Source organism: Miscanthus floridulus, chromosome 17, assembly GCF_019320115.1.
Source record: "Miscanthus floridulus cultivar M001 chromosome 17, ASM1932011v1, whole genome shotgun sequence".
Taxonomy (NCBI): Eukaryota; Viridiplantae; Streptophyta; class Magnoliopsida; order Poales; family Poaceae; genus Miscanthus; species Miscanthus floridulus.
In genome coordinates, this window is record NC_089596.1 from 103,705,326 (window position 1) to 103,993,683 (window position 288,358).

Below are 288,358 nucleotides of genomic sequence, written 5' to 3' on the forward strand. Positions count from 1 at the left end.
GATCATTTAAGTTCACTTGCTTGTCGGCAAGGTAGTCCTCGTTGTGGCGATTCACTCACTTGGAGGTTCACGCGCTAATTGATATCACACGCCAAACCCTCAATAGGGTGCCGCACAACCAACACAAGATGAGGATCACACAAGCCACGAGCAATTTACTAGAGTACATTTTGGTTCTCCACTGGGGAAAGGTCAAGTACCCCTCACAATCACCACGATCGGAGCCAGAGATAATCACCAACCTTCGCTCGACGATCCTCGCTGCTCCAAGCCATCTAGGTGGCGGCAACCACCAAGAGTAACAAGCGAATCCCGAAGTGAAACACGAACACCAAGTGCCTCTAGATCCAAACACTCAAGCAATGCACTTGGATTCTCTTCCAATCTCACAAAGATGATGAATCAATGATGGAGATGAGTGGAAGGGCTTTGGCTAAGCTCACAAGGTTGCTATATCAATGCAAATGGCTAAGAGAGTGAGCTAGAGCCAGCCAAACGGTATTTATAGACACCCCAAACAATAGAGTCGTTGGCTTAATTATTGGGCTGACTATGGGACGACCGGACGCATAGATCGTGTGCACCGGACGCGTCCGGTGTGGTGACCGGACGTGGCCTGACCGCCATGTGTCCATTTCAAATTGTTTAGCCATGCACAGTAATACTACATGATCGGACGCACTGTTAGAAAATGACCGGACACGGGAGACGCAGCGTTCGGTCAAGTCCAGAGAGCTCCTAGAGTCGCTCTAGGTCGGCCGGACACGTCCAGTCACACCGGACCGGACGCTCCCAATGTCCGATCAATTATAGCGCTGAAACCCGAGACTTGCTGGTTCACACCGGACTCGTCTGGTGTGGCGACCAGACGCATCCGGTTGCAGCGCTCGATCACGGTCAGCAATCCTGCTTCAGGCTATATCACTTTGACCTGACGCTGAACAATAACTCGTCAGACTCTGGCTCAGTCGAGTGTCCGGTCACTCCACTAAGCCAGAGTCTGGTCACCTTCACTTAGCCACTCACCTTGGGTCCAAATATCGGACATGTTCGGTAGTCGCACCGGACGCGTTCGATCACTCCTATCTGACTACCCAAAGTCTGGATAAAATACCGGACGCACCCGGTAGACACACCGGACGCATCCGGTCACTCTGTGACCGGTGCGACTAACTCCTTTTCAACTCTATCTTCTTTACCCTTGCTCAAATATGCCAACCATCAAGTGTATCACCTTGTGCACATATGTTAGCATATTTTCACAACTGTTTTCAAGGGTGTTAGCACTCCACTAGATCCTAAATGCATATGCAATAAGTTAGAGCATCTAGTGGCACTTTGATAACCACATTTCAATACGAGTTTCACCCCTCTTAATAGTATGACTATCGATCCTAAAAGTGATCACACTCACTAAGTGTCTCGATCACCAAAACAAAATTGCTCCTACCATTTATACCTTTGCCTTGAGCCTTTTGTTTTTCTCTTTCTTCTTTTTAAGTCCAAGCACTTGATCATCACCATAGCACTGAGGGTTTCATCAATTCACCAAAAAACCAAACTAGAGCTTTGAAGCAGCTAAACCATCATCTTCTACACATACTCACAACTCAGGTAGATGCACTAATGAAACTTCTAGCGCACGTCTTCATAGGTTGATGCCTCCACTACGTGGCCACCTGATCTTCAATAAATGCACATAAAACTGCACCATAGCCTTTTCTCCTTCCTTACAATGACTCTCGTGCCTCGGACCATACAAATAACCGATGATATCAATTAGGGGTGTTTAAATTTAAGGGCTAAAGTTTAGGGGTGTCACATCGAGTGTCACATGGGGGTTTCACATCAAGTGTTCAGATAGTAATACAAAAATAATTACAGAAGTCCTCAGTAATCCGCGAGATGAATTTATTAAGCCTAATTAATCCATCATTAGCACATGTTTACTGCAGCACCACATTGCAAATCATGGACTAATTAGGCTTAAAAATTCATCTCACAAATTAGTCTCAATCCGTGCATTTAGTTTCATAATTAGTCTACATTTAATACTCCATTCATGTGTCCAAACATTCAATATGATAGGGCTAAACTTTTGTCCGAGTGAAACAAACTGGGCCAATATCAGTTTCAAAGTAAACTCATGCGGATAACAAACACAGCCGCGTCAAGGCAAATAGCCACGTCAGATTTACTGCTGCGATATGCCTCCTCGGATCCATCTTCCTGTTCATTTGAGCTTATTCAACACTACTTTTCAGCCATAAAACAATGTTTTTCTCTCACAATATTTTAGCAGCATAAGCCAAATGTCACTTCGATTCCTCTCCCTCCGGCCTCAGTATAATCTCCTAGCTGCGACCCAATCATTGGGGTCGGGTGCCTTCCAAGAGCATTAGTGCAGGTAAGCACCTTTCCAATCACACATTATTCATTTGAATTCCTATTTGAAAATGCATTGCTTCCGCACAAATGAAGAACATTCTAGACGTGTAAAATGTTGCCTCTGCTCGAGTGGCAACTTGGTGAGTCCTAAAGTTGTACCATGTCCATCGGCGACATCCATTGCTAGCCACTCGAGAAGCTCCTAGCGGCCTCGACCACCTCCAGTAGGTTCAAGAGGTATGGTTGTCATGAGGTCGTCTGGTATATAGACAACCTGAGCCACGAGGAGTCCTGGTCTGCGTGTCGCATGACTGCCCCATAGATGGCTATGCTGTAGATCTGTGACTCTGCCACTAGCCAACCTCGTCATGGACATGTTAGGAAGCCTTCACCACCATGAGCATCCTTTGGAGCAAGACGGTGACCATGCACGATGCTGATAGATGTTCTTAAGCTCTAGGTGTAGATCTAGCGGGTATGAATAGCTCGTTGGTGTACCTTGGTAGCTAGTGCGCTCGTAGCCACCGTCATAGTGGCCGCATTGTGTTTGAGTAGTGGTAGCCATGATGCCTACGCTAGGCCATCGTAGGTGCAGGCACGGTGCAATAACGGTGGTCAAAGGCGTCCCGATGGTGGCACTACAGAGGCAACGGTGGAGTCGTTGGCTGCTTCCCATTGCTGGCATCACGTTCTCTTTAGATTGGATTAGGATTTCTCTGTAGGTAGGTCACAGCAACTCAGGTCAACCTCATAGATAGAGCCCCTGCCCCCACCTTCCTATATAGTGCTGTGCGACGGGGGCCCACCAACCATGGAGAGGTTGGGCGCCCCCATCAGGGCGCTGATCCAAGGGTCAATTGGTGGAGATCAAACTAACATTCTCCCTCTTGATCTCACCTTATGACTTAAACTTGACTTACTTTATCTTGTTCTCATTCCATCATAGATCAGTGCATAGAGCATGCCTCATCGTCACGGTCTGTTGCTATTAGATTAAACAACTACAATGCACCTCTCTATTTTGAAACAGATACTTAACTAGGCCCTTAGTATCTAGAAATCATAGGCTTTCCCATAAATCCATATCGACTGTGTGTTCTCTGAACGCACTAGGTGGTTAGACTTTGGTAAGCGGATCCGCAAGTACTTACTCGGTACTTATGTGCTCAATGCTTTCAAAATGATTCTGGATTTTCTCCTTTACAACAAATACCTTAGTGTCAATGTGTTTGGCAGCATACTTGACTTGTTGTCTTAGGAGTTAACTTACTTTAAATGGTTATTGCCGTTGTCTACCATTGTTAAATCCAGGTACAAATTCCCTTAACCTCCTTTTGCCTGTTCCTTAAGCCTCATGTCAAGCTATTCTATGGTATACATCACTGATGACACCACAACTGTTTTTTAGAACTTTTCCACAATAATACTCCAACTATAAATGTTAGCAACTGCTGTGAATTTCACTACACATCTCGCCAAAACTTAACTTTTGTACCCTCAACTATTTGAGAGTTCTTATTCTTTCTTACTCAGCATGAGGCCTATAATACTTTACAAAAATGCAAGACATTCTTAACTCAATTCCAGTTATCTATATTTGAACTAGACTTCTACCAAAATATCTCGGATACATAAACTACGTCAGGGTAAGTTCTTACTTGTACTTGTACACACATCAAGCTTCCAACAACTAAAGCATATGGAACCATATTCTTTTGATCGATCTCATATCAGTTTCTGGAACACTTAAAGTTCCCAAAACTATTACCCTTGACTATAGGAGTAGGCGTAGGTATACTAGCATGCATACTTTACTTCTTTAGAATCTTTTCTAAGTATGCATTTGCGATAGTCCTAATACCATATTTTCTTCTATCTCGGTGAATTTTGATTCCTCGAACCAATGATGCTTCACCAAGATCATTCACATTGAAACTTGAGGACAAAACTTCTTCTCCAATGACAGATTAACATCACTACTAATGAGTAGAATGTCATCTATTCATAGGATGTGGAAAGTGATTTTCCATTCTTGAGCTTTGCATAAATTCTATTGTCGTTCTAATTTTCTTCAAAAAAACCAAACTTTCTTATCGTTTCATCAACTTCAAATACTACTGTCTAGAGACTTACTTTTAACCCATAAATGGATTTCTATAGGTGACATCCCATATGTTCTTTTCTTCCATGACAAAACCTTTTGGGTTGTGCCATGTAATCGTTTTCATATATCCCCGTCGAGGAATGCCATCTTTACATGCATCTAATGTAACTCTAAATCGTAATGTGCCATTAACATCATTATGATTCTAAAAGAATCCTTACATAAGACTGGAGAGAAAACTCTCATTGTAATCTATTCTTCTCTTTGCTTAAAGCATATTGCCATAAGTCATGCTTTATATCTTTATATATTTCCTTTGGAGTCACATTTTGTCTTATAGACCCATTAACAGCCTACTATTTTGGCTCCATTAGCAATTAATTCTAAGTCCCAAACATCGTTGGTACTCATCGAATTCATTTCAACTTTCATAGCTTCTTGCCATTTAAACGAGTAAACACTTCTCATGGCTTCTTCAAGTGAGGTGGGATCACCCTTCATTTGAATTTCTTTACTAACATAGACTTCATAATCATCAGAAAACTAGTTTACTAATTCTTTGAGACCTTCTGGGGCCTCAGCTACTGACACTTTCATATGGGGCTATTGTTGCTCTTCATTGCCAAGAGACAATTGATTCTACAGGCTCCTGTATCACAAGATCCTTGTTTATATTATTCATCTTCTTCGAAGAGCCAACAACAGGTGTTGTATTAGTCATACAACATCAACAGGTATTGAGAAACTTGTTGCTCCTGAGTCACTGAAGATGGCACACATTCCCTCTTCTCTTCAAGTCTTAGGTCTCTACATACCTCTACATACCATGCTCCCTCAGATCTTCCCATCTTTTCTAAAGATAGTGTATCTTCAAATATCTTATTTTGGATTTAATCCGTTAAAATCTCATAGGGCACTTTAAGCACCACCTTAACATCTTTGAGACTGAGTACGCTATCTTCCTGTTAGAATTTTAAAAGGTCTAGGAATTTAGCTATTTCTCTGCTTAGGGGTATTATTGTTGTAACTGTTGTACTCCTCCAACGGTCACATTCATCTTAATTAATCTTTATCTCACTCTTAATGAAGAGTATCTTTCTTAATTGATCTATATATTTTCTCCTCCTCGAAATATGGCATGAACTTTACTGCCATAATTTTGATAATTATTTAGAAAGCCTATAAACGAGGAGACACTTATAACTTACTTCATTCATATGATTGTGTCATGTAAACAAAGTTATTTCTTGATCCATTTAGGAGTACACTTTCCTTAATTCACTTTAAGAACTCAACGATGTCTTTCATTTGCGATACTTTTTGCAAGTCACACTTGCATCTTTTCTTATCTTTTGGTTATTATTGACCATGACTATGCATTTCTATTGTACCACGGTCAATGCTCGGACATCATAAGAGCTACCCAAACTTCTCTCGCTATGCGGGATACAATAACATGTGAATCATCACAAAACTTCTCCTGTCATATAGGATGGACTAGCATAATTACTATGCCAAAACTTCTCCCCATGCGGGATACATCTATATTAAAACTTAGTCATGACAACTAGAATATTCACTTATACTTCATTTTCCAATTACATCTTCCTGTTGGTTCCAATTTAATCAGAAAATTAGTAAACTAGCAAAATTGTCCTAAACTGGCTTGACTCAAGCCTTTTCTTTCACATACCCCAGCATTACCATTGAGCAGAAAATAAGGTGCTTCTACATCAATTCTACATCACCATTGAGCAGAAAATAGAATTAATGCATAAAATTCAGAAATTGACTTGAAATCCATATAACTACTCTTCAAAATTAAATTCTCCTGTTGGTTTGAATTTAATTAGAAGATAATCAACTTCATTGTAGAGAAAACTAAATGGAATATATTCTTTTAGTTCAGGAGCATTTCTTGGTCCTTATCTACTCTCTGAAAAATTCATCACGTTGGTGTAAAATTTACCAGAGATTTAAACTTCAAACTTAAATTTGTTATAATATTGTCATCATCAACGTTGATCAGAAAATGACAATACCATAATCTTACATAAACAAAAACGGACTACTCCTCTAATTAAATTTTCCCTTTGGTTCCGATTTAATTAGATGATCAACATAATCATAATTTTCTAAATATAACTGCTCTTCAAATTAAATTCTCCCATTAGTTTGAATTTAATTGAAAGATAATAAACATTAAACTTTGCAGCGGAAACATGAGAAATTCTTTATCTACTTTTTAGAAGTATTTTACTTTACCCATCTACTCTCTGAAAAAATTATCCCATTGGTTCAAATTTTGACAGAGATTTAAAACTTGACAAAATTCATCAAAAATTGCTTTTGAAAATGGTCAAAACTGTTTCTGAAAATAAATAAAAACTTAAAACATTAGATACAGTTTATTTGGCCTGACCTATGGAAAAACAGCATGCGGCCTAGCTTCATAGCGCAGTAGTTGTGCACGCACTGTGCCTCCCAGGCCACAACCTAGGCCTAGGCCGGCAAAGCCGCCCGCCAGCTCATGCCCGCCTGGGCCGGCCTACGGCCCATCGCTTCTGTGCTGTCCGATCTCCATCGATGGTCATGCGGCATTCTCGGTGGATCAAAAGACGTGATGCGGCAGTCGACACCCAAAACCCTAGGTCATTCCGTCTCCCTCCCCTCTCTTCGCTTTCCCCCTGCACCCGAGTGAGATGTGGTGGTGACCGCCCATGACGGCCTAAGGGAGATGGCGACACCATCATTCGCGATGGTGAGACCTTGCTCCCCCCGCGCGGCTAGCCCCCTTTAACCCTAGCCTCACTCTCCTCCCTCTCCTTCTCTCACTTCAGCGCGCACCGATCAAGAGCGAGAGCGCAGTGGAGTATGGCGTTGTCGTCGGCCCCCTCACCGGTGCGCGCGCGCCGCCGTCGAGGGGCCTAGCCATGGCGCCCTTGGCTAGAGCCCATGCAAGACTGACGAGTAGCTGCCCCTCTCGGCCTTCTTCTCGCACGCTGGCGAGGCGACAACGCGGTACACGATGAGGTAGGCCTCTTCCCCTTTTCCCCTTCTTCTTCGCCTAGATCTTGCTTCGTTCTTCTTGGATTTGTCTGATTTGAGGATTAGGGTTTGATTAGGGTTAGGGTTTTGCTCGGGATTTTGGTTCTAGGGTTTGGATGCCACTCGACGGTGGGGCCCTAATCCTACGCGCCCGGCGAAGGCTCGACGTCTCCTTCCCACGCGATGGTGGTGTTGACGGCGGCGGAGGAGCTCAGTGAGTCCCTCTTGCTCTCCGTCCATGTCATTAGGGTTATGGATTCTACCCCTATTTTTGATCTACACTAGAAACATGTCTCTGGTACCATTGATAGATGTTCTTAACCTCTAGGTGTAGATCTAGCGGGTATGAATAGCTCGTTGGTGTACCTTGGTAGCTAGTGCGCCCGCGCCCACCGTCACAGTGGCCATGTCGTGTTGGAGTAGTGGTAGCCGTGATGCTCGCGCTAGGCCATCATAGGTACAGGCATGGTGCAGTGACGATGGCCGAAGGCATCCCGGTGGTGGCACTACAGAGTCGATGGCTGCTTTCTATCGCTGGCAGCACGTTCTCTTTAGATTGGATTAGGATTTCTCTGTAGGTAGGTCACGGCGGCTTAGGTCAACCTCGTAGATAGAGCCCCTACCCCCACTATCGATGTTTAACCACCGATAGCCTGCCACGGGAGTACCCGAGGTAGTATGTTCGGGCTTTAGCGTATGTAGAACTTGACGGTAAACGCAAGTGACAGTCGATTTATCCTGGTTCGGACCCTCGATCTTTGATCGAGTAATAGCCCTACGTCCAGTCGGCGTTAGCCTTTGCGCTGGATTAATTGTAAAGTGTTGTGTCGTAAAAGTCGCCTCCGTCCCTAGGATCCCTGCCCTCCTTTATATAGGCAGGAGGTCAAATCCTAGTCAGTTTACAATAAGAGTTCCTAGTAGGATTACAGAATAATACTACTACTAAGATTACAGAGGAAGAATCCTAGTTAGACTAGATCTTTTTCCTTCCTTGTGGGGTATCCCATGGGTCCTGCACCGACAAGCCCCCGAGCACTTCATGGTTGAGTTCTGGAAGCCTCGTCTTGTTCCTTCAAGTGTTGTTGAGCAGGAACAAGTGTCGTCCAAGTGCTTTCTTGAGCGAAACCGTGTAGCGCTTCGTGAGATCTTCGCGTGGTGTGTATCTTTTTGAAGAAAAAAGTACTCCCATTTGGATGTAGCCTCCGAGCCTCTTGCTATTTGGCATAAGGAGCTTGAGGGTCTTTTCTTGAAATCACCCTAATTCTTCGTCGAAGGGCTCCCGAGCATATACCCGGGTTCTTTATCGAAAAGAGCTCGGATATAGCTATGTCCGGGTTCTTTTGTTGTGTTGCCTTGAAGTCATCTGTCCTGAAGAAGTCTTCTAAGTGATGTGCGCTTTTTTGAAGAAAAAAGTGCACTCATTGAGTGTAGCCCCCGAGCCTCTTGCTATTTAGAACAAAAAAATTGGAGGGTCTTGAATCTTATGTCGTTTAAAAGACTGTTGTCTTGAAGTAGTCCTCTTGGTGACGTGTGCTTTTTTGAAGGAAAAAGTACACTCACTGAGTGTAGCCCCCGAGCCTCTTGCTATTTGAAACAAAAAGTTGGAGGGTCTTGAATCTGAGTTGTTCAAAAGAACTGAAAACCTCTCCTGTTGCAGCCCCTGAGCATATATCCGGGTTCTTTTGTTCAGTAAGAACTCGGATGCAGGGTCTTGGTATATTCTCTGGTAGTCTGCTATTGTCAGATGTAGTTGTATGGTGGTGGTTGAGTGTAAATACTGTTTGTTCACGAGTTGTATAGTGTTGGTATATCCTTTCGAATATGCTTGTCCTTGAGTACTGTTCCTTCACGCCTAAGTCCTCTTTCATTGAATTCTATCTTTTCACTGTGTCCTTTGTTAGGTTTGTTCTGTTGGTGCTCCTGGTCCATGTGCACCGCTTCTTTGGCCTATAAATATCCTCCTCCTGTGCTGTTTTGATTCATCGAGCATTTTTGTTGCGTGGTCTGAAGTCTCCGTAGTTATGAATTTGTTAGTTTGTGAAGTAGAGCAGCCCCCAGACGTATTTTACAGTTCTTGTGTATCTTGCCGTAGCTGGAGAGAGTCTTGTGATAGGGATTAGAGGTAGACTAATCCCGCAGCAATATTGTACTTGGAAGTACGTGGCGGTAATTAGAGGGAGTCTTGTGATGTGGGATGCGATCCTTCATCTGGCAGTTCTAGGTTGATCCTCGTCGCCTGCCCTGAGACTATTCGGTGCAGATCAACACCATATCTAGCATCACATCAGTCTTGGGTAGACAGATGCCTGCCGGCCTTCTCTGCTCCATGTTGTCCCACCATGCCGCTGATTTCCGCCTTGGATGCACTGCGTCTGTCCATTGAAGAAAACAGTGTAGCCGAGGGCGGTTTGTCCTACCGAGTAGCAATTTGGAACACGTAGTCGTTCCAGAGCCTAGCTGTGTCTGGGTTCCTCTTTGCTACTTTGCTTGTCGTGGTACCGAGTTCATTGGGTCTTGTAAGATGTGTAATCTTCTATTTTTTGAAACCATTTATAATGGAGAGAATCTTGCCTTCTGAGTTGTCATTCTTTATTCTCTTGATGTCTCGGTTGTTGATGAGATTTCTGAGTTCTTTCTGTAAGGACCGGGTTGTTGCGCTCCTTGTGAGGTAACCCTTCTTTGCTTTATTGTTGATGAGTTCTTTTTGTGGTAATATGATAACTTCGCCGTGGTGCTGGATGGATAAGTCTAAAATCTGCCCGTTAAACTATACCGTTGTGTGGATTTGAGCCGTCCATCATTTTAGCTGCGTCGATAAATGGACCGTTGCATCCTCATGCCATGTTAAAATGGGCCTAGTGGGCCACATTTTTACCGATGTAAAATCTATTTAAAGGCCTTTGTCTTCCATTTCTTTGGTACCCTGCCTTTGCCTTGAAACCCTAGCCTTTGAAATTCCACTGCCACCATTGCTGCCATCGTCTGAGCGCTTCCATCTTAGCCTTCTCCATTCTTAGTGCCCCATTGCCTTTGTTAGTATATGGGTAGGAAGAAGTTGGCAAGTAAGTCCCAGGCGACCTTCATCGACGAGGAAGCATCGCTCTCCGTCATCGAAAATCAAGAATTCATGGCAATGAGGGCCGCTCAGAAGATCTGGCCGGCTCCAACAACAACTGAAGACCAGCTTCATGAGCTCGTTAGCGATGGCCTGATTCATAGCTAGGGTATTGCTGATTGGAGAGCTCTAGGCGAGCATCGGGTCCCTGCTTTAAGTCCTGGTGAGATCATTCTTTTTGTCTCCTTTATCAGTGTCGGTCTCTGCCTTCTTGCTTCTGCCTTTCTTCACCGATTTCTTAACTATTTTGGGATTAGCCTAAACCACCTTGCTCCCAATGCTGTTCTTCACCTTTCTGTTTCTGTTCATCTTTGTGAAACCTTCCTTGGAATTCCTCCTTCTCTTTCCCTCTCTCGCTACTTTTTTTGCCTGAAGCCCCAACCCCGCCGCGATGACACCAATGTTCTTGGTGGCTGTGGGATTCAGTTTTGCTAGGGTCTTAAGAGCAAGTTCTTTGACTATGACCTGATTGATTCTGTAAAGGATTGGCATGCTGACTGGTTTTATGCTGCCAACTTGATTCCTCCCCTTTCCGTTCACTTCGGATCTAGTCCCTTGGTTAATGACCGATGGGAAAAGAACCATGTGACGACTGCCGAGCTCTAGATGATCAAGCCTTTTCTCGAGAGGATTTGCATTCTAAAGTAGCAGGGCTTGACCGACTTCGGTATTATTTCAAGTTTTCTTCACCGCCGAGTTCAACCTTTGAAGGAGCGCAAACATTATGGTTTCGAGTACTCTAGGGTGGAGTACCCTTCTCGTATGGTCCCTGCCCTTGAGTTGACCGATGAGGAGGTGCTCGAGCGTCTTCAGAAGATGCTGAAAGGAGTAAGCATTGTCCCGCTTGCTATCCTTGAGTACAGTGCCAACAACCCGCCCCCGATTGTGAGTTATTCTTTTCTTATGCGGGTACTTTTGTGTGTCTTTTGTTGTATCCATTTTTTTGTTTAATCTTCCTTGTCATGTTGTGTTACTCTTTTATAGGAGTTGGGGCGTAATTTCACTGATCCAATTCCCCTTGATGATCTCCATGCAAATGTAGAGGCTGGGGGTAGTCTTGCTGGGGCGTCCTTGACCAGTAAGTCTCAAACTACCATGATGCTTCCTGGTGTTTCTTCCATATTTTTTGACATATATGAAGAGTATGTTCCTCGTCTAGTTCCTCGAGCTCCTCGTACTTTCAGAAAGAGGGGGCGAGCGGATAGCTCTTCTTCTGCTCCATCTGCTGCCAAGAAGTCCCGTCAGATGAGTACTCGTCTAGGTACTCTAGTTGTAGCTAGCATGCTCTTAGGTGAGCATATTAATACGCTCTATCCTTTTGTTGTTGTTTTTTATCTTTGACTGAGTACTTTTGTCCTTTTTCAGCTGGTGCTATGGTGGCCTTGGTTGAGAATGAAGAAGAGGAGGATGATGATGCCGCCCTCGTTACTCATCGGTGAGTTGTTTTCTTGTTTTCCTATTGTTGAACTCCTCTCTTTGTTTTGACTTTGGCCTTGTTCTCTTGTAGCAAGCGGACATCGGGTCCGAGTTCTTCTGAGGCTCTAGTACCGGCCGCACCGCTCCTATCGTAGGGTGGTGGCGATGTTTTTACTGCCGTGGTTCCCCCTGCGAGGTCTTCTTTTGGTTTTATGAAGAAGAAGATAGCTGAGTGAGTGAATTCTGGTTTTATTTCTCTGCTTCTGTTCTCCTTTTTTCTTATTCTTATTGACGAGTTTCCTTGTCAACTTTTAGGCCTTTGTCTTCCCTGAGCCTCTAGTCGACTTCTTGTCAAACCTCTGGTGCGCCCTTGTGTACTGAGTCTCAGGACTCAGAACACATGGTCACCGAGGTGGCTGTGAGGGGAACAGAGTCCGCAGCTACTGATTTGCCGGCTCCTGAGGTGGCCATGGCCATTACAACGGGTTCTTCTGAGGGATTAGCCGTGGCTTCCTAGGAGATTGCCCTGGTCATGGCTTCTTCGCCTCGGCCGGCTTCTCCCTCTCCTCTTCTTGCTTTCGGTGGTCCACCTTTGGCTGATGACGTGGTGCAGCAGTTTGATGCCACTCATCGATTGTTGGAGCTAACCGCCGCCTGGGGAAGCTTGTCGACCCTTGCAACTTCTTTTGGGGAAAGGCTCCAGGTAAGTTTTTCTGCAGTTCTTTCTTTGGATGTTCATTTTTCTCCTATCCTTATGTCTTGTTTTTCTCTCTCTTTTTGCTTAGTCTTTTTCTCATGATCATACCGACTCCTTTTTCTCGTCTAAGAATGAGAAAAAGTTGTCTTCTGAGGTGAGTACTCTGAAGGCTGACCTTGACCTCTATCGGGCCAAGTTGGAGACTAAGTGTCAGATGCATCAGAAGGAGGAGAAGGCTCTCCATGCCCAGGTAGTTGAGGTAGAAAAGCAGAGGGATGCAGCTGCCCAGGAGGCCTTAAAAACGTGGAGGCCATGAAGAAAGAGTGCCATGGTATCGCGAGTTATTTTTCGTTTCCTTTTGTATTCAGATTTGCCTTTCTGCTAACTTGTCTTTTGTTGCTTGGTCTAGCTCTCCGAGTTGAAAAGCAGAAGCTCTTGGAGGGTATCGAGGAGATGAAGACACTCATTTGTACTAGCCACAATAAGGCTGAGGAGGTAATTACTCAAGCTGAAGAAGAACTTGTGCTTACTAAGTTGATTAGGTGTGGAGCTGACAGAGATCTTGTGCAGGCCCAAAAAACCATTGAGGACTTACTGGCAAGTTGGCGACGGTTACTGAGAACTGGAAGGCTTTCTAGAAGTCTTCTTGGTTAGTAGCCGACCTTCTCCGGACTCCAGCAGATGATGGTCATTCTTGGGCTCAGTTCATTCCCCAAGTGCCGACCTGTTTCCAGGAGTTCGTGAAGCGGTGTGCCCATCTTTGTACCAGGAATGTTCTCGCCTAGGTCTGGGTTCTTTCTCCGAACTTTCCTTTGTCCAAGGTTGCTGATGAAGCCGAGAGCAAAGAGTATCTAGATGATGTTGAGAAGTTGTAGCCCAAGGTCAATGATTTAGCCAGGAAGACTGTAGATAATCTTAACATTGATGTTTCTTCTCCTGATGACAATGCCTGATGTAATCGACCTTTGTATTCCAGCTTCTGTAACAAAACACTATACTTGAAGACTGAATGGAAGTTCTTTATTTTTTGTTGATGTCTTCTTTGTCTGTATTTCTTTGCCTCATAAACAACCCGGCTTAGGTAAATCATTGTCTTGACAAGTTTTCTTGATCTGTCGAGTGCTTTTCTGGCTTTTGTTTGTGCCTTGTAAACAACTCGGTATATGTAGATTGATGTCTTGACAGACTTCCTTGATTTGTCGAGTGCTTGTCTGGCTTTCATCTATGACTTGTAAACAACTCAGTATAGATCATTGTCTCGACAAACTTTGTGTTCTTGTTAGTACTGAAAAGACTTAGGACATCTCCAGCATCTTCTTTTCGGCTTTACTCGGAGTGTGGTCAGCATCTGGTCCTATCTCTGGTTGCAAAAACATCCTAGGACCAACAAGCCCTTGAGCACTTCGTGGTTGAGTTCTAGAAGCCTTGTCTTGTTCCTTCAAGTCTTGTTGAGCAGGAACAAGCGTCGTCCGAGTGCTTTCTTGAGCGAAATCGTGTAGTGCTTCTTGGGATCTTCTAAGTGTCGCCCTCGAGCCTCTTGTTATTTGGAACAAGGAGCTAGAGGGTCTTTGTCTTGGAATTGCTCTGATTTATGCTCAGGCTTAGTTTCAGTCGTTTTGCTTTTTGGTTTGGGTGTTAGCTTATTAGCTACCCTCATCGGCGGGCTCAAGCATCTTTTCGGCTCTTTTGCTCTCGGCCGATATGCTCAGGCGTCTTTTCAGCCATTTTGCTTATTTGTTCGGGTGTTAGCTTATTAGCTACCCTCATCGGCTGGCTCAAGCATGTTTTTAGCTCTTTTGCTCTCGGTCGGTATGCTTAGGCGTCTTTTTAGCCATTTTGCTTTTTGGTTCGGGTGTTGGCTTGTTAGCTACCCTCATCGGCGGGCTCAAGCATCTTTTCAACTCTTTTGCTCTCGGTCGGTATGCTCAGGCATCTTTTCAACCATTTTGCTTTTTGGTTCGGGTGTTAGCTTGTTAGCTACCCTCATCGGCGGGCTCAAGCATGTATTCAGCTCTTTTGCTCTCGGCCGGTATGCTCAGGCGTCTTTTCAGCCATTTTGCTTTTTGGTGCTCATTGGAAACAACTCGGGGAAAGCCATAATAAGACATATGTTTGTCGAGAAAGAACCATCTTTATTGATCATGAATATTGATAGGTCATAATAGTACATATGTTGTTGATGAGCTCTATCTTTATTGATCATGAACATTGATCTCTTGTGGCTTGTATATATATTTTCCCTTGAGTTGTTTTTATGTGTAGAATCTTCGTAGCTAGCTGATGTGCCATGTATTGTTGATTTCTTTTCCGTCTTCAGTTATCAACTTGTATATGCCCAGTCCGGTGACTTTTGTGATGATAAAAGGACCTTCCCATGGACTGAGTAGTTTATGGCGTCCGTCGGTTTTTTGTATTCTTCTTAGTACTAGGTCTCTGACTTGTAATGATCGAGACTAGGTATTCTTGTTGTAGTGGCGTCTTAATCCTTGGAGGTATCTTGCTGATTGAAGGGTAGCGTTTACTCTGACTTCTTCTGTACTGTCGAGCTCTAATCTTCAGGTTTGTTCTGCTTCTCCTTTATCATATTGCTCTATCCTTGGTGACGTCCAAATTAAGTCGGCAGGTAGTACGGCTTCTGATCCGTAAACCAGGAAGAAAGGTGAGTATCCGGTGGCTCTGCTTATTCGAGTTCGTAGCCCCCATATGACCTTGGGTAATTCTTCAATCCATTTTGATCCATAGTCCACTAGTTCTTCATACAATCTTGGTTTTAATCCGGCTAGTATGAGTCCATTAGCCCTTTCTACCTGTCTGTTGGCCTATGGATGTGTGATTGATGCATAATCTATTCTAAAGCCGCAGTCCTGTGCCCAACTTTGGAATTCAGCGGCTATGAAGGGAGAACCCAAATCTATGATGATTCGATTGGGCATACCAAAGCGGTGCATAATGTCTTGGATAAACTCGACTGCTTTGGCTGCGCTGTATTTTGCGAGTGGTTTATATTCAATCCACTTGGTGAACTTGTCAATTGCTACGTAGATGTACTCAAAACTACCTTTTGCTTTCTTGAGAGGTCCTACTTGATCCAACCCCTAGCAGGAGAAAGGCCAAGCGGGTGGGATGCAGATGAGGTTGTGAGCTGGCACATGAGCTTGTCTTGCGAACATTTGACAACCTTTGCATCTTCTGACGAGTTCTTCTGCATCTTTCAAAGCTGTTGGCCAGTAGTAACCTATGCGGAATGCTTTACCGACTAGTGTTCTTGAGGCGGCGTGATTTCCACAGCAACCTGAATGTATTTCATCTAGGATCTCTTTGCCCTCTTCAAATGAGACGCATTTTAGGAGTACTCCTGATGATGCGGCTCTTCTGTAGAGCTTGTCTCCTACTAGGACGTAATTCTTGCTTCTACAAACAACTCAGGTAGCTTCCTCTTTTTCCGCTGGTAACTTATTCTTTTTGATGTAATTAATAAAAACCTAGGTCCATGAAGTGGTGATTACCAAAATCTAGGTGCCTTTGGCTGAGATTTCAGGGGTTATCTCACCGGGTTGTTTGATAGAGGGAGCTGATAACTCCTCTATGAATACACCGGGTGGGACCTTCGCCCTGTCTAATCCAAGCTTGGCGAGGATGTCTACCGCAATATTAGAATCGTGCAGAACATGTAGAATTTCTAATCCTTGAAAATGTTTTTTGAGCTTTCGTATTTCAGCACAGTAAGCGCCCATGTTTTCTTTAGTGCAGTCCCAATCTTTGTTGACGTGATTGATTACTACTGCTGAATCACCGTAAACGAGTAAACGCTTGATTCCGAGGGTAATTGCCACTCATAGCCCGTGGATGAGGGCTTTGTATTCTGCTTCATTGTTTGTAGCTTACCATAATATCTGAAGGATGTACTTGAGTTGTTTTCCGTTTGGAGAAATTAGGAGGATGCCTGCACTGGCTCCGCCTAGCTCGAGTGATCCATCAAAGTACATCTTCCAATGATCAAGGATGGTACTTGACATAGGTTGTTGAATTTCTGTCCATTCGGCAACAAAATCAGCCAGTGCTTGAGATTTAATTGCCTTCCATGGGGTGAAATCGATATTAAGAGTACCAAGTTCAACTGTCCACTAAGATATGCGCCCTGTCGCATCTCTGTTGTGTAGGATGTCTCCGAGTGGGAAATCTGTCACCACGGTAATCTTGTGGCTTTCAAAATAGTGGCGAAGCTTGTGTGAAGTGATCAGGAGGGCGTAGAGTAGTTTTTGCACATGCGGATACCAGACTTTTTATTCTGACAGTACTTCGCTGATGTAGTATACGGGACGTTGTACTTTATATACATGCCCTTCTTCTTCTCTTTCTACGACAATCGCTGTGCTGATCATAGTAGAAGTTGCCACGATGTACAACATCATGTCTTCATATTTCTTCAGAGGTGTGAGAATGGGTGAGGAGGTGAGGTATGTCTTAAGCTTCTTGAAAGCTTCGTTGGCTTCTTCTGTCCACTCGAATTTGTCTGTCTTCTTTAGCAGTTTAAAGAAAGGAAAGCCTTTTTCGCCCAATCTTGATATGAAACGATTGAGGGCCGCCATGCAGCCTGTTAGTTTTTGCACATCTTTGACACTTCGAGGAGGGCCCATCTCTGTTATGGCTCGAATTTGCTTGGCACTTGCTTCGATTCCACGATAACTGACCAAGAATCCGAGTAGTTGTAGTTGTCCTGAAGGAACTCCGAATACACACTTGTTTGGGTTCAATTTCCTCCTCCATCTTTTCAAGTTTTCGAAGGTTTGCTTTAAATCTTCAATGAGTGTATCTGGTTTCTTTGTCTTTACTACTACGTCATCCATGTATGCCTCTACGTTTTTGCTGATCTGATCACCAAGGCACGTTTGGATAGCTCTTTGGTAAGTGGCACCGGCATTCTTGAGTCCAAATGACATGGTTTTGTAGCAGTAGGCACCGAATGGAGTGATGAAAGACGTCTTGCTCTGGTCTTGTTCCTTTAATGCGATCTAGTGATATCCTAAATAGTAATCAAGAAAGGATAATAGGGCAGATCCTACTATTGAATCAACTATCTAATCAATGTGTGGTAGCCCGAATGGATCTTTCGGGTAGTGTTTGTTGAGATCTGTGTAGTCAACACACATGTGCCACTTGTCTGTATTCTTTTTCTATACTAGAACTGGGTTTGCTAGCCAATCTAGATGGAGGATTTCTCTGATGAATCCGGCTGTCATTAGCTTTGTGATTTCTTTTTTAATTGCTGCCTTCTTGTCGGGTGAGAATCGTCGTAGTCATTGCTTCACAGGCTTGGAGCCTTCATTGATATCAATTCTATGCTTAGCCAACTCTCTTGGGACCCCTGGCATGTCGGCCAGCTTCCAAGCGAAGATATCTTTGTTGTCCTAAAGAAAGTTGGTGAGCGCGAGTTCCTATTTTGCTGAGAGGAAGGCACTGATGGTTGCCGTTTTGGAGGGATCACTGGTGCCCAGGTCGATTTGCTTGATGTTGGCTTCTTTTGGTGGTGCTAGGATGCTAGGTTTTTTAGCCAGTATCACTAGCTCTTCTAGGCTCATTTCTGCTACAACAGTGGCTATTTCTTTTCTTCCATCGTCGGCCTGTGCTTTTGCTGCAATTTGGATTGCCTGAACATCGTAGTCGAAAGCACACTTCAAATCAGTCCGAAGAGAAAGGACACCGTTAGGCCCTGGCATCTTAAGCAACAGGTACGAATAATGCAATATTGCCATGAATTTTGCTAGTGCTGGGCGCCCGAGGATTGCGTGATATGATAAATCAAAGTCCGCAACTTCAAACTTGATAAACTCTGTACGGTAGTTCGAGGGAGTCCCAAAAGTAACCGGTAGAGTGATTTGTCCAAGTGGCATTGCTGCTTTGCCAGGTACTATGCCATAAAAAGGCGTGCTTGTTGGTGTAATCATCCCGGCGAGTTGTAGTCCCATCTTCCTTAGAGTTTCTGAAAAAATGATGTTGAGTCTGGCTCCCCCGTCGATTAGTACTTTCATAACAGTCATACTGACAATAGTTGGATCTAGAACCAGTGGGTAATGGCCTGCGTTTCCTACGCTAGTCCATTGGTCTTCTCTTGAAAATTGGATTGGATACTGTGACCAATTGAGATATCTTGGTGTAGCAGGTTCTGCTGCCATGATGGTTCGTAACGCTAGCTTTTCTTGATGTTTGCTTCTAGAATCTAGGACCTCGGTAAAGATTACTGCTACTGTCCCCCTGGATTTTTGGAATCCTTTGTCTTCGTGGTTGTCTTCTTCTTTTTTCTAATTGCCTTCTCTGGTATTCTCCTTACTATCTTTTCTTATGTATTGATCTTTGAAGGTGTAGCAATCTCCGATGGTGTGATTTCCTTTGGGGTGCAAGACGCAATGCATGTTTTCAATGTCATCATACCTCCTGGGCTTGAAAACTTCCTTGATTTGTCAGTGACTGCTACGGTGTTCTCTGGTCCACGTTTTTTTTCCTGATATCTGTTATTTCGAAGATTTTGCTTGTCCGGGTTGTCTCGGTTGTTTCTATCCGAGAATCTTTCTCGTGTCTTTTCCTCTGCGGTAATCATATTTTCCACTATTCATCTAATTCTTCATTGTTTCTTGGGTTTTCTTTGCAGAAGTCTTGAAATTGCCACCTAGCCATGATTCGGTGAGAGAAAGCTTCGATTACTTCTCGTTGGGTGATGTCATGTACTTGAGCTTGTAGTTCACCAAATTGTCGATAGTAATTTATGAGACTTTCACCTCCTTTCTACTTGAGTCCTTTTAACTATGCGTGGGTGATTGGGTGTGTAATGATACCCATGAAATTTTCACAGAAAGCTCTTTGCAAGTCCTCCCAATTTCTGATTGATCCTAGATTTAATTTGTCAAACCACTGAAGAGGCATGGTTTCTAGGGCCATGGGAAAGAACAAGGTCTTGATGTCATCGTCTCCTCCGGCCAATTTAATCGATTGTGAGTAAATCCTGAGCCATTGCTTTGGTTCGGTCTTGCCATCATACTTAGAGTGGTTGGATAGCTTGAACTTGTGAGACAGTCGTATTGAAGCAAGTCTGTTTGCAAAACAGGGGAATCTATCGTGTGTTCTGGTTTCTGTGTATTCTGATTCAGTGCCCCCTTCTTGTCAACTGTTGTCTTGGCGAGAGTAGTTTTGCGTGGCTGTCCGAGTAGGTGCTTTGCTTCTGGCCTTTCTTGGTTGTACGACCCGGTTGTTTTGACTATGATTTCTTCTACTTTCTCTGTTGTGACTTTCACTTGGTCCAAGTCTCTCGAAAACAGACTTCCTTTGATTTTGATCTTCCTGCTCATGAGATGTTGATCTATCAGGTAGTCTTGAACGGGCCCTTCCATCGTGCGTCCTTAGGACTGTTGATCGGAGAAAGTCCTGGAGCTGTTCTTGTTTTTCATTGGGATGTGAAGTCGCCTTGAGTTCTTCTAGTGCTTCTCGGATCTTATTGTAGGGTGTATTCGCTGTTCGTCCTTCTTCGACCTCTTGCTCTGATTTTCTTCTATTGTACTCGGCTAGGTCTGACTCATATTTGATCTAAGCTTCTTTGCGCTGCTTAGCTCGGCGTTGACGTCCTTGTTTCAATTTGTTCTTTCTTTCTCTAGCTTGCCTCTGACTCTCGGTCTCACCATCATGCCCCTAGGTAAATGGTGATATGTTGGACTCAGATTCATCTGAAGACCTGACGTCGGACGCTTCTGGAGGGACCAATGGTGATCGAGGATGGCGAATCATGAATACTTCTCGAGCGTGAGTTGTTCTGTCATCGGCCTTTGTTTACGTACTGTTAGAGTTATTGACAACTTCAATAGAGGCTTCTAGGTCGCAGATCGAGTCTCCTTCTTGGTAGGGTAGAATTTTTGTTGTTGCATTGTCGACTAGTTGGGTGCCGCTATCCTCAGGAACGGAACCTGGCCAGTGGACGATGTAGTCTTGAGATGTTATAGTTAAGACGAGACCTTCCTGGGCTCCTTTTAGTGGCATTCTAAGCATTGGATTGGTGGATCCTTCGGGCCGTGTCTGATAAGATGTTGCCATGTTGTGGAGTCCGAACGGAAGATGACCCGACTTCTTTAAGGTACTTTGAGTGTACTCCGAGTTGTATTCTTGATAGGTTGATGTCGTGTTCCAGAGCCTTGTCGAAAAAGAACTCGGTTTTCCAAAAGAACTTGGATAAGACTCCGTCTCGGAAGCGAAAACTGAGTTTGAATCGGATACATGAAGACGCAAAATCTGAGTTGGATCGGACATCGCGAGCTGCGCGAATCTTCTAGCAAGTTGATCTGTCGCTGTCGCCGAAATGGAAAAGTCCTGATGATGATCTGAATCTTCGAGGAGACGGCTTTGGAGTTTGCCATTGTCACCTGCCTCGTAGATCCATGAACCGAAGATGAAGGTTGATCTATCGAGAAGATCATGTTGTCGAGGTCCATCGAGCTCTCGGATGCAAAGTCGCCGAAAGCCCCTACCTAGCGCGCCAGCTGTCGATGTTTGACCACCGATAGCCTGCCACGGGGGTACCCAGGGCAGTATGTTCAGGCTTCAGCGTATGTAGAACTTGACGGTAAACGCAAGAGACAGTCGATTTATCCTGGTTCGAACCCTCGATCTTTGATCGAGTAATAGCCCTACGTCCAGTCGGCGTTAGCCTTTGCGCTGGATTGATTGTAAAGTGTTGTGTCGTAAAAGTCACCTCCGTTCCTAGGATCCCTGCCCTCCTTTATATAGGCAGGAGGTCGAATCCTAGTCGGTTTACAATGAGAGTTTCTAGTAGGATTACAGAATAATACTACTACTAAGATTACAGGGGAAGAATCCTAGTTAGACTAGATCTTCTCCCTTCCTTGCGGGGTATCCCGTGGGTCCCGCACCGACACCCACCTTCCTTTATAGTGTTGTGCGACGGGAGCCCACCAACCATGGAGTGGTTGGGCGCTCCTAATCAGAGCGCTGATCCAATGGTCTAATTAATCGTTGGACCAATTGGTGGAGATCAAACTAACAGACGCGTCATCGCCGTTTTGTGTGCTACTGCTGCTGCTTGATAGGCACATTTTGCAACTGGATGTCATCTGCACGTTATTGGTTAGATTTAATCGTAAACGAGATAGCTGAGAGTGAAGTGCATTTGATCATGATGCATGTTAATATTTTACCTGTCCATATTCAAATAATTTCTCACTAGGGCCGAGAGTATCTTATGTTTGATCAATCTGTAGACGTTTGTATTTCAAGTGTCAATGTCCTGACATGGATTAGATCAAAGCGGCTGGGTTGTCTAATTTCATCAGCGTATTTATGATTACATTTGTTACTACTATTACCCTACAAAATTTTCCCATCCCACCCCTGAAATTTTTGTTAATTCTCTATTATCCTAATCAAATACCATACTACTTTACTCTTTGTTTCACTCATCATATACACACCTAAAATTTAGTGTACCAAAATTCTCGCAGCAACGCGTGGAGAATTATTTAGTATAAAAGCATAACAACCCAACCAAAAAGAGATGTAAACCAAATACAATAATACTGAACGGTTCTTAAAAATAAACAATCTGTATTCACACCACGTTTACAAAACGGAGCAAGTTCGTGCCAAATAGGCAAACATCGTTCCTCGTCTAGAGCTTCTCGTTCAATCTTTTCCCTTATCGTTCCTTTACCCCCTCCGGTTTACAACTACAACAAGGATCCCTAAATCGAGATACTTTTTAGGAATTTGGAGTCTGAGAACTGCTCTAATACTCCTATTTCTAAAAACGGTGTGGCTAGCGTAAGGACGGTAGCCTCTGTCCGAACGCCCGTGCCTACCCCATCTGCTGCGCCTGCCCTGCCTGATGCACTTGTCCCCGCGCGCCTGCTACTACTGCGAACCCGCCTGCTGCTGCTATGCATGCTCACAGTTGCTGCTACGCATGTTGCTACACCCGGTGCCTGTTTAGTTACACTTCATTTTACAAAAAAAATCAAGATTCTCCGTCACATCGAATCTTTGAACGCATGCATGATGCATTAAATATAAATAAAAAATAAAACTAATTACACAGTTTAGACGAAATTCACGAGACGAATCTTTTAAGCCTAATTAGACTATGATTGGCACTAATTATCAAATAACAACGAAAGTGCTACAATACAATTTCCCAAAAAATTTCACCAACTAAACAAGGCCCTAGCGTGCCTGCTCATCTACTACTGCTACGCATGTTGTTGCACGCCGGTGCCGGCTGCGCTCGCTTCCCATGCATGCTAATGAAAACACTTGCAACACGAGACACTTGATGTAACATACGTCTGAAATAGCTGAAACATTTAGAACATACGCTTGCAACATATGTTTGTAGCCACTACAACATGCAACATACGTCTGAAACAACTGAAACATTTGAAACATACACTTACAACATACGTGTATAGTCATTGCATCATATACAACATCCCGATCTACTTTTGCAACATCCAGACGAAAAACTTGCAATATATTTCTAAAACACTTAAAACATACGCTTGGAACAACATGTGACGTATCCCGTTGTGGCCTCCTCCGTCGTCTGCAGCGGGGCATCGCAGCCATAACAGGAGGCCAAGCTGGAGGGCCTCCACGCCAAGGCCCGGCCTTTTCCTTGCGCCGGCGGCCACCGTGACAGCGAGAGGCTGCCACGTGAGCGATGACGGTGGTGGGAGTGGAAGCGTCGTGCGCGTGCCCATGGGTTCAGGAGCTACGTGGCGGTTGAAGCGGCTAGCGCGGAAGCCATCGCCGACGACGAGTGGAGCTTTGGAGCGTATAGGCGTGGGTGGAGGCGGAGCGAAGCTCACTCAGCCACACCGGTCGCGAAAGGCAGCCATAGCTCACTGCATGCAAAGTCGAGAAACCGCTCAACAGCAGCAAACGGCGGCTTTCACGCCTTGGCCGTCAGCAACACCGTGCGGCGAGAGTGGGCGGTGGAAAAGTGAGAGGAGAGGATAAGATAAGAGAGAAATAATAAGATCGGATGGGTCCAAGGATGGAGGCATCCGAGGCTGCTTGTGAGTCCACTGTAGCGTCTGGACGGTCATACACCCTCAGCACAACATTTCCGTTCTAAAAATAGTACGTATCTCAAAGCAACCAAACTAAATAAATATTTTTCTTGATTTCTTTTCTGCTGGGTCCCATATAGGCCCATCCCATCCAAGCCCAGCCCGTGTCTAGCAGAACACATCTCCCGCGCAGGCTGCAGCGGTCGGCAGCAGCGATCCATCCGTCGCACGTACCTCGCACGTGTTCGGTGAGCGAGACCCCGCCCCCGCGGCCTGTGTGATCCTTTCCAAGCATCTCGCCGACATTGTACTGGAAAGGGAACTCATGACGGTGAGGGGCTCCATAAAGAATGAGCCTATTGAATATTTTCTGCCTATGTCCTCAAAGTTTAGAGAACGAGTTGCTCATATAGGTCGAACTTGTTACTGAGTCTAGGGACAGATTTAATATAAATATAATATTGAACAACTTCGGCAACAAAATGTATAATAATCTGTTCAGAACGTTGGTTGAATCATTTAGCATTGTTGAAATGAAGAACGGCTTGCAGTTTCTGTTTTTTTTTTCACAAAAAAAAACTTGCACTCTCTCTCTCTCTGTCTCTTTTAAGAAAAAACTTGCATTTCCCTAAAAAAAAAATTACTTATACTGGGCCGTATGTGGGCCTCGTCTGGTCCTTCCGAGATCTGAGCTGACTGACATTCAATCTACGCTGGTCCATCGAGAAGCACCTGGAATCTTCGATGGTGCGAAAAGGCAGGAAGCCGTATACGCAGGCAGGAGGGATGTGTCCTTGTGAGCCTGTGCCCTGTGGCTCAGCTGGAAGGGGCCTCTGATCCATGACTGACTTCACGCTTTTTCCTCGGTAGTCGGTACTCCTGTTGATCGCATAAGCTTGCATTTGCTTGACTTGTGTGTTCGCAGTTGACGAGTTGGGGCTTTGTGGTCTAATCTAGTGCTGTTTCAGACTTCAACCTCCGGCTTTGCAGTTTTCAGGTTTGATGGCGTGGCGTCGAACTGTTCGTACCAAACGCCAAGGTGGTACCTCCTTAATTATTCTTCCTTCGTTCTGCTGATGTCGTACTTGCTTGCTCAGTTGATCCTGCATTGCCTTGTCATTAATTGGCCTAATTTTTCAGAATTTGCTGTGTTTCATGGAGAAGATCTGGGCGAACTTTGTCAAAGGATTATTTGGCACACGATGTCACCATGTTAGTGCAGTTTTACCTCCTCCTCTGGTGTGTTCACTCGTGTTTCTTATGGCCAATTTAACAGAGAAGTGATCTGATTCACAATGCTTTGCCATTTTCTGTTTTGTACTGTTTTGCATTGAGGGGAGAAATACAAACACAGAGTGGTTCATTTGTTGTTTTACTACTTTATTAAAAGGTTGTGAGACAAACAAGAAGGATCATAAGAGTTGGAGTTAAGCAGGTTGCCATGACCACGAGTTCTCTTATGATTCAACTAATTACTTACCTAATTACACGAAGAGAAACATCAAAATTGCGCCACGAGATCGAAATTAACACCGTACGTGTTTTAGAGAAAAGAAGAGGAAATTGCTTGACAACGACAGGGATCGGACAATACACTCGCTAGAGGAACTACGAAGAAGAAGAAGACAGCGACCTAGCTAGCGGCAACGACACGGACGGCGGTGCAGTGCATGCCGGCTGGTCTAGGCGCCGGGCGCGGCATCCTTGGAGCGGTTGTGCAGGTACCCACCGTACTCGCGCGCGTAGTCCTTGACGTGGCTGGCCGTGTCGACGATTCGGCTGCGCGCGTAGTCCACCCGGTCGGCGCCCACGGGGTGTCGCCCCGTGAAGTAGCGGTACATCCAGGTGCCCACGGCGAGCGCGGCGACGAGGAAGCCGCAGGCGGAGAGCGCGGCGGCGGTGAGGACGAAGAGCGCGACGGCGATGGGCACCCAGATGGGGCTGGTGAGCAGCGCGATGGGGCCCAGGAAGACGAGCGCCACGACGGCGCCCGTCAGCGTGAGCCCCGTGAGGAGCAGCAGCACGGCGCCGGAGACGAGCAGCGTCAGGAAGCCCACCACCTGCGTCGAGTTGGGCACCCGCCGCAGCAGCGTCGCCGACGACGGCGGGTCCGCCGCCGGGTGCTCGCCGCCGCCGTGTCCGTGCCCGTTCGCGTGCTGCTGCTGCCGATCTCCCATGCTCTCCCGCTCGCTCGCTGTTGCTCGCGCCCGCGCCCGCGTGGCCGGCTTTGAGGGAGTCCGGTCGGCGGTGTCGATCGGGTGTCTGTCTTGTGGCAGGTGGGAAACGGCGGGGAGGAGTTAAAGGCGCGGAGAGGGACGTGCCCGCGCCGGCACGTGTCCGGGCGCCGCGCGTGCATGCGCGACGTGTGTGGCGGGCGAGCCGACCAACGGACGTTCTGCCTCGCTCGCGCTGCAGCTCCTGACGGCCGTGCATTTCTTCTCCCCGTGCTCTTCGGATCACGTACTGCTTGTTCCGGGCCTTCGAGCCATCTACTAGTAGTATCTAGTATGCACTATGCTCACTGGCACGTGTGCAAGGGCATCGAGTCACGACATGGCGACGGCGCAGGTGGCCGGCACGCGTCACGGTCGCCATGTGGGCGGGGTAGGTTTTGTCGTGTGCGCTCGCACGGAGATGTCTATCTGGTTTTGAGAGACGCGCACTGGTGAGCTGGAGCACCCGGCGGTGTTCACCGCGGGGCCGGCGTGGCACTCCAGCGGTGATTGCACGGCGGCAAGTTTCGTGGCCGGCCCTGAAGACGGCGCGCTGCGAGAACCTTTCGAGTTTCGGTGGGCTGGATCCTGGTTAGACTTCGTGGGCTTGATGATAAATTCTTTCTCGAGATGGGCCCAAACAATAAGCACACAGTTTAACACGTGGTGGCCTAGATAGAACCAAGTAATCAAGGATTCACGGCGACCTCGTCTCCCGTTTGGAATCCCGGCAAGCGGGCACGGCGGAACCGGAACCCATGCGACGGCGACACTGCCACCGCTCTCGGAGGCGCTGAAGCCAGCCGAGAGGCGGTCCCCGGCGACTAGTAGGTAGCCAGCTTACCGCAGCCAGCCACTGGCAATGTTCGGTTCCACTTCCACGTTCAGGTGGAGCTCGCCGCCGCAACCTCGACCTTCTCGGTTCAGGTGGATTTTTGTCTTATATATGATTTTTCAAGTCAGATCTGCTGTTCTAGCACTGTATGTGTGTGGTTGGTAACTAGTAGCGGGTCAATTTCTTCAAAATATCGAATGAATATCGAATGCAGTGAGGCAGCGATTTTTTCTTTTTTTGGGAACAAAGACAGCAGCAGCGTGCAGCTGTGGGCCCACGATAGCTGGAGGTCACGGCGGTGCCGTGCGAGGAACGCGCATCGGCGGTGCCCCCGTTCAGAAATTCTCGATCCCTGCTTTCAAGGTCTGGTGGAGTACCATCAAATCCTCCGATCTCCTATGTCGCCGTGAAGGTCGCTGATGTATTCGCGTGAAGTCTCTTGGACATGCTGGACACATCGAGGGAGGTCGCCGAGCACGTCTTGGACATCTGGGCCAGCTCCAGACCGGTGAAGCAGCGCCTGCACCGATTCGATGAGGAAAAGCGCAGGGCCATCGGCGAGGAGGTGCAGAAGCTTTTGGCGGCCGGATTCATCAAGGAAATGTCCCATCCAGAGTGGTTAGCTAACCCTGTATTAGTTAAGAAGAAAAATAGGAAGTGGAGGATGTGTGTAGACTACATCGGTTTGAATAAAGCCTGTCCGAAAGTCCCTTTCACATTACCTCGAATCGACCAAATCATTGACTCCACTGTAGGATGCGAAACCCTATCTTTCCTTGATGCGTATTCCGGTTACCATCAAATCAAGATGAAAAAGTCTGACCAGCTCGCGACTTCTTTTATCACCCCGTTCGGCATGTACTGCTATGTGACTATGCCTTTCGGCCTCAGAAACGCAGGGGCCACATACCAGCGGTGCATGACCCAGGTCTTTGGAGAGCACATCGGGCGAACCGTCGAGGCCTACGTGGACAACATCGTGGTTAAGTCCAGAAAGGCCAGGAATCTCGTCGACGACCTAGAGGTAGCCTTCAAATGCCTCAGAGAGAAGGGCATCAAGCTCAACCCCGAGAAGTGTGTCTTCGGGGTCCCCCGAGGTATGCTCTTGGGATTCATAGTCTCGGAACGCGGCATCGAGGCCAACCCAGAGAAGGTCTCGGCCGTAACCAACATGGGACCAATCCGAGACCTCAAAGGAGTGCAGAGGGTTATGGAATGCCTTGCAGCCCTGAGCCGCTTCATCTCACGCCTTGGCGAAAAAGACTTGCCTCTGTGCCACATCTTGAGGAAATCCGAACTCTTTTCTTGGACCCCCGAGGCCGAAGAAGCCCTCACCAAGCTCAAGGCACTGCTCACCAATCCTCCTGTCCTGGTGCCACCAACCAAGGGCGAGGCCCTCTTACTCTACGTCGCCGCAACGACCCAAGTGGTCAGTGCGGCCGTAGTAGTCGAGAGGCAGGAAGAAGGGCACGCTCTACCCATCCAACGACCTGTTTACTTCATCAGTGAAGTGCTCTCTGAGACCAAAACACGCTACCCCCACATCCAGAAGCTGATTTACGCCGTAATCTTGGCTCGACGCAAGCTACGTCACTACTTCGAGTCCCACCCGGTGACCGTGGTGTCGTCTTTCCCCCTGGGAGAGATAATCCATAACCGGGAGGCCTCGGGTAGGATAGCCAAGTGGACCGTTGAACTCATGGGGGAAGCCCTGTCTTTTGCGCCTCGGAAAGCAATCAAGTCGCAGGTCTTGGCCGATTTTGTGGCTGAGTGGACCGACACCCAATTGCCACCTGCTCAAGTCTAGGCGGAGTGCTGGACCATGTACTTCGACGGGTCCGTGATGAAGACCAGGGCAGGCGCGGGTCTGCTCCTCATCTCACCCCTCGGAGTACACATGCGCTACATAATTCGGCTCCACTTCGCTGCCTCCAACAATGCAGTCGAGTACGAGGCCCTCGTCAACGGCTTGTAGATCGCCATCGAACTTGGAGTACGGCGTCTCAACGTCCGGGGCGACTCGTAGCTCGTCGTCGATCAAGTGATGAAGTAGTCGAACTATCACGACCCCAAAATGGAGGCGTACTGCAAGTTGGTACGTCGCCTAGAAGACAAGTTCGACGGTCTCGAGCTCAACCACATCACGTGGAAATTCAACGAGGCCACGGACGAACTGGCAAAGATGGCGTCGGCACAGGCCCCGGTCCCCCCGAACATCTTCGCTAGAGACCTCCACAATCCTTCCATCAACTACGCCTCGACGATGGAAGAAGGCCCACCTGTCGAGCCCACCGTAGGGCCTAAGACCCCCTCTGTCACCGAGACCCCTTCGGCCGAGCCCGAGGTCATGAAAGTCAACGCGGAGCCTCCCAAGGCCAACCAGGACATGGACTGGCGAGTCCCATTCCTTGATTGCCTCGTTCGAGGAGAGCTTCCCGTAGACAGGACCAAAGCCCGACGGCTTGCGCGACGAGCCAAAGCTTACGTCCTCAGCAACGGCGAGTTGTACAAGCGAAGCCCATCTGGCGTCCTCCAACGATGCATCACCACCGAGGCAGGCCAAGCCCTACTTTGGGACTTGCACGTGGGAGCCTGCGGGCACCATGTAGCGCCTCGGACGCTCATCGGAAATGCCTTACGCCAAGGATTCTACTGGCCAACGGTGATTGCTGACGCCACCAAGCTCGTACGCTCCTGCGAGGGATGCCAGTACTATGCGCGGTAGACGCATCTCCCAGCCCTAGCCCTCCAAACCATCCCCATCACATGGCCGTTCACCGTGTGGGGGCTCGACATGGTTGAGCCTCTGCAGAAGGCCCCCGGAGGCTACACCCATCTACTGGTAGCGATCGATAAATTCTCCAAGTGGATCGAGGCTCGTCTGATCAATCGAATCAAATCTAAGCAAGCGGTGCTATTTTTCACTAATATCATCCATAGGTTCGGGGTTCCGAACACCATCATCACCAACAATGGGACACAATTCACCGGCCAAAAATTCCTAATGTTCTGTGACGACCACCACATCCGTGTGGCCTGGTCGGCCGTAGGACACCCTAGGACAAACGGCCAAGTAGAACGTGCCAACGGCATGATCCTACAAGGCCTCAAGCCAAGAATTTACGACTGGTTGAAGAAGTTTGGCAAGAAATGGCTTGCCGAACTCCCGTCGGTCATCTGGAGCCTAAGGAACACTCCGAGCCGAGCCACGGGGTTCACACCGTTCTTCCTGGTCTATGGAGCCGAGGCTGTCCTCCCCACTGACTTGGAATACGGTTCTCCGAGGCTACAGGCCTACAACGAGCAAAGCAACCGAACCACCCGCGAAGACGCCCTCGACCAACTAGAGGAAGCCCGAGATGTTGCGCTTCTACATTCGGCCAAGTACCAGCAAGCCCTACGACACTATCAAGCCCGGCGCATTCGAAGCCGAGACCTAAAGGTGGGCGACCTAGTGCTGAGACTGAGGCAGAGCAACAAGGGCCGCCACAAGCTGACCCCGCTATGGGAAGGACCATACATCATCGCCCAAGTGCTAAAGCCTGGGACCTACAAGCTAGCCAACGAGAAGGGTGAAATCCTCACCAACGCTTGGAACATAGAACAGCTACGTCGCTTTTACCCTTAAATTTCCAAGCATTGTATACATTGTTTCTCGAAATACAATTAAGAAGCGTTCTTTAGTTGTTCTAATTTTTCGAGAAACCCCCCGAGCCCATCGTAGGGCTCAGCATTACGATAACACTATAAGGGAGACTCGGCTCTGCCTCTGCAGAGGTGCCCACCGCGGGGCTCGAACAAGACTCGGCTCTGCCTCTGCAGAACCGAGCCTCCCTCAGGGGCTAGAAGGGGGACTCCCCCCCTAAGTCCCACGCACCATTTTTAGTCATTTTTCGAAAAAAAATTCTACACCAAACTCTAGCGTGGTCTGACAAATCGATTGTAAAAAACCTAAGGATCGAAAGACTGTCTTAAGGCCAAAAGGCCGGCTGAGTCGTGAGACGGCCTATGCCTCCGGGCTACGGCACTCCCTCACCACCTTTTGCCTGAGGGGCAGCTTAGGCTCCGAGGAAGTTTTTTGCAAGAGATTTGTTCAGAGACGAGACAGAGGACAGAGGACAGAGGCTCAGAAATACAATAAAAAACGATTAAGAAGCGTAGACGCACAAGTACTTTAAAAAGGCCTCGACGGCCACCAGCGTTACGATATGGTAACGTAATCCTAATATGTTTACATGGCCTCTTGGGCCCAGGTCAAGGCTCAAGGTCTCTAGCGTCGGTGGACGGCGTGGGAGGGACCACCTCCTCTTCGAACAGCTTGGCCAGCACCGTGCCGGGGCCCTCAGCCGCCTCCATCAGCTTCGTGACCTCCTCATCGGTCTCCTTGTCATCCTCAGCCAGGACGTAGCCATCGCTGACGGCCTCGAGGTCGACGCCGACGTAGTGCACGGCGACGATGGCCAGGGCGCGCTTGACGCCCATGTGCAGCACCCCTCGGAGTCGCTCGCGCACTTGGCCGCTCAACGCGATCAAGCGGCTCCTAAGGGAGCTACCTGACTGGACCCCCTCGACCTCCAGGGCCTCGCAGGCGGTACGGGCGGCGGTCTGCAGCATGTTGTGCTCCCCGATCTTGGCCTCGAGCACCGCCTGCACCGCGACGGAAGCCTCAGCGACCCGAGAAGCCTCCTTCTCCAACCCTATGTTAAGACAAGCAGGATGGGATTAAGCGCAAAATGAAATAAGCCGAACAGGGGCTAAGGCCTACGGGACTCACCCTCGGCTTTCTCTTTCCAGTGCTGGACCTCGACCCGAGAGGCCTCGGCTTTCTCTTTCTAGCGCCGGACCTCGACCCGAGAGGCCTCGGCCACCCTAGAAGCCTCCTTCTCCAGCTCTGCATCGCATCGGGGAGTTAGGGGTCGAACGCAAGAAAAACAAATAAAACAAGGGGGACGGGACTCACCCTTGGCCTTTTCCTTCAAAGCTAGGGCCTCGGCCAGGGCACCTTTCGTTAGTAGGTGTGTGCCCTGCTCCGCCCCCAGCTGCTCGGCGATGGCCTTGGCGGAGGCCTCTGCTTGTTTGGCCCGGGACCTGAAGGTGTCCCGCTCGCCGGCCGCCCGGGTCAGCTCCTCCTCCAGCTCCTTGATCCGCTCCGCCAAAGGGGCGGCCTGCTCCCGAACCGTGGCCACCTCGGCCTTCGCATCAGCACAGCGAAGGCGAAGGTCCTCCACCTCTGCGCTCCGCGCCGACAGAAGCTCGTTGGCACCAGCAAGCAGGTCCTTCTGCTGCCGGAGCTGGTCCCAAACGCCCCTCTCCCGCCGGAGGAACATCAACTTCCCGAGGGACCGGTCCTCGAGCTCCTGGATAGGCAGAATAGACGTCAAGCACTGTGAGAGAACTCGGGAAAAAGACGACACCACACGAGAAAAGAAGGCGCGTACCTGGGCGACGCCGGGCAGATCGTCAGCCATAACGGACAGTGTTGTCCGCAGCGACCGCTCCGCCAGATGGTGGTATTGCTCGAAAGTGCTCCAGCGCCCCCCCTCGGCCGCATCCTCAAGAGCAAACAAAGGCTCCCCTTAGGGTCGTCCCGGCTCCGCCACAAGACACGCGGATGATCCCACCCGTGGGGCTCGGGTTGTACCCGCATGAGGGCCGAGCTTCCCTCGCTAGAGGTCGGAGCTGGCTGCTCCGCGATGCTGGCCGCCTCGGCATCCGCTGCCTCCTTCCCCCGGGTAGTATCGTTGAAGGAGATCGAATGGACCTCCACTTCCCGGGTGCTCTCCTGAGACGGTGACAGGCCTTGGACCGGAGGCAGCACTGAGGCTTGCCCCGCCTCCATCTCCGCTTCCTGGGCCACTGGCTTCGCCGCACTCACGCCGGCCTCCGCCACCCCGGCCTCAGTGGTCCCGGGGGCTCCAGCCTCCGCCACCCCGGCCTCGGTGGTCCCGGGGGCTCCGGCCTCCGCGACCTCGGCCTCGGTGATCCTGGGGGCTCTGGCCTCCGCCACCTCGGCCTCAGTGGTCCTAGACGCCCCCGCCTCCGTCACCTCGGCCTCAGAGGTCCTAGGGGCCTTAGAGGCCCCATCTGACTCGCCTCAGCCTCGTGGGGCATAGGCTCCTCCTCCTTCACTTGCTCCATGGCCGCCTCGGTAGCCTCTCCTAGGGCTACTGGCTCCTTCAGGTCAGCCCTCGCCGATGCCGCGCCACATTGTATGGCGGCTTGCGCCTCCACCACCCATTAGGTGGTGGAGCTGGGCTCACCTTGAGCGCCTTACGTGGTGCCAAGGCGGGCGCCTCCGCATGACGCTTCCGGCTGAAGATGAGATACTTACATGGTCAGCATACGACCAAAGAGCGAGCGGGAGACGATACGAACTCCGCTGAAAAAACACTCACCTCGAATGGGGACACAACCACTTTGGCACTACGTCCCTCCTCAGCAACGGCGGTGGCAGCGGTGGTGGCATGGCCTCCGTGTCCACCGGTGCCGGCCGGCCCTCGCCGGACTCCGGCGCCCCCTCGACTCTCTGCAGGGGCAGTTGCGTCGCCCTCACCGCTGCCTGCTCCACCTCCGCCGTCGAGACCACCGGGCTGACGGCTCGCTTTCCTAACGCCCACGCCTCGGGCATGTCGGCCTCAGCCCCGGGGCGGGCGATCGCTGGCCCCGAGGCGTCCTCTCCTCCTCCTCCTGGAGACACCGGGCTACTCACCGATGCCCCAAGCGCCATCCCCCTAACGCCAGGGAGACGGTCTAGGGTACCTCACCTTGCCTCGCTCTCGTCATCATCGCTCGAGGACTCCGACAATGATGGTGACGAAGATGCCTCCACCGGGAGACCATCGTGCCTCTGCTGCCAGCGATGCTTCTCTAGCTCTTCGCGCTCAAGGTTCTTCCTCTTGCGCTTTGCCTCATCGGCGTCCTTCTTCTTCTTCTATGCCTCGGCATGCGCCCAGTTCACCGCCCGCCGCTTTGCGTCCTCGAGAACGAGCGGCGGGGAGGCTCACACATCCCTCATCCCCTATAGGAATGGCAAACACAAATAAGGGAACAGGAAACTATGAGGAACGAGGAGGCCTCGGGGCTGCAGCGGCGCGCGACTTACCAGGGAGAGGTACCCCCGCGATGGGCGCATCGTGATAGGCGTCAGACCACCACTCTTCAGCCGCCCCTCCACCATCTCCCTCACCCGACGTAGAATCTCCTCATCAGAGAGGGCGACGGCAGACATCCGGATGCCCTCGATCGGCTCATCTGGTGTCATGTCAAACATTCGCCGCCGCCGAGCCATCAGCGGCAGCACCCTCCGATGGTGGAAGGCCGCCACGACCACAGCCGCCATAAGGCTACGGCTTCGCAGCCTCTCCAGCCCCTCCAGGAGCGGCTACAGCTTGGGCTGATCCTCCATCGGGACGCCATACCTCCACTTCTTTGGCTGGCTCTCCACGACCCGCCCGGTGTAGGGGGGAAGTCCGCCGTCATCGTTGCGGAGGTATAACTAGCTGTTATACCAGCAGCGGTTGGACGACACGAGCTGGGTCGGGATGTAGAGGTGCTACTGGTCTTGGCGCACTTGGAGAGTGCAGCCGCTGGCCCTCACCGCCTTCCTTATGCCCATCGTGCCCGTCGGCTTGGTAGTATGCCCTGCCTAGAAGAGGTGGAGCCATAGCTCCCAATGGGGGGCAATCCCCAGGTACTCCTCACAGACGGCGACGAAGATGGCCGCCTACGCGATGGAGTTGGGGTTGAAGTTGTGGAGCTCCACGTCATAGTAGTGCGGGAGCGCCCGCATGAACCGGTCCGCCGATAGGCTGAGACCGCGCTCGTGGAAGGACACGAAGCTCACAATGTAGCCATCGCGTGGCCTCGGCTTCGGCTCGCTCCCCGGAGCAATCCACTCTGGTCTGCAGGGGTCGGTAACCGGACGAAGGAGGCCGTCGTCGACGAGCGACTACAGCGTCTCCATGGATACGTCGGACCAACCCCAAGGATCCGTGGGAATGACAACAACGCCACCGGCCATGAGCGCGGTGGGAATGTGGCTACGACGGTAAGGCTCGCCCTCTCCCTCTCTTCCTCCCCCTTCTCCCTTCTTTTCCCCGACGCTCTCTGTTCTTAGCGATGGCTCGAGGGCAGAAGGGGCGAATGCAGGCAAGGTAAGGAGGAGAGGGGCGAGGCTCGTCACATATTTATGTAGGAAAGGGGCGAAACAGACGGGCGACGAAATCGGGGAAGTTTCCCTCAAATCTGGCACAGTTAATCTAGATCCGATTTAACCGCCCACGCGCCCACCTTTTCCTTATTAATCGCACGCACAGTTATGTCCCATCCGCTGACACCGCGTCGCATCCGACCACAGCAACGACAGGCGCCATTTCGTCTCCCCGAGAAACCGCCTCAAAAGGTGCTCCCGCCGTTGTCAGCCGATGGGAGGGGAATATCCCCCACCCGATTCCTTTCAGACGAAGGAACTGGGCACTGAGCTCGTTACGGTCTAGGGGTTCGAAGGCTAGGCCCCCGAGGGTTTCGACAGCTGCCCTAGGACAACAGAGTCAGAGACAACTATGGGCGAGCCCATACAAGGCTGAGGCCCGAGCAAGCGATCGCTCGGGATGCCCTAAGTCGTGTCCGAGACCAGCAAGGAGGTCTCCGAATGGGATCCCACCATAGGGAGGCGCCGAGCCCTCGGGGCCCATTGAACGGCCCTAGGACCCACTAGAGAAGCCCTCTAGTACTTTTGGAGTGCGTCTCCAGACCACTAGCCGACCCTTATCGAACGGGGCACGGGCCTCCACTTGGACTTACCCGATAACAGCTCACCGGAAGTGTCACCGCTCGCGCCCACCGAGGGTAGCCTGGCATATTCCATCCCTCCTTCCGAACGAAAAGGATGTGTGAGGATAGCACAAAAATCCAAGGGAACTCCTGATCGCCCTCTCGCTCTGTGCAGAGGCTCGAGGGCTCTTCCTGCAACCTTGCCGAGACCCAGTGACCTAGGCTCGCACCCGAGGGCTCGGCATACAACCCCTCCTTCCGAACGAAAAGGATGCGCGAGGGTCGCACAAAAAGCTAGGGGAACTCTTGATCGCCCTCTCGCTCCGTGCAGAAGCTCAGGGGCTCTTCCTGCAACCTTGCCGAGACCCAGCAACCCAGGCTCGCACCCGAGGGTTCGGCATACAACCCCTCCTTCCGAACGAAAAGGATGCGCGAGGGTCACACAAAAAGCCAGGGGAACTCCTGATCACCCTCTCGCTCCGTGCAGAGGCTCAGGGGCTCTTCTTGCACCCAGGACGAAGACAAGCAACCCAAGCTCACACTCGAAGCATCAGAAAAATGTGATAAGGGGCACCGAGCCCGTTACGGTCCAGGGGTTCGAAGGCTGGACCCCCAAAGGTTTCGACAGCCGCCCCAGGACAAACAGAGTCAGGAATGACTATGGGTGAGCCCGTACATGGCCAAGGCCCAAGCAAGCAAATGCTTGGGATGCCCTAAGTCATGTCTGAGACCGACAGGGAAGTCTCTGAATGGGATCCCACCGTAGGGAGGCGCCGAGCCCCCAGGGCCCATCGAACGGCCCTGGGACCCACTAGAGAAGCCCTCTGGTACTTTTGGAGTGCGTCTCTGGACCACTAGCCAACCCTTATCGAACGGGGCACGGGCCTCCACTCAGACTTACCCGATAACAGCTCACCGGAGGTGTCACCGCTCACGCCCACCGAGGGTAGCCTGGCATCCTCTACCCCTCCTTCCAAACGAAAAGGATGTGCGAGGGTCGCACAAAAAGCTAGGGGAACTCCTGATCACCCTCTCGCTCCATGCAGAGGCTCGAGGGCTCTTCCTACAACCTTGCCGAGACCCAGCGACCTAGGCTCGCACCCGAGGGCTCGGCAAACAACCCCTCCTTCTGAACGAAAAGGATGCGTGAGGGTCGCACAAAAAGTCAGGGGAACTCTTGACCGCCCTCTCGCTCCGTGCAGAGGCTCGAGGGCCCTTTCTGCAAATAAGCCGAGGCCCAGCGACCCAAACTCGCACTCGTGGGCTCGACGAATACGATAAAACCCCTCGCTCAATGTGAGAAAAAGCCTCTAGAGGAATAAGTCCACTCCCCCAGGGCCTCGGGGGCTACACCAGGCAGGTGCGCTCGCGCGCACCCACCGAGGCTTCGAATACGCAACACCATCCCACCAGGAGCTCCTGTGAGCCAAACCTCGTCAAAACCACAGGGAGAGCGCTCACACTCTCTTCGAGGCTCAGGGGCTACTGTCGGGTACCATAAAAAGGGGTCCCCTAAGCAAGAACCAAAAAAATCGCTTAGACCCTATCAAAATCAAAGCCAAGAGACAACTACAGGCTAGCCCCCGCCTTACCCGAGGCCCAGCTGGATCGCCTGGCCCACCTCGAATAGCTCTCTGCCTCGCTCGAGGCCTCGCACCTAAGGCCTTGGACGGGGAACCGATTCTCTGTCTCGCTTGAGGCCTCGCACGAAAGGCCTCGGACGGGGAACCGATTCTCCGTCTCGGTCGAGGCCTCACACAAAAGGCCTCGGATGGGGAACCGATTCTCTGTCTCGCTCGAGGCTGGCTCGGCAACAACCCCGTCGCCTCCGCCTCGACCGATCTCCCTGACAGAACATCACGTCCAACTAATACGACCAACCACTCCTGTGACGTCAGCCGGACGATGGCTCAGCACAGCAGAGCGACCGACGAAGTGGGAGTAGCATCAACACCATGCCGTCTAGGACAGGATGGGGCAGGGGTTACCGAGCGCTGTACCCACGACTGACGCCCGTGCTGCACTGTGCTGCCTAACCCCAACTGCTCCGAGGACAGCGCGGCGTGGGGAGTCAAGTTTGGGTCCCTATAGCCTCAGAATTAGTGTATAGGACCAACTGCTCCCTCCGAGCCTCGGCAATCCACTTCAAGGTCCCGGCAGCCTCGGGATTCACACCCGCCGAGCCCGCCACAATGGCTCGGCCTTAGCACCAACCGAGCCTCGGCTATTTACGCTATCAACACACAGCAACCGGCATGTCGTCCGCCATGCTCTGTGTCAAGCCATCACTAGAGCTCCCACGTCGCACAGGGTCAGGCGTGACCGGCGTGTCGCTCCAGTGCGTCAAGGACAAAGACCGCTCCGTCGACCATGCCGTCACAGTGACAAGCTACAGGGCTCGGAAACGCCACCTCCGCTCATAGGACGCCGCGTAGCGAACACATGTATCACCCATGTCCCCCCTTCAACTATAAAAGGGAGAGACCGGGGCCGTTTCCACAGACAACGAGCTCACGCTCTCACGACCAGACAGAACATAGACAGTATGACGCTCTGACCCACGCACAAGCAATGCGCAATGCTCTGTAATCCGCACGCTCCCCCGCTGTCTGAGATCAACATCTTAAGCAATCCACACCGTTCCACGCAGAGACCTAGGGCTAGCTCCCTCTCTCGCCCAGCTTATAACCCCCTACTACGAGCACCTCAGTGTAAGGAATACAAGATCGATCTCTCAGACTGGACGTAGGACACCTATTGCCTGAATCAGTATAAACCTTGTATCTCTTTGCATCACCATCCGGGATTAGAAACACGCAGTACAAATTCACTAGTTGGTTGAGGGCCCGCCGGTCCAAAACACCGACACCGCTATTAAATTAAATTGTTCATAACTCTGATAATATGATTACATTCCGCTGTTATACAATAACTATTATACTCTGATGTTGTACTAAAAATGATGTATGAAATGGTTAAGAAAGATGTAAGCTTTATTCTCTCATTTGTGATCCTGATGGCAAAAATGTGGATTTTTGGGTTCTCACCTGGGGTGTGCCCAACGGAACCGAGTAATTTAGTGTTCTCCTTTAGGTTCTTAGTGTTTAATGGAAGACAAGCACTCCTGGGAGGCATTAGATTAGGTGGTTCTGCCACATTGACGAAGTAGAGGCGACTCCCCTTTCCCCAGCGGGCGAGCTTTCTAGCCAAGGAGAGGCTCGAGCTTATGCACGGGGACTTGTGTGGCCCGGTGACACCGGCCACACCGGGAGGATGACGCTACTTCCTGCTGCTCGTCGACGACCTCTCCCGCTACATGTGGGTGATGGTCCTCGGCAGCAAGGGAGATGCTACGGACGCCATTAGGCGCTCGCAGGCTACTACGGAGGCAGAGTGCGGCCGCAAGCTGCGCGTGCTGTGCACCGACAACATTGGCGAATTCACGGCGGCTGAATTCATGTCATACTGCGCTGATGAGGGCATTCAGCACCACTACTCCACGCCGTACAACCCGCAGCAGAACGGCGTCGTCGAGCGGCGCAACCAGACGGTTGTGGGGATGGCTCGGGTCCTTCTCAAGCAGAGGGGGATGTCGTCTGTCTTCTGGGGAGAGGCGGTGGTGGTGGCCGTCTACATCCTCAACCACTCGCCTACTAAGGCGCTCGACGGTAGGACGCCGTACGAGGCTTGGCATGGGCGCAAGCCGACGGTTTCCCACTTGCGGGTCTTCGGCTGCCTCACGTTTGCCAAGGAGCTTGGCCACATCAGCAAGCTCGACGACAGGAGCACTCTGGGAGTATTCATCGGCTACGTGGAGGGCTCGAAGGCCTACCGCATCCTCGACCCGAAGACACAGCGTGTGCGCACGGCGCGCGACGTTGTGTTCAACAAAGGGCGAGGATGGGCGTAGGACAAGGCGGTGGACGACGGCTCGGCTCCGACGTACGACGACTTCATTGTTGAGTACGTCCACTTCGAGGGAGCTGGGGGAGTAGGCAGCTCTTCTTCGGCGAGCGCGTCTACCCCACTCCCCGAGCCTCCACCAACCCCGGCGCCTGCTACTCCGACAGCACCACGCTCTCTAGCCAGGACCTCGGCTACGATGAGTCCTTCGCCGGCTCCACCACAGCCGGCACCACCACGCACTCCAGCACCGACAGGCACTTCTTCGGGTACATCTACTCCAACACCAGCTCGTGTCAAGCACAGCCCGGTTGAGCTCGCTACTCCACTCTCTCACGACGAGGAGCGCATCGACGCGTACCACGATGGCGAGCCGTGGTGGTACCATATGATGGAGAACCTTCTCAGTGACCAGCCAGTGCCGGGACCGGTGCCTCATGACCTAGAGGCGCAATTACACCTTGCGTGTGATGACGGCGAGCCTCGGTCGTTTGCAGAGGCCGAGAGACACGCGGCATGGCACGCCGCGATGCAGTTGGAGATGGATGCGGTCGAGAAGAACCGCACCTGGGAGCTTGTTGACCTTCCTCGTGGTCACCGCGCAATCACCCTTAAGTGGGTGTACAAGCTGAAGAGGGATGAAGCCGGCGCCATCGTCAAGCACAAGGCTCGCTTGGTGGCATGAGGTTTCGTGCAGCAGGAGGGGGTCGACTTCGACGACGCCTTTGCTCCCGTGGCACGGATGGAGTCCGTGTGACTCCTTGCGCTAGCTGCCCAGGAGGGCTGGCGTGTTCATCACATGGACGTCAAGTCGGCGTTCCTTATCGGCGACTTGAAGGAGGAGGTCTACGTGCACCAGCCGCTGGGATTTGTGATCCCCGGCAAGAAGGGCAAGGTGCTCCGCCTGCGCAAGGCCCTCTATGGCTTGCGGCAGGCACCGAGGGCGTGGAATGCTAAGTTGGATTCCACACTAAAGGGGATGGGCTTCGAGCAAAGCCCGCACGAGGCGAACATCTACCGACGGGGCAGTGGAGGAAATGCTCTGCTGGTGGGTGTCTACGTCGATGACTTGGTGATCACCGGCACCAAGGATGCAGAGGTGGCGGCATTCAAGGAAGAGATGAAGGCCACCTTCTAGATGAGTGACCTGGGGCCTCTCTCCTTCTACCTGGGAATCGAGGTGCACCAGGATGACTCTAGGATCATGCTTCGACAGACCGCCTATGCTAAGCATGTTGTTGAGCTAGCTGGGCTCACCGACTGCAACCTAGCTCTCACTCCGATGGAGGAGAGTCTGAAGCTGAGCCGCGACAACATGACGGAGGAGGTGGACGCTACGTAGTACCGACGTCTTGTGGGGAGCCTTCGCTACCTCGCCCACACACGGCCGGACTTGGCATTCTCCGTCGGCTACGTTAGTCGGTTCATGCAGTGACCGACGATGGAGCACTAGCAGGCTATGAAGAGGATCATCTGCTACGTTGCGGGGACTCTCGATCACGGCCTCTACTACCCTAGGTGCCCTGGGGTGGCACACTTCGTCGGGTACAACGACAGCGACCACGCCGGCGACATCGACACCAGCAAGAGCACGAGCGGGATCCTCTTCTTCCTCGGCAAGTGCCTCGTTAGCTGACAGTCGGTCAAGCAACAGGTGGTGGCCCTGTCCAGCTACGAGGCCGAGTACATAGCGGCCTCCACCGCTTCGACTCAGGCGCTCTGGCTCGCTCAACTGCTCGGTGATCTCCTCGGCAGAGACACTAGAGCGGTGGAGCTCAGGGTGGATAGCAAGTCCACTCTGGCCCTGGCAAAGAACCATGTATTCCATGAACGCAGCAAGCACATCCGGGTGAGGTACCACTTCATCCGAGGCTGTTTGGAGGAAGAGAGCATCAAGGTGAGCTACATCAACACCAATGACCAGCTTGCGGACCTGCTCACCAAGCTCCTTGGGAGGATCAAGTTCCTTGAGCTCTGCTCCAGGACCGGGATGCTTCAACTTTCCCACAGGACGACGCACAAGACTTAGGGGGAGAATGATGGGATAAGTCTCATGTGTGGGCTGTTCTTTGTGGGGCTGTGCTGATCACATGGTCCTTGTGGCTGCATGGTCTGTTTTTAGGACAGCATCTTAGACTAGAAGACAGTATCTTAGACTAGTATCTTGGCATATGCTTGGTTGGCTAGCAGCCTATAAATATGTACCCCCAACCCCTCAGGTTGGCATGTCATTTGAAAATAAACCAGAAAATTGCCCCAACTTCTAGTGTTATCCTCTCTCAATGAAAATAAGAATTCTGCTACTACCGAAAGTAAAAATTCAGCGACTAGCCTAGCAGGCTAAACTCTGTTCATATCTTTAGCCCAGAGATGGAGATGGATTGTGATGAACATACACGACCAAAACATGTGGCTGGCTTTATTCATCCTATTTTGGCGCTGCAATTGCCTATATGTGTTTATCCGCTTGCCAAAACGAGCTCATGCAAGTCACTTTCATGTCTGTGTCCAGTACTGTCGTACTATCTTGTAGCTGACAAAATTTCCATATGCTGATGGTACAGGGAGGAAAGATTGCCTCTTCGTGGCTACTGCTTTGGCCCGGCCGTGATGTACAGCGAAAGATTTGTGGCTTGGAAGCTAGTGCTAGTAGGCCCATTTGCTGTGCACGGGATGACGGGAATGGGTGGTGGCTGGTGTGCTTGGGTATCACAAGAAAAAGGATGACGAGGGGAGTTATCAGGCTCACAGGATGGAGCATGTCGTTACCCTAACTCGGATTAGTCTAGACTAGAAAAAACGACGCGGCAAAGCCGCGCCACTGCATACATGAATCGGATAAGGTCATCTGGAACTGGAGTCCTCGATCTGTAGAATTGTCATCCCCATTCTTATGGCAGGTGTTTATAAATCAAATTCTTATTGTTTATTGCTTTGGGAGATTTTGTCAAGCATAATCTCCACAAAAAAATGAACAGATTGAGGGAGATCGTAGCACAGAAATTTATCGTGAAGTGTAATTTTACCAAGGAAAATTAAATGTCTATAACCCAACTCCAAAGAGACACTTCAGGCAGGTTACAGGGGGACTATGTTTAAATTAGGAAGAACTGTCGCCATGGAATCTGTTTATCTACCGCCTGTAACCTTCTCTCCACATAGACAGCTTTTATGAATTCCCTAAGACTGCCTGCCAATGTTGTTGCAACAATAGGTTATAGTCAGAGCATGTGTTTGGTAAGTAAAAATACACACATAAAAGTGGCTGAATTACTCATTACCTGCTATCAGGTAGCCTCATTTTATGGGTATCAAAGTCCTACAAGAATGATTCCTTGGCACGCTGCCCTTCTGGAGAGCCTCGACCTCTTGCGTGCTGAAAGTGGCCACGGACACGGATTTCGCACGGTGGGTGAACTCGCGGCTCTTGGAAGGAAGAAGACGACATAAATAATATGTGGGATAAGATGGCAACCAACATTCGGAAGGTAGCCTCAGAGGTGTGTGGAGTAACCAAAGGAAGGGGACGTGAGGCTAAAGATACTTGGTGGCGGAACGAGGAAGTCCAAAGGGCTATTAAGGAGAAGAAAGAATGCTATAGACGCTTGTACCATGACAGGAGTGTGGACAACATAGAGAAGTATAAGGTGGCAAAGAAGACTGCAAAGCGAGCTGTAAGTGTGGCAAAGGGTAGAGCGTACGAGGATCTTTACCAACATTTGAGTACGAAGGAAGGAGAGAAGGACATTTATAGGATGGCTAGGGTTCGTGAGAGAAAGACACGGGACTTCAACCAAGTTAAGTGCATTAAGTATGAAAGGGAGCATCTCTTGGTAAAGGAGGATGAGATCCGACATCGATGGCAAGAGTATTTTGACAAATTGTTCAATGGTGATAATAAGGACACAACCTTTCAGTTGGATGACTCTTTTGATGATACCAATAGGCGCTTTGTGCGGAGAATCCAAGAATCTGAGGTCAGAGAGGCGTTGAAAAGGATGAAAGGAGGTAAGGCGATGGGACCGGATGGTATCCCAATCGAGGTGTGGAGATGCCTCGGGGACATAGCTGTAGTATGGTTAACCAAGCTGTTCAACCATATTTTTCGATCGAACAAGATGCCTGATGAGTGGAGGAGAAGTATATTGGTACCGATCTACAAGAATAAAGGAGATATTCAAAGTTGTACAAATTACCGAGGAATTAAGTTGATGAGCCATACTATGAAGCTATGGGAGAGAGTTATCGAGCATCGCTTGAGAGCAATAACGCGGGTCTCTATGAACCAATTTGGTTTCATGCCCGGAAGGTCAACTATGGAAGCCATTTTCTTAATAAGACAAGTTATGGAGCGGTATAGGAAGAAGAAGAAGGACCTACACATGGTTTTTATTGACTTGGAGAAGGCTTATGATAAAATACCAAGGAATGTTATGTGGTGGGCGTTGGACAAACATAAAGTCCCAACGAAGTACGTCGGGCTCATTAAGGACATGTACAGCAATGTTGTGACTAGAGTTCGAACAAGTGATGGAGACACGGATGACTTCCCGATTAGGATAGGACTACATCAAGGGTCAGCTTTGAGCCCTTATTTGTTTGCTTTAGTGATGGATGAGGTCACAAGGGACATACAAGGGGACATCCCTTGGTGTATGCTTTTCGCGGACGATGTAGTGCTAGTTGATGAAAGCCGGACAGGAGTGAATCAGAAACTGGAGTTATGGCGGGAGACTTTGGAGTCCAAAGGTTTTAGACTTAGTAGAACTAAAACTGAGTATATGAGATGTGACTTCGGCACTACTACTCGGGAGGAGGAAGATGTTAGTTTGGAAGGTCAAGTAGTGCCTAGGAAGGATACCTTTCGATATTTAGGATCAATGCTACAGAGGGACGGGGATATTGATGAAGATGTTAGCCATAGAATCAAAGCAGGGTGGATGAAGTGGCGGCAAGCGTCTGGTGTCCTATGTGACAAAAGGGTACCACAGAAGCTAAAAGGCAAGTTTTATAGGACGGCGATTAGACCTGCTATGTTGTATGGTGCAGAATGTTGGCCTACGAAAAGACGACATATTCAACAGCTAAGTGTCGCGGAAATGCGTATGTTGCGTTGGATTTGCGGTCATACAAGAAGGGATCGAGTTCGGAACGATGATATACGTGAGAGATTAGGGGTAGCGCCAATTGAAGAAAAGCTTGTCCAACACCGGTTGAGATGGTTTGGACATGTGCAACGAAGACCTCCAGATGCACCGGTGCGTAGTGGAATCCTAAATCAGGATAGTAACGTGAAGAGAGGCAGAGGAAGACCGAAGTTGACTTGGGTAGATGCAATAAAAGGAGACTTGAAAGGATGGAATATACCCAAAGACTTAGCCTTAGATAGGAGTGCTTGGAAGACAGTTATTCACGTGCCTGAACCTTGATTGCTTCTGTTGGGTTTCAACTCTAGCCTACCCCAACTTGTTTGGGACTTAAAGGCTTTGTTGTTGTTGTTGTGGTGGGTGAACTCGCGGCTACAAGTGCATGAATCAGTATGTTAGGATTCAGGAAAAGGCTCCTGCTAAACTTGCCAAGTCAAGCTCTTCACCAGAAGAGAGCTTGTAGTAGAAGAGTAGCCGTATGTTACAACAAAAGTGAACTTATGTCCAATCCAAGTAGATATTTCAGGTGGAATCTCGTATGTTTGTACTGCTTCTGAAGATTTTCAGCAGTTTTTCCAATCAACTTTGTTCCTCTGTTTTCGAAGAACATAAACTCAACTCTGTAGGTTTCATCAGTACTAAGGAATGGTATCTTGTACCTGTTAATTACAGCAAATGGTTGATCAGTGTCATTAATATCTTGTAACTAATATCAGTGTATGTGAACTTATCTCCAACCAAACTGAGTGAGGTGAACAGTCTTCTTTGTTGCATTTCTTAGTATAGGGTTTCATTCTAAACCTGCATCCTACAAGCTCGATAACACCAAGTTTCATGTTATGTATGTAATGCCAGAAATGGTCATCGTAAAAGTAACAATTACAGGAGCTAATCAGATTAAATTGAGAAATAGAAATTGTTATTTTTTTTAGCTAACCCTTTCAGTGAAATGATCTATTGTTTGCAGCTGCAGAAGCCGTTCTCTTCTTAAAAATTTTCTGTTCATCAAATTCTCCTTGTAATCATAGCATTAACTCACCGGAGATGCCGCTAGAGCATCCACAGCAGAAGCGCCAGGAATTGTAAGGAACAAGCTTGGATAAATAAATTATAGTAAATGTGTTTGTTATATATAATGATTTTATAGTTCGCATAGCAAATTGACACAGTTTATGATTAGAGATGTGACATTTTTTCAAGCAGGGTCACAATTGGCAATGAATAATTACAACCGAGCAAACACCTTAATGTCAGACAGTAACAGAGAAATGTGAACTATCCTTGGTTAAAACTTTTGCTCACATCACTAACTCACATGTTTTAGTCGAAGATTTCTATTCAATGTTAAGAAATTCTCTGGTTTATGCTGCATTAGAAAACATTTGCACACAAAATGAAAGTATAACGGCATAGCTTCAATCAATTTTCAGATACGTGTTCTAGATAAATGAATCTAATCAAATTGTGAAACTCCCATTTAGGTAAAACCACACAAATTACCTTCAAGATATTATAGTTCCAAGCAGCCCACAAAACATAATTTGTATGTCAGGTAATACTAAAAAGTATCAGACAGTTTTCACACAAAAAAAGTATCAGACAGTAACATTGGATTCAAACAAGCATAAAAAAGTAAATCTGAAATTTTCTTCTATCTATATCAATGGATTCAGGGTCAACTCATCAAGATGAAGAATACATTTATCAGAATTGAGTTTTGTAACAGCTGTACATTGGGCACCATCCACCATCACTTGGTGCTCAGGTAGGGGCAGATCTCTGAAACTTATTAGCCCAAATAGATCTCAGATTCAGATTTGGGAACTACTAGAGTGCAGCTTGGCCCTTGGCCACTTAGATTGGAAGGAAATGCAATGGCTTAGTTTTTACAATGACACTTTCTTGCCCTTTATAGGCAGGGGACTCCCACTTGCTACAGCATATTCTAACCACTAAAGTTGATACAGAGCATATTCCTAACACTAAACTTGAAAGCCAAGGAAAGTAAAAGTGCATAAAAAAATAAGATACGGGTGCTTTAGCACGAGGCTTATCTATCAAAACTAACGTGGCCACACATCTGCAGAAAGGCAACAGCCTCCTCCACGGCAGAGACTTGGGAGGTGGTGGCGCATCTGAACGAAGACAGCAACCTCTTCAAGGGCAGTAATAGGCTCACGTGACAGGGGAGGGTCCTGACGGCAGCGCGCGAGCAAGGTCACAGAGATGGACCTCGGCACGACGCGCGTAGGAGGAGCAGCCTGTTGGAGCCAGACGATGCCCTGGACAGGATCACGAACGCCGGCGGCGGTGAGGTGACCGCGGCGAGAACGAACAGATGAAAAACACACACGCGAAAGAATGGATTTTGGTGCTGCCAACTGACGCAGCTTTTCTCGGTCTTTATTGATGCTTATATTTACATCATGCCTACGATCTTGGAGTGATAACCGAGCCCCGCGCCATGCCGCACATTGTGCGCGACACCGTTGCTCAGCGGCGGCGCACCGGGTGCGCAATGTTCGCCATGGCGCCAACAGACCGAACCACATGGGCGATGTCGTGACCAAGCACGCCACCAGTCACGCACCTTCCCTAGCTTGACTAATGCATGACTCAACACAAGAAACGAAAATTACATGATGTTGTGCAATAATTTAGCTAACAAATCACCCCCTAAACTTGTTGCACCTAGACGACGCCTAGAGCACCCCTCAGCTCCAAGAACTTGACACGCCCCAACGACTTGGTGAATATGTTGGTGAGCTGCCCTCCAGTCCCAACGTGATCAACCTCCACCTTGCCTTCTTCAATGCACTCACGAATGAAATGATATTTAGTATCAATATGTTTACTGCGATTATGGTGCGCTGGATTCCTGCTGAGTGCGATAGCGAACATGTTGTCCATGAGCAGCTCCACCGGAGCCTCCTTCGTTCCCATTAGATCAGCTATCAGCCGGCTCAACCAAACACCTTGACATGCTGCTGCTGCTATTGCCACATACTCGGCTTCACATGAAGACAAAGCCACAATCTTCTGCTTCTATGATGCCCATGTAATCAGGCTACTGCCGAGGAAATAAACAACACCAGTAGTGCTCTTCCTATCCTCCACATCTCCTATAAAATCACTGTCACTGTACCCAAGCAAAATAGGTTTCAGTTTAGTGCCCTTCTCATACTTGTAGCCATACCCAGTTGTGCCTTTCAAATATCTTGGGATATGCTTGACAACAACCCAATGTTCTCTTCCTGGAGCCTCCATATACCTACTGACAACACCAACCGAATAAGCAAGGTCTGGTCTAGTGTTGACAATATATCTGAGACTTCCAATAATTCTTCTATATGCTGTTGGATCCACAACTTCATCCACTTTCTTCTTGCTGAGTTTGAGCCGAGCCTCCATTGGTGTTTCACAAGAGTTGCAGTTTGACATTCCTGCAGACTCAAGTATCTTCACTGCATATGAACTCTGACGCAGTGTGATTCCTCCATCTCCCTGCTTCACTTCAACCCCCATGTAATAGCTAAAGAGACCAAGATCACTCATGCTGAATTGTCTCTTCATCTCAGCCTTGAATTGTTTGATGTCACTAACATTAGGCCCTAAAATGATCAAGTCATCAACATATACTCCCACAATCAGAAAAGAATTCTAGTTGCTCCTCCTGTATATAGCATGTTCTAATTTGCTCTTCACAAAACCAAGAGCAACCATCTCCTTATCAAGCTTAGCATTCCATGCTCTGGGTGCTTGCCTAAGCCCGTAGAGTGCCTTCCTTAATTTAAGCACTTTGTCTCCTTTGCCCACAATGAACCCAGGTGGTTGCTGCACAAACACAGTTTCAGTTAACTCACCATTCAGGAATGCAGACTTTACATCCATATGGTGTACCTCCCATCCACCTTGAGCTGCCAAAGCTAACAACACCCTCACTGTTTCTATTCTGGCAACAGGAGCAAATACTTCATCAAAATCCACTCCTTGGTGCTGAGCATAACCCTTAGCCACTAATCTTGCCTTGTGCTTGACTGTATTTCCCTCTGGATCTTTTGTTAACTTTGAAAACCCATTTGAGGCCAATGGCCTTCTACTTACTTGGCAGATCACTTACTTCCCAAGTTTTATTTTCCTCTATAGCCTGCATCTCTGTCAGCATTGCATTCCTCCAGCAAAGTTCAGACAATGCCTCCTCCACAGTGCTCGGTTCTTCTGTTGCTACCAAGCAAAGCCCACTATACTCCAACTAGACCTCCTCTGTCGTATCCAGTAAATTAGGGATAGTCCTGTATCGTAGTGGTGCCCCTTCGGAGTCAACATAACCGTCAGTGGGCGGCGTAGCCCACTAAATCTAAGCCTGTGTTGATCCATTGGCTGAATGAGTTGGAGTGTGTGGTGAACCACCAGAATCACCCCCGACGATGGAATTGATGGAACAGGCGAAAGCGGCGCACTCTCATCTTCTGAATCATGCGCTAGAATGGCGTTAGGTCCTATTTTCGGACCATCTATAGGTCAGGATAGTGCACATTAAAATTGAAAGTTGGCTCTTTGGCTCTGCTTTCCCTGCTTCCTTTCTCCTCCCAATTCCATCCCTTCTTCTCATCAAATATAACATCTCTTGTCACCATTAGCTTGTTATTCATAGGATCAAACACACGATAGGCCTTCGATCCCGGCTCAAAGCTGAGAAATACCCCTAGGACTGATCTGTCTAACAACTTTGTCACTCCTGGGCTGACGCACTTAGCATAGGCCATACAACCAAATGTGCGCAGGTGTCGGACCCCCGGCTTCTTCCCGAACCAGGCTTCATATGGAGTTCGTCCGTTCAAGCTCTTGGTTGGCGATCTGTTCAGCAAGTACACCGCCACTTTTACTGCTGAAAGGTCCTAATGGTTAGAGGGGGGTGAATAGCCTATTAAAAATTTCTACAATAACACTTAACAAACCGGTTAGATAATTATGAGGCGAAGCAAGTGTTGCGCTAGCCTACTAAAAATGCAAGCCACCCACCATAATTCTAGTTTATATAGTTTCTATCCACATAATAGCTATGACACTACACTAAGTTAGTGTGCTCTCAAAAGCTAACTAAAGAGCCACACTAACTAAACTAACAAGCTCTCACAACTAGCTACACTAAAGAGTTTGATAACTAGTTTGCGGTAATGTAATAAGAGTGAGCAATTTGTTTATACCGCCGTGTTGAAGAAGGAGCCAATCAATCACAAGAATGAATACCAACGAAGACCAATCACCTCGGAATCAAATGATGAACACAATGATTTTTTACCGAGGTTCACTTGCTTACCGGCAAGCTACTCCTCGTTGTGGTGATTCACTCACTTAGAGGTTCATGAGCTAATTGGCATCACACGCCAAACCCTCAATAGGGTGCCGCACAACCAACACAAGATGAGGATAACAAAAGCCACGAGCAATCCACTAGAGTACCTTTTGGCTCTCCGCCGGGGAAAAGTCAAGAACCCCTCACAATCACCACGATCAGAGCCGGAGACAATCACCACCCTTCGCTCGACGATCCTCGCCGCTCCAAACCATCTAGGTGGCGGCAACCACCAAGAGTAACAAGTGAATCCCACAGCAAAACACGAACACCAAGTGCCTCTAGATGCAAGCACTCAAGCAATGCACTTAGATTCTCTCCCAATCTCACAAAGATGATGAGTAAATGATGGAGATAAGTGGGAGTGCTTTGGCTAAGCTCACAAGGTTGCTATGTCAATGTAAATGGCCAAGAGAGTGAGCTTGAGCCGGCTATGGGGCTTAAATAGAAGCCCCCACGAAATAGAGCCGTTGTACCCCTTCACTGGGCACAACACGGGGTGACTGGACGCTCTGGTCATATCGACCGGGCGCTGGACCTCAGCGTCCGGTCACGCGATGCATGCCACATGTCCCCTCTCTTCAAATACTGAGCGCTCGATCTCAACGGTTGTGTGATGACCGGGCGCAGTAGCTCAAAGTGACCGGACGCTGAACCCCAGCGTCCGATCGTTTCCAGTAAGCATCTAGAGACGACTTTTCACGACTGGACACGTCCGGTCATGCTTGACTGGACTCTCCCAGCGTCTGGTCACTTGGCGTCTCATCTGTGCACTGCCACGTCAGCAGGACCAGACATAGCCATCCTACGTCCGGTCACTAAGTGACCCAGCATCCAGTCAGAGACTGACGCTAGTGTCTTCGCTGCTTCTACTGACCGGACGCGCCGGTCCTTCTAAGACCAGCATCCGGTCACTCATAGTGACCTCCGTCTTTTCTATATAGGGCACCGGTGGACACTCCGCCGGTGGAGTTCCTAACCCTTGCTCAAATATGCCAACCACCAAGTGTATCACCTTGTGCACATGTGTTAGTATACTTTCACAAACATTTTCAAGGGCGTTAGCACTCCACTAGATCCTAAATGCATATGCAATGAGTTAGAGCATCTAGTGGTACTTTGATAACAGCATTTCGATACGAGTTTCACCCCTCTTAATAGTATGACTATTGATCCTAAATGTGATCACACTCGCTAAGTGTCTCGATCACCAAAACAAAATAGCTCCTACCATTTATATCTTTGCTTTGAGCCTTTTGTTTTTCTCTTTCTTCTTTTTAAGTCCAAGCACTTGATCATTACCATGGCATCACCATCATCATGTCATGATCTTCATTTGCTTCACCACTTGGAATGTGCTACCTATCTCATGATCACTTTGATAAGCTAGGTTAGCACTTAGGGTTTCATCAATTCATCAAAACTAAACTAGAGCTTTCAACTGCTTCCCCCCAAAACTTGCTAGGCACATGCATACTCTTAAGCAAACAGCGAGCCATTTCTACGACAATTTGATTCCGCCGCTCTACTACTCCATTTGTGGTTGTGGGTAATATGGTGCAATAGTGTTGCGCTTGATGCCATGATCATTACAGTAAAATGTAAACACACTTGAATTGAACTCGCCACAGCGATCAGACCTGAACGCCTTCAGACGCCGACCAGACTCCACCTCGGCCACTGCCTTGATCTTCTTGAAGTGCTGGAACGCCTCATCCTTGGATGCTAGCAACTCCAGCCACATGTAGTGGCTGTAATCATCAATAATCAGCAAGAAAAATGATTTCCCACCTGGTGTGGGCGACGTGATGTGCCCACACAAGTCTCCATGGACTAACTCAAGGCCTGCATTGGCATGGTACGACGATGCCCATGGGAAAGGCACGCGGTGCTGCTTGCCAAGTGCACAGCCATCACACACCTGCTCCGCACGCTGTATCAGAGGTTTCCCCTCTGCCATCTCCTTCGCTCCCAGCTCACGCAGGGAACTGAAATTCAAATGGCCATACCGCGCATGCCAGAGCCATGCCTCCTCACCCATCTTGGTCATCAAACAGACAGGCGAGGTCAGGTTCACCTTCATGATGTACAGGAGATTCCTCCTCTCTGCCTAGATCAGGATGCCCCGCTGCTGGTTCATCGCTTGGCACCTCTCATACACTTGTAGAACGCCGTCATCGATCTCGATGCGGCAGCCTCCTTCCAACTGACCGAGACTCACAATATTGCATTTGAGAGACGGAATATAGTATACCTCGATGAGCACCCGATGGTCCTGGTTCTTGCCAGCGATCGTCACAGCATCGATCCCGTAGATCTCCACCATAGATCCATCTCTAAAGCGCATGGCACCCCGCACCATCTCGTCCAGAGTTGCTAGTGACGCTCGGCACCCCATCATATGGTTCGTGGCGGCAGTGTCGAGCACCCACGCGCCTGTATCGTAGGTTGACGGGAACACATGTTCCTGATTCAAGAACACACGCATGGTGTAGTGCTCGTGGTCCGCACAACATTGTAGACCTACGCCACCAATAGTGCCGGTTGCTCGGCGTCGGCATTGACGTGGTGAACGGCCTCCTACCGCTCTTCCTTCGGTGGCTTCTTGCACTCCTTCGCCCAGTGGCCGTAGAAGCCACACTTGCGGCACTTGCCCTTTCAGCGCGGAGTGCTCAACAGCATGAGTTTCACACCAGAGTCACACGCATCGCCGCCGCCACCACCGCCGCGTGCCTCAGACTTCTCCTTCTTGGCATAGTGCTCGCCGCTCTTCCCGCCAGATAATGAGGACGTGTCCGGCACCATGCGACTCTTGTTTCTGGCCGCCCACTCCTCCTCGATCAACAGGAGTCAGCCAGCCTTATCGGTCACCTGCTCCACTGAGGGCTCAAAATGATCTTCAGCCGCCCATAGACGGACCACAAGCTCCTCGATGGACAACTTCTTCATGTCGTAGAACATCTCGATTGTGACCGCCACCTGGTTGTAGCGCGGCGGCACAACTCAGAGAAATTTCTTCACGATGCGCGTGTCATCCACGCTTTCCTCGCCAAGACCACGTAGATCAGTGGTGAGCCTGGTAATGTGGACGGCCAAGTCATCGATCGTCTCTCCCATCTTGAACGCGATTGACTCAAACTCCGCCAATAGCTTCTGCGCGTTCACCTCCTTGACACGATCCACACCGAGACGCATCGACTTGATTGCCTCCCATGCCTCCTTCGCCGACTTCTTGTTCAGGAGCATGGAGTGCATGTTCGGCGGCACGCCTCGGATCAGCGCGCCCAGAGCGAACCGATCCCTGCGCCTCTCCACCTTATCAGATTCAATTGCGTCCCACAGATACATGCCTTCAAGGTTGCACTGCACAAGCGCGGACCACTCCTGGTAATTGGTGTGGGTTAACATCGGACATACCAAATTCCTGACGGCCTATTTCCACACCCACTCCATCACCTCCTTGTCCTTGTCGCTGTGCTCACCCATGTCGTCGACGGCAGTTCACATCTCCTCCGCTTCGGGTGTGATAGATTGGATCACCCTGCGTCTTCCTCTTCTTCTCACCACCACCAACGCCTCCTCCTTCGGCAACCCGTCTCTCCGATGCCACTTGTTGGAGCCAAGCGATGCCCTAGACAGGATCACGAACGCCGCCGGCGGTGCGGTGACCGCGGCGAGAACGAATATATGAAAAACACACACGCGCGAAAGAATGGATTTTGGTGCTGCCAACCAACATAGCTTTTCTCGGTCTTTATTGATGCTTATATTTACATCATGCCTACGATCTCGGAGTGATAACCGAGCCCCGCGCCATGCCGCACATTGTGCGCGACATCGTTGCTCAGCGGCGGCGCACCGCATGCGCAATGTTCGCCATGGCGCCAACAGACCGAACCACACAGGGACGTCGTGACCAAGCACGCCACCAGTCACGCGTCTCCCTTAGCCTGACTAATGCATGACTCAACACAAGAAACGAAAACTACATGATGTTGTGCAACAATTTGGCTAACATAGCCTGCACGAACGGAGGGTGTGGCAGTCTTGTCACAGGTAGCCGGCGGCAACATCGGGCCTTGGGTGGCGCGGACGGTGTGGGTCTATAGCTGACGGGTGGCACATGGCTGCACTGATGGGTGGCCATGGGCGGCTGCACAAGCCACACGTAGGGGAGCAGTAGGTGTGAGCGGCGCAGCGGCCTGCTGCCGTGGCTTCGCCTCCGGCTCAGACTTAGGGGGCGTTTGGATCCGGCTACTAAAATTTAGGAGATGTGTCGGAAGAATGTTGTATGGGGTGTTTGAATACTAATAAAAAAACAAATTACATAATCTGTCAGTACTCCACGAGACGAATTTTTAAGCCTAATTAATCCGTCATTAGCACGTGTTTACTATAGCGAAACATTGTCAAAACATGGACTAATTAGGCTTAAAAGATTCGTCTCACAAATTAGTCGTAAACTATGCAATTAGTTTCGTAATTAGTCTATATTTAATACTCCATGCATGTGTCTAAACATCCGATGGGACAACGACTAAAATTTAGGAGGAGCAACCAAACACCCCCTTAGTCTCCACTGTTATGGCCAACTGACCGAGGATGGGCTATGCGCCACCGCCACTTCCGTCCTCCTCCCATTTCATCATTCGCCCGTGGTAGGGAGGCGCCGGCAGGCGACAGGATCTTGAGGAGGTGGTCGGCGGCTGCATGGTTGGGATTGGCGGAGCGTCGAGCAACGGAGATTGGACAGGGCGGCGGGCGGAGCGGAGGGCGACAGAGTTGGGAGTGGGCGACAATGGCGGGCCGCACCGCAGCAAGGGTGAGTCACAAGCAGACTGACTGGGGAGCGTGCCAGCGTGGTGCGGCGTCGGAGAGACGTCCCGACGATTCGCGAACGCACGGGTTCACGATTCAATGGGTGACAGACCCTTTATGACCGTGATCGAACGGTCCACGGCGCTTCCTCGCTGGATCCAACGGTCTTCAGTTTAACGGGTGACGTGCTCATATCCATCGCCCGAACCTTGCTCTGGATTCGTGTCGAAGAGATTTATTTCATCCAAAACAATATTGGATTTTTTTTGCGATTGGCAGGGGTCCCGTTGCTTGTTCTACTGTATACGCTGGAAAACTAAGACTGATTTTTTGTCCGCAGAAAATTGGAATAACTGACCTAGTTGACTGCTCTATTTACCTCTGTAATTCGTTTAAATTAAGATTACTGTACTGGAAGATTATTTTGTTGGATAAACTGAGCTGCTCACCGATAAGAGCTACTAGCACGGTAGGCGCGCTTAGTCCGCTTTTGCCAGTTGCAAATTGCATTCTGTGCAGAGTAGCTAATCATGAATTATTTGATCAGTTGTCTTTATTGTACCAATCCATGGTACCAACCTTGAAGACATAGTAAGCATAAAAAAAATATGCAATAATAGCAACTGTATTGCTGTGTCCAAAGAAAGACATGCAGTAAACATGCAGGAAATCAAGTAGGTAAAACAGCAAAATTTGATAGATCATATGCTAACGAGTATTGCAACAGTCTTGCCGTTTTGAGACATCAACCACACATATTTCAGAACTTCACGGACTACACTCTTGTTTCATGACTTGGTTCTCAATCTATCTGTCAATCATCGTCTTTCAGTGAGAATTTTGAGACCTTGCTTTGAAGTAGACTCTAAATATACACCACAAGTCCACAACATACAATTGGCCCAGTGTACAGACGGGCTCTGAATTTTTTTAACAAAGAAAAATAATCTAGCCTCTACATTCACGCATGAATGTATATAGCCCAAGATACAACCAAATAGTACTGAGGCTACACAGAACGAATATTCATAAGAGTTATGTGCAAAACAAAGCTAAAGCTAGCTTAAGCTCCAATCCTGTTGCTAAATCTCCAACCAAAACAAAAAAAAAAGATAAAAAAATCTCCAAAACAGTGACTTCCAACTTTCTAAATCCCATCTTCAAAACATCTCTCATCTTCTTTAAAGAGCAGCGACCAACTTCTTATCCGACCCTTGAAAATAGCCTGCATGAAAGAATTAGTTGTAGTTCTATTGAAATTTGAAAACCACAACATTTCTACTCAACCAAATAGCCCAACCTAGAGTAGCTGCACCAAGTAAAGACGGGCTCTGATGATCTACCCATATGAGCATGCATCATATTATATACATGTAAATCAGTAAATTATCTTTGTACCGATGCAGCAGAAGTGAAACCATCATAATTTACTAATCATTGATGAGCAATAGCCAATAGAAAAATGACACATAATCCACTACTTTTTTTCACCAAAATTGGATCACAGTTCATGTGTGGGAGAACAATAGTCAAATATTGACTCAGTGACACTCCCGAAAACTATACATCATCGATTGATGAAATTTACTAATATTCATGATTTGGCTATTGCTATATAGAACTGAAAACACCATTTACTATAAGTACATGATTCATAAACAATTTCTTGCCAATTAGAAATCAGATTTCTCCTACTAAATGCCCAATTTGGAAGATCAAAATACCACTAAAATTTAAAATTTTCTAATGGTATCTTAACAAAGGTGTCACTCTCACGAAAGATAATATTGGAAAAGAAATTGGCAAGGCAGTCTCAAATGTTGCTTCTGTAGTTCTTTAGAGACTATACAACATTTGTTTTTTGATTGTTATTTCACAAGATTTATTTGGAATACCGTTTATATCACCTTTGGAATTCAACCTCCCGTTAGCTTTACTCATATGTTTGGTTCATGGCTTTATGGTATTCCATCAAAACACAAGAACGGGATTTTAGTGGGTGTTGCAGCTCTATATTAGGCAATTTGGTTGAATAGAAATGATATGGTATTCGATAACAAGAAATCTAACACCTTTATACAGGTCATTTTCAGAACAACCTATTGGATTCAGACGTGGTCGTTGCTGCATAGGAAGGAGGAAACAAGAAAGAACATGAAAAATGGTTGTAGACTTTTGGAGACGGTGATCATGGAGGTCTTCGCTAGGTTTGGATGGAAGTTCCGTTCTCAATAGAATTGAAGTTTAGTTTTCTTTCTATTCAATTATCTAGACTTTGGTTTTTTTTTAATCTTATCTCTCCGATATATTTCGGTATATATGAGCCTAAGAGCTCGTGGCTGTATTTGAATAGTTGTAAACGATGTAGAGGTTGAAACCCCGTTCCATTATCTAAAAAAAAGAAATCAGATTTCTTAAGAAACACATGCAAAGCTTTTAAACCATATTTTGTTAATAATAGTGGTTAGTATATATAAATTTTAAAGAAAACACTTCAAACTGGAAAAGGGGGTTCGTCTGTTTGTATATTCAGGTGTTGCCCCCTACTATCCAGGCACGGACATCCTTAGATATTCATCAATCATTCATTCAATGAATCTTCCTCATTATTGTACCCCATCATCTTTCTTCTCTAGCTACCATTTCCTTTCTCATGGTGCCCAATCATCACTAAATGCTATACTAAGGCCCATTTTAGATCCCCTGAGAAAAATGAGAATTTGGTAGAAAAATGAGAATACGATCCAAACACTTGAATTAATTCTAAAATGAGATTCTAGAATCCAATATCTACTCCAAATCTACTATTTAGAGATTTTCACTATGCAAAGACAATAATTACTATGTGGGTGATTGGTTGCCCGAACCAGGGCATCTGAAAGAGCATCCTGCATCCCTCCGTGCATTTGCGCCGTGTTTGGTTGCCCTGCTCGTACCTTTTGCCTGCATCTTTTCATTCGTTTACCCTCCTCCATCCCGCACGCCTCCGTCTTCTGAATTTTTCCTTCCCTCGTGGTGCAGGATGACTTGATTCACCCAGGATGCAGGGACTCATCCGCTAGACACAAAAAAAAAACTGATGCATGCATGCAACCAAACACAATCCCGTCTCGTACTGGACCAACAACAAAGACAACCAAACACGACCACTTGCACAAACTCAACTTAGCATCTTTGGTTCTATATAGCCTGGCCATCCTGACTCAAGGCTTGGTCTACAACCAATCACGCCCTGTATGAATGAGATTCAAACACTCCTTTTTTTTTAATCTAAAATCCAGAATCTCAGTACGAGAAATGAGATTCACGCTCTAACTCGTCCGAGCAAGTTTCCCCAGCCCTCGCTCCCGCCCCAACCATTGCCTTTGCCTATGGTGATCTTGCACCATCGTCTCTATCCCTGCCCTACCTTTTAGGCTTTCTCCCCCGGCCTTCCTCCTAATAAAGCTCCAAATTCATAATCCTAAAAATCTTATACCCCCCTAAAATCCCCTACCTTTGATCTATTGGAGCCTTGGAGGGGCTTGATATATAGATAGAGTGTGGTTAGTCTCACGCTGCAGAAGCTCAACCGAGTATTTTTCAGAGATTTCATGAGCCATATATAAAGAAAGAACATGAGAAACCGAAGCAGAAAAGAAAAAGAAAACAGTTCGCTTGCTAATCGCCCATCGGGCTGCTGCGCCGACGTTTATGTACGTCGTGCTCGTGCTTCCCCACCCCCGTCCCACTAGGACCGGACCTGGGCAGTTGGTTGGCAGCGTCGGGCCCCACGCCCATCCCCACTTCCAACCGGCACGAACCGCCACTTCCCCAAACGCCCCCTCGACCGCCCTCGTCTCTCGACACCATCCCGCGCGCCACGGCCTCGGCCTCGCTGCCCTGCCCTGCCCTGCCCTGCCCCGCCTCCTCACGTTCTCCGCCCTCCCCACCGCGACGCGCTCCCCGCGGCAACCGGGCGTCCCCAGGTCCCCAGGAGCACGCACGCCCTTCCGCGGAGCGCGCTCAATGCCGAGGGCGCGCGGTTTATGGGCTGCCGCGCCCGGTCCCTCCTCCGCTGGCTCCGTCACCGCTCCCGCCGCGTCTCCTCCTCTTCCTCCTCCTCCTTCCACCTGACGTCCACCACCACTAACAACAACGACAGCACCGCCACCAGCGAAGACCTCCGCGCCCACTCGCTCCCGCACCAGTTCCACGCCGAGGAGGAGGAGGAGACGGAGGTTGAAGAAGAGGAGGAGCGGGAGATCGGAGAAGAGACCGCCGCCGAGGGCGCCGAGCCCGCGTCCGAGTCCGAGGGGTGCATGCACATGGATCCGAGCAAAAAGGTGGGTCAACTCAACCGCGTCCCCGTGATCGCGCTCTTGGATCCTTGCGACTTCCCTGTTCCCATCTGCTTCTGACGTGGTGTTTGGATCCGTCCGCTGACGGCGGCTGCTCACTGTACCCTCGTGGTGCGTCACGAGATTCCGAATGGTGGCGGTTACCGTTTTTTTGGAGTGGTGCTGGGCAGGGCGAATTCATCGAATGATCTTGTTCTTGCGCGTTCTTCTGGATCTACATAGTTTTTTTTTTTTAAGCCTCTCCTCTGGGTACAGCTGTCGAACACACCCTACACATCACGCGTACATAATCAGACCTAGTCCCTCCACGCAAGGTGTAGATTTTTGGGAATAAATCCCAATGAGAGACATGAGTCGAATCCAGGATTCGAACTCACGCCGGCAGCGAGCCCACCTGGCTCAGCTAGCCACCCGAACAGTTCGGTTCTCTGGATCTGCATAGTTGGGTTCAGAGATGGTGCGCTTAACGGGGCATCCGAATGATGCTTCGGTAACGGGGTTATATTGGTACTACATCACGCTAGCTGTCTTTGTTCGAGTCCTTTCAAATCCAAAACGCGTGGCAGTTTAAGGAAACGGCTTGCGCTTTATGGAAAGAATCGTACAACCTGCGGTACTGCCTTTGGAAGATTCATGGGGCCCTGCGCTTCCACTGCTCCGTGTCCTTTTTCTTGTCCCTGTCATTTAAAACTGAATTGGTCAACTTCAACAGTAGTTTGGGAAGTTGCAGTGTTCCTTGTTGACTTTTCATGAGGTACTGTTGTTTTCCAGCTTATCGTTGATTTGGGGACAATAATCTTCAGTGTTGACTGTTACCCTCTAATGCAAACTAAATCCCTGTATGTTCATGTCTGATCTGCGCATGTTGTCTTGTCTATTTCTTTTGAAGATGTTGTGTTGTCTATTAGAATGTTGACAGTTCACACTATTCAGAATTCGTAAGTTGAACTCTTTTGCTCACTTTCAGGAGTCTGAATTCTTCACCGAGTATGGTGAAGCAAGCCGGTATCAGGTCAGTGAAGTCATTGGCAAAGGGAGCTATGGTGTTGTGGCTGCTGCCGTCGACACCCAGACTGGTGAGCGTGTGGCTATCAAGAAGATCGTTGATGTCTTTGATCATGTCTCCGATGCAACTCGCATCCTTAGGGAGATCAAGTTGCTCCGGTTGCTGCGTCACCCAGACTTAGTTGAGATCAAGCACATTATGCTCCCTCCTTCGAGGAGGGAATTTAGGGATATCTATGTGATCTTTGAGTTGATGGAGTCGGATCTCCATCAAGTAATAAAAGCAAATGATGATCTCACAGCAGAGCATCACCAGTTCTTCTTGTACCAGCTGCTCCGTGGGATGAAGTACATTCATGCAGGTTGTTAGACTCCACATTGAGGGAACTTGTTAATAGTTTGTTAGTTCTTGTGAGCTTTGGTTTCTATGCTTGTTCTATAAGTCTTGGTTTTGCAGCAAGTGTCTTCCATCGGGATCTTAAGCCCAAGAACATTCTAGCCAATGCTGACTGCAAGCTGAAGATTTGTGATTTTGGCCTTGCCCGCGTTTCATTCAATGACACCCCATCAGCCATATTCTGGACGGTAGCCATTTTCATATTGTTGAGCAAAATTATATTTGTTGAACAGTCAAAACTTGATTTTCTTATGATGTAGCATCTTTTGCTGTAGGATTACGTGGCCACTAGATGGTATCGAGCTCCGGAATTATGTGGCTCCTTTTTTTCAAAGGTGGTGTTTCACCTTAGCTTCATTTTGCGATCAACATATCAATGTATTTTCCCCCGAAATTATTACATTAGTTTGATAAGTTCGGATCCAATATAGCGATACTAGTTCCAGATTATCATCTGTTTTTGAGGTTACCCTTAAGCATAACTTTGAGTTCCGGATTTTAACCAACTGTGTTTATATCGGCTAACTTCCCTGTGTGCAACAGCATTTATCCTTTTATTTTTAGAGTTTCTACTACTTTTGCAAGGCATCTGGTTCAGATGTTTTATTCTATATATTGTGGTGTCCTTTCTTTTGACAACATTTAATTATAATATGCATGTTTTTCTTCCCAGCAATTTCCAAAGGAAAAAAAAATCCCCCTCCACTCCGCTTCTCAATGCCCCTTTCATTAAAAAAATGTGAATATTGAACATAGAGGCGTGTTTTACATGCAGATTTAATGCTGCAGAGCTGGCTGTTTATTACTTGAACAATGTGTACATGGTGTGGAATTGATGTCTCTGCTTGTTTTACAAATTTTATAGAATCGCGAGGTTCTGAATCTGGCATTGACTTTTGCAGTACACTCCTGCCATTGATATTTGGAGCGTAGGGTGTATATTTGCTGAATTGCTCACAGGGAAGCCACTCTTTCCAGGGAAGAATGTTGTGCATCAGTTGGATCTTATGACTGATCTACTTGGTACACCTTCAGCAGAGTCTATCTCCAAGGTATGCTCACTCGTTACTAGTGAGACCTTGCATCTGATTTCTTCCATACTTATGTTGAGCTTAATTTTCTGTATTCCAGGCATTACTCTATTTCAGATTTTTAGGTACAGAACTTGTATAAAATGCTCAGTCTTTCATTGGTAGTGCACAGTTACTAACTTACCAATTGTTCATTTATATTTATTGTCCTTTCTTTTGAGGACTATTTCACTATGCCTCTTTAAACAAGTGCTTCAATGTTTAGTTACCAGAAAGTACAAAGTTCTGTACCAATTGACATAAATATTCAATAGCAACAGTCTTTTGCTATTCCTCTAGATTATGTTGGAAACGAAATGCCAACTGATGGATGACACAAAATCATGTGTCCTACACTAAACCATCGAATCATTGCAGATAAGGAATGAAAAAGCTCGACGATACATGAGCAATATGAGGAAAAAGCCTCGGGTTCCCTTTACTAAAAAGTTTCCAGGGATAGATCCTATGGCTCTCCATTTGCTTGAACGTCTTCTTGCTTTTGATCCCAAGGAACGGCCAAGTGCTGCTGAGGTAGGTCTAGTTGAGTCCAATTTTTGTCCACCATAAAGATAAATTTCATCTTTTACGCATCCCTGGTTGGTGCAGAAGGCAGAGATTACCCCCTTTATCTAAAAATATTTCACCTTTGAAATGTTGGATAAGTTGTTCCTCCAAATACTAATCCATGTAAATTTTATTACAGGCCCTGACAGATCCATACTTTAATGGATTAGCAAATAATGAACGTGAACCCCTAGCACAACCTATCTCAAAACTTGAATTTGAGTTTGAGAAGCGGAAACTGGCCAAAGATGATGTCCGAGAATTAATTTACCGAGAGGTACTATTGCTCAATTATATTCTTCACATCATTGTAGAGCTGCTTCTTTCATTACTTTCCTAACTCTTGTTACCTCTCTTTAGATTTTGGAGTACCATCCTCAAATGCTAGAAGAATACCTACGTGGAGGAGATCACAGCCAGATGACCTTCATGTATCCAAGGTGGGGTCCACTTTTTTGTTTAACAAACACGCGTGCTAAACTCTTCGCTGAGTATAGTAGTTGCCTAGTTATATATGACTGGTTCAGGGTTTATTGGGAGTATAACTCTGATGTCTGTGCATGACAGTGGGGTGGATCGCTTTAGGCGCCAATTTGCTCATTTGGAAGAAGGCACTGCCAAGGGTGAAAAACCCAGTCCACAGCTGCGACAGAATGTTTCTTTGCCAAGGTTCTTATCAACACTGACACTTTCTTTTCCTTAACCATGCGAAATTTTTTGTGTCTCTAGCGCGTGGGTCCTATTTTTCTGTCATCTTTTGGCCCTCCTTAGTTGTTCACTTATCTTCTTTTTTGAGAAATTTTACGCAGTCAGGGAGGTTCAATTGGTTATTTATGTAGAGCTTGCATAGATACAGTAGGTTTGATTGAATAAACAAAAGAGAGACCTTAAGCACAATTCCATTAAGGTCCCTGTTATCATAGTAGTTAAAATCTACTTGTATTATGAATTTTTACATAAAATAGTTAAAACCTATATTGTTAGTCTATATAAAATAAAATTTGAAATATTGATGGTCAAAGCTAAAAGATTTGACTTAGGAGAAACCTAAACAGGAGTAAGTACTTAACTAATAATCTGTGTATCTTATCTCAGGGAAAGAGTAATTGGCAATAAACATGGAGATGGCAATGCAGGTGATAAGCTAGAGCATGCCTCAGTGACGGATGGCATCAGCCAACCAGTCTTGAGTGCGAGAAGTTTGCTGAAGAGTGAAAGCATCAGTGCTTCCAAGTGTATAGGTGAAAAACCAAAGCATGTCAAAGATGTAAGTACAGCAACCACATCAGTTCATAATTTCTTCATCATTAGAATACAGGCTTATCCATATTTTCTTTTGGGCTAAGATTGCCAGTATACTTGCTTCCTTCTTTGATGTAGTGAACTGATATTTTAATTTAATCTGTACTTTTCCAGGAGGAATCTGTTTTGGAGAGCGTGGATGAAACAGTCGATGATGTGACGAAGAAAATCCCTCAACTGAAAACCTGATTTTTCTCAAGTTCACTGGAGCAATGAATAGCTCGTAGTATGGCACGTTAGGTTCTCAAGTTGAGGATGGGCCTACGACAAAGGTCTATAGCCAATGAGACCACAAATTCTTATTATGCCAGTAAATCTGTTGTGATGTAAATTTTCTCACGTATTTTTTAGTTCGTGACTGCATACAACCTATGTCTGACTGAATGGCTCCTCGTGTTTTCCTCTGTGGAGCCATCACCATATCCTGTAAATTTTCAGTTGGAAGTGAATCTTCAGCTGCAGCTGATACATATTTGATTTTCCCCCATCAAGTAGGCCTAGGTATTCAGTTAATTTTGTGAAATTGGTTATGGAAAATTTCAGTTTTGATGAAACATTAACCAGTCCATTCTAAATTATAAGATGTTTTTAGTTTTTTTTTTTAGATACGTAGCTTTTTGCTTTTGCACTTAGATATATTATTATGTCTAGATATACATAGTAAAAACCATATATATCTAGAAAAGGCAAAATGATTTATAATTTGGAACATAGGGGTAGCTTAAAACTGACCAAAACCGATTTCAAAAGCGACAAAGAATGCTATTCAACCTTTAGTGTTTAATATAATAGTCACAATGAAAATTAGTTATTTCAATTAATGCCACCTAAAAACTGAATAAATAGCCGATCAGTGGATAATGCTAAACCACCGCCACAGCCGGCTGTTCCCAACATGTCCAAAGTTTTCACCGTGTACATCTTAAAAGTTTTGGAAAGGCCCAAAGTTTTCACCGTGTACATCATAAAAGTTTTGAAAAGGCTAGCGTCCGAACGTCCACGCCAGCTTCATGTAGGCATGCTGTTGTGCCCGCCCGCACGCCTACGCCTGCTTCACGTGGGGACCCACATTGCTCCGTATCCCGCGCCTGCCGCTTGTGCCCCTCCACACCCACGCGGGCCTAGCAGTTGCAGCAAGCGGCTGCTGCATATGGGTCCCATTGCAACATGTGCAACACCAGATCTACTTTTGCAGCATCTAGAGAAAACATTAGCAATGTACGTCCGAAACAGTTGAAACACTTGCAACATATGTCCGAAACACGAGGAAAAACACGTGTAGCCATTGCAAAACATATGCAACATCTAGATGAAACAATTACAACATATATGTGAAACATATGCAACATTTGGATGAAATATTTGCAACATAAGTGTGAAACATATGCAATACCCAGATAAACACACGTGTAACATACATCTGAAAACAGCTGAAACATTTGGAACAGACGCTTGCAACATACGTGTATAACCATTACAACATATGCAACATCTCGATCTACTTTTGCAAAATTCACATGAAACACTTGCAACATGCATATGAAACACCTGAAACACTTGAAACATACGCTCGCAACATGCGCTTTTCAGCGCAACATCTTCTTTGCTTGGGCGAATCGAGGCTCATCGACGCAGAGCTCGATGCTAGCACGAAGCTCGATGCCACAGAGGTCGCTAGTGCGGAGCTCATCGGCGGTGCGGAGCTCACCGGCAACACACGGCTCGCCAGCGGCAACGCACGCAGAACTCAGCGACGACACGTAGATGTTGACGGCAGCGCGCGTGGAGCTCAACGGGACGGTTGAGGCCAGCGAAGAGGTGTGCAAGCTGCGACGTGGGGTGAAGAAGCCGATGTGGTGGTCGGTTTGGACGGAGGTTGCATAGAGGAAGGCGCTCGGAGGCACAGGAGCGAGCGACGGTCGTGGAAGCTGGGTGGACGGCCACGGCGCTCGGTGCCTACGCTCTCGAGCAGAGCGAGAGGGAGAGGAGCGAGGGCGAGCAAATGGTAGAGGGAGAGAGGGCGCCTGCTCAGTCTCCACACTTGTCACACTTGCGCGAACCCGAGGTGACAAGTGCGGGCGGGAATGGAGCACGGTGGTCATGCGTCGGTCGTGTTATATCCTGGACATACTTCCTCTTGCTCTGAATGGAGAGACGGAGGAGAGAGACAGAGACGAGATGAAAACGAAAAGAATATTTGTGTGGTGGGTAAAATACGTGGACACCATGAGGTCATATAGCGTCCGACGTCTAGATACGGTACGGACGTATGCAGTGGAGCATTATCGTAAAAGTTTTAGTTAACCAACGTTTTCAGTTAATTTAGTTCGGTCACGAATGTTTCCCACCACTACCAGCTAGTTTTTTCGTTGCTTCTTTTAGTGCTCAAATTTTGTCTAGTCCCGAATTGTTTTCATGTAATTAGCTGCTACTGAATTTTGTTGATTGAATTTGTTTTAGTAGACTTACTAGAATCGTGTATTATATATAAACTTTATTTATCTTCTTCAAATTCATAATGGAAAATATGTTTAGCGTCTGCTCTTTCTCGATCTAGGCCGCCAATATCGGATCGTATGGGCCAATTTCTGAAGCCCAGGCTGGAGAAAGCAGATCGTCCAAAAGCCGCCTCGCTGCGCGTTCTTGGATCACGAACGGGCCAGGCTCATGGGCTGGCATGAAAAAGGATCACGGTGATTACTATTCATTGCGCCAACGATATCGAAAACAAAAACCTGTAGGTAAACAGACTGGACAAAGGCTCATGGGCTGGTTTTGTATTTATTATATAATATAATATATAATATTACTGTAACATATTAATTTGTGTGGTTTTGTATCCAACTGGATATTGGATGATAGCTGTATATACGAGTAACTATAGCTGTATAAGCATATCTCTCAAGATTTCACATATATAGTAGTACATCTTAATCCAAGGAAGATAATTAATATAGCTTTTGTTCCCAAAAAATATTTTTTAAAACCATTTATTAATTTAAACATATGCTTTTCACACTAATGAAAAAAATATAATCAAGCAATCTGTTAACGACTATCTCACATTCTGTAATCTGTAAACCCCAGTAGTTCCACATATATATATATAGGCTATGGCCATGTTCATACGCAAGCCATGATGCATCGCACCCCACGTCACGGTGAAAAAAAAATGCTGTACCAACGAACGCACCCCACCAACCAAACTCTTACGTTGGTGAAGAAGTTAAACGGCATGGACAGACTAATGATTTCGTATACTATATTGATTTCTTTGGTTTTGTATAATCCAGCTGGAATAATTGATATTACTGGGTGATGGTTGTATATATGAGCAACTATTAAGTATATATCGTCTGTCAAGATTTCACATAAATGTAGTACATCTCAACCGTAGAAAGATAATTATTACCAAGATTTTTTATAAAAATATTATTTATTCAAAAGATGTACGTTTATTGCTTTCAACATCACCTAACTCTAGAAAGTTGGTGAAGTAAACCCAGATAAAGATGGATGGCTTTGCATACTTTGGCCATGTCTATCCAGCTAAGTTGGAAGAAACTAACTAATAGCTAATTGTTAGCTGGTACTACCTAGTAGATAAGACATTAGCTAGCTTATTAACTAAGGATCCAAACGGATTTCCAGTTAATTTTTAGCAGTTGTTAACTAATTTCCATAGTTTTGTATCCAGCTGGAATATTTAATGGTGGCTAGCTGTATATATGAGCAACTATTGTTGGAAGAATATATTTGTAGATTTCACATATAAATGTAGTACACCTCAACTCCAGCAAGATAATTATTGTAGTTTATATTTAAAAAAGTATTTTGAATCAAATGTTTCTTATTTTATATATTATGCCTTTCACAATAATTAGAAAATATCAATGAATCTTTGGCAAACATTATTACGCTTTTCACAATGATGAAAAAGATAAGGTTTTGACAGATCATCAGTACTCCTATAGTTCCATGGTCATGTTTTCACCCATAAGGGTACGAGCCATGATGAGTTCTCAGGCCCTCATGTATGGTTTGTGTCGCATATTGCGGTGAAAATGGAAAAGGAAAAGAAAAGAGAAGAAAAAACATTTGCTAGACCACCCATCTAAAAGCATCGGTGAAGTTCAGAAACAACCAAGATATTTTGCACACTATATTGATTTTTATGGTTTTATATCCAATTGTATGCTGGTTGATGGCTTTACATTTGACCAAACATTTGATAGAAGCATATTTGTAAATGTTTCACATAAATGTGGTGCCCTCGATAGTCGACATGACAAGATCAAAGCGGCTCCTATGCCGCCAGTGATGCTACCTATTCATGGGCTGCCGCAGGTATTTGTAGAGCTGTGCCGTGTCTGTTGGCCCATTTTCAGAGACACGGCAGCTGCAGGAGGTGCGCTTCCAGGCTCGCAGGAGGGGAGTGTTCGTTGGAGTTTAGTCCTACATCGTGTAGCGATTGTAGAGGAGCACAACATATAAAGCAAGAGAACCCTTACCTATAAGGCTAGTCTTTTGGGTTGGGAAGACCCAAGGCCTTATATGTTGTAGCTCCGGTGGACTTGAGACCTGTGAGAGCGCAGGCTCGTGGTAACGAGTCAGGCCGGCTGCAAGCCAGCTCCAACAGATCGAGAACTCGGTGGTCACCACCGATTCCAACAATCGGTATCGGAGCCCATGGTAAAAAAAAACCTAAACCCAATAAAAAAATATCAAGCGTCACACATATGGCGGGGGCACCCCGATGTGTGACTAAGGGGGAGATTGTTGAGGTTTAGTCCCACATCGTGTAGGGGAGCACAACAGAGATTGTTGGGGTTTAGTCCCACATCGTGTAACGATGGTGGGGGAGCACAACATATAAGGCGAAAGAAGCCCCCACCTATCAGGCTAGTCTTTTGGGTTGGGAAGGCCCAAGACCATATATGTTGGTGGGGTCTTTTGGGTTGGGAAGGCCCAAGACCATATATGTTGGTGGGAGGGCACAACATATAAGGCGGAAGAAGTCCCCACCTATCAGGCTAGTCTTTTGGGTTGGGAAGACCCAAGGCCATATATGCCATATATGTTGTAGCTCCGGTGGATCTGGGACCTGTGGGAGCGCAGGCTCATGGTAACGAGTCGGGCCGGCTGTAAGTCAGCTCCAAGATCGTGAACTCGGTCGTCATCACCGGTTCCAACAATTGGTATCATGAGCCCATAGAAAAAAAGCTAAACCCGATAAAAAATCTCGAGCGTCACATATGGCAGGGGCACCCCGATGTGTGACAGCTCCAACGGATCGAGAACTCGGTGGTCACCGTTGGTTCCAACAATTGGTATCGGAGCCCATGGTCAGAAAAAAAAGCTAAACCTGATAAAAAATTTCGAACGTCACATATGGCGAGGGCACCCCGATGTGTGACTAAGGGGAAGATTGTTGGGGTTTAGTCCTACATCGTGTAGCGATTGTGGGGGAGCATAACATATAAGGCGGAAGAACCCTCACCTATAAGGTAGTCTTTTGGGTTGGAAATGTCCAAAACCTTATATGTTGTAGCTCCGATGGACTTGGAACCTGTGGGAGCGCAGACTCGTGGTAACGAGCCGGGCCGGCTGTAAGCCAGCTCTAAGACCGTGAACTCGGTGGTCATCACCGGTTTCAACAGTGCAGTGCTAGCGCTAGCAGCAACGCTTCCACCAGTACGGCCAAACCGTGCCCTGATTGCCTGAAGACCTTGGAAAACATGGAAGCCATGGTAGCTTCCTTTGCCCAGCGGCAGTAGGGCGGTGCTGCTGCGGTTGCTACTACTCCGATGCCACCTATCTCATCTTGAGGTGCATGCCGCTCCGCCTGATGCATGTGTTGCTAGGCATATGCATGCATCATGTTTCCCCAAGGATAGATAGAGGGTACAATGCAAGATTATTCATCCTTGGTGTTAGTTGTGACTCGTGATCTGATGGGACTTTCAAGGATTAGCTTTTGGTTATTTTTCCTTCTGTTTGAATCTATGTCTGAGTCCATCTTAATTTAGTTTATTTTGGTCATGTATCGATAATCAGGGTCAGTTTACTATTTTCTTCGGAATCGTCTTAGTCCATCATGTTATTCTGAATTAAGGAACATGATTACCGGTTTATGAGAAACCACTGAACCCATCTATTTCTCTATGAAATCTCAAAACAGAAATTTTATGTGTTTGATTATGTTATAAAAATGCACAGTACCGTAACAAACATGTAATGACATTACTGTTTAATCTAATGTGGAATTGGGAATAATACAGATGGACAAAATACTTTCTAGTATGCACAGAACGATTATTGACAAAAGAAGTTTTCTCCGAGCGATAATTCAGAGGGGGTTGTGTAGACAAGCTTCCACTTTCCTCAAACTGAACAAATTCAATTTTTTTGATTCAACTGTACGTCTTCCTCACGATGCTGGGTCTCCTATTTTCCTAAACCACAATAAAACAACAAATCTTCAGTAACTAAATAGGAGATCCCCACTAGCTGATTTTAAGATCCCCACTAGCTGATTTTCCTGCAATTTTGTGAAGCCACATCATCAAGGAGGTAGCTTCTGTCCATCGTAGTTGTCTCTCCAGTTCTCCTCCTTCCCTTCATCAAATTTTCAGCTGTTTCAACTGCGTGTTGAGTGCAGCACTGGACAGTCACGCGGGATTCAAAGAGACTTTTTATTTAATCGCCGCCTGATCCCGATCAGATCACTTCGGCTACAGTTCATACAAAAACCAACGCCTGAAACACCACTCCGTCTATTAGCTTGACAAGATCCATCCGCAGGCTACACTCCCTACAGGCTGCAGCGTGCTGCTCTTTAATTTGTTGCTGGGTTAATCCAATCCAGAGCCGGCGATGCTTGCGTCCATGGCGACGCCGAGACACGTCGGTTCAAGGCCATATGGCACTGGTGGCAGCCGTGGGCGGGGGTCGACTCCGTGGTCATCACCGGCGATGGCAAGGACCAGGTCGTCGTCGGTGGCGAGGGCGTCAACTCCATCAAGCTCACCAGCGACCTACGCAAGAAGATGGGCAGCGCGCAGCTTGTGGAGGTCGGCGAGGACAAGGAGCTAGGAGGAGAAGCCAGACCCGTCGTTGAAGCCGCCGTCGCAGCGCACAACCAGTACTACTACCCCTACTACCCGCCGCTGCCGCCGATCGTGTACGACTAGTACCCGCCGATTCATGAGAAGGCAACGACTTCGTGGTTGCCGGTGATGCTTGCTTCCATGGACCGGTGGGAAACTGCAAGCGCACGTGCCAGTTCCAGACTCACACAGTACATGCCAACGAAATTAAGGTAAATATAGACTAAAGAAATAACTAATTGCATAGATTGTAACTCATTTACGAGATGAATTTTTTTAAGCCTTACAGTAAAACTACCGCAAATGCTAATGGCGGATTAATTAGACTTAATAAATTCGTCTTGCGGAGTACTGTGAACTTCTATAATTTATTTTATTATTACTATCCGAACACTCCCATGTAACATTCCGATGTGGCACCTGATATGACACCTCTAAACTTTAGCCCTGGATTTAAACAAGGCCTAAAACAAAAGTTCCCCTGAAGTACCTTAGAAAATCTCTCAAACTCATGGATCTTCGAGGCCACTCGTAAATTAGGAGTTGATTCTTTTAAAACGTGATTACTGCAGCTTCAGTGTTATGTTATGTATCGTTGTTATGTTGAATTGATTAGCCAGGATGAATTAGTAGTATATTTATTACATCTGTCTAAGTATCGTTGTTAGAACTCTCTGTGGCTTTATAAAAACAGGGTTTCCTCCCAAAAAATTATCTTAGTTAGAATCTACCTTTTCAGGTACTGGAATGAAGGTGACTGCTTCTATACCACAAGCAAGCAGATTCAACAACACACTTGATCCAACCATTTGCTCAATTAAATAAGAAATCAAGAAGCAGCGGCCCCACCGACTGATGCATGACTTCAAGAAGGCCAAGATCTCGATGAAGCAAGGCGCTGAAAAAAACGATGTCCAATTATGTTGCCTTCGTTGAGACCGGTAAACAGTTTCCTTAATTCACCTTTAAGTTCCGCAGCAATATGCGGGTATTCTCTAGTGAATAATTATTTCTTTGTCCAGGAAGAAGCATATTTTTCATCCCCTTGCAGTTTCCCTCTCACCAAGAATGCCATTTTGTGATATTAGCTACATGACATTCTTGATTTTAAGAAGTTGTTTTGCCTTCCAACTTCCAAGTCATTTTATGAGATAGACCAAATTTATGTCTACATAAATGAGCACACATAAACTTTTTTTTTTTCCGAAAGGGAGCATTAGCACATTAAGTAGGAGACAGAAGAGTACAAGGGCCAGGGCTGCAAACGGCGAGGTACCAATGCCAGCCACCTGGACGAACACAGACACAAATCACCGGCTTGAACGGTGGAGCCGAAGGGGTGTACTAACTTAAGAAACTAACATTGCGACTGAAAAAAAAACAGTAGCCCGCGCCTGCACTAGGGAGGTAAGGCGGCCAGCGACGAAAAACTCCGAAAGCCAGCGGCTATCCAGGAGTCGGCCTCTTCCAAGACCACCGCGAAAAGATGAGCGGCATCCTAGACACATGGTCGAATGTCCTTCGGTTCCGCTCCTTCCAGACGTTCCACAAGACGACCAGGACGAGTGAGTCTGCGAACACAAGGTTGACAAGTACCCTTGTGTGTTCGTTTTTGTGTGATGAGTGATTGATCAACGTGATCCACGAATAGGTTGAGTCGGTTACTAACTCTACCATGGCGAAAGCTATGTGTGCATGTCTCTTGGCTCGTGGTGTGCAGGTGTGGAGCACGGAGTCGGTAGTTGACGGCGAGGTGAAGGTCAAAGAGGACGTGCCGTGCCGACAGACCGGGAGCGGTGAAGGACGAACGTGAGGCTTGGACCGAGGGACCGGGAGGCCGGGCGACTAGCCGCGGTGGCTGACACTTGGAACATCAACAAGTGCAAGAAGACATGGAGTGACGGTGTTAACCGGGTTAAGACGGCGGACGCGTGAGTCGAGCAAGGCTCAGGAGGACTTGGCGGGCCGGCCGGTCGAGGACGGCGGTGACATGCGTCGGATGGCGGGGGACGCGTATGGAGTACGCTACCCGCGGACGGTTTTATGGTTTGGGTCTCAAAACCATCGGATGGACGGTTTACGGGTTTGGGCCTCAAAACCCAGGCGGAGGTTCCGAGGAGGGATGGACGGCACGTGGTGGCATCAGGGAGTTCACGTCGAGGCGAAGCTACCGGTGAGAAGGCGCGGTGGCCGTCGGATCAAGATTACACCGGGTTGGACAACAACGCCCTTGGACTTAGCGGTTCAACTCATTTGTATCCAGGGGCAAAACTGGGAATGTGTAATAGCCCTGTTAAATAGGATGAGGGAGCCCCCATCTCCCTCACCTCTCCTATTCTTCGTTTTTCCTTTTAGGCTAGGTTTTCTTCTTCCCTTTGCACTGGAGAGAGAGGTCCATGTACTGAAAAAATTCGTGATTGTTTTCTGGGATTTTTGGTATGGGAATGGAGGCCCAAATCCTCCTCGTGTCCTCCGGAATTCCTCATTTCAAGCTGTGATTTTCGTTCTTCATGTTCTTCAGTTTTTTCCCTTTTTCGTTTTGGGCCACGATATGAAACTCACGAGGATTTAGCTGGGTTCGAGCCATGATTCTTTAGGGATAGCTCACCAACATCATGAAGATCCCCTGTGTGAAATTTGGGGGTCAAGAGCTTTTGATTTGGCTGCGCTTTCATCGATTTTTGGGCGCTCGGTCTTGACTGCTAATAGCCTGTCGTATCTCTGTTCGTCCGCAGCTCCGCTCGTCAATTTCTCTCTGTGTGCGCTGTGTCGGCTTGGGCAAAGGGCTTCCAAGCACATCAGTGCTATGACCGGCAAGTGCAGCAGTTTGCTCCTTTCCTTTTGATTGGTCGATTTCTAGTCTACTTTGCGGCCACATTTTTTGATTCGTCGAGCTGTCGAACTTCTGTTCTTCTATTCGTCAGTTCGCGCTCGTGCCCAAACATGGGAGAACCAGCAGCAGTGCTGCAGCGCCGAGCGCCTCCCAGTTCTAGCCGATGCTAGTCCATAAAGTTATGAACACAACAGCTGCAAGTGTTTGCTTGAACGTGATTTGCTTCTCCAAATCTTGAGTTGTCACTATCAAGCAATAGTGGTTGGATTATTTAATTTCATTTTCAATTGGCAACTCGACTGGTTCCCTTCATTTGCCGCAGGGTGTAGGCATGAGTGCATAGCACCTAGGAGGTGAATGTTTCAACACCATGCGTATGTTGAACCACCAGCCGAGCTCTGCTAGGACACTGGTGTGGTGCGGATAACTCCCTCTGTCTGGTTCTTTCTGTAGCCTAGAATTTCCGGACTGTAATTCTAGCATCAGTTTTTTCGCTTGTGGTTAGCATGTTTGAACTCCGATCCAATTTCCGTTTGCTGTGGCGGTTTTGTGGTGTTCCGCTGTGTTCCTAGGGAACATCCACCCACTCATTTGGGTCGTGGACATCACGGTATTTTATTTGCGCGTTTGGCGGTGAAGTTGGGACAGCGGCCAAATATTTCGAAAGAAATTTTACTGCTCTCATTCACCCCCCCTCTAGTCGCCGTTTATGGTCCTTCAGAGTCGAAGCTTCTTCTGAAGGTCTTCGGGATGGCCGCTCTGGACTGCAGCCACCATTCAGGAATGCCAGAATCCGCAAGCGGCACGAGATGCTGGAGTCCTCCCCTTCGCAGCAAACGGTGCCAAAGCTCCCGGGTGAACACGCAGGAGGCCAACAAGTGGCTGGTGGTCTCTTCGTTTGATCACACAGTGCGCAGGACGCCTCTTGCTGGAGGCCGTGTCGTGAGCACACATAAACTTTAGTGTTAAAACACCAAATTTCTTCCACATTAGTTTATCATTCTCATTTGTCATCGCAACAGAAGAAACAAGACCACCACCATACGTCTAACCTTATTTTGTAGGTTTTCATCAAGCCATCTTCTAAATAAAAGTAATTTGAACCCATCTATTTCTCTCTGAAATCTCAAAACAGAAAATTTATGTGTTTGGCTGTTATATAAATGCACAGTACCATATAACAATCATGTAACGTCATTACTGTTTAATTTGATGTGAGATTGGAATAATACAAATGGGCAAAAGACTTTTAGGTATGCATAGAATGATTACTAGCTATATTATATATATATATATATATATAGGGAGAGGCTATTCAGTAGCCGGCTACAGAATAAGTTATTCTGTAGCCACCTCCATTTACCATAATTTTATATACTAGTTTACGATAATGTCAATATATATTTACTGTAGGTGAACAGTACCAAAATCACGATGAACAGTCCTGACCCGTAAAGGAACAGTGCCAACCCTTTTCCTTTTTCCCACCGTTTTACTGTTGCCCACGCGAAGCGCGGTGTCACCTGCTAGTAAGGACTTTAAATTTGAGAGGTGTCACGTCGTCGCACACTGTTCATCAGAGTTCTCACAGACTCATAATCCTGTGTGTCAACAGTATCAGGCGCGCTACTGTTCATCCGACTCGATAAGAAGTTTTCTTTTTTACCCAAAAAAGTAACGGTGCTATCCCGATAAAAAAAAATTTCCATTTTTTTCCCCACCTCATTCCCACGCGAAGCATGGGCACCCAGGCTAGTTTTCTTTATCAGCCTGATCGGTACCCATTGCTGCGGCTGCAGTTGTAGCCGCAAACCTTTGCTACAGTATTTTTAGTTTTTATGGTACACTATATATGTGGTGTCGTAGCTGCAGCAATCACAGCCGAGCGTATCCTATATCTTTTAGTATCCCAGTTCAAACTAATATCCTACCCTTTACGTAATTTTTAACTCTATTTATTTTTTACAGCCCTCACTTCTGTAATATTTTTAACAAACTATTGGTGCTTCAAACCAGAAGGATTTTGGTTTCGATGGATTATCAAGGTCAGTGCTAGTACATAACAGCAAATAAAGGACTATGGTTCACTTTGTATCTAGGAATTTTATTTAAACATCAAAGGGGAATTTCTTTTCCCATTCCTCACTCATGAGGAGTCAAGCTTTTCCAAAGTTGGATCCAAGGGATTATTGCTCCAAGTGCATTTGCCTCTAGATATAAGCAGAGATCTCTTAGTTCAAAAGAATTTATAATTTCATTAAACATATCAGAGAATTTTCAGGGAACTTTTATTTTTGTCTGAACTAAATCTTAATATGTATGTTAAAGTCTCATCCAATAAGCATTGGAGTACTTTTGCTAGCATAAACTTGAGACAGATCAGTGAGGAATTTATCCTTGTTCTCACCATGAGCTGGACAATACACAATGACTACTCTCCATTCTTCCTCAGCTTTTTATCGAACACATTGGTGATCATAGAAAACTCCTCGTGTCAAATTAAAGGCTTCAACATTAAACCTGTCATTACTCACCCCACAGAGCATAATCTGAGGTTTACAGAGAAAGGGCAACTGATGGAAAGCAAAGGTTCAAAAAATATCATCACAATTTTAACTTATGCTTTAATTTCTTGTAGTCCAAGCAAGTCAACATGATAATCCATAAGCAACTCTTTTGAACAGGAGTCATCAACCCCCCTTTTCGAGACTATGTTCACAGTAAATGACATCAACTAATGTTTTGATTAGTAAAGTATGATAATAATGGTTATGAACAATGATTTTATGTACATTGTAAGGAAACATAAATTCTCGGAAGCGGTCCGTTGATTACATGCACTATCCCAATACTCAATACTATTTACTTTAAACGAGTTGCAATAATGTTTATTCGACAGGAGCACATACAACATTCCTATTGGAACATTATTTATATGTGGTCTTTCCTTCCTTAACTTTAGTTACTAAATTCAAATGAATTATAGTTCTTTTATATTTTAATTTTTATCTTAATATTGAATGTCACGCAGAGGAGCAATGACAAAGAAGAGTTCTCATGCCCTCACTATTTGCATCATCGCACATCATGGTGAGAGCGGAAAAACTAAAGCTACAAATAAAATTAATCGAACGTGTATAATAATGTGATCTGTCTCACTCCTTTATCTTTCTAGAACACAGCTTGGATTCAGATTGCTGTATTTTACATACTTTATTGATTTTCACTGTTATGTATCGAATTGGATGGTGGCTATAAAAGTTATTGTTTAGAGCATATTGTGTCAAGATTGGACAAAAATGTATAGAATAAATCTTGGTATCTGATCCCTAACAAGATCATCACAACTCTGGGCCAATCTTAATTATGAAGGTAAAGCAAGATTTTTCTTCTGTTTGGATCCTTCATAGTTTAAGATGGTTTGCTGGTTAAATTCTGGAAAACAAATGGTAGGGTAACGCACCATTGTGTAAACAAAACCCTTTCTATATAGTACAGCCTTGCATGTCATTATAGCAGATATTATTCAGCACCTCGCCACCTTATGCATAGTCTTGAGTTCTTGACTTTAACCGATTATAGATATATATATTGGTTAGCTTCCCTCTATGCTAGAGCGCTTATTATTCTTTTTATTTTTATAGTTTTTACAACTTTTGCATGGCATTTGTTTTTTTAACCTAGCAACACATCTGGTTCAAATTTTAATTCTACACGTGTTCTTTCTTTTGACTGCATTAAATTATGATATGCATGTTTTTCCTCTAAGAAATTCCCGAAGAAAAAAACATCCACCTCACCTCCCAATTCCCTTCCATTAAAATATGAATATGAACATAGAGGGTTTGTTGTGGTACTCCTAATTGATTGTGGACCATTCATTTAGTTAGATCTAGATGGTTATGATCATCTAATACCTCATAGGAGGTAATGGGAGAAAATCGTATTTATCTATTTATTAATTTAGAAAATAGGAATAATAAAAAAGAAACAAATCCTCTAGTTAGAGCTAACTACCTTTCATGACGTGTCATGCATGCAATGTGATACAATAAATTCACAAGTTTCCAAAATTCATGGCGATAAGTTATTTAACGTGACATGATGCTTGGAAAAATGTGTCAAAAAACAATGTGACATGATGCCTAACGTGTCAAAAAAAATTACGTGGCATGATGCCTAAAAATAATGTGTCATGTTGTTTTAAAAAAGAATTAACCTGGCATAATTTGTAAACATGTTATTTGCCACCACCTCCACTAGCATTAGCTAGCGTCACCAACCGAGGAACTTTGCGCCTATGCTATGACTACGGGCACAAGTTTAAAAACATGCAGCTTGTTCGTTTGGTCGTGGCTTGTCGTAAACGATCATAAATTTACAGCCAGAATAATATTTTTCTCTCACACAAATCAGCCAGCAGTACTTCTTCACGAACCAGCAACGATACGAACCAGCCAACCAAACAGGCTGATGATAGCCGCGGTAGGTTCTTTTCTAGTGTTGCAGGACAATGCTAGTGTGTACTACACTACTACCTCTGTCTCATAAAAAAACGTTTATAGGACTCATGCTAGTCAAACTTACTAGATTTGTAGAAAATGTTAAGAATATTTGTATCTCTAAATAAGTTTTTATATAAATATATTCAACAACCTAACTAATTAGGTGGTTTGTATTATCCTGTTGATTTAGTGGATTACTCGGGCTTGACCTTTATGGTCACTTGAGAGAGGTAGAGGTGGAAAACAGATTCTAGATCTTTGTAGTCACCTCAACAACAAGGACGCACATCTTTATGGTGAAGCTGAACCTCGGTATAAATATCTTTATGTCTGATGTGCTTACTTGTGATCACATCAGTTACGAAAAGATTTGATATATCATAAGTAATACCACTAGGAGAGAAACGACCTTTCATCCATGGCCAAAAAGTATTTAGTCACGGTATAAAATTGCAACCGCGACTAAAGGGAGGATTGAGACCTTTAGTCTCGGTTTGTAAAACAAACTGGGACCAATTCCACCCTTTAGTCCTGGTTGTAACGGAAACCAAAGCGTGTCAGTGCAGGAAGCTTTAGTCCCATTTGAGACATGAACCCGGATTAAAAGTGTGACTTTTAGTCTCTGTTTTAGACACGAACCCGGACTAAAGGTGCCTTTAGTGTCGGTTTGTGTCTCAAACCCGGACTAAAGGTGCCTCCAGAGTGAATTTAAAATAAAAACATATCTTATCTAAGTTAGATGTGTGATGGAGTTGAGATGACAACACGTGCAAGGGCTGAAGTGGGAGGTCTTGAGTTTGATCTCCACACCCGCACATTTTTTCACCCAATAAACAACTTTAGTCCCAGTTAGAGATCTTTAGTCCCGATTTTGTAGTCCCGGTTCCCATAACCGGAACTAAAGGGGGTTGGGAGCCGGGACTAAAGCTGTTGTCTCTACTAGTGTACCTTCATTATGTCTTGTATGTACGTGTAGGTTCAACCGGATATAGTATGTACAAGCAGTTACAAATTTGGTTAGGCACTTGAATTACAGGTCAAAGCCTTTTTAGTCTCACGTGAGTTGAAGACCAACGCCAATGCTATTGCATTTTTAGTTGACTTTATTCAATGCTAAAAAATGGCACTTGTATGCATCAGATTGAGGTGCTGCACTCGGAGAAAGCAGGTTCTAGACGTTGTTGTGATACCATATCGCAGCACCATTGAGATGTAAATCAGCCATGATGCCTACTTGATCGGATTGTAGAAACTGATTAACCATTTCTTCGATTTGTTCCTTTAGATCCTTTTACTAGCAAATATGCCACAACGAGAGAAAACATCTTCACATGCCCCTAGCCTAATAAGAAGACCAGTAGCGTATGATTTTTTTCAGCACTTCTATTTAACATCTGACGGGTATAAACCTAGTGCATCCAAAACAAAGAGCCGAATTGAACTTTGGATTATATAGATCTACTCCCACTTCTACTCAAAAGTCTTGTAATTACAAGAGGTGTTTTGGATATATTTACAAGTCAGTCTTCCGTGTGTTTAATATGAGTTTGTTATGATATGCATTATGAGATCCGGACATTTTTTCTGATAGGATATTTTTTCCTTAAGCATACTCCTTATTTAATAAGTTGATATTAATTGAATATATTTCATTTAGATTTTTGCAAAGGTTTCATTTACGCCATATCTAGTAGGCCATTGTGAGAATTCTTAATTCATGAGTTGTCAAGTGGGAGTTATGTCAACACAAACAGACACTAAGCCTTTAGTATTGGATTCAACGCTGGTGTCAGATTATAAATTGACTACTACACCTTGTTTGTTCTAGACAGCTTTTCCCGGATGATGAAAGGTTATTCTTCAGACGAGGTTGGCTATTTTCGGGAGTGGGAACCCATTTTAGCTTTCAGAATTGCCACAGATAGCGCACACAACCATTTCACAGACATTTCACCTAAGAAGAAATGCATGCTGGATCTTAATTGTCATCACAGAATATCCTATAGAAATAAATGAATGGTAGCCCAGGCAATAGTCATAACTACAACCCACTTGAAATGTGATGCAGCGCGCCATATAGTTCTCAGCAAATTTGCCAGCCAGGTTATAAACTGGGAAGATAACAACCGATAACCACAAGATTGGCCCCGTTTAGAATGGAGGAATACAAACATAGGAATGAGAAAAACGCATGAACAAGAAAATATAGAATTTGAATGAATGGGTAAATAGCGGATTGGAAAAACACATGAATTTTATAGGAGTTGTTGGTGTTTCACAAGAATTGAAATATATCAGGAATTTGAGTTAGAAATAAATCTCCTGCTTAAATTAATATGCAGTATTCTTTCTTATAATTAGAGATCAGGTCAAGAAGGTCCAACAGCTGGAGCGGGCCCACGTGTCAGTTATGTTTTCTTGAGATCACGGGGATGAGAATGAGGAGATTGTAGCAAGCCAACAGCAAATCCTCATTGCTTCTCGATGACTGCTGCTTCTTTCTTGCATCTCTCAGCTACAGACTCATACGTGGTGAGTGATGGCTGGTGTCTAAAAGCCGTGGCCGTGGCCACTGCTCCTGGCATGTCCGCTGTCGGCGCGTCGGCGACAACACTGATGCTGTACAATCAGTGCGGCAAGACAGTGTGGCCAGGCATCCAGATCCAGCTGAGCGCGGGAGAGGAGCTGCTGGCGCGCGGTGGTCTGCCGCTCGCTCCACGATTGCAATTAGCAAGTCGTCAGTCCATCCTTAACGCGTAGGAAATTTTCCAAGAGATTGAGTGTCAGGGCCAAAGCAAGAGCGTTCAGAGCCAGGCAGAGGGCCACTGTTGGGCATCTGGCAATAGAAGGACAGAAGAGTGGCTGACGATTATCTGGCAACAGAACGGTGATGACCATTATCATGACGTTACAAATGTATAGTATAGTTGAGGCGGTTATGACAGGGTTAACGGCCGAGGCCGATGTGGTGTTGACGGCTAAGGCTGGAGTGGGTATATAACGCCCGAGGCAGGTTGGCCTCTGCAACGAACATGAACTATTCTTTCTCCTGAATACAACCGGCTTCTCGTCGGCTTCGTCTGCTCCCATTCCTGTGCTTGCTCTTCCCCGTCTTAATTCCCTACTCGAGTTATCCTCACGATTCCAATCCCATGACATTTGGTATTAGAGCCGTCGGTTGTTTCACCTTGATCACGTTCGTAATCCCCGTCGGCAGGCTTCATCGTGTCCACTTCGGTGTTGATGCGGTGACGCCATAGGTCTGAGTCGAGGTTGAACAGGTCGGTGATCAATTCGGGATCGCATCGAGGCGTGGTTGATCGGTAGCAAGCCTAGCGCCAAAGAGAGGACCCTCCAAGTTCCAGAAGGATATGGCTCAATCGATGGACGAAGTATCGACTCAGTTGAGGTTGATGATGAAGTAGTTCGCGGGGTTGCAGACGATGATGAAGAGTTCCATGGACTCGCTCGACGCCATCGGTTCGTGGCAAGCGACTACGGACACGGCGTTCGACGAATTGCGTGATAGAGCGAAGGGTACGGCGATGTCGTTGGACGTGGTGACCAAGCGGGTGGAGTTGGCGGTGTCACGCGTCGACACGCTGGAGGCACGGCTCACGACGACGCTTGCGCCGCCTCCGACCCAACCCACACCAATGTTGAAGGCCATGGACCTCAACGCAGCTCCCAGGTCGTCCTCGTGCTCACCTACGATGGACGGGGAGTATGGCAGAACCGCCTAATCTAATGCCCTCCCAAGAGTACTTGTCTTCTATTAGACACTAAGTACCCAAGAGAGTGCACTAAATTATGTCGTTCCGTCGAGCACACCCCAAGGGAGAACCCAAAAATCCACATTTTCCTTTAGGATCATAAATGAGAGAATAAAGCTTACAACATTCTTAACCATTTCTTATATCACTTTATTACAACATTAGAGTACTTAAACAAGTTAAATGCAATAACGGAATTAAGACAGTTTTACATGTAAAAGAGTTTATACATTTTAGGTTCACATTTTTATCTTGCAGTAGAGAACAACATATGATCAGAGTTACAGCGGAAATAAAGATTAATGGTGAATCATTAACATAGTGAACATTTATAAACCAGATATGATGGCAGATCATAAAACTTTTCTTCTAAAAAAATTTAGTGAGGGTTATAAATAAACACTACGGTCGTAGCGTGAAATGAATCCTCTCTGAGCCTACTAGGAGGTTTCCACACACAAGAGTTAGCTCTATGTATTCTTCGATCACCTACAACAGGGGAAAATAAAACCCTGAGTACTCGATTGTACTAAGCAAGACTTACCTGACAGGAAAAAAATGACTCTAAGGATATGCAAGGCTATCTGGCTTGTGGGTTATTGCATCTACAGAAAGCCTTACTAAACATGCATCCTTATATTCAATTTTATTTGCAGTCACCATTAGTTCATTAACTATCTAATCTTGGTAAGCACCTATTCTACTTTCAAGCATGTGGTAAGCAATCAACACTTCTTTATCTTCTTCCATGTTCTAGTTCTTACTATGGTGATAGACCATAGCCAAGTCATACCGTCTCACAGAAACGGTGATTCATGAATCAATATATTCTAGCTGGATATCCCGAAACACACTTGTACCCTAGGAACAAATGGAACCAACTCGTCCCACTCCTTTAAGTGGTCCAAGTCTCCGTTCCAACTTGGACTCCAAGCCTCCAACACCTGAGACCCGGTCTTAGTATGGTGCTTAGATCTCCACCTAATACCCACCCCTAAAAGTCGGTCCAGAAAGAGCCGAAACCCATGAGAAGAGAGTGATAAGTCTTCCTACTCCCATAAGCAAGTATGTGCTTAGGATAATAAGTCTGTTACCTGACTACCATCCACAGCAACTGACGGTCCTTAATCGACACAGGCGGAATAAGTACAACCAGAGCCTTGCTCGATTGCCCAACCGAATCCAGATCCAAAGTACAATTCTACCCGGTCCCCAATTATCATCCAGATATTTGTTCCATGTGATAGTTTATAATAATAACAATAATAATGTCTTTCCTATCTCTCACGAGTGACAGATAATCACTCGACTTCTACCGGGTCCTATAGTAGAGCAATCTACACGATCCTGCCATACTAGTAAGACTCATAGGATAAGGATATATATATATATATATATATATATACACACACATATGCATGTGGGTTTCATTCAACTCCTTAAAACTTAATGCACAAATATATAATTTAGTGCAGAATAATAGGGGTTATACACCGGGGCTTGCCTGGGTGAGATTTAACCAAGGATTAGCATTCCATCGTGGTGACCCGATCATCAAGGCACCGTCCTTTCTGCTACTCTAGATGACTCTAGAAGCCGTCGTTGTTCCAATTGTACACATGGATGCAATGTAGAAACATAATTAATCAATAGCAACCGCAACTCTTAAAATATGTTGACACCTCTCAAGCTAATGAGCTAGCTCTACGACTAACATACTAGGCTACGTATCCACGTTGTCGAGTAAGGCGTCGTTTCACGAAAAATGTTTTAGTTTTACAATCCCAAGGTGTTTTGGCATTTGATCGATTAAGCATATATATATTTGAATTGGAACTCATTTAGCTACCTTAGCAAACTGATTATTGTGGAGCTACAAAAATTACAGTGAGCACCTAATCGTGTTAGGAATTTTATGTGAAAGTTTCAGAGACAACACTATCACTAATTTATCACAATAATTTCTACAAGTTTATGTCTTAACCATATTAAGCATCCTGAATTACTTAAATAGCTCCTGAAAATACTATGAACTATGTAAATAAGATATACTAGCAGATAGAGCATGATTTTAGGAACCTAACAAAATTGATTTCATAATTTTTGGACAGGTACATTAATTGCTATTGAATCTACAATTCCTAGCAATAAAGAAAAAGGAAAAACAATTAGGAAATATATTTTAAAAGGCAATGGACCGGCGCCATCCATTCGGCCAAGTGACCCAGCTTGGCCCAACGTGGGACGCGGGCGTGCGCAGCATGCCAGCCCAACAACAACCCAAGGCAGAGAGTCCGCGCGCGTGGCTCTTTTGCAAAAGAGGCCCAGATCTTTTCTGAGACTACGTCGCTGTTTGTTTACTATTTCCCTCTCTCTCTGACTAATTCATTTCACCCCTAGCTTCTTCCTAATTTCCCCATGCATGTCCCCAAAGCAGGACGCGCGGCGACACGGTGAGCACGGGCACCGAGCGGTCACACCGGCCATCTAGGGTTCACGCGGACTTACCTAGAGGGTCGATCGCAATCCCCGACCTAAGCGGCTACGCTAGGTGGCGGTAGAGAGCTGGGAGGTGCTCTAGCGCATGCTGCAGTGGCGGGCAGTGGTGTACAGCGGTGGCGTAGCCATTCCGATGAACTAGAGCAGCTACCAGCATATATAATTAATGATAGAGTAGCAGGGGCTTACTGCAATCCTTGATGTGGTGATGGTTCGACTGGGGACACCCCAAGCAAGGCTGGCCACATACGTGCGATGAGCTCGGCGACGAGCCACGGCGGACACGGCTGCGTTAGTGGCGCCGGGGAGACGGTAGCGGTTCCACTAGCGCGTGTAGGGTGGAGAGGGAGTCAGGATGAGGCCATTGGTGTAGCTGGTTGAGCATGAATGGCAACTAGAGCGGGTTGCCACCCATAGCGGCCGAACATGGCCTTAACGGCTCAGCGGCGGGAAACTCTAAAATTGAAGCTTGACCGAGCGCCATTCAAGGTGGGGTAGGGACGGGTAGCTAGGTGGGTTAATGGTGAGGCCGTGGACACATTAAATCGACCCGAGATGACCTCTCCTGCTGGACTGTGGACGACGTCGTGACAACAAAAACTACAGGGGAGGGAAAAAGAGGGGGCGTCGGCCTGCTCTCGGCATGATGTTCATAAAGGCGAGGGCGATTGGAATTGTATGGCTATTGAGGTGGGGTTATGCACATGTGGGAGCCATGGCTGCGAGCACGGCCAAGTGCTAGTGCCGTGGGTGTGCCATGTGCGCACGATAGGGGGGGGCAGCGCGATCGGGCTGGGCTAGCAGCGGCGCAGAGGTGCAAGGGGGAAGCGCGGATGTGATGGCGAGGCAGCAGCATAGCTCAAGACAGGGAGGGCAGTGAGTGGGGTAGTCGCATGGTAGGGCGGCAGCGGCGGCCGAGGGGGTGCCGAGGCCATTGGCTAGGAGCAGGCACTGTAGCTAGAGATGGCCAAGCCACGGCCATGCAATGGCCAGGCCGAGGGGGCCCCCACCAACATGTGGCCACACGCGCATGGCCAAGTGCAGCCACGGCGCGCACTGAAAACGCGGTGACCGTGCACTCTAGGCCAGTTGAGATTAAAACCCGAGCTCAAGATTCTAGTAGACCCTAAGGGCTTCTCGTCTGAACAACGAGCATGGCCAGAGCGTGAGCATTGAGGGAGATAGAGAGGTGCCAATGGGGTTTGTCACACTGAGCGTTGGTTCATCAATGGAGCGTCCACGACATGATCTAGCGCGTTCCAATGGAGTTTGGGAAATTTTTAAGAGGGCAACGTGACACCCAACCCCAGTACAACCTATACCATGCCCAAGTACCCACTTAGAGGCAACCAACAATACAAAAATATGAAGCTAGTGTTTAAATATTTTAGTTAGAATTTAATTGCCAAAATAGCATTGTCTACAATCCTTTTCAGACTTAGAAAAAAGGGCAAGGGTTCATAAACGACCATTAACACTTTTGCCACAATTTTTAAAATGTCTAAACCTTATTAACTTCAACCAACAAGTATTTCATGCAATAGTTCATACTCCATACCAACCCATAGGAATAGATTATTTAAGCACTCTTTAATTATTTTGCTCGATATAATTTGCCAAAAATGGTACTTTAAACAATAGTTCAAGTGTTTGCCGACTTAACCAAAAGGCTTATCTTAATTTCATATTTGATCTTTGAGCTCTCCAGAACACTAATTAACAACATATGTTTTCAAGAATTAAAGTTGCATTTTCCACTACAACAGTTGCTCACCATCTTCACATAAGCACTATACACAAGTCATATTTTATTTTGTTTACAGAAAATGTTTTTGTACCAAACAATTAACTACTTATTTATTCTTTTTGTTAGGATTTCTATAGTATTTTTACGCACTGAGTAAATGTTTACACCAAAATTTGACACGAGAACTCGAAACTTTCAAGATTGTGTCATTAAGGAATCGATTACATAAGGGTCGATATCAGCTAATTCAGATGCGGCACTAGAATCGACTCTCTTCATATGACATCAGTAGATAACGACAATAAGCTACGGGTGGCGTCGGGAAAGACATGTTGGACTCTACAAAAAGAGAAAGATTAGGGTCTAAGTTATCTTAAATTAGAAATGTTTTCTCTTATATCAAAGATTCATGCTTAGGCTCCGGGTATAAATATTAGACCCCAGCTATTATAAAAAGAACATCCAATCAATCAATACCAATTACTTTTTTCGGCTTTACGCCAACCCTTAGAAGTAGGAGTAGTGTAGATCTCGGCGAGTTCTTCAACAAGCAGGGCTGCATCGGTATGGTCGACCTTCGACTTGTTTATAAATACCGTCATGGCTTATACTTCTGTTTGTAAGGCTACATCAGTTAAGTTCGACCTTCACTGCAAGCTCTAGTATAAACTAGTTATCTATTCTTATCTAGTTCAAGTACGGCTGCATCGGTTAAGTTTGACCTCTACTGCTCGAATTAGATTAAGGTCAAGTTATTAGCTCTACCTAAGGGTGGCATCCTTCGGGTAGATTCATTAAGTTACCGATCTTGCTGATATTCTTATCGTCATTAGTTTCAGCAACATCAACCTGCCCGATCGAGATCAATCTAGATTGGCCTGACATCCTTTTTAGTCCATCGTTTATTTTGCTACATTGCGACAGTTCTTACTCTAAACGACGGATTATGTTTCACCGGCTATTCTACTTCGATCTTGATCGTGCATAGTACGTAGTTAAGGCATGTCTGATCTTGAGGAGGTTTACTAGTTAGTTAAATCTGGTCTATAGATCGCTATTATGGTTGTAACGATCCGGTCGATCCCCACTGATGGCACTCTAGATCGGATGATACTAGCTGGTAGATTTGCTTTCGACCAGACATGACCTTGACTGTTTACTATGCCTGCATCGGCTAAATAGCCGGTCGCCTGCACTTTAACGCTCATAGTATGTTTTTATGATCCTGTTAAATATGAATAGATCTGTTTTCTTTAAAGTTTTAATATGTTATCTTTATTATGGCCGTCATCGATCCGGTCAAACCCCACTGTTAAAGATGATAGGTTAGATTTGAGGAGTTTATAGGTTTGCTCGTATCGAATAGTCGATTGTTCACATGCTATGATCTTTTTTTCTACCTGAATCGGCTCTTTTAGCCGATTCGCCTGTGCTTTCATAGATATGACATGCTTTCATGAACCTGTTAAAGTATGGTCGGTTCTATGGGTTTTCTAGCTCTAGACTATCATCGTCATTGTAGCACTATCGATCCAGTCGAACCTCACTGTTGACGGTAATGGATTAGATCTAGACGGTTCGTAGGTCCATCTGTATCAAACAGTCGATTGTGTGCGTGACATATTCCTTTTTCACCGAATTCATTGGTTGTACACTACATATTGATCGAATCTGATTTAGCCAGTGATGTGTCTCTTACATATACATGTTAATAGCTTAAGGGAAAGAATTATTAAAGCTGGGTGCATCGCAGTCATCATTATAAAATCAATCATAATTCACGAGCTTTACAGTCCTTAACAGCCGATTTCTTCTTGTATCGGCTGTTCAGTCGATTTTCTCGTCTGGCTGCTCCCGAAGCGGCACACTTGGAACTGTCTGGGTAAAAACCGGCATGTTCCACCTTAAATTACTGATAAACTTTCTCTCCTTATCAATTGCAGGTCAAATTGACTAGCACGCCTTCGGGAATCCGTAGGATCGGCTAGCCCTGCGTTGAAGTCAAGCGGATCTCCAGCCTTGTTCCAGCTTGCTATTTACCAGGGGCATCGACATATTTTTGCACCGACAGTAAATTAACTTAGATTTTATTTGATTTTCCTCGACCATAAAGGTAGGTTGTACAGGGTTTGTTTATCATTTTATGCGTGATTTTAAACTTTTAAACTCGAGAACTTGTTTTGCTAATGTACCTAAGACCTTAACCTAAGTGCTAAGCTCGTAACACCGTAGGTGTTACACGGAGCAGGCCAAGAGGCACGACGAGGACTGCGGCGGAGTCCTTGGACCTCGGCCACAGGACATCAGGAAGGGTACGCATCCTATTCCATGTCCTGTTGATCATTTCCTGTTTGAGGAGTCCACACATGCGAATTTTCGTTCCCCACCTTTTCCTAAATTGGAGTTTCCGAAATTTGATGGTGAGTTTCCTCGCATGTGGCGGGATGAATGTGAGATATTCTTCGAGGTCTACGCGGTGCATCCATCCCTGAGAACAAGATTTGCTGCGTTGAACTTTAAAGGAGTGGCAAAGACTTGGCTATAGACCATTCAGCGGAAGTGGCGTATTGTGGACTGGGAACAGCTCTGTGAACTGGTGATGACACGTTTCGACAAGAACCAGTATCAATTGTTGCTCAAGAAGTTTGAAGCTCTAAGGCAGATGGGCTCAGTTGATGATTATCAGGCAGAGTTTGAGAAATTGGCTCATGGCATTCTCCTGTATAACAACAACTATGACTTCACCTACTTTGTGACAAGGTTTGTGGCTGGGCTCAAAGAGGAAATTCGGTCAGTGATTGCTCTTCATCGTCCCCCAGATGTGGATACAGCTAGTGCTTTGGCACTGTTACAGGAAGAGGAACTCTCGGGCAAAACAAAAGTTCAGTGGATTTGCAAAGAACAACTTCAAGCAAAATCAGGAGAGGGTGAAGTGGACTGACACTAAAAAGACTAAGGGAGAGGGACCACCCAAGGGAACTAAGGATAAGTTGGCTGCTCTCATGGAGATGAGAAAGAAGAATGGCTTGTGCTTTAAATGTGGAGCTAAATGGAGTCAAAACCATAAATGCCCCAATCAGGTGCCTCTGCAAGTGTTGGAGGAAATTTTGGATGCTCTAGAACCCACTGATTTTCAAGATGATGAGCTAGAATCTGAGGTGGAGGAAGAAGTTGTCTTGGCTTTCTCTAACTCTAAAAGTACTGAGAGTGTGAAGAGAAGAACCATGAGGATTAGTGGGGTCATTGGCTAATTGAATGTGCTGTTCTTGATTGACTCAGGGAGTGTAGGCACTTTTATCAGTGAACAATTGGCCAAGAGATTGCACATGGACATTGTTCCTTGTTCACAGATTCAGTTAGTGGCTGCTGATGGGAGCCCAATGATATGCAACCAAAGAATTCAAAATTTGCAGTGGTGCTCATAGGGACATACTTTCCATTCTTCTGCTGGCATATTGCCCATCACATGCTTTGACATGATTTTGGGGGAGGATTGGTTGGAGGATCACAGCCCTATGTGGGTCCATTGGGGTAAGAAATTGATGAGATTTACCGATGAAGGCAGAAGAATTACATTGCAGGGGATTGTGAAGGATGTGCAGACTGCCCACCTATTGATTCTCAAAGGTTTAAAGGCTTACTGAAGAAACAAGCCCTAACTCACTATGTGCAGCTCAAATTGCTTTAATCTGATGATGATATGGGAACTGAGCAAGTGTTATAGTCAGTTTAGGAGGCCAGCAGGTTGCCTCCAGTTGAGAGATTACTGGAACAGTATCCTGATATATTTACAGCCCCATCTTCCATGCCCCATCCTAGGCCATTTTATCATAGCATTCCATTACTGTCTAGACCTACACCTGTTAACATCAGAGCTTATAGATATTCTCCTTCACAAAAGGATGAAATAGAGAAACAGTTAACACAAATGTTGCAAAGTGGAATCATTAAGCATAGTTCCAGTCCCTATGCCTCTCATGTGCTTTTGGTAAGAAAGAAAGATGGTTCTTGAAGATTCTGTGTTGACTATAAGCATTTGAATACCCAGACAGTCAAAAATAAACATCCTATGCCAATTGTTGAAGAGTTGATTGATGAGCTAGCTGGTGCACAATGGTTCTCCAAGTTGGATTTTAGAGCAGGATATCATCATTTGTGCATTCATCCAGATGACACTCACAAGACTGCTTTCAAGACTCATAATGGTCTGTTTGAGTTCCTGGTGATGCCATTTGGGCTCACAAATGCACCAACCACATTCCAAGGAGTTATGAATTTTATTTTTGCTCATTTGTTAAGGAAAGGAGTGTTAGTTTTTATGGATGACATACTTATTTACTCAGCCACTCTTGAGGAACATTTGATTCTGCTCCAGCAAGTCTTTGATATTATCAGACAGGATCAGTTTTATTTGAAACTGTCTAAGTGCTCTTTTGTACAGAATGAGGTGGAATACTTGGGTCATTGTATCTCTGGTAAAGGAGTGGCAACTGAACCATCCAAGGTGGCTGTAGTACAAAATTGGCCAACAATAAAAACTCTAAAAGAGTTGAGAGGATTTTTGGGCTTGATAGGGTATTACAGAAAATTCATAAAGGGGTATGGTCTCATTAGCAGACCATTATCTGACCTCTTGAAGAAATTTGTTCCATTTGTGTGGACCAATACTACTGAAGCTGCATTCTTAGCTCTCAAGGAGGCTCTGGTGAATGCTCCTATTTTGGCAATACCCAATTTTGCCAACAATTTGTCTTGGAAACTGTAGCAAGTGAAGTTGGTTTTGGGGCAGTACTCATGCAAGAAGGGCACCCAGTGGCATATCTTAGTAAACCTGTTTGTGATAAAAATAAAGCCCTATCCACATATGAGAAGGAATGCATGGCTATAATCTTGGCAGTTGACAAGTGGAGGTCCTATTTGTAGCATCAGGAGTTTATCATCAAGACTGACCACAAAAATTTGTTTCATCTGACGGAGCAAAGAATATAGACCAAGCTACAGCAGAAGGCATTGTTGAAGCTTATGGACTTGCAATTTCGAATTGCCTATAAACAAGGAGTTCATAATCAGGCTGCTGATGCATTGTCTAGATGTTACCCTGTTGATTCCATACTGGCCATTTCAGTATCAAACCCTGCATGGCTGGATAGGGTGAAGTTGGGTTATCAAGATGATCCTATTACTGTCAAGCTACTAGCAGATCAGGCCAACCCTTCTATGTCAGCAGATGTTGGTGCCTTTACCTGCAAGGATGGTATATTGAGACACAAAGGCAGGATTTGGTTGGGGAGCAATCAATTGGCTCATCAGCATATGTTGCAAGCAATGCACAGTAGTGGTGTTGGGGGTCACTCTGGCTTCCAAGCTACTTACTATAGGATCAGACAATTGTTTACTTGGCCTGATATGAAGTCCTCAGTCCAGGAGTACATCAAAGCTTGTGATGTTTGTCAACAGGCTAAAGTAGAACATGTTAAGCAACCAGGATTGCTTCAGCCATTACCCATCCCTGAGCAAGCTTGGAAGGTGGTATGTATGGATTTTGTTGAAGGCCTGCCCAAGTCTAACAGATTTGATACCATCAGGGTGATAATTGATAAGTATACCAAGTATGGACACTTTGTTCCTCTAGCTCACCCTTTCACAGCACTCCAAGTAACCCAGGCTTACATGGATCATGTTTACAAGTTGCATGGGCTTCCTGAGACTATTATTTCAGACAGAGATAGGATTTTCACTAGTGTTGTGTGGAGGGATCTGTTTAAGCTCACTGACACTCAACTGCTTATAAGTTCCTCCTACCATCCACAAACAGATGGGCAAACAGAAAGGCTGAACCAATGCTTGGAAGGTTTTCTCAGGTGCAGTGTCAGTTCATGTCCCAAGCAGTGGACCAAATGGCTTTCCCTGGCAGAATTTTGGTATAATACAAGTTACCATTCTGCTTTGGGTAGGTCACCATTTGAAATCTTGTATGGACATGCCCCAAGGCACTTTGGAATCACGAATGAAGTTCAGACACATGCTTCAAAGTTAGATCAGTGGCTCCTGGAAAGGAATTTATTGCAGAATGTGGTGCAGCATCATCTTCAGCGTGCTCAACAGCGTATGAAGCATTTTGCTGATAAGAAATGCTCAGAGAGAGTTGGCAGTTGGAGTTATGGTGTACTTAAAGCTTCAACCATACATTCAATCATCTGTGGCTCCAAGGAACAATTAGAAACTCAGCTTCAAGTTCTATGGCCCATTCAAGGTTTTGGAGCGCGTGGGTGCTGTTGCTTATCGTCTAGACCTACCTGATTCTTGTCGGATCCATCATGTCATTCACATTTCTCAGTTGAAGCATCACATTCCTCCAACAGTTTAGGTTTAGAATGATATCTTTGCAGTTCCTGATGATCCTACTGCATCTCTTCAGCCAGTTTAGTTTTTGGGGTCTAGCATGGTGAAACAAGGGGCTTCAATGGTTTCTCAGATTCAAGTGCATTGGGAACCGCTGGAGGCGGAGCTGATTACATGGGAGGAAGCTTTTGATCTCCGTCGTCATTTTCCTGATCAAGCAGCTTGGGGGCAAGCTGCATTTCAAGGGAGGGGCACTGTCAGGGACAAAGCAAGAGCGCTCGGAGCCAGGCGGAGGGCCTAAAAGTGCATTTGCCCCCTATGTGGGTTTTGATATATTGATGACATCCAAATTAGGGACTAATGAGATCTTAATGAGATATATTGCACCTTTAGTCCCATGAAAGTTTAAAGAGTTGATCTAAGATGGAATGGTATTCCTCAATTCTTGAAGTTGAAAAGGCAGACGAACTCAAAGCGCTCTCCAAAGTTTTATCCTTTGTTTTGAGTTTAGGTTTCACCGTAATATAAAGAGGGATGCAAGTTTAGATGGTTTGAGGAAGATATAGTGCTCAAGCATAAAAATAAAATCAAAAGAGTGACATTAAATCACCTCACGAACACCTAGATTCTTGTTGCGTACTTTTGATAGTCGAAAGTCCCGACTCCCACCGGAAGTCCCGGCGCTCTTGGAGTTAGACGCCAGGCTCGACTGTTCGTCAGAAGTCCCGACAGGAGCCGGAAGTCCTGGCAATCACCGAGAGTTCCGACTCCGACCGAGCCAGCCCAGTGGTCAGCGCTAGTGAACAGTGTTTTTTCTTAGAGCCGGAAGTTCCGGCGATCTGTGTCGGAACTTCCGACGCAGATCTAAACGGTTAGATTTGCCTTTGAGTATAAATAGCTCTCTCCTCTCTTCTAACCATTACCCACTCATTCATTGTGACCTAACTCTATCCAAAAGAGCTCCCAAGCATTCAAGCCTCCCCTCTCCTCTCTCCTTTGCTCCTAATTTTGATTCCCCTAAGGATTTGAGTGAAAGGAGAGTGGATTGAGTGATAGAATCACCTCGGCAAGCTTGAACATTTTATTTCTTTGTCAAGCCAGTTGGATTTGCATCTATTACTCTTGGAGCTTTGCTCCTAGCTGGCTAGGCGTCGCCCAAGAGCTTCCATCTTGTGGAAGAGCCTTGGGAAGTTCATATTATCCTTGATTTCTTAGTGGAAAACTCAAGTGACCTTTGTGGTTTCCTTGAGAGAGGCAAGGAGGTGGAAGAGACTCCGACCTTTGTGGTCACCTCAACAACGAGGACGTAGGAGATCCTTTGTGGGGGTTGCCGAACCTTGGGATAAATCCTTGTGTCCCGCGTGCTTGTTATTGTTGTGATTTGGTCTATCATATTTGTTCTTGGTTATTTTCTCTTCTCTCCAAAGCACCTCTTAGGGTTTGGACCCGATCTACGGAGTGGAAGCTTTTTGGCATCAAAGGGAGTGACTCTACGTGTCTCCCTAACCTCTTGGTAGTGGGGTTGTAAGAAATCTTGCACTCAAACTTCATTTTAGCACTTGTAGTAAAATCCACGTAGGAGTCAGAACTCTCGGCTGTTTGCGTCACCGGAAGTTCCGGCTCAAACTGTCGGGACTTCCGACAGTTGCTGACATTTGACTTTGAGTTTGTGTAGAAATTTTTGATTCGCCTATTCACCCCCCCCCCTAGGCATTGTTTAGATCCTTTCAGGGCCACTGTTGGGCGTCTGGCAATAGAAGGACAGAAGAGTGGCTGACGATTATCTAGCAACAGAGCGGTGATGACCGTTATCCTGACATTTTAAATGTATAGCATAATTGAGGCGGTTATGATAGGGTTAACGGCTGAGGCAATGAGGTGTTGACGGCTAAGGCTGGAGCGGGTATATAATGCCCGAGGAAGGTTGGCCTCTGTAACGAACATGAACTATTCTTTCTCCTGAATACAACCGGCTTCTCGTCGGCTTCGTCTGTTCCCATTCCCCTGCTTGCTCTTCCCTATCTCAATTCCCTACTCCAGTTATTCTCACGATTCCAACCAGAACCATGACATTTAGGGCCTGTTTGGAATGAAAAACACATGAATGGGAGAAGAGAAAACAGAGGAATAGGAAAGAAATTAGAACAATGGAACTTTATAGCAATAGTTGTTTTGAACCCAGGAATATAAATGGTATAGGAATTTTAGAGTTAGATGGAAACTCATTGCTTTAAATTAAAATTAACAGTAAATATTTTTCCTTTTTACAAAGCTGGTACGTATATATCAAATAAAGCATGGAAGACGGCTCCACAACTAGCATCTAAAGAACTGTAGCTCCGAAGAACAACTCTACAAGCTTGATTAGTGCTCGAGCACACAGCCACATACACGGGAGCGTTGTAGGAAGATTTTGTTTACACCAAAATTTAGAAAAAAGAACGCGGGAACTCGAAGCATCCGGGATTGTGTCATCAAGGAATCGATTGGATGTGAATTGGTATTAACTGATTTAGATGCGATGTCAGAATTAGCTATTTTATAGATGACGTCAGTAGACGGCGTCAATGGGCTATACTTGAATGGCGCCAAGAAGATGTGTCGGACTCTACAAATAAGAAAAATTAGGGTCCAATTTATTATTAAGTTAGGAAGTTTTTTTTATTCCAAGAATTATGATGAGTCGTATTTGAATAGGATTCATATTTAGGTTCCGGGTATAAATATTAGGCCCTCGTTACTGTACAAAAAAGAACACTCAATCAAAAAATTCTTTTCAGCTTTTGCCATCGTATTAGGAGTATGAGTACTGTAGATCTCGATGAGTTCTTTAGCAAACAGGGCTGCATCGACTGATCAACCTCCAGCTTGCTTGTGAGTACCGTCACAATTTGTATTGTGCTTGTAAAGCTGCATCAGCTGATAAATCTTTTATGAGCCATAATATAAGTTAGTTATCGATCTGTATTGTAGTTTATAAGGCTGCATCAGCTGATTGATCTCTTATGAATCATAATCTAGATTAAAGTTCTCGATCTTGTGTTAAATAACTTGTTGTTTAATACAATATCACCAGTTATCAAATATGCTAAGATTAGTAAGATTTTCCTTATTGTTTTTGGTTGATTCACCAGTTATCGATCTTGTTATAATTAATATTTTATTAATGATAACAAATCATCCTATTGAGATAGAGATAGATCGGCATCGTATCATCTTAATTGGTCGTCTTTTGATCTGGTCACGCTTTAAATCATATAATTGATGGCTTAATTTTGCTAGGTCGACTGTTTTATCTCTATTCCAATTAAATATAGTATGCATTCAAAGACACGTTTCAATCTTGAATAAACTCACTAATTAATGAGATCTAATCTAATGACACTACCATAGCTGCATCGATCTAGTCGAACCTCACTGGTAAGACTTTAGATTAGAGATTATCGATTAGTGGTCTTGTTCATGATCAAGATATGTACTCTGTTTGTTTGCTATGACTGTATCGGCTTTTTTAGCCGATCTGCCTATACTCTCACGCATATAGCATGTTTTCATGAATCTATCAACATATAGATGGTTTTATAGATTTTTTGATTTTAGTTTGTTATCATTATCATAGTTGCCTCGATCCAATCAAACCTCACTGTTAATGATAATAGATTAGATTCAAATTGTTTGTAAATTCATTTATATTAGATAGTCGATTTGTTCGCATGTTATACTCTTTTCATCAAACTTATCGGCTTGACGCTTTATATCAATCATGTTACATTTAGTCGATGATGCTTTCTGATGTTCCATGAGCATCGGTCATTTTGATTCATATCATTATCATTTAATATTAGTCGATAATCCTTGATTTAAATATCTTCATTTCATGGATACGCCGGATATCGACTATTTAGTTGATAGCCTTATTGAATCGGCTATCTAGCCGTACATTTAGAACTATTTGCTGCAACACCGACATGTTCTACCTTAAATTACTAATAAGATTTTCTCTCCTTGTCAATTGCAGGTTAAATTGACTGGCACGTCGTTGGGTTTTCAGAATCAGTTGGTTCTGTGTTGAAGCCAAGCAGATCTCTGATCTCGTTCCACTCAAATCATCTGGCTTGTTGTGGGTTGATCACATCGCCATATTTTTGTGTCAACACACTTTTTGACACGCCTAGTGGGACCACAATTGTCATGGCAGTTCACAACAACAACAACATTTTTATGATACCTTATGAAGACTTACCTGATAAGGATAAAGATGTCATTGGCAAGGCTATAGAGGAGTTTCAGAACAAGTGCTTGTTGTCATACACCAAAACACGAGACAATAAAGTTGTTTAGAAATATCCACTGCTAAGAGTTTTGATGCATGGACAGTCAGATACAGATGAAGCTGATGATAGGTGGTTCTTTGTAGAAGCTGTCAACAAATCTATTCATGATGCAATGCTGAATTATAATACAACTTTCTTGAATACATTCCACAATACCATGGAGGAGGTGTTTCATGGATTTCCACTTGATCAGGTTAGACCGGCTTATTACAATATTCTGCATCCGTTGACTCAAGGGACTAATCAAGCCGGTACTAACCATCAAAAAGCAGCACTAGCTAAGAGTGATGATGCCTAGGCAATTCAGAATTCATCTGACCAAATTCAGGGTGCTACTACTAATCAAATGCAATATAATCCTAGAGCATCAGTGTAGCATGTGCAATAGCCGATAGGGCAAGTTTAGAATCAGATAGTTAATTTTGGTACATCAGGCCAAATACCACTGTCGGCTCAAAAGATAGCACCATCGGTTCAAAGGATTCGTAGAGATACAAATCCTAATGTTTTCAATCAGAGATTTCAAACAGTAAATCAGCAAGGGGCCCGACAGATAGATATTCCACAAGGATATCATTATGGTTTAGATTATAATATCCTCAATATGATTCCAAATCTAGGATATTGAGGCACCTAGAATTTCAATCTGCAGATGGGTAGCAATTGCCAAGAAATCCAAACTTAAATGTTGATGAATTGTTGCTTAGAGTAACCGAAATGATAAAAAATTAGTTTGGTTAAAACCAAAAGGGTAGACCTTTTTATACAAAAGTCCATATCCATAGTGGTATGATTTGGTGGCCCTTCCTATGAACTATAGGCTTCCAGAATTTGCTAAGTTCATTGGTTAAGATAGCACAAGTAAAATAGAACATGTCAGTCGATATCTTACTCAGTTGGGAGAAGCCTCTGTTGAAGAAGCACATCGAGTTCGTTTCTTCTCTTTGTCCCTGTCAGGATCAGCTTTTACTTGGTTTTCATCACTAGCGGTTAGTTCTATTGCCAATTGGAGTGATCTTGAAAAGAAATTTCATATATATTTTTACCCTAGGACAGGGAAAAGAAAAATTACAGATTTGACAACTACAAAGCAAAGAGCTAATGAATCAGGTGCTGAGTTCCTTCAGAGATTCCGAGAAATAAGAAATTTATGCTTTTCACTGAATTTGATTGATAATCAGCTAGCTACGTTGGTCGTTCAAGGAATGTTGTCAAATGTAGAGAGAAGTTGCTTGGGCAAGAATTTGATAATTTAGGTCAATTGGCTCAATGGGTGGCAGCACTTAATAGCCAGTTCTAGAATATGCGTAGAGATACCTAATTCCAGAAGAATGCTATAATCGTTGAAGCTCATAATCCATATTTAGTCGATGAAGAAGAAAAAGAAGAGGAAATTATCGTAGATGAATGGAATTGGGTAAAAAGATAGTAATGGTTCCAAATCCTTAGAGAGAACAAAGTTGAAGAAAGTTATGATTTTGATGTTACAAAAGCAGACAAACTTTTTAATTTTTTGCTTGAGAAGGGACAGATTAAACTGCCTACCAATCATGTTATATTACCTCCCGATCAGTTGAAGAATAAGAAGTTCTGCAAGTACCATAACACCACTTCTCATACTACTAATGATTGCGGGATTTTTCGGCAGCATATTCCGAGGGCTATTCAACAAGGGAAGCTTAAATTTGATACAACTCGAAAAATGAAAGTTGATGATAATCCTTTCCTAAAGGATTAGAACATAGTTGATGCTAAGTTGTTCAAAGGAAAAACTAAAGTTTTAAAATCAGCTAGGGCAAGAGAAATGGGAACAGTTGATCCAGAGATGCAAATATCGGCTGATGAATATAGAGAAATTAAACGACGTGGTGACCACCAAAAGAGCTGATATGAGCAGGGAGAAACGTCGAGAGATGGTGCGATGAGACCACATGTTACATGTCGAATTCTGTTGAATAAATGGCAACGGTAGAAGGAGAAAGATTATCAGCGTTTGTTAGAAGAAAATGAATATCAACATCAACAAGAAGAAGAGAGATATGAAAGAGAATAAGCTGAGTCACATTAGAATTATCTTTTCTTCAGATATTATTGGAATAAAGGTTTAAGATTGTCTACTAGAAGTAATTGTCTAGAATGTAGCGAACAATATTGGGAGTTTAGGTAATCTCAAGTCAACCGCTGGTCTATCCATGATCAAATTGAATATCAACATCTGGATCGGCGCTTAAAAATAGAAGCATTCATAATCGGCTTGGAAAGCGAGTTATTGATCAGAACTGGGCCAATTATGAAGAAGATGATGAAGAGTATGTTTGGCAGGAAGAACAGTGGTGTCTAGGAGGTTTAACAAGAAGTTAGAAGAGAAGAGTATAATGTCTAAGGAGCAAAGAATTAGAACAAGCTTAGAAATCTAGTAAACCGCAAGTATGGTGTGCTAAACAAACAGCCGATAAAGGTCAACCATCGGCTAATATTCAAATAGCTTCTTTTTTACCATCTGAATTTAAAGCTCTAGCAGATCAAGAAGTCTATTCGAATTTTGATGAATTAGAGTATGATGAGATGGCAGCCAAGTTGACATTGATACAACAAGCTATATTTGATAAACCAGTTAAGCATCGGTATTTGAAGGCTTTATATGTGAAAGGTTTTGTTGATGGAAGGCCGATGAGTAAAATGTTGGTTGATGGAGGTGCCTTTGTTAATCTGATGTCTTATACTACTTTTCGCAAGCTTGGTAAAGGACCAGAAGATCTGATTAAGACTGGCATGATACTTAAGGATTTTAGGGGTAATGCGTCCAAGACTAGGGGGCAATAAATGTTGAATTGACAATTGGAAGCAATACTCGCTCACAACATTCTTTGTCATTGATGGAAAGGGTTCATACAGTTTACTCCTTGGTCATGATTGGATTCATGCCAATTGTTGTGTACCATCGACTATGTATCAATGCTTGATTCAGTGGCATGGAGACAATGTTGAGCTAGTTCATGCTGATGATTCTGTTAGTATAGCAATAGCTGATCTAATGTATTCGGAACTAGAAGATTTTGAGTGTTTTTCTAACAAGCAAGGGGAAGGAGGCTTTATTAGAATCAATGATGAAGGCCAACAGCCGATCCGAGCAGTCGGCTCTGAAAGTTTGTTTTAATGGATAATCCAGTAGATGATACAGATGGTAAACTAGGACATGGCTTTACATCGGCCGATGAGTTAGAAGAAGTAGATATTGGTCCTAGAGATAGGCCTAGGCTGATGTATGTAAGTGCTAAATTGGATCCTAAGTATAAACAAGAATTGATAGATTTGTTAAAGGAATTTAAAGATTGTTTTGCTTTGGAATATTATGAAATGTCTAGCTTAGATCGATCAATTATTGAACATCGGTTGCCAATTAAACCTGGATATCGGCCATTTAAACAAGCTCCACGGAGATTTAATCCAAATATTCTTGATGATATTAAGGAGACTAAAAGACTACTAGAAGCAAAATTTATCCGACCTTGCCGATATGTAGAGTGGATATCGAGTGTAGTTCTTGTGTATAAGAAAAATGAGAAGTTAAGAGTCTATATTGATTTCAGAGATTTGAACAAGGCTACACCGATGGATGGTTATCCGATGACAATAGCCGATATGTTGGTAGAAGCAGCAACGGGGCACAAGGTAATTAGTTTTATGGTTGGTAATGCAGATTATAATCAAATTTTTATGGGTGAAGAAGACATAGCAAAAATAGTCTTTAGGTGCTCCGACGCAATTGGCTTATTTGAATGGGTTGTGATGACTTTTGGATTGAAGAATGCTGGTGCAACTTATCAGAGGGCAATGAATTATATTTTTCATAAGTTGATCGACAGGATTGTTGAAATCTATATTGATGATGTGGTGGTGAAATTCAAAGGGTATAAAGAACATCTGGCTGATCTGCAGAAGACTTTGGAGTGCAGAAGAAAATATGGTTTAAAAATGAATCCTAATAAGTGTGCCTTTGGAGTGTCAGCTGGATAATTTTTGGGTTTTATGGTCCACGAGAGAGGAATTGAGATTGGTCAGAAAAGTATGAAAGCAATTGATGAGGCAGTACCTCGAACTAATAAAACAGAATTACAATCTCTGCTTGGTAAGATTAATTTTATCAGAAGGTTTATTTCAAATATGTCAGAAAGGGTTCTGCATTTTCTCCTTTGTTAAAATTGAAAAATGATCAAGAATTTAAATGGGGTGATGTACAATAAAAATCATTTTAGGAGATAAAAAAGTATATGAAATCTCCACCTGTGCTGGTTCCTTCTCAGCAAGGTAAGCTTTCAAGTTGTACATGTCGGTCAATAGCCAAACAATTGGATCAGCCTTGATGCAAGAGTTTGAAGGAAAGGAATGGGTTGTTTTCTATTTAAGTAGAAGACTTTTGGATCTAGAAATAAGATATTCTCCTATTGAAAAGTTATGCTTATGCTTATATTTCTCCTACACTAAATTGTGATATTATTTATTATTGGTTGAGTGTACAGTTGTGTCTAAAGCCGATGTGATCAAACACATGTTGTCAATGTCGATATTAAATGAGAGAATGGGAAAGTTGATTCTTGCATTATCAGAATTTGACTTGAGGTATGAATCGGCTAAAGCAGTCAAAGGGCAAGTGATGGCCAATTTTATTACTCAACACCATAAACCAAGCATAGGCTATGTGGAACCTATGCCTTGAACATTGTTCTTTGATGGATCATCGTGCAAGCAAGGTGGCGGCATTGGTATTGTTATTATTTCACCTCGAGGGCAAGTTTTGAGTTTCCCTTTCAAACCAAACCAATGATCACCAATAATCAAACAGAATATAAAGCTATTCTTAAGGGACTTCAACTTCTTCAGGAAGTAAAGGCCGAGTCAGTTGAAATATTTGGAGATTCACAGCAAGTTATTAATTAGTTGATCGGCCTATATGAATGTAAAGATGATATTCTGAAGGGATACCATGATGAATGTCGAAAGTTATTTGAGGGGTTTCCCCTTACTTCTCTTCAGCATATTCCAAGAGCATAGAATCAAGAGGCCAATCGGTTAGCTCAGAATGCGTCAGGCTATCGAGTGTTCCAAGAAATCTTAAGTAGTGAGACCTTGGCTAATGATTGGAGAGTTGAAATAGCTGATTACCTCAAGAATCCATCACAGAAGGTTACTAGAAAATTGAGATATAAATTGACTAAGTATGTTTTATAAGATGATCAGTTGTATTACAAAATAGTCGATGGAGTTTTACTTAGATGTTTAAGTCAAGAAGAAGCAAGAGTATTGATGGGAGAAGTACATGAAGGAATATGCGGAGATCATTAATCAGCTTATAAAATGAAATGGGTTATTCGTAGGTCTAGATATTTTAGGCCAACAATATTAGAAGATTGGTTTAGATATTACAAGGGGTGTCAGAATTGTCAGCATTTTGGTAATGTTCAGAAATCACATGCATCAGCTATGAACCTAATAATTAAGCCATGGTCATTGCGAGGTTGGGGAATTGATTTAATTAGCCAGATTTTTCCACCTTCATATAGAGGGCACAAGTTTATATTGGTAGCAACAGATTATTTTACCAAGTGGGTTGAGACAATTCCTTTGAAAATAGTAACTTCAAATAATATGGTTGATTTTGTCAGGGAATATATTGTTTATCATTTTGGGATTTCTCAAACCATTACTACTGATCAAGGAATAATATTCACATTAGAGGAATTCAGAGATTTTGCTGCCAGTATAGGAATTAAATTACTAAATTCTTCTCCTTATTATGCTTAAGCTAATGGCCAGGCAGAGGCATCCAATCAAATTTTGATTAAGTTGATTAAGAAAAAATTGAAGAGCAACCAAGGAAGTGGTACCTGACACTTAGTGAAGCATTATGGGCATATAGGATGGCTTGCCATGGATAGATTAAATCATCACCTTATGAGTTAGTATATGGACATAATGCAGTTCTTCCTTGGGAGATTTAGATTGGATCAAGACGTGTTACATTGCAAAATAATTTGACAGCCAAAGTCTATAAAAACCTTATGATGGATGATTTGGAGGACTTCAGTTGTCATCGGCTGTGCGCTTTTGAAAATATTGAGGCCAATAAATTAAGGGTTGCAAGGCATTATAATAAAAAGGTCAAGAACAAATAGTTTTATGAAGGAGAGTTAGTTTGGAAAGTAAGATTGCTAATTGGGTCTAAAGACAGTAGGTTTGACAAATGGTCGCCTAATTGGGAAGGTCCTTATCAGATTAAATGTTGTGAGCCTGACAATGCTTATATTTCAGAAACGCTAGAAGGGGAAGAGGAGTTTTGATAGAGCAATCAATGGAAAATTTCTAAAGAAGTATTATCCTAGCGTTTGGATTAATGCTTGATAGCCGATTTGCTTAGTCGTCGGCTCCAATAGCCGGTACCAGGAGGGTATCACGTTTAGTTTAAAAAATTAAAATGAAGGGGTAAAAGCTGATACAATATGTATCGCCTATAGAGCAAAAACACACACAAGGACAATCATGATTCATATTATGACAGTTTCAGAGATGAGTTCAAAAGGAAATGGCAAAAACTTTATTAATTCATCATTTGCTCCGAGTACAAACTAATCGAATACCTTGTTCACATCATCTTGGGCTAGTGTGATATCCACAATGGCAGCCATGGCGTCATCGAAATCCTCAATCAGCTCCTTGTGCATGTCGAGATCATCGGTCATTGGGAAGCTCAGCTCCATGGTGCGGAGGTCATGCCCGGTCTGGACTTGCGCCGCGGCCAGAGCCACCACTGCGCTGTGACGAACACCATGGAGGCAATCTCCTAGGCGCGTGCCAAGATGTCATGCAGACGGTTGATGAGTAGAGGGCCCCAGGCGTTGATGGCCGTCATAGCTGCGTTCGTCGCTAGTTGAAGGTTTTCCAACTATACCATCAAGGCTAGCAATCAAAGAGGCAAGAAGATTGTCAAGAAAGGGACGGTGAAGATAAGAATGAGGATTTTCTTAGAACTAGGCTTACCCGCTACCATAGCGTCGGACTCGGCCAACTTCACCCGAGCGGCGTTGGCTTCCTCCTCTGCTGCAAGGAGGGCGGCCTAGGAGACCTCGAGACTGATCTTAGGCTGACCATTTTCCCGAGTTGCCTCGGAATAATGGTCCTGAGCAGCCCTCTACTCCCAGAGGAAGCACCGGGTGTCATTGCCGGTGTACGAGTCGGAGGAGTCCAATGACGAGTCCGGTGCAAGGGGCGGCAGCATGCGCAGCATTGGAGGGCTCGCCAGCCCTGGGAGGAGGAAGGAGTTAGTTATTCAAAATAAATCTATGGACAAGTTAGAGGATGATTTGTTGCCATGAGCAGAGGGCGTTTGGTATTACCTCATGTGGCAGAGATGTTGGTTCATTGGCATCTCCTCCTCTAAAATCTCCCCCACTGCACGCTTGTTGCGGTTATCTTCACCGGCCATGGGTGCTAGTTTAGATTTTGAGTGGAGGAGAAGAGGAAACCGCTATAGGGTTCTTGAAGGTAGAAAGACATGAGAGAATGAGAACAGTTGCAGGTATAAATGTGTTTTAGGCCAAAGCCCTTGGCTGGTATTTATAGCCACGAAGGCAAGATGGTAGATATCTTGGGACATGTGAAAGCAACCCCAATTAATGGAATGGGAAGTGCTGCTTCACTAATATAGAGGGGAACGTGGCGTTGATGACTAGGAAGGAGTTTGAAGGGTTTTTGCAACAAGAGCCGTTTTCAGATTCAGTTAAGTCAGAGTAAAGTCAGAATCAAGAATCGGCTATTCTAGTTGAACCAAGAAGTATAGTAGACCAACAGGAAGAGTACAGTTATCATCAGGTTTACATATAATATATACTATAGATGCTAGAACATAAATTACAAGTAAAGAGCATCATGAATTGCTCTTGGTGCTTTCAGCCGAATAGCATCAACTTCTATAATTTGTTATTTGTCTTCTTTGGCTAATCTAGAAATGCTCTCAAAACTACTATGAATAGCTTTGCCTTCCTTAACCTTGGTCAGCATCTCTTGTTTCTTTTGTTTGATGGCATTGGGGATCTGAGTCAAGTTAGACTCATGACGGTCAATGGTGGCTTTCACACTTTCTAGTTCTTTTTCAAGCTCAGCACACCTAACTCTTAGCTGATTCAGTTCTAGTTCAATTTTGGAAGTAGAATTCTTCAAATTATTGATCAGTTGTGCTAATTCTTTGACTTCCTATTTGTTAGAATTCTTCTTGGCCATCAAAGCTTCATGGTCAATCAGATTTCTTTGAGCCTTTTTCACCTTGGGAGCTTGGTCTTCGATATTGGACATAAGTATCAAGGCTTTAGCAAGATTTAGGGTCAAATTATCCTTGAAAGCCAAGAAGATTCTTCTCGTTGGGTCCACATCCTAGACCAAATCGGCTATATTTCTCTCGAGCATTGGCAGCATATCTTTTAGCCAATTTTTGGTCTCATCTAATAAAGTCTCTTGGGAAGAAATGACTGATGAGCTAATCTCACTTTCATCTATGTATTCTTCAAAGTTGAAGGAGTAGCTCAGAGCTGGAGAATTAAGTGCCTACATGTGAACAAAAGGAATCTTATTAGAAAGGGCAAATGGGTTGACAATGAGATGAATGGTGAGGGGAACACAATACCTTTTCTAGAAGAGACTTTGGCTGAGGAGAAGGAACAGCCGATGATGTGCCAACATATTTTTTAACATTTGGTTGAATCGGCTCTAGACTTTTGATGCTAGTGTCTACAGGCATCAAGAAGTTTTTTAGGTTTATATTTGTTATAGAAGGATAAGAATGAGCATATGAATTTCTTACCATTGACTATTTGCTAAGTTGGAGAATCAACAGTTTGGATATCAGCATCGATAGGATCATCTTCAACTGGTGAATTGTTAGACCTTTGCTCTTATGCAGATGTTTTCTCAGGTGGTGTCTGATAAAGGAAAATGATCATAGAAGAGTGAGGATTACATGAGATTAAAAGGATTGAGGAGATACCTTGGTAGCATCAGGAGGTGAAGTAGAGAGATTCTCATCTTCTGCTGTTTTGGGTCTATCAGAAGCATCGGTTATTTTAATTGTAATTGGCTCCTTATGGGGATTAGCCACCAATGAGAGGTTGGTAGACGCCGATTCAAGTGCTTGGGACAATAATTCGGCACCCAAGGCAGATTGAGATGCAATAGTCGATGGCTGCAAGAAAGGAATTGAATTAGAAGTTGAATATCATTTTAAAAGGAAAGATAAGTTAATTTACCTGAGTAATTGATGACTTTGTTCTATAAAGTCTCTTCCCAGTGGTGGTTTTCTAAGTTATGCCTTTGGTTGCCTTATGTTTTGAAGACTGATATGTGAGTATTGTTGGGGCAGCTGGGGTTTTCATCAATTTTTTTAGAGCGGGTGCAGTTGATCTCATTCTTGAGGCTGGACATGGTAGACAATATTCTATGGGATGTCATTTCCTTTCCACACTTGGTGGATCAAATTCGGTATCCTGCAAAAGAATTTGTTAGATTAATTGATATGAGAACTTGTTAGATAATTCATCTGAAAGAAAAGTAATAAGTTATCACACTATCAGAAACAAATTCTTCATCTAGGGCCAAACAGTTGGGATAAATTAGACTATAGAAGAGCTGAGAGTGTCATTCTTGCCACCAAGAATCAAACAGATTTGAGGAGAAGGTAGCTCTTATCCATTCATGCAGGTAAAGAGATGGAAGATTCGATCTTAGTTGAAAAACTCTAGAAGCTTTCATCATCTCACTGATACCTTCTCTTGGCTTCAGAGTGTTCCTAAAGAATAGCCGAGGAGGTAGTTGACCAAGACCGAATTGACAGGCCATAAAAGAAGGATTATAGAATTAATAAGTTGGGAGATTATCTGGAAGAAAAGAACCAGTAGCCATTTTGCCACGGCCATGGATAAATTTGGCTAGCAGTACACAGGGTTTGATAATACAATTAAAAATTGCAGCAGCTGTTTCATCTGAGGAACCTGATTCAAACCAAAATTTGACTGGCAGATTTAGTTTATTGTCTTCATCTTCATCATAAGACAGCTAAGTCAAGATGTTTGCATCAAACCCTTTGTAAAATTTCTTGAAAAGGTGGCCTACATCAACAACAATTGTTATAGTTGATGCAGTTTCACCATAATTCATACACTGTTGAGTTCTTCCTTCTTTTCCTTTATAATCCTCAGCAAAGTTGGAAGAAGGGAAGCTCAGATTCCTAAGATCGGGTCTTACAATCTTATGCATGTATAGATTCAGTCATAATTGTATTAACCACCAAGGGTCACTGATGGTATGCATTGGTTCATTTTTTAGTAATTGGACAGATACTTGGTGCATCAGATGATAAGCAGACCCCAGCAGAGTTTTTTTAGGGGGATCTCATTGTCGGCCGCTAGACGCTCTGCCATGTATTTATGATTATAAGTTGGTCCACAAGATGACCCACAAAAGATGAATTTTTCTAACCACATATTCAGGAAAGCTACATGCTCTCTTTCATCAACAATTGATCCATCTCCAATATGGTTCAGAATATAACTTGTCCATCCTATGTAGTCTGATATTTTTGCTAATTTCTTGAACCCAGCACTTAAGAAATCATAGGGTTGCATTGATCCTGTTATTCTAAGGCCGGTCAATATGTAAATATTGGCCAAAGTGATGGTCATTGGACCGTGACAAAAAACAAAAACATTCAAAATGTTGGACCAAAAGTAAGATGCAGAAATCAGAAGTGAGTCATTCGTCTCTATTCCAGACAGTGAGAGTGTCAAGCATTGATTCAAGTCATAAATTTCTCAATCTCCAGCCTTTTTCTCTGATACCCTATGGAACAAATTTCTCCATCCCTTAGGTATTTTGGGCTAGTTTTTAAAGGGAGTTTTAGTGTTCTAGGAAGATAAATCTACTACAGATTGGTTGAAGGGGATTCGGTTGATTTCTTGATTGATAAAATCGGATGGATCAAGGTCACCCATGGGTCCAAGATAATAGGCATTAGGAATAACAGCTGATGAAATCAAAATTTCGTTCTTCATTTCCTAGAAACCAGATAAGATGAATTTAAGAAGAGAGAAAAGTGCAGAGTAGCGGCTAACACTTGAAAGGCAGAAGTTTGAAGGCATACCTCAGGAACGAGGTCGCTGGTCACCATTGTAGCCAAAATGGATCTGAATCTGATGAAGGTTACTGGAACGGCAGCTTGGTAGAGCAAAGGATTTGCTAGGGTTAAGGCTTTGGCGGTGGTGGTTTTGACCGTTGAAGCTTGCTCAAGAGAAAAGGGAAAAGTAAGCAGGCCGAGCAAGTTGGAAATAATACTGTTGGGGGCATTATATAGAATTTAGCCCGAGAAATCAGGAGTCGCGTGGATATTTCGGAATGAGCAGTTGCAACATGATGAGCAGATACATAGAAATTTTAGAATAAAATCATTTTTATCCCAAAATTGGGGGCATGTGTTTACACTAAAATTTGGAAAGAAGAGCGCGGAAACTCGAAGCTTTCGGGATTGTGTTATCAAGGAATTGATTGGATATAAATTGGTATCAGTTGATTTAGATGCGATGTCAGAATCGGCTATTTTATAAATGACGTCAACAGACGATGTCAATGGGCTATGCTTGAATGGCGCCAAGAAGATGTGTCAGACTCTACAAATAAGGAAAATTAGGATCCAAGTTATTATTAAATTAGGAAGTTTTCTTTTATTTCAAGAATTGTAATGAGTCGTATTTGAGTAGGATTTATATTTAGGTTCCGGGTATAAATATTAGACCCTGGTTATTATTAAAAAAAGAACACTCAATCAATACAATCTTTTTGACTTTCGTCATCGTATTAGGAGTAGGAGTACTATAGATCTCGGTGAGTTCTTCAGTGAACAGGTCTACATCGACTGATCGACCTCTAGCTTACTTGTGAGTACCGTCACGACTTGTATTGTGCTTGTAAAGCTGCATCAGCTGATTGATCTTTTATGAACCATAATATAAGTTAGTTATCGATCTGTATTGTAGTTTGTAAAGCTATATCAGCTGATTGATCTCTTACGAATCATAATATAGATCAAAGTTCTTGATCTTGTGTTAAATAACTTGTTGTTTAATACAATATCACCAGTTATCGAATCTGTTAAGATTAATAAAATTTTCCTTGTTGTTTTTTTGTTGATTCACCAGTTCTCGATCATGTTATAATTAATATTTTATTAATTATAACAAATTACCCGATTGAGATAGAGATAGATCAGCATTATATCATTTTAATTGGTCATCCTTTGATCTGGCCACGCTTTAAATCTTATAATTGATGGCTTAATTCCGCTAGATCGGCTATTTTATCTATATTCCAAATAAACATAGTATGCATTCAAAGACACGTTTCAATCTTGAATAAATTCACTAATTAATGAGATCTAATCTAATGACACTACCATAGCTGCATCGATCCGGTCGAACCTCACTCGTAAGACTTTAGATTAGAGATTATCGATTAATGATCTTGTTCATGATCAAGATATGTACTCTGTTTATTTGCTATGACTGCATCAGCTTTTTTAGCCGATCTGTCTATACTCTCACGCATATAGCATGTTTTCATGAATCTATCAACATATAAATGGTTTTATAGATTCTTTGGTTTTAGTTTGTCATCATTATCATAGTTGCCTCGATCCAATCGAACCTCACTATTAATGATAATAGATTAGATTTAAATTGTTTGTAGATTTATTTATATTAGACAGTCGATTTGTTCGCATGTTATACTCTTTTCATCAAACTTATCGGCTCGACGCTTTATATCGACCATGTTCCATTTAGCCGATGATGTTTTTTTATGTTCCCTAAGCATCGGTTATTTTGATTCATATCATTATCGTTTAATATTAGCCGATAATCCTTGATTTAAATATCTTCATTTCATGGATACGCCGGATATCGACTATTTAGTCGATAGCCTTATTGAATCGGCTATCTAGCCGTACATTTGGAATTATTTGGTGCAACACCGACATGTTTCACCTTAAATTACTGATAAGATTTTCTCTCTTTGTCAATTGCAGGTCAAATTGACTGGCACGTCGTTGTGTTTTCAGAATCGGCTGGTTCTGTGTTGAAGCAAGCATATCTCTGGTCTCATTCCACTCATATCATCCGGCTTGCTATGTGTTGATCACATCACCACATTTTTGTGTCAACAAATTTTCCATTAGCTGAGTGGATTTTTCCTCCAAGTATAGGCGTCTTCGCTATTCCGGTGGAAAGTTTCGTGCTCGTATTCCAAACGCTGCTGCAGTGACAAACTATAGGAACTATATTCCTCTGTTTTCCCTATGTTCTTCCATGAACCAAACAGGGCCTGAGGAGAATGTTTTGATTTCCTCTATTTCGCATAGGAAAATAAGTCTTTCGAGAGGAAAGGGACGCCTGATTTCCTCTACTTCACAGAGGAAAACAAGCAAGAGGAAACAGATGCTTGCATTGAACACTATCTATTCTTTAAGAATACATAGATATATTAAAACAATAGCATATCTATAATTTTGATAATTTACAGATGAAATTGTGTCTAAAACATAAAGTGTTCTTTTTGAATAGACAAAATTAAGTTAAAAATAAAAGTTAAATGCACTTTGATAGTTTATGGATGGAACTAAACCCAAAATATAAAATTTAAGGACTAAAACAATCATCTTCATAGTTGTAGGATGAAATTGGACCTAAAACAAAAGTTCAAATACCTAAACAGCTGTTTTAAAATTTAGGAATGAAATTGAGCTCGAGTAATAGTCAAGAGACTAAAATGGCAATTGTGCCAAAAAAAAACTCCAAGCCAAACATTGACATCAACAATTCCAGATCGCAGAAATTGGCTGACTGGTTGCAAATACCTATACTAGGTGGATAAGGATGAACGAGGCGGCAATATCGACATGTATGTACTAACAAAATTGTTAACAGCCAGCAAACTTTGAGGTAACCAATTCATAATATATAAGATAGAAAAACTCTGGTTCACTAGGAAACCCCAACCAGCATAACAATCTATGGCTGAATTACAAAATATGAAGACAAGTAGCAGTCTTTCCAGTACTTTCCAACACAAAACAAGGTTAAAATCTAAACATGACTCTGGTTTTCCTGTGGTTCCACTGCCCAAAACAATATGCTGCGCAGCTTAGTCGAAGAGGCTGAAGCCCATGTCCTGCAGAAAAAATAATCAACGTAGTCAAGTCTCAAGTCTCTGGATGTAGTCGGTGGTGAAGGAAACAACAGTTAACAGAATTGGTGGCCATGGTATCAAGATGGAATTCAAGTGCAAGGGTATTAGAGCATAGAAAGTAGTATTTTGCTCATGATGATAACATCCGAACATAGTTTAGTACTGCTGCTCTGATAGGAAAAAGAATTGTGCAGCCAGAATGGGAGAACAATGATCTTACGTCATCACTTTCTTCCTTCTCTTCCACCTTCTCTTCTTTCTTCGCCTCAGATGCAGGAGCAGCTCCACCAGCAGCAGGGGCAGTTGCCGCAACAGCCACACCACCTCCGCCACATGGGACTGAAGCAAACTTCTCCCTGCCCGCGGCAATGAGCTCAGTAATGTCCTTACCGCTCAGTTGGGACAGCAGGAGTTCCATCCTTTCATTGTCAACTTCACAGCCAACTGCAACATGTAAAAGTAGGAATGATAGGATTAGATGCTTCTGCTACATGTCTGTCAAGTAAACAAGCAGAAAAAGAAATCGGTGAATACAGGATCACTATTGTGATGAATACACTACCAACACAAATCAAACCAACTGTGCTACATAATTATTAACTTGTAGTTAAACATAAAAAAACCCAAGAATCCCTAAATTCAAGAAGTAGGTAATTCTAATGGCAGAATTGAGTCTTTTCCATAAAGACATGCAAAGTATTAACAAGAGTTATCTGTTGGATGTGTTGCACTCCTTGAAATGGCAGCTAACTGAAATTACCTGACTCCAGAATGGCTGTCAAGTCCTCGGCTGAGGGGCTGGAGTTCCCAGCAAGGACAGCAAGCAGGTAGGCAGCAACGAACTTCATCCTGCACAAACCATCAGAAATCATCATATCAGTTATTTCCCAATTTTGAGCTACATGACAGAAATTGTCATATTAGTTAGTTCCTGATTTTTAGCTACATGACCGAGCGAGGTGAGGTAAAATGGTAAAGCACAGACCCAAGAATCTAAAGCAAATCAACCTAAAATCAAATTATGAGTAACATGAATCTATTATAAACTCAAGCACTAAAATATGATAACAACAATGATGTTGAAGGTGTCAAACTGCAGGACAGTGGAGCACCAGAAAAATACCAACTTAACGGAAAACCTTACAGAAGTGCTTGGAGACCAGTGACTAGCAACTATGGTGAAAACTGAAATCACTAAAATATACTTGGTGTACAGACCACTATAAGTCAACATACACGCTTAAGGACCAGAGCAAATCTTAACAAGGCCCTCAACTAGAGATCTAAGTCAACAAGCGTTCAAGACAAGTTATAAATGGTTCAAGGATTCATTCAAATCCTAATATGAGAACCCAGCGCAGACAAATAGCATCTCATTCCAACAGCCACCACAGTGGAAGGGGGCGGGTCTAGTTCTCTATGCGAAAGATGACAAGATGCCATCACCCAACCTTGCAACTCAGTAAGCCCATTGTAGACCTACACACCACAAACAGCCTCGCTAAATACCCATGCCGTCGCTAGTTCCACACAGCAGCCGTCGCTACTCAGATCCTCTGAGCCACACTACGTCGCCGATGTAATCGAGCCCGGCTGGTGACAGAAAAATCCAAACGCGAGAATGTAAAATCTGGCATCGACGGCCACGCAAGCCGATGCGCCTTGACCATGTGGCGACCCGGCAAACGCCTCAAGGTAAACATGAGGCGACTAGAAACACTAGCACAGGAAGCAAAGATTCGGAACTTACGTAATCTCCCGCGCTCCGAGGACCCGGTCGACGGCGAAAACCTGGAACAATCAAGCAAGCGGAATGAACGTCAGTGGCGATTTGCCAAGGGGACTATAGAGTAGGAAGAACGGGAGGGAGAGAAGCGCGCCGCCACCTCGAGGGGACGGACTGCCGAGCTGCTAGGGTTTTCGCGTGGGGAGGAGACGGCTGGGAGTTTTGGTAGCCTTATATTGCAGATCACGGGCCTTCTGGGCCTCAGTGGGCATAATATTTTAATGGGCCGACCGGCCATCGCATTTTCTTTGGGTTAGACCCGGGCTGCAGGCCCCTTATCCCGGGCCCTAGATCCTCCCCTGCTCATAAGACATACTGTACTGTTCCATTTTCCATGTGAATTAAGTTTAAACTAATTTCTGATTTGGAACAGCGTAAATTATTGAACTAATGTCTATGTTATCTCATTAATCCATATTTTCATCTCTATACCACGTGCATTTCTATTTATCTGTACGTCGTATTGGAGTTTAGAGTTGTCGCAGAACCGACCAATTTATAAGAGCACAAGTACAATAGCAGTCCGCAAGCGGTTGCACTGTCATACTTGAGCCTATATAAACTCGGTAGTCCATTGAGTACCACGACGGGTCTCGATTAACGATCCACATACAATCAAGATCGTACATGATTCAACATACATGTCATATGTTACATAAAGTTCACAGATACAGTTTATTCATCAGAGAACGAAATAAGGTTATTACAAACCAAGTTCGATAGTGGAAGCAAATTAAAGTTCGAAACTAGCATTTATCAACATAGTTCAAATATAGTGCCAACTCATGATCACAACCCACAAAAGCATATAAGAAGGATTATTAAAGATGCCTGTCTAGGCCTCACTCCTCATCCTCGACGGGATAGAAGCAATTCTTGCAATAGCCATAATAAACTATACCATGTGCAACAATGGAAATAGAACCCTAAGTACAAGAAGGTACTCAACTAGACTTACCCGTCATAAACTAGAAATAAATTGACTCCAAGAATTATGCAAGGCTTTATAAGTGGAGGTAGCTTGACAACTTTTTACATAAAAGCGATTAACTCAGTTATACAATTATACTTTGGTCATCAAGTTAATTATAGCTATTCATCTCTAGATTAGCAACTATTATGTGCCAAACATATGGTATATCTTTTAAGAGCATACAATAGTAACCATAACAGATGTAGTAATTCTATGTTTATTCGAACCATCACAATTCATAATACAATTACTACGATGTTGGGGCTAGCCAAGTTTCTCACTATCCAGGAAAGACGACGATTCGAATCGATTTCAATCAGCTGGGAATTTATTCCTAACACAAACCTAGGCAGACCAGATCAATGGTCGCCTTAGGTCACCTTTAGTATAACTCAGGTACACATTTCGTCGGTTCGACCAGTGCCGCACAATCAGGGACAACCAGCTACCAGGACGATTAGGACTACCCTGCCCTTGGGCTCAAGGCTGGCTCCCTACACATCCTTACTACCATCCAGAGTGCGCACTTTTACAAAACGAGGTTCGACCTAAGTTGAGCTACTCGGTTTCACGGTCGGAACGAGTTATCTGGCCAACTAAGTGATAGATATGTGTTCAATCTTGTCAGAAGTGTCAACAACGGTACGATCCTTAATTGGCACACACGGAATCACATGAGTCATCCTACACATAGACTCCATCCGGTTTCCATTTATATTACCCCATGGTTCTTTTCCACGATAGCAAATATAGCCAACCGTGCCTCGGTATCCACCTATATCTCTCAGGTGATAGGAAATCACCCGACTTCCACCGATCTAAGCATGACTAAGCATATATTCGATTCTCGACCTACATAGGGTTAAAGGTATATGTATCTGGATAAGGTAGTTCCATGCATCAAGTGTTTCTAATCAACTCTTATAACCTAATGCATCAAACATAAAAGGACTCAAGTAGTATTTTGTAAAACATAGAAGACATAAAATGCTTCGGGGTTTGCCTTTGAGCAAAGAGGTAGGTCGGTGATCCGGACATTCAGGGAGCTCTTCGGGAGTCTGCTCCTCTTCTCCTAGAGCTACGACTTAAGGAGTCTCTTGCTGACTCTCCTCCTCTTCATCGTTGAATTTCAACAATGTTATCTCTTCGGACGATACTATATGTATGAGCATAAAATAAGATATCACGAATGCATATACGATGACACATGTAATATGATATAACATCATGAATGCATCCCTATAAGTATTTTCAATAGCATGGTTTTAAAGTAGTAATAAGTGCATCTTATTTTATTGAGCAGGTGCACACCTCTTCTCTATTACTTAAGCAAACACTTATGTAATCTATTTATCGGACTACAAGATAGCAGCTAATTATTTTGACCATAACTGGAGTTATATAAATCAAAATAATATGGTTGTGGATATTATAGAAAGCTTTTAAAATTATCTACAACTTTCTTTTAATACTCTTAATGTGATTCAACAGTTATCAAGGTCAAACAATTCAAATATTCAAATCTGTCCAGAAAGTAAACATTTCGTACAGCAAACTTCTAACAACCAAAACTCTTAAACTCTAAGGCCTATGACTATTAAAATTTAACATAAAATAGATCAGTAAGTTATCTACAACTTTGTTATTAACAAGTTTTACAGAAAAGGCAATTATCAACACGAAATTATCAGCTCAACCGAAACTATACATGCAACCATCTATTTGATTTATAAAGTAACAATTAATTAGTTGCATACAACCAATTGCTTCTAAGCCTTACTACTAACCTCAACAGTTCATATGTATCACAAGCACCATAAAAAACATCAAGGTCAAGCACACTTTATTTATTTACATGCCTTTTATTAATTTAATTAGATAATTAAGGGAAATAACAAATGTGTCGGGTACCGTGAGAAGGGGTACCCTAAGCAAAATCCAAAAAACGACTGCTTAGACTTCGTAAAGATCGAAACCAGCTGAACGCTGTTGGCCTCGGCCGATTCTCCGACTCGCCCGAGGCTCCAAGGGCCTCGGCCGACTCTCCGACTCGCCCGAGGCCCATCGCCGCAGGCCTCGGCCGATTCTCCGATTCGCCCGAGGCCCCCTCGCTACCAACCTCGAGCGATTCCCCGCCAAAGGCCACGGCCGGGCCACCGACCCTCCGTCTCGCGCAAGGCAGGCTCGGCAGCACTCCGCCGCCTCTTCCTTCTCCCGTCCCTCTGACAAAACGTCGTGTCACATCAGCTCAGCCGACTGTTGCCCCTGACGACAACCGCACGCCCGGCACAGTACAGCAGAATGGCCGATGGGACAGGGGGCAGGACTGGGCAGGGGTTACCCGCCACTGTACTAACCACCGTAACGCCCATGCCTCACTATGCTGCCAACTCCTGCACCAAGGACAATGCAGCGTGGGGAGCCACATCTGGGCTACTGTAGCCTCGGAATCAGTACCCAAGGCCAATAACTCCCCCCAAGAACCTCGACAGTTTGCTTCACGGGCTCGGCAGCCTGAGGGTCCATGACCACCGAGCCCCCCGCGATGGCTCGGCCTCGGCATAATCGCTGCCCCCTACGACGTCATTACACGGCAACCCGCACGACGCCCGCCATGCCCTGCATCAAGCCGTACTGGAGCCCCACGACGCACAAGACCGAGTACGACCCGCATGTCACTTCCGCACGTCCTGTCGAGGCGCTCAACCACTCCAACAAATCACACGGCGGCGCAGTGCAGCGTCGTGGCAGACCAGACGTCCGTCACGTCAGCACCCTGCCAACCACGACGGGACTGTGCAAGGGCTACCGGCTACTGTGCTGCCTAAACTCCTGCACCAAGGACGGACACGACGTGGGGAGTCAGAACCGGGTTCCTGTGACCTCGGGGCCAGCGAACCGATCGCTCCGCCCCGCTCGAGACCCCCGATGAGCCTCGGATTCCGCCTCGCCCGAGACTCCCGGTAGGGCCTCGGGCGAACTGGCCGTGCTCCGCCTCGCCCGAGGCTGGGCTCGTCCCGAAATCTCGTCACCTCCACCTCAAAAGTCACTCCGGCAGGCTATCGCATCCAATTAATGCACCCAGCTGCCCGCACTACGGAAGTCACGATCGGCAGCATGCCGCGGTAGGACAACGGTCAAATCGCCTTTTTACCATCCCTTACTGACGATACAGGGCACCGTATCCTATAGACGCGTGTTCGGCACTGTTCCGCCCAAATCAACTATCGGCGATGGCCGCCCAGACCTCACATTGCCACCCGCTAAAGGCCTCGGCACAGCAGGCCTCGGCACAGTGGGTCTCGGCCTCAGCGCGACAGGTCTCGACGCAACCTACTACAGCAGCCACCAGGCCTCGGCATTTCACCAAGTCAACAAAAGTACAAGAGCGCAGCATGTCGTCAGCCTTGAAGACCATACCGACTAGACATCGACTGGAACTCCCACGACGCCATACTGCTTCAGGGAGCGGAATACGTCAGCAAATAGTAGCCTTCTCATGTACCTCTCGCTTCCTCCTTGTAACTATAAAAGGAGGTAGCCAGGGCCATTCCTAGGGGGCGGAGAAAAAACACACCGATAGAATCACGCACTTCCACGCTGCTTGGGAGCAACGTCCCAAGCCGTTCGCACCACCCTCGCCGAGACCTGGGGCTAGCTCCCTCTCTCACTCAGCTTGTAACCCCCTACCACGAGCACTCCGGTGCAAGGAATACAAGATCAATCTCTCAGACTGGACGTAGGGCCCCGACTGCCCGAACCAGTATAAACCTTGTGTCTCTTTGCATCACCATCCGGGATTAGGGACACGCAGTACAAATTCACTCGTTGGTTGAGGGACCCCCGGTTCCAAAACACCGACAGTTGGCGCGCCAGGTAGGGGCCTCTGCGTGTCAGCTTCGTCATCCTAGCAAGTTCCGGATGGCAGACCACATACGACCATTGCGCCTCGGCACCATAGTTTGGTTCGGGAGCCTAGAGTTCATGTCTCTAGGGCATGAGTACGACATGGTGCTCCTCGCTCATCGAAACCCACCGTCCGACGACGAAGTCACGCCCCGGCAGCCCAGGCGTAGGCGGCGTCCGGGCGGCCGCTCTCGCCACGCTCGCCGGGCACGGCGCGAGTAAGGCCACCCCGACGCTACGCGAGCCCGGGGCAGCACGACACTCCCCGTCGATATCCTGCGACCAGCTGTTGGTACGGGGTCCCTGACTGGGGACCTGTCTGACCTGAGCCTGGACAAAGGAAAATCGCCAGGGGCTTACGACGATGCCCAGTCATCTAACCCCGCTCCGCCGCTCCCTGAAGAACCGACCCCGGCGGGGCAGAATCTGGAGACGGCCCCGTTCCCATACCCCTTTGGGTTAAGAAATGCCGCCACCTCCTACGCCTACGCTTACGCTGCCGCTCACGAGCACCCCTCGGAACGCCGCCAGCGCTTCGCTCTCGACCTAAGCACCCACTCCGACCCCTCGGACGAGGACGAGGCGTGGCCCGGGGTGGATTTCTCCGAACTCCACAACCCTGGGGCTTTACGCCAATTCTTGGCCGCAAGCGACTACTGCCTCGGCTATTCCGACTCCGACGACGAAGGGACTTACGATCCATCCCGTGAGTGCTTCCACGTCGGGCTCGGGAGGCCAACGGTGGGCGAAGAGGAAGAAGGGACAGGCACTCGTTCACCGCCCCGGGCGGGGACGGGTGGTGCCACGTCTCCGCGTCTCGTAGCCCCGGCAACACGGAACGAGAATCTCGTCCACGGCGGGCATCGTCGCCCAGACCTGGAGCAGCTCCGCGAGCTTCAGGCCAAGGTCGAACAGGACCGACTCCTTCTGCAACAGCTCCGGGACACTCTCGAGCAGGAGCAGCGAGGGCGCGGTGAGGGCGGAGGAGCCCGAGGGCGGGCCCGCGACGTTCATCACCGCATCAACGACAACGAGGGCGGAGAGCCACCCCCAATCTTTAACCGCGCTAGCCAGAATGTCGCAGCTGCTGCGATGCTGATCCGAGCGATGCCCGAGCCCTCCACCACTGAAGGGCGACGGGTCCGCGGAGAGCTCCGCGACCTCCTCGAGACCGCAGCAGTGCAGCAGGCCGAAAGTTCCGCCTCCCGCCGGCGCGGAGGCACTTCGGAGCAACCCACGGCACGACCTCGCCAAGGCCAGGATGCCTCGGTCCGTCCCGAGCCCGCTCGCGCACCGACGGTCAACAGGGCCCCCTCGGTGCGCGACCGACCTGGACACCAACGCGAGGTACAAGGCGACCACGAGGTAGTTGGCAGGCGACGGCGCCACGACGACGGAGCCGCCCGAGGCTACCACCCGCACCGAGGCGGTCGTTACGACAGTGGTGAGTGAAAGGTCCTAGTATGGCTAGAGGGGGGGTGAATAGCCTATTTAAAAATCTATAAATCAACTAGAGCAATTTGATTAGTATGACAAATAGCGTAATGCAAACTTGCTCTAGCTCTACAAGGGTTGCAAGCCACCTATCCAACAATTCTAGTTGCAATGATTACTTAGGCACACAAACTTGCTACTCTTAAGAGCTCAACTAGATGAATGTAAACAACAAAGCAAGCTCTCAATTCTAATTACTCTAAAGAGCTTGTATCAACTAGTTTGCAAGAAAGTAATCAAGTAAATAGGGTGATTATACCGCCGTGTAGGGGATGAACCAATCACAAGATGAAGATCAAGCCAATCACCGGGAGAATGCAAATGACAAGAGACAACCGATTTTTCTCCCGAGGTTCACGTGCTTGCCAACACGCTAGTCCCCGTTGTGTCGACCAACACTTGGTGGTTCGGCGGCTAAGAGGTGTTTCACAAACCTCGTCCACACGATAGGACACCGCAAGAACCGACCCACAAGTGAGGTAACTCAATGACACGAGCAATTTACTAGAGTTACCTTTCGGCACTCCGCCGGGGAAGGTACAACTCCCCTCACAATCACCGAAGGCGGCCACGAACAATCACCAACTCGTGCCGATCCTTCACCGCTGCTCCAACCGTCTAGGTGGTGGCAACCACCAAGAGAAACAAGCGAAATCCGCAGCGCAACACGAATACCAAGTGCCTCTAGATGCAATCACTCAAGCAATGCACTTGGATTCCTTCCCAATCTCACAATGATGATGGATCAATGATGGAGATGAGTGGGAGGACTTTGGCTAAGCTCACAAGGTTGCTATGTCAATGAAAATGTGCAAGAGTTGTCCCTTGAGCCGGCCATGGGGCTATAAATAGAGCCCCCATCAAATAGAGCCGTTATACCCCTTCACTGGGCAATACGCGCTCTGACCGGACGCTCCGGTCATACTGACCGGACGCTGGCCCTCAGCGTCCGGTCGCCCGATGGACGCCGCGCGTCACCAGCTTCAAACGCTGTTCGTCAGATTTCAACGGCTACAAAGCTGACCGGACGCTCCGGTCAAAACTGACCGGACGCTGAAGCCCCAGCGTCCGGTCGTTTCCAGTAAGCTCCCCGAGGCATGTTTTTTCGACCGGACGCGTCCGGTCCACCTTGACCGGACGCAGACCAGCGTCCGGTGCTCAACCCCAGCGACTGTGCCGTCTGACAGCTCGACCGGACGCAGCCCTTCAGCGTCCGGTCGCTGAGTGACCCAGCGTCCGGTCAGTAGACCGACGCCAGCATCATTTCGACCAACTCCATTTCAACTCTAACTTCTTCACCCTTTCTCAAGTGTGCCAACCACCAAGAATTTTGCATCCGGCGCAATAGAAAATAGACATTTCATTTTTCCAAAAGCGCCGAATCCCGCCTCGCAAGCTCGGCGGGAGGGAGAGCGGGACCCAAACCCATCTCAACCCTGCAAACACCTTGCGCACATATGTTAGCATATTTTCACAAATATTTTCAAGGGTGTTAGCACTCCACTAGATCCTAAATGCATATGCAATGAGTTAGAGCATCTAGTGGCACTTTGATAACCGCATTCCGATACGAGTTTCACCCCTCTTAATAGTACGGCTATCTATCCTAAATGTGATCACACTCACTAAGTGTCTTGATCACTAAAACAAAATGGCTCCTACATTTTATACCTTTGCCTTGAGCCTTTTGTTTTTCTCTTTCTTCTTTTCCAAGTTCAAGCATTTGATCATCACCATGCTATCACCATTGTCATGATCTTCGTCATTGCTTCATTACTTGGAGTAGTGCTACCTATCTCATAATCACTTTGATAAACTAGGTTAGCACTTAGGGTTTCATCAATTAACCAAAACCAAACTAGAGCTTTCAGTGAGGACCGCAGCCCCTCCCCTGAGCCGCCAGGACCTCGGGTCTTCAGCAGGGCCATCCGCGTTGCTCCTTTCCCCGCCCGGTTCCGACAGCCAGCCAACCTCACCAAGTATAGCGGCGAGACGAACCCTGAGCTATGGCTAGCCGATTATCGCCTGGCTTGTCAGCTGGGTGGCGCGGACGATGATCTGCTCATCATCCGCAATCTCCCTTTGCTCTTGACGGACTCGGCACGAGCCTGGCTTGAGCATCTCCCCCCCTCGCAAATCCACGACTGGCGCGACTTGGTTAGGATCTTCGTCGGGAACTTCCAGGGCACTTACGTGCGCCCTGGGAATTCCTGGGATCTCAAGCACTGCCGCCAGAAGCCGGACGAGTCTCTCCGAGACTTCATCCGGCGCTTCTCCAAACAGTGCACCGAGCTACCCAGCGTCGGTGACTCGGAGATCGTCCAGGCTTTTCTCTCCGGCACCACTTGTCGGGACTTGGTCCGAGAGTTAGGACGCAACATCCCGCGCTCTGCCGCCGCGCTCCTCGACATCGCCACCAACTTCGCCTCGGGCGAAGAGGCGGTGGGGGCCATCTTCCCCAACAACGACGCCAAGGGGAAGCAAAAGGACGAGGCCCCCGAGGCCTCGCCCACCCGCGTTCCTAAGAGAAAGAAGAAGGGCCGCCCGGGGAAGCAGGAGGCCCTCCGAACGTCTTCGCCAGAGACCTCCACAAGCCGTCCGTCGACTACGCCTCGGCGACGGAAGAGGACCCATCGGCCGAGCCCACCGCAGGGCTCGAGGCCCCCTCTGCCGTCGAGACCCCGCCAGCCGAGCCCGAGGCGATGGCGATTGACGAAGAGCCTCCCAAGACCGACCAAGGAACGGACTGGCGAGTCCCTTTCCTTGATCGCCTCGTCCGAGGAGAGCTTCCTGCTGACAGAACCGAAGCCCGACGGCTTGCGCGTCGCGCCAAGACTTACGTCCTCTGCAACGGCGAGTTATATAGGCGCAGCCCGTCTGGTATTCTCCAACGATGCATCACCACCGAGGCTGGCCAATCCCTACTTCAGGACTTACACGCGGGAGTCTGCGGGCACCACGCGGCGCCTCGGGCGCTCGTAGGTAACGCCTTCCGCCAAGGTTTCTATTGGCCAACGGCGGTGGCCGACGCCACAAAGCTAGTACGCACCTGCGAGGGATGCCAGTACTATGCTCGACAGACGCACCTCCCGGCCCAAGCCCTCCAAACCATCCCCATCACATGGCCATTCGCTGTGTGGGGACTGGACATGGTTGCGCCTCTGCAGAAGGCACCCGGGGGCTACACCCATCTGCTGGTAGCTATCGACAAATTCTCTAAATGGATCGAGGCTCGTCCGATCGCTCAGATCAAATCCGAGCAAGCGGTGCTATTCTTTACGGATATCACCCACAGGTTCGGGGTTCCTAACACCATCATCACTGACAATGGGACACAATTCACCGGGCGCAGATTCCTAACGTTCTGCGACGACCACCACATCCGGGTGGCCTGGGCGGCCGTAGGGCACCCAAGGACGAATGGCCAAGTAGAGCGTGCCAACGGCATGATCCTACGAGGCCTTAAGCCAAGAATATTCGACCAGTTGAAGAAGTTTGGCAAGAAATGGCTTGCCGAACTCCCGTCAGTCATCTGGAGCCTAAGAAATACCCCGAGCCGAGCCACGGGATTCACACCGTTCTTTCTGGTCTATGGAGCCGAGGCCATCCTCCCCACTGACTTAGAATACGGCTCCCCGAGGCTACAGGCGTACAACGAGCAAAGCAACCGCACTGCCCGCGAAGACGCCCTCGACCAACTGGAGGAAGCCCGCGACGTCGCGCTACTACACTCAGCCAGGTATCAGCAAGCCCTACGACGCTACCACGCCCGGCGCGTCCAAAGCCGGGACCTGAAGGTGGGCGACCTAGTGCTGAGACTGAGGCAGAGCAACAAGGGCCGCCACAAGCTGACCCCACCCTGGGAGGGGCCGTATATCGTCGCTCAAGTGCTGAAGCCCGGGACCTACAAGTTAGCCAACGAGAAGGGCGAAATCTTCACCAACGCTTGGAACATAGAACAGCTACGTCGTTTCTACCCTTAAATTTCCAAACGTTGTTTACAGTGTTTCTCGAAATGAATAAAGAAGCGTTCTTTAAATTGTTATAATCTTTCGAGGAACCCCCTTATAGACAAATCGGCTGTATAGAACCCAAGGACCGAAAGATCGTCTCAAGGGCGAAAAGGCCGGCCGAGTCGTGAGAACGGCCTATGCCTCTGGGCTACGGCAGCTCCCTCACCACCGTTTCGCCCAAAGGACAGCTTAGGTTCCGAGGAAGTTCTTTGCAGAGAGGTTATCTATCGATAGGGGCTCGACGTCACTATAACGCAATAAGGGAGACTCGGCTCTGCCTCTGCAAAGTCGAGCCTCCCTCGGGGGCTAAAAAGGGGGAACCCCCCCAAGTCCCGGACACCATTTCTCAACCGTTTTTCCGAAAATTTCCACACCAAACTCTCTCGCGCTCCGACGGGACCTTCGCAAGAAACCCAAAGACCAAAAGCCTGTCTAGAGGCCAAAGGGCCGGCTGAGTCGTGAGAACGGCCTACGCCTCTGGGCTACGGCAGCTCCCTCACCGCCCTTCGCCGAAGGACGGCTTAGGTTCCGAGGGATTTCTTCGCGATCGGGACAGAGGGCACGAACTTAGAAATAGAATGGAAAACGGTTAAGAAGCACACATACGCAAATACTTTAAGGGCCTCGACGGCCACAAAAAAACGTCACGATCCGGCAACTAACTCGATTCGGTTACATGGCCCCTTTTGGCCCAGGTCAAAGCTCAAGGATCGGCGGCTGGCGCGGGAGGGACCACCTCTTCTTCGAACAGCTTGGCCAACGCGGTGCCAGGTGCCTCGGCCGCCTCCAACAGCCTCACGACCTCTGCATCAGCCTCCTCGTCATCTTCCGGCAACACGTAGCCGTCGCTGACAGCCTCGAGGTTGATGGCGTAGTGCGAGGAGACGACGGCCAGGGCGCGCTTGACACCCGTGTGCAACGCCCCTCGGAGTCTCTCGCGGACGTGGCCGCTCAACGCGATGAGGCGGCTCCCAAGGGAGCTAGCTGATTGGACCTCCTCGACGTCCAGAGCCTCGCAGGCAGACCGGACAGCGCTGCGCAGCGCCTCGTGCTCCCTGACCTCGACATCCAGCGCTGCTTGCGCCGCGACGGAAGCCTCAGCCGCCTGGGAGGCCTCTTTCTCCAGACCTACGTCACAGCAAGGGGTCAGGAGTCAAGCGCGAACCAGGACAAAAAGAGCAAATGGAACGAGGAACATGGTTCAGCGGAACTTACCCTCGGCCTTGCCCTTCCAGGCTGAGACCTCGACCCGAGAGGCCTCGGCCGCCTTGGTAGCCTCTGCCAGGGCGACTTTTGTCGCCTGATGCTCGCGCTGCTCCGCACCCAGCTGCCCGGCTGTAGCCTTCGCAGAGGCCGTCGCTTCTTGGGCCCGAAGCCTGAAGGAGTCTCGCTCCTCCTCCAGTTCCTTGATCTTGGCCACCAGAGGGGCGGACTGCTCCTTAGCCATGGCCAACTCCGCCTGAATGTCGGCACAACGAAGGCGGAGGTCCTCCACTTCCGCACTCCGCGCCGACAATAGTCCCTGGGCGTCGGCAAGCAAGCCCTTCTGGCGCCGGAGCTGGTCCCAGATATCCCTCTCATTTCGCAGGAACACCGATTTCCCAAGGGATCGGGTCTCGAGCTCCTAAGGAGGCAAAACAAAAAACACACGTCAAAACACTGCAAGCGAGCTCGGAGAGAAAACAACGCGGCACGAGAGGGGAAAGTACTCACCCGAGTGACACCAGGCAAGTCCCTTTCCATGACAGTCATCGCTGTCTGCAACGACCGCACGGCCAATCGGCGATACTCCTCGAGGGTATCCCAACGCCCCCCCTCGGCGACGTCCTCAAGGGCGAACACAGGCTCCCCCTCGGGATCAGCCTGGTCCCGCCAGAAAACACGCGGGAAGTTCCACCCACGGGGCTCGGGCCGTAGCGGAACAAGGGCCGAACTCCCCTCGGCAGGATCCTGGGACTTGTTGCTCCGCGGTACTGGCCGCCTCGACGTCCGCCGCCTCCTTCCCTCGGGAGGAATCATCAGACGAGATTGTCTGAACCAGGGGCGGCGCCAAAATTTGCCCCGTCTCCACCTCCATCGCCTCGGTCTCGACGGACCCGAGGGCTCTGGCCTCCGCCGTCTCTACCTTGATGGCCTCGGTGTCCACCGCCCTGACATCGGAGGTCTTGGGGGCTACGGCCTCGCCCTCAGTGGCCTCGGCAATAGCAGACGCCCCAGCCTCCTTCGCGGCCGCCTCGGCCCCCTGTTCCTGGGCGGCCTCCTCCTCCACTCGCTCCGCGGCCGCCTCGGCCCCCTGTTCCCGGGCAGCCGCCTCCTCCAAAACGGCCTCACCCGATCCCGCGCCACGCTGCGCGTCGGCCTGCGCCTCCGCTGCCTGATGGGCGGAGGAGCTAACGTTCACCTTGAGCGCCTTACGGGGCGCCAAGGGAGGGTCTCCCACCAGAAGCGTCTGGCTGCAAGAAAAGACACTCCCAAGGTCAGCATGCAACCAAGGGGCAAACAAGAAGCGGACTCCGCCAGGAAAGACGCTTACCGCGAACGGGGATGCAACCGCTTCGACACCGTCCGCCTCCTCTGCAACGGCGGCGGTGGTGGCAGCAACGCGGCCTCGGTGTCCACCAGCGCCAGCTGGACTCCGTCGGACCCCGGCACCTCCTCGACCCTTCGCGGAGATAATGGGGTCGCCCCCACCGTCACCCGCTCAACCTCCACCGTCGAGCCCATCGGGTCGACGGTACGCTCTTCCGACACCCGCGCCTCGGGTGTGCCGGCCTCGGCGCCGGGACGGGCCACCACTGGCCCCGGGACACCTCCTCCTTCTCCTAGGGGCGTCAAGCTCCTTGCCGGCGCCCCGGGAATCATCTCCCTGATGTCGGGGAGGTGTTCCAGGCAGGCCGTCCCCACCTCGCACCCACCGCCGTCGCTCGAAGAATCCGACACCGACGGCGAGGGAGACGGCTCCAAAGGGAGACCGTCAAGCCTCTGGCGCCGGCGACGGGCGTCCAGCTTTTCGCGCGCGAGGATCTTCTTCGTGCGCTTCGCCTCCTCGGCATCTTTCTTCTTCTTCTCCTCCTCGGCACGCGCCCTGTTCACGGATCGCCGCCGGGCGTCCTCAGGAACGGGCGGCGGGGAGCCTCGCACGTCTCTTATCCCCTGTGAGAGCGACGAAGTAAGACAACGGACCAAAAAGGCGAAAAACAAGAAGGACGCGAAAGCCTCGACAACATCCAACTTACCAGCGAGACATACCCCCGCGACGGGCGCATCGGGAACGGCATCAAGTCATCGAGCCTCGGCTTCCCGTCTACCGCCTCCCTCACCCGACGCAGGGTCTCGTCATCGGTAAGGGCGAAGGCGGACATCTTGATACCGGCGACCGGGTCGCTCGGCGTCATCTCGAACAACCGCCGTCGCCGGGCCATTAGCGGCAACACCCTCCGGCGGTGAAAGGCCGCCACGACCACGGCCGCCGAAAGGCCGCAGTCACGCAGCTTCCCCAAGGCCCTCAAGAGCGGTTCCAGCCTAGGCTGGTCGACCTTGATGACGCCGTACCCCCATTTCTCCGGTTGACTCTCTACAACCCGCCCGGTATAAGGGGGAAGTCCTCCGCCGTCGTTGCGGAGGTAGAACCAGCCGTCATACCAACGACGGTTGGACGTCGACAGCTGGGCCGGGATGTAGAGGGACTGCCGGTCTTGGCGCACGTGGAGGGTGCAGCCGCCGGCCCTCTGCGCCTTCCGAGCCCCCCTCGTTCCCCCCGGCTTGGAGGTGAACGTCGCTCGGAACAAATGGAGCCACAACTCCCAGTGGGGAGCGATCCCTAGATACCCCTCGCAGACGGCGACGAAGATGGCCGCCTGCGCGATGGAGTTGGGGCTGAAATTGTGCAGCTCCACGCCATAGTAGTGCGGGAGTGCCCGCATGAAGCTATCCGCCGACAACCCGAAGCCTCGCTCGTGGAAGACGACGAAGCTCACCACGTAACCATCGCGCGGCCTCGGCTCCGACTCGTCCCCCGGGGCAATCCACTCCGGCTCGTCGGGGTCGGTGATCGGGCGAAGAAGACCGGCCTCCACGAGCGACTGCAGCTTCTCCTCGGTGACGTCGGACCGCTCCCAGGGATCCGCCGGGAGGATGACGGGACCACCAGCCATTGCGCGGCGGAGGACGCTGCTACAGCGGTAATCTCTCCCCCTCTCTCTCTCGATCTCTCGCCCTCGCACTTCTCTTCCCCGGCGCTCTATGCTCTCAGCGACGGCACGGAGGCAGCAAAGGCGAACGCGGAAAAGGTAAGGAAGGAGAGGGCGAGGCTGTTTGCGTATTTATGCAGGGACGAATCGAAACCACCGGGCGACGAAATCGGGGAAGTTTCCCCCAGGAAATCCGGTGCGGTTATCTAGATCCGGTCTTACCGCCCACTCCCTCCTCATTAATTGCGCGTGCAGTTACGTCCCGTCGACTGACGCACGTCACGCCCAACCGCAGCAGCTGCAGGCCCCGTCCCACCTCCCCGAAAAAGCTGCCTCAAAAGGCGCGCCTACCGTTGCTAACCGCAGGGAGAGAGGTAACCCCCACCCGATTCCTTTCAGGCAAAGGGACCAGGCACCGAGCCTGTTACGGTCCAGGGGTTCGAAGGCTGGGCCCTCAGGGGTTTCGACAGCCGCCCCAGGACAACAGAGTCAGGGGCGACTACGGGCGAGCCTATACGAGGCCGAGGCCCAAGCAAGCGAAACGCTTGGGATGCCCTGTGTCGTGTCCGAGACCGGCAGGGAAGTCTCCGAATGGGATCCCACCGTAGGGAGGCACCGAGCCACCGAGGCCCAGCGAACGGCCTCGGCACCCACTAGAGAAACCCTCCGGTGCTCTTGGAGCGCGTCTCCGGACCGCTAGCCGACCCCCAGCGAACGGGGTACGGGCCTCCACTCGGACTTACCCGATAACAGCTCACCGGAAATGCCGTCGCTCGCGCCCACCGAGGGTAGCGTGGCATCTTCCACCCCTCCTTCCGAGCGAAAAGGAAGCGCGAGGGTCGAACAAAAAGTCAGGAGAATCCCTGACGGCCCTCTCGCTCCGCGCAGAGGCTAAGGGACTCTTCCTGCGAAACGTTGCCAAGTCCCAGCGACCTGGGCTCGCACACGAGGGGACTCGGCAACACAAACCCTCCTTCCGAGCGAAAAGGAAGCGCGAGGGTCGAACAAAAAGTCAGGAGAATCCCTGACGGCCCTCTTGCTCCGTGTGGAGGCTAAGGGACTCTTCCTGCGACACATTGCCGAATCCCAGCGACTTGGGCTCGCACACGAGGGGGCTCGGCAATACAAACCCTCCTTCCAAGCGAAAAGGAAGCGCGAGGGTCGTTCAAAAAGCCGGAAGAACTCCTGACGGCCCTCTTGCTCCGTGCAGAGGCTAGGGGGTTCCTTCCGCAAAAAGACGCCGAGACCCCGCGACCTAAGCTCGCACCCGAGGGGGGCTCGGCAGTCAGACCCTCACACGCGAGGGGCGAACCAAAAGCCAGGGGACCTCTGACCGCTCTCTCGCTCCGCGCGAGAGACTCGGGGGCCCTCCTGCAACTTTGCCGAGACCCAGCAGCTCAGGCTCGCACACGAGTGGGCTCGGCAAACAGCCCCCCCCGTCCGAGCGAAAAGGACGGGCGGGGGACGGGCAAAAAAGACGGAAGGACCCCTGACCGCCCTCTCGCTCCGTGCGGAGGCTCGGGGGCTCTTCCTGCACCCGAGATAAAGACAAGCGACCCAAGCCCGTTACGGTCCAGGGGTTCGAAGGCTGGGCCCCCAGGGGTTTCGACAGCCGCCCCAGGACAACAGAGTCAGGGGCGACTACGGGCGAGCCTATACGAGGCCGAGGCCCAAGCAAGCGAAACGCTTGGGATGCCCTGTGTCGTGTCCGAGACCGGCAGGGAAGTCTCCGAATGGGATCCCACCGTAGGGAGGCACCGAGCCACCGAGGCCCAGCGAACGGCCTCGGCACCCACTAGAGAAACCCTCCGGTGCTCTTGGAGCGCGTCTCCGGACCGCTAGCCGACCCCCAGCGAACGGGGTACGGGCCTCCACTCGGACTTACCCGATAACAGCTCACCGGAAATGCCGTCGCTCGCGCCCACCGAGGGTAGCGCGGTATCTTCCACCCCTCCTTCCGAGCGAAAAGGAAGCGCGAGGGTCGAACAAAAAGTCAGGAGAATCCCTGACGGCCCTCTTGCTCCGCACAGAGGCTGAGGGACTCTTCCTGCGACACTTTGCTGAGACCCAGCGGCTCAGACTCGCACACGAGGGGTCTCGGCAAAACAAACCCTCCTTCCGAGCGAAAAGGAAGCGCGAGGGTCGAATAAAAAGTCGGGTGAACCCCTGACGGCCCTCTCGCTCCAGGCGGAGGCTAAGGGGCTCTTCCCGCAGCATCGTCGAGGCCCTGCGATCCGAACTCGCACCCACGGGCCCGGCAAACACAATGTAACTCCCCACTCGAAAGAGAGAAAAGCCCCTGGAGAAGTGAAATCACTCCTCGAGGGCCTCGGGGGCTACACCCGGCGGGTGCGCTCGCGCGCACCCACCGAAACCCCGAAAACAAAACCACATCCCGACAGGAACTATGAAGAGCCAATTCTCGTCAGAACCTCAGGGGGAGTGCCTCCACTCCCCCCAAGGCTCGGGGGCTACTGTCGGGTACCGTGAGAAGGGGTACCCTAAGCAAAATCCAAAAAACGACTGCTTAGACTTCGTAAAGATCGAAACCAGCTGAACGCTGTTGGCCTCGGCCGATTCTCCGACTCGCCCGAGGCTCCAAGGGCCTCGGCCGACTCTCCGACTCGCCCGAGGCCCATCGCCGCAGGCCTCGGCCGATTCTCCGATTCGCCCGAGGCCCCCTCGCTACCAACCTCGAGCGATTCCCCGCCAAAGGCCACGGCCGGGCCACCGACCCTCCGTCTCGCGCAAGGCAGGCTCGGCAGCACTCCGCCGCCTCTTCCTTCTCCCGTCCCTCTGACAAAACGTCGTGTCACATCAGCTCAGCCGACTGTTGCCCCTGACGACAACCGCACGCCCGGCACAGTACAGCAGAATGGCCGATGGGACAGGGGGCAGGACTGGGCAGGGGTTACCCGCCACTGTACTAACCACCGTAACGCCCATGCCTCACTATGCTGCCAACTCCTGCACCAAGGACAATGCAGCGTGGGGAGCCACATCTGGGCTACTGTAGCCTCGGAATCAGTACCCAAGGCCAATAACTCCCCCCAAGAACCTCGACAGTTTGCTTCACGGGCTCGGCAGCCTGAGGGTCCATGACCACCGAGCCCCCCGCGATGGCTCGGCCTCGGCATAAGTCGCTGCCCCCTACGACGTCATTACACGGCAACCCGCACGACGCCCGCCATGCCCTGCATCAAGCCGTACTGGAGCCCCACGACGCACAAGACCGAGTACGACCCGCATGTCACTTCCGCACGTCCTGTCGAGGCGCTCAACCACTCCAACAAATCACACGGCGGCGCAGTGCAGCGTCGTGGCAGACCAGACGTCCGTCACGTCAGCACCCTGCCAACCACGACGGGACTGTGCAAGGGCTACCGGCTACTGTGCTGCCTAAACTCCTGCACCAAGGACGGACACGACGTGGGGAGTCAGAACCGGGTTCCTGTGACCTCGGGGCCAGCGAACCGATCGCTCCGCCCCGCTCGAGACCCCCGATGAGCCTCGGATTCCGCCTCGCCCGAGACTCCCGGTAGGGCCTCGGGCGAACTGGCCGTGCTCCGCCTCGCCCGAGGCTGGGCTCGTCCCGAAATCTCGTCACCTCCACCTCAAAAGTCACTCCGGCAGGCTATCGCATCCAATTAATGCACCCAGCTGCCCGCACTACGGAAGTCACGATCGGCAGCATGCCGCGGCTAGGACAACGGTCAAATCGCCTTTTTACCATCCCTTACTGACGATACAGGGCACCGTATCCTATAGACGCGTGTTCGGCACTGTTCCGCCCAAATCAACTATCGGCGATGGCCGCCCAGACCTCACATTGCCACCCGCTAAAGGCCTCGGCACAGCAGGCCTCGGCACAGTGGGTCTCGGCCTCAGCGCGACAGGTCTCGACGCAAGCCTACTACAGCAGCCACCAGGCCTCGGCATTTCACCAAGTCAACAAAAGTACAAGAGCGCAGCATGTCGTCAGCCTTGAAGACCATACCGACTAGACATCGACTGGAACTCCCACGACGCCATACTGCTTCAGGGAGCGGAATACGTCAGCAAATAGTAGCCTTCTCATGTACCTCTCGCTTCCTCCTTGTAACTATAAAAGGAGGTAGCCAGGGCCATTCCTAGGGGGCGGAGAAAAAACACACCGATAGAATCACGCACTTCCACGCTGCTTGGGAGCAACGTCCCAAGCCGTTCGCACCACCCTCGCCGAGACCTGGGGCTAGCTCCCTCTCTCACTCAGCTTGTAACCCCCTACCACGAGCACTCCGGTGCAAGGAATACAAGATCAATCTCTCAGACTGGACGTAGGGCCCCGACTGCCCGAACCAGTATAAACCTTGTGTCTCTTTGCATCACCATCCGGGATTAGGGACACGCAGTACAAATTCACTCGTTGGTTGAGGGACCCCCGGTTCCAAAACACCGACAAAATGTGCACCATAAATTCACATAAAATTAAAATGGCCTCCAAGTGCTCTCAATAGACAACTGTAAAAATTTCATACCATTTGAACATGTATAACATCCTCTACAAAAATAATAAGCTACCAAGGTTTATTTTAATAAAAATAGTTACTCTATAGAAAAGTGTCAAACAACAGATTTCATATTTTTATTAGCTTCATAATAGTGTCATAATACTATATAGAAATTTTGCATGGCAATATGTTACTTATTTTTATCCCTATAATTTTTCTCAGAAAATACCATTTGTTAATAGATAAATAGAAAGATCCTATTTCAATCAAGTTTAGTGTAAGTTTATTATTTTTTTCTAGTTAGAGCATGTCAACACAAGACCAGCAAAATTAGAATCACAATTTTATCACATCCCTAGCTCAAGTTATACATTTTACAAAATTGTAAACATTCAAAAAACACTTATCTAGCTATATTTATTCACCATAAAAAATAATAGAAACAGTACATTTCATATTTTTACAAAATACTACACTTCATGAGGAATCCAACAAAATTTGGTTTATCAAAATTGGACATTCCTAGCTCAAGATATCATTTTCCAAAGTTAGTACAAAAATCTAGAAAATAAATAGCAAAACCCTAAACTGAACTCGTTGACGCCTGGGACCCACTGGTCAGCAGACCCCGCATGTCAGTGAACCAAAACAGGGGCGCGGGTTTGACCGGCGCTAGCTCGCCGACGGCGAGCTCTCCGACGAAACCGACCCCACCATTGTGCTCTACTCACTATCCCGCGTCGATCGGTACCTGTGGTGGCAGCGCGGACGCACCGGAGCTACCTCGTCGCCGGCCACCGCGGCACTGCGCTGAGGTACGTCAGCCGTTACAAGCCACGGCAAGGCTCGGCGAGAAGCGCACGAGCACCGCGGTGTCTAAATGAATCTAACGGAGCTACCTAGGTGAGTTGAGATGCGCCGACGATATCTGTCCGCGTGCGCGGTGGCGCGGTGGTGAGAGCGCGGCAGCGCTGCGCGTCGTGTTTCGCGCCGGCGAGGCAACTATTTGCAGTAACGTCATGCCACAAGCAAGTACACATCCTAACCAAGCTCTAACTCAAGGAAGGTGGAAGAAAGGGCGAGTGATCCGAGCAGCGGCGAGCTCACCGTGAAGGCAGCCATGGAAGCCGAGGTTCCGGCGAGGACGAGAACGGCGATTTCGCCCTCACCGTAGCTCACCTGGCCCTGCTGGTGCGTCGAGGAGGTAGAGGAGAAGACAACGCAGCTGCTGGCTAGATGGAGGCGACAATGGTGTGGTGGCGCAGGCGCTAGGCGATGGTGGAGCAGCGCTGTGGCTCGGCGGTGCTCGGTGCTCCGTGGCGAGAGCGAGAGAGAGCAGTGGAGAGGGAGAGAGCGCGAGGGAGTGAGCGAAATGGGCAGCGCAGCTCCTCCTTAAGCGCACACCAGCGCACTGCGACGAGGGCCCGACGTCGGCCAGCGGCGGCCAAGTGCTGTCCGCGGTCGGCCACGACACGGCGCGACGCAACGTTCATCAGAGCCCCGATGGTGAACCTGACATCGTGTTTTCAAACCATCCAAGCTCCTAAACCGTGATTAGTTAGCACAAACTCTATTAATAAAAGTTGGAGATCTACGTACCAGCTACAAAATTGCTTTAGAACTCATCTCCTAATTCGCAACGGTTATGGAGTTACATCATCACAAAGTCAGCCTCATCAACACTATCAAAGTACTTGGAAAAAATTTCAAGTTCCAAAAACAGTGAAATGTTGATTCTTGTGAGCCAAATTCAAGCATGTTAGGAGCTGAACTAGCCTATGACCCAAAAAATAAAAGTTGTTACACTACTTGAGTTCTACAACTTGTTTTAGGGTACACAGCCATGCAAAGTTTCTAAAGTGATGTTCAACTCCAGTCAAACATACAACTTAAAATGATTATTTACACTATAGCTATGACTTAGAGACCAAATTAGACTTAGTCATGAATACTAAAGTTGTTTCTAGTGACATTCTAAACATGTTTAAGATATTCCTAAGGTTCCACAATCATTTTATACATTGGTTACACGTAAACCCTAGCATAGGTAAGTCAATTCAGTGACAACACAAGCAATATAAGCAAACATAAAAATGATATTTGAGATACTCATGCTCATAAATAATAAATGATGCTTATGCTCGTGCAATGCCAAGGCTAAATACAAGATTAACACCTAGGGTGTTACCGGAGTTCTATATGCTTCCTGCCAGCTTTGAGCCTTTAACTTTTTCCTGGCATTCAGCAAAATGCATAGTGGTGAGTTTTTCTTGGATGTTTGGACTATGCAGGATAGATTGGTAGCTGTTGGCTGCCAGCTGGGCGCCTCTTTTGGTTGAAAACATGTTCAAGCACATGTTAACGGAACTGCAAATAAAACTCTTCTTCCCAATCCTGTTTTATATGTAAGCAACAGTGTGCAGATATGCTTTCTGCAATTCTGCCTTTGTTTGTCACGGGTGCTGTTTCTGTTTCGCTCCACCACCGGCAAGCGGCAACGTTAACGCGAAGGAAACAGCACTCCAGAGGTAATGGAAATGGAATCCTTTTTCATCATACATCATAATACGATGACTCTATGATTGGATCACAGCAGAAAACAAACCAAACAAACAGCTTCCAGCTTCTTGATTTTCAGTTACAGTTTCCAGCCAATTGTTTTTTTTTATTTATGTTTTTCAATTGGGAAATTAGGCTCAAATAATGAGAAGCCTATGACGCCTTCTGCAATGCTACAACTATATACACCCTTGTACCATGGTTTATTAAAGTGTCCATTATTGTGTTGGGACGAAATTTCTTCTATCACAAACTAATATATTTTCCTACCTGTTCCACTTAAATGCCCTAAACTTAAGATATACAAACTGTCTGGTATTTGACCAAAAATGCTATTTTTGGTTTCACCATGTCTGATTCTAACAAGTTTCTTTCCGAGGCATTATTTGTCTAAAATGACTCTTGGTATCTACCACTATTTGTGCACATTACCATGGACTTAACTCTTATATAGCTCTTGACTTTTGTGGACGTACCCAGTGCAGAGAGCTCCCGCTCTGTGCGGGGTCTGGAAAAGAGTGTCAGTGACAAGTCTTACCCTCGCCTGTGCAATGCGAGGAGACCACGACTCGAACCCGGGACCTTCCGATCACAGACGGTAAGACTCTACCGCTTGCACTCCAGCTCTTGACTCTTGTGATTGGCTTTTTATTATTACATAAATATACCTATAGCCCACCATTTATATATTTTATTTTGTATGTCCCCCATCTAGAACAACATTGTTAACTTTTTCAAAACTAGTGTTACGACCGTAAAAGTTCTTGATAAAAAGGGACAATCTAAACGATTTACGTTCAGCCAGTACTGTATCCATTCTAACTCGTTAAGGCTACCAATTCGATTCTCATATTTCTCGTTAAGAGTACCAATTTGATTCTCGTTTGGCAACTAATTTAGAGTACTAATAAACTAATTATAAAACTAATTGCACAGATGTAGACTAATTTACGAAACAAATCTATTAAGCCTAATTAGTCTATGTTTTGACAACGTGGTGTTACAGTAAACACGTGGTAATAATAAATTAATTAGACTTAATTGATTTATTTTGTAAATTAGTCTTCGTCTATACAATTAGTTTTATAATTAGTTCATGTTTAATCATCCTAATTAACATCCTAGACTAAATTTTAGTCATTGAATCCAAAAACCTACAAACGGACATCAATCAATCAAAGACATAAACGTCACATCGATCTATTCCAATCAAACGGATCATTCTTGCAGCTTAACCAATACCAATTGATTTGCCGTTGCAGAAACACCCACAGTAAAATGCAGAAACAAAACTACCAATAACAATAGATTTACCGTTGCAGAGACACCTACAGTAATATGCAAAACAAAACCAAGTCACACCACCTCTTGACATTAGTAGGCATATTTGAAGACTTTGAAAGACAATTACTTTATTAATGTCATTATGTAATACAAAAACAGTCATAAGTTTTCTAATACAAATATAATGACACCAATTCTATATTTAAAAATTCATGGGTTGATAAAAGATTGCCGGTCACTTCAATGTAAGTAAAAAAAACCACGTACACAACCCCTGCATAAACAACGAACAAAAGAATGGGCAGCAGCACGAATCCGCATGGAATGACAAGGAAGAACAAACAAGCAGAATACTAGCTCTTGCTGATTTGTATTAACAGTAGATGAGAGCACTTCAAACAAGAGTTGGGATGTCCAAATCGTTCACATGGATCCTTGGCTCACTTGAAAATTGTTCTAATCTCCTAGCAAAGCCCAAGAACCAAGCACAAATTTAAACTCAGGTGCAAAATGTAGTGTAGAACACAGGTTCCAGATACTGACACACTGTATCTAGTGTGTATCTAGTGCGATTTGACATACTCCTGCACTATGTTAAGGCCTTCAGATTCTTCGCCATAGTCCTGATGATCCAAATGAAGCAGCCAAAAATCAGTTTTATGCAAATATAATTGGAAGTAGTTGCTTATAGTAGTACAGTAGGAAACTGATACTCACCTTGACAACAACACAGGAGCAGCCTACAACCTTCCTCGCCTTGCCCTCAGAGTCAATCTTGCAGAGCTACATAGGACCACATATGAAGGTTGTCAAGATTAAAACTCAACAATGAAATGCAATTAATACTGAGAAGTACAAAGCAAAGTGTAGAAAGGCATGCTCAGCAAATCTGTATTTTAACTCTGAGCACAACTAAAACAGAATGTACATGCATATGAACATACCAAAACCATATTAGATTCTCCTCTCAACATTAGGCAGAACAATGTAAGCCATATTAATTGCCCTTGGACCATCTAAGATATTGATTCAAAGTAAAACAAGGTATATATTCTAAGGAGTTCTTTAACCCACCCCAGCCCACTCGCCAAGAGTTTTAGCGCTAGGTACAGTAACCAGGTGGACATTGTGCTCAGCGCAGAGAGCCTTCAACAGCTTGACATAATCAGGCTGGTCACAGTCCTCAGCAAGCACGCAAAGCTGAGCGGCATGCTTCTCGATGGCTTTGGCAGCCTCACGAAGACCCTTCACAAGGCCATCATGAGCACCTGACTTCTTCATGACGAGCTGCAGGGCAGTCATCAGGTCCATCGGCTCTCCAAGAACCGGGGTAGGTGCCTCAACCACAGGCACAGCTGGGGTCTCCTGATCCCTGCCAAAGCACAAAATCATTGTAAACTGATGAGCTTCCTGTGTTGTAGGCATGCAGCAATCACCAAACAATCGAATTCGCAATACAAATCCCTGTAACAAATTAGTAATACAGTTACTAAACAAACTGACCAAACTACGACCCCAACAAAATCGACCATGGTTATGATTTTTAAAATAATAGACTCAGCTGGGCTGCCTTCTGTGTTTTAGCAGCACCCCAACAAAATCGGCCATGGTTATGATTTACAAAATAATAAACACTCATCTGGGTTGCCTTGCTGTGTTTTAGCAGCAACCCCCAGATCAAAACCAGGGTAAATCCTGTTGGATCGCCCACCAGTGTTGTACAGCGATGCCCGTCTATATGAATAATTCTCTATATAAACCACAAAACTGCGAAAGATGAAGATGGCTGGGCCATTGCAACTCTTAGATCAGCCAACCCTGCAGCTCTGTCAGCCCACTATCCACCTGAACCTCAAACAGCCCGCTAAACAACCATGCGCTAGCATCCGACACCAACCGCTCCACACAGCAGCAAGCGCCACCTCCTCTCCTCCCTTCGGCCACCGTTCCCCTCTGCCTACTCTTCTCCTCGAAGAATCAAGCGGGCAACGACGGCCACGCAAGGCGATGTAGCGTCGCCATGACCATGTGTGAACATGACGCGACTATATACACTAGCACAAGAAGCAAAGATTTCGGTGGGAGAACTTACGCCATCTCCCGCGCTCCGAGGACCCCGGCCGACTGCGAATGGAATACCTGGAGCAATCAAAGCAAGCGGAATGAACGTCAGTGGCGATTTGCGAGGGAGACTAGTAGCAAGAAGAAGGGAAGGGGAGGGGAGGAGCGCGCCGCCACCTCGAGGAGGTTGGAGGCAGTCCCGAGCTGCTAGGGTTTTCGCGTGGGGACGAGACGGCTGTGAGTGACTTATATTGCAGTCGGGCCTTCTGGGCCTCAGTGGGCGTAATATTTTTACTGGGCCGAGCCGGCCATCGCATATCGAAATCAGCCACTTTTATGCGGACCCGGCCTGTGTTGTTGTTAGCCGTCAGCAGCAGGCAGCAGCACTTTGAGCCTTGTGGGCCGCACGGTCACAGACTCGAGGGCCATCATAACAGTCCAACACCCTCTAAAGCAGTCGTACGTACACGCCGTCCGCTCGGTATTTCAAGTTTGAACTATGTCATCTCACCTCAGTTTCAAAGCTAAAAAAAATCTCAGTTAAAAAAAACATGTCATGTCATCTCGTTGACGTTATGTCGTTATAGTCTGTACGCATCTACTCCCTCCGTCCCAATTTAACTGTCGTTTCTGGTGTCTGTGCCACAACTTTGACTCAATTTATATAAAATATGTGCAACATTTGTGTCTCCAAATAAATTTATTAAAAAACTAGATTCAAAGATCTTTCCAATGATACTAATTATGTATCATAAATAATAATATTTTTTAATATATATTTTGTTAAAGTTATTTCTCGAGAAACGAGAACGACAGATATTCTGGGACGGAGAGAGTACGCAACATGTCGCTCTGCATGGAGAGCACGACCCAGTGGCTGGATATGAAGACCTCGTCGATGTTAGTTTTCAGGACTTAGGCCATGTTTGGTTCTTACGGTGCATCTTAAAATTTTTGTCATATTGAATATTTGGACATATATATAGAGTATTAAATATAGACTAATTATGAAACTAATTGCATAACTTGCCACTAATTTACGAGACGAATCTTTTAAGTCTAATTAGTCTATGATTTGACAACGTGGTGCTACAGTAAACATGTACTATTGATATATTAGTTAGGCTTAAAAAATCGTCTCGCAAATTAGCCTCCATCTATGTAATTGATTTTATAATTAATCTATATTTAATATTCCTTATTAGTATCTAAATATTTGATGTGACATAAATTTTAAAAGCAACTAAAAAAACCAAACACCCTCTTACATAGTTCGCTACTCCCATCCAGACAAATCTGCATCCTACGTAGCTTATGATTGAGGCTGCCTTTCTGGGTTTTGGAGTGGGTTTTGGAGTAGCCTGTTTGGTTCGCTTAGTAGCTACTAAATTTAGTAGTTTTTAGTTATTTTAGTAACTTTTCAACCAAACACTATGACTAAAAGCTACTCAAAGGGTTTTAGTCATCTCTAGTAACTCTGCAGTTATTAAAAATAACTAAACCGTTTAGTAGCTACTCAAGTTTAGTAGCTCAAACCAAACACTCCTAAGAGGGGCCAACACTTTGAAGTTCAGAGATATATCCTACTTAATTGACAATCAAACCATGGCGGATTTCCCCAACTCAACCAAGGCCATGTTTAGTTCCACCGAATTCCAAACTTTGGCACTATGTAAAAAAAAGATTCTCCGTCACATCAAACTTGTGGTACATGCATGGAGTACTAAATGTTGACGAAATAAAAAATTAATTACATAGTTTGGTTGTACTTTGCGAGACGAACGTTTTGAACCTAATTAGTCAACGATTGGACAATTATTACTGAATACAAACAAAATGCTACAATGCACTACAGTGCTCTACATTGAATCGGGCGGCGCCAACTTCGGCGAACTAAACGTGGCCCAACCCTTCCTCAATGTGTTCATAAAAAAAATCACCACCACACAGGAGGATCAAGCGTTTAGCCTTTCAATGTCTTTAGTTCAACAGTTGAATCCATCACAAAGGCCTAGAAGATCGACCGAGCTCTGGATTCAAATGCGCATTCTCTCTGGCCACAAGTTCAAATACTAGTCGTTTCAGTTGTACTCCTATTCACTCTAGCCACGCAAATAAATGGTCCTAGTAATTTTTTGACGCGGTGTGTTTTGTGTGTGTGGATTTTTTTAACACTTTTTTTAAACTAATTTTAAATCTAACGCTGTTTAATTTTTTTTTCCAAAACTAACATTTTTTGCCGCGTCTTTTGTCATGGCGTGGCGAAAATCATGTGCCACGCCTTGCATGGTGGTGCGGCGAGCGAGATGACGTGGCGACGACCGGGCCGCTGACCGGTGACGTGGCAGGGCCTGCCGCGCCATCGATCTTGGCGCGGCAGGACTAGATAAATATCGTCCGCGAGCCGCCCGCCCTCCCTCCGCGCCCGCAGCGCCGCCGCCGCCGCGCACGTCGGTGCACCCGCAAGCGCCGGCCGCGCCATGAACGAAGGTGTGCCACCCCTGCCGCGCCCTCCGGCCACGCACGGCGGCTGCCTGCCGCGCCACGGATGCCCTCACCATAGTTCAACCCTCGCTGAGGTGAATTTATCTTACATTGTATTATTATTTATATACTTTAGCCATTAATTTATCTTACATTATATTATTATTTATATACTTTAATTGTTAAATTTCTTACGGTGTATTATTAATTATAGCGAAAACAAATGTCTAATTAAAAGACACGTGAAATATATATTTATTTATGTGTCTTTTGTGCACTTGACATACATATATATAGCGACAAATTTGGTTGGTTGAGTTTTTATGATTTAAATTGTTATATTCTTGTTTTCTTACATGGAAACATTAATCCAAACGGTCATTTTACTCAAGCATATATTGAAAAGCACTAGAACCTCCAAAATCATGCACAATATTGTCGATATCGTACTGCTATCAGCATACACTATTTCGGACGCTTATCTGAATTCTGAAGGAATCTGGATGGTTTGGAGAAATGCTGGATGAATTTGTGAGAGAAAAACACTGTTCTGGATGAAAAAATAAGCGGATCAAGCTGGGTTTAAGAGCACGCGAACGGAGCCAAATTGTAAAACTTAGCGACCAAGGAGGTAAAATTGTGACTATCCAGGCTATCTCATATTTCTCATAGTAATCTCAACAGTGTTCTAGTCTTGTGCTTAAAGCTATGAGTCCATCATAGCATTGTACGAAAAAAATAGACAACCTATATTTTTAGACATATTAGTATAGAGTATAGAACTAAGTATGACACACACGACAGTTCTCAATCAATTAATCTTATACTAGGCTATTCATTCCTAGGTTAAAATTATAATGAGCTGTTCTAGCAGATGCAAACAAGCTATTGTAATAATTAAATAAGAAACACTGGTGGACAGCAGGTCCATACATAGAAGTTGCTTATTTTTCTAGTAAAATTATTTAATATGTCTGTTAATGTTACTTTGAATATAGACATGTGCTTTCATATTATGTTCCTATTGCATAATAAGTAGTTTAAATTTTGTAATGCTACATAATGTTAATTTGAATATTGTTAATTTGAATACTCTAACCCTTTGTTTATCAATTTGTAACAGGGTGGCTCCTCCCACGTAGCACCTGTTGTACCTTCTTCTTGAGGTGGAGTACGACGAGCCGCCCCGAGCAGACATCTTGAGTCACACCGACGCAGAGGTGGCATTGCCTCCTTTGAGGCCCCGCACGCACACTAGGGCGCACCAGTGGGACGAGCGTTATGCGTCGTATATACGGCGTGTCGGTTTCCTCGAGCTTGTCTATGTTGTCAACTACGGTCTTCCGCCCCTTCACCTAGCACTACTTACTGTAGCTATAGACAGGTGCGAGTGCCTTCATTGTACGTAAACATTCTTATAACAAAATTAAGACAACTAACAGTCGTTCTATTCTTATAACAGGTGGAGGTCTGAGACCCACACGTTCCACCAACCTTGCGGCGAGATGACCTTGACCATACAGGACGTGAAGGCTATCTTTAGCTTTCAGTTGGGGGGACTTCCAGTGATAGGTATAGTTGACAACGATCACTGGAGGGAGCTGGTGGCTCAATTCACTGGCTTTCTTCCACCAGACAACGAGGTTGCCGAGAAAAATAAGTGAGCAATTCAAGCCTATTTAATACTTGCATTGCTTTCCTACAGCCATCGGGTCTCATTTTCTTTGGTGAATTTCAAAAAAAGTTTTAGTGTTTCGTCGTCCTGGATCACAGAGCACTTTGATTACTTAGACCCATAGGCTAATGAGGCTCAGATCGACAGGTTCGCTAGAGTGTGGCTCTGGCACTTCCTTGGTGCTTTTCTATTCCTAAACGCCTCGAACAACATCATCAGCTGGATCTTCTTTGACATACTACGCCAGCAGTGGGAGAACATAGCGGCATACAGCTGGGGCAGCGCAGTCCTGGCATGGACGTATCGATAGCTATACATTTCCTGCTGTCGCACCTTAGGATATGCGAACCTTTGGGGTTGATCCTACCTACTCTATGTTTGGTGTTGGGAACGATAGCCCGTTGAGAGGCCCCTTGCTACTGGTTTACTGGTAAGTACTTCGGTTCACTATATTCTTCGAGGCAGTTACATGTGATTAAATTATTAATGGCTAATTCATTATCGTGTTCAATACAGCATTGGAATGGGCAGGATACACTCCCTACAGCTCTGTATATCTGGACGGAAGTAGAGTTAGTTAGAGGGAATGCGAGGCGCAAGTACAGGGAGTACATGGACGGTCTCGATATCCTAACACAGCACCAGGTTACGCTCTCTTTACTACCATATATGTGTCTTGTTCGATGTACACTATATCACAACCTAACTCAATTACGAAATGTTTAGGTGCATTGGTGTCCTTAGGATGCTCCAGAGCTTGAGTACTATCTAAGTCCTATCACTAGGGATGAGTCAGATGAGTATCGCTGCAACGTCTCTCTTATTTTCTTCCACGTGGTCGAGATTCACTTGCCCATTAGAGTTTGTAGGCAGTTTGGAAGCATGACAGGCTACCCACCACTGCTTTACTCTACCAACCAAGAATTGCACGAGTACGTTATTGATTAATAACAAAGCTATAATTCAGAGGTGTGTATGGTACAACTAAAATCGTTCTGTTGCAGGTATGATCGTAGGAAGAGGTATAAGACCAAGGATTGACGTGTGACACACAACACATACATCTAGTTGTGGCAGAACTAGGACCAGCAACTGGTCTATGTGGGTCCCCCACACGACCAGCACACCTTTGATGAGTATCTATGGTGGCTTCACAGGTCTACAAGGACACATATCAAGCCCCCGTACACTGAGGAGGTGATTGATGAGGACTCAGAGGAAGATGTGTACGACGTTGCCACTAGGGACGACACATAACTACAGAGAGCTCCGCTTCAAAGATATGTGGTAAGATACTCGAATGGTACAATTTGTCATTCATTTGGTATTAAGTATATGCTTACTAAAACTGTCCAACCGCGTTTCTGTACCCAGGCGACACAATTATCAAGGATGTCCAACGAATCAGTGTTTTGACTTCACGAGTCTAGAGGACAGGAGCTAGACGTTCTTGAGGCTTTTATGGAGGTAAACATAATGTCGGGTTCTATCGGGTTCATAAACATGTGGTCCCTCATAGACCGGCTTCCCAACAAAAGCTCGTCCCAGCAGACGATGTTGCAAACGACGCGCAACTCATGAGTCGGCCCAAAAACCTAAACGACATGCCAGAAGGGCGATCCAATCTCCGACCAAAAGGCCTCGCTAAGACGGAACAAACGCTTGCTTCCAACTCTGGCCCACCTCTTCGACCGAAAGGTCTAGCCAAAGTGGAATAGCGCTCGCTTCCCGGTCCAGCCAGCCTCTTCGACCGAAAGGCCTAGCTAAATACCGCTTCGGACTCTGACCCGCGTCTTCGATCGGAGATGCATCAAACCCCTGCTCAACAGCTCTTCTCGAACTGGCATAATCAGAGCCGACTAGGACCAACCGACCAAGGACGCTCTCTCGATAAAGACTAGGAAACGAGCGGAGCAAGTAAAGCAGGACGCTCAAAGTTAAACAGCAATATCAAGGACTATACCCTGTACACCTACAGGACAGTACCCTACGACCTTACAGGCATGACAGAACTCAAGCAGTGTTGTATGCGCTGACATTTTCTCTATAGTTTTATGGGCGCCATCAACTCCCATACCAGATAAACACGGTAAGGCTCCCCCATACCTCTAGACATCAACAGTGTTATGGCCGCTGGCATTTATCGTACTAGACGAACATGGTAAAAAACCCCTCATGCCTCTCAACATCAACAATATGGCAGGCACCGACGTCTGTCATACCAGAAGAACACGACGCAACCTCCCACGTGCATCTGACATTAAACAGTATTGTGGGCATCTACCATTATCTGGTACCCGTCGACATGGGCAACAAGATTTGGTAGCATACGTACTCTGTCTCTCTCACTTGTAAGGCCATTCCCTTCATCTATAAAAGGAAATGTGTCCTCTCCCAACAAAGGGATCCCTCAGTTCACTTACATCGATTCATCCTTTGTAGCTTTAGACACTCTAAAGCTACACAGAGCGCACGCTCAAACACTTAGCACATAGCGGAGCTCCCGTCACTCTCGGCCCTTCAGACCAGAGTCCAACTGGACCTCTTATACCTCTATCTTTCTTTCTTCCGTTTATAATCCCATAGCAAACTTCGAGCACCTAGGCTCAGGAATAAAGTCATCGACCAACTCAAACTAGACGTAGAGCACGTTGCCTGAACCAGTATAATCCATGTGTCATTGAGTGCTAGGCCACCTTTGATCACAACGTACAACAAAACTATAAATATTTACGTGTTGGTCACTTTCTACAATGACAGGTTCATAAACTCGGGGTCCCTCATGGATCGGCTTCCCAGCAAAGGCTCGGCCCAGCAGATAATGTTGCGAACAACGCACAAACTCCGGCCCAAAAACCTAAACAATAGGCCAGAAGGGCAATCCAATCTCCGACCGGAAGACCTGGCCGAGGAGGAACGGCGCCCGCTTCCAACTTCGGTCGGCCTCTTCGATCGAAAGGCCTCTCCGACCGGAAGGCCTGGCCAAACACCACTTTTAACTCCGACCCGCGTCTTCGATCGGGGATGTGCCGAACCCCTGCTTACAGCTCTTCTCCGACTAGCGCAATTAAAGCCGACTAGGGCCAATCGGCCGGGGACGCCCGCTCGGTGAGGACCAGGAAATGGAAGGAGAAAGTAAGGCAGGGCACTCAAGTCAACCGTAATACAGAGGACCGTACCCTATACACCTATAGGACAGTACCAATAGGGCATGTCAGAAGGGTACCCTGCAACCTTCCTGGCATGTTAAGACCCAAGCAGTGTTGTGGACACCGACATCTTCCCTATGGTCGCCATCAACTCCCATACCAGACAAACACGGTAAAGCTCCGCCACATGCCTCTGGGCTTCAACAGTGTTGAAGGCACCGACGTCAGCCATACCAAAAGAAGACGACGCAACCTCCCACATGTATCTGATATTAACAGTATTGTGGGCGCCTATTATCATCTTGTACCTAACGACGTGGGCAACAAGACTTAGCATATATACACACACACTCTCTCTCTTTTGTAAGGCCATCCCCTTCATCTATAAAAGGGGATATGTTCTCTCCTAAATAGGAGAAATCAGTACACAATAACTCAAACAACACACATGATCCGAACGACCAAGGATCCTAGCGAACAACATACATTCGAACACAGCACATAGCGGAGCTCCCGTCACTCTCGGCCCTTCAGACCAGAGTCCCACCGGACCTCTTGTACCCCCATATTTCTCTCTTCCATTTGTAACCCCACAACAAACTTTGAGCACCTGGGCTCAGAAATAAAGTCACAGACTGACTCAAACTAGACGTAGGGTACATTGCATGAACTAGTATAAACCATGTGTGCTAGGCCACCTTCGATCACAATGTACAGCAAAACTATAAATATTTACGTGTTGGTCACTTTCTGCACCGACACATAAACTTGTCCATTCCGAAAATGTTTCTTTAGCATATATGCGCTTGGGAAATGCACTAACTTTAACGTTTATTTATGCAGAAGGTGAAGCGAAGCTGCAGGAAGCTAGCTCAGAAGCTGAGCTGTATGGACACTCCTTGGGTGGAACCGACAGTCCCGGCGTGGTCGAGTGGCACGTCTTCTGGCTCTTTAAGGACACCAATATGCTCTTCTCAGCTGATGACAGGTGCCGCTTTCGTAGTGTGTACACCACCACATCATAGCGCTGGGAACGACCTTGCAAACGAGGACGACGACGATGATGACCCCCCGGGCTTCCGCAGACAGCACCACCAGTTGGACGATTGGCCACAGGACGAGATCGGCATGTCTCAGCTAGGTGGTGCCCCGCTTGATACCTAAGGAGCCTCACAGGTAGTAACAAAGGTAGTTTCTTTAAATACGTAGGCTTCATGAACTAATGATCATAAATATTATAAGTAATCGTGCATATCATATACTTGCAGGGTACTAGCCATACGCACCGGCAACACGACCACACCGACGTTGGCTACACTCACAATGTGTTGTCAACAAATCTGAAGAGACAGAGGCGTCCGAGGGATCCTTACACTCCTGGGTCTTAGTTTGTTATGTCAAACTTATGTCGAACAAATGTTATGTCCGAAACTTATGTCGTCCAAAACTTAGTTGGTTATGTCGAACAAATGTTGAACTTATGTCCGAAACTTGTCAACTTGCGCACGGACTCCATATATTTGTTTCATATTCGTTTCAACGCGTCGCGGCAGCACTGCCGGTGAGATTAACTAGCAACTAGTTCGGGAACTAGCAGTCCTGGCGTATCTTACCACCGGTGGCCAGCGTGTTGACCCCGATCCTCTCGAGCTTGGTCATCGCCGCCACGAAATCGCCGAAGACGGCACCCTGGTTGGACGCGTAGTAGTTGACCGTGCTGCGCGACCTCATGCCGGAGTAGAGCACATGGTAGAAGGCGTTGTGGAATTCCACCGACGAGGGGTCGAGGAAGGCGAAGGCGTTGGGGTTGGAGCTACAGGTGCCGTTCAGCTGCGACGCGAAGCCGGGGTCCATGGTCGCGTCGCTGCCAATCCTCACCGACAGCAGCTCCCGTAGCTGGTCTTCTGTATGCGTCCAGGTCCTGCCGCGCCATGCACCGTGGCGCGTCAGTGCCGCGCCAAGATCGGTGGCACGGCAGACCCTGCCACGTCATCGGTCAGTGGCCCAGTTGTCGCCACGTCACCCCTCTCGCCGCGTTTCGCCGCGCCATGGTAATAGGTGCGGCAAAATGTGTTAGTTTTGAAAAATAAAATTTAAACAGTGTTAAATTTAAAATTAATTTATAAAAAAATGTTAAAAAAACTATGTGTGTGTGAGAGAGGAGAAAATAAAATGGCCACAACTGTGGTTGCTCCGCACGGGCACCGCATGCAGGTGAGTGCGCCGCGTTCCGGTGTACGAGGCTGCCGTCTCGTGCGTGCCAACCGCGAACGGTAGGCTTCCCGCAGGCCGACTGCGCCTGTGGGCTGCGGCCTCCGCGAGCGCCCGGGCTTGGGCGTCAACCGTCAAGGCCGATGGCCTAGCCGGACTGGCAACTGCAAAGTCCGGAGTCCGAGGAGATCTCCCTGGGACGTCACAGAAGCCGGGCAGAGCAGCTCCCAGCACCACAACTGTAGTGTGCGTTCGGCTCCATGCTCCTCGGATCGACGGTCAAACAAAGCGAAGGTCGAGGGATCACAATCACATACCGCCCACCAGTCTCCTCCCCGCTCTTTATCGAGTGCCGCGCTCCGTTACCCAGACAGACGAGGGTCCTGCAAAAGCAGGCGCCGCCGTCCCCCGCCATGGCACCATGCATGGTGGTAATCATCGCCATCATCTCGCAGCATCTAGCGGTAATGGGCCTGTTCGGCAGGACTGAAAAATACTGTTTCGGCTGATTGTTGTGAGAGAAAAATACTGTTCTGGCAGGACGTGAACAGTGATTCTGTGAGAGGAAAAACAAGCCAGCCGAACACGCTCAATGATGCGAGAATGATGGGGGCCATTGGCCGCCTATTGGGCCCACCTGCGGACCTGCTGCATTGGATTTGCATCGCATCCTCTCCAAAGACCACCTGAGAATGGTTGGTGCGCTAATGATCACCGTTCACCAGCAGATGCAGAGCAGCCAGCAGGGGCACTTTATTTGCACCGCTTGATGCGTGCCTGCCAGTGTGTGCTGTGCGTGTGGGCATCAGAAAGAGCTCGGCGATCCCTACGCCATTGCCATGGGTCACGGCCTCGGTAGGAGGGAGACGACGGTAGAATAGAAATGGCCTGAACCCAAAGATGACGGGAGAAATGGTCATCAGCGCCGTAAGCAAAGCTGCCCTCGTAGTACGCACCATGTTCCCTTCGTTTAGTCGGCTGATGCTATTCTGCTGTGAGAGAAAATTCAAGCGAACATCACGATGAGTAGTACCGTCATCCCTGATCTCTCTCCATCTTGCATTGATGATCGGGCGCTGCGGCCCCTCTCTGATCTGATGCCGTGCTGGGGTGCCTCTACAGTACAGTAGCAAGTGTGGGTACCTACTCCTGGGCTAGCGACGCTGCCCGTACAGTACTGGTGGTAGACAGGTTCAGCTCTCTGCTCGGGCATGCCGCTGCAATCCGCACCGTACTGTACGTGCCTCGGGATGGGAAACGGGGATGCGACTGCGACTAGGCATTGCATGCATGCCTATCAGCCTATGCCTACCTTCTTCTCCGGTGTCCGGTGCTCCCAGTCCCAGTCGTCTCTCGCCCTCCCCGCGCTACCATGCACCTGCACCTGCACCTGCACCAGCACCAGCACCAGCACCAGCACCACGCCTCACGTCCTCCTACCGCTTGCTCTTGCTCCTCTTCGGCACGCTCCGGTCCACTTCCAAGTCCCAATTCCATGGATCATCACTCTCCTCTAGCTGGAGCCTGGAGCTGGATGTGATGGATCCAATGCTGGTTTAATTTTGAGAAGCCACGACGGTCATTTTGGTCCCTCGACTATTACTCGAGGATTAAATTGAGCCTAAATGCAGAGTTTAAGGACTAAAACGGTCTTTTTGAAAGTCTAGGAATGAAACTAAGCCTTAACTGACAGTTGGTGACCAAAATAGCTATTCTGCCTTATGGAACAGAAGCAGCAATGGATCCTGCCCCGGATTCCACATCCCATCCCAATCCCATGGCTAATCTCAAGTTAACCTGGACAAGGAAGGAGGTACTGTACGTACAGAGCACCAGGGACAGGTTTCCTGAACTACTGATGCTTCTGGTCGGCTTCTTGGTTCTACTACTATTCTACAAACCTTGCAGCATGCTGCAGACATAACACGAACCGTGCTGCTTCCGCCTTACCGCGACCACGAGCGTGTCGGCCTGGCGAGGAGCACCCACTGCCCGCTGCTCAGGCGTTTCATCCTGCTGTACTCCTATCGGAGTATATACTACAGTGTACAGTTTGAAGGAAGCTGCGAGCCTGGAGAGTGGAGAGCCAGGTTTCTGTTGTGATTCTTGGTGCAACTGGCACCACAACTCACAGATTCATATACTCCTCCTAGCATAAACTTGGATTGAAGAAGGTGTTTTCGAGAAGGAAATCAGATATGCAAAAAGCAGCAAAACGTAACAAAAGTCGGACGAGCTACGCCAAACCAAAGGAATGGGTACAGGCCCACCATAAAAAGCAGGCAAGAATTCGAGTCTTTTGAGACCAACATGGCGAACTGTCCTGCCTGCCCAACGTGACATGAATTCGATCGCCCAACTTTTGCACGAACAGTATTCGTAGCGGGTAATACACGTATATTTCACAGAAAGATAATACACGTAGTAGTCTTTCTCCGTTGCTCTCATAATATATGCTTCAAAATCGAGAACTTTTGTGCTCTTTCTTCATGAATTTTGCAATACAAGGAAAAGAAAAAACTCAGTTGTCTCAGATGCGAAGGTTGAAGCTAGTAAGTAATACGGGCTATTTTATTGAACATTACACACCATATGCAGAACAAGGTGCTACTACTACAACTATTCAGAGCTCAGAGCCATTGCAACCCCGAAACAGCTACTACGCTTGAAGCTACCAGCCACCACCTAGGTGCCTAATACATTTTCACAGCTTGGCATGCACAAAAAAGAACGAACAGGGCCCGGAGGCGTGATCGACGCAACTGATCCGATGTATCAGTGCCATGGCCGATCAGGCTCTGAGGAGGTAGACGCTGAGCTCGGGCCCGCCATGGCCGCCGCTGCTGTTGTCCGGGTTCATCATGTAGAATGCCTCAGAGTCGCGGGATCCCACGACGCGCTCGAACCGGGCGCGCATGTACATGACGTCGCCCTCGCCTCCGCCGCAGCTGGCGGCGGGGATGACGCCGGCGCCCATGGACACGGGCTCCAGCGCGCGGAGCACGCGCCAGTCCGCGGCGCCGCACTCGCGCCGCACCGCGTACCCGCAGCTCTTGCCGTTGCAGTAGGCCCGCCACACCGTCTCCTCCACCAGCTTCTTGCCTCCACCGGCCGGGGACGGTAGCGCGGCCGCGGTGGACGAGCCCTTGGCGCGCTCGCACTCCAACGCGATGCGCACCAGGCCCGAGGCCATCTCCCGCACCAGCGCCGCCGTGGGCGCCGCCAGCTCCAGCAGCAGCGCCGGGCACGCGCGCGGGTCCACCTGGAACGCCAGGTGCACGTGGCCGCGCCGGTGCCCGTACAGCGTGCCGGTGAGCCGCGCGCCCAGGCCCACCTGCCGGTGCCGCCCCGCCACGGCGTTGGCCAGCGCGGACCGCAGGCGCGACACGGCCGTCCGGACCTTCCTCCTCCTCTGCCCTGCCGCCGGCGGCGGCGGCGGCGGCGGCGGAGGCTGCTGTGCCGGCGCCGCCTTCAGCGGAGGAGACACGACGAAGCCCTCGGAGTGGAAGGACGGACAGGCGGAGGAGAAGGCCATGGTCGCCTCGTCCTCCTCCTCCGCCTCCGAGCTCTTCATGTACTCGTCGTCCCCGAACGTCGCGGCGCCGTGGCTCTTGCTCTTGCCGAGAACGGGCCACTTGAAGTGCCGCCTGGAGAAGGAGAGCGAGTCGTGCGGGTTCCTCGCCGTGATGGTTCTCATGGTGGTGCGGTGCCTTGCTGTCTTCTCCTTCTCCTACCCTGAGCTAGCTCAAGCTTTCTTGAAGCAAGCAGAGTAATGCAATGGACTGGAGAGCTGCGCGCTTGTGTTGGGCTGTGTGCGCGAGGTTATATTCAAAGCTGAGCTGAACGTAGCTGTAGGAGTACGCTGCTCTGCTACTCCCACCTCTGCCCTGCACCACACCACAGTCCACAACACTAGCAGGGCTTTTGTACAAGGGAGGAGGCTGGTGAGCAAACAGGACAGAGGAAGATGAGAGGGAGAGGGAAGTGTCGTTCTTTTTTCTTCATGCTTGGCCTGTGGGATGTGGCTGAAGCCTGAAGGCCCTGGTTTGGTGGGTCCTGCAGTGCAGGTGTGGCCCTTGTTTCTTTCTTGTGAGGAAATGGTAGACAGAAACTGAGATTGTGGCAGCGGGGACAGGACTGGGGAATTTATGGTTTGATTAGACAATTGGGCCCCTTGAGATTGCGTGTGTATGTGTGACAGACAGAGAGTGACGAGAGAGAGAGGAGGGGCCGTGCCTGCTTTGAATTTGATGCCAAACTGAAGCTGGAGGGGATTGTTAATTCGTGAGCACCTGTGAATGTGATTATGTTAGTGGATGATGATGATGTACTGATGAGGCTAGAGTGAAGTGCTCATTGGCTCGTTCTCACTCCTCAGAGGTTTCTTCTGTCTCCAGGTTCTCAGAGGTTTTTATGGGCAGCAGATTAGAAAACAGCTACCGTCTTGTTTAGGTTCCGAACAAACGAAGACTTGATCACCTGATTGGTAGTATGGTTGTCTGCTGAATTCTCATGTAGAAGAGTAAAAGTATATAGACCATGTTCGCTTCTCTTATAATCCATCTTTTTCAGCTTGTTTTTTCAATCGGCAAATCAGCCGGAACACTGTTTCAACTTGTTTTTTCAGCGAAGCGAATGGGGCCATATATAATTTGTCAGGGTAAGCAAATTCTCTGATCGGCGTCTGCAGGCTTACTGTTGGAGTATACCTATAAGCAAGGGTCTTAGTCAGTGACCACTGCTGAGCATTGGCATGCTGAAAACTACGTTAAGAATCGAAGCGTCTTTGTCTGAAACACAAGTGAAACCAACGCAACTAATGAAGCATCTTCTTTTAAATACAGGAACAGATGGGCATGCAGTGCCGCTTTACCTAACTGTACCGAACTGAAGCTCGTAGTCACAGCTGCTCTTCTGCTCCCAGTGCGACCGTGCGAGGACGAGCACAATTAAAACCGAAAACAACACATATAGGAATACACAGTCCAAGTGTTTCTCCATTATAAAAAACAAAGTATACTCCTGCAGTGTTTCTCCATAAATCTTGAAAACAACACAGTGAAACTATGTGAGGACATTTCTCCATTATCAAAGAAAAGGAAATAGAAGGAGCATTTCATGGCAGAAATTTCAGAGTTTTTGGTCATTTCATTTCACAACAGACTGTTTCATCTTTGTGGCTCTGTCAGAACTTTTTTTTAACGGAATCTTTCTCAAGATCGACTACGAGATGAACACGCTACTGTAAACATGCAATTCCTATCCCTTTTCCTTTCAATCGCGTACGGTGTGCACCTTTACTTCTTTCTTTCTTTTGAACGGTGAGCGAGTGAGTGAGAACGTGAGATCCAAAGTCACAGCTGAGACTGATGAGGGCGCCTGCGGCGGCAGATTGCAGGAGCAGAACAGAAAGACGACGGGGGGAGGGGGAGAGCAGCGGCGGCGGCAGAGGGAAAGCGAGCAAGCAGAGCAGAAAGCAGAGAGGAGGAGTAAGGATGGCAACGGGTATATACCCGTCGGGTATCGCCGGAACGTTCTCTTCCCCACTACGGAGAATTCATCCCGTCCCCATCCCCATTAACTGTCTCGGGTATAGATTCTTGCCCATCCCCATACCCGTCGGGTATCGGTCGGGTAACAGATACCCGACGGGTACTGCATACCCAATAAACAAGGACACTTGGGGTCGCAGCTTTGCAATCAGAGATGTTTCTTCTTCACCTGGATATAAGTGTCGGAGTCTCGGAGATGCCGAGGAGAAGGAGCGAGGTTACGAGGAGGACGAGCAAAGGTGGCAGAGAGACCGAACTGAGGAAGCGAGGGGCACGAGCGCTCATGAGACAGGCGTGCTTGTGCTGCTGGTGGATATGGTGAGGAAAAATTGAACGAGGGTTCCTAGAACTCACAAATTATATATATGACTGTTTAGATTTGGACCAAAATATCTATGTTGAGCTTCTTTGGGCCTAATACTCGCATGACAGCTCAAATAGTCGGGTTCCCCAACGGGTAAAGGGGACGGGTAAACAGGGAACGTTCCCGTACCCGCTATACCCGTCGGGTACGGATTCTTGCCCATTTAGATGCCCGCGGGTAAAGATATGATCCCATCCCCGTTCCCTAATGGATCAAATACCCGTCGGGTATCGGGTATCGGGTCCCCGTTGCCATCCTTAAGGAGGAGGGCGTTGCTGTTTTTTTCCTCTGCCAAAGCTGACTGAGGATCGGCGCTACGCGAGGCGGGTCCCAAAGGTGCGGCTATGGCCAAAAGCGAAAGCTGCTGCGTCCTGCCGGCCTGCCGCTGCCCTTGCTTGCTTTGACCAGGACCATAGGCGGACACCACACCGCCACAGCCCACAGGTGGCAGGCCACCCACTGCCTGCCACTGCCAGCCAGGGGACCGACGCCGCGACGGCGACGGTGCGTGTGGCGGCAAGGGACCGGATCGGAAGCGCCGGGCGCCGGCGCAGGTCGGGTCCAGGTGAGGACGTGACACGCCGTACAAGCCGCCGGCCCCTCGTCCTCGACTCCTCGGAGCTATGACTGGAACTATTGCTAGTGCCACGGGCTGCGGCAGCGGCACTGCCGCTGCCGCCCCTCCCGCCCTCCACGAGACCAGACGGACCAAACCAGACCACGACGCCGTGCCCGTGGCGTGCTACACTGCGAGCCTGCGACGCCGACCGACGCGATCGGCGTTCGGCAGGGAGGGACAGACACGGGCCACGGCTACTAGCTCCGTCGGCGTCCGTCCATCGTCGCCCTGGTCTAGTGTATAGTGCTGTCGTCCCTGCCTCTGATCTGATGGCAGCTGGCCTGCTGCTGGATGCTGATGGCCACCGCCGCGCCTTCTTCAATCCAATCCAGGTCTTCAATTTCGCGTCTGCTCCATGGTTTCGTACTGTGTATCATGCTGCTGTCTACTCCAGTACTAGTACCACCAACAGGGCAACAGTCCTTGCCCTTCCAATTATGAACGACGATCGTGGCTCAGCCGCTCAGTGACAAAACACCATCAGTTAGCTTATCAACCGCAAAAATCATCAGCAGAACGGCTCCTACGGTCACAAGAACCCCAAGCAAGAAGAATGGCAGGTTAAAATACTGTGCGGTATTGAAACCAGGCATGCATCCATCCATGATGACGAAACTAAGTGGCGGTGATTGTCTGTCTTGTGACAGTAGTAGTACTGTTCAGTGGTGGTGATTGTTTGTGTTGTGAACGTATTTTGGTTTCACGTCATGCACGTGCAAACGTGCTACTCACTTTGTCCTCAAATATAAAGAATTCATATTTCTCTTAAGTTACACTATATTAATTTTGACTAAATTTATAGAGAAGAGCATTAACACTTAACACGTCAAAGATGTATATTATAAAAATATACATTTCATAATATATACAATTAATCTAATTTGAAGTCCTACGCAATTTTCTTCTTTTTAAAATTTTTTGTTAAGATTAGTATAATTTATCTTATGAAAAAACTAGATCTCTCGTATTTCAAGATAGAGAGTACTCCCTCTATCCCTAAATATATGTCGTTTTCGCTTTTCGAGAAATAATTTTAACTAAATATATATTAAAAAATATTAATATTTAGAGTACATAATTGGTATCATTGGGAAGATCTTTAAATCTAGTTTTTTAATAGATTTATTTGAAGATACAAATGTTATATGTATTTTCTAAAAATCGAGTCAAACTTGCGGCACATACACCAGTGACAGTTGTTTAGGGACGAAGGTACTAGTACAATATAAGAGTGGCCCAGACTTGTATCACATGTGGACATAATCCGCGAGATGAATTTATTAAGTCTAATTAATCTATCATTAGCACATATATTACTGTAGCACCACATTATCAAATCATGGACTAAATAGGTTTAAAAAATTCGTCTCGAAAATTAGTCGTAATCTGTGTAATTAGTTATTTTTAGTCTATATTTAATACTCCATACATATGTCCAAACATCCGATATGATATGGAGTAAACTTTAGAGGGTAAACGAGGCCTGATCCACTCTCTTCGACCCAAGAAATTGGAAAGGATGGTGCATGGCCTAGCTTCAGTTAGACTCTTTTAGGCAAGTGTGGAAGCCATACAAAGTAGTATGGCTAGAAAATTGCAACCAAACATCCCTCAATTTTTTTTCATGTTTCCTACATTTTTACTATGATAAGAAAATAAGTTATTTTTTTTATAAATATTCTATTTCCTTTGTTCCAGGCCTTAGAAGAAAACCAATCCGGATGGCCACCGAGACTCTTGGCGTGGAAAAAAAAATTCGGTGAGGACCATCTCTACCATGACACCGTGCGGCTATACGACTGACGCATGACCCATGAGACATCTAATTCACCGTGCGTATGTTTAAAATAATACTGTGGTCCATATTCCAGTTGCACAGTCCTCACCATGTCTTTGACTTTTGATAGGGATGATCCTCACTGAATTTTTTTCCCTTGGCGTGGAGCTGACCATCTCTGACAAGTTAACACCAAAAATTGCTTACAAATACAACCGAGTACGTACCAACATCTAAACAGCGATGGACTATTTGGCGTGTTGGCTGGTTAGTTTCTGAACTGGTTTAGACTGGCTGATGCTGGTTTATTGTGAGAGGAAAACACTGTTGGCTGATTGAATAAGCCTGACTAAAACCAACAAGCGAACTGGTGATGACGAATGAGGACTACATGTGTCATCAACAACTATTTTGACTCTCCGACACGTACACGTGTTTACAATTAGGTAAGCTAATAAGGTAGACGTGCGGAGTGCAGACGCGACGTGATGCAGCCAGCCAGCCAGCCATACGGCGAGCAGAATCCTTTTGGCCGGACCATTTCCTCGCATGCCGATACGGCTGCCGGCACAGCACGGCCGCCGCATCCAATGCTGGTCACCTAACATGCAGGACGTTACATGTACGGTGAGAATTCGGAAGGACAGTGACGATAATAACATGGTGGCGACGGGTACGATAGGCTGCGACAGAAGAGGCACCCGGCCGCCCGGCGACACCGATGCGACACGGCATGGAGGCGGCCGGCAGTCGGCACCGACCTCCCCGCACGCGGGCACGGCAGTTGCCGACACCGTGCTGCGCTCGACCAAACAGCTGAAATTGCCAGGCCATCTCGCCATGTACAAACGTCTGGCCTCATTGCCAGCAACTAATCTATGCTCCTGTATGATGTTTCCTACGGCACGAAATTCTACATCTCCCTTTTAACATTTTTCACATGAATTGGCGATGTATTCTTATGATGATGAAACAACCTCCTATTCTATTTACAGAATTGTATTAGGATTCTATATATTTTGTAAAAAGAAAACAAGGAAATTAAACAGGTGGGGTACTGTATGTAGTAGAGCACTGCCTACAACCTAGAGGCCCCTTCAAAAACTTACTTCTTCCATCAGTGGCAACTGGCGCCCCTAAACAAGGATTGAAGCTGCGTTTGCTTGGCCCAGTGAAAACACCAAAACATATCCTGGACACCATGTAGCTCACCATGTTGGCACACACGCACAGATGCGTAGCTTTCTTGTGCATGCATGCTAAAGTCTTGGAGGAAACCCTTTCTCTGTACAGACCTATCACAAAGCAAGTAAAATTCTCAATATAAGGATGAAAACTGGGCTCCTTCGGGCACTTAAAATACTGATGGAGGAACAGAAGGACCAAAGCTAAACCGAAGATCATATTGGCTGCACAATATTGATATAGAAAGAAGCAAAACCTGTTTAGAAGGGACTAATTTGGCGGGCCAATTTAATTTGCCACTCATAAACCAGGCGCACTTGCATCATCAACATGAATGACAGATAAAACATCTTCAAGCATTTTGTCCTTGCCACCCCTTAGTGGATCCTACAATGGAGCATCAAGTCAAGGCTACAAACAAGTAGAAAAGGATAACTATGTGAAGTTTTGGATGGCAGAAGATTTCAGTGAATTTTCAGCAGAACTCCCGTAAGATGCCAGAATTTCAAATACTCCTAGCTCTGTTTACTATTTTACAGTGCTTTCTTCATCAATTCAAACACAGCTCTAAAAGAAAGTAGATATTTTTCAATCAGTAATTTTTTGCTTAAGGTTTCAGTAAAGTGATGAGAGGGCCTAGTCCAAGACATCCTATAACCTATAAATCTCATGAGCATAGCCAGTTAGGGGCACGCTGAAGTTCTTTTTTTCCCCTTTCCTTTGGAATAAAGATGCAGTAATGTATGTAAAATGACCATTGTTCTGCAATCCTTCTCATTGGAGTTATACAACCGATACATGAAATTTCTCAAGAGCCATTCGTATAGCAGCATGTTAATCGATCAATTAATGATAAAGCTTTAAAAACTAAAAAGCACAAGAGCCAAAGTGATGTGGCTTCAGCACTCATATTCAGGTATCCAAGATAACCTACCTGTAAAAATACATCAGTATGTGTTTTCCCTTCATACAATTGTAACTCTACTTTTCCACCAGCTTGTTTAAGAACATCCGCAAAATTTTCACTGTGAGTTAAAATACAGAGCTATTCAGAGCCAGAAGATGGAGCAAGAAAGGATTATCTTGAACAGAAAGACAAATCAATGCTCCCAAATAATGATATAACGGTTATATGAGCTTGATTTCAGAAATGAAAACTAATAATATGGCACGAAACTAGTTTTTAGGGGCACAATTACAAGTATCAAGAGACGGTGTTTGCATAAAACAATACAGCTATAAATTATAAGCGTCTCTATCCTTGCTTTGAACTTTTGTAAAATGTTATTAAAAGTCAAGAGTCGAAATTGGAGTAATGGTTCCTATCTACAAGTAGGATTCCAAACCAAAATAAATTGCTAAAATATGCCTACAGTTTTATTTGTATATTCAATTTAAAATTGATGTTAGCATCTTGATAAAAAGAAAAAAAAATCGCAAATAAAGCAGTGGAAAAATATAATCACTTGAGGTATCAATAACACGGTTAGAGTAAGCTAGTCCAGAACAAAAATAATCAACCTCGCAGATGATGGTATGGAGTAATCTGCTGTTCCATGCAATAGTACAATCTGAGGTAGTAGAGATATAGTTTCTGCACTTAATTTTTTGGCGACAATTTCAGGTGAGAAACGTGGCAGTGATTCCTCTCCCTCCATTATGCTGAAATCATGGTTTGTAATTTAGTCAGCACTTATTCAATTGCAAAAAGAACACCTCCGCAAAAAAACATCAACATTATTTACCTGAGAAATACTGAACGATAAAGACCACGTTCATGAAAGTGATCGACCAAATTCTGGATGTTGTATCTGAAAATTGCAAATAAGTATATATGTCATGTAGGATTGGCAACACTACCTTCGTATCTCAGTTTGGGACCAGTAGAAACAGAGTGGTGTGGTGGTAGTATGTTTTGTTTGACAGATCATTTTATAATTTTATTTGCTAAAATGCAAAATTCAGACTGCTGAAATCCAAGAAGTCTGGCCTTTTCTAGAAGTGAGGAGCTAGACCCGGTCTCATAAATCAGATTACATTATTCAAGCATGGTGCAAGCATTTTTAGTGCCTTATCCCTAAAAAAATTCTATGTGCTCGTACTATTGAGAAATGCTTAATAATACAATATATGATTAATAATATAAATTTACGGACATAATAAAACAGATGCCGAGGCTTTAAAGTTCTCACCCTCCAGATAAACCAAAATATGATTTTATTTGAGACACATTCCAATAGGTACTCTCTCCCTTAGATTCTTTAACTGCTTGCTCTAAGAGAGCGCAGGCCGCAATATGTGCTCCTGCTGATTGACCCATCAAGTAAACTCTGCAGATTCGTCATAAATTAATTTATTAAAAGTTAACAATTAAAATACAAGATCTAAAGAAGAGAGGATACAGAGCTCAAAGAACAACTGTAACTACTTGCAAACAAATGGCAAAGTATCACTTACTTATTAGGATCCCCTCCAAAGCTAACAACATTGTTACAAATGAATGATATCGCCTCAGAAGCATCGCTGACCATGTCGCTTATTGTTCCTTGAGGGAAATTTCTGGCAGCCATATTTAAATTTTGACAATCAAGCACAGAGAAATTAACCAGTCAATACTCAAATCTAATAAAAAAATACAGGTCGAAAACATAATGGTGAATTACATGTATGTGCTGTATACATCACAAAATTCTTTAAGGCGTCAGCACCTGTAATCAATACAAGCTACTATAATTCCTCTCTCTGCTAACCGCCTTCCAAGGAGAGCACCCCATGCCTTGTAACTAAGGCCCTGTTTAGATCCCACCCAAAAACAAAAAATTTTCAAGATTCTCCGTCACATCAAATCTTGCGGCACATGCATGGAGCATTAAATGTAGGTAAAAAGAATAACTAATTGCACAATTTGCCTGTAATTGGCGAGACGAATCTTTTAAGCCTAAATAGTCCATAATTGGACAATTTTTGCCAAATACAAACGAAAGTGTTACAGTAGCCAAAAGCCAAAAATTTTCGGAACTAAACGCGCCCTAAATATAAGCCACATTAGTAACAAAGGAAAGTCGCCATGAATGAACCTTGTAACGTATTGTGTTTTGTGAGAAAACTGTCACTTACCCAATGATCCAAGCTCCACCAGTTACAAATGCCACCACAGGACTGGATTTGCTGTTATCTCTGTACAAATCCAACCTGCATAATATCTCTGGATCTACTGTTACAAATATTCGAGGACGCTATATAGCACGTGACTTTGTTTAATCTTTACTTACCTATTTCTTGGTTGTTCTCCATAGACTACACTTCTAATAACCTGACTTGAAAAGAAATAGTAGTACCCAACTGGGAACAAACAAAAAACGGGGTATAAATATTAGTTGTTAGAATATGTTATACCAACCATACTTAAACACCATCTATCAACAGCATATAAGGAAGCAAATTGTTTATCAAGAAAAGTTTGGGGGAAAAATACACAGGAAAGAGGCAAGAATATGTAACCACGATATTTCAAGATAACCAAAAGCTAAATCCCTTGTCACACACCTTTTATGAAACCAGGCATGAGTAAAACTGCATATACAAGGAGTGCAATAAGCTGCGATATCCTCCGATAACCAACCCTGAAAAATCACAAAGCATGTCAGAAATTCAATCAGGAAGCATGGATGGACTTGTGGACTGCAGTGAGTGGATAACACACTGTATGTTGCATAGTAGGAATCTTGAGCTACAAATACAAATTAACATTTTGGTCCATGCAAGCAACATTGGCCACGACATCCCTTAGAAACAGTTGGAAAATGGGGAAAACAATGTTTCAGTAGCTTGCTCCCAACATTACAAGTTCTTATCACCGGAAGAAATAGGGAATTAGGGATGCAAGTTCTTACAAATTAGTATCACCCATGACCACTCCGCATATAGGACACATCAACCGTGATACTACACAATATATAATCTGCGGGGTGGGTGTCAGACAAACGGCGGCACAATTCCCAAACAGTAACCACCACCGATCAAGGAAACACTAGTAAAGGAACTGAAGCGAAGCATGGAAGCATATCGCAGAACCCGAAATTTCAGAGCGATCGGTGCCAGAAAGATGCAGAGGGGGATCGTTAACAATCGCGAGCGAGTAATATTAGTAAACGCAGATCACCCGAGGTATCCGAGCATGGTGAAGGCGAGTCCCGTGACGAGGTACGTCTCGGCGGCGGCGTGCCCGACGTCCTCCCGGAAGGTGGAGCGCCTCCCGTCGCCCGCGCGGCCGCTGCGGGGGCTCGAGAAGACGAGCGGGACGGGGACGGTGCGGCGGCGCAGGCCCTGCTGGGGCCCGCCGCGCGGGACGAACGCCTCCCCCTCGGCGCTCGCGCCACCACCGGCGGGGTACTCGCTGGCGAGCTGCATTGCCACGGCGATCGATGGGTGCGAGGGGCCCGGCGGCAGCGTAGGGTGAGGGGAGCGGGCTCGGGGTGGCCTGGAGGTGGAGCCATGGAGAGAGAGGGAGGGGTGGGAGGGGAGCGGGGTGTGAGGTCGGGGAAGCCAAAATTAGGAGGCGGATGAGCGCGCTAGTCGCGACGGCGAGAGTGCTCGCCGCAGCCCGCGTGTGGCTGTGTGCAAGGGAGGCGAGGAGGACGCCGGGGCGCGGGGCGAGCCATTGGGCCTCACGAGAACAGACTGACGAGGCCCCTACCCCACGTTGGAGCCCACAACAGCTGCTGGTGGGCTGGGCCTCATTTTGGTTGGGCAAGGCCGTGGGCAGCGAGACTACAAATGTTGGGCCTCTCTGACTGGTGACTGGGTTGCCGTTGGCGGAAGCGAGTCCTCGACGGCTCGACGACACGCGGCGCCGAGCTGGCTTTGCGCGTGCGCCGGCGCCGCTGTGGGCGAGCACGGCGAACGGTCACGGCGCAACAAACTGAAACGGTGGAACGCGTGCGGCGCCGGCGCGTCTGCATGCGGCCGGAAACGGACCACGGTTTGGAGCGAGCGGGGACGACAGCCCGGCCCCAGTCCACGGTCTCATGCATGCTGTTACGATGCGCGTCGGCCGTTGCGCAGCGCAGGTCGGTCGGTGCACGGCACATGCACGGATGGGTAGCTCTGCATCTTCTCAGCGTGAAAAGCGGATCGCGGTCACGTTTCTCGGTGGAAGAATAGAGCGGAGAGCAGTGAGGATTGTTTATCTCCAAAATAGTTAAGATTTTTTTTTGTTTGATTGATCCAGTACAATCTGTGTGAATTTTTGGCATTTCGCAGTGCGCGCGCTGCCAAATGGCTGTAATCCGCAACAAAAATGAATCGCGTTAGCATACTAGAAACAAGAGAGAGATTGAGCAAAGCTGAACAAATTCAACGAAAATATGTACACATTTTCTGCGTCCATCCATGTTACCAACCATCAATAAAAGTTTTTGAGTTACATTATCTGTGTCAGTTATCCTACATTGACCTGATGAGCATCTTCCTAACAAAAAAAGAGAGAGAACAAGTAATCATTGCGGCAGCCGGTGAGCGAGATCGATCGGGCAATGGAATCAGGCGACGCCGAGGAAGTCGAGCGCGGACTTGGCCATGACGGCGGCGAACTCCTGAAAGCTGATGACGCCATCGCCATCGGCGTCGGCGTCGCGCATCATGCGCGTGAGCTCCTCGAAGGTGAGCGGCTGGCCCAGGCGCGCCATGGAGCGCGCCAGCTCGGCGGCGGAGATGTAGCCGTTGCCGTCGCGGTCGAAGGCGCGGAACACCTCCAGGAGCTGGGCCTGGTCGACGAGGTGCGTCTGCGTGGTGAGCAGCGGTGCGATGGCGGCCGCCAGCTCGCCGAACTCCACGGCGCCGTTGCCGTCCGAGTCCATTGCCGCCAGCAGCGCCCGGGCCTCCTCCCCCGTCGGGCACAGGCCCAGCGACCGCAGCAGCGCCGCTAGCTCCAGCTGCGTCAGGCTGCCGTCGCCGTCCATGTCGAAGCGCCGGAAGATCTCGCGCAGCTGCTTCAGCTGGCTCCCGCGCAGCTGCGGATGTGGATGCGGCTGAGGCTGTGGCTTCGGCGCCGGAGAAGAGGCCGCCGCCGCCGCCACCGGTGCTGCTGACCTTGTCATTGCGTGCGCCTAGAGGAGAGACGGAGGACGAACTCAACTGCGGGGGTGCAGGGAGATGAAATGATGAGGAGACGGTGACCGGGTTTATTTATGGAGGGGTGGAGCCGTGGAGGTGGATCTACCGGGAAGACGCGTCGCGAGGGGTTTGGTTGGTTCGTTTTGGCTGGAGACAGTGGAGCCGCGACTGACCCAGGAGAGGACCGGGTCGGTGCGTGCATGGGTGGATGCAGGGAAAGTCCCCGGTGGCGGTGGCTGCGCGTCAAAACGGCTTGGGCCTCGGGGCTCTAGTTTTTTTGGTTGCAAACTTGCAGTTGCAACTGACTGTGGGGTCAAGTTAGCTGCAGCTTTTAACCTCTAATTTTTTGTTGCAAACTTGCAATTGCAACTGACTGTGGAGTACACCTTAGACTTTACACAAGAGTTGTACAGGAATTCAGTTCAGTTTCACGAAAAAAAATATAGGATTGGAAAAAATCCTGTGTTTCAGTACGGTGTGGCAACGGTGGTTCAAGTGTCCAAAGGCGATTCCGTCTCTGAGCTCTCCCGGCGGCAAAACGATTGGCCCATGGGGCCATGGCGATTCCTGAATTTAGTTTGTTACACTGCCTGTGCTGTGCACCAGCTAGCTAGACCATGAAGAAGGATTAGAGGAATGAACTCATCAGTCCGTGCCTGCCTGAAACAGAAAGGACCAAAGGGGTGCGGTTGACGGTGGGCATCAGCAGCTCAGGATTAGCAAGAGAGAATCTGACAGCTCCGGGCCGGCCCTGCTGGTTGGTGCTCTCCCATAAACAAAAATAGATAGACAGGAGTGGTTCGTCACTCATGAGGGCGTGATCGATTGGTCATGCATGCAGTATCGTTTTCTTCTACTCAATAATTGGGCCTGTTCGTACCTGAATATTTCAGAGCTATCTGTTCATCTGTTCATGGCTTGAAGTTTCTGCATATTTTATTTAAGTCAACTGATTAGAGGCAGAAACATTTTGCTGTGTTCTCCGTTTCTCTGCACTCAGAATTACATGTATTCTGCGAGAATTCTTTCTATAGCAACCATGAACACACCAGACGATATGACATCCATTTAGTTTCCATGTCAACTTCGATTCTCTTCAATTTTTGCAAACGCCACAGCCTTAGTTTCCCCTGAGAATGAAAACAGCTGGGTGAACAATCCTTCCTGTTTTCCATATGCAGCAAATGGTCCCACCTACATGAATTCATAATGCCGGTCAAAAATGCTCAGTTAAGGGTTTCTGCCTAGCTGCTATTTCCTCTAATATGCTGGGAAAAGCATTTGCATCAGCCAGGAAACATAGACGAGCAAGCCCGGTTCTTTTCATTGATTGATAAAAACAGAGTTACAGAATGGATGGGCAGAGAATTTACATAAGCCGATAAGACTACAGCTCCAGCAGGGTTCCACCTATCATGGACCTCTGTACTGTCGGAAGCACGCAAGGCATCCTGGTCGCTGATCTACAGGGATCATGCCTCCACCCTTCGATGTGTCTATTGCCTCCAACATGGACACCACCTCAGCCATCTCAGGCCGCTTGTCGGGGTTCGCGTCCCAGCAACGCTTCATCACGTTTGCTAAAGAGCTTGGACAGCAACGTGGTATCTCTGGCCTCAAGTTCTGTAGACAAGGTAGTATTGTATCGTCCGCTTGCTCAAAATTCAGCAGCTATAAGGAGTGCTAAGCAGGAAACCTGAAAGGCACATAACAGATCTTTACCTGACGAACAACAGCAGATGTAACCTCTGAGAAGCTCAAATCAGGATATGGCATATCACAGCAGTATATCTCCCACAAACAGATCCCGAAGCTATAAACATCGCATTTCCTGTTGTAAGGATTTCCATTGAGAACCTGCACATGAAATGCCAAAATAAGGTATATAACATAGACAAATACCACTGCTTGCTGCACAAATGTCTTTTTTTTTCATTACATTATTATGCTAGAACTAAAAGTGATGACATCACGAAATAAAAGAGCAGCTAGCGGGAGGGGGGATCGAGTGTCGTTGCCCAGGAAAAGGTACCTCAGGTGCCATGTAACCAAGTGTTCCAGTTTCACCGGTCATATCACTGGGATTAGAAGCTTCAAGTCGGGCAACACCAAAATCAGCAATTTTCACAGTTCTCGTTTTATCAAGAAGCATATTTTCAGTCTTCACATCACGATGCACAATCTTCTTGGAATGAAGATAGCTTAATCTAGCGAAGATTTAAAAGTCAATACAGACAATACTTATCAAATAAGAAATAGTAAAACAAAGATTCAGAGAGCCTGAGATGATCCAGTAAAATACTAACCCCCTGGCAAGGTCAAGAGCAATTTGGACAACGACCTTAAAAGCTAACTTCCTTCTCCTGTTCTTTATCAGAAATGATTTTAGCGCACCACCAGGAAGGTACTCCACAACAACACAGCAGATATTAGTTGGCATGCCAATGTGACCGTTTTCTGTTTGAATATTCAGATCCCTTGCACCCATTATAGCTCCTATAAACTGTAAGGGAAAAATCAAAGCTGTTGTTACAGTAGCTGACAAACAAACAGACTACTGAAGAAACATGAATCTTTATAGGTCCATTCTACCCCATTTTCTCTAATGCTAGAACTATCACCCAGCTTTTCCAAAATGAAGAAACATGTCAGCAGAGTACTGAAAAAAAACATGAATCTCGATAAGTCAATTTGAACATGTAAAAATTGAGATTTTCTTCATCTTTATCATGAATAGAGAAATAGTAATCATGGATGTATAATAGCATAACATGTGGGAAGCTGCTAGACACCCCCCCCCCCCCCCCCCCCCCCCCTCCCTCCTATCACAACGATTTTGTGGGCTTGTGGCGGAACAAATGTAATCTGTACCACCAAGTTCAGATTGGCTTACTTAAACTACGGTTCAAGCATTAGATTTGGATCAGATATCTTATTTTGTGCACAGCAATTACTTAGACAGAAAAGCGTGACGGAATGTTCTGCCCCTACAATGAGAATCATTACATTGTTCACCTTTGATGTGGAAAATTGCAAGAAGGAAACGAGATATCTAGTTAAGTATGCTACAACACTGGGACAACACACTGAATCTATCAATGCAATGCCCTTCATATGCAATCTAGAGAAACAAGTATGACTAGTAATGCATGATACCACACTGGAGGCCCATCCCAATTTATCACCATTTCTTCAAATACAGCTGAATATAAAGTAAAAAATACGAAGAAACAAACAATGTCTTTTTTAGCCAAGCAGTACCTTAGTTACATTTGGATGGTCAAGCTTATGCCAAACAGAAACCTCTTGTGAAAAAGCTGCTCTTAGTGCTTGAATGTCTTGTTCTGACCTATGCCCATCCTCTCCCCAATCAAGTAGTTTCACTAGAAAGCATCAGAAGTCAAAATATCACATAAAAAAGTAACATTTGTAACAATAAGTTCTCGTTTATTTAACAAATTGGCAGCCTATAACAAGAACACAGACTTGAAGCGATCAGGCAATCGAGGTACCATGGTCTGAGAGGAGCTGGAGTTGGATTTGAGAATTACAGGCAGTAGGTATATCAAATTACGAATAAAATATAGAATACTATGTGCTCCGTTATCCATGACACAGTTGACTATACTATACATACTCAAATTTAGATGTTTTGTTTTGAAAATTGACCATAACTACTACTATCCCCCTATCAAGGATAACAGGATAACATTATCCAGCATATTCTTTTGGTATTGAATTGTGGCCAAACAACTGGTTGCCAAATTATGGAAGCCATGCCAAGATAGGAGAAATGAGCGAGTGCATATGGTCATTCTGTAACAGGGCATGCAATCTATACAAGCAGAGCACCTGCTTGAATCTCTCAACATGTGCTGGAATATACTTAGGCAAGTACTGTAGGATGGATCAGTAAATAAAGTTCTTCTATACTGCTACCATGTCATGCTAGACAGTCTAAATCTGGTGAGAAAGTAATAGTCTAAATCTGGTGAGAAAATCTAGATTGCATCCGGCCATACTGAAAGGTCGTCATCTCTAGCTCTCTGCCTTTGTGGAATCCCCAAAGCAACTCTGCATCCAACAATTGCCGCATTTCGGCCTTTCGGCCCCAAGTGATCACAAGAATCACGACTAGGCGATGGTCCCGATTCACATGAGTGACCAAAAGCCGCCCTATCCATCCAACTGATGTCAAGGGATCGCACTCGCAGCACGGGAAGCCCCCCAAAAAGTAGCGCGTCAATTCCCGCAATTTGCCAAAAGAGGCAACAGAAAGGAGGGGAGCGCGTCGGGCACGCACGCACGCACGCGAGCCGCCGGCGGTCCCCAACCGGCGCCGCATTAGCAGTCCATGTCCGGCGCGGCGATTCCGGCGCCACGAGACGAGCGCGGGCGGGAGCGGCCGTGTGGAGTGCGTGTGGCGTGCAGAGGACGAAGTGGCGGCGGCGGAGTAGGCTACCTGCGACGTCGTGGGCGTCGTAGATGCCGCGGTGGACGGTGCCGAAGGTGCCGCGCGCGATGACGCCCTTGACGACGAGCTTGGCCGGGTCGATCTCCCAGTCCTCCCTCCGCGGGCGCCGGGAGTGCTGCCTGGCGCCGGCTCCGGCGCCGCGCTGGTCCGCGCCCCCGGATGCCTCCTCCTTGCGCTTCTCCATGGTCCAGGCGCGGCTGAGGTGGCGCTCCAGCTGCTCGTCCAGGCTCTTGAGGTCGATCTGGTCCGCCCGCACGAACCCCCCGTCCCCGCCGCCGCCCTCCTTCATGGCGTCAGTTGGCGCGCCGCTTCGCCTGATCGCCTCGGGACTCCCCACCCGCGTGCGCTCGGTGTCGGTGTCGGTGTGATGACTGATGACTTGTGTGGCCTGCGGTGGCTGCCCCTGCCCTGCGGTTAGGCTAGCGAGGAGGTGGAGGCGGAGCAGCGGAGGTGGAAGGGGAAGTGGGGTGGCGAGGCGTGGGAGTGGCAGGCATGTGAGGTCAGCACATGGGCTGCCTGCCGAGTGGCCGAGGCAGCGGAAGCGGACGTGTGGGCTCGCGTCGCGGGGCCCAGCGTGGGAAGGGCTTTTCACGCTTGTTCGCAAATCGGCAAATGCCGTGGGCTGCGCTGCGCTCGCCGGAGCGGCTGGATCGGCGGCGGGTGCCGCGGGTGGGTGGGGCGCGCCGTATTTATACGCGGCGCGGGTCGCGGGACGGCCGGAGCATGGCTTCTGCGTAGTACTGGTCTACTACCACCAAGTGGTCTTGGTCTCTTGGAGAACAATGTTCAGTAAAATCTCTCATTTTATTCAACTGTAACAAGCAAAGAAAATCTATATTAATCTGACTCATCTTGTGATCCTTCGGCATGTACATGTATAAACAAATATATGTTTCCATGTGCACGAATAGACAAATATATGAATAAATTACATTTCATTATTTTTTTAAACAAATAACTTAGAGTTACTTTCTCCTTTCCAAAAAAAAAAAAAAATTACAGCCCACTTTGATTTATACCAAGAACCCCCTTGGTAATTCTCCTTTCCATAAAAGAATACAGTTATAGGTTGTATGCAAGTCAAATTAGTTTAATTTTGATCGAATCTATAATAAATAGTATCAATATTTATATCTCAAGCTAGGATTACTACGAAAATATGTTTCATAATCAATTTAATGATACTTATTCTATATCATAAATGTTATATATTTTTATATAATTTTGGCCAAACTTTGAATTATTTGACTTCTCGAAAAATGAAAATTTCATTCTTTTGTGGACAGAGGCGGTAGTATATTATATCTACAGTTTATAGATCAAATTAAAGTGATTTAAATATTTATATTTAATATAAACTATAGACGAAGTGAGTCATTAATTGTATTTGATATACCTGTGGCTCCAGCTCTAGGAAATCAATGGATTTTCTAGAGCCAGAGATCTACAAAACATGACCTAAGTTCATATTTCTCCAACCTCATGTCTTAAAAATGCACAACCAAAACATATATACATTTTTAAGTGTAAGGAACCAAATTCATATATAGATGCTGATGTGTTATTTTCTATAAACCTAAGTTAGAGTTAAACCTAGGACAAAGCTAAAATAAACTGTGCATGTAAGCATGACCTGACTTGCACTAGCGATGGAGGCTTTGACTGGCCAGACTTTTTAGCTACAACATCAGTTCGTCTAGCCCACTTCAAGCCGAAGCACTGGCTGCGCGCGCATTGTATAGTTTGGACTTTGGAGAGAGAGGATTTCAGTTGGGAATGACAAGAATCATTTTGGAGATTGATACGACAGAACTAGTACGGGACTCACTTCAGTGGATTTTGACCAGAGTGGATTGGGGCCTTTTCAAGCAAATCATACATCTTATCAGTGCTTCTTTTGATTATTGTGCTATTCGGCATTATCCGAGGAATTGCAACAAGATGGTTGATTGCCTTGCAATACATGGGGCGAGCGTGGTTAGGTCTAGCTCGGCTGCCTTCATGAGCCAAGTTCCCAAGCCGCCTGATAAGCCGGCTCAAACTGTTTTACTGTGAGAGAAAAATACCGTAGATTCTAGCTGATAAGCCGGCTGATAAGTTCAAGCGAACAGGCCCTACCAGACATGTCTCCAGGGATTTACCTGAAACTGGTATATGATGGAAACAAAGGTTTCCGAATTTTAAAAAAAGGACACGGAGGGAAGATGTTTGCTTGCATGTGTCCCACAGTTTTCGCTCTTACAAGCACTTGACTGCACACGTGCGTCTGCATCCAGGGAGCCAAGCTCACCAGAAACGAGATCTTTCCCAAGAGCCAGACTACGCTGGCCATTTCACACCGTCGGGGTTTGCTCCGAGTCGACAACCAGACGACCAATCATACGTGAACTGCATCAAAACGACCGGGCAAAGCTAAATTCGTGTAACCAATCACGCCTATGACTTAGAGCGTGTTTGGCATAGCTCTCAGGGGCTCCAGCTCATACACGGTAGGTGTACTATAGCGAGGAGCCGAAGAAGCTCTGAATCGTGGCTTCATCGGCTTCTCATCTTCTCAGTTCATTTTTACCTTGAAATTCAAAACGGCTTCATGCTACAGTATCGTTGTAATGATTTTGAGGAGGAGCCGAAGCCCCTGGAAGCCAGGCCAAACACGGCCTTACTAGAACGGATGAGTCGGCGTGTCTTTCAATCAGACTTCCATTATTCGGCATTCACCATCAACGAAGCGGTGCACGGTTAAACTGAAACCACCAGTGACCAGTCACACACACACACCAAAGTCAAATCCAAGCGCTAGGCCGCCACATATCTACGTTGAAAAATCAAGCTAAGAGCCAAATTACTAGCCATCCCTGCTCAATTGCTGAATCACAATTCACAAGACGTACAGTACTCTTGTCTCCACCCCTTTTACACTTTCTTTTTTTGCCCCCGGATGGTCTGGGGAGCCAAGATTAGTTTCCGCTGGCTGTGTCGCCCACGGGTTGGCGTCTTGGCGAGCTGTTGTGGATAAATAACGTTTTCTTGTGAGGCCTGGCCCCTGCCTCGCTTTCTCGCTTCGCATCCACGTCGTCGTCGTGGTCGTCGTCACATTTATCGAGACCCGGCATGGTTTTCTTGCGAGTCCAAACCCCCGGTGGTGGCCGGTGGCCACGTGGTTGTCGCCATCCAGAAACTGCGGAGCTTAGAGTTCGTCTGGCTTATAAACCGGATTTTTTCAGTTAATAAATAATGTTTTTTTCTTACAATAATCAACTAATAGTATTTTCAGCCATGACTTATCAGCCAAGCACATTGACTTCTACGGGCATGCGAATATTGCATAAACTTAAGAGGAGTACAATAGCTCGTCTAAGTACAGCTTTTAGGCATTAATAATGTCCGCGTATACGTATCATCATGAATCTATAGTAGATCCTGAAGGTGTCTTCTTGGGCTACGTCTCCAACCAATTTTTCCTCTCCATATTTTAGAATTATACTGTATTGACACTGATGCATATCTGCTGTGGGCGTCAATGGTCCCTGGACTCGAAGAGATACAACTTTGAACCACGAATAGATTGCGTTTAGTTTAGATGCAGTGTAGGAGAAGAACATTATCCAGGTGATTGTGAGTTTCAACCTCGACATGTTGAACAAGCTAAAGTACACTTCGATGGGCAATAATAGTATATACATCCAGGTGACCAGGTGATTGCAGTCCATCCACTGGACCGCGATTCGATGATACTATATGGATAAGGATTCAAGACCGTCTGTGTACTGAATCATATCATCATCCACCCCAGTACAAAATGCAAGAAGAGTTGGATTCTTCTGACTTTCAAAAGTCACGCACGCAGCTATCATGATGCAACGCGCTCTGTCATGGTCAGGACTTTCGTTGTGTGGAATTCCATTTGGTTACAGCAGCATGTCTAAGGGCTAAGATGGCTAAGATTTACAAGGCTCTGCCGCAAAGGCTCCTACTAATCGCCGCAGAGTGTCAGCCTACGGTTAGAATATCCTGCCAAGAGGCTTCAACTCTGTTGGCAAATGATCGTAGTTGCCCGAATCAATCTGTGTCTGGAACTTGGGCCGCTTCCCGTACTCGCGCAAAACACCTGGAGCCAAGTGCTCCTTGCTTGGTGTCAGCATGACATAGTTTGGATCAGCTCGTTGGTAACTGCATTTCGTTAATGTTCATGAGCAAATTGTACGCAGAACAACATTTTTTAAATATAGTAGTAGAGAGAATGATTCAGTCACGAGACACAATTGACAGAACCTGGCTTGTCTAAGATCCTCAACACGAAGGCCAAATCCATATGATGTTGTGCCCTTTGAATGATCATTCACAGCTGTAAACAGAAACAGGGAGTCAATGCAGCCAGTGACACCAAAAGTAGAGAGACAAGTCATATTTTGCAGCTCTCCAAAATTATACTTATGTCATGTCCTGTTTGGAGTAGAAAAGCATACAAATTTAATATTGGATGTCATGTGGGGACGCACGTACGCGAGACGCCGTCGCGCGCGTGACGTGCGCCGAGCCACAGAGCGCGCCCAGCACGCGGCTGGGGAAGCCACCGTGAGTGGCTAAGATTAGAAAGAAGAGATTAGTTTTCTTATTTATTCCTTAATTGTAGGCATGGTTAGTTCAGCCTTAGGGCTATTTGAGTCTTGTAACCGGACTGTCAAAGGGAAGGAAGATTATTATCCCTAATCTCTCTCGTTCTCTCATCTAAGCCTGCGGAAGGGGGGCATAACCTCACCGGAGAAGACGACGGACCGCGGCTACAATCTCCGTAGCCGAGGGCCTCCTACCCTAGACACCAAGGCCCTTGACAACCTGGTATCACGGTCACGCCGATCCTCTTCTTCCCGCTCCGCCAACCCATCTGCCGCCGCCGCTTTCCCCACAGCCGCCGCGCCACCAACCAGTCCACCACCATATCCACCATCAGCCAGCTTCATCACATCGCCCATGGCGGAGCCCTCCAACGCCGACATCGCCAAGATGATCGAGAGCCTCACCGGCACGATCGCCTCCCTGCAGTCCGACGTCGCGACGTTGAAGAAGGACAAGGAGAAATCCTCTTCATCGTCTGGCCCGGGCGGTAGTGCTGACGGCCAGCACCACAACGACCGCCCTCCGAGATTTCAGAAGATGGATTTTCCCCGCTATGATGGCACGACCGATCCGCTGATCTTTGTCTACCGCTGTGAATCTTACTTCCATCAGCAGCGCATCATGGAGGAGGAGAAGGTTTGGATGGCCTCGTACAATCTGGAGGACGTCGCCCAATTGTGGTACATCCAACTCCAGGAGGATGAGGGTACCCCCCGGTGGAGCCGCTTCAAGGATCTCCTCCACCTGCGTTTCGGGCCGCCCCTGCACTCCGCGCCGCTCTACGAGCTCGCCGAGTGCTGGCGCACGGGCTCTGTGGAGGAGTACCAGAACCGGTTCCAGGCGCTCCTGCCACGCGCCGGTCCATTTGAGGAAGCCCAGCGCGTCCAGCTCTTCACGGGGGGCCTCCTGCCGCCGCTGAGCCACGCGGTGCGGATTCACAACCCGCAGTCGCTCACGGCCGCCATGAGTCTGGCCCGCCAAGTGGAGTTGATGGAGCTCGACAAGGCGGCCCCGGCTCCTGCCCGGTCAGCGCCCCGCGGCCTGCTTCCAGCACCGCCTCAGCACCCCGCGCTCCCTGCACCACCACCAGCGGCCGCCGCCGCCGCCAAGATGGAGACCAAACCGGTGAAACATCTCTCTCTGGAGGAGCAGGCGGAACGTCGCCACCTTGGGCTGTGCTACAATTGCGACGAACAGTACTCGCGTGGCCATAACCGGGTCTGCCGCCGCATCTTCTACATCGACGGCGTGACGCTCACCGACGCCGAAGACGCCTCATTGGATGGGGACCAGGAGGAGGCCCCGGTCTTCTCTTTGCAGGCGGTCGCCGACGTGCAGCTCTGCGACACCATGCAGGTCCGGGTGACTTTGCGCGCGGTGACCCTCACTGCCCTCCTCGACACCGGCTCCACCCACAACTTCATCGCCGAGGAGGCGGCGCGCCGCACCAACCTGCCCATCCAGTCCAAGCCACGCCTCACCACCACAGTGGCCAATGGCGAGAAGATCCAGTGCCCGGGCGTCCTGTGGCAGCGCCGATCACCATCGATGGGGAGGCGTTCCACGTGGACCTCTTCGTCATGCCGTTGGCAGGATACGATCTCGTCCTGGGAACCCAGTGGATGGTTACCCTGGGGCCAATCACGTGGGACTTCACGGCGCGCACCATGTTGTTTTCACGCCAGGGCAAGGAGGTGTGCTGGTCCGATGTGGCGGCGCGCCCGGAACCGACTATCGCCGCCACAACAGCCTCGGCGGACTTCCTCGACAAACTGCTGGCATCCTTCGAAGGGGTTTTCGCCGAGCCCTCCGGCCTACCACCACAGCGCGCCTGGGACCACTGCATTGTCCTCAAGCCGGGTGCGTTGCCCGTGGCCGTTCGCCCCTATCGTTACCCAGCGGCCCACAAGGACGAATTGGAGCGGCAATGCACCGCCATGATCGCTTAAGGCATCGTCCGTCGCAGCGACTCCGCGTTCTCATCACCGGTCCTCCTCGTCAAGAAGCCGGACGGATCGTGGCGTTTCTGCGTCGACTACCGCGCCCTCAACGCGCTTACGGTCAAGGACGTGTTCCCGATCCCCGTCGTCGACGAGCTGCTTGATGAGCTCCACGGGGCGCGTTTCTTCACCAAACTCGATCTTCGCTCCGGGTACCATCAGGTGCGGATGCGGTCGGCCGACGTCCACAAGACCGCTTTTCGAACCCACGACGGCCTCTACGAGTTCCTCGTCATGCCGTTCGGGCTGTGCAATGCCCCGGCAACGTTCCAGGCGCTGATGAACGACGTACTCCGACCGTTCCTTCGTCGTTTCGTTCTTGTGTTTTTTGATGATATACTAATCTACAGCAAGACTTGGGCGGATCACCTACGCCACATCTGTGCCGTCCTCAGTGAGCTTCAACGGCACTAGCTCTTCCTCAAGCGCGCCAAGTGCGCCTTCGCTAGCGCGTCCGTCGCGTACCTTGGCCACGTCATTTTTGAGGCGGGCGTCGCCATGGACCCGGCCAAGGTGCAACCGGTGCGGGAGTGGCCGACGCCGCGCTCGGCCCGCGCGGTCCGTGGTTTCCTCGGCTTAGCGGGCTACTACCGCAAGTTTGTGCACAACTACGGCACCGTCGCAGCACCCCTCACTGCCCTCCTCAAGAAAGATGGGTTCTCTTGGTCAGGGGAGGCCTCGGCGGCATTCGACGCGCTCAAGGCTGCTGTCACCACCGCCCTAGTACTCGCCATGCCGGATTTCTCCAAGCCCTTCATCGTCGAGTGTGACGTGTCGTCTCACGGCTTCGGGGTGGTGCTGGTCTAGGACAGCCACCCTGTGGCCTTCTTTAGTCGACCGGTGGCGCCCCGCCATCGCGCGCTCATGGTGTACGAGCGAGAGCTGATCGGCCTCGTGCACGCTGTACGGCACTGGCGACCGTACCTGTGGGGGCACCGCTTCGTCGTCAAGACTAATCACTATAGCCTCAAGTACCTGCTCGATCAGAGGCTCGCGACGATCCCTCAACATCACTGGGTAGGGAAGCTTCTCGGTTTCGACTTCGCCGTCGAGTACAAGCCGGGCCAGGCCAATGCCGTGGCGGACGCGCTGTCGCATCGGGACACGCCGGTGGAGGGCACCATCCTGGCGCTCTCGGCCCCACGTTTCGACTTCATTGATAGGCTCCGCCAAGCACAAGCTACTGACCCGGCCCTCGTCGCCATGCATGAAGAGCTCGCTGCGGGCTCCAGAGCTCTGCCGTGGGCGGTGGTGGATGGGCTGATCTAGTACAGTGGGCGGTTGTACATTCCCCCGGCCTCGCCCTTGTTACCAGAGCTCCTGGCGGCAGTCCATGCGGAGGGACACGAAGGCGTCCAGCGCACGCTGCACTAGATGCGGCGGGATTTTCATTTTCCTAACATGAAACAGCTCGTGCAGGATTGGGTGTGGGCATGCCCTATGTGCCAGCGCTACAAGTCGGAGCATCTACATCCGGTCGGCCTCCTTCTACCGCTGCCCGTGCCGCACGGAGTCTGGACTGACATCGCCCTAGACTTTGTTGAGGCACTGCCGCGTGTCCGGGGCAAGTCGGTCATCTTGACGGTGGTGGACAGGTTCAGCAAGTACTACCACTTCATCCCTCTGTCCCACCCGTACTCCGTGGAGTCCGTCGCCCAGGCTTTCTTCGCCGATATTGTCCGCCTCCATGGCGTGCCACAGTCCATCGTGTCGGACCGGGACACGGTCTTCACCTCCAACTTCTGGTGCGAGCTGATGCGGCTAGTTGGCACCAAGTTGCACATGACGACGACCTTTCACCCCCAGTCTGATGGGCAGTCCGAGTCGACCAACCGCGTCATCATCATGTACCTGCGATGTCTCACCGGAGACCGGCCGCGGCAGTGGCTCCAGTGGCTTCCGTGGGCGGAGTACGTCTTCAACACCGCCTACCAAACGTCACTGCAGGACATGCCTTCCGCGTCGTCTACGGCCGTGATCCTCCATCCATCCGGTCATATGAGCCCGGAGACACTAGGGTGGCCGCCGTCGCCAAGACCTTGGAAGAGCGGGATGAATTCCTCGCTGACATCCGCGCCCGACTTCGGCAAGCACAGGCGGTCCAAAAGCGCCACTATGACAAGGCACATCGCCATGTATCGTATCAGGTGGGGGACTGGGCACTTCTACGCCTCCGGCAGCACGCGGCGTCCTCACTGCCACAGACCATCACTGACAAGCTGCGGCCACGCTTCTACGGCCCCTACCGCGTCACCGAGCTCCTCAACGACGTTGCGGTTCGCCTCGCCCTGCCACCCCGAGCTCGTCTGCACGACGTCTTCCACATCGGCCTCCTCAAGAAGTTCCATGGTTCGCCGCCAGATGCTCCACCGGCCCTGCCTGCTGTTCACCATGGTGCGGTGGTTCCTGAGCCCGAACATGCCGTCAAGATGCGCCTCGCCCGCGGGGTGCGCCAGCTGCTGATCCAGTGAAAGGGCGAGTCCCCGGCTTCGGCAACCTGGGAAGACGCCGACGCCTTCACCGCCAAGTACCCAGACTTCCAGCTCGAGGACGAGCTGTCTTCCGAGGAGGGGAGAGATGTCATGTGGGGACACACGTACGCGAGACGCCGTCGCGCGCGTGACGTGCTTCGAGCCACAGAGCGCGCCCAGCACGCGGCTAGGGAAGCCACCGTGAGTGGCTAAGATTAGAAAGAAGAGATTAGTTTCCTTATTTATTCCTTAATTGTAGGCATGGTTAGTTTAGCCTTAGGGCTATTTGAGTCTTGTAACCGGACTGTCAAAGGGAAGGAAGATTATTATCCCTAATCTCTCTCGTTCTCTCATCTAAGCCTGCGGAAGGGGGGCATAACCTCACCGGAGAAGACGACGGACTGCGGCTACAATCTCTGTAGCCGAGGGCCTCCTACCCTAGACACCAAGGCCCTTGACATTGGAGTAAACCATAACCAAATGCCATATAATAATAACCGAGTAAAGTAACATTTCCAGACTACATATAGCCATTAAGTTTGTGCTTCTCACCATGCTTACATTAAAATCATTTTATGGAAGAAACTTCAAATTCTAAGTGCAGAGTGAGAAATAGTACATACTAGAAGGATATCACTCAGTTAGCAATTACCAATTTGTACAGAAAAATAGATCAAAGAGACTGAAAATAACGCTTTTACTGAAGCAGTATTCATGGATCTGGATGTACTGGATCTTGCTTTTAAGAAAAAGATAAAAGAATACAAAAGCTCGATTGCTTGAATACCTGTTACACTAAATGTAAAGGATGGTCTCCACCATGATTTGAATGCCAGAGCTACAGAAGACTTGGAAGGACCAAGCTTTCCCTGATAAGCAAAGAGCAATGTACATCAATTGAAGAAGTGCTGAGACAGTTTAGAGGTGAGGGTGTGCCAATCCATTCCACCTTTTAAAGCACCACATATTTATTTCACCTAAATGGCTTAAAAAATTCCAGAGTGCCATAATTTGTAAAGTGATAAATTACATATATGAAGATTTAGAAAACATTACTGGTCTATATGCTGGGTTCATTTTTAGACGAAACAAACTTTCTTAAATTGTTAAGGTGAGATATGCACATGGTGCAGTGCAAGGTGGAAATGCAACACACATCCTTTCTAAAATAAAGGCCTAACAGATAAATAAATATATTTAACCTTTAGTAGAAAGTTTTTGTTAGCTTGCCAACTTGCAGCCAACTGAAACAAGGAGTTGCCATCCCCATGCACTTTATCTTTATCAACCCTGCACAGTTTGAAAACGTAGTTAGCCAGTTGGGTTGATTTTGAACAAAGCATATTCCTTCACTATAGGCTTACCTGGCAGCCAACTCAAGTCCAAAGTCGATGTAGTTTGTTATGCCAACAACCTGATCATCTTCAAAAGGATTTTTCACCTGATAAACATAAGCCATGCATACTCTCACATAAATTTCAATTCAGAAACCTATATGGCAGAACTCTACTACTGAAATGTATCTAAACCAGAAAAAAGGTAAAACAGATAAGTGTCCTTATTAGGGGGAAAAAATCATCCTACGAGCACAATAAGGAAAATAGTGGAAGTCAATCTATAGTCCCCCTATAGTCTCCTCTAATAAAAAATATATGATGGACCATAAAACACCATTTTGATGACATGTATTGGTTTAAATACAATTAATCAATGACATGGAACAACAACGCAAATGACATGTTCAGCTTCAGTTTAATAGTGGTGGACGTGGACCTCAATTACACAGCAGCAGATACATGTAACCTGAATCTCAACTGTAGTTACAGTGTAATAAGAAAGGACAAGGACTCTTCGCAAATATAAAATGAAAGAACTGCCCTTACCCTTCTTTGAAAAAACCAGGTGCTGATAGAATGATGTGGAAGGGCGGGCCTGGTGCAAGCAGTAGAGTCTTACCGCCTGTGACCGGAAAGTCCCGGGTTCGAGTCACGGTCTCCTCGCATTGTACAGGCGAGGGTAAGGCTTGCCACTGACACCCTTTCCAAAACCCCGCACAGAGCGGGAGCTCTCTGCATTGGGTATGCCCTTTTTGATAGAATGATGTGGTTAGCTGCACATTAAGGGAAAAAAATTCAATTCGAGGTAGCCAGCATTATTTAGATAGAGAAATTCTTTAGCTAGCATCATTGGTAACTGCTTGACTTATGTCAGTGTTGTAATTTCTTATGTTTAGCCCGTAAGTAACTAATAGTTTCTAAAAGAATAGTTGACCATTTGAACCCCACACAAAAGAATAAAAGAAAGCATATCCATCCAGCTCATTATTCATTGCATGTTTCAGTGTGATTATAATTGAGTTCTTTGACACCTATGAATCTACAAAATTTTACAAATGAGATCAAGCAGCAACCTTTAAAGCTCATACATTATTGTGTAAACTATAGACTCAAAGTGCATATAATACGCAAATAAAAAGCAAAATAGTAACATTTTCTTATGCATCGATAATGTTCTTAGATAAATCACGATCATGAGTATATAGCTACTTTGCAAATTACATATCTTAATCCATGCACAAAAAATTCATCACTCCATCAGAGGCAGCAAATAGTTTATAGTCTTGTTAAAAGATCATAGCAGTTGCAAACTAACAAACTATCTGAAGATTTCTTATTGAAAAATATGTACAATTATAAAGCAAACCTGTGTACTTCTGGCAAGTTCCAGGGAGAAAATGAATGAAGGGCTGAGCGGGCTAGTTGAGCCAACACCATAATGATTGCACAATTCCAGTTCTCCAGTTCTGTAAATGGCATAGGATGTTTGCTGCCACCTATTGCAGAACAGACAGGATAGAGAATAAGTGTTAGCAGCAAAAACAGAAGGCTCAAAACATATAAAAATAATAAACATCCACATGTATTATCTGCTAGCAGGGAAGGCAGAAAGCATTCAACAACATATTGGAACTTAGCAACGACGATGACAACAAATCCTTTTATCCCAAGCATGTTAGGGTAACCTATGTAGAGATTAGAAGATCTAATAGAAATAGTAATTGTAGAGAACTTCAAAGCCTGATACATCTTTACAGTAGTGACAACTTTCTTAGGACTAAAAGGCTTTGTTATTTTGGTTGTTGCAGTTCAATGCCAAAAGACATCTACAGCTTACAAACAACAGTACACAAACAACATGCTAGTACCTTCAGTGGTGAATACGACAAAGAAATGCAAAACAATGAATTGATGTTTTAAGAGTCATATATCCATCTAAAGTATAGAACTTTGGACCATTTAGCCTGGTAACACTCACTAAGTGGCTTGTATTGTACTCCTGCAGTTAAGCTCCCTTTTCTCCCAACCAACCATGCACCAAAGGGTACCTCACGGGATACTGCAAAGAAAAGAATGAGCATGGCATGTTAGACCTGAACATAACCACATAAGAATATTATTAAGGAACAATCCAATACATTAACAGTGTGTTTGGTTTGAGGAATCAACTTATCCTAGATGGAGTGATGCATCGTGAGCCAATTCCTCAAATTTAGTGGAATGACCCCATTCCTTATATTAGTACTAATTATTAGCTTGTGAGGAATGGGTTGGTCATGGATCATATTCGACAAACCAAACAAAAAACTAGAGAGTGAGATGATGGACCACATCATTCCACCAACCAAACACCCCATAAATAGATTCAAAACTATGGAGGTGCATCTACTTGTTATATCATCCTTAATCAAAATTCAATAAACAACAACAAAGGCACTTAATCCTGAGCAAGTTGGGGTAGCAAGCCACCAACAAAAAGATAGAAAAGAAAAGAGGTGTTTTAGCAGTAGATAGATGTATACAAGGAATTGGCACAAAGGATGCCCCAACAGATAAATTCTCTGAACCATATCTTACACCCACGACCCCATAATCTTCTGAACACACCCTGCAAAAAAGACAAACATAGCTCCCTCATTGTGATCATTTCTAATTATATTAACAGAATAAAATATAGTTAACACTGGACCAGAAAAAAAATCTTCAACAACCAACATTAAAGCTTCTGGAAAACTATCTAACAACACTTGCATTATTTGGAAACAGAAACAAGATATATGGCCTACCTGTTCCCCATTAGCAAAGGTAGTGTTCCAAAGGCACCAGTACGATACTTAGGATCATACGCACATGACCTTAGCTGCAACAAGCTGCAAAAGAAGGAGATTGGCAAATTGTTATTCACGTGTTTTTCATACATAAAAATGCTGACAAACATTATTATAGTCCATCGAGCAAGAAAGTGCTTACGGATTTGAAGTTGACACAAGAAGGTCCACAAAGGTATGGGGGTCATCCAGTTCTCTAAAAAAAGTGAAGTGTTTTTGTTAGTATAACAAAGGTTGGACTATATGAAGAGTTTAGAAGCTATGAATATCCACCTCTGCCAGCGAAATAGAGCATCCCCTTTTACTTCTGTTCCACTATTTTTATCAGCAGCAGCAAACACCTAGTGACATTAAGGTAGGAAAAAGCTTTTCATGAAGTAATAAAATATTTACATATGGATGAATTGGAAGGAAATCTCTTAAGATTCCAATTGCAGCAGCTATAACCATTCTACAAAACTGCTAGCAAATAAGTGGCTTTATGGACATGCGATTGCACTAAAGGCACCATTTCAAAATCTGGCACAAGGTTGTCTGTAATATCAACAAATATATATGTGAAGACCTCAGTTTGTGGCACTATGCAACATCCAGGCAAGACTATGCTATCATAATTGAAACACAAGCACAGGGAACATCAACAGAGTGTCCTTTCCAGAATAGATGCCAATAGGTCACTAGATGTTCTAATAACAAGGCCATGTCGATGACAACTAGAGATATGAAATGATGATTCTTTGAAAGAAAGATAAATGAAAAGGAAAGAAAACGATAGCAGCATGAACAAATAAAAAACGCTAATAATGGTGCTCAGTTGGTGATCCACTTAACACCAATTATATCCTGAATAGACAGGTACCATGATATTGAAAGGGTAAAGACACAGAAGACGGTAGCAGAAATGACAGATAATGTTTGACAGGATACAGTAGCGATCAAATCAACGTGAGGATCTTCCAGCGGCTTCAACATGATCCTTGAGGTCATATTCCCAGCTTGATCGAAGTAGTCCTCAAACAGATTGTGCAGCGAGAGCTTCCCAAACATTAGTTCATATGCTGGCACCGCCATCCTGCATGTTCAAGACTAGCACTGCTTTAAGTAAAGCACAATGAAGGGCCAAGGCTGACATAAGCACAACCCCAAGTGCAATGTGGCAATGTCTCATCCTTCCAGGAAGACTAAAACTAACCTTAATTGTAAAGGTGCGCAGGAAAATGCATCTGCTAGAGATGTGCGTGATCCAAGGATAAAAGCAAGCTACCAAAATTGAGACGCACAAGTGCACAACCTTACAACTAACTGATGTTAACGATCTGACGCATTTCACTAGTCCACAGTTCTATTTCACGCTATGCGAGCAATCAAGCATGATTGCTTGGAAGCATGATTAATCACGACCATTCAACCGTTTAAGTGGAGTAGTTATGCAGAGTGTAGGTCTACGGCTGAATCACCAGCCGAGATTTGTGCAGAGTGAGGCTACCAACCAATTGGCTTCCCTGCCTTAACACAAAGCAGAGGGTTCAGAACGGAGGGGAGAGAGGAAGCGATGAACCTGGTGCGGGCGGTGATGGGAGGGTAATCGAAGAGCGGCGGCACCAACACCATCGGCGGTGGTGGCTCCGCCTTGCTGAAGAATATCCCCATCTTGCCCTCGGCTCACCGATCTATAGTAGTTCTATGGCGCCTCCTCCTCCCTTGAACTCCACAGCGGCCGCCTCTTTTGCGGCGGCGGCGAAACACCAATGCAATTGTTCTGGTTCCGGGTTGGCGGCGCCGCGGTGGGGGCTTAAAAGATTGTGCAATGGTAATACAGGCTAGTTCAAGGGGCTCGGCTGTAAAACTGTTGTGAACTGCCGCTATTGTGCAGATCCCCACCGCTAAGTCCCGATCGTACGGCCGATTGAGCAAGGGGATTTGGGATAGCGATTGATCTCGAACGGCTCGCTGATCAGGCTTCCTACAAGTGAGCGCTCGTCCTAATCCCCTAGTCACACACACACGCAACTGGGGAGCTCTCCGCTGCTCCCGTCTCTCAAAAGGTAGAACCCTAACCCTCGCTGGCCGCCGCCCACCGCCCGCAGCCATGGACAGCGACAGCGACGAAGGCGACTACACCACGTACGCGCAAGTGGAGCGGGGCTTCAACTCCATGGAGGGCCCATCCGCTCAAGAGCGCATCGACTGCATCGTCCCCTTCCTCGTGTCCCTCCTGCCCGCGCCCTACATCCCGGTCCCCGAGGTCGAGTCCGACTCCGGCGACGACCGCTTCTCGCTCACCTCCTCCGACTCTAAGTCCGGGTCGTCCGACGACCACGACGCGTTCCCATTCATGGCGACGCTGGGCGACGGCGAGGACTACATCGGCCACCTCCCAGACACGCTCCTGGCCGACATCATCCACCGCCTCCCCACCAAGGACACCGGCCGCACCATCGCGCTCTCCACGCACTGGCGCCGTGTGTGGGCCAGGACCCCGCTCCTCCTCGACGACGTGCACCTCCTCAGCGCTGAGAGGACCAACAATGTCCCCGTCGTGTGCACGCTCGCGCGCTGCGTGGCCGTGCACTCGGGCCCTGTCCGCGGCGTGCGCGTCACCCGCGTCTCCTTCTACGCGCACGAGTACACGCTCCGGCACTTGGTCGTGGACCTCACCGACAAGGACATCCAGGACCTCATCCTCGTCAACCGCCCATGGCCGCTCGACATGTCGCTCCCCGACGACATCCTCCGCTGTGCCTCCCTCGACCGTCTCTACCTCGGCGTATGGAAATTCCCCAAGATGACCGCTGTGCACCCGCATGTGTTCCCCGACCTCTGAGAGCTCGGCCTCTTCCACAGCATCGTCCGCAACAAAGAATTCGAGTCCCTGCTCGCACACTGCCCCAAGTTAGAATCGTTGGTGTGTACCTCTGTGTGTAACCGTGGATTCGGTAAGCCTCCTCGTCTTTCTCTGTTGCGACACAGCAGCAGCGTAGACGTCGGTGTCGTGGCATAGTAGGCATCTAGTGTAGAGACAGCTCTAGCTCTGTGTAGTCCTTGCGGACGCCGGTGCTCAGCGTGGCTGGTGAGGAGACGAGGTGGCGATCCAGTGGTGTTCCCGTGGCCTACAGAGGCGACGACGGTGGTGGGGCACCCCGTCGCTGGCAGCACGCTTTAGATCGGTTTAGGTTTACTGTAGGTGGGATGGCGGCTGCTTCGTTGAACCTTGTAGTGCGAGCCATGATCCCCACTTCTCTTTTATATGTGTTATGCGACAGAGGCCCACCAACCATATTAGGGTTGGGCTCCCCCGATCAGGGAGCAGAGACAAGGGCCTAATAGGCCGTTGGGCCTATTGGTGGAGATCAACTAACATTCTCCCCCTTGATCTTACTACCATCTTTCAATTTCATTTACTTTTGTTCATTCCATTACAGATTAGCGCATAGAGCATGTCTCATCGTCACGGTTTATTGCTGATAGACTTAACACTACAACACACTACTCTGTTCTAAAATAGATACTTATCTTTGGGCCTTCTTTTGTCTAGGAATTTTAGGCTTTCCCTTAAACCCATGCTAGCTACATGTTCTCTGAACACCATGTTCTCTGAACACCATGTTCTCTAAACATGTTGGGTGGTAAGCCTTTTGTAAGCGGATCCGTGAGCATCTTTTTTGTACTTATATGCTCAAGACTTATGACTTGATCCTGGACTTTATCTATCACAACATAATACTCTATGTTAATGTGTTTGGTAGCACCACTTGACTTATGTTGTGAGCATACTGTACTGCTAGATTATAATCGCAGTATAACTTAAGTGGTCTATAGATATCGTCAACCACCTTCAAACCGGGTATGAACTTCTTTAGTCAGTTCACCTGCCCATTGCCTCATAACATGTTATAAACTGTCATACATTGTGGATGATGTAATGACGGTTTGCTTTGAGCTTTTGCATGAAATAGCTCCCCTTTTCGAGAGTGAATACTATCCTGTCGTGGATTTTCTATCATCTCTCGCATAATCAGAATCTGAATTTCCCACTATGTGGAGTGAATTAGATCTTCTATACGTTATCATGAGGCCTTTCGTTCCTTGTAAATAACGTAAGACTTTCTTTATCAATTTCAGTGTTCTATTCTAGAATTGCTCTGGAATCTGACAAGTAAAACCCGGTAATAAATGCCAAGTCAGGGCGCGTACATACTTGAGCATGTTGCAAGCTTCCGACAACTAAAGCATATGGAACCACTTCCATCTGATTGAGCTCATATTGGTTCCTAGGGCATTGAAAATCCCCATATCTGTCGCCCTTGACTATAAGAGCAGGTGAGGGACTACATTTGTGCATACTGAATTTCTTTAAGATTCTTTCTATGTATGCCTTTTGTGACAGTCCTAATACCCCTTTACTTTTATCTCGGTGAATCTCGATCCCTAGAACAAACGAAGGTTCATCAAGATCTTTCATATCAAATTTTGAGGACAAAACTTCTTTGTTTTCAGTAGTAGACTGACATCACTACTAGCAAGTAAGATATCATCCACATACAGGACAAGGAAGATAAACTTCTCATTCTTAAACTTTGCATAGTACCACTATCTTGAAGTTTGTTTTAATCCATAAATGGATTTCTTTAGGCGGCATCTCGTTCAGTTTTTTTCCTTCCATGACAAAACTTTTCGGTTGTGCCATGTAAACATTTTTGTCTAAGTCCCCGTTGAGGAATGCCGTATTTACATCCATCTGATATAATTCTAAATCGTAATGTGCCACTAATGTCATTATGATTCTAAAGGAATCTTTATATGAGACTGGAGAAAAGGTCTTATTGTAATCAATTCATTCTCTTTGCATAAAGCATTTTGCCACAAGTCACGCTTTATATCTCTCTATATTCCCTTGAGAGTCAAGTTTTGTCTTGTAGACCCATTTACAGCCTACTGTTTTAGCTCCTTTAGGAATTATATCCAAATCCTAAACTTTATTGACATTCATTGATTTCATTTCATCTTCCATGGCCTCAAGCCACTTTGATGAATGATCACTTCTCACGGCTTCTTCAAATGAGGTGGGATCATCCTCCATTTGAAATTCCTTAGTGTTGTACACTTCATAATCAGCAGGAATAGCTAATTTTTTTAACTCTTTGAGACCTTCTAGGGGCCTTCACATTTGGCACATCTTCTGTTTGAGGCTGTTGTTGCTCCCCCTCATGTGTGGCAATAGGTTCTATATGATCCTGAAGAACAAGTTCCTAATTGTCATTCATTGTTGCCACAGGTGGGATAACAACAGGTGCTGGCACCACAGTATCTAGCACTATCGGTGCAGCTACAGCAGGTAGTGAGAAAAATGGCTCATGAATCATTAGAGTGGGCGCTTACGTCCGCTTCACTTCAAGGTCAATTTCTAGAGCTACCATGCTCCTCCTCATCAATTCGTCCTCTTGGAAGACAGCGTGTCTCGTTTCCACAAACTTTGTATGTCTCTCTAGACAGTGGAAAACGAAAACCTTTTGACTTTTCTAGGTAGCCAAACAAATGGCAACTTACTGTTTTAGGATCTAACTTCCCAATATTTGGGTTAAATACTTTAGCCTCGGCAGGGCTCCCCCACACACACTCAAGTGGTTTAGTGAGGGTACTCTTTCTGTCCACAACTCATACGGTGTTTTAGGCACCGACTTTCTTGATACTCTATTGAGAATATGAATGACGGTTTTAACGCATCCATTCACAGGCTCAACTGTAAGGTGGAGTAACTTATCATACTATGCACCATATCCATTCATTGTACGATTGCGTCTTTCAGCTACTCCATTCTACTGAGGTTCGCCCGGTATAGAATACTGGGCTACTTTGCCATTCTCCTGTAAGAACCCTGCATAAGGTCCAGGAACTTGGCCATATGGGGTATGCCGACCGTAGTACTCCCCCGTGGTCAGACCTGACTATCTTTAATCTTTAATATCTTAAATTTATCCAATGCTTCTGTTCTTTCTTTAATTGGATAAATATAGTCATAATAGGAGTAATTATTTGTGGATGTTCTGAATGAATTATTACCATCCACACTCTTTATAGGAAACTGACCACAGATATCTGTGTGAATAATCTATAAAATTTCTGTACTTCGTTTGCCATCTTTCTTACTTTTCTTTATATACTTTTCTTTTATGTATTCTCTACATTGTTTTAAATCTGATAGCTCTAATGAAGGAAGAATATCATTCTTAACTTATCTTTCTATTCTCCCCCTCAAAATATGGCCTAAACGACAGTGCCATAATTTCGACGACGCATCGTGAGCTCTCTTATGCCACCATTTCTAGAGTGACTCTCTATCACCAGCTGCTTTATCAGCTAGGTAGCATATGTCTTTGAAGAGCCAGTGAACTGACTCTTTATTCTATCGAGATATTCGATGATCGTGTCACACTCTGGGATTGAGCCCACAATTGCAGGCTCCCACTTCCTATGCTCATAGTCATAGGACATCTTTTGGGATTCAAAATCTCTCTCTTTAGTTGCCCAAGTGGCATCATTCTCGTTTGTCTCCCTCACCGGTGCCACATGATCAGTGGAACACGGTGAGGTGACTACCCAGTCCACCTTAGACAAGATGACAACCAGGTCAAAACTTTTCTTAGCATAAAAATAACACCATTTGCATGCTTTGATTCCAACATTGGTCAAAATTAAAACATACAACTATTCTTACACACTAATTCTACATCACCGTTGGGCAGAAATAGAATTAATGCATAAAGCATTAACTTTCACAACTGTTCTTACACACTAATTCTACATCACCGTTGGGCAGAAATAGAATTAATGCATAAATCATTAAAATTTACATATGTTCTTATACACTAATTCTACATCACCGTTGGACAGAAATAGAATTAATGCATAAATCATTAAAATTATGATATTGTTATTAACTACATTGGTCAGAAAATAACAACATCATAATCTATATCAAAACTCTTTTTCTCCAATTAAATACCACATTGGTTCAAAATAACTAGAGAATCAACTATTTCTTTAGCAGCGGAATAACTTTCTTTTTCTCCAATTAAATAACATGATGGTACAAATTAACTGGAGAATAAACAATTTCTCTTTAGCAGCGGAAAAATAATTCAATTTCTTGAATTTTACCCACTGGGAAAAATTACTTTTTCAATTTTCTTTTGATTCATTTTCTATTTTCCAGGGAATTAAACTTTTACTGGAAAAAGAAAAAAACAAAATTGACTCAAAAAGCGTACTGTTCTTCAGCCCAGCCAGTGAAAACGGCCCGGTCCACTTCCTTTTACCACACGCTGCCCGCACCTAGGCCGCAACCTGGGCTTGGGCCGGCGAACCCGCTTGGCCACACGCCCCGTCTGGGCCAAAACTGGCCCGCTCTATCTCAGCCATTCATCCAGCATTGGATGGCGACCCGCGCGTTTCGCTCGGTATAAAAACTGACGCCGCGGCCGATGCCTGAAAAACCCTAGCTCATTTGCTCCTTTGCTCTCTCTCTCTGTCGCCGCTCTCCTTCTTTCTCTCTCAGACGCAGCGAGGTACCGAGCAACGCAACGGTAGGAGTGAGCGAAGGCGGTGGAGCAAGGCGGCCATGGCGCCGTCGTCGGCCCCCTCGCCGGCACGCGTGCTCCCCAACGGGTGAGCACGCCGCCGTCGAGCGGCCTGGCCACGGCGCCCTCTTGGCCGAGCCCAGCGAGCAGCTACCCCCGGCTCGGCTCTTCTTCTCCCGTGCCGACGAAGGGCCACCCCGACGCACGACGAGGTAGGTCCATTCCTCTTTTCCCCCTTCTTCGATTTGGATTTCTCTTCTCTTATCCAAACCGACTGTGGGGAATTAGGGTTTGTTCTAGGGTTCAATCCGAATGGGAATCTAGGGTTCCTTTTCTTCTTCCCCTTCGGATTTGCTTTTGTATCTTCTTTCTTTTCTTTTCGCTTGTTCACTCGAAAAGGGGATCTAGGGTTAGGGTTCGATTGAACCCAATTCGTGTTTTCTTTTGGTTTGATTCGAGATCTTTGAGATTATCCCCTTCCCCTTCTTTTCTTTTGAATCTGCTTCTTTCTATGGATTCAACCGATTGGGGTACTAGGGTTAGGGTTTCGTGATTTGCACTTTTCTTTTGATTTCTTTTGTTTTAGGAATTCATCCGAATCGCTTCCCTTCTCCTTCTTCATGCAAGTTAGGGTTAGGGTTCGGTTTTGTGAGCTGAGGGCCCTTCCTCTTCACCCAGTTAGGGTTAGGCTTGGGGCACCTTTCTGTTCTTCTTTCCTTAGATCCAAACTGGATCTGTTCTATTCTTGTCATGCAACATCTTTTCTCCCACGTGGTGGCGGTGGTGACTGGGTTCCAGTGATGTACGCCACCCCCGGTCTCTTTTCCTCTTTGCTTTTACCCGGTTAGGGTTAGGGTTACACACTGGTAACCTGGCTTTGGTACCATTGTTAGAATCATTGGTGTGTACCTCTGTGTGTAACCATGGATTCGGTAAGCCTCCTCGCCTTTCTCTGTTGCGACGCAGCAGCAGCGTAGACGCCGGTGCCGTGGCATAGTAGGTGTCCAATGTAGAGACAGCTCTGGCTCTGTGTAGTCCTCGCAGATGCTGGTGCTCGGCGTGGCCGGTGAGGAGACGAGGTGGTGATCCAGTGGTGTTCCCGTGGCCTGCAGAGGCGACGGTGGTGGTGGGGCATCCCATCGCTGGCAGCACGCTTTAGATCGGTTTAGGTTTACTATAGGTGGGATGGCGGCTGCTCCATTGAACCTCATAGTGCGAGCCATGATCCCCACCTCTCTTTTATACATGCTGTGCGATAAGGGCTCACCAACCATATTAGGGTTGGACTCCCCCGATCAGGGAGCAAAGACAAGGGTCCAATAGACCATTGGGCCTATTGACAAAGATCAACTAACACCTCTCTCTCGTCATGTCGTACCATGAACTATCGCGTCTCCACTTAACCTCCAACAGCCTCAAGATCGCGGTGGAGTGGATGTCGTCCTTCGACGAGGTCATCATTGAAGACGCCCCAAGCCTCGAGCGTCTGCTCTTCCAGAGCATCCTTGAGAGGAGACCCGTCAAGATTGTTCGTGTGCCGAGGCTGGAGGTGCTCGGGGTCCTCGACCTCGACCTTCACAAGCTTGAGATCGGTGGCACTGTCATCAAGGCTGGGATGAAAGTGAGTGCTAGCAACATGGTACCAAGCTTGAAGATACTAGCCGTGAAGGTTCAGTTTGAGTGCAATAGGGAGGCCAAGATGCTGTCTACTTTGCTGAAATGCTTTCCTCGCTTGGAGACGCTTCACATCATGCCCACCCCATCCGAGACACCGGACAGCATACATGAACATGACTTGATGTTCTGGGTGCACCTGAGTCCTTGTGAGTGCCTCGAGTCGCATCTGGAGACTGTTATGCTCTATGGGTCCTTGGTGGAAGGTCATGGGGTTGGTTTTATCAGGTACATCATGAGACAGGGGAAGGCTCTCAAGACTCTCGGCTTTGTTTTTAGTGATGAGAAGGCGAGCGGCTTCAGAGAGAGAGCTGTTGGCAGAAGCGGTGAAATTGCTCTTTGTGCTGCCACCCCACGCTGGAGTTTCCAAGCTGCCATTGATTTATCACTGGATGATCCCTTTGGCATGGTGAGGGCTCAGGCATGAGGATGCTGGTACTAGTATGTCATTGTCACACATTTTGGAGGCGCGGTTTGCTGTGCTATACTATCATGGATTATACGATCGTATACGATCATGGATTATAAGCTGAAACAATATTTTTCTCTCACACCGAACCAGCCAAACCAGCAAGCAGTAAATAATTCACGATCGCTTACGACGAAACGAATAGGCTTTAGGTCTTGATCATGAATTATGTTTCGTGGTGATAAAAGCATGGGAAGAAACTTGCACATGAATGTCTTTTGGAATTATGTGCATGGTAAGGAAGTTGCACATGAAGGTCTGGAAACCAGTTTAAGTGTCTGCTTTGGGTTGCTTTGGGGAGGGATTAAGATTATGGGTTATGGATGTAGTCTCTTTTCCTGCATGTTAAGTTGGCCGTCATTTGTCTGTTATGGGTCTGTAATGTCTGGAACTAATACCTGTCATGGTCTGTTAAGTTGTCGTCTATTTGTCTGCATGTTGTGGCCCATTATTGTCTTTTAAGTACTTGTGCTCCTAGTGTGTGAAACTTACTACGTTTAATCATCAATCTGTTAAGTTCCCAGCTGTCAGTTTTGGGCTGTGAGGCGCACGCTTACATGATCATCAGAATGAGGCTTACTCTAAAACACAGTTACAACCAAAGAAGTACTAGAGCTAGAAGTAGCTTAATGTCAAGCAGTTTCTAACCGTGGGCATTCTGCTCAATCAGCACAATGCAAACCAGACTGGATTGTGGGCGTCTAGCATTTTTTCACCGGGAGGTCGAATGAAAATGCAACTCCAACATACAGATTGGATCGTGTTCCTCCAATTTTCAGTACACTGGAGCAATCATTTGGAACCAACTAGTAAATCAATTGAACACATGTTCTGTAATTAGAAAAGTTTGACTACTAACATTATATGGAATGTGGTGTGATTCTAACATTTCCAGCGGAGCACCCGCTCTAGTCCATTCACAACTATTTTTCATCCCCTCCATCAACTAGGGATGCACACAGACATCGCCAACAAAGATCTGGAATGCAGTAATTGTTAATCACTGTCAGTGGGCAATCGATGATATGCAGGGGCGGATCCAGGGCCCAGGCTACAGCCCGGGGCGAGTCCATGTAGCCCCTTTAACATATGCGGTGTTTAGCCTAAAAACTATGATCTTAATTAGACAAAAGGAGGTCTAGGAAGCCAGATCAGACTGTTTTGAATGTGAATCAGCAGCTCAGCTCAGGGTGCAGCCCCGTTCTGGATCCGCCCCTGATGATATGGATACATTCATACATCATCACAAGATTACAATATTATTATCTGTGTGTTGCATTAACTCATCAGCTGAAACAACAAGAGGAAATCAGACGATAAATCAATCAAACGCACGGTCTATAACTTGAAGTTCATGGGTTTGATCTGTGTATAGAATTTCTAGTGGAGGCGAGTTCTGCTCCATTTGATAGCAAAATTTCAACGTCACTTAGAACTACTACTAGATATTCTCTTGTGGTTTGAAGGCGACCCAGAATTCCCCCTAAAACAAAATAAAGACTGCCACAATTTACAGGACTTTGCATACCTAACAATTTGCAGAAAAGCTACTCCAACTACCAAGTGACCAAAAGCAGCCTAGAGTTACATTATCCTATCAATTGGCCTCAAGTCTGTTGGTAAATGATCATAGCTCCCTGAATCAGAATGTGCCTAGAACACGGGCCGCTTCCCATCATCTTGTGCCAAGTGTTCCTTGGTTGGTGCCAACATAATGCAGTTTGGATCAGCTCTTTGGTAACTGCATTTCATTGATATTCAATGTTTTGTCAGTACAACATTGCTAATCGAATAAAAAAAGGGCGTACCCAGTGCAGAGAGCTCCCGCTCTATGCGGGGACTAGGGGAGGGTGTCAATGGCAAGCCTTATCCTCGCCTGTGCAATGCGAGGAGACCGCGACTTAAACCCAGGAGGTCACAGGCAGTAAGACTCTACCGCTTGCACCAGGCCCGCCCTTCATTGCTAATCGAATAAACATAGAACAATATCAGGGATAAATACAGAACCTGGGTTGTCTCAGATCTTCTGTTCGAATGCCAAATCCAAATGATATTGTACCCTTTGAATGATCATTCACAGCTGTGAACAGAAAAGGAAATGAATGCTGCCAGTAATGACTAAGTTTGTTAAGTGAATAGTTGAAAGTTTGCAGCCACTCCACAGTTAGAATTACTTTTATGCTATATGTGGTTTTCCTACTTCACTGTAGTATCCAAAGCACAAATCTAAAAACTAGAACAAAACCATAGCTGTAGTACACCAAAATACAAATATAAGACTGGGTAAAAGTATAAGTAACTGATATTTTGTTACTGGAAGAGTAAATGAAGTTCATGTTGATAAAAAGTGGTTCAGTGCTGCTTGTTTAAAATTTTGTATGACTAAGGACTGGAACTTCAAGTCACTGCAAACTAATAGATAGTACAAACTAGGAAGACAGCCTAAATTCATCAAGCAAAACTGATAAAGAAACTACAAAGAGCCCCTCTATTGAGGCAGTAGTCATTCGTGGGTCTAGATGTAAATGACTTTTTCGTCTGTGCCAAAAATGAAGGATGCATAGACCTGAATACCTGTGACACTGAATGTAAAAGATGGTCTCCACCATGATTTGAGTGCCAGAACTACAGAAGACTTGGAGGGACCAAGCTTTCCCTGCAAATAAGATCAATGAGCATCAGTTGAGGTGGGAATGTATTTCATGTTCTCTTTAAAGACGAGACACGAAGGCATAAATGATAAGTGGAACTTAACCTTCAATAGGAAGTTCTTATTAGCTTGCCAACTTGCAGCTAACTGAAACAAAGAATTGCCATTCTCGGTCGGTTTATCTTTATCATTCCTGAAATAGTATGGAAATGGAGTCAGTCAGCTGTATTTATGTAAAGCAGAGTAACACACTATCTAAAGCTTACCTTGTAGTAAACTCAAGTCCCAAATCAATGTAGTTTGTAATTTCAACAACATCTTTATCTTCTGAAGGATTTTTCACCTGGTGTACGCAAGCAGCGTATACAATTAAAAACTTCAATTTCAAAACTTGGATGGCATAGCTCTAATACAATGAGTTCATACCCGACAATGTACACAACCAGGAAAAAATAAGCAAATATTAGGTCCCCCTAATAATGAGTTTGATGGGGGCTATAGACAATTTCTTGGTGGCACATATATTTGTAAAAGGAATAGTTTTCAATGGCATAGAACACCAACCAAGTATTTCATCAGGTTCACTTTGAGAAGTGGTAGCATCAAATTAATGTTCCCATAGATCTATCTGATGTTGTTTTCTTCAAGATATAAACTCACTTCATAGGTCTCTCCAATCAATCAATCTATTATTCCACGCAATCCTTATTGCTCTCATGGTATCACGAGCTTAGTTTTTTTCCCTTCCTTTCCTGCCTGTCGCCTTCCTTGCGTGCGCCCGCTGCCTCCCTGCCATGGCCGGTGCCACCCCCCCACCGCTTCCTCCGTTGCTGCTGTCATCGATCCTGACGCCGCTGCTGCCGAGTCCAAGGAGGAGCATGCCCGCGCGGCCGCGTAGGCCGACCCCGCCGCTGCCGCTACCTTCTAGTCCACGGAGACACGTGTCCGCGTGGCCGAGCAGGCCGCTACGGCTCGACTCGCCAAGGAGGAGTGAACCCGCGCGGCTCAGGCCGCTTGCGACGCCACCGCTGCTAGTGCGACTAACGCCGAGCGCGAAGCTACCGTCGCTCAGCAGGAGCGGGACGTAGCTGATGCGCAACTTCAGGCCGCCCTTGATCGTGCGGCTCAGGAGCACGCCACGTCCGCTCCGCCTCTGGAAGACGATGCTGCCCCTGACGATGCCGAGGATGCTGAGGATTTTGCCTCTGCCGACGGCGGCGATCCCCATCTTCGCGCCGCTCTGCTTCAGCACGAGGCCACGGCCCTCCTCAACCTGCACGCCCAGGCTGTGGCCATGCAGAACATCTGGCTGCTCGTCCCGCTTGTCCTCGACGTCACCTCCGCCTTCTATGTCCGCTGGCGTCAGTCGTTCCTCCTTGTCGTCGGGCGCTACTCCCTGGAGAGCCATGTCCTCTCCGATGCTGCCGCCCCCAACTCTTCGGATTGGGCGCGCATGGACTGCGTCGTGCAAACTTGGATCACCGGCACCATCATCGACGCCCTCGCCGAGGCCGTGATCGAGTTTGGAACCACCGCCCGCGCCTCCTGGCTCGCCATCGAGTCATAGTTCTGTGGCAATCGTGAAACTCGTGCTCTCCACCTCGACGCCGCCTTCCGCAACTTCAAGCAAGGCGACCTCAACATCATAGCGTACTGTCAAAAATTCAAGAGCATGGCAGACGCCCTCCGTGACCTCGGCGAGCCCATCAACGACACGACTCTTGTCCTCAATCTCCTACGCGGTCTCAATGGCCGTTTCGAAGCCATTGGGCTTCACCTTCACTGCGGACGTCCGTTTCCTACTTTTCTACAGGCCCACAATGATTTGCTCCTGGAGGAATTCACTATGGCGGAGTCTGCTCTGCCTCCTTCAGCTACGGCCCTGACTGCCACCTCCGGTAGCGCTCGGCCGCCCGCGTCCGTCACTCCACCAGCTGCTCCCCAGCAGCGGCTGCCAAACTAGCAGCAGCAGTTTGGGGGAGGCAAGCGCGCGCAGCGCGGCAAGCGTGGTGGGAGCGGGGGTAGCAACTCCAACAGCGCCTTCCCCAACGGCAGCGGCGCCCAGCAGCAGCAGCAATGGCCCAATCTTCATTAGCCATGGACCGGATCCATCAACATGTGGCCTGGACCTCGGCCCTTGACGCTACCACACCCACACGCACTTCTCGCTGGTGTACAGTAGGGGCCCGGTGGACCGCAGTAGCTCCCTGGAGCTCAGCAAGGCTAGGGCGTCAATCCTAGCGTCCAGCAGTGGGCACTTCCTCCAGCTGGTCTGTACAGCCTAGCCATCGCGCCACCCGGCTGGGACACTTCCAGCCTCGCCGCAAACTTTCAGACCATGTCGCTCCAGCAGCCTACATCGAGCAACTGGTACTTCGACTCTAGCGCCTCCAACCACATGACTTCAGACGCCGGTATAATCACCGTGCCTTCCCCTCCATATACTTCATCTCCATCCCATATTGTTGTCGGTAATGGGAACCTTCTTCCTATTACCTCCACTGGCGTGACATCTTTTCCACATAATCTTTGTCTTAATAATGTCCTTGTTTCACCTGGCCTTATTAAGAACCTTGTTTCAGTATGCCAGTTTACCTCTAACAACAATTGTTCTGTGGAGTTTGACCCTTTTGGCTGTTCTGTGAAGGATCTTCCCTCTTGAAGAGAGATCGCCAGGTGTGACAGCTTCGGTCCTCTCTATCCGCTGCAGCTCCCGAAGCCTGCGTCTGCTCTCCTCGCCACTACCAACCCTTCACTTTGGCACCAGCGTCTTGGTCATCCTGGCCATGAAGTTTTGTCTAAGCTAGCACAATCATCCGCTATTCCATGTAACAATAGTGCTAGCCAAACATTGTGTCATGCTTGCCAGTTGGGTCGTCATACTCGTTTACCCTTTCATGCGTCCTCTTCCAGAACCACTCATAATTTTTAGTTAATACATTATGATTTGTGGACATCACCTATACCTAGTGTTTCTGGTTGCAAGTATTATCTTGTCATACTTGATGATTTTTCGCATTATCTCTGGACTTTTCCGCTTTGGCTAAAGTCTGGCACTTTTCCTACCATGTCTAATTTCTTTGCCTATGTGGCTACGCAGTTTGGTGTCCCCATTTAGGGTATTCAATGCAATAATGGACGTAAGTTCGATAATCATACTTCCCACGCCTTCTTCCTCTCCCACGACGTCCAGCTCCGGATGTCCTGTCCTTATACCTCGCCTCAAAACGGTAAAGCTAAACACATTATTCGTACCATCAATAATGTTGTTCGCTCCCTCCTATTTCAGGCCAGTGTCCCCCAGCCTATTGGGTTGAGCCTCTTTCCACCGCAACCCTCCTCCTTAACATTCTTCCCACCAAGACACTCAACTTCTCCACCCCACACATGCTGCTCTACGGGTCTCCACCCTCTTATGACCACCTCCGTGTCTTCGGGTGTCGCTGCTACCCCAATCTATCCGCCACTACTCCCCACAAACTCGCACCTCGATCTTCCTTGTGTGTCTTTCTCAGGTATTCCCCTCATCACAAAGGCTACTGCTGCCTCGACCGGTCATCCAACCGGATCATCATCTCCCGGCATGTGGTCTTTGGTGAGGCATCCTTCCCGTTCTCTAAGGATCCTAGTCGTCCCTCACCCTAGGATTTTGAGTTTATGAGCTCCACTGACCCTGTGATGGCTCCCCCAATGCCGTCATTTTTTTACCTACAGGCACTCCCGGTGACTCCGCACAGCCACGTGCGGCCCTTCTTCCAGGGAGTAGCGCCCCTTGGGTCATTGCTGCTCCCTTGGACTCTGGTGGCCTGCCAACTAACTAGGTCTCGCCTGCAGCTACCTCGTCGTCACCAGCAGCCGACCTAGCTGCTCCTTCGATGGCTGGCAGCAGCTCCCCGTCGTGGCACCCAGCGACCGGCAGCACCTCCCCAGGTGCCCGATGGCCGGCTGCTCACCACCTCCAGTCGGTCGTGTCATGCCCACCCTGGCCAGACCGCCGCCTGGTTTTAGCGCTGGGCTGGCCTCATCTACCACCGACACCCACAGCCTCCTTCGCCCGATTTGGCTGTCCTAGCGTTGGTCCCTCCGGTTCGGCTGACGTACAGCTAACGTCCATGATCTGCTTCTACGCCGCTAGTCGCTCCACCTACTGCGTCTCCGGTCACTGCACCACCATCACCACCAGTTCCTCCTATTCGCCTCCCCGCCGGGGAGGTTCCCATTATCCCTGTGGCTAACCAGCATGCCATGTGGACACGTGGGAAGGCTGGTTTCTGACAACCGGTCACTCTTCAGGTGGTTTCCCTATCGCCTCTTTCACGGACTTATCGCGTCGCACTTGCTGATCCAAATTGGCGTGCCCCTATGCAGGACGAGTTTTCAGCACTGCTTTCCAACCACACTTGGGATGTTGTACCATGCCCATCTAGATCCAATGTGGTGACTGGCAAGTGGGTCTTCAAGCACAAATTCAAGGCAGATGGTTCTCTTGAGCGCTACAAGGCGCACTGGGTTCTTCGTGGCTTTACTTAGCGCCCTAGCATTGACTATGATGAAACTTCTAGCCCTGTTGTGAAGCCCGCTACCGTCTGAACAGTTCTGTCTCTCGCTGTTTCTCGCAAGTGGTCGGTACACCAGCTCAATGTGAAGAATGCTTTTCTTCATGGGCATCTCTCAGAGACAGTGTATTACGCTTAGCCTTCAGGTTTTGAGGACTCCTCTCACCCAGATTATGTGTGTCGTCTAAATCGCTCTCTGTATCACCACATGCATGGTACAGTCGTTTCGCTAGTTTTCTTCTTCAGTTGGGTTTTGTGGAAGCCAAGACAGATACATCACTCTTTGTATATTGTCGTGGCTCTGAGACTACTTATCTTCTGCTGTATGTGGATGATATTGTGCTGATAGCTTCTTCTCTAGACTTGCGTCATCGCATTATTGCAGCCCTACAACGTGAGTTTTCTATGAAGGATTTAGGCGAACTTCATCATTTTTTGGGCATGCAAGTTCAGCGCACTGCTTCTAGGTTATTCTCACAACACCAGTACAAGTTGGACATCTTGGAATGTGCTGGTATGGCTGATTGCAAGCCATGTGCCACTCCAGTTGATATCAACCCGAAGCTCTCTGCCGATGGTGATCCTATTTCTGATGCTACAAATTACCGCAGTCTTGTCGACACATTGCAGTATCTCACCTTCACACGGCCTGATATTGCTTATGCAGTACAACAGGTGTGTCTACACATGCACGACCCATGGGAACCTCATCTTGCAGCTCTGAAGCGGATTCTTCGCTATGTTCGTGGTACTTTGGACTTGGGCCTTCATATCCGTGCCTCCAGTCAGTCTGATCTTGTGGTCTACTCAGATGCAGATTGGGCTGGTTGTCCTGACACTCATAAGTCCACCTCGGGCTACGCTATGTTCCTCGCTGACAACTTGGTCACCTGGTCCTCCAAGCACCAGAACACTGTCTCCCGCTCCAATGCTGAAGCTGAGTACCGTGCTATAGCTAATGCGGTTGTAGAGGCTTCCTGGTTGCGCCAGCTATTGTCCGAGCTACATACACCTCTGCATCAAGCAACGTTGGTGTATTGTGACAACATCAGTACAGTTTACATGTCTTCCAACCCCATTCAGCATCAGCATACCAAGCATATTGAGATCGATCTTCACTTCGTCCGAGAACGAGTGGCTCTTGGTGCTGTCCGCGTTCTTCACGTCCCGACGACGTCCTAGTTCGCCAACATCTTCACCAAAGGCTTTGCCTTCTTCTGTCTTCACAGAGTTTCGGTCCAGTCTCAACGTTCGCAAACACGGTGCTGTGACTGCGGGAGGGTGTTAGACTGTAAATGTATATATGCGTGTGTATATGGGTCTGGGCCTTGGTATAGCCGGCCGGTCCTCTATTTGGTTAGAGAGATATGAGGAGATCTCGGTTTGGTCCTGTTTCTATAAACCACGAGATCTCCTCTCCCCTATATGTATATATATGTATGTAGGTCTCTCCAATCAATCAATCTATTATTCCACGCAATCCTTATTGCTTTCACCTACTTCCTACTAGTGCATGTTGTCTAAGCTATGTAATTCCTATTGTTCGGCTGTTGCCGGCGTTACCAACTCTAGACAATCACCAAGGGATAGGTTTTGTGTTTTGTATGAACTTATAAATTTTCCTCCATATCACATGACTCAAAGTAATATCTATAACTGATAAATATTGATCAAACCTAACATAATAATGACACAGTACAAAACACCGTGTACTTGGCTTGCGCGATCGTCATGCCTTTTCGAATGAAATAAACTCTCACCACAGGTTTGATCGAAAAAAGATTGACACTATGAATCTCTAACTCTGATTAAATTAATATCATATCTCAAAGATAGATACTTCCACGGTTCCACCTTTTCTTCCTGAATTTGAGCTGGAGCTACACTATGATGCCAAAAGAGAAGTAACTCTTTGCAAAGACAAAATGAAAGAGAACCGTCCTTACCCCTCTTCGAACAACCAAGTGTTGATAGAATGACATTGTCAACAGCAGATCAATGAAAATAAATTGTTATAGGAGAATTGCAAATTAGACTCAAAGATTGCGCATAGGCGACACTGGTTACATATGGAAATGTACTCTATCTAACACTGTCATGGACTATTTAACTTGTTTAAATGTTTTACTTCACAAGTGCCTATTCATTGTTCTCTACTCAAAAGAAAGGAAAACATATGCACCAGAATTGTTATTTCATGGCATTGTTTAATGTGACTAGTATTATAGAATTATATTATAACCCATATCTTAATTCATGCACCATCAATCAAAAGGTCCTGGCAATTGCAAGCTACTCCCTCCATTCCAAACTATAAGACATTTTTCCTTTTCTAGATTCATAGTTTTTGCAATGCACTTAGTCATACAATATGTCTAGATGCATAACAAAAATAATGTATCTAGAAAAGCTAGAACTTCTTATAATTTGAAATGGAGGGAGTAATAAACTGGGGGGAGTATTTTGATTGTAAATGATGTGCAATTAGACGATACCTGTTTACTTCTAGCAAGCTCAAGGGTAAAAGTGGATAAAGGGCTGAGTGGGCTAGTTGAACCAACACTGTAACTAATTGCACCATTCCAATTCTCCAGATCTGTAAACGGGCATAGTATGTTTGTTTCCACCTATTAAAGATTGGATAGAATTGAACATTAGCAAAAAAAAAGAGGCTCACAGTTGACTTGTAAATATATTTTGACTAAGTGATGGTCAAAGTTTACAATGTGTGACTTGTTTTGAGTGATAACGCGCCCTAAATTTTGAAATGGAGGAAGTAACACTTAAGGCTCTGTTCATTTTTATGTTGTAATTAGCTGAGAACATCTTTAACTTTCTGCAGCTATAATAGCAAATTCCTACTAGATTAGTTCGAGAGTTCACAGAACATCAACCACAAATTGGTCCATAGTGATTACAAAATATGCATATGCAAAGCGTCAAAATGAAGTTTTAACAGAAAGTAGAAACCAAATCCAGCTACACAAAAAACCTTCAAAAACATAAGTACAAGAAAATACAAAAAGCTTCTCAAGATAGCTAACCAACTAGCGCTAGAACTATTTCATTTCTCTTACTTCAATTAAAACCCAAAACTACCATGGAATTTTATAATCCTCCATTCCACTCTCTAGTAACCAAAAAAAAACTAGACCAACCTAGGATTTGCATTAATAAGAAAATGGGCACCCAAATTCACCTCGACAAGGACTTAAACCTAGGAGGTTTGGGCATACCGCGAACTTCCTACCTCCACACTCCAATTGATTCAATTTAAATGGTGTCCCATCTAAATCTTCAAGCTAGGAGATGGGGCTATTGAGGCTTATGCCGCTATGCGTGAACCCCTTGGAACACCTTTAGGACTTATGGAAGCACCGAAATGCTTGTCTTTTTAAAGGTGCTAGGCCTAGCATAGAGGTGCTGCTTCAATCTATGGCCAACGAGAGTAATCTGTGGTGCATGGTAGAAGTCTCGACATTACATGAGTTCCTTGTTAGGTCGCTGGTCATGGATCCCTAGGTCCTTAGTATTTTGAGGTTGTTGGTAGTGTTTTCTTAGTTTATTTTCTAGAGTGTCGTTTTCGTTAAACCCCGTGGGGGTGCCTAGGAGGGGGTTTCTTACTTCCCTCCCTTTTATATATATTTATTTATTCTTCTTCTTAAAGAAATGGTATACGGCTCCCCTGCATAGATCGAGAAAAAAAATCTCAAGCTCTAGCTCAACTAATTGTTTTCATTCAATCTTCTATTAATCTTTATTAGCTTCTGAATTAATGGCTGATAACTCAGCATCCATTTGTTCACGAACTTTTGTTGGTGATAAAAAGGTTCCTACATTGATAATGGATTAAAAAGAATGCTCCAGCATGAGGATAATATTCCGTCACAGCTCACATCCAGTTTGTTTTATTCAATCTTAAATTACTCTATTATAGCATCAGCTCTTTACGGCTGGTTAACTACTTTGCATTGAGAAAGTTTTTCAGTTCACATAAAGATTCTTACAATAGTAAGAAACTCAGAAGAATGATATAGCCGTAGTGCATATATGTTTTTATTTTATTTTAGAAAAAAAAAGAGCTCAGACGCTCATGTATAATAACCTGAAAATTCAAGGGGACTAAGAACACAACTATTGTGACAAGTTAACACTCACTAAGTGGCTTGTATTGTTCCCTTTTCTCCCAACCAACCATGCTCCAGAGAGCACTTCTCCGGATACTGCAAAAGGAAGTAGCATCAGCGTGACAAGCTAATACTGGATAAGATTTTTTTTCTCAAAAAATACTGGATACGATATATGATTACAAAATAAAGTAAACCCATTAAATCGTCTTAAAATTTCAGAGAGCACAAACTTGGTTAATTATTCAATCACAATTCGAATAAAATGCATGATAAATGTATAAATAGATGCATACAATGAAATGGCACAAAAGACGCCCCAAGTGATAAATTCTTTCAACCATATCTTAAGCCCACAACCCCAGAATCTTCTGAACACGCCCTGCTGAAAGCTCTAGTTTGGTTTTGGTGAATTGATGAAACCCTAAGAGCTAACCTAGTTTATCAAAGTGATTTTGAGATATGTGACACTACTCCAAGTAATGAAACAATTGTGAAGATCATGATGATGGCGATGCCATGGTGATGATCAAGCGTTTGGACTTAAAAAGAAGAAAGAGAAAAACAAAAGGCTCAAGATAAATGTATAAATGGTAGGAGCCATTTTGTTTTAGTGATCGAGACACTTAGTGAGTATGATCACATTTAGGATCGATAGCCGTACTATTAAGAAGGGTGAAACTCGTATCGAAATGCGGTTATCAAAGTACCACTAGATGCTCCAACTCATTGCATATGCATTTAGGATCTAGTGGAGTGCTAACACCCTTGAAAATGTTTGTGAAAATATGCTAACACATGTGCACAAGGTGATACACTTGGTGGTTGGCACATTTGAGCAAGGGTAAGAAACTTCACCGGCGGAGTGTCCGAACAGTCCGACGGTGCCACCGGCGCCCTATACAGAAAAGACAGAGGTCACTGTAAGTGACCGGGCGCTGGTCTCAAAAGGACCGGCGCGTCCAGTCAGTAGAAGCAGTGAAGACGCTGTCGTCGGTCTCTGACCGGATGCTAGGTCACTTGGTGACCGGACGCTAAAGGGGTGCGTCCGGTCCTGCTGACGTGGTAGAGCATAGGGGAGACGCCGAGTGATCGGACGCTGGGTGAGTCCGGTCGAGCATGATCGGACGTGTTCGGTCATGAAAAATCATTTCTAGATGCTTACTGGAAACGACCGGACGCTGAGGTCCAGCGTCCGGTCACTTCACAGCAGCGCCTCTAGTCTTCACTTAACTGTTGAGATCGGGCGATCAACATTTGAAGAGAGAGGACACGTGGCACGCATCGCGGGACCGGACGTTGAGGTCCAGTGTCCGGTCAATATGACCGGAGCGTCTGGTCACCCCATGTTGTGCCCAGTGAAAGGGTACATCGGCTCTATTTCATGGGGGCTTTTCTTTAAGCCCCTTGGCCGGCTCAAGCTCATTCTCTTAGCTATTTGCATTAACATAGCAACCTTGTGAGCTTAGCCAAAGCCCTTCCACTTATCTCCATCATTGATTCATCATCTTTGTGAGATTAGGAGAGAATCTAAGTGCATTGCTTGAGTGTTTGCATCTAGAGGCACTTGGTGTTTGTGTTTCGCTGCGGAATTCGCTTGTTACTCTTGGTGGTTGCCGCCACCTAGACGGCTTGGAGCAGCGAGGATCGTCGAGCGGAGGTTGGTGATTATCTCCGGCTCCGATCGTGGTGATTGTGAGGGGTTCTTGACCTTTCCCCGGCGGAGAGCCAAAAGGTACTCTAGTAGATTGCTCGTGGCTTATGTGATCCTCATCTTGTGTTAGTTGTGCGGCACCCTATTGAGGGTTTGGCGTGTGATGCCAATTAGCGCGTGAACCTCCAAGTGAGTGAATCGCCACAACGAGAAGTAGCTTGCCGGCAAGCAAGTGAACCTCGGTAAAAAAATTATTGTGTTCATCATTTGATTCCGAGGTGATTGGTTTTCATTGTTAGTTATTCTTGTGATTGATTGGCTCCTTCCTCGATACGGCGGTATAACCTTCTTGCTCACTCTTATTACATTACCGCAAACTAGTTGTCAAACTCTTTAGTGTAGCTAGTTGTGAGAGCTCTTTAGTTTGGTTAGTGTGACTCTTTAGTTAGCTTTTGAGAGCACACTAACTTAGTGTAGTGCCATAGCTATTGTGTGGTTAGAGACAATAGAAACTAAAATTGTGGTAGGTGGCTTGCATTTTTAGTAGGCTAGCGCAACACTTGCTTCGTCTCATAATTGTCTAACCGGTTTGTTAAGTGTTGTTGTAGAAATTTTTATTAGGCTATTCACCCCCTCTGGCCACTAGGACCTTTCACCTGTAAAAAGATGAACATAACTCCCTCAATCTGATTATTTGTAAAAGTCTAACAAAAAGATATGCATACAAACTAATAGAAAGCGTATGATTTGCATATGTAAACAGATATAGCCTACCTGTTTCCCATTGGTAAAGGTAATGTTCCAAATGCGCCAATACCATACTGAGGATAGTACGCAGATGACCGAAGCTGCCACATACTGCATAACAAGGAGATCAGCCGAAACAGCATTGTTGATACGATTTCCATAATAAAAAATATATATGTTTGAGAAATGATATAGCTCAAGCAAGAAAAAACATACGTTGAAGTGGACACTAGAAGGTCCACAAAGGTACGGGGATCGTCTGATTCTCTAAAAAGGGTTCCAGAGAAGTGTTAGAGTATAACATTTGCGTACATATATAGAGTACTACAAAATATGGAATACACACTTTTGCCAGTGGAATACAGCATCCCCCTTTACTACCGTTCCACATTTTTTGTCAGCTGCAGCAGACACCTAGTAAAATTAAGGTTTCCAAACAGTTCTTTTGAAGTTAACCATTAGAAGCAATAAATAGGATGGAATAAATCCTCCTAGTACTCAAATTTTAGCTACTGTGACCATAATACAAAAAGTACAGGAAGTGAAATAATGATTACTTGAAAGAAAGGCGCTTGAAAAGGGGTAAGGGACGATAGATACAGAAACAACAATAATAAGGAACAGTTGGCAATCCACTGAACGCCAAATCCATCAAACATTGACAGGAAGGAACCACAAAATTGAGGGGGAAAAGCTGAAGGCCGCGTTTAGTTCATCCGCCGATTCGGCGCCGCCCAAAAAACAGGCGCACTGTAGTTACAGTACTATTTTGTTTTTATTTGGTAATAATTGTCCCATCGTTAACTAATTAGGCTCAAAACGTTCGTCTCGTAGAGTACAACCAAACTGTGTAATTAGTTTTTGATTTTATCAACATTTAGTACTCCATGCATGTACCACAAATTTAATGTGATGGGAAATCTTCTTTTTATATAGTGCCAAATTCTGAAAATGGAGAACTAAACAAGGCCGAAGTAACAAAAACAGAACCCTTGAAAGGATACAGTAGCAATCAAATCAACATTGGGTTCTTCTAATGCCTTCAGCATGATCCGTGATGTCATATTCCCAGCTTGATTGAAGTAGTCATCGAAAAGATTTTGCAGCGACAGCTTTCCAAACATTAATTCGTATGCCGGCACTGACATCCTGCACATTTAGAAACCCACAAAAAGGAGAGATCACAGTTCACAGGCTTGCACATTAATTGCAGAGCTATCAAATCCTACCAAGGCCTTGTTTAGATTGAAGAAAATTTCAACCCGATGAATAATAGCACTTTCGTCTTATTTGATAAATATTATCCAATCGTGGACCAACTAAGCTCAAAAGATTCATCTCGTGATTTTCAACTAAACTGTGCAATTAGTTATTTTTTTTACCTACATTTAATGCTCCATGCAAACGTTCAAAAATTGATGTAATGAAGAGAGAATGAAAAAACTTGAAACTTTGAAGGGAACTAAACAAGACGCAAGATTACTACTAAAACTACAACTAGTCCTAGGACATAGAGAGGGTCTCAAATCTCGTGAGAAAAGGAGACTTCGTCTGCGATTCACATAGATGTTCCACAGTGCCAGAATCTAAAAGTTCAACTCTTCAGCCACAACCAACTATTGTTGGATATCCTACACTTCACGTCTTGGCTCTCGTTTAGATTGCGAAAAAATTTCAATCCGATAAATAATAGCACTTTCGTTTTATTTGACAAATATTGTCCAATCGTGGATCAACTAGGCTCAGAAGATTCATCTCGTAATTTCGAACTAAACTGTGCAATTAGTTATTTTTTTATCTACATTTAATACTCCATGCAAGCGGCTAAAAATTGATGTGATGGAGAGAGAGTGAAAAAACTTGGAATTTAGATGGCATCTGAACAAGGCCGGTTTCCACAATCTACGAGTGAATGATGAAATGCGATTCCTTGGACATTGTGAATTGATCAAGCACAGTAGCTAGCAGAGTATAAGCTAAGAGCGTTGCGCGGTCGACCTTGTGCGCGCGGCGATGGGAGGATAGTCGAAGAGCGGCGGCACAAGCACCCCCCGCTCCTTCGGCGGCGGCGGCGGTGGCGCAGTCGCTCTCCACATCTCGGCCTCGGCTTGCGCACGCGACGGTGGAGCTGCGGCCTCTTCCCTTGGTGTCCGGGCCTGTGTTCCGTGTTCGAACTCGTGGGTTTCTGATCAGGATACTAGGAGGGTTTATGGAGGTTCTCATTTTCTTCTTCTTGGGAGAGGGTTCAAGCTTAGCGAACGGCAAAAGCTGCAAGTGCAAGCTAATCACGGTCTGGCCCTCATCAGAAAACAAAAAAGTTGATCACGGAACTGGGCCTGAACCAAAACAGTAAGATCGTATAGCCCATACAATCTGAAGGCCCGTACAAAACAGCCCAGCATTATTTTAGAACAAAAAGGCCAACACGGCCCATTTGGCTAGATGACTTGCCTGGGCCCTGACCGCTAATTGAGCAGGCGTTCTCGTCTTCCTACTTGCGTCCTCCGGTGTCTTATCCCCACACGCCGCTTGCCGCCCGGAGCAGGACTGTTGGAGATCCACAGAGGGCAGTGATGGCGGAATTGTCGACGTCTTCGGATGGATTGGTGGCCGAAGAAGCGAGGCAGCAGGAACCAGGTTCGATTTGGCAAGGGTTTCTCCTGTCCTCTTCAGATTGTGTATGCAGTTGCTTGTGATGCTATAGCTAGGGTTCCATCACCTTGCCTGCTCGAAGGGTTAGTGGTTCCTATCGCCCAAAATTCACCTGATCCAACTTCGTGCGTTCATACTGTTTGCTGATATGTACTACACCACATCCCAGAGATGTATTCACTTCCAATTTTGAAGGCCTGTACCGACGAGGCTTAAGTCCTCCAGATCAGCTAACCTGTCCGGTTGAGTGAGTACTGTTTGTGTGGATCTCCATCGTGCCTTTTGTGAATTTTATGTTCAACTTCAGTAGTATCGTTAAATTATAGCCTTATTGAGCCCTTATGCTTAAAAGGGGTGAGGGGGGAGTAATATTGCAGCCTTTATGAATAGTTGAATACACCAGTGGAGTATCAAGCATGAAGCACATTTCCTCTGTTCCTGTTTATATAGTGTGATGCCTGTATATGGAAGTCAAACTGTTTGCTGGACTGCATACAGGCCAAGGGAGCTCTGAAGGTAGTCATGGTTTGCAAGACACAAAGGAGCAGGAAATAAGAAAGGGGAAGGCGGCTCTTGTTTCCACTGAACTGCTGAGGGAGGATCTGGTTCAGAGTGCTGTTAGTTTTCTGAAACACCCGAAAGTAGTAGCCTGTTCGGATGGACAGAGTCGACCTTTCCTTGAAAATAAAGGACTCACTATGGATGAAATAGATGAAGCGTTTCGTCGTTTACAAGTAAGAATTGTTTGCTTAATTTCTGCTTAAGTTTGATTCCTTCCCTGGTCATTCTGATTTATTTTACTTTTTAACTCTTTTTGTGGGGGGTTTAAGAGCCCATCATCGAATTCTGTGAGCTCAAATATGTGCACATCTCAAGGTATGGCAGAGAGACTCCATTTACTAAGTTAGCTTTTTATATGATATTTTAGTTCTATATGTTTGTGGATCATATAATGATGTTTCATTGTTTATGTGTGTTTTCCTATGTAAATGATGGTGATTCCATATGAAATTCCCCATTCAGACCTAAATGGCTTCGTCATGATAAATCTAGCTTAGTAACTTCATTGCCTTATCTGTTGCCTGCATTTTGTCAGGGGTGTCTGATCATTCGTGCAGGATTACTGAGGTCAGCACAAACTACCAATAATAGTATCGGCCAGGCATGACTGGTATTATGCTGCAAATTTTAAGCTACCACCATTTTCTTTGCTGCAGCAGGAGAGTAAAGTTGACAAAAAGTGTATGGATGATTCAGGTTTGCCAATGCATCCCATTTAAGGTAAGTCTTGACTATTTTCCCTGATTCCTTTTGTTCTAACGTTCCTACTCCCTCTATCCCAAATTGTAAGTCATTTTGGCTTTCCTTTAGGTACATAGCTTTTGCTATGCACCTAATTGTATCTGCAAAAGCCAAAAAGACTTACAATTTGAAACAGAGGGAGTACTTCTTTTATAGAGAGGGTGGAACCTGAAGCTGAACCTGTGGCCCCCGTGGTACCTCGTCATCCAAAATCATATATGGAGGTCAGTTACCTATCTAAAACGGTATCTAAAACGGGAGTAAAATGGCTGCAAGAATCCTTACGCTGCTGCAGACTACTGCATACGTGATATCTGAAGATGTCTGTGAAGTGTTCTTTCTTATACAGCTTCATCTCAATGTAATTAAATTGACTTCAGAAAGTATAACTGTCCATTGCTGCATGGTACGTGATTTTAGTAGTCCTGTTTAGCATGATGTTGGTTCTCAAAGATTAACTTACCTGAAACTGGACTTAGATATTAATGATGGACTGATAGATTAAAAATGAAGTTTCATTATTAGATCTAGCCAGTTGCAATATCAATGCTCTTTGAACATGCATCAATGAGGGGTTGCTTCCTTCTTCTAGTGATGCATCATACACTAGGACATGGGATGGTGGGTGAGAAGTTCACTCATATGCGCTGAGGATATTCAAGCATGCTTGTTTCAGTTAGCTGTTGCATCATGAGAATTCTGCTATCCACTTCATCTTATCATGCATTGCCCCCCTTGTTAAGCTACCAGGAGTATACAAAGTCTGAAATTTTTGTATATGTGATTTTGTCTTCCAAATACAAGAAGTTTTTGCATATATATGATTTCCAAGTTCATATTGAACCAAAAAAAATGTCTTTTGAATGTATTTGACCTGGCAGATCATGGAAATGATACAAAGGGGTGAGCAGCCAGATGATATACAGGTATGTCTTGATTTGTAGTTATCTTCCTATAGTGCTGTTACATGTTAACTCTGTAACTCAGTGGTTTTGTTGTTCATAAACCCTTTTATTTCTGTTGTGATATAGGATATTAATGATGACCCTCCAAATCCTGACCAACCAATCTCAGAACCTCGTATGGCACCAAAACCAAAGGTTTGTGCAATTGTGCTCGAAAACTGACTGCCTAACCACACCTTTCTTAACATAGATTTGTTTCTTGCATAGTCATGAATCATGATTGCTGGGGAAGTAGCATATATGCTGCTTGATTCAGATTATCTCTTGATACCAGTTTGACTTTTTTAACAGCAGTTAGCTCACATTTAATTTCCTGGTGAAACAGCCATGGGAAAAGCAAGGTCAAGGAAGTTTGGTTTGGGATTTGAAATCACCACAAAGGGAACCCGACGTGTTGAGATCAGAAGTTCAGCACGATGGCACCAATAGGGCAGCAGAATCGGTCGATGGCTCCAACCAGGGAGACTCATTGCTGCAAGCAGAAGTAGCTGCTGGTTCTGAATCTCCTGCAACTCCGAATGAAGCTGCTTCTTCGCCAGAGTAACCAAGAAAACAAATGACGATGTGATCAAACGTTATAGAAAAGAAAGGTCGTCTCGGCCTACATATATCTCTGGCTAAAGAGGCTCATTACCACAACACTGTTCTGAATTCTGATGCCCTCTGAGGTTTTTGAGTTTACAATAAATGTATCCGTGAATCCGTCACTTGATAATCTTTTTAGCTGCTCGGAATCAAAAGAGCATTTACAAACCTTTGTCCCACTCTCTTTCTGGTGGACAGTCTGTACTTGACTCATTGACTGTCGTTCAAATGCGAAGAAGTGTATTCATACATGGAAAAGCCTGAACCAGCACTCCTGCACTGTCTCATATGCCTGCTTGGCCGCGAGTTGAAAAAGCAATGTTTTCTTTTCTTTTTATTTGAAGAATTATAAGCAATTTCTTTTGTTTTATTCAAAAAATTACAAGCAACGTTTGCTTTGGCCAGAATCCAGCAGTTTGCTCGCTGCAGCTTTTTCGGCTGTTTGTACAGTGATTTGTGAGAAAAAATCCTGCATCCGCAGACAAGCAAGGTACAGGCTGTCCTCAGGTCCAGTGTGAACCCGCTGGTGCAGGTGCAGGCACAGGCAGGGTGTGAGCCGAAGTCTCCCCGCATGCACGTGTGTAATGCTAATGCATGGAATTTTTCTTTATTTTTAACACTATTTTCAAATCTAACACATCTTAACTTCTTTTTTAAAACTAACCCTTTTGGCCGCACCATGCATGATGGCGAGACAAAACCACACTACCGCGCCATGCATGGCGGCCCGACAAGCCTGCCACGTGGCAGTCAGCCCAGCGCTGACTCGCTGATGTGACGTTACTTAGAAAAAATTATATCTTTTTCATATGATCTCAGATGAAGATGATCTTTATATGAAAATTATAGCCCTCGACGAGATCTACAACTTTCCAGTTTTGAGGTTTTTCATTTGAGGTCGTTAAGATGCTCAAAAAATAATATAAAGTTTCAGCATCGTATTAATCGCGTACCTACGCTTGTTGCCTTGGAAAAATCGTATCTTTCATATATGGTGCAAAATGGCGATACTTTCTATACGAAAGTTGTAGCTCTCGACGATATCTACAACTTTTTAGTTTTTAGTTTTTGCATTTGAGATCGTTAAGATGCTAAAAAATACAATGCTGAAACTTTATATTATTTTTTTAGCATCTTAACGATCTTAAATAAAAAACGCAAAACTAGAATGTTATAGATCTCGTCGAGGGCTACAAGTTTTATATAAAGATCATCTTCATTCGAGATCATATGAAAAAGATACATTTTTTCTAAGTTGCGCCACGTCAGTGAGTGGCTGACTGCCACGTGGCAGGCTTGCCGTGCCACCATGGCGTGGCTAAAAGGGTTAGTTTAAAAAAAAGTTAAGACGTGTTAGATTTGAAAATAGTGTTAAAAAGTGTTAAAAAAAATCAATGCATGCACCAAGGCAAAGCTTTATGGCACGGGATATGCTATGCTCGGTGCGTGTCGTTAGCAGCGCACAGTAGTATAGCTGGGCTGGCTGCAGCTGCAGCGTACTGTACGTGCCAATGGCGTGCAGGCGGCGTGCCGGAGGAGAGTGATCCGTCGATCCGATTCCGGCGTGTGTAGCTAGCTAGCTCCGGTCCCTGTCACCTTTCCTCGAGTTTCCAACGCCAACCACCTCGAGCAATACAAATACAAATATACAATAACTAACCTACGACCTAGCCTGCCCATACACCATCGACGGTACCACACAACACAGGAGAATGGAAGACCAACAAAGCAGCCAAGCCAGCCGCAGCTAGCAGGCCAGCCTAACCGGCGACCGGCCTCTCCTTATCTCCTTTCCTTGCCTTGCCTTGCCCGGCTTTGTTTGCCAGATTCACGACATGTTTGCGTCGGGGCCGGCCAGCCTCCTTTCGGTTGGCGTAGACTTGACTAGTCGTCGTCCAGAGCGCTTCAGGCTCCAGGGTGGTAGTGGTAGGGCATGCGTTTGACTCGCATCACGCTCGCGTCAACACAGAGACTAGTAGCTCTATAGCCTCTCTAAAATCCGTACGCGACACGTCAAGATGCATGCCATGCATGTTCCCTCCCCCCCCCCCCCCCCCCCCCCCCCCCCCCCCCCCCCCCCCAACCCTTTTTCAGCGGTGAATAACGACGATGCCGATGAGGCTTTGGTATTGGCGTTTAGTGGATCGGTGGAGGATGCATGGACTTTCGGTGTTACGGGAGTAGTGTTAGGTGCAGGTGCAAATGATGATCGATCACGAGTAACGAACGTCATGGAAGAATTCCAATCCAGAACCAGAGGAGTGTGGAGTACAGAGAGAAGACCAGCGCTCGATCGCCAGCATATAGCGCGTCAAACAAAATGGTAGCCTAACGTTAGGCGTGTTAGGTTACCATTATTGAATAATAATCTCGATATGCAATGTGAGTGACCACGCATCCATTGAATTGCAACAAGGATGGCCTAGAATACATACATGGTTTCTTTTATATTTCCCGGCATTATCTAGCTCGCGCGCGCGCACCATGCATGTACACATGTTGCTGTATAGCTGACGCAGATGCATGGCCGACGCTAGCTGGTGTGAGCAAGCTGGCGGCCGGGCAGTGACGTCTCGCGCTGTGGAGGCCAAGTGCTCGGATATATACGCGCGCGGCGCGTCCCTGTTGCCGCTATAAACAGGAGGGGTAACACGACACGGACTGTGCGACGCCGCCCGCTTCATTCCTGAAAACAACAGCGCACGCATGCGTGCACGCAGCTTGTTGCAGGGACGAGAAGGAGAGAACACGACGCGATGCGATATGCGAAGCTGAGCGGAAATGATGGCTCAGGGCCTGAGTCCCGTACGGCCCCCGGCCGGTCGTCGACTTGGAAATGTTCCGCCGTTCCGGCCAGAAGCAAGCGAAATGCATGCTAGCTGGCGTACGTACGTGCGTGCTGGCGCGTTGGAGACGACGACGACCTGAAAGCAGCAGTTACCGCACGGGTTCACGGGCTCGATGGATCGGTCAAGGCTTGCTGCACAGTGCAATGCATGTGCTGTGCGTGCGAATGCGAACTGCGAAGAGATCGGGGTCAGTTTGCGACGTTTCTGGGTCTTCTGGACAGTGGACACTACAGAAAAAGGTGGCCGTGTGCCGTATGCCGTGTGCCGTGTGCGTTCGTGCATGAATCGAGCACCATGATGGCCGAAAAGATTGACGCGAAAGCTACACAACGAGCTATAGCTTCAGATCGATCGGCCAATAACGATGGCTGGCCGGCTGGCTCGGAATGAAGAGCAAATCATGCCGGCGCCGCTTCATCATGCTGTTAATTGCGCTTGTGCCTCCAGCTCACTCATGTGCCGTACCAGCGTCGGTAGATGGTGACCACTCTCCTCTCCTCCATTAGGATTTAGGAGGCAACAAAGGCGTCGGCTAGCTGTGGCGCGAGATCATGGTCCCGAACTCAGAGCATCTCCAAGTGCTCCGTATTTTCCTCTAAAAAATTCCATGTTTTCCAACTCCCAAAAAGTATTAGCAAAAAAAAGACAATTTCCAAAAGTTTTCAATAAATGACTTCTAAAAAAATCAAATTTTGGTCCACGGCTTTTTTTTTGCAGCAATTTTTTTTCCACGTGACTTCGCTGCGTCGTGTGAAGTCCTTCGTCGCTCTCGTCTATCCCATCGCCGCCGCCTCCTCCCTGCTGGTTGTGGCCAGATCCCAGGCCGTCTTAGATTCCAGACTGCCGCAGGCACCTCCTAGCCAGCCGCCTTCTCCTCCCTGCTGGCCGCGCCACTACCGGACAGAGCATCTTTGCCGAGGGCCTGTCCCTTGGCAAAGAGTCTTTGCCGAGGGCCTGACCCTCGGCAAAGAACAGCCCTCGGCAAAGACAAGCACACGGCAACAATAATTATTTGCCGAGGGCTAAACCCTCGGCAAAGGGCCGGCCCTCGGCAACACCGCCTGACACGATGCCCGTCTTCTACCGTCAATCTTTGCCGAGGGCATCACCGTTAGGCCCTCGGCAAAGACTTTTTAACCGTTTTTGCAATTTTTTTTAAAAAATCCTTTGCCGAGCGCCCTGTGACCTGGCGCTCGGCAAAGACAGTCTTTGCTGAGTGTCAAGGTTGGCACTCGGCAAATTAAAAAAAAATTGTTTTTTTTCTCCCCATTTTTTCCTGGGCGTTGCTACAGTAATTGAAACTCCATTTCAAAATTTGGGATAATTTTGAGTTTTTTACTATATTTCCTTAATTATTTTTGTTTCGTTGAATTTTTTCGACTATTTCAAATTTGAACTGCATGTACTTGAAATAATGGAATTTGGTCATTCAAAAAATGGTATTCATGATGTTTGGCGTATGTTGAGGCCGTATCCAGGAACTCGCATGAAATTACGAGCATCTTGTTGTCGTAACATGGCGATGTACTTGCGGTAAAAGTGTATTTAAATTATATAAAATCCAAACGAAGTCCGAAAATCACGAAACTTATCGAGGTGTCTTGTTATCGCATGTGGAGGCCGTGGTAAAAAATTGAGAAAGTTTGAACCAAGTTGCGCCCAATATGCAAGGAAGCTGTGATGTTCATTTGGTTGAAGAAGGGTGGCAAGTATTCGTCGTTCGACAGGCTTCGTCAATTCCTCCCTTCTAACCATCCATTCAGACAAGACATCAAGAACTTTACGAAAGGTGTTGCAGTGATAGACCCTAAACCGCGCATGAAGAGTGGTGCTGAGGTGCGTGCTCAGATAGATGCTCTCGTGCCCAATGAAGGAGGTGGTTTTGTGGGATATGGTGAGGAACATATGTGGACTCATAAGTCCGGCTTGACGAGGCTCCCCTATTTCGATGATCTTCTTCTGCCACATAACATTGATGTAATGCACACCGAAAAGAATATCGCCGAGGCACTTTGGGGAACTCTCATGAACATTGACAAGTCTAAGGACAACGTTAAGGCTAGAGTGAACCTAGCGACGTTGTGTGATAGATCGAAGCAAGAGATGCGGCCTGCTAGTGGCTGAAACAAACAATGGAAAAGACCTAAGGTCGATTTCATCTTGGAACCCGATCAAAGGAGGGAAGTACTAAAATGGATCAAGACGTTAATGTTCCCAGATAGATATGCAGCGAATCTGAGCAGGGGAGTGAACTTAGGCACTTTACGAGTGAACGGGATGAAGAATCATGACTACCACATATGGATTGAGCGGCTTCTTCCGACGATGGCCCGAGGCTATGTCCCTGACCATGTCTGGCAAGTGCTGGCAGAGTTGAGCTTTTTCTTCTGTCAGCTTTGTGCCAAGGAGATATCTCGGACCGTCGCTCAGGACTTGGAAAAAGCGGCACCTATGTTGCTCTGTAAGCTGGAGAAGATCTTTCCACCCGGCTTCTTCTTGCCCATGTAGCATCTGATTGTGCACCTCCCGTCCAAGACATGTTTGGGGGGGGGGGCGTGCAAGCCCGGTGGTGCTATCTAATCGAGAGATGTCTAAAGACTCTTCGCAAGAAATGTACAAATAAAGCCAGAATTGAGGCTTCCATTGCAGAGGCAAGTCTAAGGGAGGAGGTGGCAAACTTCACAACACTATACTACAAACCGAAACTTCCTAGCAATCATAATCCACTCCCTCGTTACAATGTTGGCGAAAATGAATGGACCCACAGCCTGTTCCAAGGCCAACTCGGCAGCGCAAGTGGATCGACCAATAAGATATTGGGAAATGAAGAGTGGCGAAGTGTCATGCTATATGTGTTGACCAACCTTCCCGAGGTGCAGCCGTTCATCGAGTAAGTTCTCAACGAACTTGTTTCAATACGCCATGAATATTCTTCATGCAACCCCACTGATTCTCGTTCGGACAGGGAATTTGTTCGTGAGTCCTAGCATCAATCAAGGGATCCTACCTCGCAGGAACATGACACCCTTCTTTCTCGGGGTGTGGGTGCGGGGAGGCCTGATTTCATTTCTTGGTTCAAACAAAAGGTAATGTCCAATTTAGCTCCCACGTTCCATATTCCAAGTTTCTCGTTCGTTTGATTAATATAATGACCTATCATGCTTGAGCTTGTAGGCCTAGACTGACTCGTCCATGAGTGAGGAGTTGAGACAGGTTGCAGGCGGCTATGATGTTAGGGTGCAGTCATTTACCGGTTATGACGTGAACGGATATCGCTTCCACACAACAAGATATGAGCAGACTCGGCCCAAACGGAAAACCACAAATAGCGGAGTTTACATGCTCGGCACTGATGGCCTCGACTATCATGGTAGAGTTAAGGAAATATATGAACTCTCATTTCATGGTCACAAACATAAACCTGTCGTGTTCAAATGCCACTGGTTTAATCCTCGAGAAACGAGATGGACCCCTCATCTTGGGCTACTCGAGATTCGAGAAGATTCCGTCTATCCAGGAAAAGATATCTACATTATGGCTCAACAGGGCGTGCAGGTGTATTATACACGATATGCCAACCAAGACAAAGCGGATCTTAAGGGTTGGGCTATTGTGCACCAGGTGTCTCCACACGGTAAACTACCTGCCCCAAACGATGACGATTACAACTTCAACGCAAACACATATGATGGATAGTTCTTTCAAGAAGATGGGCTACCAGGCACGTTTGAGATAGTCTTACCCGAAGCGATCGAAATGGAAGTAGACAACAAAACGGAGGATGATGAGGTTGATGGAGATGTGGTGCAAAATGCCAAGGACATAGAAATGCTTGACCGATTAAGGCTAGGCAATGACAACGAAGACAACATAGAACCTTCAGATAGTGTTGCCCATTTGGACAATTTTGACAGTGATGACGACACCTATGATCCTAATCATGAAGATTATTCCTAATACATGTAATACTACGTTTGTTTTAGTTTGTGTTTTCTTTATTTATTTTGAATCTATTTCTAATATATATACTAATAAGTCTTGTTCATTCTTTGTGATTGCAGGTGATGGCGAGCAGCCGTCCACGACGTGAGACGGCCTCCCTTTACGGGAGACCACGCCCTCCTATTTTAGACGAGGGGTCGGGGTTAGGGGTAGCGTCCACAGGAGGTCAGAGGCGGAGGACCAGGGTCAGCAGGAGGCAGCGGACTCCTTCCCCGCCACCTTCAGACGAGGTGATGGAGGAGGAGCACGTGACGGCCACGCCCGAGGACGAGGTCGAGGACGAGGACGTCCGACAGACCTAGGACGAGGCAGCCGAGGACGAGGCCGCCGAGGGTGACAGTTCTGCTACCCCGACTGTCTACCAGCGAGGTCCCGCAAGCCTCCCTCAGCCTCCGCTTCCTCACAACTGGGCACTGATTCGCCCTATGGCGAAGAGGTAAGTAACTATAGATGTTATCACAACTACTTCATATGGTAATGTTGGAAATCAAAAGAGGAACTGATAAATTTTCTTAATCACTTGTGCAGGGCCTGGTTGGTTTTGTCGGGTACTTCTGCACGCTCCCCCACGAGCATCCTTGGTGTTTTGTGCAGGAAATGGTACCCTGGCCTTGTGAATGTGTCTGAGGACGTGCGGGAGCCGGCCTACACGTGGCACAGGTACCAGTTGGCCCCTAACGACATGTACCGCAACAAGCAGGAGCGGGTACTGGCGGAGTTTTGGGTAAGTCTCTCTCGCACAACATTTTCATTGGGCAAGTCTTTTATTGAAATAATGAATGGATACATCGATTTTGTATGCAGATGTATTTCAAGCTGGAAGAAGGACTTGAGGCCCGGGCGGATCAGGCGGCTGCCGCCGCCTGTAGGAAGTACGTCACCGACATGCACCACGAGGCACGCGTGCAGGCCCACAGAGACTACTACGCCGTGGTGTTGAAGCAGTCCATCAGCAAGCCTGATGCAAGACAGGTGGAGCTGTCCCGGGCCCAGTACCTTGAGGTAGACAAAAAACATTAATAATGATTCGTTTTGAGATTAAGTCGGTTTAATTTTATCTTTTTCTATGTCAAATAATCGATGACTTGTAGGTGGTTCCCTGGTGGTGCCGATCCCACTCCTTGTGCTGGGAGATGATCGTGGACAGGTGGTTGTCCAACGACTTTGCTGAGAACCACGCGAGGCAGCAGGACCAGTGTCTGCTGAGGCGAGGTGCTACTCACCATCAAGGTAGCCGCAGCCTCCCGGCCTACAAACAAGCATATGTAAGTGATTTCTTTTATCTTATTTGACGCTGAGTTCTGCCTTATTTCTCACCATCTTGCCGTCTTACTCGCAGGAGGCTGCACACCCGGGCGTGGAGGTCTCGGAGTTCTCTGTGTGGGCTATGTCCCACATGGGCAGGGCGTCTTCCTCTATCTCCTTTGACCCGTCTGCCCCGCGCGAGGTGTACTCCGACCCGACCGTGCACACTAAGGTCCAAGAGTACACCTCAAAGGTGAGGGAGGTCCATGGGGAAGATTACGATGTGCGCACTGAGCCCATTAATGCAGAGACCATCATGAGGCTAGGAGGAGGCAAGAAGCATGGGTGGCTGTGGATTGCAGACGGCGCCATCAACTCCACCATTGTGTCCCTCTCTCGACGTGCTCCGAGCATGGAGCATGAGATCCAGCCAGCCCATACGCCCACGGCCTAGTCCGTCACTGCAGCGGGTCGACGCTCTCGAGGTACGTCCTGTTTTATTCGTCGTACGTTCATCTTTGCACACCTAAGTTACATTTGCATTACTGAAACATTGAAGTTTGTATTACAGGCCGAGCTACAGGCCCAGAAGCTTGTGGTCGAGGCTCAGAGCGCGCAACTGCAGGCCCAGAGGGAAGCGTTCGCGGCCTAGGACAGGAGGATGCAAGAAATGGAGGCCTTCATGCGGAGTGTCTAGCAAGGGAGTGTACCTTTGCCGTTGGCAGCACCTCCACCGCCTACTCCTACAGCCACTCCTGTAAGTATGAAAATTCACTCTTACTAGATGCTTCCTTGACATACAACCATGGTTGACATACAAACTTACTAGATGCTTGACATAGAAACTTACTAGATGCTTGACATAGAAACTTACTACATGCTTGCACTAGCTATGACATACACCAATGCTTCACATAAAAACTTATTAGATGAATCTCACACATGCAACCTCTTATCCTTTTTGCAGCTTCCGTCGGCGGGTTCGAATAACCCCGCTAATGCGTCACCGAATGAACCATCGTGTCATAGGCTGCTTTTTTGAGGAGTTGTGCTTTGTCATGTGCTTGGACTTGAGCTTCACTTGTGGTTTTGACTTGTGCTTTGACTTGATGGACTGTGTTTGTGAATTTATGACTTGTGGTTGTGATATTTGACTTGTGGTTGTGATATGTTGTTATTTGAGTTGTGGTTGTGATATAATGTGTGAAAATGGTTTCGTTGTGATATATATGTGATTATTGTGATGTTTGTGATATATACGTGACATGTGATATATATTTGAACTGTTTATGTCAGTGGAATGCAAAAAACAAAAAAAATTGCAGTTTCGGTTGATTTGCCGAGTGCAATGGTCATGACACTCGGTAAAGCTGGGAAACTTTGCCGAGTGCCAGGACATTGCACTCGGCAAAGATTTTTTTTTAAAAAAAGCAAAAAATCTTTGCCGAGTGCCAAGCTGGGGAGGCACTCGGCAAAGAGTTTTTTTTAAAAAAAATAAAAAATGTCTTTGCCGAGTGCCTTGCCGCCGTGGCACTCGGCAAAGAGTTTTTGAAAAAAAATAAAAAATGTCTTTGCCGGGTGCCCAAACTGTCGGCACTCGGCAAAGACGCCGTCAACGGAGCAGCGCCGTTGACGGCTGCTTTTCTTTGCCGAGCGCCGCCGTTGGCTCTCGGAAAATGCTTTGCCGAGTGCCCGACAACTGGCCCTCGACAAAGAGCCTCTTTGCCGTTAAATTTTTTTTCCGATGACTCTTTGCCAAGGGCGGCGCTCGGCAAAGCCTTTGTCGAGGGCTTTTAGGCCTTTGCCGAGTGCCCTAGGCCCTCGGCAAAGATGCTCTGTCCGGTAGTGCGCCCTCCACCAAGCCGGCCACAACCACCTCCTAGCCAGCCTCTCAAGAACGCTAGACATCATGAGTGGTCACAAATCACTACTGCAAAGAGAATTGGATGATTCATCATCAGACGGTGATGACTATTTGATCTTCTCAGCAGCTCAAATTGTGAAAACATTTTCGAATGCTAAAGGAAGACATGGTGATTCTGTATTAGGCCATCAAGTTATTCATCAAGATAGAGAAGGCGGCCACCAAAGGATGTTTCAAGATTATTTGGCGGATGATCTGACATACATCCCACATTTATTACATCCCACATTTATTCCGTCGGAGGTTGGTGTGCATTCATTTCTGATTGGTACATACTATGTAGTTATTAATTATTATATGAATTGTTTAACTTTTTTTTTGTTTATTTCAGGTACAGGATGAGTAAGGAGCTTTTCCTATGCATAATGAATGCTGTAGAATCACACAATGACTACTTTGTGCAAAAAAGGGTTGCGGCCAATGTACTTGGATTAAGTTGCTTCTAAAAAATCACTGCAGCATTTCGTATGCTAACATACGGGGTTCCAGTTGATGCTACGGATGAGTATGTTCGCATTGGAGAAAGTACCGCAATTGAGCCTACGTAGGTTCGTTGCTGCAGTAATTGACATCTTTGAAGATGAATACCTGAGATCTCCTAATGAGGTTGACACAACACGCTTACTGGCATTTGGTGTGCAAAATGGTTTTCCTGGTATGTTATGGTAGAGCACCTTTGGATCAAAATTTTTTATCCTCTTCGAATAAGGCCTTGAACTACGAGGGCGTAGAGCACCTTCACGCAGCTGCACCGGCACATCAATAGCTTGAACTTCAGTAGACATCTCATCAATTTCCTGGGTCTCCTGTGTCATGAAAAAACTGTAGTCTTCCAAACCAGCACCACCATCCTCTCCTGTGACTATGTTTGTCCAAAATCCACCCCGGACATTGCGACGATCCTACAAGTATTAAGGCCAATAATCAACCAAATTTTATAATAAAAACATGTCACAGCTAGCCCTGACTACAAATCAATGCACTGATGGTGACTTTACAGATAAAAGCTACTCCTTTCACATCAAAGAAGCTTGCTGCAAACTCTTCCATTGACCTACGGTTGCACGCAGCCCCGTTCACAACAGGAGATGCATAGTAGAAACACTACACCAATCAGGCATATCGTATTATTATTCTAAACCAAAGGCAGGAGTTTTGCCGAGGTCAGTGGATATATCATTCAGGCTTTATAAATCACAATTGAAGCATGAGCTTTTGCAGGTAAAATTATGGTACAGGTGATTCACAAAAAAGCTAGATCCCACGTGCGCCAGCAGGCAGGGGCTGTGCGTGGCCACCAGCGGCTGCGACCGGCCATGGGCCTCAAGGCGGCGCGCGGCTGGGGGCCGTCTGTGCCTCTCTGTGGCGTGGCCAGGGACGACCATGGCCTCCAGGCGGTGGCTCTGACCGGCAGTTAACCCTGGGCAGGGAAAAAACAACTCTAGGGCAAAATGGAAGCAGTAGATCAATGGCTTACCTGAACCCTAGGTCGGCGGCGGCGAAGATCCAAGACCCTAGACGGAGGAGGGACAACGCGCGGGAAGGAGAGACGACGCGCGAAGGAGAGACGACACGTGGTAAATAGCCGCGGGAAGGAGGAGACGGCACGGGAAGCAGGAGACGCGACTATGATGTGCGTATTTTTACGCGCGGTGGCGGCCAATTTGCCAAATGCCAAAAGATGGGGAAGAGATATGGGGTACTCTTGAAGATAAGTTTCTCTTTTTTCCCAAAATACATGGATGGGGAAAGGATATGCGGCACTCTTGGAGATGCTCTTAAATAACAAAATCCGAACCGTACATTGTTAGCGTTGATCTCAGGATCGTCGGTCAAGAAGGATTTGAGCGGATCCTCCTTACGGCTAGTTTGGATTAACCATTCCTTGTGCGTACTAGATGCGATTGAAGCAAGAAATTAGTTCTTTTCCTCTTTAGCTCCCCCGATTCCTATAGGAAATAGATGTATCCAAAGTTCCAAACTAACCCTAAACTAGCTTTTTCTAAACAAGGCAGGAGAATTGCCTATTATATATGCTTGTAGAAACAAGACTGTACGAAAAAGTATACAAAGAGTGTAAGTTGAGTTTGCATAATATTCACCATTAGCAGAGAGCTTCCAAGAGATCTCGTCGGGAACCTTTGGCCGCAAATTTATGCCTTGTACTCCATAAAATGTTGTGCAGTGAAATCACGGTGCTGCAGGTTATATAAGTCCTTAGATCCAATTTTGATTTTTAGTGGCAACATATAGGGAATTAGAGTTTTACTTAAAAAAACATATATGGAATTAGGGATCTATTTAGCCTCTGTCCTTGACTCCAGGCCCATACCAAAAGGAAGATTTTTTGCCATTCCCAACGGTAATGTTTTATCGCAGCTGCTAACAAAAGACGATCGGTTCCATTCCATTGCATCGTGCCATCCCGCGGCAGCAAGCATTCCAAACGAAGATGCCTGCATGGCTGCATGCCTCCGATCCTCCGATGCTTTGCGTGCAGCATGCGTGCATGCACCGCGCCGTCGACGAGAGGGCGCGCGCGCCCGAGAGGCTGAGCGAGACGGACGCATCGCATCGGACCAGACCACCTGGTGTCGCCGTCGTCGCCCGGCGTGGTGGCGCACGCGCGCACGGCACCAGGTGACCGCCCCGGCCGCCGCCATCGCGCGTTCCGTCGCCCACGTCGCGCGGCCCACCCCCGTGCCCGTGGTCGTGGTCGCAAAGCGGCACAGGTTCTAAGGAGGGCGGTTGGTCACCGAGTACCACTCGTGTCTGCCGCGTCCGCCTGGGCTGATCCGGGCACCGATCCTCCGCAGTTGAATTCCTGGTGAATTTGTCGTTGGCACTTGGCAGGTGCGTGAACACGAACAAAGCAAGAACAGCAGTTCACACTTCACAAGGCCGATGCGTGCACGAGAACAACTGGTGGACGAAAACTTCAAATCGAAAAGGCCAATTTAAACATGGTTCTCGATCGATCCTCCGCAGTAGAATTCCTAGTGAATTTGTCGCTGGCAGGTGCGTGAACACGAACAAAGCAGAGCCGCAGTTCACAAGGCTGATGATGCGTGCACGGGAACAACTGCTGGACGGGAACTTCAAATCGAAAAGGAGGGATTTAAACGTGGTTCTCGATCGCAGATTTAATGATAACGCCGATGAAGAAATGGGGTGTTCTGGCCGCACGCCAGCTGTAGGCGTAGGCGTTCACACTTGGTCGAGAAAAAGGCCACGCCTGTCATATGCCTCACCTCACCACCACCGGCCCGCATCGCGTGATCAATTCCTAACCCAGAATCATTACCTATAACTGCCTACTTAGTAGAATTTGAATTTTGTCGCAATCCAATCCAAGCCCCGAAACTGAATAATCAATCAGGGTATGTAACTGAACAGTTTGTTCGCCTGTGACGGTGTGACAAGACGTTAGAACGGATGGTGGTGGCTCCGGCTGATGCTGTTCACGTTGGCGAAGCAGCCCACGAGCTCCTCCCGGTACGGCAGGAACGTGCGCCGCGGCGTGCCGCCTGGTGGGACGGGGACGCCGCCCCTGGCGATGTACGCTATCCGGTGGGCGGCGGCGTCGGCCTCTGTGGCGGGGGCGGCGACGGGCGGGGGAGGCTTCCTGCAGGCGCCGGCCGCCGGGGCAGTGGCAGGCTTCTTGTGCCTCCTGAGCGCGTCGTGCGGCGGCGCGGCGGCGAGGAAGAGGAACTTCTCCCTGCCGTCGCTGTGGCTGCGGCCCACCACGAGGCCGCTGATGCGGCGCCACCGCGCCATGGACCCCGTCGACCCGCTCTTCCTGGGCGGCGGGGAGGGCGACGCCGACGCGGATGAGCCAGGACGCCACACGCAGTAGCTCTCCGGCGCCACGCCCCCTAGGCCGTCGTCGTCCGTGGCGGCCCCTGACGACGACGACGTGGAGCTGGTGGAGGAGTTGCGCTCCCGGGTCTCCTCCAGGAACAACTGCCCCAGCTGGCCCCTCACCCGCGGCTGCACCTCCAGAGCAGCCGGCAGCGCCGTGCAGCCGCTGCCACGGCCGAACACCGGGTAGAAGGTCCTGATCCTGCCGTCGGCGAAGAGCTCGTCGGCCGGGGCGGCCGTGTCCGCGGGGGAGTCTCTGCTGACGAACGGGAACTCGAACTCGAGCTCCCCCTCGTCGTCGTCCGACGACTCCTCGCCCGAGGACGAAAGCAGCTGGACGACGGGAGCTAGAGCGTCGCCGTCATCGCAGGGCGTGCCGGTCGTCTGCGCCGGTTCGGCGACGGTGGGTCCTTGGGACTCTCTTGGCTGGTGAATTCTCTCCTCCATGGCCGCGACGCAACGTAACTCGTGAGCTTTTGTGACAGACGGCGTGACGCTTTTTGTGTGGCGCGGCCGCGGCGAGGGTGGTAGTAGGAGGAGGGATGAGGAGTGAGGAGGGGATAAGGAGAGGCCGGCGTTTATATACAAAGGAGGGGGCGCGGGTGGGGGGTGGGGCCCGGGGCGTTTGAACGGCGGGGATGCCAGTGCCGGGGGTGGGGTGAGGGTGGGCCCAGCCAGGGAGGCGTTCCAGAAGGTGACTCGGCAGTCTTTGTTTTGTTTTTGTTTTTTTAATGAAAGGTTTCCGTGCTTTATTTGCATAAAGCACTCAACAGCATCCAGCACAGCATACAAGTCGCGCCCGCCAGAGTTTACAGTTCAAAGCATAGCAAAAAAAAGCCTAATGGCCAAACGTCATAGACGAGCACCCAAATGACACTCGCACTGATTATTACAAATCCTTTCTTGCGTCTCCTCAGACTGAATCACAGCTACGGAGCCCAGTGCCGAAGATTGCAATGCCAATGTCTTCAATCTTGACCTCATTCCCCCATCTCAACAGTTTCTTGGCGGCTGGCTTGCTTTGTTCTCCAGAGCCTGCATCACCGAGTCCACCATGGTTCCTAGGTCCGTTGCCACCTCCTCCTTCCACTCGATCTGTGCCGGGCGCCTTGACAATTCTTCCATCCTGACTATTCTGCTCTCCAGCAACACTCCAACCTCCCGCTTGAACATTGAAAGCTAGCCTCTTAACATCTTTGTGATCCTGATCAGCACCATCTTTGTACCTAGCCAACACACCCCCTGAAAGCAAATTTCATTTCTTAACTTCCATAAAGACCACAAAACAGCAGATGAAATCACATTAGTAACCACATGTTTCTTATTCGCAACCCACAACTTAGCTACAGACTCATAGTCAGCACCGATATTTACACCTAACACCTCAGCAACCAACTTCCAAACACTCACAGCTACACAACATTCAAAAAATAAATGCTGAATGGATTCATGTTCACTACAAAAAAGATAAGTGGGATCCGAAACATCCCTTCTTTTCTGTAAATTATCCCTCGTAAGAATTCTGTTATGAGAGAGCAACCACAGAAAGAACTGTACTCTAGGTGGAATCACAAGCTTCCATATGGCATGAGTATAAACCGGAAACACACCTCTACAATTAATCCTAGCATACAGGGATTGGACAACGTAAGTGCCATGAGAGGTATAGCTCCACGCTATCTGATCCTCGTCATCGTTGAGGATGGTTCCCTCAATTACACCACAGAGTTCCCACCACATGCTCATAAGAACCTCGGATACATTCCTTCTAAAAGTGAGCATAAGCTCATGCCCATCCTAGACCTGGCTTATAGCCTTACCATGCTATTCATTAATGACATACAATGGCCAGAACATAATGGCCAAACTTGTATTTCCTACCCATTGGTCTTCCCAAAACCTTACCTTCCTCCCATTCCCTACTACCCATCTGACGCCCATATGAGCTGCTTGAGCTGCCCAGAGGACCCCTTTCCAAAAAGGGGAAGATCCTAGATCTGGGCAGCAAAAAATGTTAGGATCAGTGGTATTATATTTAAAGTCTACAATTTTAACCCAAATAGCGTTCTTATGTAGATGGTACCTAAAGATCCACGAAGCTAACAAAGCTAAATTTAAGCTCCTCAAATCTGGGATACCTAGCCCTCCTTCTTCCTTCTTTTGAGCCACTAACTGCCAGCTGGCTAAGTGATACTTATGACTGTCTTCAATGTTGTTCCATAGAAAATGCCCCATCTGAGAGTTTATCATTTTGATAGCCCACTTAGGGAACTTTATAATGGACAGCAAATAAATTGGAATACTAGCCAGACAAGCTTTTAGCAAAATAATCCTCCCAGCATAAGACAGAAGCCTACCCCTCCAACCAGCTACCCTTTTGATTATTTTGTCCACCACATGTTGTAGGTCTTTCCTTGTAAGCTTACTATAATGAAGGGGAACTCCCAGGTACTTAATAGAAAATTCACCTTTTTTGCAACAGAAAAGTCTAGCAAACTCATTAGCCTGATCTTCTTCTAAACCCACCGTCAACAAATCACTCTTATCATAATTAATCTTCATGCCTGACATTTGCTCAAAACAAACTAGAAGCCATTTCAAATTGCAAGCTTTTTCTAGATTATTTTCTAAGAAAAGTAGTGTATCATCAGCATATTGCAAGCTGATGATACCACCCTCTACCACTTGTGGTAATAACCCAGTAATAAGACCATGCCTAGCTGCTTTCATAAGCATTCTAGAAAAATCGTCAGCTACTAAATTGAACAGCAGAGGGGATAAAGGGTCTCCCTGCCTCAGACCCTTCTCAGACTTGAAAAAGATACTATTTTCATCATTGATACGAATACAAATAGAACCTCCTCTAACAACCTGTCAAAGCCAGCATCTCCATCTTCCACCAAAACCCCTAGTCTCACGCATCTCCTCAAGGAAAGACCAGCTGACCCTATCATATGCCTTTTCATAATCTAGTTTCAACACCACACCTTCCTGTTTCCGTTTATGGACCTCATGAATAATTTCATGGGCAGCCACAACACTCTCCAGAATAAACCTTCCTTTAATGAAGGCTGTTTGGTTAGACGCCACTAGCCTATCAGCTACTCTCACCATTCTATTATTCAACAATTTGGAGAAAATTTTAAAACTATAGTTTATTAGGCTAATCAACCTGAATTTCTTCAGCACCTTAGCCTCGGGTTCTTTAGGGATCAACGTTATCATGGCGTAATTCAACCTGTCAAGATTCAGATACCCTTGTTCAAACACTCTTATAAGTTTCATAAGATCCACCTTGATCAGATCCAAAAGACTTGATAAAAAAGAAAAGAGAACCCATCAGGGTCTGGGGCTCCTTTAGGGTTTGTTTAGTTTGCAATTTTTTTGGCGAAATGGTACTGTAGCACTTTCGTTGTTATTTGGCAATTAGTGTCCAATCATAGTCTAATTAGGCTTAAAAGATTCGTCTCGTGAATTTCGTCTAAACTGTGTAATTAGTTTTATTTTTTATTTATATTTAATGCTTCATGCATGCGCCCAAAGATTCGATGTGATGAAAAATCTTGAAAATTTTTGCAAACTGAAGTGGAACTAAACGGTACCTTAGCATAAGAGCTAAAGACAGCCTCTCTAACTTCATTTTCAGTAAAAGGAGCCTCTAACAACTCATTTTCTAAGGCAGTCACTTTCTCATCCACTCCTCAAAAATCTTGTCCTAACTTAACACCACTATCTCCTTCTTTACCAAACAGTTTTATGTAAAAATCAACAGCATGCTCAAGCATGCCTTTATTATCATCTATCCAACCATCAGGGCCTTCTAACCCAGAAATACGTTTTTTCCTATTTCTTTGATTTGCCGCAGCTTGAAAATATGCTGTGTTTCTATCACCTTCTCTTACGTATCTATTCCTAGCTCTCTATCTAGCTTTAATCTCCTCTAACTTCCAAATAGATTCTAGGTCTTTAACAATCTCCTTCATCATGTTTCTTTCCATCTCAGTAATAACAAAGTTCTCATATTTCAAGTCTAGCAGATCATACTCCTTAAGGATAATACTGCAGTCTTTGTTTTGTCCTCGACGATGACGATGACGACGACGGCTGTGACGCGTGCAGACGGAACGAAGGAATGAGCGAATGACCGACCGAACCAATGAACGAGCCGCCCGATGCAGGAGATTATCCATTTATATTTAGTGCATGTCCGTGAGATTATGCTTAATTTCTCGTCATATATACTGCCATGTCATCTGGCCTGACCCCGAGTGCGAGTTGTTTTCACTTTTGACCGTGGTCGCTTTGCAGACAAACTCTTGAAGAAGAAGGTGCACTCCGATCCGGCGTCGTCCACACCGGTCGGTCAACGCCGGCCCTGCTAGTGATCGGAGACCGCAAGTCCACGGTGGCGTCGTCATTGAGTGGCCACCACTGCACCACCACCACCACCGGTGGGCGCTAGACGAGCTAGCGAACAACGACTATTCTCATCGTCGCATCGCATGATCACTCCCTTGGACTCCAAGCCTCGTATCCGGGCCCTATCCTGTTGGAAACGGACCGAGGAGCAATCAATGCACAAAATAAAGTGCGTTACATAGCATACTGTGTACTGTACGCTACGGCCGACAGGGACACGCCTAGGAATAGGATTGTAGTAGGAGACTGCTGTTCCACAAGGACCTCGTGTCTTTCTCACGATGTCATGTCGTGCCTTCATCGACATCCCACCCAGACCCAGACCCTGGGCATCCCCGCGCTCACGCGTCGCGCCGCGGATGCGTTCCCACGCCAACAGCGATCGCCTGCCCTGTGCGGGCACCGGGCTGTGGCGGTGCGCGCGCGCGCTCCCGCGTTCCCACGTCGTTTACACCGGGCCCAGCAGCGGCTTCTTGTGCTGTGACTCCTTGGTCACCAACCTGGAGCCTCAAGTCTCGGTCCTGTACGCTTCTTGTGGTGTACAGTGCTTGCTGGGTGCAGTACGTAGGCGCTAGCTTTAAGCCTGTGTGTGTGTCCTCTCTCTCACGCTCTCCACATCGCTAATTAACTGCGTCCATACCACTGCTGCGTGCCTGGTCGGACGTTAGGCGTGCAGCTACACGGTGCGCCGCCGTACGTGCCGTGATCTGGTCCAGTGCTCTCCAGTGCCGGCGAAGGTGAGGCGGAGCTGCCGCTGTGCCGGTGCGCGTCGGCGGCATGCGTGCGGGTGGGCCAGGTTCAGCCCAAGTACGAGTTCGCGTCTTGGGTACCTGAACAGTGTCTTCCAGCGAGAATAGTATTTCTTCCCACACTAAACCAGCCAGTATTAATAATTCACGAAGCAGTCTTTTGTACCCGGAGTCTTGGTCCTGTACGCTTCTTGTGGTGTACAGTGCTTGCTGGGTGCAGTATGTAGGCGTTAGTTTTAGGGTGTGTTTGGTTGAGCTGTGGCTGTGGAAAAAGCTGCTGTGGGCTGTGAGCTGTGGGAAAGCTGCTGTGGGCTGTGAGCTGTAGAAAAGCTAAAAGTTGTTTGGTTAAACAAGTATAAAATATACATTCTATCTTTATCTCTCTTGAAACAACTATGGAAGAGCTTTTTATTCCACCAATTTCGAAAAGCAGAAAGCCAAAAGCAGGATCAAACCAGCTTTCAAAAAATACACTACGAAAAAGCAGTTGCTTCAAAAAAAAACAGCCTTCAAAAACAGTCCTTTTGGTTGGGCTTTTGACTTTTGAGGCCAAAAGCTAAAACCAAAAGTCCAACCAAACAGACCCTTAAGCCTGTGTGTGTCCTCTCTATCACCCTCTCCACATCGCTCATTAACTGCGTCCACACCACTGTTGCGTGCCTGGTCGGACGTTAGGCGTGCAGCTACACGGCGCGCCGCCGTACGTGCCGTGGTCCAGTACTCTTGTTTGGGGGGAGGGGGGCTCCCCTATAATTATTTTTTTTCGGAATTGGGCTGCTTCTCTTCTATTTGGGTCGTATTTTCGTTCAGGCCCGCCCCCAAGTAGGCTGAGACCTATTCGTTTGAATTTATCAACCGACTTATCAGCTAGAACCTATAATATTTTTCTCTCACAACAAAACAACTTCAGCCGGCTTTAATACCAGCTGAAGAGGCCTCTAGTTGCTAGCCATGCAGTAGATTCCATAATAGGTGACATCAGTGTATATCTCATGATTTTTGAAGTAAAAAAGAGTCATAGCTCATAAACCAAGTATCCTATTTAAAATCCGATTGCACCATCATGTTCCTTGCAATAAACTCTTAAAAACAAAACCTCACGTGGATATATTTTGATAAAGTTTTTAACGAACATTTATCTTATGATAAACCTATATTTAAAGTTATAATCGTCGAACATCACATTAACACTACACGAACATTACAGAAAATAGCATAGAACATCGTATGCATACTACGCGAATATCATATATCATAAAATATAAAAAATATAAAAAATAAAAATAGTGAAGTAATTAATTATAGTCAAATAAAAGAAAAATAAAAATGCTACCGAACATCACAAATATATCGTAGAATATTATATTAAGACTACACGAACATCACTAAATATAGCTTAGAGCATCATATGTACACTACGCGAACATCATAAAATACATCGTAGAACATCACATTAAGACTACATCAACATTGCTAAATATAGCATAGAACATTATATGTATACCACACGAATATCACAAATACACCGTAGAACATCACATTAAGACTACACGAACATCGCTAAATATAAATATAAAATAAAATGATAAAATTAGTGAAGTACTCCCTCCGTCCCATTGAAAGTGTCGTTTTTTACTTTTAGAACTCATGTTTAACCATTCGTCTTATTCAAAAAATTTATACAAATAATAAAATAAATAAATCATTATTAAAGTATCTCTAATGATAAAAATAAGTCATAACAAAATTAATATTATTTACCTAAAATTTTTAAATAAGACGAATGATCAAACAAGAAGTCTAAAAGTGAAAAACAACACTTTCAATGGGACGGGGGAGTAATTAATTAAAGTCAAATAAAAAGAAGAAAAAATACTATCGAACATTATAAAAAATGTCCTAGAACATTCAATGTATGCTTACTAAACATCACAAAATACATCATATAATATCACATTTCTACTCGCGGACATCAAAAAATATATCATAGAATATTACATGTATACTATATGAACATCTCGTGTATTTGTAAATAAAAAATTAAACATAATTATAAATAGAAAAAAAGAAAAATAAATAAATGACTAAAAGGAAAGAAAAAATAAAATAAAAACATACAATAAAAATGAAAATAGAAAAAGGAAATAAAAAGAATGCCAAAAAAAAGAAAAAATGAAAAAAGAAAGGAAACGAAAAAAGAAATAGAAGAAAAAGGGAAAAAATAAAAAGAAATAAAAGATGAAGAGAAAGAAAAAATAAAAAAGAATAAAGGATGACAAGAATAATAAAAATTTAAAAAAAAAGGAAAAATAAAAAAAAAGTAGAAAGGAAAGAAAAAGAAAGAGTTAAAAAGAAATAGAAAAAAAAGAAAAAGAAACGATGGAAACCATTATCGTACGTACCTTGGGCTGGGCCAAAACGACGGAAACCATTGTCGTACGTACAAGAGCGCGTCTGAAGAAAAAAACGAGCAAGGAGGGGGAGGGGGTCAGGGGGGGGGGGGGGGGGGGGGGGGGGGGGGGGGGGTGGGCGAGGATGCTGTTCGACTGGCCGGCAACGACGGGTTCTACCTGTGGGGCGACGGTGGGGCGGAGTTGCCTGCCTGCTGTGTCGTGCCGGTGCGTGTCGGCGGCATGCAAACCGTGCAGATGGGCCAGGTTCAACCGAAGTACGAGCTCGCACCTTGGGTACTTGGGCTGACAAGTTTAGCCTCGGTGGGCCGATCGAGTGTTAGGTCTCGCGGACCGCCGGACCCAAAACAAGTGTCAGCTAGGCTACCAATCTTCCCCGTCCCCACGTCATTGTATGCCCATATTTACCATAGGACTATATTAAACATGTTAAAAAATCTAAGGGTAGCATGGATTGGAATCGGAGCATGGCACTAAAGTATAAGAGAGTTCGATAAAAAATAATGTTTACTAAATAGAAATACATGATTCAATACATGCTATATTTTTTATGAGAAACTAAGAGTCCATTATTTAATCATGGAGAATAGAATTAGATTTCAATAGATGAGGAAGTCAAGTGAGAGATACATGCGTTTATTACATTCTTTCTTATTTTGTTTGAAAATAACTAGAATGTCTTATATTTCAAGACGAATAGAGTATGTAATCTTGCAAATGCATGTCACTCCTATACATCCATATTTACCATAACCATCACAACAATTATTGTTGGTGCTTCGAGTAAACACCAACTAATAAATTTATATTTATTGTGCGTTGGGTTCGGACGGTGTGCTAAAAGACACAAGGTTTATATTTGTTCGGACAGAATGTCCCTACGTCCAGTTTGCGATTGCTGCTCGTGTTATTAGCACTGAAGGTTCGTAGTATGGGGTACAAACGGTCGAGAGAGGGACGGGTCCCAAGTCTCTGATGGAAAGATTGAAAGGGCACTGAGAGCGTGGTTGCTGCTCAGCTATGTGTTATGTGATGCGTGGTGTGTTGAATTGATCTATTCCCTTAGTGGGGTGTCCTGCCCTCCCTTTTATAGATCAAGGGGAGCAGGGATTACAGATGAGAGAAAGAAGAAAAACCAGAGGCAAAGAAGGTCATTCGAAGGTGCTGGGTCTTCCTTTTCCTTTGAGCCTGCCCTACTAACATGGCAGACGATGCTAGGGATAGCACGTTCGGTGATCCTAATAGGGCCATGCTCTGGCTTCGTTCAGCAAGTGGTCACGTCCCATCCCACCTCGGCGGGCGCGCGCGACGTACCAGGGTGCCGAGTCGCGACCCTACGGGGAGCAGACGGCGTAGAGGCCCCACGTTCATTACTGTAGATGACATGAGTTTCCTCCTAGACCATAGTGGTTGTCGTATGTTTCCCTCAGAATTCGTGTCCGACGGCAAATGCTGGCGCCCATAACACTGTAGGACAAATGTCGGCGTCCACAACACTGTTTGGGCTCTAACATGCCTAGAAGGGCTTAAAGCGCCCGTCTGGTCATATCCTGATGGTACTTTCCTATAGGCGTGCAGGGTATGTGTCGGGGACCTAATACCGGAGTACCAGTAAGGTGGAACTGATAAACCATCGAACGTTGACACCTCCTTTCAGACGAAAATGTTACTGCGTCTCTTGTCCGAAACGACAGGAGACTAGTTCCGCCTCGTCCGACCCCTGAGGGTCAGACTCGGCCTTGCCTGACCCCTGCGGGTCAGACTCCGCCTCACCCTACCCCTGAGGGTCAGACTCCGCCTCGCCCGACCCCTGAGGGCTAGGCTCCGCCTCGCCCGACGGCCGAGGGCAGACTCCGCCTCGCCCTACAAGTACACCTAGCTCCATCATCAGGAAAGCTTGAGGTACGACATGACACTCGAGTCAAACATAACACAAAGGACCATGCCCTATGCCGTAGCAGGAAAAGTACTGCTAGGAAACAACGTGATAGGTGCTTTAGACCACTCCGGCATTGCAGAGTCCGAACAATATTATAGGCGCCGCCTTTAGCCCTCAGATATGGAACCCGACATAGACATACGACAACCACTATGGTCCAGGAAAAGACTCACGCCCTCCACAATGATAGATGTGCTGTCACCACGCTGTGGTCCCAAAGGAGCGGCACCTGCTCCACGGCCCCTCGGGCCCACCAGATCGAAGCACTCGCTTTGGCCTTCGGACACCCTCTCCGATCGGAAGGCCTTGCCCACAGTGCTACTTCAGACTCTGACCCCATGTCCCTCTGACCGGGACTCATAGGAACTAGAAGGCGTGCGGAGCAAAGCTAGGCAAGGCTCATAAGTCAAAACCACTATACCAGAGTCCATACCCTGTGCGGAGTAATACTCTATAGCCATCCTGATATTCTACAGTGACATCGACAGTGTTGTAGGCGCTTACCATTATCTGGTATCCACCGGAATGGACAACAAGGCTTGGTAGACGTGAACAATAAGGCTTGGTAGCATACGCACCCTTTCCCTCTCACTTGTAAAGCCGTCCCATTCATCTATAAAAGGGGAGGTGCTTCCTCTAGAAAAGGGACTGACTCTTGACAGACATAGAACACACACACAACACAATAGACACAGTTGAGCAGCGACCAAGCTCACGGTAATCTTTTTGATCATTCCATCAGAGACATGGGACTCGTCCCTCTCTCGACTATTTGTACCCCCTACTATGAACCATTTTCAGTACTAATAACACGAGCAGTAGCAGCAAACTAGATGTAGGGACATTCTGCCTGAACCAGTATAATCCTCGTGTCCTTTAGTGCACCATTCGGGCCTAACGCGTAGCAATTATAAATTTACTTGCTGGTATTTGTTCGAAACACCGACAGTATGGTCCTCGATATTGCAGTTGACTTGAGTGCCCTTCCTTATCTACGCACGTAGTTATGAAGGAGTAGCGCATAGACTTGAGTGCCCCTAGACGTCGAGCGTGGCGGAGCCTGCCCCTAGACGTCGAGTGAGACGGAGCTAGCCCTCGGATGTCGGGCAAAGCGGAGCCAGCCCTCAGACGTCGAGCGAGGCAGAGCTAGCCCTCAATCATCGGGCAAGACAGAGTCTACCCCCAGACGTCGAGCGAGGTAGAGTCTAGCCCTCGAGGGTCGGGCAAGGTGGAGCCAGCCCTCAAACGTTGGGCGAGGCGGAGTCTGCCCCCAAACGTCGGGCCAGGCGGAGTCTAGCCCTTGGGGGTCGGGCGAGGTGGAGCCAACCTTCGGTCATTTGGTCAAGAAGTGTAGTTGCATTCTTGTATGTTCGGAAGCATCAATGTTTGATGGTCATTAGCTCCTCCTCTTTGGGTACCCCAGTATTCGGTCCCCGACAGTAGCCCCCGAGCCCTCGGGTGATTCAGATAGAATTGCTCGGGGGGTGATTTGACTTGCTAGAGGGTGCGCGCGAGCGCATCCGATGGGTGTAGCCCCTCGAGCCCCTAGGTGATTCGGATAGAATCGCCCGGGGGTATTTTGATTCGGTCTAGCGTGCGCACGAGCGCACCCGATGGGTGTAGCCCTCGAGACCCTTGGTGATTTGGATAGAATCACCTAGGGGGTATTTTGGTTTGCTAGAGGGTGCACACGAGCGCACCTGTTGGGTGTAGCCCCCGAACCCTTAGGTGATTCGGATAGAATCGCCCAGAGGTATTTCGGACCCTTCATGGGTATGGCTATGAGATTTGGTGTTTTGATAACTGGAGTTTCGATTGGAGTCTCGGTGTCTCATTCACAGGGATCTGGCAAGAGTCAGCTTGGCTAAGACTCAATCATGGGTCAAGATACTTGCGGCACTCATGTGCCTAGGTTTTGGCCGCTCGCGGGCCCATCCTTCGTCGTAAGGTTGCCTTGGGACAGTCGTTGAAACCATTGATGGGCCAACCCTCAAACTCCTAGGCCCAGGCTAGCTAGAGGAACGCTTTTTGACCCATATCTCTTCTGTTGGTAAAGAGTCCTGGTCCGCCCAGGATGACGAAACGTCTGACTCGTCTTTGGAGAGAAAGGATAGGGATTGTGGGCGTATGTCCCGCGTGGTGGCATGGTGGTGAATTGTGGCAGGCATGGAGATCCAGGCAGACGGTTGCCTTCCTCGAATCCGTCGCCCCTATAAAACCAAAGGGTTCATCCCTAGGGTTTCATACATTGCCTCCTTGCCTTTACATCTACAACCTCCATCGCCAATTGCCTAAGACTTCCGTATCCGCATCTCAGCCGCCGTCAAGTTCACATCCACCCTCACCAATCGTTCAATAGAGCCATGGTGTAGATCTGATGCCACCCTCCAGCGCCTAGAGGGCCTCGTTCGCCGTAGCCTTCTTTGCGCGTGGACCGCCACCGAGGAGTGGCGGCTACCTAGCAATGAGGACACGCCATCGCTGCCCAAAGGCTATGTTGTGTCCTTTGCTCACTTCCACGAGTGGGGATTCACCACCCTCACCCACAACTTCCTTCGAGGATTGCTGTATTACTACAAGGTGGAGCTGCAGCACCTTACTCCCAATGGGATCCAGCACATTGCAGCGTTCATCGCCCTGTGTGAGGGATTCTTGGAGATTAGTCCCCACTTCGACCTGTGGCGGTATTTCTTCTCCGTTACCCTCCTAAAGAAGCGGGGGAAGAGGCAAGAGCTGAGCGTGCAGATGGGATGCGCCAGCATTCAGCTCCACAACAACCTGGTAAATGAATACCCGTCGATGCGTCTATCTACCTCCAATAAGGGGTGGCATTCACATTGGTTCTACATCAAGGACGACGTAGCCACCCCCTTACCAGCATTCATCGGGCGCCTCATCGAAGAAGTCCTGAAATCATGGAGAAAGTTGGGGGTCCCTGATAAAGACAAGAAGAAAATCCAGGACCATCTCACCGCCATCCAAATTCTAAAGGAGAGGGGCATGAAGGGGTCAAGGATCATCGACGCCTACCACATGCGGAGAGTGGAGCCACTAATGAGGTGCACGCTTTCCCTACACATGATGGCACCTAGGGTGGCGCTTGACAGGACGGTGTTCGCTGAGGGAGCGCTCTCCTCCTTCAAAGTGGCGCAACGCATCAAGGAGGCAATGGAGCCTTCACAGGACGACACTGGCGCTATTCTTGATTTTGTGTGTCTGGTGCCGGGGCATCCCCCAATATGGCTGGAACTGGGGTACATTGACTTCATAGGTTCTCTTTCCCCATGCCTCCTTTTCAATTGAACTCTCGACTCCTTGATGCTGATATTAAGATAAGGGGACCAGTCGAAGAGACTTGTCTTTATGGATTGCTAGGCCCCACTGCCGAAGGACCCACTCGTGGTGGCAACGAACCACACCACGGCTGAGTGCAGAAGAAGGCCAAGGAGGACGAGAGGAGGAAGAAGCAACAGAAGTTGCAGGCATAGGAGCGAATAGAGGAGATAGACAGTGATGACAACAACGACGATGATGAGGAGGATGATGAGGTAGTTATCGACATTGAGTGGGATGACCTAGCGAGCAAGGATACACTGACAGGTATATACTTGTCCATACAGGGGCCTTTCTCATTCCACGCAGGGGAAAGCACATCCGCGGGGACAGCGGAGATGGGCCAAACCGTCGGCCTACCCCAAGAGATAGCAGGAGCGGGCGGGTCTACCACCATGCTTGAGGTGCTGGCACAAGGGGTGGCCCCACCGCTGCACCTCAAGAGCTATCAAAGGTGGGCAAATTTGTCGCCGTGCCCGAGGTGTCGGTGGAGGGTGCGGCTCTGCTATCGTGCCCCTGGATGCAAGGGAGGCGTGTCCCTCTACCTAGGAGCAGGCGACGGGCTCAAAATGGTCCTGCCCCAATGAGGCAGAGCAGAGGGCTGAGGGTTCATCCCCTAAATGTCTCCACTACCCAACAGCGCCAACGTAAGTCACCAGCTTCTCTGTTTTCTCTGTTTTTCTCTATTTTTGCCTGTTGTCATCGTGACTCATGCCTTTTGTTTCTTCTACAGCATCGGGAGATGGGTCATACGGGGCACTTCTTTAGCACTAGTGCCCAAGAAGAGCCTCACCATTTGGGCAAGGCGGGGGCCATCACCTGACATCACTCCTATTTTGGGCAAGAGCACAACCGGCGTCATAGCCTCATTAGCCGGTAAGGCACCGTCGGTGACGGTGCCCGTGCCCTCGGTGGGTCAAGCGGTCGGTGAGGCTGAGGGAGTGCCCTCAGAGGTCGCCGAGTAAATGGCAATAGAAGCAATTTCGATGCCGACATCGGAGCGGGTGAATCTACCGGCCGCACTCGTTGTGTCAACCACCGCGAGCGTGGCGTAGCCGAACAAGGTCCCACCGATGGAGGCAGAGGTGATCATGGCGCCCGAGGTAGTGGCACATCTTGTGCTACCGGTGGCCCTAGAGACGACGTCCATCATGGGTAGGACAGAGGGGGTCATGGCTGAGGGACCCCTGGGCATCGTGGCGGTTGCTGAGGAGATAGACAGAGAGTTGTCCCTGGTCCTAACATCGGAGGGCTATTGTGGGGGGTACAACCCCAGATACCCATGGCAGACCACATGGGCTGTGCCCCCAAGGGTGGCCCAACCCACAAGACAGCATTGCGGGGCATGATGCTGCTCGGCGTCTCCCATAAGATACCAAAAAGATATCCTAAAGATACTACGAGATCTGTTAGGATACGTATGATCCCAAGATTCCTGTAATATGTTATTACTTTTTGGGTATCTCTCAGATCTAACCGACTTGTAACCCTGCCCCCAGACTATATAAGGCAGGCAGGGACCCCCCTCCAAACTCACATAATATCATACAATAGCCAATACAAACCAACAGACAATAGGAGTAGGGTATTACGTCATACTGACGGCCTAAACCTGTCTAACTCGTGTGTCTCTGTTGTCTTCTTGTTCTTGATTACACACCTCTCTGCCGATCAATCTACCTTCATGGGATACCCCTAGGAGGACTATCGACGATATTCTGTCGATAGCCGCCATCCGCCCATGCGAGATGAGCCCCTGTTCTGGTGGGTGAGTCTACGGGACCTGTCGTTAGAACTCTTCACCCTCGATGATGCCACCGAGGGCATGGAGCGGGAGAGTCTCAATGAGGGGATCACGATTATGCTGGAAGCTCTGAACTAGGCCAGGGGCACCCTATGAGACATCATCGTTCCCACCAGCCAGGTATTCACTTAATCTTACCTCTTGCTCTCTTCTTTCTTCATCTATTTTTGTTTTCTGATTACTGTCTTTTTTTAGTCTCTTATTGCTCGTAGCCAGAAGAAATCCTGGTTCCTTTGTGAGCATAAGGAGGACTAGGACCACCTCATTAGTGAGGCATGGCTGCATAGGGATGTGACCACCTAGCTCCAATAGAGGGTGGCTGAGTTGACTCCCCTTGCCGTAGAGGCGGACAATCTTCGATGGCGGGAGGCCGAGGCTCGCCGGGACATGGAGGACGCCGAGAAGTACTTAGATGAACTATTGGAGAGGGCATGGCAGGATGAGGTGGAGGCCACCAGAGTGTGGAAGGAGCGGGATGCCGAGACCCGCCAGCGGATCATCGACCTCCTGGCCAAGGCCGAGAAGGAGCGGGATCTTAGGTTGGGAGCCGAGGAGAGGTCTGTGGCCTAGAGCAGAGGGCAAAACTGGACACCGAGGTGGTCGCCCAGCTACGCAAGGAGCGAGATGAGCTACACCATAATGTGGAGAGGCTCCGCTCAGAGCGTGGCACGACCCACAAGGAGCGCGACCAGGCTGTCTAAGAACACGACGAGGCACATCAGAGGATCAACTCCCTCTAGGCCGAGCTTGGAACCACGAAAGCCCAGAAGTTGAAGACCGAGGGCGCCACTATCGTACTAGCCATGGATCTCGCCAAGGCGAGGAGTCTTCTTCAGGCAGAGAGCGATGAGCTCAATGTCCTAAAGGTTGCCCTTGGCATAGTCTGCGACGACCTGTAGGTGCTGCAGGTAGAGGGGACCTGCTCGCTCATGGCCTGTGCCATAGATATCAAGGCGCGGATGCGCTAGCTAGAGAAGGAAGCACTTTGCTCAGGCAGGGATCACCCAAGCCTTCGCCATCGCCTGCTCGCATGACAATGAAAGCATCGACTTGGAGATGATGAGCCTCAGTTACGCGCCAGGCTACGAAGCCTCTGAGCTGGATGAAATAGAAGCGACAGTGGCTCCTCTTGCGGAAACCCTATCAAGCAAAGTTGAAGATATAGTTCTCCCCCGGAGGGGGTAGTTAGTCAAATAGGTCTGACGGACAATATCTATAATATGTGGACAAGTGTCGGCACTTTTGTGTTTTGAAAATAGATTCGTAATTTCGTTTTGTTTGATTGAACTTGCTTTCCTCTCTTTTCATATTCAAAAAAGAAGGGCTCATGCAATCTGACCCTTCCATTCATTAAGACTATAGGGCCCAAGGTGTGTAAGAGGGAAACTTCAATTATGCTAGTGAGCAAAGTTACCGTAGCCATCGGGGTGTGGGTTTTTTATAGTCTGACCAGACATGCTCGGTTATTCGTTCCCACGAACCTTTACATGAGGAAGAGGTCTGACACAGCGACTGTTTTGAAAAAAGGGGTATTTATACCTTTATCAGCCCTTGAGTGAGATCCGACCCCTTGTGGTTGCTAGGGTCAAATGTCACTAGAGACCGAAGAGAGGATAGCGAAACTACTCTTGTATTTGCACGTACTCCTTCCTTAGGATTTTAGCTATCGTTCTATGATCGTGCATTCGGTCTCCTTGCAAGTCCAACCTTCCCTGAGCCCCTATGCGTGGCGGGGATTTGGTCAAGGGTCGGCTCGTTTTTGTGACTGTTGCCCTATCCGCGGTTTTCACAATCGGAGGGGTTGAGGCGATGTCACTTGCCTTGATGGCTTGAGTGACATGCTTGATGAGCTCGCTAATAGAGATGTTCGAGCAGAATCTGGTCCCATCGCTTGTGACAGGGTTGGCAAAGCCCTCGAGTGGCATTCTGTTGCTCCTTAACCTGCCTTCCAATAGATTCCCCTCAATGGGGATTCTATGGGCTCGGCTAGAGGTTGGATCGAACGAGAAGGTTGAGATGACCCTATCTGCCACCATGCGGGTTGGGCGAAGGCCATTGAGGCTCATCTGTGTTTTCTCCCCTGGCTCTTGTTTGACATGAGGCGGCCTCGGGCCCTTCGTGGGCCGACTTTCGAACCTTGGTCTCTCGATCTAGGATCGGGCGGCTTGAGCCCTCAAGCCCCTTAGGGTCTGATAGGGGTTGGCCGTGTTTCACACGTCACCCTATCCTCGGTTTCCACAACCGGAGGGGCTGAGCTAACTACACTTGCCTCGATAGCTCGAGTGTTGCATTCAATGAGCTCGCTAATGAGCATGTTCGAGTGGAATCCAGGTCCGTCATCCGCTGACAGGGTCAGCAGAGCCCTCATGTGGCATTCCACTACTTCTTAACCTACCTCCCAGTAGATGCTCGAGCCATTCGATAGGCTTGGGTGGCCCATTGGCCTCTCCTCGATGGAGATTCTATGGGTTTGACTCAAGGTTAGAATCAAAAGAGAAAGGTCAGGATGTCCCTGTCCGCTTCTAAGCGGGGTCAGGCTAGGCCGCTGGGGCTCATCTTGGTTTTTCTCCCTTAGCTCTATTTGACATGAGGCAGCCTCGAGCCCTTTGTGGGCTGGCCTTCAAACCTCGGTCAGTTGCCGCTCATATCGAATAAGACGACTACTGCTTTGTGACGCGATGCGAAGCGTTGAGATGCAGCAACTACATATGCAACGCTTGGATATATGGGATGAATGTATGATATATTGGAAATAAAAGCAAGGGTCGGTGATGTTACCTTGGTGGCATGAGTGATGGGGAGCTCTTACCGGACATGTTCGTGCGGGGTTTGGGTCTGACGTTCATGATAGGGCCGGTGTAACCTACACGAGCATCCCAATTTTTTTGTTTGTCTCTCGGCAGTGATCTGAGGTGTTCAATTGACTTGCAAAACCTAACAGCATCTCCTTCAAGGAGATTTCATAGGTAGACCCCTTCAAACCCTTCTCGAGAAGGCGGATGCTAAAGCTTGGGGTGCAGGGACAAAGAATTTGATCACGCTGGTGAACAAAAACATCATAGCCGCTAGGGCATAGGGTCTAGCGGTTCGACCAGTTTTACTCAAAGTCTACACCCGCACACCATGCCTCTTGCTTTTAAACATAAGGAGGGGTCAGGTGAAGAGAATGTCTAAACAAGTAGACACTCTCGGTAGCCCCCGAGAGATGTCCACGCCCCTGCCGTTGCTAGGGTCAGAGGCTCGGTAGTGAAATTGATACGTAAAGTAAATAAGGGTGCTTATCTTTCGGCGACCGTTTGCTTCCTCAACCCCATCACTCGGCATTTGCCTAGGTCATCCGATCAACTCAGGAGGCCCATTGGTCTCCCCTTGATGGAGGTTCCATCGTTGGGCCCTTCTAGGGCCTGCCTGGGAAGATGGAGAGCCGCCTACATGCGGCTGCGCCTTGTTTCTTATGCTTGGTGTGCGGTAGTGGTGGGGCCATGCCCAAGCCACATCCTATTTGACCAAGCATCGTCTCATCGAGTAGGGCGTGTACCGTCGGTCAGGCCATGTCCCATCGAATTCCCATCTGCATTGAATAGGGGAAGAGAGGGTTTTTTCGCCCCAATCCTTTGCCTTTCTCCAACTGCTATGTCTCGTCCTTAAATAGGGGCAGGGAGAGGGTTCTCATCACGTTCCTCTACCTATTCTTGAGCTGCTACCTCTCCTCCTTCTTCCTTCTCACTGAGTGTGTTCGTGTGTCATGATGGTTCCTAAGTGAGAGAAGGTAATGCGAGGAAGAAGAGAACTCACAGATCCATTCATGAATTCAAAGCGCGATGTTGAGCTAGAGGTCATCCAACGTAGATGAGATGGTGTTGGTCGCCTTTGCTGAGAAGGGGCTACATCGACCAAAGGAGGAGACGCACTGGAGGGTGCTACACGTCGTTGGCTTTGTCACCGTCTACGAGGCCTTCATCGGGATGGGGCCATTTGTAGACCTCTTCTGGTGAATCTTTTTCGGGCAAGCCTTGTCGGTTTGGAAGCCACCCAGGATTGCGCCGATAGGGGGTTTCACCCTTGCAGCCGCTCAGGTTGGCCAGTTCATAAAGTTTGATGAGATGTTAGAGACATCCACCAGCCATGGTGGCCATACTTTGACGGGCCATGTCCCTATCCAGGAGCTACCTCATCTCGAGGTGCTGTTGTTAGGGCTATGGCTAATCATGATGGCATAGTCCCTGGACACCCTGGCGAAGACACCACGGTCACCGACGTGGTGCTCAATGTTGCAGACAATGGCACCCTTAGGGATCCCATGGAGCGGTAGGACGTTGCCGATGGAGAGCGTGGCGCGGCGGCCGTAGTAGTATTTAGAGTAGAAGTGGTCAGCAAATGTAACCGTTTAAGTTGTGGGAGAGCCCCGCATGAACAGTTTTTTTATATTCATGAATACATCAGTCCCTTTTCATGATGAAATCACTTTGTAAGGGGACGCTCGTCCCATCCATTTCCTAGCAATGGTCGTGCGTTCGGTCGATTCGGGCTACCTGCTGAAACAAGAATTTCCTACGGATATAAAGGATGCGGACATCCTGTGCAAGAATTTAGTTAAGCAGGGAAGCCAGGCAGTGAAACTTGTGATAAATGGACAAGCTTTCAAATTTCGTTACAACAAGCAACTTCTTATTTCTTCTCCCCTTTTTTGTGTAAAAAAAGTTTAGCGCATCCCGACCCTTTCCGTGGTTAAGGTCACAAAAGCTCGGAGTGCGGGCATGCCAATGCTGATCACACTAGTGAGCAAATAGACCGTAGCCGTCGAGGCGTGGGTTCCCTGTAGTCCTACCAGTCATACTCAGGAATTGTTCCTGTAAATCAAGCTCTTAGGAATTAACGTGAAAAAGGAGGGCATGCGCAGAGAATGTTTGTTGGATAAATGAGCTCACATTAGCCCTTGAGTGAGGTCCGACCCTTTGCCATTTGTAGGGGTCGGATGTCATGAAAGATCAGGGATTTCGATAACAAAACTGATAAGAGGAAGTATGCATTTATTTAGGGGTAAAAGCGACGTAGCTGCTCGATGTTCCAGGCATTGGTGAAGACCTCGCCGTCGATGCTTTTTAGCTTGTAGGTGCCTAGCCAGAGTACTTCCGCGACAACGTATGACCCCTCCCATGGTGGGGAGAGCTTGTGGCAATCCTTGTTGCTCTGGACGAGGCGAAGGACTAGGTCCCCAATGTTGAAGGCCCAACCCTGCACTCATCGACTGTGGTACCATCACAACGCCTGCTGGTACTTGGCTCACCAGAGGAGGGCAACATCATGGGCTTCGTCTAGCTGGCCCATGGCATCTTTGAGAGGTGCCTTCGCTCCATGTTCGTCATACGCCCTAATCCTTGGTGCTCCATAGTCAAGGTCGGTTGGGAGGACGACCTTAGAACCATAGACCATGAAGAAGGGTGTGTAGCCTCCATCGGATATGAGTGGGATCCTGTCTGCTCCCTACCCATTCCTCAGCCATGGCTGAGACATCCGGTCGACTCGTGTTACCTACCCAGGTGAGACTTTCCTGCCCAGGCGAGACTTTCCTATGGAGATAAAGGATGAGGACATCCTGCACAAGATTTTAGTTAGGCAAATAAGCCAAGTGGAGAAAACTTGTAACAAATGGACAAGCTCTTGAATTTTGGTGTAGCAAATAGTCTCTTAGCTCTTCTCCCCTTTTTGCACAAAGAGTTAGTGCATTCCGACCCTTTCTGTCGTTAAGGTCAAAAAAACTCAGAGTGTGAGCGAGCCAATTCTGATCATGCTTGTGAGTAAAGACACCATAGCCGTTGGGGCATAGGTATCCCACAGTCAGACCAGTTATACTCAGAGCTTGTTCCCATAAACCTAGCTCCTAGGTCTTAAGGTGAAAAAGGGGGCAGACACATAGAATGTTTGCTAGATGGATATGCTCATTTCAGCCCTCGAGTGAGGCTCGACCCTTTACCATTGCTGGGGTCGGATGTCACAAAATATCAGGGAGTTTGATAACAAAACTGATAAGAGAAAGTGTGCATTTATTAAGGGTAAACGTGATGTAGCTGCTCGATGTTCCAAGCATTGAAGAAGACTTCACCGTTGATGGTCTGGAGCTTATAGGCGCCTGGCTAGAGCATCTCCGTGATGACATACGGTCCCTCCTACGATGGGGAGAAGCTTGTGGCGGTCCTTGTGTACTTGGCCAAGTGAAGGAGGGTGACATCGCGTGCTTCATTTAGCTAGGCTTCGTCCTCTGCTCCCCCTTGTCGGAGCCTCCAGACAAGAACCGCTTCACAAGGATGCAGTCTTTGTATAGGTGCTTGATGGGGAAAGCATGGTTCAAGCATGGCCCTTCAAGTAGCCACTCGAAGTAGCCTAAGGTACCCTCCGCGGGCTTTCGGCCTCCCTTACGGTCGGCGTTAGCCACGAGCGAGCCCTCGCGCCGCTGTTTGTTCTTCTTCTTGTTGGGATAGTTGGAGGCACCTTCACTGGCGTCCTTGTCCTACTTTGCCTTGCCTTTGAGGATGCGTTGGCCAAAGGCCTGAGGTCTCGAGAAGCCAGGGCTCAGGCTTTAGTTCTCACCGCTATCATAGCGTTTGCCACGACGTGGGTGGTAGCCATGGCTGGCCCCCTCCCTTGCCTCACCGTAGGCACGCCTATGGGTGTTGAGAACATCGCGTGCGTCATGATGAGGGCCAAGACGCTCATGTACCAGAACCACGCTACGTGACCCGCACGGGAGCATGGTCAGGGCGCTCCGGACGAGGTATTCCAGAGATAGTGGCTCTCCTCCAGCAAGCCACGTCATGATGTTGGTGAGCAAAAAGTTGAGGTGGCGCAGGTCCTCTCAGGACGGTCGGGGTCCTAGGAAGGCGCTGAGCTGGCACTCTAGCTTCCCATAGTCAAAGTTGAGGAGCAGGTCTCTTTCGGCGGTGCGAACCTCCGGTGCGTGCAGCTACAGTTCCTCTAGCGCCTCAGCGATTGCATTGAGACCAGTGGAGCGGAGAGGTTGGACGGCGGTGGGATCCCACACCAACTCTCCTTCCACCATGGTGATGAAGTTTAGGTCTCCGAAGTGCACATGCATGCCCGGGACCCAGCTGTCGTTGTGATTAGCCATCCGAGGCCTGGTGTTAACATCGGAACGCGCAAAGGTCCCCTACCTAGCACGTCAATTGTCGGTGTTTCAAGTAAACACCAACTAGTAAATTTGTATATATTACGCGTTGGGCCCGGATGGTGTGCTAAAAGACACAAGGTTTATACTGGTTTGGGCAGAATGTCCCTACATCTAGTTTGTGGCTGCTGCTCATATTATTAGCACTGAAAGGTTCATAGTAGAGGGTACAAATGGTCGAGAGAGGGCCGGGTCCCAAGTCTCTAATGGAAAAGGTTGAAAGAGCATTGAGAGCTTGGTTGTTGCTCAGCTGTGTGTTATGTGATGCGTGGTGTGTTGAATTGATCTATCCCCTTAGTGGGGTGCCCTGCCCTCCCTTTTATAGATCAAGAGGGAGCAAGGATTATAGACGGGAGAAAGAAGAAAAACCAGAGGCAAAGAAGGTCCTTCAAAGGTGTCGGGTCTTTCTTTTCCTTTGAGACTATCCTGCTGACATGGCAGATAGTGCTAGGGATAGCACGTTCAGTAATACTGATAGGGCCATGCTCTGGCTTCGTTCAGCAAGTGGTCATGTCCCATCCCGCCCCCGACAGGCGGCGCGACGTACCAGGATGCCGAGTCACGACCCTATGGGGAGCAGACGGCATAGAGGCCCCACGTTCATACTATAGATGACATGAGTTTCCTCCAGGACCATAGTGGTTGTCGTATCTTTCCGTCATGATTCGTGTCTGAGGGCAAATGCTGGCGCCCATAACACTGTAGGACAAATGTTGGCGCCCACAACACTGTTTGGGCTCTGACATGCCTAGAAGGGCTTAAAGCGCCCGTCTGGTCATATCGTGATGGTACTTTCCTACAGGCATGTAGGGTATGGTCCTCGGTATTGTGATTGACTTGAGTGCCCCGCCTTATCTACATGCATAGTTATGAAGGAGTAGCGCATAGACATCGAGCGAGGCAGAGTCTGTCATGAGATGTCGGGCAAGGTAGGGTCTACCCTTAGATGTTGGGCGAGGCAGAGTCTGCCCCTAGACATTAGGCGAGGTAGAGCCCAGCCCCTAGACATCGGGCGAGGTAGAGCCTGCCCCCAAAAGTCAGGCGAGAAGGAGTTAGCCCTCGAACGTCGGGTGAGGTGGAGCCTGCCCTCAGACATCGGGCGAGGCAGAGCCAACCCTCAGTCATCGGGCGAGGCGGAGTCCAGTCCTTGAGGGTCGAGCGTGGCGGAGTCTGCCTCCAGACATCGGGCGAGGCAGAGTCCAACCCTCGGGGGTTAGGCGAGGCGGAGCCTACCCTTAGGGGTCGGGCGAGGTAGAGCCAACCTTCAGTCATTTGGTCAAGATGTGTAGTTGCGTTCTTGTCTGTTTGGAAGCATCAATGTTTGATGGTTATTAGCTTCTCCTCTTTGGGTACCCCAGTATTTGGTCCTCGACAATTATGCTAATGGTAATAAACCTTGTTGCATCAAGCTTTAACATGTCCTTTTCCTCCTCTCCTCTTTCTTCCCCACACCTACGAGCATCGGCGGCTGCACGCTCGCCGGCGACCTTGCCTACGCCCCTGCTTACGCTCTGCCCTATGCTAAGCCAAGCAACGGCGGTGTCATTATCGCCTGATCCCTGCTCACCATGAGCTGAGCCTTGGAAGTCGCACACTCGTTAGCGCCCTAGACCTACTCCACCATGAGCCAAGCATCGGCGACTGCATAGCCTCGCCCTATTCCTCTCTGCGCCCTCTAGGGAGCAAATCCACCCTGGCTGTGCTGGGGCTCACACACGTTGGAGGAAGCTGGGAGAATCTTGTTTTTTAGCTTCACCTAGCCTTCACCGCATGTGAGAGCAGGTTTTCATGGGCTTCAAAGCTAAAGCTATTTGCAAAACTAGCGTTTGCTAAAAACATCTTCACCTAGCTGAGAAGCTGTCCAAGAATCCTTACCAAACTGACCTAATACTCACACCATTTCAAAAAGAGTGATATTCTAGCGCTCACCCTCTAGACTAACTACGTGGGGCTATCTACGTTAACTTGAGTACCCGACTCTTCCTTACAAAATGTTGTACCCACAACTAAATGACTAATGATACATACATGTGCAATTAGTCTCCAACAATTAAAAAGAATAAAGCGTGAACACTTTTTGGTGCGACATTTTAACATGGGTCCATCGTCCTGATTTTGATCCCACACACCTCGCTTCTAGACCTATCCCTTGCGGACCACACCTCACGGACGCGGGTAGAGGAGGAGGCGCTGCGCTGCCACACCGCCACACTCTAGGGGGAGCTCCGGCGGCTGCACGAGGTCGCCGTGGTGCACGCCGATAGCGACAAGGTGCGCTCCTCCCGACGCACTCCTGCTCTTTGTGTGTCTATGCACGCTCGCGTGCCTACTGAACCCCCTATGTGTTTGTGAGTGCACGCTCGGCGGCGGATGCGTGTCGGTGCGAGGAGACACTTGAGGAGATCGCTCGCCGCGTAGGTCCTCGGTTGTGCCTAGGGTTCCGTGCACTACTGGCTTGCTCTGCATGCTGCATCGCTGGGCGGTGTGTGGCTCTAGGATCACCGGGGAGATCTGCTTCTGTGGAACTACGATTTGGCCTGCTGTAAAAAAGTGCCGGCTTTAGTAGCGTCAATACGCTGTGTAGTCTAGGTGTCTGAGGGGGAACTCTTGGTGTTCCTTGGGTTCCTGAATCACTGTGCCATTTTCCATGATTGATCCTCACAATGTGCGTGATTGCTTGTGTTGATGTGGGTGTGGTTTTGGCCTGGTTGAGGAGGACTTGGATCGAGCCACGTGCCTCATTGCTGACGGCGATGTTGCGGTGCTGCTCCCGAGCAAGATGCAAGGTTATTTGAGTTGTTTTAAGCTTCATTCATCTTGTTCTTGGGTTTTGTCATCTTTCTTTTTCCGAGAGTGGAGCCTGTGTTTTATTTGTAATAATGTCCTGTACTTCTGTTGGGTTTGCAGGCGCTTTTCTAAAGATGTGCTGATATAAGGTTTCAAAATTCTATTGCCTAGTGGCATCAAATCTTTACATACTGTTTCATTAATAATTCTGAATATACCTGAGCAAAAACACAAGTCAGTTCCTTCCTCTGTAATTATGAAAATAATTAGTGAATAGGTTAGATTAGGCGGCCAATACCAATGGGAAACAGTAATTGGTCAGGCTCTATATCGAATTAATTACTGATTTCTAAAATTTTTTTTGTATAATTCCTGAGATTGTGGCACTATGCTTTGTACATTTCTCTATTCTCTAGGATAACAGTATAAGTATAAAGCTTACATGGTTTTTGTGGGTAAAAAATTTAGCTGGCTAGGCCTCATTTGTACACTCGTGTTGCATGTTTTATGCCGAGCCAGAAGGACGTGGAGGGGTTGTTGTTCGTCGTCAAGTGGTTTGTCTCGTCAATTTCTCTGAATCATGAAACGTGATTCAAACCAAATGTGCTTCCTGATATGAAATATCTAACCACAAAACTGAAACATTTTTGTTCGATACACTAAATTCCAGGTGCTTAAAAGAGCAATGCATCCAGAGATCGGTATAATGCAAAAAATATTTTTATCCTTCATAGTAGTTAACATCAGGAAGCAAGAGCAATTTGAATCTTGCCAAATTATGTATATATAAGCTTCTCATCAGTCTGGTTTCACATGTGTGCTATGTACTCTGAGATGATGTCCTTTCACAAATTAACTTTTTCTGCGCTTCTTTTAATCTTCAGATCCTTTTTGGTTTGAGTAGAGGACTCGCTGAACCTGGAATCAGTATAATCAGTAAACTTGCTTTTCAGGCGATCAAGGTATAATCAGTAAAGCTGCCCTGGCATATCCATTTTCTATGCACTTGTTTTTTCCAGTTTGTATCTATATTATTCAGTCATTGGAAATTTAGCTTTGACATGCATGTATTTAGGTTTGTGTCAAAATTTTTTGGCCATATAGATTTATTTTTCAGTGAGCTTTTTTCTCAATACCAAGGATCTGCTCCATATGCAATACTGAGATTCCAAGGAGCACAGCGCCACAATCTAAAGTTCTATATTCTCTAAACACACAATATTCACCAATTGTGAAACGATGAATAGTCCTAAATGTGTTATGAGCAATTCATTTGCCATTTGCTGTGCACTGATGATGTGTAGTCGAAGCTAATTATGGGAACTGAAGATTGGTGGTCTATCAGTGAAGGTTTTTCAAGTGGTGCCTATGTACTTTTCACCATCTCCATACCGTTAATTGGTTGTTCGGTGGTGCATTCTTTGTTTCAGGATTTGGACTCGTCGAGACAAACGGAAAGATTCTGAAGCAACGACCAATTTTGGCCTTGCAGTCATTCATGATTTCACTAACCTGGTGAAGTTCAAACTTGAGTAAATTCAGTTTTATAGTTTTTAATTAAAGTTACTCCTTCCAGTCTTGCATGCATGTTTCCGTGTACCACTCTATGATGTTCATCAATCTACAATATTACTTGCTTCTCCTGTGGTGAGCGTTTGCTTTTGCTCAAATCTGAAGGCATGTACTACGAGGTAATTTATAAAATTAATTCTTTCTATGTTTCTTTTAATTAATCTTCAGATCCTTATTGGTTTGAGTCGAGCACTCCCTGAAGCTGGAGTTGGGATTGAACGTCCAAAAACAAACATTCAGGCCATCAAGGTAGAATTTGCTTCTCCTATGGTGAGTGTTTGCTTTTGCTCCAATCTGAAGGCATGTACTACGAGGTAATTTTTGAAACTAATTCTTTCTGTGTTTCTTTTCATTAATCTTCATATCCTTGTTGGTTTGAGTCGAGCACTTCCTGAAGCTAGAGTTGGGATTGAACGTCCAGAAACAAACATTCAGGCCATCAAGGTAGAATCAGTAATGTGGCACTGGCATCTCGATTTTCTATGCAGCCAAACAATATCTAAAAAATGCATTTATTGCATGTCCTGAAACTTGAATGCCAAACTAATTCCTGTCGGTCTACGTATGACAATTTCTTTGCAATATAGCTACTTTATGCTGAACTAATGAATAATAATCAGTAATCTTTTAGTTAAACACCTAGCCTTAGGTAACCAGTGGCATGAAGGGAACAAAAAACAATTGTTTCTGAAGTCCTCAAACTGAATAGCATGCTCTGTTTTCCTACATTTTTAGATTTGATTGTTTGCTTATATACAACACATTCTTGTTGTTTGCAATCCTTATGTCTCCAGACTTCCAGTCTCTCAATTCCAATTAATCAATACCTTCACAGTTATCTCTGTCTAAGCAATTGGTGTCTTTCTTTTTCTTATTTTTTGATTGCTCATTAGTTACTATATAATAAGCAAACCACCAACCCATCAGCTTACTCCAAGCACTATTTTACCTCTTTTTTTGTTCTTTGTGTTCTTGGTGAGACAGTGACACGCAGAGTTTCTACTTTACATGTCCCTGCTCTTGATTAATGCAATTGTAGCTATTTCAGTAATGAATATTTTCTTCACAAAAAAGGGTACTGCCCCTGCTCTTAGCTTCGGAATGAATGGGGCTTCCTGAAGAATTTACTTGTATGCGCATTATTCAGTAAAAAATTGGTACTGCCCCTTTTTACAGCTTAGGAATGAATGGGGCTTCCTGAAGAATTTACTTGTATGCGCATTGTTCAGCCACTGGAAATTTAGCTTTGACATGCATGTGGTTCAGTAACTAGCAAATTAGATTATTTTTGAGGATTTGCTCTGTGACTTCTCTGATGGTAATGACTACTGTAGCTTTGATTGTCCATCGTGTGGCTGTCGCACTGCTGCAGACCGTCCTAGCAACAATCCAGGTTTTGCTCCCTATAGTTTAGCATCCAGCATGCCTTATTGTTCATGATCCGGCACACCCATAATCTGTTATCTTAGTAGTAAACTTATTTGTTCAAATATGCCCGACAATATTCCATTATCTGATGACATGTGTTTGTGATTTAGTAAATAGTGCCTGCTGTCAGTACAAGCAAGACTCAAGGTATACTTCCCGCTTACTAAATTTTCTTCATGTATTCTGCACAAATAAATTGTAAGTGTGTCCATTTGTGCTTGTTTGCATTTTAGCTTGCAAAATTTCTTGAAGATATCTTGTTGATCATTCCGATTAATCTGTACCTTCCAGTTATCTCTGTTGGCTCTTGGGTGACGACTAACAAACAGTTCAGGTACTACCACATTTCTATTGTAGTTACATATATTTACTTCAGAGTTGACGAACAATGCACTAATGCCACATTTTTTTCTCTTCTTTGTCTCATGCCACATTTCCTGTATAGTATATGGCAATAGGTGCCTAGTAGCCACAAGAGTTTTTTAGAGGAGTCAGAACGATAGGTGCCTAGCAACTAAGGAGTATGGGACACATTGGAAACCTTGAGGATTATCGGGTTGAGTTGAACCTTGACCAGCGGCTTGACTAGAGAACATATAATGTGCCATTGACATCAGAGGTGGTCGTCGTCTAGGTTGAGGGGAGTGAGCCTCACAGCCAATTCGAGCATAGTGTTCTCCTACAAGGGAAGGATCAGTCTATACATGGCATCCGCTCATATAATGCATGCTATGACCCACTGTTATACCCGATGTTCTTTCTAATGGGTGAGCTCGAGTGGCACAACTGCATTCCAAAAGTGGGTGTGACTGTGGCTCAAGTTGATCGAGCTTGAGCAATCCACAAAAAGCATGCTGAGAATGGTGACGATGATGATGGAGGTAACTTGAACTCTTTTCAATAATGCAATATAAACTCTTTTATGTTAACTCATGATACTAATTCGAACAATGTCTTCCTATAGAACCTGTTGCGAATACATGTGTCTCTGTGCGTGACTACTACTGCTACAAGTTCTAGATGTGGCCAGGGATATTTAATCCAATACTCTATGACCGGCATCTTTTCCAGCAATTCGCCATCGACACCTACATCAAGATTGAGAGCTCACGTTTAGACTACATGAGGAACAATCAAGATACTTTGAGGGCTGACCTATACCAAGGCCTAGTGGACAGCATGCATTTGGGTGAAGGATCTGCTGAGAATGTCAGAAGGCGTACTGTCCTATCTTCGTCATTCATTGGAGGACCCCGTGATATGAGGCACCGATACATGGATGCAATGGCTCTGGTGCGAAAGTATGATAAACCTTATATCTTCCTCACAATGACATGCAACCCTAACTGGGATGAGATCAAGAATGAACTTTATCTAGGCCAGACACCATAGGACCACCTAGATCTCGTCACTCGGGTCTTCAGATTAAAGTTAGAGACGATGAGGAAAATGTAGATGGAGAAAGACATACTTGGGAAGGTGAAGGCCTACATATATGTAGTGGAGTTCTAGAAGAGGGGCTTGCCGCATGCACACTTCTTGCTAATAATGGAATGGATGTACAAGCTCACATGTCCCCAGCAATATGACATGATTATCAGTGCAGAGCTACCAAACAAGAAGTACCCTGAGCTCTACAAGATGGTGACAAAGCATATGATGCATGGTCCCTATGGGACGCTAAATCCATATTGTCCATGCACGGTGGGCCGCGGGTCATGCAAGAACCGTTACCCATGCCCATTCTATGAGGCAACGTCATAGGGAAAGGATTCGTACCCCATCTATCGGCAACGCAATGATGGTCGCACACTAAAAGTTTGAGGCCATTACCTAGACAATCAATGGGTCATGCCTTATAACCCTTACCTGCTATGTACCTTCAACTGCCATATCAATGTTGAGGCCCGTGGGAGCATTAAATCAGTAAAGTATCTATTCAAATACATATACAAGGGACATGATAGGGCATCGGTGGTGATAAGGGAGATCGACAAAGCAGACGAGAAAAGGAACATTGATGAGATCAAGCAGTATAGAGATGCCTGGTGGGTGATGCCTCTAGAAGCACTATGGAGGATATATGGATTCGACTTGAGCAAGAACCATCCACCAGTACAGCAGCTGCAGCTTCATCTACCTGACATGCACATGGTGGCATTTCATAAACAAGATAAGGTCAAACGGATCGTTAATAGGCTAGGTGTAGAAGAGTCAATGCTAACATCATACTTCGATGCAAACATGCATCATGAGAAAGCCCGCGAAATCTTGTATTGGGACTTTCCGGAGCATTTTACCTGGCAGTCTGATGGTAAATTCTGGCAGAAAAGGAAAAACTCCATTTTTCAAGTTGGAAGAGTCATCTCGGCTCATCCTGCTGAGGGAGAACATTACTTTCTTCGTGTTCTCTTGAATAATGTTGTTAGTGCTACCTCATACGAACATCTAAGGACGGTTGATGGTGTGCTACTACCTTCATTCCGTGAAGCTACAGAAAGGAGGGGTCTAATCGAAGAAGACAATACACTGGATGAATGTCTAACTGAAGCTACTTTATTCTAGATGCCTTCCTCTCTATGGAGGCTATTTGCAACAGTATTGGTATTCTGCGAGCCGCATGATGTGATGGGGTTGTGGAAAAAACACTACAATACAATGTCAGAGGACTACAGCCGCAATCATCCATCCCTAGATCTGGTGCAACAAATGGTTTTGATAGACATTAGAAACATGTTGCAGTCTATGGGGAAGGACAAGGTCATTTCCTCTTCCAGATATTGATTACTCATACGACAATACCAACCATATTCCTCATGAGATATTTGAGGAAGCTAGGGTCGAGCAGAATCCCGAAGATGTGTTATTGTGCGACTCACTCAACGTCGAGCAAAGGTCTGCCTATGATGAGATAATGGCGGTTGTCTGCAGCAAACAAGGCGGGTTGTTCTTTGTGGATGGACCTGGCGGGACAGGAATGACATTTTTGTATAGGGCACTTCTCGCAAAACTATGTAGCCAGGACAAGCTTGTCGTGGCTACAGCTACATCTAGAGTCGCAGCAGCCATAATGCCAGGCAGGAGGATGGCCCACTCACGTTTCAAGATACCCCTCACTCTTCAAGAGGGCGGTTGTTGTAGCTTCATGAAACAGAGTGGTACTGCCAAGTTACTGCAACAAGCAGCTCTCATAATTTAGGACGAGGCATCTATGACAAAGAGGCAAAATGTGGAAGCACTAGACAACATCGTACGGGATATAATGGGTCGGTCAAATCTATCATTTGGTGGGAAGACTGTTGTCCTTGGTGGGGATTTCAGATAGGTCCTCCCTATTGTGCGGAAAGGATCCAGAGCTCAAATAGTCGGTGCTTCTCTATGAAGGTCGTATCTTTGGGAATCCATGCGCCACCTAAAGCTCATCCGCAACATGAGGGCTCAGAGTGACCTGTGGTTTGCAGATTATCTTTTGCGCATTGGCGGTGGAACGAAAGAGGTTAACGGAGATGGCAATGTACGTATTCCAGATGAGATATATGTCCCGTACTCTTACGATGCCGAGAAAGATCTTCATACATTGATCGACATCATCTTTTCAGATCTAAATGCAAATATGGCAGACAAAGAGTACATCACCACCAGAGCGATTTTATCTACACGTAACGATTGGGTGGACATGATCAATATGAAAATGATTGATATGTTCCAGGGCGGCGAGACGGTGTATCACAATTTTGACACTACGGTAGATGATCCACATAACTATTATCCATCGGAGTTCCTTAACAGTTTGACCCCCAACGGGCTGCCTCCACATGTCTTGAAGTTCAAGCTCAGGTGTCCTATCATATTGCTTAGGAATATTGACCCTGCCAATGGGCTATGCAACGGTACAAGGCTGATGGTGTGGGGGTTTCGAAGAAATACAATCAACGCGGAAATCGTGGTAGGGCAGCATGCTAGGAAGCAGGTATTCCTTTCTCGAATACCGCTATGCCTGTCTGATGACGAGATGTTCCCGTTCCAGTTTAAGAGGAAGCAGTTTCCTATCAGGCTGAGCCTTGCCATGACGGTCAACAAGTCATAGGGCCAAACTATCCCGAATGTGGATGTGTACCTACATGCACCGGTGTTCTCTCACGGCCAGTTGTACGTTGCGATGTCTAGAGCCACGTCAAGAACCAATAATGCGGAGGCACAAGAGGAGGAGGCCAAAAAGATAGAGAAGAAAAATGCTAAAAAGAATGTCGAGGGAAAAAAATAAGAATGCATCAAATAAAAAAGATAAGGATAAGAAGACCCTAATAGCAGATGGAACTTTCACGAAGAATATTGTATTTAAGGAGGCTCTAACGCCATAGGCAAGATAACAGAACATTACTAACGCATACAATGCATTTTTTCATTCAATTTATATTGTACAAATAATATCTCACTAATGTCATATTTGTTGTTGTTCCTAGGTATTTTTAAATGGTTTAACAGACTCTATACGGAGATGTTGTATATACACTTGTGTGATGGCATAATAAAAATTGAACATGTGTTATATTATTGTTATAAAAATGACACTTTGAGTGTTTTGTTCATAATATTTCGTTTTATAATCATTCATAACTATTACACGTGTATGTTCTCAAAACCATGAGTTTTGTCGACTTTCTCCACTTTTCTCATGTGCCAATGTGGGATCAACCGAATTAGCACCTGCATAATTACAAACATAAATTACTTGAATAAAACCAAAGAAGCAAGTTAGCGATAATAATGAACAATAGTGCTAAACAACACCATACCAGTGGTCGTGGGATGGCACGATCGTAGTGACGTTGGTTCCGCGCATTCACGAGGATAGCTCCTTTGTATTTCCCTTTTTTACACCAAGGTCATTAGTTTGTGAGCACGAAAGAAAATGATATCGGAGATTTCTTCCTGCCAATATAAAATATTATCTTAGCCGCATCACAGAAAGGTCTATAAAGTATAGTTTGTGAGCCTACGATGCCGCGCACTCCATGACTGTGTTAAATTCATAAACTTTGCTTTTTGGATTAAATGTCACTTTAACGTTGACATTTAATTTTTACAATATTGTTATCTTATCGTGCGATCCGTGTGTTTTTAGTACAAAATGTTAGCTATCCCGTATCAACGCATGGGCACACTACCTAGTTATCGTATATATCCAAAAGTTTGCATGTTTGGAAATAGAAAGTACCACTCTTTTGGTGCCACTCCTTTTTTTGACGGGTGACGCGATGAGTAAATATTCGAAACCAAAGGGAGTAGCTAATTTTGATCTACTCAATTCTTATGGAACTACTATATGAAAATATTATATTCCACTTAATATTCATCTAGACTTGGTTTACAAATTCGCAAAAAAAAGACTTGGTTTACAAAATTTAAACTTACAAACTATGTAAATTACTTCCTTGCATTGGATCAAACATGAACCGTGACCTGGTGGTTGGTAGCTAAATTAGTACTCCTTCGGTCTTGTAATATAGTGCATTCTAGAAATTTTAAGATAAATTAAGAGAGAATATAAAAGACGCATGTACTCTCATTTTATTTTGTAATCAGACGTTGTCATCAACGTGATTGGTTGATAAATGAAAAGTATTTAATGTAAAGATTAATGGTGATTGGTTGATAAATGGAAAGTATTTAATGTAAAATTAGTTTTTGTCCTCTAGAATGCATTATATTTGAGGACAAATTTTGAATGCTAGAATGCACTATATTACATGATGGAGGGAGTATTTCACAAGAGTTAAGCCTTTTTCGATTCCCATGTTTCAGCTTCTTTTTAGCGTGAAAGGTTCTATATTTTTACTTCCTTTCCATAGTAGTGGATTGCCTCCCTTTTAGTAAGTTTGGAACTTGGTAGCGTGCGTGATCGCCAAATACGAATGGAAATAGAATCTTGCGTGTTTTAGGAAGAATCTTGCGTGATAAAAGAATGGGAATGGAATGTCGATTCCATAAACATAAGGATTCCAAGGACATATTACACGAGATACCTAGACTTCCTTATATATTTATCACGAACGAGATTAAAAAAACCAATGTTTTCCTAAGACAAACTCTGATTACCAATAACCTAGAATTCCGTATATTTGGACTCTAGGGCTCCATGGGATAAGCGGCGGTGGTGGTAGGGGGGCTTGAGCCCCCTGCCCCACCGCTAGATCCATCCTTGTTTACGGGAAAATTAACATTACAATGCCTTATATTTGTGGCTAGGTATAGCTTCGCATGTGACATAACCGATTTAAATATTTGATTTGGTTTACATATATATGGACACCCATACAGATAAGCAAAATTCCAGGAAGCACTCTATAAATAAGAAAGGGTTTACTAGAGATGGACTTCTACACGTCCCTACCCTGCGAGTGCAAGCAAAATTCCTGGCAATTCTTTAAATATAAAAAGAAGTGGTTACATGTCCCTCGTGCTTTGTTGCTGCAGTGTGTTGGTTGGTGTTTGGTGACTACTGTATTGATGGTTTCGATAGTGCATTCGTTGTTATGGTGGATGTCTTGTTGTTGCTATTGAAAGGACAATATTGTTTCTTTTTTTTCTTTTCCTTTTGTTTGTTGTGCCATGTTTTATATGTACCTTTTCTCAATCGATATATGGACAAGTGAGATAGTCGTCCACCTAATCACCAAAAATATTTTTATCTTGTATTCTTTTTTACATTAAGATAGATTTAGAAGTAGCATGTGGGATTAGCCGTGCTACTTCATTGTGGCTTGTTATTTTGCTAGTATTAGATTGTAAACTTGCTAGTGAGTTTAGATATTTATTATTCTAGTTTGTAGTCTTTGATAGTTAGATCATCATAAACCAGTTTTGTTGCTGAGTAATGTGATAGTTATTCTTTATCTTTATTGGTTTTCTCATATGTGATAAATTATGTGCTTCCACATAAACGAAATGTTACCATCCGAGGGTGAAGTGATGAACTACGGAGGTGTGTCCACGTAACACCCGCAAAGCCTGTGCAACTATAACCCTAAACCTAACATAAACAAAATTGTTTATCGACCTAATCCGTTGCTAGCTAGGTTGCTTGAAAATCAATTGTATGATCCAACATACATGTAGTGCCTATCCTATTATCCTTTGCTAGTGTTGCGATATTCATCCATTGGAGGTCTATATTTTGTGTTGGGATAATTTTTTGGACAAAATGTTCTTATTTTGTTCGGCGATGCTAAAATGCCGTTCGACTCTTTCTTTTTTTTCTTTGGGTGAGCCGCAGCCCGTGCATGCATGGAGATCAATGATGGAAGCAAGTCGTCTTCTTGAGCATTGTTATCCGTTGGATTTGGGGGGCCATCTTCCAAACACGGTGGTAGATCATTTGTGCAAAATAAAAGATGTTAGAGAGTACATTTTGTCTGCTGTTGTACTCATTCTCTTTATGATCACACATTTATTTGTAAAATTCTACACAACCACACATGTTCTAATATCCTCTAGATTTTTTTTTGTTGCGGCATTGAAACATCTTGTTTCTCTCTACCAACAAAAACGCCGCTCCTTGTTTCTTAACATATCAGAACATATTAGAGCATCTCCACTAGATTGAGAATGAGTGATCCCAGCTCTTTTCCTATAACCAGCAAGGAGTGTGGAATCACAGTGATTACCATGATTAGAGTAGGCGGGTGATTTAGCCATTTTTTGTGGGGTTGCGTCTAAAGTTGCTATTTTTCGGTTTTGTTCCCTAATTGATGCCAGGGGGTGGGGTGGTGGGGGTTGGGGTGAGGGACGCGCACGATGCCAGGTGGGCAATTGCAAGGGCACACTCACAAAGGCGCCAGGTGGATGGAATAATGTGTCGTTTTTTTAGTTCTATATAAGAGAGATAGATATAGATACAAATATAGATATAGAGAAGAGATAGAGATGTACTTTCTCCATTCTAAATTATAAGACATTTGGATTTTTTTTATACATAGTTTTTTCTATGCACTTAGATATACATTATGTCTAGATACATAGCAAAAACAACATATTTAGAAAAGCAAAAACATCCTATAATTTGGAATAGAGGGAGTAGAAAAGGGAAGAGATAACCATTCCTTGTATATCCATATTTACCATAAGCCTTTACAGCTACACATGGTAAAAAAAATCAATAACCATGCCATTCGTTCACCTCTATATCCATATATAGTTCCATAATACTTTACCTCATAGCCTTTAAAAAAAATCGCCAACGCGTGCATGGTAGCTAGCGACCCCCTATATATTGAGGTCAACTCCTGGGTCATTAGTACCTTCTTCCATATACTACAGGAGTAGATTCTTTCTGACAGCAGTCAGTCAAGATTTATTGTTCACGTTCGTTTATCTTATAATGCGTATTTTCAGCTTGTGTTTTTAGTTGGAACAGTGTTTTCTCTCCCAATAAATCAGCTAGAACAGTGTTTCGACTTGTTTTTTCAGCGAAGCGAACGGGGAACAGAGGAGTCCGGCTATACGCGGTGGCGATATTGATGTTCGCCGTCGTGCTCTTTGCATGTTGTGGGACGCCTACAGACTTACAGAGGGTGAGTATAGTATATCTTTTGACTTCTTCTCAGTCGTTGACGGGCTGACGGGGATGATGGGATCAGCACTCTCACCTTTTCCTACGGTCGCATCGCACACAAACGAGCCCAAGATTGTTCGATCGGTGCGGGCGGCGGCGCTCATGCTTCTCGTCATCTACTCATCATCTCCCATTGCCGTCCGATAACATTATTGCATGCTAGGCGCCGGTGTCCCAAAGGACCCAAACCATCGACATAATAACTTTGCATCAGTTTTGCTGTTCTTGACAATTTCTTTTTTGCATTATTTGCGTGTAGGTACCAGAATGACTTTTGTTTTTCTTTTTAAATAAGAAAAAACCCCGACTCCACTTTGTCCTACATGTGTTCTCAAATCCACTTAAAATATATGACATTGTTTGTCTCTTGGATTTGATGTTTGGAGATGATACGGTTTTTTATATAAAAAACGTGAAAAAAAACAATGTAAGCATCATTTATTATTGTGATTTGTTAGCATGACTTATATTTTCGTACATATATATGTAAGCACAATTTGTGAACAAGACGCAACGCAAATTTTTGAGTAATGCGTGAGTAGATGACGAGGCACAAAATGTTTTCTTGACAATTACCCTTTGCATATTACGGAGTATTTGTTCCCATGTACTCCTTTATTTTAATCGAAAGGTTCTGCGTGATCATTTGTAATATTTTTTTCTATGTAGCAACTTAAGCCCACCTCGGCTAGTATACTACTATTAAATGTTGCTGACATGAACGCAAAATTTCAGCAGTTCGACCTCAGCGTCTCAGGAACGGAAGTGCTGGTAAAGTGCACAGTAAATTTTGGTTGATTTCGGATGCTTTAATAGTGTTCTGTGAGAGAATAAACTGAAACAAGTCGAAGCTGGAACTTTACCAGCCGAACACGCCGAATTACTTCTGCTGCTGCCAACTTTGACATCGCTAAATGATGGCAAGTTCAAAATCATATGGTGTCTCTCAAGGATGTGCGATTACTTCAGTCATGCAGCCCGTTCGCTGGTTGGTTTCTACGCTGATAAGCTCGGTTGGTGCTGGTTTGTTGTGAGAGAAAAATACTAAACCAACAAGCGAACATGCTGATGGTACGAATGATTGTTTCTACTGCGGCGACCCATATCAGCCAAAGAACTGCTACACGACGATGCAAGATTGCAAGGCAAAAAAACCCCGAATGCCCGACATAGTTGTCTCTTGCACAACCATAATATTCAATTTCTCTTAGTGAGGTGGGGTTCTCCTAGTGTTTTGGTATTCAAAATTTAATATAAATTTTTCTTACCAAATGCCTCCCAGTGAGATTCCCACGTACTATGACCAGTGATAGTGTTTTATTACTACTTAAAAATACTAGGAAAATTCCACTATTTTGACAGTGTTGTATCGATGGCAGAAGATTGAACGAACAATGTGGTCATATAATGATGCATTATGCATAAAATATATATATATGTTCTTGAAGTGTTATACGTGTTGCTTCCATTTTTCCTTCAATGATTTTGTTTCTGCCTCTACGTTTCATGGTTTAATTTCCTTTGCTCGCCATTTGTTGTGGTTTCTGCTGAAGTTGGACTAATAAACTTAATGGGCCGATTAAGCATTGGGCCAGACGGACCAAAAACTAACTGGGCCGTATGATTCTTCCATATTCCATCTCCTGTCGAATTTTGTTACACGGCAGACGGCAATGAAAATTAAAAAGAGTCAACAACTAAAATCTCTTGAAGAATTCACACTTCAACAACTCAACAAGTCAACATATACGTAAAAAACAGAGGGCGTTCACGTCAGGCAGTTGGCGACCTGCTCCTGCATGAATCCATCCAGACACCTGATCGAGAGCAGGTGTCTGGTTCGTCGCAGCGGCTGCGATGGTCAGCAACTCAGCACCAGCCAGTCAGATCGAAGGCAAGCTCTCCCTTGTTTTACAAGGAAAGGAATCGCGTCAAAACTGACGCCTTCCGTTACTACGACCACCGGTAGTCGACCATGAAGCACGCGAAAGACCTGTACCCCTGCCCGGCCCACTGGAACCCGCACCGCACGTCTCTTGGCCGTTCTCCGATCGATCCTCCGGGAAGAAATTCAGCGTCACGTGCGGGATTACCAGCTTTGCGTGCCGAGGACCAACCCCGGTGGGTGGGCGGCGTAGCTTTTCACCGCTGACGATCGAGCGGCTGAGGTGAGGTCGATCGCAGTCGCAATCGGCGCTCGCCGCTCTGGTCGAGTGGATGACTGCGTCCGTCATACCTCGTCGTCCGTGGGTCGGGTCGTCGGGTATCTCTCCGGCTTTGCTTCGGTGTTGGTCCTCCGTTCTTCTCCATACTCCGGTTGCCGGCTGCCTCTTCTGCTGACGCCGCCGCCGCCTGCTGGTGGTATGGTCATCATCCTGTACACAGATTCGCAGGCGTCAAATCTTTTCGCTAAAATTTAGTTTATGCTGAAGCTTATGCTGATTTATTACAAGAGAAAAACACCGCTCGTTCGCTGAAAAGTACTATCGAGGTAGCTCAAACGAACAGGGCCTGTCCATTTCCCCGCCTACCTGCAGCTGCAGCCGTGAAGCCGTGAACGCCTGTCTCCGTCTGCGCGGCTGTGCCTGCCGTTCAGTTATCATTATAAGACTACTTATCAATTATGGTACATTATTTTTCTTTTTTAACAAATTAATTATACAAATAGTACAAACGACTTATAGACCGGCCGGACATAAGCATGGTTTTTCCTCTGCACTCGCCTTTTCATTCAGGCTGGAACGTTGCTGGCAGAATCGCCGTATCACTGACGAAGATGGACAGTGCAGAGAAGAAAACAGATCGCTTCTTCTAGGAGTAATTTATATGTAATTTTATTGATATTATTATTAGGCGTGGGTGGGTGAAGCTAACCGTCCAACGGTCCAAAACCACTGGTTCAGCCTCTGGACACTGTCGTCAGACAGTCAGTTCAGAGTAATCCATTTCTCCTAGCTAGCCCTGGTTTAGTTTTCAACTTTGGCACTATGAAAAAAAAAAAAAAATCCCCATCACATTAAATTTGCGGTACATGCATAGAATACTAAAAGTAGACAAAATTAAAAACTAATTGCACAGTTTGGTTGTACTTTACGAGACGAACATTTTAAGCATAATTAGCCAACGGTTGAACAATTATTACCAAATATAAACGAAATACTACAGTAGAGAATCTGACACTATGCAAACTTTGCACATCGAAATTCCGGCCAAGCCCTTGTTTAGTTTCTCTGAACTCCTGAAAAGTGTACTATGCAAAAAGAAGATTCCCCGTCACATCAAACTTACGGTACATGCATGGAGTACTAAATGTAGACGAAATCAAAAACTAATTGCACAGTTTGGTTTAACTTTGCGAGACGAATCTTTTGAGCCTAATTGGTCAATGTTTGGACAATAATTCACAAATACAAACGAAATACTACAGTAGGGAATCTTCACTATGTAAAATTTACCTGCACAAACTTTGCCCAACTAAACACCGTCCAACTAAACGCGCCCCTAGTTAGCTAGCAAATCCCACGGCCGGCCGCTGAGAGTACAAACATCGTAATCCATAATCCGTCCATAAAGCCTACTAGTAGCTAAATCGCGGATCCCATCACTCCTCCCACAGATAATCCAGAATACCGAGGCTGTGGGGCCCGCCTGCTCCACTACTCCACTTCCACCCGCGGGCCGCGGCTGGCATATACCGGCTGGAGCCGGCCGGCGGTTGATGAGCCGGGCGCCGATCGGCCGGCTGCCTGGCATGGAACCGAGCGAGCCGCCGGAGCTTTCATGCATGAGTACGGGACAAGTAATGGAACCTTAAGGGCCTGTTTGGAACGCAGGAATGCAAAACGAAGGAATAGAAAAAAACGCAGGAATAGAGTAGAGCAAAAAGTCGAAAACTATAGGATTTGAAAACACAGGAATAAAAACTTTGGGGTGTTTGGATCACAGGAAAACAAAAATGTCACATGTGCCCAAGAAACAAAGCTTTCATGGTTGAAAGCTTGAGAAAATATTGTAGGAATTTTTCCCTTGTGTTTCCTTGGATGCTTTTTTCCCTATGTTTTGTGAAGCAAGGTTAGCCTTTCCTTTGAAAAGGAAGGTAACATTCCTTTGTTCCAAACACCAAGTGGAGGAAACTTTCCTATGGAATTCAATCCTTTGTTTTTCCTTTGAAAATCCTCCATTCCAAACAAGCCCTAAGGTTTAATTTCAGCGGCTCGGCGGCTAAGTAAGCGCCGTCTACTGCAACTCTGCAAGCTGATGCAGGTCAATGGCTCCCGAAGCTGGCGATTGGACTGAACTGCTTCAATTCGTCGAGGGATCATCCTTGCGTAGCTGCGTGCCTGCGTTCAAACTCCGGGTCGTAAACAAATTAGAATTTGCGCTGCTGGCACGCGTTGAAGCTCTTGTCCAGAAAAGAAAAAAAAAACGTGCAGACGTGTTCGGTTTCGTAACTCCCGGACTCCGGCCCTTGTCACTATCTCTCAGCTTTCAGCTTTGCTCCAACCGAAACACTACGACTTATATATGAAAAGAAAACGAAAAGAAAAGAAAAACTTGCTGGAATATGCATCCATGAGCAAAAGTAGGATATCTGCAGGAGTAGAAAACATGCATGCGGGATGGGGCAATGGCTACAATAGGAACACTTCGCAGAAAAAATAAGTCGAAATACTGTTACGGCTAATTTGTTGTGAGAGAAAAACACTGTTTCGGCTTAAAAAATAAGTTGAAAAGTACGGATTATAAGACAAACGAACATGACCTTTGTTTGATTTGCTTTGCTTTACTTTTTTTTTTCTTTTCCAAACGTTGCTTCCTCGCTTCTGAAGAAGACCGCACACTTGTGACCTTTGATAAATACGTGGCGTTTTTCTCTCACTCACGCCATCCGCATGCACGGGACAGCGTTATGATTCGGGACAGAGACAAATTAACAACGACCGAGGCACATGTGCTGGCGAGACGTATGGAGCTCGATCGGTGAATATTGCCCCTGCTGGCTTCATCACGATCTATCTATTGACGCCATTAGATGAAAGTGAAACGTGTTGTTTTTTCCTTCTGGAACGAACGGGGGCGTGATCGATTACGTGGGTGGCAGAACAACGCACGTTGGTCTTTTCATTTGTTTTAGTCGTTCGTTCATACATGAAACTTTCCGGATTATATGCAACAAATATTGGTATATTATTGTCTAAATAGACGGTCTCATATCTAGCCGTACGTGGTCTTAAGACGACTTATTAATAGAAAACTTGTGTAATGGTTGCTTTTAGTTGTCTCAAGACATATATAATTCCTTATTTTGTGTGTATATAATAAAAAAAGAAATGTTGTGAGTTGTATGACAATAAACTCACACTACGTAAAAAATAATTTTTAGCAACGGTTTGATTTTTTTGTAGGGGTGGCTGGTGATGGAGCCGTCCCTACAGTGACGTGCTCGGGTGCCCAGACACCAGCCGCCCCTAGAAATGGAATAGCAGGGGCGGCTGGTGATTCGAGCCGCCCCTACAAATGGGGTCTGATTTGTAGGGGCGGCTCAATCACTAGCCGCCCCCTGGAGTTTATATTTGTAGGGGCGGCCGGTGATTGAGCCGCCCCTACAAATGCCCCCGTGATTTGTAGGGGCGGCTCAATCACCAGCCGCCCCTACAAATGACCCACATATAAAAACGCTGCAGAACATTCTTTCTACTCGGGTCACTCACTCCAACCCGTGAAAGAAAGGTGGAGAGGCCTTGGGCACTTTCCAAAAATTACTCTACTAAGGAGGAAGGTTTTGGTCTCAAATCCTTTGGAGGAGAGGTTGTAGAAGGTAAGAAAATACTATTTCATATTTTTTAAAAGTTTTAATGGTTGGTTAGTGAGTAATTAGAGTTTTGTTTTTCTCTCTCTTCTATGGTGCTTGAGCTACTTATGAAGCAAATTAGACCCAAGTTTTAAATGTACTAAGGTAAATTAAGGAGGGGAACAAGATCATACCCTTATTTGGTCCATGTTTCTTGATTTTAGTGAACAATTAGTTAGTTTTATGGATGTTTCATGTGCATGTGGATCTAGATCTAAGGTTTGGTTTTTTTATTAATTTCATTTTTGTAAATTTATGTTTGATGAAATTGGACTAGGGTTTGTATGAAAGATATTGGATAAAGTATAATTGTTGCTAATTGTTGTCTTTGAAATTATTTATTGTAATCAATAAATCTGTATTTTAATTATTTATAGATAAATGGGTCATTAATTAATTTTCCTCTACCATGGTGTGTTTGTATGCTTCATGTAATTATATTAGATTTATATTCATATATATCTGAAGTATATACAATTATTCTCAAGTAATTATTACTTTGATTCATTTTTATATATATCTGAATAAATAGTCCTTTAATGTTTGTTTTGTTGTTGTTGTAAAAGATAGAGTACAGAAACTCTTGGTTGTATGGTTCGTTAAGGATCACGGCATGTTTCCGTGAAGAGGTGGATAAATTTATTGAAGCCGCAAAGAAGCATGCAACGACATTGAAAGAGAATAAGGATACAATTATTTTCTCCTGTAAAGATTGCAAGAACTGTATGGCATGGACAGATGTGACTATCATCAGATCACATTTGATTATGCGAGAATTGGTTGAGGACTACATAGTGTGGATTCATCATGGTGAAACGGTTATTGTTAACGATGAGGATGAGAAGAAATACGACGACGAAACTATAGAATCACTGTCCCAATATTCAGTAGAGCTTGATGCACGAATAGATTTCGAGTTTGGTAATGAACAAGGTGGTGATGCTGGTGGTTGGGATGGTAACGACGAAGGTGGTGCTAATAATGATGGTGGAGCACGTGTCGGGGATGAAGATGATTTGGAGGACATGATTTGAGCCATTGGACCAGAGATTTTACTAAATAGCCTGAAAGAAAAAAGTCTACTTAACCCCCCCCACCTTTCATACTTGGTCTACTTCACCCCCAACTATGAAACCGTCTGTTTTACCCCCTAAACTTTCTAAAACCGTCTATTTTACCCCTTGGGTGATTTTTGACAGCGGTTTTGCTACAGTAACATCGGGTTTGCTGTAGTAACGGTGGGTTTGCTACAGTAATGTTGTGTTTGAATTTCCTTTTTTATTTATTTTCGGTGAATTTTTAAAAAATCATAGTAAATCATAGAAAAATCATAAAATGAAAAATCTAATTTTGTTGGATTCCACATGAGTAGATCTACACAGTGAATATATAATACGGTATGTTTTAGTACAATTTTTTTTGTAACTTTAGATTAATTGTAAAATCTAATTTTGTCTGTAATTAATTAGAATTTATCTATAACTAAGTTATACATAGTTCGATGAGTACGAAATTTTTACTATAGTTCAAGCATACAATAATTAACGTACCATAAAAATTTCACCATAATTGGACCATAGAAGCTGCAGCTATGAATTATTCTAATTAATTACAGACAAAATTAGATTTTCTAATTAATCTAAGGCTACAGTAAAAATTTTGTACTAAAGCATACCGTATTATATATTCACTATGTAGATCTACTCATGTGGAGTCCAACAAAATTAGATTTTTTATTTTATGATTTTTCTATGATTTACTGTGATTTTTTAAAGATTCACCAAAAATAAATAAATAAAAAGAAATTTCAAACACACCATTACTGTAGCAAACCCACCGCTGCTGTAGCAAACCCGCTGTTACTATAGCAAAACCGCTGTAAAAAACAGCACAGGGGCTAAAATAGATGATTTTAGAAAGTTCAGGGGGTAAAATAGATGGTTTCATAGTTGAGGGGTGAAGTAGACCAAGTATGAAATGTAGAGAGTTAAGTAGACTTTTTCCTAGCTCGAAAGGTCTAGAAAATTTGGAAAGGGTGACAAAAGCATTGAAGGAGACTGTGTATGATGTTGAAAAGGGCTGTTCGACACATTGGACATTGCTACGTTTCGTGCTTGAGCTGCTCATCCTGAAGGCTAAGTACGGCTGGTTAGACTATAGTTTCAATGATCTATTGCATCTCCTCTCATGGGTGCTACCATAACCAAACTCAGTTCCCACCAACACATACCAAGCGAAGAAGGTCATAAGTCCATTGACAATGGGGGTTGAAAAAATTCATGCATGCCCCAACCACTGTATACTTTTTCGTGGCGAAACGTTCAAGTCACTGGATAAATGTCCTCGGTGTGGGGTCAGCCGGTACAAGAACAATGACATTTACGTTGGGGACGAACCCTCCATGGAGAAAAAGAGGAATAAGAAGGGTACAAAAAAGGTGGTATAAGAATCTCAGCCCATAGAGGACACTCCATTAGGCAATAATGCAAAGCAGAGAAGAATTCATGCCCTAGTAATGTGGTACCTGTCAGTAACCGACCACTTGAGACGTATCTTCCTAAACTCTAAAGAAGCCGTACTCATGACATGGTGGGATGATGAGTGCAAGGTGGATGATGATAAGATTGCACGCCTGACTGATTGTAGTCAGTGTTAAAGGTTTGATGAAAAGCACAAAAAATTCAGCAATGACCCAAGAAATGTACGGTTTGGTTTGAGCACCGATGGAATGAATCCCTTCAATGATAGAATGAGCGACCACAGCACATGGCCAGTGATCTGGACCATGTACAACATCCCAACATGGTTGTGTTAGAAAGAGAAAGTATCTTCTCCTCACTACTCTTATTTCTGGCCCTAAACAATCAGGCATTGATATAGACGTGTTCCTCGAGCCCGTGATGCAAGAAATAGAGAGGCTATGGAGGCATGAGGAGCAGATGTACGATACGTTCTGAAGGGAGAACTTCATATGTAGAGCAATAATATTTGTTACTACCAATGATTACCCCATGTTGTTTGCTTTATCTGGACAGATCAAAGGGAAGACGGGATGCTTGGTTTGCTTGGATGGTACTACATGGGTGTACCTAGATGCATCCAAGAAGATAGTTTACCTAAGGAACCGACGCTTCTTAAAGACAAGTCACAAGTACCGCAGTAAATTGTTCTTTAGATTTTATGATAACGCCCCAAAGATTGAACCCCCTCCGGAGAGACGTCATAACGGAGAACACGTGTACAGAATGGTGAAAAACATACGCGTCGTCTATAGAAAGAAGAATCCGGATGGGACAAACAGAGATAGAAACACACCTCCTGTCGAAGGCATACCTTTCAAGAAACAATCGATCTTCTTTTAGTATCTGCCTTATTGGCCAAACTTGGAGGTCCCCCATGCCATTGATGCTATGCACGTGTAGAAGAATGTCTTTGAGAGTCTCATTGCTACCTTGATGGACATAGGCAAGTCAAAGGATGGTCTAAAAGTATGGGAAGACATGGTGCAGCTAAACGTGATGCCACAGCTTCATCCAGTACCTGAGGCTAATGAAAAATACACTCTGCTCGTAGCGTGCTTCAACCTAACACCAGATAAGAAGAGAGCTATATGCATTTTCCTGAGGGGGATCAAAGTCCCGACTGGGTTTTCAGCAAATGTGAAGAAGCTAGTGTCGATGAAGGACTTGTTAATAACACACTGCAAGGCTCATGATTGCCATGTGATGCTGACAGTGTTTCTACCTATTGCAATCAGGGCTATAAAGCTAGAGTTCTTGAAAATGGCCATTACCCGCATGTGCTACTTCTTTTCAAAGATCTCACAGAAGACGATTGGCAAGAAAGAGCTGAGTAACCTACATGAATTTATGGTGGAGACACAAAACCAACTAGAGATGTGTTTACCTCCTGCTTTTTTTTTGATATAATGCCACATCTCATGATTCACATGGTTCATCAAATACAAGCGCTTGGCTCTTGCTACTTGCATGAAATGTGGTCCTATAAGCGATTCATGTCGGTTCTAAGTTGATACGTGCATAATCGAGCATACCTAGAGGGCTCTATGATAGAGGGTTACAGTACTAAAGAAGTCATCAAGTGCTGTCAAGAGTACCTAAAAGTACAGAAAGGGATTGATAAACCCGATTCTCGTCACAAGGGTAGGCTGGCTGGGAAGGGCACCAGTGGTAGAAAAGTGTTCATCGACCATGATTACAAAGAGGTGAGTCGGGCGCATTACAGTGTCTTGTAGAGTACACAACTGATGCAATCGTATATTGATGAACACTTAGCTATCATTATGACGGAGAGAAATGACCGTTCGAATGATTGGGTCATAAAACAACACAAGCAATGACTAACTACATGGTTGAAGGACCAAAATATACCACCTAGAGAAATCATAGACTCTATTACCATCAGTAGATTGGCGGAGGGGCCATCGAGACAAGTGATATCTTGGAATGCTTATGACATCAATGGGTATACGTACTATACCCACGCAAAGGATAGTAAATGTGTGAACCAAAACAGCGGCGTTCGAATAGAGGCTCTCGATGGATTAGGATGAAAGATCCAATACTTTGGCATCATTGAAGAGATATAGGAACTTGACTATAGAAGGGATATAACGGTGGCCCTGTTTCGATGCCGCTGGATCAAACAACACCAACTGAACAAGATTGGATTGAGAGTCCTAGACCTCGATAATCTAGGCTACCAAGATGACCCTTGGGTGCTCGCTTCACGTGTCGCACAAGTTTTCTATATGTCTGACCCATAAAGTAACCTCCCTCTGAAGAAGAAGAAGACAAAGCATGTGGTTACCTTCGGAAAACAACACATTATTTGAGTTGATGACATGGACGATGTTGAAGCTTACAATAACTACGATGAGATGCCGCTATTCATAGACTTTTCTAAGAAGATCAGTGTTGTGGAAAAGAACCTCCCCAAAGATATAATGCCATGGGAACGAAAAGGTGTTAAGGAAAAAGTCATTACAGCTGGCTAGCTAGTTGTTGAACGTGGAGTGTTTGTGTAAGTGTGTGTTTGTAAGACTTCATTTATGCATGTGTGTGAGACTATATATTTATGTACGTGTGTAAGACTACATATTTTTGTATGTGTGTGAGACTACATTTTATGCATGTATGTGAGACTACCCTTTATAACATCCAGATGACTCTATTTGAACATCCACTCTATTACTACTAAAACTTTATGAAATCACTTAACACTTTATGAAATGAAGAAATGACCAAAATAAAAGTAGGAGATCTTGATGAGTTATACAACTCTTATATTCATCACCTTTACAGCTAAAATCATTTAGTGTTTGAAAATCAGGTTTGAAGCTGTCATTTTCTGAAATTTAAAATTTGAATTGTTCAAAATTAGTGACAAAGATAGATGACTAGACTAAAATAATAGAGCATGATTTTAAAAAAATTTAAGGAAAAAACCATCACATTTGGAGTTAGTATGAGGGAGAAAAATTAGTTACAAGTTTTAGCCACATATTAAAAAGAGAAATCACACTTGTTCATCATTGATCATCATGAATAGTTGTGATTTTTCTTTTTAATCTCTGGATAAAATTTTTAACTAGTCTTTCTCCCTCATACTAACTCCAAATGTGATGATTTTTTTCCCTAAAATTTTCTAAAATCTTGCCCTATCAAGTTAGTGTGTTGATTTTGGTCATTCTTTTCATTTGACAGTTTGAGCACTTCAAATTTTCAAATTTAAAAAAATAACAAGTTCGAACGAGATTTTCAACAATTAAATGATTTCAACTGAAAAAGCGATGAATACTAAAGTTGTATAACTCATCAAGATCTACAACTTTTATTTTGATCATTTCTTCATCTGACAAAATGATAGTAAACATTGTTCATAAATCAACATGTTTCTCGTATAGTTCATGAAACTATGAGTCATATGTGAATTTATGAACAATGTTTACAAATACTTTGTCACATGAAGAAGTGACCAAAATAAAAGTTGTAGATAGTGAGGAGTTCAACAACTTTTATGTTCATGACTTTTATTGTTGAAATTATTTAAGGTTTCAAAATCTTGTTTGAAGTTGCCATTTAGTGAAATTCAAAATTTCAACTGTTCAAATTTAGTCAAATGAAAATATGATCAAAACAAAAGTTGTACATATCGATGAGTTCTACAACTTTGGTATTCATGAGTTTTTCATCTGAAATCATTTACTCTTTCAAAATATTATTTCAAGTTGAAATTGTTTGAATTTCAAAATTTGAATCGTTCAAACAAAGCCACATGACAAGATAACCAAAATAAAAGTTGTACATGTCGATGAGTTATACAACTTTTATGTTTACAACATTTTCATTTTATTTCATTTAATGTCATAAAATTATAGTTGAAGTTTTAAAATTTAAAATTTAAATTTTTGTTTTTTTGTTTTCTATATTATTTTGACTACAATTGTTTATATATATATTTCTAAATATATATAATAATACAAAATATTATGTTTGTGTATATACACAATTTTTTTATATTACTTTGTGTTTTTATGATATAAAAAATATAGAATTTATAATTTAAAAAATAGAAACTATTTGTAGGGGCGGTTGGATCAAGAACCGCCCCTACAAATGCATTTGTAGGGGCGGCTGGATCAGGAACCGCTCCTAGAAATGCATTTATAGGGGCGGCTGGATCAGAAATCGCCCCTACAAATAGTCCCAAGTATAAATAGGAGGGCACACGGGAGTCAGACTATCTGGGCGCTGTCTTCTTCCTCCGACGCCGTCAGGCTGCCCCGCGCGCCTAGGGTTTTCACCACCGGCCACGCCGCCGGTCCCGCGCCCGCGCTCACCCACACCCGGCCCACGGCGTCCGGCACCCGGCCCCTGGGGCCCGCCCCCGTGCGCCTAGTGTTTCCGCCACCGGCCACGCCGCCGGTCCCGCGCCCGCACGGGTTTCCGCCGCCGGCCACGCCGCCGGTTCCGCGCCCGCGCCCGCCCACACCTGGCCCCCGGCGTCCCACACCTGGCCCCCGGCGCCCGCCCCCGCGTGCCTATGGTTTCCACCGCCGGTCCCACGCCCGCACCCGGCCCCCGGTGTCCTGCCCCCGCACGCCGACGACCAAGCTCTCGGCACCCCGCGCCCGACCTCCGGCGTCCCGCCCCCGCACGTCGATGACCAAGCTCCCTGCACAGTGGCCAAGTCAGTGATCTCCCGCTCTCTCTCCCTGTGCCTCTCCCTCTCTGATTTATGTGATACTGTTATTTAGTTTTGTTGGTTATCATGAGATTGATTGCCTAACTAGCTACATTGACTGAATGAACAACCTGCTTTTTGCCGAAATAAAAGATACCGACAAGTCTTGTTTCGGTTATGAATGGTAGATTATGGGTTCACATCTACTACTGAAAGGAAGCAGCTTAAATGTATCGACTATATTGACTGAATGAACAACCTGCTTTTTGCCGAAAAGCTAAGGACGATTTTGTTTCATTTTTCATGGTAGCTTGGGTCAACTGTTCATATGTTCAATATTTTAGTTTATCCCTGTGAATGTACGTCATCATTTTTGGGCTGGTTGCAAGTTAGATTGCCACGCCGCCATCATTTCCGGCTTGTTGAGAACAGTTCCATCTGTATGTGCTAGAAAGATAGACTTCATGTATATGTTTTTATTTCTATTCCTTAATATCGAAGGCTCGCCGAGAAATATATGATGCCCAAACAATTTATTTTGCCTGCTCCTACATGGGCTGTTTGTATGCCTCTTGATCTTTCTTGCTAAGTTTAGCAATTGTTTAGATAATTTTTCTTTCCTTGTGAAAATATCTTCTCTGCTAGCTTGTCATGCAATACACAGGCCGACTCGTGCCTCATTCCTTGATTATCATGCTATGTCCTACCTTGAAATTTATGCGGTCAGCCTTAGAGCATGCACCGATCTGATGACAATTATGTTTGTATGCCTCTTGATCTTTCTTGCTAAGTTTAGCAATTGTTTAGATAATTTTTCTTTCCTTGTGAAATTATCTTCTCTGCTAGCTTGTCATGCAATACACAGGCCGGCTCCTGCCTCATTCCTTGATTATCATGATGTGTCCTACCTTGAAATTTGTGCTGTTAGCCTTAGAGCATGCACCGATCTGATGAGGGACTAATTGCATATGTTAGCCTTAGCCATTAGCATTTAATCGATTATACTCCCAGAAACATGATCAGTGCGAATTATGATGTCGATAACACTTGGGTGTAGGCATGCATTACCAAACATTCTGTGCAAAGTATGATGCCACCTACTACCACTGTTAGGGGGCAACAAGAAATCCTTGTTTGATAAGACTGAATCAAATTTGGGAACCCTGACGTCATTCCGGTTCTCATTGCTTGCTAGCTAGCTAGCTGTTGATCAACTCATGATCAAAGAAAAGATATTTACAATGATGCAGTGAAAGCGACAGAACTTCACCTACATTAATTTGCGTGCTGCCTGAATTCTCTCTACTTATAATCTACCCTCCGGAAATCTAAAATGGTACATGCTACTGTTAGATGTACCACTGAAGGGAATGAAATTGTTTATCTTTATATCTGGTTACAAAACTGCTTGTATTTGTTTGAAAAATACAAATTGTTGCTTCATTATTCACTATTTTCTTGTTAGTGTCTCATGTTAATATTTAATCTTGCTGTTAGATATGCCTTTGTTATTGAAAAATTCAAGTCTTGGTGGAGGTCATGCTTTCGTAATACAAACGGTTGCTTGCTTCATTATACTATGTTATCCACAGTAGTTCCTTGTTGCTCAAAAAAGAGGTGTACTGTTCTGTAGTTAAAACTTAAAACTATTGCACCAACAGCTGGTGCTCTGTGAAACCTAAGGCAGGCCATGGCCATGAACCAAATAGGTTAAGTGCACTGGCTGTCTAAGCTACTTTTTTTTGCAATAGCTGCGCTGCTACTTTTTTTGACTGATGCCATGGAATGGAATGGATCTTTTCAGTTAAGTTATCATTCTCTCTTCTCTCACGTCTCTTCTCCTCTCTTCTATCTTCTCCTCTCTTCTCTCTTCTCTCACCTCTCTTCTCCTCTCTTCTATCTTCTCCTCTCTCCTCTCTTCTCTACTCTACTACTTTCTACTTACTACTACTACTTGCTACTTCTAGCTACTAACTGTTGGCTGCTGTTGCTTTTTTTTTGCCAAATCTCCTAGGACTCGCCCAGGACTTGTTGTCCTATCTTTTGCCATCAGCTGCTGCACTATGTTTGTTAAGCAACTATTGCTTTTTTTTGCCAAATCCCTCATCTCCTCTCCTCTCCTTTGTTTTGCCGATGATGAAATTGTCCAAGTCCATACATTATATAGAATATGAGCTGATGATCAAGAACTTGTGAGGAACTTGGCATCGTTAGCAGCCACCCCAACATTACCTTCTCCTCTCTTCTCTGTTATGATGCCTTGATGCTCTAAGTTCATGATCAAATGATGATTGACATATTTCTGAGGCCTCTACTACTGCTACTACTAGTTTTTTTGATATATTGTTGTTTTATAGGACTTTTTTGACATATTTTTAAAGCACACTTTCTTGCATCTATTAGAACAAAGCGTGAAATAATGTCGCAGACACCAGACAGTGCAGCCCGATGCCCCGAGCCTGATGAGTAGCCAACCCTTGAGGAGCAAGCACTAGAGGACCAGCTTACTCAGGAACAGTTCGATAATGAGGTAGAAAAGGATCTAGAAGTGATGCTTACTCAGAAGTAGTGTGACGAGGAGGAAGGCCCCGAAGGAGAGGCTGTTGAAGGCGAAGAAGAAGAGGATGATGATGATGATGACTCAGAAGAGGGATATGAATGTCCTGAGGATCCTTTCCCACATGAAGCCAGAAGGAGGCCAACGAAGGAAGATTTGGACAAGGATTTTGATCCGAACTAGGAGGTAGGGAAAAAGCCTTAGCTTGTAAATTTTGCTAAAGCTTTGGCTGTGTTACCTCTGCTAACACTTTGACCTATCATATATATAGGTCCCTCTTGAAACTTGGAAAAGACGATGTCGATGTCCACGACATCTTGCTGGACAAGACGGAGTAGAGGAAAGGAGAGCAGAGGCAACAACCACAGAGATGGATCACGATGCCTCTGTTCCACAAACTCAAGACACAACCATGACTACCAAGCCTAAGAGAAAACAAGGGAATAGAAAAGGAAATCTATATCCAAATAAGGCATGTTATGTGATAACGGAGGTTGGCCAGCAGGGGAGATCCTTGAGCCGATGGAATTAAGAGGAAAATTTCATAATGCGATCGGGGCTCTAGTAAGAGATAAATTGAACTCAGCAATCCCTAACTAGAAAGAGGTACTAGAGAACACAAAGAATGCACTATGGGATAGGCAGCCGAAGGTCAATTTTAGATTTCCAGAGGGTAAGCACGAATTGGTAAAAAAATGCTATCACGATGATGGGAGAGTCATTCCGACGTTGGAGGTCGGAGCTCAACACGAAGTATATCCAAAAGGGGTTAACTCCCTTCAACGAGTTCGGCAAAATAACTCCTAGTCAATGGCAGGAGCTCGTGGCTCAGAAGACTTCACTGGAGGCATTGGAGCTCAGTGCCCGTAACACCGAGCTGGCGAAGAGGAACAAACACCACCATCATCTAGGCCCTAGTGGCTACTATGCCAAGAAAGAGCAGTTTAGGAAGATGGATAAAGAGGCCGCAGCTGCTGGGAATATTGATGTGATGAATTTGAAGGTACGCTCAAGGAACTGGATATATATGAGGAGTACAGAATCATCCAGCACTAATCTTAAGTTTGATAAGCCGGAGACCCAAGAGGCGGTATCAAGGATACTGAAATATGCTGAAGACAAGGAGAAGGGCTCATTCAATCCTTCTAGAGAGGGACGAGCTTAGCCTTGGCTTAGGAAACAAAGAGAACATAGGCCGCACCAAGGGGCTAGGGAAAAGGACGACCTGGAAGCAAGGATTCGAAGAGGACAGGCACATGTACAAGAAACATGGTCGAGACCGGGAGACTAGTCTTAAGCTCTAAGTGAAGGCTCTAGTTGTGAAGGTGCTGGAGGAGCAAGGACTATCTACGGAGCCACAGATATTAGTGACGCCGCTGGGAGAACTGGCATTAGTTGGCAGCCCTCCAAAAGTTCCTAGCAGCTAAGGTTCCACTGCAGCCACGACCCCAGTCGATCGCATATAGGAACCAACTAGTTGCACCTTGGTGTTTCTCAGTGGTCGGCAGAACACTATGATGAAGGTGGCAACAGGTGTGGCACATCCTCCTGGTGGCTTACACCACAATAATAAGATACCGCTAGACTACACTAGGGTCGAGGTGCATATAGTGAAGCCTGAGTTCATGTAGTGGAGGATAGACTACGTAACTCCCGAGAGGCTGGTGTTACTCAGAGACGTTATGGGGTAGTTCATCCTCTGGCACAAATGGGATATTATATTGACTGCTTCTTCGCCGCCTCCCCCTCTCCCAAATTTGGAGCGAGTTGTTGAGGTCGGGGAGATATTTTCACTGTCTTGTGACCCCACATTCCTAAGATGCCACATTCTTCCCCGCCTCCTAGCGAGCATGTGCCTGATAAGATGCCACAACCTTCTCCAGCTTATACCGAGCAAGTGCATCATGAGATACCACAGTCTTCTCAACAAGCACAACCAATACATGAACAACGAGTGCCTCCTGAAGAAGCAGCAACACAAGAAGATGAGGACATGCCTGAATGGGAACTTCGAAAGAAGCATCCAATCACCATAAGGCCAGTTTATGTTCTGATCAAAGACGTCTCATTGGTGTCCAAGTGGTATTCCCATGACTAGTTCAAGCCTGAGAACCAAGTTAAAAAAGTCCCATCACGGGGTTCTGAGGAGGTTGTCCCTAGCAAACTCCACCAAATTGTAAAGCAATATCCAAATGTTGATGCCATCAAATGGTCAAAGGATTGTCCAAAAACATATGAAAGAGGCAAGCCCTTCCTACCAAACTGGGACATCCAACGCCTACCACTTGGAATGAGAAGGTTCCATGATTGGTACTTGCATGTTCTTCCAATGAGCATAGATATCATACAAGCATGCTTCCCCACCGGCACATTTAGAAGCCCAGCCAGGAAAATTGTCTTTGACTTCAATGATATGCAAACATGCTTTCACCTGAGAGAAATGGAGATGAATCTAATTCGCACGTGGTGCCTGTAAGTCCTTGTCCTCCTGATATGATATGAATGTGATCTTTGAATTTTGTTGTAACTAACCCACGCCATGATTTGTAGAATGCAAGTGCACATTGTCAAACAAATGCCAAGTGTGAAAGCCAGGTATGTGGACCCTCAAGCTATAGCCCAAACAAATTTCAATTACCCTAAACGGTGGACACTGGATGCCAAAGAGCTAGCTGCTGCAAAGACTTTTCGGGAGAAAGAGCACATCCGTACGACGAAACTAAGGGAAGAGTCCCTTAAGGTTGCGGCATACATTGCCCTGGCTTTCAAAAATCTCCAACAACACTCTACTATATGGCTACCATACAACTTCGAGTAAGCTCAACTCTATACTTAAAGCTTTGTTCGATATATTTTATTCGATGCAAAAGAGCTTATCTAGTTCTATGATTAAATCTATGCAGCAACCACTGGATTTGTATAGTCATCGATGTTAGGAGGAGTATGGCATGGGTCTTTGATTCATTAGATAAGGACACGGTGACATACAAAGACTTCATATTGATTCTCAAGACGTATACATATCGACAATCCTCATTAGCTTATATGTTTGTATACATACTTGTAACGTTCACTTTTGGATACTAACAAGTTGTATTTGCTAAAATAATTCGAACATGGCATTTAGGTTCTATGTCACTAATCATCATGGAAGGCATGATCCAGCAAGGAAGGAAAAGCTGGCTATAAAAACACTATGTGCGGTAAGTGTAACTTACTACTTCAGTACTCTGTTACATGGCTGTCAAAAGCATTACTTAACAATTTCATATGCAAAACATACAATGCCCCAAGTAGAAGCCTGGGAGTGTATATTGTGGATACTATATATGTTCTATGATGAGTAACACCGATGCCTATAGGAGACACCCCTTAAGGGTAAGTTTGAACCTCTTCACCCGTAGTATAAAAACTTTGTAAATGGTATGAAATACTAAACCGAAACTTGTTCTCTTGTAGTGGAGAGAAGAGAAAGGAATGAAAAGAGACCCATACAAGGATGACCAACTCTTAGAGCTTGTCGGCGACCTTTGCAACTTCATATTGGACCAAATTGTACACGTCAGAGGCACCTACCATGACCGAGAGTCTAAGTTAGGTACAAATCCTCAGTACCAACACCTTCGTGAGACTAAAAGGTTAGCTCTAGGACGTTGATAACAATGTGTATGAAATTTGTATATTTAATGATGGATTGTATATATTCTTGTGAATTGGACTTGTAATTATAGTTTATAGAATACTCTTGTGCTTGTAGTCATGGTCGCGGGGCGTTCGGCAACGCGAACGCTGGTCGTGGGGTGTTCGGCAATGCGAACGTGGTTTGGAACTTTGGTCGCGGGGCATTTGGCAACGCGAACGCGGTTTGGAATGTTGGTGTTGACACCGTTTTTTGCACGTGTCAAAATAATCAGAGTGGGCTAATCGGTAGGAGAAAAGTTACTGTATACGCTGACAGCCGATGAAAATCAGCTTGTAAAGATGGTTGCCGATGAATGGTGGTGATCGATGGAAAGGTTGATTTAGACTCGGGCGTTGCCGATAAGGTTGGAGATGTTATTGTCGATGCCGATGAAGGAAGGCTTGAAGACTACTGCCGATAAAACAGGAAGTATGCCGATGGAAAGGAGGTCGGTGAGATTTCCATCGTAATTGAGGCGGACAGGGAAATAGATAGGAGTTGATTTCCTTTTCTATATTTGTTAGAGTATGATTCATGTAAGAGTCACGTGTTTCCTTAGATATAGACTTGGTGTCCTAGTTGTATTTGGTTATGTCTCTTTAGATCAGGGTATAAATATAGATTGAGGGGCAATGTAATAATCAATCAATCAATATCAAAACCAATTTTTACTCCTATTTGCATCTACTTACTTTTCGGCGACTTTGTCAATTTGCATATTTTTCCTTTTTACGAGTTCTCATTGATTCGGCGAGTTGCATAGCTTTAGTGCGACCTTCGGTGATTCTCGAGTTCCATGTGAGTACCTCTTGGCCGTGACTTCTGGGCGTATCGCTGTTGTCAGGACCAAAGTGCTCGTATCTTCATCCTTGTCGATTAACAGGTCAAATCGACTGGCACGCTTTGGATATCGATTCAGGTATTAGCCCTTTGTGTTTGCAGATCCACTTTTGCATCAACACATCTTTTGGCACGCCCGGTGGGACCAATCACTCTGATCAATATGTTCAATTCTGAGATCGATTCAGGGAACATTATCACGGTGTTAGAAGAAGATCTTAAGGAAGAGCAGAGGCAGGCTATGAAAAAGGCTGTAGAAGAATACAGGCAGCTTTGTCTGAAATCATTTAGCCTGAATAAGAGTGGACAAGTCATCCAGAAGCAAGATTTGTCGTTGCCTCGGCAGGTTACCTTTGACTCCAATCCTGGTAAACTTCAAGAGATGGTTAATTCTGCAGTAAATCATGCTTTGATTAATCATTCCAATATGCTGTCCAATACTATTCATAATGCTGTGGTTCGAACTCTCAAAGAAGGACAAACGTCACTGCATTACGTTGGGCCTGCCTATCACCAACCAAAGCCAGCATCTATCAAAACTCCATCGGCTCCCTCGGCCATTGTGGGTATAGAAGTTACTTTTCCTCCAGTATCAGCAGGCTTACCTAATATTCAATCTACACTGATACGATCAGATCCGGTACTATCAGGAGGACGAGTTTAGCTTAATACAGATCTATTGGCATCAGCTATGTCAGGCCCTGTGTCTTAGAATAGCTAGATTTCTGCTAATTGGTAGGGATATGGTATGCCTCTGGAGTCATCTGCTTTCAATTCTGGGTTACCTCAAGTGTTTGATGCAGTAGGAAAAGCTCCTATACCATCGGCTGTTTCACCGATGGATCAAGTGCCTCAATATGCCACAGCAACTACTGTGCAACCAACTTTAGGAGGTTTCCAGATGCCTTTGGTTCAAACACCCAATTCAAGTCCATCGGCAAGCTTACTGCCGATGCAGTAGAAAGCCCCTGCTGTGAGTCAAACTGGGGTTCAGTTCATGCCTCAAGCTGGTTATAATTATCCAACAATGTCAGCAAATTACCAGCCATCGGTAAGTTTTGTACCGATGAGTTCTAATAATGGTTGGTCAGGACAGTTACCTGTTCAACATACAGTCAGCAAAATTAGCAGGTTGTAGGGATTCAACAAGGTCATATGCAAGCTGGTTTCTAGAATCAAGCATCGGCAGCTCAGCCGATGAATCATTTCCAACAGGTTAATGGACCACAAGTAATGGCAAATATGCCGATTGCTGGAGATCGTGGGCCACAAAGATATGTGGAGGGATATCAGCAGGCACCTCCCATAGAAATTCAGCCAGTTCGTCAGCAGGAGGCTGATGCTTTTTGGGCTAATAAGATAGCAGAAATTATGAAGGATCAGTTTAGGATAAAGCCCAAGGTCAATACTTATTCTTATCGGACTCCATACCCTCCTGCATATGATTTAATTCCTCTCCCAAATTGGTACAAGGTACCAGATTTTACTAAATTCTCTGGGCAAGATGATACATCAACAATGGAACACGTCAATCGCTTCATTATTCAATGTGGAGAGGTAGCTAGCAGAGATGAATTAAGAGTTCGATTATTTTCATCATCTTTGTCTGGATCGGCATTTACATGGTTCATTTCATTACCACCAAATTCTATTATTACTTGGGTTGATCTAGAAAAACAATTTCATAAGTATTTCTTTGCTGGAATCCATGAAAAGAAGCTTACCGATTTAGTAAAATTGAGACAACGTAATGATGAATCGGTAGAAAGCTTTGTGCAAAGGCTACGAGATGTAAAAAATAAGTGCTATAGTCTGGTGCTGGATGATCGGTAGCTTGCCGATCTGGCTTTCCAAGGGTTATTGCCACATCTTAAAGACAGATATGCTTCTCAGGAGTTTGAAAGCCTCAGTCATCTTGTGCAAAGGATCTCTGCTTTAAGAGGTAGGAACCTAAAAAGAATTGGAGTAAAAAAGTATCATTTGTTGAAGAGGTAGGAGATTCTGATTCTGATAAAGAATCAGTTATCGGCTTAGCTGAGTGGGTTAAGAATAAAAAGCCGATATCTTGTCCCTTTGGTCAGAAAGAACCAGAAAAGTTTACCTTTGATATCACCAAGGCCGACAAGATATTCGATCTTCTGCTTCAAGAGGGCCAAATTAAGCTGTCACCTAATCATGTGATCCCATCGGCAAAAGAGTTGAAGAAGATCTTGTACTGCAAATGGCACAATGCAACTTCACACAGTACAAATGAGTGCAAGGTGTTCAGGCAACAGTTACAATCGGCTATTGAATCTGGGAGAATTAAATTTGGTACTTCCAAGGCCCAAAAGCCGATGAAAATTGATCAACACCATTTTTCCAGCAAATATGTTGGAGGCCAAAGGGAAGACCAAGGTATTGACGTCAGAGGCTACTGAGATAAATGCATCAGTGGATCCCCAACATCGGATAACTACCGATGATGCAAAAAGTAAGGGTTTGCTGGGAGAAAGCAGTAGTTCCAAAAACCCTCCTCGACCTGGCATTGTGATTACCCACCGAAGGCAGCAGGAGGGTTGGCGTCAGCGTAAGGACCAATATCGACAACAACAAGAAGAGAGATGTCGGGAAGAATGGTATTGGCATAAAAATCATTGGAGGTGCCCGTTTTTCATCCATTGTTGGGAAGAAGGTATTAAATTGCCAACTGTTGAAAATGCCCTGAGTGCAATGGTTATTATGGGGTCAATCGGTCAGAAAGGAGGTTTCAACCTAGCAATCAGGGTTTATTTATCAATGAGCCGATCAGAGGCAGAGCATCAGTGCATGATCGGTTGGGGGGCAGACTTAGTGTACATGAAAGGCTTGGTAAACGCGCTGGATATTTTCCAAGGAATCAAGAGGAGCTTGAGGAGATGGCAAACGCAAGAGTTCCCGATGAAGAAATATTCTACAGGGACCCTAATATACACCATGTAGAATCAACTGGGACCTGTTATCAGCCGGTTTGGAAGACCAAGTTTCCTCGATGGTGCCCGGAGGGTCTAACAAAGACACAGAAAAGGATGCAACGTGAGCATTAGGAGGATTTATACCAAGAGGAAAATTCCTCCAATGAGAGGTCCGGTCATTAGCAGTGGCAGGTAAAACACAAAAATAAGGGTCCATCGGTAGATGTTAATATGGTATTCATGTTGCCGATGGAGTTTTTGGCACTATCTGATAATGAGGAAGAAGTTGTTCTCTCTGATCAAGTAGCTCAGTTGACACTAGATCCAATGATGGCTACTTTTGAGAAACCTACTGATGACGAGAGACAGCATCTTAAGGCTTTGTTTGTCAAAGGCAGAGTTGATGGGCAGCCTGTATCTAAGATACTTATCAATGGAGGGGCTGCAATTAATATTATGCCTTATGTGATGTATCGGAAACTTGGTAAGGGAGATCAAGACTTGGCCAAAACTGATATGATGCTGAAGGATTTTGAAGGCAATGTGTCACCAGCTAAAGGGGCAGTATGTGTCGAATTGACTATCGGTAGCAAAACCTTGCCGATGACGTTCTTTGTTATTAATGGCAAGGGTGCATATAATCTGCTTCTAGGAAGGGATTGGATTCATGCTAATTGTTGTGTTCCTTCTACAATGCATCAATGCCTCGTACAGTGGATTGGGGATAAGACTGAGTTTGTCCCTGGTGATTCTTCTTATATCATCGCATCGGCAGAATTAGATACTTATGAGCGAACTAAATGCATATCAGGAGAAGTTTGGGAAAAAGAATTCCTTAGAGTGGCTGATTATGAAATTCCACCGATCCAAGCAGTCGGTTCCGAAGAAGAGTTTTAATGGATAGGTTTGCCGATGATGGAAAATTAGGTCAAGGGTTCACATCGGCAGATGATTTAGTAGAAGTAGATATTGGTGATGGCAATAGGCCAAGACCTACTTTTATTAGTGCTAAGTTAGATTCCAAGTGTAAGCAGCAAATAACTGATTTGTTGAAAGAGTATAAAGATTGTTTTGCTTGGGATTATACTGAGATGCCTGGATTAGACCGATCGATAGTTGAACATCAGTTACCTATCAAATCTAGATTTTAGCCACATCAGCAGCCAGTGCGCCGATGCAACCCTAATATACTTCCTGACATTAAGGCCAAAATAACTAAATTAATTGAGGCGAAGTTTATTCGGTAGTGTCGATATGCAGAGTGGATCTCTAATGTGGTTTCTGTTTATAAGAAAAATGGAAAACTTCATGTTTGTATTGATTTCATGAATCTTAACAAAGCCACACCGATGGATGGCTATCCAATGCCGATTACTGATTTGTTGATTGATGCTGCAGTCGGACATCAAATTATCAGCTTTATGGATAGTAATGCAGGTTATAATCAAATATTCATGGCTGAAGAAGATATTCCCAAGACTGCTTTCAGATGTCTAGGTCATGTAGGGTTATTTGAGTGGATAGTCATGATGTTTGGTTTGAAAAATGTCGGCGCTACTTATCAAAGAGCTATGAACTTTATTTTTCATGAATACATCGGCACATTAGTGGAGATCTACATTGATAATGTAGTGATTAAGTCTGGAGATATCACAAAACATCTAGCTGATCTACGAAAGATACTAGAGTGCACAAGGAAGCATGGATTGAAAATAAATCCTAATAAATATGCATTTGGTGTATCAGCAGGTCAATTCTTGGGTTTTATGGTGCATCAGCGGGGCATCGAAATCAGTAGGAAGTCTATTGATGCAATTAACAAGGTGGTTGCTCCTACCAATAAAACCGAATTGCAATCTTTGATCTGTAAGATTAATTTCATTAGAAGATTCATATCTAATCTGTCGGGTAAGATCAAGGCTTTCAGTCCATTACTTAAGTTGAAAGCCGATCAGGAATTTGTATGGGGAGCTGAGCAGCAGTTAGCCCTAGATGAAATTAAGAAATATTTAACAAATCCTCCAGTGCTAGTTCCACCTCAACACGGGAAACCTTTCAGGTTGTATTTGTCAACTGATGATACCGTTATCGGTTTAGCTCTTATTCAAGAATTTGAAGGGAAAGAACGTGTTATTTATTATTTGAGCAGAAGATTAGTGGATGCTGAGACAAGGTATTCGACCATCGAAAAATTATGTCTATGTTTATACTTTTCTTGTGTCAAATTAAGACATTATTTGTTATCTACCGAATATACGGTCATATGCAAAGACGACGTAGTCAAGTATATGCTGTCGATGCCGATATTAAGTGGTAGAATCGGCAAGTGGATTTTAGCATTATCAGAATTTGAACTACGTTACGAATCGACTAAGGCAGTTAAGGGGCAGGTTATGGCTGATTTTGTCACTCAGCATTGTAATACAGTGGACTCTCTGGAGGTTGCTCCTTGGATACTTTTCTTCAATGGGTCCACATGTGGTGAAGGAGCAGGTATCGGCATTGTGTTGATTTCACCTCAAGGAAGGAAGTATGAGTTTTTATTGCCGATTGTTGCTACATCGACAAACAATCAGGCTGAATACCAAGCCTTGATAAAAGGGTTAGAATTGCTGAAGGAGATACGTGCCGATGCTGTTGAAATCTTTGGTGATTCTATGCTAGTTATAAATCAATTAGCTGGGATTTATGAATGCCGAAGTGAAGTTTTAATTTTGTATTATGAAAGATGTTTGCAATTGTTGAAAGGGTTTAGAGATTTTCGTCTTGAACATATTTCTTGACTGCATAATGAAGAGGCTAATCGACTAGCTCAGCATGCTTCAGGGTATCAGCCTATTCAGGAAGTGCTAACATCGGTGATCGATACCGATGACTGGAGAAAGGAGATTGTCGATTATTTAAAGGATCCATATAAAAAGGTTGAAAGACGTATAAGGTTCCAAGCTACCAAGTATGTGCTCCTCGATGATGAATTATATTATCGAACTATAGATGGAGTTTTACTCAGATGTGTTAGCAGTGATGAATCGAAAAGCTTGATGGGTGAAATTCATGAAGGAGTGTGTGGAGCGCATCAATTGGCTTTCAAGATGAAGTGGATGATCAGAAGGAATGGATACTATTGGCCGACTATTCTTGAAGATTGTTTTAAGTATTTTAAAGGATGTCAGGGGTGTCAAAAGTTTGGTAATGTTCAAAGAGCGCCTGCATCGGCTATGAACCCTATAATTAAACCTTAGCCGTTCCGGGGATGGGCTATCGATCTCATCGGTCAAATTTATCTGCCATCGAGCAAAGGACATAAATTTATTCTGGTTGCTACCGATTATTTCACAAAATGGGTTGAGGCAATTCCTTTAAAAAAGGTGACATCGGCTAATATGATCGATTTTGTGAAAGAGCATATTGTTTACCGATTTGGTATTCCTCAAACTATCACTACTGATCAGGGTACTATGTTTACATCGGGAGAATTTGATGAGTTTGCTGTAGGTATGGGAATTAAAGTTTTAAATTCTTCTCCATATTATGCTCAAGCTAATGGTCAGGCTGAGGCTTCTAACAAAGGGATCATCAAACTCATTAAGCGCAAAATTAAAGAAAATCCTAAGAGGTGGCATACAGTATTAAATGAAGCCTTGTGGTCATATCAGATGTCATGTCATGGTGCAACCAAAGTAACACCTTATCAGTTAGTATATGGACACGACGTAGTATTACCTTGGGAAATTAAAATTGGCTCTAGGCGAATACATTCTCAAAATCAGCTAACAGCCGATGATTATGATACTCTTATGAAGGATGAGTTGGAAGATGTGGTGGGTCATCGGTTAAGGGCTTTAGTTAGCATCAAAGAAAATAAGAAAAGAGTAGCCAGATGGTATGACAAGAAGGTGAAGGTAAAGGAGTTTGCCGATAGAGATCTGGTCTAGAAATTGATTTTACCGATTGGAACTAAAAGTTCAAAGTTTGGAAAGTGGTCTCCTAATTGGGAAGGTCCATATCGGATAAATCAGTCTGTTCCTGGTAACACATATATTCTAGAAACCCTCGAAGGGGTTGTGTTTCCCAGAGCATTAAATGGAAAATATTTAAAGAAATATTACCCTAGTATCTGGATGGATGCATAAAAGTATAAGTGCCGATAACAGTCCTATCGGCTAGAATTATACAAGGATGTCAATGTCTCATAAAGTGCCGATGCAATAGACAAGATTTACAAGTTTAATAAGGATTGGATAGCCAATATCGCACGCAGGCGAATCTGATCGGCTTCCTTCATTTCTTTGATGTCTTCATCGGCAGCACCCTCCACAGGCTTGAGTTTTTTCTTCATGGCCAAGGCTTTGTGAGCCTAGATGTCTCTTTCTTGCTAAAGGGCCTTGATGGCATTGGGTACCCGGCTTTCTTCTTGTTTGGCATGAGTTAAGGCTGCCTCGACTTCTTTCAATTCAGCCAATAGAGCCATCTTCTTTGCCGATAAGTCTAAAATTTTCTGCTTAAGTTCAGCGCCTGAAGTTTGCAAGTTACCGATGCCCTTGTGCTTCTCATCGGCAATCTATTTCAATTGTAGCATCTCTTCTTTGAGTTGAGCCTGAGCTGCTCTATCGGCAATGCGTTGAGCAGCCCGTTGATATTGCAGTTGGTGGCTTTCTAAATGGGCTGCTAGGAAGAGTACTTCTTCGATATCGGCAGGGACCTGGCCACAGATTGTTTTGAAAATTGCCTTTACGGGGTCCGAGTCATCTATCAGTTGGGTGGTATCCTGCTGTAACAAGTTCAGGAGAGCTTCCAACTTGGACTTAATTTCTGCCGATATTGTTCCCAGTGCAAGGGAAGAACTTGTTTCCTCTCCATCATCGTTAGAAATGTCAATGACAAAGGAAAATAGGCTGTTTGGGGAGTCTTGTTCCTGAAAAAAAGAAAAAGAGGTCAGTTAAGGATAAGTATGAATATTATAAATCGACTAGGTCAATCGGCTTACCTGTTTCAAGGCAATTTCCTGTACTTGGCTGGAGGAAGCAGCCTGGAGTATGCTGTGTGGAGGATCGGCTGAGCTTGCCGATGGGATATCCTCTGTGGCCTCATCGGTGGTTGGCTCTTGGGGTATGATGACCGATGGTATGTCCTGTACAGGAGGATTAACTGCTTGCTCAGTTGCATCGACTGATTCTGGCCGGATTGCAGACATTGGGGCAGATGTGGGGATCGGCATGGACTTCTGTCGTTTTGGCTGTGCTTCGGCATCTGTTAAGGCTTTGCGCTTTGCTTGGGCCTCAGCAACGGTTGGCTAGGGGGCATCGGCACTTGTTGGTTGTGGAGCTTGGACATCTGGTATGCTTGCCGATATACCCATTTGTTGCTGCAAAACAAGTGTAAGGTATGATATTTAACAGATAAAATGTAAAATCAAAGGAATACCTCTAAAGGTTTGTCAGAAGTAGTGGTGCTTGATGTCGGAGGAATTGCCGATGATGATCCAGCAGCGGCTCTTATATCCTGATGATTAATGTTAATACAGTTTATGATCGGCATGAGTAGAAATAAACAGGGTTGTTACCTTGAATGCCTTGATTAGGGTTGTAGCAGCAGCCAATGGAGTGGCCCTAGCTGTAGCCAA

The 288,358-nt window shown here is 46.4% G+C and overlaps 12 protein-coding genes and 4 pseudogenes across 16 annotated transcripts; 5 read left to right on the forward strand and 11 right to left on the reverse strand.

Moving 5' to 3' along the window:
• Positions 1 to 25,257: 25,257 nt before the first annotated feature.
• LOC136517775 (oleosin G-like) lies at positions 25,258 to 26,276 on the reverse strand. Its single transcript, XM_066511417.1, has one exon. The coding sequence runs from the start codon at positions 26,006 to 26,008 to the stop codon at positions 25,514 to 25,516; it is 495 nt and encodes a 164-aa protein (XP_066367514.1). The 5' UTR covers positions 26,009 to 26,276; the 3' UTR covers positions 25,258 to 25,513.
• Positions 26,277 to 58,704: 32,428 nt separating this feature from the next.
• On the forward strand, positions 58,705 to 64,026 carry LOC136516733 (mitogen-activated protein kinase 17-like). The gene is made up of 11 exons (XM_066510214.1): positions 58,705 to 59,200; positions 60,183 to 60,582; positions 60,678 to 60,805; positions 60,893 to 60,952; positions 61,520 to 61,669; positions 62,066 to 62,221; positions 62,394 to 62,531; positions 62,615 to 62,694; positions 62,822 to 62,923; positions 63,350 to 63,521; positions 63,671 to 64,026. The coding sequence occupies exons 1-11, from the start codon at positions 58,904 to 58,906 to the stop codon at positions 63,743 to 63,745; spliced, it is 1,758 nt and encodes a 585-aa protein (XP_066366311.1). The 5' UTR covers positions 58,705 to 58,903; the 3' UTR covers positions 63,746 to 64,026.
• A 46,643-nt stretch (positions 64,027 to 110,669) lies between these two features.
• Positions 110,670 to 112,942, reverse strand: LOC136517555 (large ribosomal subunit protein P2A-like). Its single transcript, XM_066511150.1, has 5 exons — positions 112,862 to 112,942; positions 112,726 to 112,766; positions 111,736 to 111,824; positions 111,196 to 111,419; positions 110,670 to 110,957 (listed from the first exon to the last, which is right to left on the reverse strand). The coding sequence occupies exons 3-5, from the start codon at positions 111,821 to 111,823 to the stop codon at positions 110,931 to 110,933; spliced, it is 339 nt and encodes a 112-aa protein (XP_066367247.1). The 5' UTR covers position 111,824; positions 112,726 to 112,766; positions 112,862 to 112,942; the 3' UTR covers positions 110,670 to 110,930.
• On the forward strand, positions 111,922 to 112,824 carry LOC136516120 (uncharacterized; annotated as a pseudogene).
• A 5,472-nt stretch (positions 112,943 to 118,414) lies between the features above and the next one.
• On the reverse strand, positions 118,415 to 125,047 carry LOC136516121 (uncharacterized). The gene is made up of 4 exons (XM_066509508.1): positions 124,861 to 125,047; positions 124,363 to 124,771; positions 124,208 to 124,275; positions 118,415 to 118,567 (listed from the first exon to the last, which is right to left on the reverse strand). Exons 1-4 carry the CDS (start codon positions 124,897 to 124,899, stop codon positions 118,415 to 118,417), a joined length of 669 nt encoding a protein of 222 aa, XP_066365605.1. The 5' UTR covers positions 124,900 to 125,047.
• Positions 125,048 to 136,014: 10,967 nt separating this feature from the next.
• LOC136517692 (small ribosomal subunit protein eS12-like) lies at positions 136,015 to 137,969 on the reverse strand. 2 transcript variants are annotated; one of them, XM_066511324.1, is made up of 5 exons: positions 137,909 to 137,969; positions 137,763 to 137,809; positions 136,745 to 137,042; positions 136,388 to 136,453; positions 136,015 to 136,293 (listed from the first exon to the last, which is right to left on the reverse strand). In XM_066511324.1, the coding sequence occupies exons 2-5, from the start codon at positions 137,765 to 137,767 to the stop codon at positions 136,234 to 136,236; spliced, it is 429 nt and encodes a 142-aa protein (XP_066367421.1). In that variant the 5' UTR covers positions 137,768 to 137,809; positions 137,909 to 137,969; the 3' UTR covers positions 136,015 to 136,233. The 2 variants fall into 2 exon arrangements, with proteins under 2 accessions (XP_066367421.1, XP_066367420.1); XM_066511323.1 differs by lacking the exons at positions 136,015 to 136,293; positions 137,763 to 137,809; positions 137,909 to 137,969 and having other exon boundaries at positions 136,328 to 136,453; positions 136,745 to 137,110.
• Positions 137,970 to 149,800: 11,831 nt separating this feature from the next.
• On the reverse strand, positions 149,801 to 151,168 carry LOC136518095 (protein MIZU-KUSSEI 1-like). Its single transcript, XM_066511753.1, has one exon. The coding sequence runs from the start codon at positions 150,945 to 150,947 to the stop codon at positions 150,042 to 150,044; it is 906 nt and encodes a 301-aa protein (XP_066367850.1). The 5' UTR covers positions 150,948 to 151,168; the 3' UTR covers positions 149,801 to 150,041.
• Positions 151,169 to 156,469: 5,301 nt separating this feature from the next.
• Positions 156,470 to 161,283, reverse strand: LOC136517278 (probable isoprenylcysteine alpha-carbonyl methylesterase ICME). The gene is made up of 12 exons (XM_066510815.1): positions 160,910 to 161,283; positions 160,294 to 160,370; positions 160,020 to 160,089; positions 159,865 to 159,939; positions 159,456 to 159,530; positions 159,205 to 159,306; positions 158,940 to 159,077; positions 158,493 to 158,558; positions 158,269 to 158,409; positions 157,682 to 157,772; positions 157,004 to 157,134; positions 156,470 to 156,857 (listed from the first exon to the last, which is right to left on the reverse strand). The coding sequence occupies exons 1-11, from the start codon at positions 161,155 to 161,157 to the stop codon at positions 157,048 to 157,050; spliced, it is 1,170 nt and encodes a 389-aa protein (XP_066366912.1). The 5' UTR covers positions 161,158 to 161,283; the 3' UTR covers positions 156,470 to 156,857; positions 157,004 to 157,047.
• Positions 161,284 to 162,112: 829 nt separating this feature from the next.
• On the reverse strand, positions 162,113 to 163,257 carry LOC136518662 (probable calcium-binding protein CML14). Its single transcript, XM_066512335.1, has one exon. It carries the CDS (start codon positions 162,843 to 162,845, stop codon positions 162,288 to 162,290), a length of 558 nt encoding a protein of 185 aa, XP_066368432.1. The 5' UTR covers positions 162,846 to 163,257; the 3' UTR covers positions 162,113 to 162,287.
• A 522-nt stretch (positions 163,258 to 163,779) lies between these two features.
• LOC136516457 (serine/threonine-protein kinase 54-like) lies at positions 163,780 to 168,008 on the reverse strand. Of its 2 annotated transcripts, XM_066509858.1 has the most exons (7): positions 167,324 to 168,008; positions 166,123 to 166,244; positions 165,168 to 165,364; positions 164,894 to 165,068; positions 164,584 to 164,718; positions 164,235 to 164,484; positions 163,780 to 164,055 (listed from the first exon to the last, which is right to left on the reverse strand). In XM_066509858.1, the coding sequence occupies exons 1-6, from the start codon at positions 167,622 to 167,624 to the stop codon at positions 164,275 to 164,277; spliced, it is 1,140 nt and encodes a 379-aa protein (XP_066365955.1). In that variant the 5' UTR covers positions 167,625 to 168,008; the 3' UTR covers positions 163,780 to 164,055; positions 164,235 to 164,274. The 2 variants fall into 2 exon arrangements, with proteins under 2 accessions (XP_066365955.1, XP_066365954.1); XM_066509857.1 differs by lacking the exon at positions 163,780 to 164,055 and having other exon boundaries at positions 164,164 to 164,484.
• A 3,072-nt stretch (positions 168,009 to 171,080) lies between these two features.
• On the reverse strand, positions 171,081 to 182,342 carry LOC136516122 (uncharacterized; annotated as a pseudogene).
• A 275-nt stretch (positions 182,343 to 182,617) lies between these two features.
• Positions 182,618 to 190,342, forward strand: LOC136514763 (F-box/LRR-repeat protein At5g02910-like; annotated as a pseudogene).
• A 1,550-nt stretch (positions 190,343 to 191,892) lies between these two features.
• LOC136516123 (uncharacterized) lies at positions 191,893 to 206,138 on the reverse strand (annotated as a pseudogene).
• Positions 206,139 to 206,532: 394 nt separating this feature from the next.
• On the forward strand, positions 206,533 to 209,714 carry LOC136516659 (uncharacterized). Of its 2 annotated transcripts, none has more exons than XM_066510114.1 (9): positions 206,533 to 206,679; positions 207,193 to 207,428; positions 207,525 to 207,570; positions 207,791 to 207,822; positions 207,912 to 207,951; positions 208,153 to 208,220; positions 208,878 to 208,922; positions 209,028 to 209,096; positions 209,287 to 209,714. In XM_066510114.1, the coding sequence occupies exons 1-9, from the start codon at positions 206,616 to 206,618 to the stop codon at positions 209,503 to 209,505; spliced, it is 819 nt and encodes a 272-aa protein (XP_066366211.1). In that variant the 5' UTR covers positions 206,533 to 206,615; the 3' UTR covers positions 209,506 to 209,714. The 2 variants fall into 2 exon arrangements, with proteins under 2 accessions (XP_066366211.1, XP_066366212.1); XM_066510115.1 differs by having other exon boundaries at positions 207,915 to 207,951.
• A 10,734-nt stretch (positions 209,715 to 220,448) lies between these two features.
• On the reverse strand, positions 220,449 to 223,978 carry LOC136517467 (uncharacterized). 2 transcript variants are annotated; one of them, XM_066511030.1, is made up of 3 exons: positions 221,899 to 223,978; positions 221,669 to 221,764; positions 220,449 to 220,468 (listed from the first exon to the last, which is right to left on the reverse strand). In XM_066511030.1, exon 1 carries the CDS (start codon positions 223,872 to 223,874, stop codon positions 222,993 to 222,995), a length of 882 nt encoding a protein of 293 aa, XP_066367127.1. In that variant the 5' UTR covers positions 223,875 to 223,978; the 3' UTR covers positions 220,449 to 220,468; positions 221,669 to 221,764; positions 221,899 to 222,992. The 2 variants fall into 2 exon arrangements, with proteins under 2 accessions (XP_066367127.1, XP_066367126.1); XM_066511029.1 differs by having other exon boundaries at positions 221,669 to 223,978.
• Positions 223,979 to 254,455: 30,477 nt separating this feature from the next.
• LOC136516124 (uncharacterized) lies at positions 254,456 to 255,139 on the forward strand. Its single transcript, XM_066509509.1, has one exon. It carries the CDS (start codon positions 254,456 to 254,458, stop codon positions 255,137 to 255,139), a length of 684 nt encoding a protein of 227 aa, XP_066365606.1.
• Positions 255,140 to 288,358: the final 33,219 nt, after the last annotated feature.

What these genes read in the sequence shown, in the direction of transcription:
- LOC136517775 (XM_066511417.1), bottom strand. Translation starts at nt 26,008, where the DNA reads ATGGGAGATCGGCAGCAGCAGCACGCGAACGGGCACGGACACGGCGGC.
- LOC136516733 (XM_066510214.1), top strand. Translation starts at nt 58,904, where the DNA reads ATGGGCTGCCGCGCCCGGTCCCTCCTCCGCTGGCTCCGTCACCGCTCC. An exon ending in GATGAAGTACATTCATGCAG is followed by an intron (nt 60,583 to 60,677) that starts GTTGTTAGACTC and finishes TTGGTTTTGCAG; the next exon opens with CAAGTGTCTTCCATCGGGAT. An exon ending in GTGGCTCCTTTTTTTCAAAG is followed by an intron (nt 60,953 to 61,519) that starts GTGGTGTTTCAC and finishes TGACTTTTGCAG; the next exon opens with TACACTCCTGCCATTGATAT.
- LOC136517555 (XM_066511150.1), bottom strand. Translation starts at nt 111,823, where the DNA reads ATGAAGTTCGTTGCTGCCTACCTGCTTGCTGTCCTTGCTGGGAACTCC. An exon ending in GACAGCCATTCTGGAGTCAG is followed by an intron (nt 111,420 to 111,735) that starts GTAATTTCAGTT and finishes TACATGTTGCAG; the next exon opens with TTGGCTGTGAAGTTGACAAT. An exon ending in AGAAGGAAGAAAGTGATGAC is followed by an intron (nt 110,958 to 111,195) that starts GTAAGATCATTG and finishes TTTTTTCTGCAG; the next exon opens with GACATGGGCTTCAGCCTCTT.
- LOC136516121 (XM_066509508.1), bottom strand. Translation starts at nt 124,899, where the DNA reads ATGACTGTCATGGAAAGGGACTTGCCTGGTGTCACTCGG. An exon ending in CTGGAAGGGCAAGGCCGAGG is followed by an intron (nt 124,276 to 124,362) that starts GTAAGTTCCGCT and finishes GCTGTGACGTAG; the next exon opens with GTCTGGAGAAAGAGGCCTCC. An exon ending in AAGCAGCGCTGGATGTCGAG is followed by an intron (nt 118,568 to 124,207) that starts GTCAGGGAGCAC and finishes GAGCTGTTGCAG; the next exon opens with AAGGAGTCGGTCCTGTTCGA.
- LOC136517692 (XM_066511323.1), bottom strand. Translation starts at nt 137,095, where the DNA reads ATGCCTACAACACAGGAAGCTCATCAGTTTACAATGATTTTGTGCTTT. An exon ending in CTCTTGGCGAGTGGGCTGGG is followed by an intron (nt 136,454 to 136,744) that starts GTGGGTTAAAGA and finishes GGTCCTATGTAG; the next exon opens with CTCTGCAAGATTGACTCTGA.
- LOC136518095 (XM_066511753.1), bottom strand. Translation starts at nt 150,947, where the DNA reads ATGAGAACCATCACGGCGAGGAACCCGCACGACTCGCTCTCCTTCTCC.
- LOC136517278 (XM_066510815.1), bottom strand. Translation starts at nt 161,157, where the DNA reads ATGCAGCTCGCCAGCGAGTACCCCGCCGGTGGTGGCGCGAGCGCCGAG. An exon ending in GTAGCTTGTATTGATTACAG is followed by an intron (nt 159,307 to 159,455) that starts GTGCTGACGCCT and finishes TATGGCTGCCAG; the next exon opens with AAATTTCCCTCAAGGAACAA. An exon ending in TTTGGAGGGGATCCTAATAA is followed by an intron (nt 159,078 to 159,204) that starts GTAAGTGATACT and finishes ACGAATCTGCAG; the next exon opens with AGTTTACTTGATGGGTCAAT.
- LOC136518662 (XM_066512335.1), bottom strand. Translation starts at nt 162,845, where the DNA reads ATGACAAGGTCAGCAGCACCGGTGGCGGCGGCGGCGGCCTCTTCTCCG.
- LOC136516457 (XM_066509858.1), bottom strand. Translation starts at nt 167,624, where the DNA reads ATGAAGGAGGGCGGCGGCGGGGACGGGGGGTTCGTGCGGGCGGACCAG. An exon ending in CGACGCCCACGACGTCGCAG is followed by an intron (nt 166,245 to 167,323) that starts GTAGCCTACTCC and finishes GATGCTTTCTAG; the next exon opens with TGAAACTACTTGATTGGGGA. An exon ending in ACCATCCAAATGTAACTAAG is followed by an intron (nt 165,365 to 166,122) that starts GTACTGCTTGGC and finishes TTTCCCTTACAG; the next exon opens with TTTATAGGAGCTATAATGGG.
- LOC136516659 (XM_066510114.1), top strand. Translation starts at nt 206,616, where the DNA reads ATGGCGGAATTGTCGACGTCTTCGGATGGATTGGTGGCCGAAGAAGCG. An exon ending in AAGCGTTTCGTCGTTTACAA is followed by an intron (nt 207,429 to 207,524) that starts GTAAGAATTGTT and finishes GGGGGGTTTAAG; the next exon opens with AGCCCATCATCGAATTCTGT. An exon ending in GTATGGCACCAAAACCAAAG is followed by an intron (nt 209,097 to 209,286) that starts GTTTGTGCAATT and finishes CTGGTGAAACAG; the next exon opens with CCATGGGAAAAGCAAGGTCA.
- LOC136517467 (XM_066511030.1), bottom strand. Translation starts at nt 223,874, where the DNA reads ATGGAGGAGAGAATTCACCAGCCAAGAGAGTCCCAAGGACCCACCGTC.
- LOC136516124 (XM_066509509.1), top strand. Translation starts at nt 254,456, where the DNA reads ATGCGCCACCTAAAGCTCATCCGCAACATGAGGGCTCAGAGTGACCTG.